The sequence below is a fragment of the Heloderma suspectum genome, chromosome 2 (genome assembly GCF_057233095.1).
Source record: "Heloderma suspectum isolate Gila_16-S chromosome 2, 16-S_ref, whole genome shotgun sequence".
Lineage (NCBI taxonomy): Eukaryota > Metazoa > Chordata > Lepidosauria > Squamata > Helodermatidae > Heloderma > Heloderma suspectum.
The window spans coordinates 227,883,492-228,171,849 of NC_139459.1; the positions used below are offsets into that span (position 1 = coordinate 227,883,492).

Genomic DNA, 288,358 nt, shown 5'->3' on the forward strand with positions numbered 1-288,358 from the left:
CCCCTCATGGCTTCTTTGAACAAAACAAAAACAAATAGAAAGATGCTGGGAGGGAAGGGGTATGACCTCCCAGCTGTCCTCCTTCAGCAGCCTTTTAAACAAAAAGCAGCCAGGCAAGGCCCGCCTACGTCAATCATAGATGAAGAATGACAGGTGGATGGAAGGTGCTGAACCTTTTCCCCTTGGGGGTTTTCCCACTCAAAATAACTCCAGGGCAATGTTACACCTCGCTCCCATCCGTTTTTCACTATGATTGATGCCAGGTTGTCCTTCCTCTTGCCTTGGCCGTCATAGGATGTTGGAACTGCAATTGCACATAGCTCTTTTATCACAGAGCTGCACGCCTTATGACACATCAAGCCAAATGTAGTTCACCCTCTCCCTCTCTTCATATTTGCAATTCCAGAAAGGCAGCAAAAGGAGGCCATTTATTGAGACCTTGATGAGCTAACATACATAGCTGTGATAGCCGCATTTGACTTGGTGGGTCACAAGTTTTGCAGGCTTGTATTGTTAGTTACACAGAAAGAGGTATTTTTCCTTCTCTCTCTTAGAACGGGTTTTTGTTTTAACCCGACAGCCTCTCAACAGGGATTCATTTCAGCACTTAATTCTTAATGAATGTAAGAAATGTCCAAATAAACTGCAGATTCTAGTGGGGAAAGGTTATTCAAGGTTCCCAGCTTTTTGCTTCCCGCTTTCCACTAGAAAGCCAGAAGAGTCTGTAGTCCAGTTCAAAGCTCTCCAGGGAAGGTAAATGCACAAGCCTCCAGCCTGTCTACAATTCTGAAACTATCACTGGTTTATTTGGCTGTCCAAAAGAAAGAAGCTTCTGACCATTTCCCTGCCTGAGTCTCTCCATGGAATTCCAGAACAACATCTCACATCACAACCACCAACACAATGCAAACATGCCAGTGTCAGACAAAAATTGCAACTGAGGGCTAAAGGAGCATCAAGGGCCAAAGGCCACATGACTGCCAATTGTAACTTTACCTTGCCTGTAGTTGCAATCTTGAGCCATGAGTGGGGAGGAGGGACTTGTTCCTTTCCCCTTGGGCCATTTTTCCATTCTAAACTTCTCCACCCCACAAGGTCCTTTTCTCCCCATAGGGAGAAAAGCTGCTGGAGAAAGCAGTTTTGAGTTGAGGAAAAAAGGCCCTTTCCTCTAAGGAAAGGCCATAATATCTGGGGCTTTTTAGTTCAGAAAACTGGCAACTAAGGATAGAGATTTAGAAAGCCAGCATACAGGTTAAAAGTTGATCATAAATAAGCAAAGGTCCATTTGCCAGTGGATTAATTAAAACTACCATATCACCACTTGCCTGGTTGCCTATGGAAAGTGATAATTATCTCCAGGAAACCAGGAAGGAAAGCTTTACAAAAGTGGCCTTTTCCTTGTATTCCACCATAGGTACAGAGGGGCAGGCAGGGCGGTTAAAATGTTTGTGGGCTAGCCACTTGTATTTGCAAGGCTGCATTAATTTCCCCAAACACTGTTGATGCCAGGAAATTCTAAGCAAGTGGAACTTATTCAGATTCAGTATAACTTGCTTTTTTTTCTTTTCTTTTGTGGTTGATGGATTTGGCTTTTTATTGAATGTCCTTTCTTCAAGATGGGAATGCAGGGCACTGAATCTTCACCTAGTCTTAACTTGTGTTTTTGTAAATATAAACTAGGGAAGAGTGTCCTTCACTTTGAACTAACAATATTTCTTATCCTAATAATAAATGATCACTTGGCCCTTTAAAAAAATGATTTCCATTTGTTAAATTTAGATAGATTTTAAACTAGCTTACTATCAATAGTGGGCTTGGGGGGGGGGGGATCGACAAATATGTTCTGAACTAACCCATTTCCTGATCCACAATGCTGGAGCTGGGGTTTTCCTTCTTTTGACCCGCATCTAAAACCTTGGGTCTGAAATCCATTCCCATCTTGAGTTTGGCTAGTACTGGCCAATCAGGTTCTGGGAAACAGAACTGACTCAGGGTGCAGCCCCATGCGCTATGTTCCAGGGACTCGTGCCATCCTGCATTCATGGCATGACCACCATGTGAACCAAGTCAGTGGATGATAACACACTGTCCTGGTATAGCCCAAGTAGACAGATCTGAGAAGGGGGTGGCGGGAGATCTGTACAGAATGAGGGTTGGCGGTGGGATATGCAAAAGCTGCTGTGGATAGTGTATGACAATGACCGGGGAGACCTGGGTTCAAATCCTTGCTCGGACATGAAGTATACTGGGTGCCTTTGGGCCAATCGCTACTACCTCTGCCTAAATTACCTTATATAATAGGAAATCAAGACTGTAGTCTTGGGCTCCATGGAGGAAGGCCAAGATTTTAAAAAATAAATGAAAACGTGTCTCTGTGTTGCTGTGCCTTCTCTCACAAGTTCCCTGTAACCACCAACCTCTACAGCAGGCTTCTCCAGCCTGATGCCCTCCAGGTGTTTTGGACTACAACTCCCAGATTCCTGAGCATGCTAGTTGAAATTGATGGGAGTTGTAGTCCAGAACACCTAGAGGGCATCAGGCTGGGGAAGGCTGCCCTGCAGCTTGCTACTTGAGTTAACACAATGGAACCAGCTTATTGTGGATTTGCTTGGCGATCTACAGCCGGGTGGTCCCCTTTTCTCCTGTGCTGCCGTCAGCCTCAGAGGCAGAAGTTCAACAGGCAGAGCTCCCCTTCCCAGCCACCCCTCCAGAGAAACCTGTGGCCCCGAGACTTAAGCAGACACAGAAGCCCTGCTGGGGAAAGGAAGGTGACAACCCGCTGCTGCTGCAGCCGCCGTCCTCGGGCAACTATCTCTCCCAGAACCTCCGCTTCTCCCGCTCGATCGCTCGCGAGGCGCCCAGGCGACAGCTCTCCAGCCGCTCCCGGAAGTCCCGCCTTGCTCCGCGGAAGTGAAGCGGAATCTGGAGCGGGGGGTCAAGCCGGCCGAAATGGCGGCGTCCGGGAAGCCGTGCTGAGGGACGCGAAGGGCAGCGCGGGCGCCGAGCCCTGGTCTCCGATCCTCTGACAGCGCGCCCCGCCTCGGGCTCTCGCAGGTACCAAAAGCAGAGAAATAACCGGGGCCGCCTCCGGAGGGTGGTGGTGATGTCTCTAGGTGGAAGGGGAGGGCGGAGGATAGATGCTGGAGCCTTTGCTGTGCGAGGGTTGCTGGGGCTTGTTGTCGGGGAAATGCTGCTTTCCTTCTGCGTCTGTCTCCTCTGTACTTCTGAGTACTTGGAAGAGCGACTCGAGGTCAGAGCACTGGTCTCTATCAGCCTTCTCCAACCTGGCGCCCCCCAGATGCGTTGGGCTTCAAGTCCCATCATCCCTGGCCGGCACAGCCAAAGGGAGCTGTAGTTCTACACATCTGGAGAGCATCAACTTGGAGAAGGCTGGTCTATATTGAGGGGCAGAGGCTCTCCAGGTCTCAGACAAGGTCTTTACTTGGTGATGCTGAGGATTGAACCTGGAGCCTTCTGCACGCAACACGTGCACTCTACCACTGAGCTAGGGCCGATGGTGGTATTAATTACATAAGGAATATATAATGATTCATTCTTCTGCTCACACAAAATCTTTTCTCCCACCCCACTTTCTGATTTTCTCTTTCCTTGTATTGGTCAAAAAGTGTGATTGGCAAGAATTGTTTGCTGCTCTAGGCATAGTGAAAAAAATCTTTCTCAGGTTTCCCATCATGGGTGGGAGGGTGCTGTTGCGCTCATGCCCTGCTTGTGGGTTCCTGCTAGACAGCTGGTTGGCCACTGTGTGAACAGAATGTTGGACTAGATGGACACTTGGTCTGATCCAGCAGGGCTCTTATGTAATCAGCGAAAAGGAATTAAAAAAAGGAAGGCCTGTCAGAATAATAGAGTCTTTAATTCTTGCTTAAAAATCTTCAAAGAGGTCAGCAGATGTATTTCAACTGGCAGGTCATTCCACAGCTTAGGGGTGGCAAAAGAAATGGTCCTCTGGCGTGTGGCTTCCAATCTCATATTAGGCAGTCACAGCAAATAACCCTCAGAGGACCTTAAGTGGCAGACTGGGACATAGGGGAGGAGGTGCTTCCGGAGGTACTTTGGACCTAGGCTATGTAAGGCCTTAAAGGTGAGAACCAACACTTTATATTTTACATGGAAACAAATTGGCAGCCAGTGTAAAGATTTAAAAACCAGTATAATATGCTCTCCACGGGATGTCCCAGAGACCAACCTGGCTGCCATATTTTGTACCAGTCAGAGTTTCCAAACTAGATATACAGGCAGCCCCAAGTACAGCGCATTACAGAAATCAAGCCTAGAGGTTACCAGCATGTGCACCACCATTACCAGGTCCACATGTTCCAGGAATGAGTGTAGCTGGCGTATCAGCCAAAGTTGATAGGCACTTCTCACTGTCCCCTCCACCTGAGGTGCCAGGAGCAGGGTTGGGTCAAGAAGCAGTACCAAGCTACGAACTTGGCCCTTCAGGGGGAGTACAACCTCATCTAGAACTGGTTGGCATACCTCAGTATCTGAATTAGGACCCTTCATGATGAGCACAAATAAAGATAAACAGGGGAAGAATATCTATTCATTCCATTTATATGTACTAAATTTTAGATTTAGTAGATCTTAGATTTAGTAGGGGCTGCTTCAAGGAAAAAGTGGGTTTGGGGGTGTTTGAAGGAATTTAGAGTGGCACCATCACTGTTCTGGAAGGCTAGTCCAGGTGTAATGGTCAGTCAGGAGCTAAAGGTGGATCTTTTTGAGGGAGCAGGAACCTTTGAATGACTGTGAGTGATGGAATTGCAGGAGTGAGAATCAGTGGCAGGGTTCTCTTGAGATGGCAATAGAAGCCAGGGATGGGACAGTTGCAGTCATCAAAGCAGGAGATTACTAGAGTATGAACCAGAACTTTGACCCGGGGGGACTCGGGGAGAGGAATAGGGTGCACAGTGTCGTTGTCAATAGATATAGGGATTATATGAGGAAAGAAAAACTTGTGAGGAAAGATGAGAAGTTTGGTTTTGGACATATGCTGAGATTGAGTTGATGGTGAAATATCTAAGCAGAAATATCTGGTGATGGAGATAAGGGATCGTATTATGGGGGGAGTTCTAGGGGTGGGGGGGAGCATGCACATGCTCGATGTCATCTGTATATAGGAGGTACTGAAAGCCCTGGGTTTTGATGAGGTCACTCAAAGATGTTGTGTAGAGAGAGAGAGAGAGAATGGGGCCTTGATAGACAGGGGAATGCAGAGGAAGAGCGTCTTTTTATTAACATGTTGAATGAGCAGTTAGATGACAATAGAGTCACAGAAATCTAGGGCATGAAGCAAGAGAGGGCAACTAACTGTATCAAAGGCAGGAAGGAGATCAGGGAGGATGAGGATAGAGTAGAGAATTCTGGATTTGGCAGATCAGTGATTTCAGTTAGAATAGTTTCAGTGGAATGTAGAGGGCAGAAGCCAGATTGCAAGAGGTCTTTGAAGAGCGAATGTTCAGATGGCAAGAGTAAATACACACTTCAGGAATTTGGAGGTGCAGAATAGAAGGATAGTTGCCTCCATCTCTTCAGATATGGCTGTATAAAAGTAGTCAACTTTTAGCCAGGTAATTCTGAGTACAAATGATCTTGCTGCAGTTCCCACATGATGCATTTATTAATAGCTAACTGCTCCTCTTTGCTCTTTCAGATAGAAAAAAACAGGAAAATAATAGTAGTCATAATATTTAAAGTTTTCATTTAGCACTATTCACTGTCCCATTAAGGCTTTGCAAAAGGAACAGAATAAAACTGGAGGTGGTGAGGTGCACAGAGATGCAAATATTTGGCCAAGCTCTCTCAACAAGTAGCAAAATGCTGTATTTAGTAATAGTTCAACTTTTTTTTTTTTTGGCAGTATTGACTTTTAAGAAGAATTTTGCCATTTCAATATTGTCTTGCAAATGTTCTGTAGATTTTCCTTGTATGTCTGTGGGTTTATTTGTTTATTTCCGAGAAGGCCACCTTGCAACTGTATGATCAGTTTGGTGCATGTGATAACAAGACTGAGGTAGGGAGTTATGAAGTACCTTCATATTTCCCTTGCCTCCTTTTTAGTTGATGCCCATTCTGCAGGTATTCATGTTTTATTCAACACTAGTTAATCGTATACACACACTCTTTTTCTCCCTCCTGTTTTCCTGAAATCAGGGTTTTAACAATACACACTAACAATAAAACACGTATACTAACAAACACACATACTAACAATAACAGCTTATATTTTGATAGGAACTCAGAGAATAGCCTAGGTGGAGCTAGACAACCGAAGCCCATTGAAATCGATAGACTTGGGTGCACCTAACTCTGCATTGGATCAGGCTGTTAAACACAGACATCCTCTGCCTTGAAGTTGTGACAGAGAGCATTTGTTAAAAATCACAGGAAGCAGCTAATGACCCCTCATTTCTTTGTTTAAAATTATTATTCTTTGCACTCCCCTCTCCTCTCCCAGGGTTAACTTGATTTAAAAGGCAATCTGTGTCTCTTTTGCAGGATCGTAATTAGCGTTGGGGTAGGGGAGAAGTTGACTTCCAATCTATACATGAATTCATAGTTGTACTGCTTAAAGTGTTAGGAAAAGGGTAATTGGGCTAGAATGGTAAAGCACACAACTTCCTTAGCTGATGCTGCAGTTAAGTCTCATATTGCCTTTTTTGGTTTGTTCTTCTGCTGCCATTTGAAACACCTGCCCTGCAACAATGTAAATTTTAACTGAAATATGCTGATTCTTGATGAATAAAGAAAAAAGGTTATGTAGAAGCATTTATGTTTTCCCACTATCGTCCTTGCTCCTTGATTTAAGTGTTTTTGTGTCTAGAAGTGTTTTTCCCCCACCTACCGGACTGGTGGTATTAACTTTTCAGCTAAATATTTGTGTTCTTTTAAGAGAACGTGCATCTCTTATATAAAAAGTAATATTAATAGGTATGTTTTATCTGAATTACTTATACAAGAGTACCAAAAAGCCTGTTAAATAAATGAAACTGCTTGTTCCAGTCACAGAAGCTACTTTTTAGCGAGTGTTCAATACATTTAGCCTATTGACTTGAGCAACTGAAGCACGTACACCAGGCTCATAAACATTGCTTCAGTGTTTTCCTTTATTGTCATGAGACTTTTTACTGTGACAATTAAAAATGAAGTTTTATGGTTGTCTTATATCATAGCTAGTAGTTTTTAAGATCAGTAATAAACACACACATTGCAGCTGGCGGAAAAAAAACCCCTCCTGATGTGAATGTTCAACTCTGGTGCTGCTTTTATGGGCAATACCCACTTTTAAGTAAATATTTCATCTTGTTGATGCTCGTCTAGTTATAAACGGTTTTATAGCCAATGGCAGTAGCAGGAGTGGAAAAGATTAGTGTGATGGGTTGTTTGAAAGGAAACACTGAACAATTTCCCCTTGGATTTTGCAAGTAGTATGTTGTCTCCATTATTATTTTCCTTAAGCTTTTTCCTGCTGTTTAGACTGCGAATCTATAATAGGTTTGCTTCTAATCATTATTGTAAATAAATTTAGCCATTTTTTTTGCCTCACTTGTAGGACTATTTTCCCAGCACCTTCAAGAAAAAAGCCATGCAGCAAGTGCCATTCAAGTTTGCGTGTTTCTTTAGAGTCACCAAAGACAGGGGAGTTACATTTCAGCAGTTAAACTTTCTCAAGCGAATGGTAAGTCAGTGCAACACTGTATATCACATCAAAAGGTAGTGTAGATTAAGACTATGCATTTCTTGTATGGACTTCCCACATCCACTCTTTAGTGGACAGCATCACTGTATTTGGTACTTGTAAATGGAAAATGAAGAATACTCCACGAAGCATCCTGAAGGGAGAAGGATCATATAGGTTATGTGGTTTGTAGAAGTTGTTGTTGGTTTGAATTTTGATATCTGTCTTTGGAATGGAGCAGGTTGTAACTCCTCTCTTCCTTTCCCTGTCAGCTCCTTGAGACCCTGAAAATGCTCCTTTGAGGGTCAAAGGACCCTTTAGTGGAGTGGGCTGCAGCATGGGAAGCTGAGGTGGAAAAGGGAGATCACAGAAAACAGGGCAGAGGTACTTTTTGCTCCATTGAGAAGGTGCCTCTGGCCCATTTTCTGTGATCTCCCCCTTTCCCCTCAAACCCTGCACCACAGCTTCCCCCACTCAGCAGGGCCTTAGAGCCTCAGGGGAATATGTTTGGGGGACTCTGGGGCCTAGCAGGGAGAGCAGGAGGTGAGAAAGTCAGCTTCTGTCCATCCCCTTCCATGGCTGGATATATGGATCCAACCCATTATTTGTAATAATAATCTTTGTATGTTTCTTTTCCACATGAATGTGCCCAAAGTGGCTCACAGCAGAAGAAATAAGAATAATAGACTCTTGTCTTCACTATAGAGATGTCATGATTTAATTTTATTTAAGGTGTTTTTATACTGCCCTTCAATCGTATTCCCAGGACGGTTTACAATAGAGAATAAAACAATTAAAATGTAAATACAAAATGAATGCAGTGGGAGCATTCTCACCCTTGTCCCTTCTGTTTTAATCTTTATCCCTAGTTCAAATCTCGGATTGCTGCGATGTGCACGTGGAGATCATGTGCAAGCAAGCTTCCTCGCTTACTTTGGTGGAAGCACCTATGCATGTTCTCACCTTTGTATGTCCAGAACTATCTTCTGTAGAAAGGACTGTAAAGAGCAGTTTAGAATAGAAATTGGTCTTGTTAGCTGATTCTTCAGTGGGTGTTAAGTCATGCTCAAAACAACTTTTCAGGGGATGCAGAAATGAATTAATAGTGATCCTTAAAATATCTTTATTTCAGAGCCTGCTCAGCCAAGCCTGCAGAAATGAATTAATAGTGGCCCTTAAAATATCTTGAGTTCAGATCCTCCTCACCAAGCAGACTCTGGGCTGTTATAGTCAGTATCAGATTGGGTATAAAGTGGGGAATAATGAAGATCTACTTCAAAGATTTGCTTGAAGGAAAATGATAAAGACTTCTGTGAGGGCCACTCCTTCTCTAAGGCAAAGGAGTCACTGATTAGAAGTATCACTAGTAAAATATATTGGGCAAAATCATTTGGAAAACTTGCCTGCACAGGTCTTATTGCAACAAAGCTCTTGTTCAGCTCCCACTCCATTCAGTGAGCTTTTCACCAGAGAACATCCTGGACTGTGCCTGTAGAAGCTATGATTCAAGTGCTTTAAATATCTTAAATTGGCATATTTATTTATTTTACAAACGTTTCTGTTTTTTCAGTATGTAGCACAACACAACAAAGCACTATGTCAGCAAGCAAAGCTGAAACCAGAATCAGCTGCACCTCCTTTCCGTGAAGGACAGCGTTCAGATCAGGAAAAAATGGTTATCCATGAGGTGAGATCGGTTTCACCTCTTCTGCCAAATTTGTTGGAGAAATCAGCGATAAATGAATCTAACACACTAAAGTCCATGGCAGTCACCGACAGCACGGAAACTATAATAGGATCTGCATCTAAGGATGAAAAGCAGTGGAAAGAGATTAAACTACAGCTGGATAATTTACCAGGCATTTTGGCTCGTTTGTCCAAAATCAAACTTACAGGTATTATTGATAGCTTTTCTTCCCTCTTCAGGTGACCATTGTCAGGACATGTGTTTCTCTCTTTGATTCTTCTGTACTCTCTTGACTTCTAATGCATTTGCTTCTGCTCTTATTTGTGCAGCCCAGTGGTTAGTGTGTGAATGATTCAATGTGAAACCAATGGTTTCAATGTGAAACCAATGTGAAACCAATGGTTCAGTGTGAAGTAAGGGCTATTCAGTTCAGTGGGGCTACTCCCACATAAGTGGGTGGATTATTGCAGCCCTAATCTCCTTGCCAACATCAATCATTTCATTTTATTTAGTATTCTTTTAAAATTTATTATTTCATTTATATCCCACCTTTTTTTCCTCTTGCAAGAAACCCAAGGTGGGTTACACGGTCCTCCTTCTCTCCATTTTATCCTCACAACAACCCTGTGAGCTGGGTTAGCTGAGAGTCTGTGACCAGCCCAGAGTCACCCAGTGTGCTTCATGACAGAGTGGGGACTAGAACCCAGATCTCCCAAGTCCCAGTCCAGCACAAACCACTGCACCATACTGGGTCTCCATGTAAGGAAATGTAGTATTCGACAGTCATTTGTGGTGCTCCTAGGCTTTTTGTTTAAATCTGGCAAGTGGATTGATCACTCAGATGTTTTTCACTCTGTAGCCTACCAACATGATATTGCTGTTTTTGAAATACCACTCAGTTTTAAAAAGCAAAACCAAACTATCCTCTTGGAATTAATGTGAGTCTTTGGATCCTGGCTTTAGTTTTGATATTCATCTGTACTTTAATATGAAAACATTTTCATCTAAAAGCCTGGGTGGTTCAAAAATAAATCCAATCTGCATCAGTGACAGAATGAATAGGGTTGCTAAAGATTTCATGCTAGCTTGGCTCCAGTGCCTTTGAAAGGTGTATGACAGCAGAGGAACAGGTGCAGGTTTCACCATCACTGGATCCCTATGGCCGCACCTGTTGCATAACTGTCTGTTGAGTCACTTTCAAAATTACAGGAGACCTGCTAGAATAAGAAGAATGGCAACCCTCCATAGAAACAGCTGGATTTATATAGGCTGCTGCTGTTGCTTGTTGTGCTGTGTGTCTCTCCTGTGGCTTCCATTGCACTGAGAGTTGGGAACATCCTTGCCTCTGCATCTGTTGGAGGGCTGCCCAGATACCTGTAGAGAGCCATAAAGAATATGGGAGCAGCAGCGAGTAATGGTCAGCAGGTGCAACAGATAGTGCTGTTGCTTGGATGCTCAGCAAGGGTGGTTGAGAGTGTAGAATAGCCACATCAGCGGTCTTCCCATTTCCATGCCACATCCACCCTCCCCATTCATAGGTCCCCTGATCTCCACACTTGAAGTGTTATGTGTTAAGACAGATACTGAAATAATTCTTATCCATCTGATAAGCTTATCCATCTGATGTAAGGAGCTGCAGTGCAGTTACTGCAGGTGCTGTTTGTGATGCTCCATGTAGCCAGGTTCTGCAAGACAAAAGGAGGCATGAGTGTTTGGGTAGCAGTAGTTGGAGCTGAGTGCCTGGCATTCACCCAGAAAGCTGGCTCTGCTCACCATTGTTTCCATTGCTGCATGGTGGGAGCCTACCTTGTCCCCCCTGTATGGAAGATGCTGTTGCTTCTTGTTGAGAAGGAGGATTGTTAAACCACTGCACAGTGTTGCTGAGGGTAAGGAGAATATGTACAGCAGTCATACTTTGAGGTGAGAATTTCTCTCTTGAGGTGCCTTGTTCTTACATCCCCAGTTGGAGAAGAGGAGTTGAGGTTCCTGTTGGATGTTTGTGTCTGGAGTTGTCAGGCAGAGTATGTCCCAGGATTTATTTATTTCAAAATGTTTATACTGTTTTTCAGCCCTAGCAGGGGTCTCCAAAACAGTTTACATGACAGAACAATTCAACAACAAAATTAGAGCTAGAGCCCTAATTAGGACGGAGTAGAGTAAAAACCACTGATAGCCAAGTAGAATAAAAGTGTTTTCTTTGTCCACCTAAATGCCATCAAGGATATGGTTAGTCCTCACCGCTTGGGGAAGGGAGTTTCAGAACAGTGGTGCTGCCACAGTAAAGGATCTGTTTCACGTTCCAGTCTTTCAGATAGCCTTGTTTTATGCTGTTTAGTCCCTAATAGGGAAGCACCAGTACCTTAAATTGGACCCTGAAACAAACTGGAAGCCAGTGCAGTTAACATAAGACTAGTGTGATGTGGTCTGAAAAGTGCACAGAGAGCAATCTGGTTGCCACATTTTGTATTTCAATGGATAATTGTTTTTAGCTATTTTGAACCTTGTATGTTTTGTTTGCAATTTTGTTGCTAGTTGCCTTGAGCCTTTTTTGAGAAAAATGTCTAAGAAATCGTAATAATAATAGTAATAATGTAATAGTAATAATGATAACAATAATTTATATCAGCTACAGTTTCCAAACGCTTTGCAAGGGCAGCCCCATCTAATGGCAAGGAGATGGAGGCATGTATCACTGTGGCCAGAGCCGTCTTTTCCAGGAAGGGGTGCAGCTGGTGCACCAGCCAAGGTTTGGAGAAGACTTAAAAAAATGAAAGTTTAATATTCCTTTTCAACATGTTGTTTGCACAAATAACAGACTGCCAGTGCTAAATGCCCTTTTTCCAGAGCTCCTTTCACCAAAGTCTGCACTTGAAAGCACAGAGTGCATCAGACATGTGGACAGAATGATATATGCCCTGATGTCATATACCCTAATGTTTGAGAGATGGGTTTTCTGGCTGGCTTTATATGCCACTGCTGGTGTGCATAGTCAGTCAAAATCTTATGTTCAAATGTGGCAGAGGAGGTGAGTGGCAGGAGGTGGAGGGTGGGTAGTTTCTTTTGGTTCTGCTGAGTTCTGTAGGAGTGAGTTTCAATTTGAACTTTTTTGTTGGTTATGCCATCTTTAAGTATGGAACTGAGGTCTGAGTGAACATGGGATTCCGACTTCCCTACTTCTCCCCTGCCCAACCCCTAATAGTGCCAATTTTTTGCCCTTGTACAAGTTCTGGATAGGTATAACATTACACCTGCAATAATGGCTTAGTGGATACTATGGCAGTAATAATAGTGGATACTATGGCAGTGTGGATTCCTGATGCTCTCCTGGCACAAGGGAACTTAATTGGTATCCACACCTTGTCCAGCCAGCATGTCAAGGATAGAATTGTGCTGAAAATGTAAAAGTAGCTCTGGATTAGAAAGTTCTTTTGTTCTGTGTTGTTGTTCAGTCGTTCAGTCGTGTCTGACTCTTCGTTACCGCATGGACCATAGCACGCCAGGCCTTCCTGTCCTGCGCTGTCTCCCGGAGTGTAGGCATGTAAATGTTCTGTAGGCATTTATAAATGATTAAGTGGTGGCTTACCCCATCTGCCATCACTGTCCCCTGTAAAGCTCTTAAGAGTTCCTTCTATCATCTACTACGATGAGGTGATGGAGGTAAGAAAAGAAAGCCATTTGCCCCTGATTTAGCCAACTCTTAAGAGAGTTCTGTGCAAGGAACTCCTTGCTGACAAGGATAGATCCAAGCACATACGCGTGGAGCTTTGGATCAGGGACTCTGATTACTGAGGTCCTTCCTTCCTTCCTGCCTGCCTTCCTTTCTTATCTTAGTTTAACATTGATTATAAAAAGTAATCCCAAGCTGCAGTACCTTAAGCTGAAGTAATATTGTAAATAAGCAATGCATTAGTATAAAATCCAAATAATATATAGGGGAACCATATTTGTAAGGGTACTAGTTGTTTAATTTTATAAATAAAAATATTTGCTGTGAAGGGTGGATAATTGTAGATCTTTAAAATATTTTTTAATTTTATCTAAAGTGATTTTTAGGCCACCTTTAAAGGTAAACCCTCTCAAGGTGGTGTAACTGGCAGCAATGTATCACCCAAAGGTAGACTAGGTCCTTATAACAAGTGAACATTAGTGCTCTAATTGGATACTACATTTCTCTCTTCTGATAGTATCCATTTAGAACTGAGAGAACAGTTCTAATTAGGTGTGCTACCAGTAGGCAGGCATGTGGATTCCAAGGAGAGGAAATAGCAAACTAGTGGTTGTGTCTTGGTGGAAGGAAGAAAGGTAGGTAATCTTCCGGGGGTGGGGGAATGGAGGAGCCGTGGCATGGGAGAAGGAAGGGAAACAAATGAAGGGGCTGGGGGGCCGATTGGGGAAGGAAGGAAAACAGTGGGGGCCAGGGTCTGCGGGGAGGGGAAAAAGGTAGCAGGGCCAGGACCTGAGGAAGGAAGGAAAAATAAGAGGAGCCAGGGCCTGCTTGGTTCGTGATCCTGGGAGAAAGAGGGTGTGGATGGGTGGCATATTAATTTTAGATGAATGTATTTAGAGGAGGTTTGGGGGAATTAATTGGCATTCCTTCTGTGAAATGGATGTTCTGTTGGAACAGAAAACTTAGACGTGGATTTTTCATAGGCGTGGATTTTTTATTTGGGGCCTGCCTCTGCCTTTTACTCAGATTCTGAGGCAAGTTCCTTGGCCTTTAGCCTCACTAGTTTGACTTCTGTGAAATGGGTGTTTAGTTGCAGTAGTAAATATTGTGACAGTTCACACCTTCATAGCAACCATTTTGTGACTGGCCATGCCCCCAGCAGCCATTTTATGTTGGTGCCACGGCAATTTCTCAAAGTTCCAAATCTGCCCACAGGCCTAAAAGGGTTGCAGGGTGGGGTGGGATTTATGCCAACAGTGCAATGTGTGAGTAAACCTGCAGTTTTCCACTGAATGGAACTTTTGCTTAATTGCTAAAATGTTCCTCTTCGATGAAGACACTAAGAGCAGAAATCAGTTCTTAAATTGTTAAATATCCAATGAAGAAAATTCATTATTTTAGTTTATTCCATAATATTGTGTATGAACTCCTTATTTGGAGTTCTGGCTAATTCTAATGTCATATTTATTTTTCTCTTAAGAGTACACTACAGTATTTACATACTGTACGGTACATGTTCCACCAAAGGCATTCAGTTTTTGTAGGATCTGGATAAGTACTGCAGTTCATATTGAATTACTTTTCTTGATTCAAAGAAAATCAAACAAACAAAGTTTCAACTTCATTGCCTCTTTCTTTGAAAGTTCAGTAATGTAACCTATTGGCCGGGTTTGCATGTTACCAATATACTAAGCCAGGATATAGCATTATCTGCATCAGCCTCTGTGAGCCTGAGCCAGGAAGAGGGATAAACCAATAGTTACACTTTCCCTGACTCCTGGCTTGTTCTTGGGTACAAACCAGGAATCCTGGTTTAACACGCACTCTAGTCAGTTGCTAAACAGGCCAACAGCCAACCCAGGATTGTTTTGCTGGCAGGTTTAATAAACTACGGGGTAGAGGGAGTGCAGGCTTGCAGAGGCTTGTGCATGTAAAGCTAAATCCTGGCTTAGCATTATGTACGAGCATGGCCAGAATTGAAGTCTGATTTATTTTTAGGACTGCTTCTTACTTTCTGCAAGAAGTGTTGCCAACATTTGTTTCCAATTACTATTAAATGCAAGAATGCTTTAAGAATATGGCCTCCTTTTAGTGTTCACGCTGTAACCTCTAATGAAACATACATATAACTAGTCCAAACAAATCTAGGGTTACTAAGTAAACGAATTGGTGAGTCTCCTACTACTAACATTACTCTTGTTTTTAGTGTTTCAGTGAACAAAGTGTGATAATGTAAAGAAAGAAATATTGATGCAAGCGCTTTAGGAGAATGCTATCTTTCCTTCGGGAAATATAAAAACCTGCAGTAATATGATCCCCCCCCCCCCCCCGGTTTAAAGCAGAAACACTTTTTCAAAGCTTCTACCATAGTTTAATCATAGAATCACTGAAAGGTAAGAACTTCATTTTAAAAACTCAAACAACAATGGTTGGAATTAATGGGTTGAATCCAAAGTTGTGTGGAGCAGAACTCTGCAGACTAGATGCTCCTGTGGACGAGAGGCATAGAGGCACGGACGGAAGGGGCAGCTGGAGAAAATCCCCTTCCCTCTCCCACCCATAGGAGTGTCTAGTTAGTGGAGCAAGAGCTTCCACTGGATCTGTCTCACTTCTGTGCATGGCAGGAGCCCTTCCATTCCTGGAACAGTGGATCTGGATCCAACTCAATATTATAATTTTAATGTTTTAATCCCAGTATTGTAATTTTAATGTTTTTAAAATGTACTAAAAGTTTGGGCTTCTTTATTTTATGGCAGCTATTGGAAATTCATAAGATAGCTTGGGACTGGCATGCTGTATACAGATCTTTAAAGTATCTGAATGTAAAAAACCCATAAGGGACCTTTTTCAAATTTAACTTGGACTGCTAATGTGACGTCAGTAGATCCTTCCTGTCCATTTAAAAGTTTGGAAGCAACAGAAAAAATGCAGGTATTCCTCCCTCCTAATCCACTTGTCCTTTTGTCTGCATTATCCTGTCTGATATAGCACGCAGGATTCTAATTTTACCTACAGCGGGTGGAGGAACAATGTGGGAAAGCACTGCAGCCATGAACATCTGCTCATAGAGGCAAGGGGGTGCGACCGCCCCCCTCCGGATTCCAATCATGACATCTTTCTGAGAGCAGCAACAGCGGCTACTGTGCTGCGCCTGCCCTGTCTAACTCATTAGTTTCCAGTCACACAGGCAAGGCTCAGGGCAGGAGAGGAGGTCAGTAAATTAGAGGTGGCGGTGGGGAATGCCCTCGAGTTTAACGGGCGCTGCAGGAGTGCCTCCTTCTAAGGCAAAGAGGTAGCAGCAGCACGACCAGGCTCCTCCACACCAGAGTAGCTCCATTCTGAGAGTGGCAGCAGCACCTCATGCTGTGCACACCTGTTCGGTGTAACTCTACTCTCCAGTTCCCCGCAATATGGGTGGGCGAGGCCCAGCCAGGGGAGGTCAGTACCTTAAATTTTGGGGTGGCGGGGTGGGATTCCATCAAGGTCAGTTGAGACTGGCTGCAATGCAAATGGGAGAATGTGGACCTGGAAGGGGTGGTGAGGTCGGATTTCTGGCAGGCCCAGCCAGGCAGCACCAGGGCCCGTTATACCCTTGGTTTGGTAGGTTGTGGGAGTGCCTGCCTCATAAAGCAAACGGGCAGTAGTATGATGGGCTTCCTCACTGACTGTGACTATGGAAATCTTCCCATCCTGTTCCTCGTGGCATGGGCCTCTGGCTAATGAGTTGTTTTTTGGCCCACAGGTGAGGTGTGGGAAGAATACAGGAACATTGTCCAACTGGGAAGTGGGTGTGTGTGTGTGGGGGGGGGGGGGGTTGCTTGTAAGGACAATCCATGCCAGTCCCAAAATTATAAGAAAAGATACACTCCTTATATACACTGGGTTTGTGGCTTAACCCCACCCCCACCCCAGTAGACATGCATAAGGTTGGGCTGTTACTGTTGGTATGCTAAAGCACCTTAAAACCCTCTGCTCCCACCCACAAAGGCTAGGAAAGTGCTGAAAGAGAACATAAGGGAAAGGGAGAGGTGGCTAATTGTCACATGAGGACAGACATTCCAAATTTCATCCATGGTCATGGGCATTCACAAGAAGGGGCAAGGAGGGGCAATTGACCCCCTGAGGATGAGCCATAATCTCCAGATTCCCAGTTTTCATGAAAAAAAAAAAAAACAAGTCTCCAGCTCTTGTAGAACCCAGGATAAGAAGCAAAGTATGCAGCCACAGTTCTGTCTATTCATTTTGTGAGAAACTAGCCTGCTGCCACAGTTTAGTGGTTTTAGCCAGTGAATGAAGTCACAGCAATGATTAACACACCCAGAGTCTGGGTGTGTTAAGCCTTTTTGGGGTTTCCCTATTATGAAATAATTGAGCCTCATAAAAAATAGTTTAAAAATCCAGGTGTTTCCTGTAGCTGGGTTTGGACAGTAGTGTGTCTAATAAACAACAAAAGGTAGCAGTAATGTCAGGAGTTCATGATCTTTCTAACTCAGGTCTTAGTAATATGTTTTTTCTGCGTTTATAAGCATTGAAAAAATTACTTTGACAATGTGTGCAGATAAATATCATTATTATAACCATATTACAGCAGACAGGGCTGTGGCTGAGAAAGTGTGAGCTACACTGGTCTTGCAAAGTAGCCCAGTGTAGTTATTCCCATTTTGTAGAGGGATGTGTGTTAGAATAGTGTATGACAACTCTGCAGCATAGTCCAGTGTAATTGGTGTTTTAGGGAAATGCAGATGGAACTGTGAAATTGATTGTAGCAGCAGTGCAATTCATTAAGGATTAGAATGGGTTGTTGTGAGAGAGAGAGAGAGAGAGAGAGAGAGAGAGAAAGAGAGAGAGAGCTTTAAGAGAAACTGCCCTTTTTAGCTCTCACAGGAGGCCCAAGTGGAACCTTGTTAAGCAGGTCACCTCCACCCCGCCCCCGCATATTAAACATGCCCTTCAACCCAGTAATGGCCTTTGGCCCAAAGGGCCATTACAGAGGTAAAGGGAGTTATGGAAAGAACTGAGGGTTTCGGGCCGGCTGTGGGTGTAAAGACATTGTCTAGAAACCAGTTCTACCTACTGAGAAACAACAGAGGGACAGACCTGGTATACACATTTCTCAGGGGCTTGATCTACCTATCTTGGTAGACCTGGTGACCAGGCTTTATCACTGCTCAGTCACCAGGTCTACCAGAAATGGTAGACCTGTTCTCTGATGCTATGAGGGCTTTTTAAAATTGTGCAACCATACATAAAATGTACAGTTCAAGGGAAAAATGCAATTCCAGAACAACTTCACTGTAGTTCAAAATTCAAGCTGTGAAAAGTTGTCTTGTTAGCTGATGTGAAAAAGTGGCTGATAACAAGGTGAAAAGCAAAGTGAATAGTTCAGGCTCTTCTAGAACTCTAAAACCTGATCAGGCATGCTCGTTTCTCCTTCCACTGCTAAAGACACTTCCCACAGATGCCACCGCTACTCCCTAGAGATGCCTTCCCCAACCTGGTGCCCTTCAGATGTTTTGGACATCAACTCCAATCAGCCCCAGCTAACATGGCCAATGGTCTGGAATGCTGGGGTTGTAGTCCAAAACATCTGTCTCGAGGGCACTGGATTGCGGAAGACTGTTCTAGGGAGTGTTCACCAATGCTTCCAAGATGAAGGAAATCATTCTAGGATGGGTCATGTGAAGTTGTGAATGTTATGTGATGCCATAAAATAGTTGTTGTTGTTCAGTCGTTCAGTCGTGTCCGACTCTTCGTGACCCCATGGACCATAGCACGCCACGCTTTCCTGTCTTCAGCTCTCTCCCGGAGTGTGCTGAAGTTCATATTCATTGCATCAGTGATGCTATCTAGCCATCTCATCCTCTGCCGTCCCCTTCTCCTTTTGCCTTCAATCTTTCCCAGCAAGACAGCTGTACTGTGCATTTGGGTTTTTTTTCTCTTGTTCCTTTTTTAAAAAAAACTTTCACTCCGAATAAAGTTTTGTTGGAGTTCATGATGCTTCCTGAATATTATAATTCCCAGGATCTTCTACTACTTCTAAATGTCATGGAATGTGACGCTAAGCAACAAAAAACACACACAAGGAAAGTTCACAGGTGTGTTGCAGCAGTGTGTGCTATGCACACGAATTACAAAAACAACCTGTTGTGCCACTTCCCCCCATTCCTGCCCCAGAAAAATTCCAGCAGATGCCCATGACTGCTGCTTCCCAGCTCTTTTAAGGGTAAGGGAGAATCTCCAAGCTGAGATCTGGCAACCCTACATGTGACAACATTAGTTCTGGGTTGGCTCAGTCTATAGTAGCCTCCTGTGTGAGGTAACTGGGTATAAAGAAGATGTTTCATGTAATGCATTCAGTAAGTATAAACTCAAGAAAATGAGCAGTTCTAAATGCCAGAACAAACAAAAATCTAACAGGTTTAGATGACTAGCATATTCTTCCAAGTTTAATTCCAATGTGTTTTGAGCAACGAACTCTTCATCAGGAGATTGCTGTGAAAGTTACATGAAAATGATGATTAATGCCAATGAAAATGATATTCTAGTAAACAAAACAGATAGACAGTACTTTATACATTAAAACTTGTATTGAACAAATGCTAATAATTTTTCAAAGAAACTATCCTATTCAGAACAGAACTAAAATATAGGTAGTCAATAATAGTCATTCCCACATAAGAAACAAAGAAAAAAGAAAAGAGGATTTCCCCTCCCCTCCAGTAGTTGCTGGATATTTTCTCCTCATTATAAATTTTAAACAGCTGTGGAACCTGGATGCATGTACTTTCAGTGATGATGATGGTGATGATGACGATAAAGAAATTCTTTTATTTCCCCATTTTTACTATAAGTTTAGATAATTGTACAATTGGGGGGTATTATAAAGATAAACCACTACTGTAACACTCAGTATCATGTTAGTCTCCCCCTCAACCTTACATTGCTTCAAGAAAATGCTCAGGCTTAGGATCAGCAGAATAAAGGTGGTCCAGAGCTGAGGAACAGAGCATCCCAAACTGGCTGGCTGAGTTCAGACGATCATTGGGGGGAGGGAGAAGCCACCGTGGCGTCTTCCCCTGCTGCTGCGCACATGACCCCTATTTGCATAATTACCTGTGATACAGCACAGGTTGCTGTGTCATCCAAACCTGGCATGGTGCGTGGTGGGGGTGGTTTCTTACCCACCCTACAACCCCTACTACAAGCCATGGGTTGTGGCGTGGGTAAGAAACCACCTGTGGAGCCACCATGCCAGATTTAGACAACACAGCAACCTGCACTGCATCATGGGAAATTATGCAAATGGTGGTCACGTGCATGGCATATGTGGGGGTGGGGGAAGAAGCCACAGTGGCTTTTCTTTCCCCCATGATTATCAAAACCTGGCCACTATGTAAAATGCTGGTCTCCAGTAACACTCCCTTGTTCTGAGATGGGCCACCAAATCCTGTGGTAGCTTTAGCCTTCAACAGTCTTTATGGGAAGCCCTCTTGAGAATCTTTTACAGTAGTTTGGTCCCAAAAGTTATAAAAGCATAGATGGAGGTCTCTAGGTCTGAATTTGAGACATGTACTTGACCCTTGCTTTAACCAAGGCTGAAATGATGCACTTGACAGCAAGAACTTTGTTTTATGGGTGTGGGATACTGGGCAAACTTACAGAAATATCTATTCCAGTTGGATAAATGAGAATGTACTACAGCTGCTTTTAATGAGAACCTGATAAGTTGCAATGAAATGACTGGCTGAAATTAATCTGGAGAAATCAATGGAGACTTTAATTAGAACACTGGCTACAGTATGCTAGAATTTCTTTGAGGGTCATTGTAATGATAATGTTATACAGACTGCTCCTCCTTTCTCCAATAAATGAGCTGGTGTTTTGCTATAATAAATGAGTTTAAAGTATTCTGTCTGATAAGTTTAATTAAAGCCTCTTGTCAGAATGTAAAAGAAGGCATTTGCCCTTGTTAATAGAAGCCCAACATTTCTAGCAAAACTTAATAACAAGTCAAGTAGGAAGGCAGAAAAATATGTAGCTTGCATTTTTTTCAGCTGCTCCCACCTTTATGTAATTTCAGCCATCAGTACTCCTTATACTGCTTTTAACTTTCATAAAGGTAGGAAGGTGAATGAGAGAGCTATGCAAACAGTGTGGGTATTGTGGTAGTGGCTGCACTCATAGCTTTAGCCATTGGATTGTGGGGAGGAGATTGTTAATTTGGGATTGGTGAGTTGCTAAATTACTCATGGGAAGCATACTTAATATGCGTACACACAGAAACATACCCTAGTCTCAGATCTCTAATTGGTGGAGAAACATCCCCCTTCTTTTTTCTCTGCATCCTCCTGTTTTAAGCAGGAGATGGCAGGAGTGAAGACCCTACATCTCCTTACTTTTACCACAAAAAGGGAGGTTAGCACAGTGATGGATAAACACAGAGCTGTGTGTCCATGATGAAGGTGTCTTTTTAACAATAGGATGACATGTAAAACGTGAAATTATTTGTTAGCATGTTACTGCAAAAATATGTATTTTTGTGTTGCAGCCCTGGTTGTAGGTACTGCCTCAGCTGGATTTGCAATGGCACCAGTGCCGTTTGACCTAACTTGTTTCCTGCTTGCCTCCCTTGGAACAGGACTATCATCATGCGCTGCTAATTCCATCAACCAGGTTGGTGCTTTATTTTTAGCTTGTATTCAGAGGCGATTACCATGAATATCCAGAAGTTATTCTTTGTGACTTTTATGGTATGATAAATCAAAATGTGAACATCTAGCATAGCATGTTTACATGGGAATATGAGTTAAGACAGCATTCAAACCTTGTCATAATAGTGCTTCTGTCAATTAGTATAAAGTGTGGACTGTTGAAAAGAATTGAGTACAGTCAGGTCTCTTGGGCAATGTTCTGCTGTGAACTAGTGTAGGATCTGCTCAAGCAGGCCTTTGGCTTGTAAAACGGTCTGTTGGGTTGGGTGCTGTTATTATTCTGTATTTTTTGGTGTGTTTTTATATGTGTTTTTAATGTATTTGTTTCATTTGTTTTTAACTATGGTTTTTAGGAAAATGTTTTTATGATTAGCTGCCTTGAGTGCCATTTTCTTGATAGAAAGGTGGGGTATAAATTGAATAAATAAATAGGGTCTAGGGAAGGCTTAAAAATCACAAAGTATACTAAACCACGGCTTCTCCTGGAAAGATGGCATAATGGCTGGATTCAGATGATCAGAGGGGAAAAAGAAACCACTGTGGTTTCTTTTTCCTGCCCCCTGTGTGCACCTGCCATTTGCATCATCACTCGCGACGCCCCATGGGTTGGTGGTCATCTGTACCAGGCGTGGTGCATGGAAGGGGTGGCTTCTTCCCCACCCAAAACCCCTACTACAAGCCATGGTTTGTGGGGTGGGTAAGAAGCCACCCCTATTGCACACCACGCCAGGTTCAGGTGACACATTAACCTGCACAGCATCATGGGTAAATATGCAAATGGTGATTGTGCACGTGGCACAGACAAGGGCAGGGATAGAAGCCATGGTGGTTTCTTGTCCCCCGATGATTGTCCAAACCTGGACAAAGTCAAGTATGCACAAGGCCAGATACAAAATAAAAGGCCCTTAATAGTTAGAGGTACAAACATAAGCAGTCACCACGTGTGTAATTCCTTTAGGATTTATATTGGCATCTGGGCTGGAATGGGTTTTGGGCATGACATGGGAAGATCTTCAGCAGCCTCCTTTCTGTGCACATGGTGGCATGATCCAGAGGGAAATACACATACTTGAATCTTCCTTAGAGTTTTCATTTCAGCAGGTGCCCCTTACAGATCCGAACTTTCTCTAACCTTCTCCAAATTCAAAAAACAATTCTGGAATTGGCATTTTAAAAGGGAATGATACCAGTGTGTGCATGCCATTTCCTCCCAACTTTCATTTAAAAATCTCAAACCAGTCTTTGAACTCATGAGTTTAAAGTGAACCTATTTGAAATCCCAACTCTGAGGAAAATTCAGATGTACATGTAGGGCATGGCCACAATAAACTATGATTTATCATTATGTGAATGAACCTCAGGCTTCTCCCTCCCCTCGCAATGTAGTTGGGAGGGTGAGATTAGAAGAGATCTTTCTCTCACATTTTTTGCTAACTGTAGTTTAGAGAGATATCTAAACCCAAACTGTATTTAATTTTAAGTGTGTTACTGAAATAAACCAACTTCAAAGCTTGGTTTACAAAGGTGGCTTATTTCAATAAACCATTGTTGAGATTAACCACAGTTTATGGTTTGAAAGAAATTGTGGTTAATTGAGAATAGAAATAAAAGTTTCAAATCTCCTTGTGATCGTGCTGGGGAGGGGAGATGGTGGGCACCCTGTAAACCCAAGGCTTTCACAGGCTCACTCATGTAAAAAATAAACCCTCGTTTTATCATTATACATACAAAACAGGCCATTGTGCACAAGTTGCTCCGAATTGTGAATTTTTGCTACTTGAATTTTCAACTATCAATTGCACATTTTCAGGTAGCACTGCTGAATGATTAGTTAATAGCAGACCATGCTGTATGTCTTCTCTGAGCACTCTTGGATGAGACTGTTTTTCTGGATTTATTTCAGTTGGGGTTCAGGTCCACATTTGGTACAGTTATTGCTTCGGTTGCCCTGTATGATGTGGGACAGAAAATGTTCCAGTGCTTAATTTTTCCATGGAAAATTTTTCTGTTTTCTAAGTTCATTAGTACAAATAAATGTGTTCTAATTGCAAATACAATATTAGGCAAGCTAGGCAGTTTCAGAGTTGTAATTAATGTTTTCAGGCAATTATCCCAGCTGAAAGTTTTCCTGTACAAATGACCCTATGCAAATTAACCTAATTTGCATTGGAAACTTTCCCGAAAATGTTCCAATTCAAAATACTCCGGAAAGTCCACATCCGTATTTACAGCCAGTGACCACCAAGAAAAAGTGGTGCCAAGCAAAAGTGTGTGAGGTGGGGGCAGGGGGTGGGGGTGGGAGAGATCATAAGCAGTTATGTAAAACTTACTAAAAATAAACAGCATTAACTGCATTTTTTTCATTTGAATCACTTTACTTGACACAATTAATTGGGTGGCTGTTCGTTTACAGACATGCTGAAAAGCAACAAGTTTTGCTGGCTAGCTCTTTGAGCATACATTGGTGACAAACTACCCAGGAAGGGATGGTAGTAGTACCGATCACTTGAGTCAGACTTAAAAGTTCACAGGGCTTTCCAGTCTTTGTATCTTCCCTCAGAACATCTTTTTGGAGTTGGCCTCTCTTGTTACTGAGGCTGAGTGGCAAATTATTTGTGAGTGATGCAGAAATCCCCATGTAGTTTGGCTTAGTGAGAACCTGACTACACATAGTGTGAACACCACAACTTGCAAGTATACAGATTCCAACCATTATGATCTGTGGGGGTGATATGGAGCTTCTTGCCAAAAGGGGGTGGAGGCAACTTCTTTGAGCAAGTGACAGCTGCAGAGTCAGAAGTTCTCATGGAAAGATCCGCCAAAGGCTGGAACAAAGACTTGTTGAGTTAAAAGATATGAACATGTGTAATATAAAGTAGCTGCCCTTAAGAGCACTTGGGGTGGGATGGGAAGGAAATCCAAATCACAAGTTACCCACTTCTCTTTTATAGAGCCAAAGAAAATAGGAAAAGAAAATGGAAATCCCACTCTATGAACTGTTTGTCTCCCATGGGCAAAAAAGTCTTTTTTCTTCAGTATCAATCACTTTTTTAACCTACTTCTGGCTTAGCTAAATATCCATTTTAGACTTGTAAACCTGTTCTCTGGTCTCCTTAGGAAAACTGAAATAAAAGTTTTTCTAGTTTAGTGTCAGATCTTTATGTGGAAAGAATATCATTTGTTAGAGTTCAGGGATGTTAACCTTTGATTTATGGCACTGCCATGCAGATAAAACATGCAGTGTTGTTTACAACAAAATCCACGGCATTGAAATGTTAAAAGATTGCATGTACCTCTTAGAAGTCAAGTGCATTCTTCTGAGACTGTGGAATGGTTCAAAGTGGGAGAAAGCTGTAAAGATGAAAGCAGGATGTTTTAAATGGTTTGCATTTAGTAGCTGAAAGATAAACTGCTGTGGTTAGGTTTGACTGATAGCACCTTGAAAAAGAAGCAGATGGAACTGCATATCTTATATTGAATATATAAAACCTACAATGGAAACTAAAGAAAACATGGCCACATGGGAAAAAAGAACAAATCAAAAAGGGGTGATGTTAGCCCTTCAGAGTTTGTGTGTGTGCATGTGGTGGTGGTGGGGACGTTGGTCTAGAGTTAACTGTGTTGAACATCTGCCATATCTGTACTTTTGGCATTTGATCTAAATGTACTTCTTATTTTTTTGTTCTTGGTGTGAATATCCCTTACCCATAACAGTTTCTTTAAAAGTGAAGTCCAAAGATAGCCTAGCACAGTTATGCATGCATTGGCATCATCTCCTTTAGACTACTGCAGTGCATTGTACATGGGAATATCGTTGTTAACTGTTAGAAACTAAAGCTCAGGCAAAACATAGTGACACTTTTATTAACTGGGAATGAACATCCCCCAGTTTTGAAAGAGGTTCCCAGGATTCCAGACCATTTAACATGATTCAAATTGCTTGTCTTGACCTATAAAGGCCACATTTGAGTCCCCATAACAAATGTGCCACTTCCCTATACCAAGCATGATGAGCCTCAGCGTTCCTCCACACTGAGAGCTGCAGAGGTGGCGGGGATTGTGCTGGCAGCTTGGGGGGGTAATCTCTGCCCCTTCCCCAGTTCCTATGTTGGGAGGAAGACTGGTTGGTGATTTAAGTGCTGTGTTACCGAAACACCTGGAGCAGGGCAAAACCATCAAACCTCCCTACCACCTTTACCTGCTCCAGAATGTCTCAGCCATGCTGTAGTTAAAACAGCAAGATCCCCATAGGAGAAAGGGCGTCCTCAGCTACACAGCTGCTAAATTGGCAAGCTCCACACAGCAAGGTGGGTCTTCTGGAAAATTTTGAATGAGAAAATTTCCCTATGCAAGTTAGGGACATTTGCAGAGAGTCATTTGCATCGGAAAATTTTCAGTTTGCATCGGAAAATTTTCTGATGCCCTAGAGAGTGATCTAATTTAGCATGTTTATTTTACTTGTATTTAGTAAACAAAGCTAAAAGAAGTACCCCATGTTAATTTTTAGTTTCAATACACAAATACATGTATTTGACAAATACTTGACAAAAAAGTTAATGCATACTTACAGTGATTTAAATGTTATATTATGTATACATTTTTCCTGGAATACCTGTAAAAATGAAAGACAGTAGCATGTACTTCCTTTACATTGTTTAAATGTAAGAAAAAAGCAAAAGTACTGAAAAGTTACGTACTAATTCAGCCTTCCCCAATCTGGTGCCCTCCAGACATGTTGGACTACAACTCCCAGCATCCCAGCCATGCTGACTGGGGGGTCCTGGGAGTTTTAGTCCAACGCATCCGGAGGGCATCAGGTTGAGGAAGGCTGCGCTACTTAATTTTAGCAGCCCGAACAACTGTGCATGATATGCTCACTGCCGTACACATCTATTTCAACAGAGTTCAGCTCTCTTCCACTAAGGTTGTTGGGGCACCTTCAGTTTCTCTGTCGCTGTGTATTGGTTCCATTTCCTATTGAGACATATATGTATTAGAAATATATATACTCACACACATACATACATATATTTACACATACACTCTAACATACTTGCTAGGGATAATCACCTGTAAAACATTAATTACAACTTTGAAATAGCCAAGCTTGCCTAATACTGCATTTCCAATTGTCATCCATTCATTGTTACTAATTAACTTATGAAATGGAAAATTTTCCGCAGAAAAATTATGCACTGGAAAACTATCCAGAAAATTTCCCATCTTGGAAACATTTCTGCACCATATCACTGGCTCAATGTCCCCTTTTCCTGCAGGAAACAGAGCTCAGACTGGGAGCTGGGATGGGAAGCAGGGGGTCCTGACCTTGCACAGAGGTGCAGCATGAGTCTGATGGGAAGGGGAGGGGCAGGATCCAAGAATTGTGGATCCCCGCCTAAGCAGTTTAAATCCAAGATACCAAAAGGATCACCTTTAGGTATCTTGTGCTGAGATCTACTTCCGAGGCCTTTCTCTGAATCTCTCCCTGCCACCATCTGAAGAAAGATGGATGGTGGTTCGAGACAGAGCCTTTTAAATTGTGGTACCCGTATTTGGGGTTTTTGTTTGTTTCTGGTGCCAGCAAATAACTTCTTTATTTACAGAGGATTACTAGGTCTTTTAATCTTGTCTGTGGATGTTTAATGCTGGGATTTTTCCTCTTATTATTGGTATTTATTGTACTTTATGGTTTTTAAACAGTTCAGTCTATAGTTTCCATTCATTAGTGATTCCTATGCCTGGATACATGTAAAAATGTAATGTAACGTTTTACATATATTCACTGTAATGAGTTTATCTCTCGCTCGCTCGCTCTCTCTCTCTCTGTCACATGCGCGCACACACACACACACACACACACAGACTTTTAGTATAACTACATTTTATTCTCAACTGCAGAAGACCAGGTCAAGAGATTAATTCCAGGATTCTCATAGTTTGACAGAGTCAAACTTCCTGGATTGAGACAGCCTTCCTAGGCTTCCCGAACTGTAGCTCAGAAAGATAAAGGGAGGCTATTCAACTATTCAACTAGTGGTGCTCATTCTTGGTTTTGTCCCTGGCTACTTGCCAGACCATAGGGACAGAGATCAGAGTTATGCAGGTCCACAGTGTGGTTTGGGTTTCCTGTGGGAGGGGTGCCAGCAAAGCAAGATACCAGTGAAAACTGAAGGAGCTCCCTATTGATCCTTATCAGTCCATACCTGCTGGGGTGTTGGGAAGTACCGTCCATACAGCTAACCACATTGCATTAATTAGTGATCATCCTGCTGCCTTCTGTCTTCAAGAGGTCATTGGAGGAGCTTGTCCTTCACTGCCACCTGCCTTTTGCTTTCCTTAAAACTCCATCTTGCACTTCCAAAGACTTAAGAAAAAGTTTGAACAACCACAAACATCTGAATACTGGATTGATTTAGTTCAGAGGAACCCTTCCATTTATGAGATTCTGAACAATATATTGTGACCCCTCTGGAGGAAATGGTTTAAAAACCACAGTGCGACCACTCCTAGCTACCTAGAACATTTTGAAATGAATAGAGAATGGGGAGCCAATACGCCTGACTTCTGTATCGCTCATTTGAGATTAACACCTGATGCATCTCTGTCTATTTTTCTCTGAAGTTTCCTTTTTGTTTTGACTGAGCAGACGGCCTGCAGCAGGCAGCGCTGCCTTTCATCTTCCTCTGATGATCAAAAGATTGCCAAGCGGTGGTTATTAAAATCTGGTGTTTAAGATCTGGAGTGCAAGGCTGTCAGTGCAGGAGGCAGCCGATGATGTAATTTACAGTACATAATAAATATCTGAGAAGTGCAACACTGGAAGTCTATCTCTGTATTCAAAAATGTTCTGATATATGCTGCTTTGATATTTTAACTGCTTGGCAACCTTCATTAGTGGTTACTGTGAGGATCATAACTTATGGCTAGTCAGATGATTCATAATTGTAACTCCGCTAGATCAAGTGAGCATGAAGAAATCCTCAATATTGTGGAGGAATGGCTTAGCCAGAGATGGTATATTTCATGAGCAGAGAAAATGATGAGCACTTAGAGACCCAACCTCCACAAGAACAATAAATTTTAAATGCAGAGATCATCTTTCCAAAGCATAAATTATTTGACCTGTGGCTGAAACTTGATAAAGGATCTTGGGTAGAATGTTATAAATTAGGGTGTGCTGTTGTTAGAAGAACGTCTCAGATAATAAGCATAACCAATGATGAATATGGAGCATAAGGAAATCACAAGGGGGAGAGGGACTTCTTCCTAGTGCTTCAGCTGTGTGCATACATTATATTCCAAATTAAATGGCCTGGTAACGCTAAAGAAATAATAGCTGTAGAAACCAACTAGAGAATGTTACAAGTGATTTCCCTTCTCAGAAATTGTTTAATTCAGTTATGTCTTATTTATAAATGTGAAATGCATCAATGCGGAACAAAGCTCAGGCTGCATGTCGCTCCCAAAGATCAAATTGTAATCTTGTGATTTCCAGACATACTTTTAAAGCACGTTTTGAGCCTTCTTGATTGGTGACAATGTTCAGTATGCAGTGGCAATTTTCAGTGTAGTTGTGGGAGTCTCAGTGCCAAAGAAACTGCCCCGTTCTGCTCTATGGTGTGTAAAACATTCTCTTTTCAAGAATATGTTCAATTAATTGAGAACGTTACTGGTCTAAATTTCATAGTTTAAGTACTGAGTCCCCATTTCTTACCAAGAACTTTGACCAGTGAAAGTGTTACTAAAGCCTACTTGGAATCTGATGGAGAGTTTCCTGGTGTTTTCCCAAGCAACAGAGGTGTAAAGCAGGACTACATGGTTGTGGTCTCTCTATTATTTATACCAATAGTGCTCTCTAACATTGCTTAATGATGCCTATATGCACAACAGTAGATATGTCCCTATATCAGTATAAAGTCTCTGAGAAGTTGCTGCAGAGACCCTTTAAGAGATTGGTCCAGAGAGCAACCTCCTTCATTAGGCTGGAAAGCCCAAAGGGTGTGTGCGCATATGCTTACAAGCATACTTACTCTCTTCTGTAATAGCGCCTCTTCGTACAAACTTAATTAATTTGGGTTTTGTAAGACAAAAAGTAGTACAAAATTGTCCTCCCCTAATAAACAGCCTCATCCACCTAGCATGTGTGAATTATTGGTGCTTTTTTGCCCAATAATGGAAAATTTCCAGTTTTAAATTGCCTGTCTATCTTCCATCTCCACTCTTTTCAAACACTTCTTTAAAATGTAGACATCCCACAGCTTGAACATCCATTCCAATACTGAAGGTATGCTTTCACTATACCACTGTCTTGTTATAAACATTCATATTATAAGTAGATTTCTGATTTGTGGGAACTACTACATTCATTTAACAACACTGCTAATAGATTTCTCACTGGCTCTTGTTTTGTTTACAAAATTTTTGCTTTGGATAATGACCACTACATATATTTATAGTTCTAGGTTTGTTTAAATTCTCACTCCAGCTATAGTAATAATATTTTTGTGGTATTTAGGTACCATCTATAGCACATTTTTAATAATACCATAGTGAGGAGACTGTATATGAATATTTCTTCAGTTATTCTTGTCTCTGTACTGTTTTCTTACTTGAACTTCATTCATGTGTTTCTGGATTCCTGAGTCACCAAGATCAAGAAATATACAAAACAGATTTTGTATAATAAATGAAAAATATTAAAGCACAACAGACTTGATGTTACCTTTATATCTGAAGGAATTCAAGCTGCCTCACATTAATTTTGGGCTTCTTGTGCTGGGGGTGGGAGTGTAACATGATTTTCTTCACTCATAGGGGTTGTCTACTTTCAAGACATATAACAAATGAGCTTGTAGCTGATAGAACTCAGTAGCATCAACATCAGTGATGTCTGAAGCTCTGTAACTATACTGCTGACTCTCACATTTATGTAGCTCATACAAGTTGGCCTGTTTGGATGACGTAACAGTCCTTGTTGTTCAGTCGTTAAGTCGTGTCCGACTCTTCGTGACCCCATGGACCATAGAACGCCAGGCCTTCCTGTCCTCCACTCTCTCCCGGAGTGTGCTCAAGTTCATATTCATTGCATCGGTGATGCTATCTAGCCATCTCATCCTCTGCCGTCCCCTTCTCCTTTTGCCTTCAATCTTTCCCAGCATCAGGGTCTTTTCCAGAGAGTTTTCTCTTCGCATTAGGTGGCCAAAATATTTGAGCTTCAGCTTCAGTATCTGTCCTTCCAATGAGCACTCAGGGTTGATTTCCTTTAGGATTGACTGATTTGACCTCCTTGCAGTCCAGGGGACTCGTAAGAGTCTTCTCCAGCACCACAGTTCGAAAGCATCAATTCTTCGGCGCTCAGCCTTCCTTATAGACCAGCTCTCATAGCCATATGTTGCTACTGGGAAAACCATAGCTTTGATTATGCGGACCTTTGTCGGCAAGGTGATGTCTCTGCTTCTTACTATGCTGTCTAGGTTTGCCATAGCTTTCCTCCCAAGGAGCAAGCGTCTTTTAATTTCATGGCTACAGTCACCGTCTGCGGTGATCTTGAAGCCCAAGAAAATAAAATCTGTCACTGCTTCCATTTCTTCCCCTTCTGTATGCCAGGAAGGGATGGGGCCAGATGCCATGATCTTAGTTTTTTTAATGTTTTTGCACCCTCCACTTTCACCCTCAACGAGAGGCTCTTTAGATTCTCTTCGCTTTCTGCCATTAGGGCGGTATTGTCTGCGTATCTGAGGTTGTTGATAATTCTCCCGGCAATCCTAATTCCGACCTGTGATTCATCCAACCTGGCGTTTCTCATGATGTACTCTGCATATAAATTATATAAGCAGGGCGACAATATACAGCCTTGTCGTACTCCTTTCCCAATTTTGAACCAATCGGTTCTTCCATGTCTGGTTCTTACTGTTGCTTCTTGACCCTCATACAGGTTTCTCAGGAGACAGGTGAGGTGGTCTGGTACTCCCATCTCTTTAAGAATTTGCCACAGTTTGTTGTGATCCACACAATCAAAGGCTTTAGCGTAGTCAATGAAGCAGAAATAGACGTTTTTCTGGAATTCTCTTGCTTTCTCCATGATCCAGCGAATGTTGGCGATTTGACCTCTAGTTCCTCTGCCTCTTCGAAAAGCCGCTTGCACTTCCAGTAGTTCCCGGTTCACATGCTGCTGAAGCCTAGCTTGTAGGATTTTGAGCATCACCTTGCTGGCATGTGAAATCAGTGCAATTGTGCGGTAGTTTGAAGACTCTTTGGCATTGCCCTTCTTTGGAATTGGAATGTAAACTGACCTTTTCCAGTCTTGTGGCCACTGCATAACTTGTCATGTCATGCGAACCTGGCATTGTGGTTTGTTTGGGGGGGGGGGTAGACACTCTCAAATAACCCTATAACAAGTAATGGGTTATTTGAGGGTTGTCAGTCCCTTAAACAACCCCTGCCTCCTGGGTTTACATTACAAGACATGGCAAGCAGGGTGCCTGTGGGCACCATGCAAAAATGGCACCTGTGGGCACCCAGCACAATGCAACAGCTCCCACAGGTAAATGAAGTCACAGTGGGCTGTCGTGTCATGTAAACCAGATCCATGATTCTTATTATCGAGAAAAGCAGCTCAATGTAGTTTGTGATCTAGATCTTTGTTGCAAGCCACTCTGTGAAAATCAAAATCACCCCCCCCCCCCCCGGTTATGGTTTTGTGGTGGACTATATTCTGAATTGGGTTTACAACCAAGGTTAAGCTGTACTCTCTCCAGATGTGTTTTGAGCCTGTGGAAAGCTGCAGCATGTTGTCAATTTACTAAACTTTTTTTAAAAAATGGGGAAGTTGGGGAGAGGGAAAATAATTTACCTTTATGATTGATCTTCAGGAAAACGTCAATTGTGGTGCTCCCTTTAGATGCAGTGCCAGATTTCCCCCGGAAGCACTGATGGCTGGAAGAACAAAGACATATTAAAGGGCTGCAATGATGGAATGTAGAGATAGCATCAGACAAAGAGAAAACTTAGTAGTTAATAAGATTAATCTGCCTGTGTAATCTGCTGTGGCACTACATTCCAAAAGACACTTATCTCTTAAAACACAAGAATGATTAGGTTTCATTCTCTGAGTTTAGGATCTAAATAGCTGCCTGAACTGTTTAGATTAAGAATGCCTTTTGCATGGCAAACTATCAGAGTTTAATATTAAATTATGAAAATTAAGAAAATATTAGGATGAGGTTGCTTATTTCTGAAGAGTGGGAGCTACCCAAACTTTGAAGAGCCTCAGAACTGGTACTTCTGTTCATCTTTGGGCCTTAGGTTTAATAATCATGTTAAACTCAACTGTTCTCTGGGTTAATCCAGAGTGTTCCTTCCATGAAGAGTTTGTAGAAGTGACCGAGATCTAACAGGGTTCTGCTGGAGGATGGGGAGGCAGCTTCACTGATTCCCCTTGCAGCTGCCTGCACCAAATTGCCCATTCCAAGGGTCCCCCTATTCTTCGGAGCAGCTTTTCAGGAGGCCTTGTGGAAGGGGGAATCAACAAAATGGTGCCCCTGCTCCCTCCAGTGGGAGCATCCTGTGAGTGGAATTCCAGTGAGTGGAGCTCCATTCACAGGAACTCTGGATCCCAGAAAAACCTTGCATCCATTTCCTCAAGGATGCCCCAGTGCATACATTTATTTTAAAAATGTAATAATCAACGAATAAGGTCCTCTGCCATGTTCCGGAGTGATTATTATCATTTTCTGTAGCTGAGGCATGAGGATACAGACAAGGTGCTCGGCCAAGTTAGAGTGACCACTTGTATGCTCAGCCCTTCCCCATCTTGGCTTGTTACATCTAATAAGGAGGGGATGGCCAGCTGGGTCTTGAGGGTTGTACCTTCCTGATTGAAAGGAGTGGTGGTTATTTGGGGATGTGGGCTGAGGTGTCATCAATATGCCGGTGACACCCAGCTTTACCTCTCCTTTACATCTATCCTGGGTGAGGTGAATGTCCTTAATTGGTGCCTGAACAGAGTAATGGATGAGGGCCAATAAAATGAAGCTCAATCCTGACAAGATCAAGGTGGACTGATTTAAATCAAGGCGATTTAAATCAATGATTTAAATCAGCAAGGAGAAAGGTATATTGAAATTACAGATTTTCATATATGCCCTGAGCAGATCTGACCACTAAGCCATGTTAATTTACAACTAAATAGAGTATTACTTACACTGTTTCATTCTTATAAGCAGACTTTTCATGTCTTTGTCTCACTGTATATATTTTTCATACTACCCTTTGTACCTTAGGCAGAGTGTCTGTAAAATATTCCCATATAGGGGCTTCCTTATAACCAGCACCAATAATTTGTTGTTATTCAGTCGTTCAGTCGTGTCCGACTCTTCGTGACCCCATGGACCATAGCACGCCAGGCCTTCCTGTCCTGCGCTCTCTCCCGGAGCGTGCTCAAGTTCATATTCATTGCATCGGTGATGCTATCTAGCCATCTCATCCTCTGCCGTCCCCTTCTCCTTTTGCCTTCAATCTTTCCCAGCATCAGGGTCTTTTCCAGAGAGTTTTCTCTTCGCATTAGGTGGCCAGAATATTGGAGCTTCAGCTTCAGTATCTGTCCTTCCAATGAGCAGTCAGGGTTGATTTCCTTTCGGAATGACTGATTTGACCTCCTTGCAGTCCAGGGGACTCGTAAGAGTCTTCTCCAGCACCACAGTTCGAAAGCATCAATTCTTCAGCGCTCAGCCTTCCTTATAGTCCAGCTCTCACAGCCATACATTACTACTGGGAAAACCATAGCTTTGATTATGCGGACCTTTGTCAGCAAGGTGATGTCTCTGCTTCTTACTATGCTGTCTAGGTTTGCCATAGCTTTCCTCCCAAGGAGCAAGCGTCTTTTAATTTCATGGCTACAGTCACCATCTGCGGTGATCTTGGAGCCAAAGAAAGTAAAATCTGTCACTGCTTCCATTTCTTCCCTTTCTGTATGCCAGGAAGGGTTGGGGCCAGATGCCATGATCTTCGTTTTTTTAATGTTGAGTTTCAAACCAGCTTTTGCACTCTCCTCTTTCACCCTCAACAAGAGGCTCTTGAGATCCTCTTTGCTTTCTGCCATTAGGGTGGTATCGTCTGCATATCGGAGGTTGTTGATAATTCTCCCAGCAATCTTAATTCCGACCTCTGATTCATCCAACCCGGCGTTTCTCATGATGTACTCTGCATATAAGTTAAATAAGCAGGGTGACAATATGCAGCCTTGTCGTACTCCTTTCCCAATTTTAAACCACTCGGTTGTTCCATGTCTGGTTCTTACTGTTGCTTCTTGACCCTCGTACAGGTTTCTCAGGAGACAGGTAAGGTGGTCTGGTACTCCCATCTCTTTAAGAATTTGCCACAGTTTGTTGTGATCCACACAATCAAAGGCTTTAGCGTAGTCAATGAAGCAGAAATAGACGTTTTTCTGGAATTCTCTTGCTTTCTTCATGATCCAGCGAATGTTGGCGATTTGATCTCTAGTTCCTCTGCCTCTTCTAAACCCAGCTTGTACTTCCGGTAGTTCTCGGTTCGCATACTGCTGAAGCCTAGCTTGTAGGATCTGGAGCATAACCTTGCTGGCATGTGAAAAGAGCGCAATTGTGCAGTAGTTTGAACACTCTTTGGCGTTGCCCTTCTTTGGAATTGGAATGTAAACTGACCTTTTCCAGTCTTGTGGCCATTGTTGAGTGTTCTAAATTTGTTGGCATATTGAATGCATCACTTTAACAGCATCATCTTTTAGGATTTTAAATAGCTCAGCTGGAATACTGTCATCTCCGCTAGCTTTGTTGTTACTAATGCTTCCTAAGGCCTGGAAGTTAACAACACAATCCTATACATGTCTACTCAGAATTAAGTTCAGTTGAGTTCAATAGGGCTTACTCCCAATTAAGTGAATATAGGATTGCAGCCTTAATATGGGAATACAGGAAGATGTACACTGGCCTCTTTTGTCTTATAACTTTCTTTACAGTGTTGCTGCGTTCTGCTTTACTCTGTCTTGGCGCAGGCTTGTCCTCACAAAAATCAAAGTAGCAAACAAAAATGAAATGCCCGTGACTGATATGTCAAAGCAAGGTTTCATAGTTATTTGGCTGAAAAACTTCCAATTTTTGGATTTATTTTAAACACCCATTTTTATCTACCTTGCTATAAATAACCTTTTTCTGTCTTAACTAACTCCTGTGCCTTGCTTGGCCCAATTCTACCGCTACATAAGCATAGAACAACAATCCTGTCTAGCCTGTGTCTTTCCACACGAGATTTAGTCAGAGAAACTGAAAGCCCAGAACTTTCAAGAAGCAAAAGCTGTTAGGCTGGACAGAGCTATTTTCATGAAATGAAAAACTGAAGTTAACGTTCAAATTCAATTGATAGGTAACTTCATTTTCATGAGACTGTAAGTGTAGGGCCAGCATGTTTATGATGAGATTTAATTGTAACTATGTTTTTTTTAAGTGAGATAAATTCAGTATGTTATTTATGATGTGTTCTTTTTAAATAAAAAACAATTTAAATTTTAAAAACCTGATTTAAATCTTTTAAAAGCCAATTTTTTTTAGTTCGTTAAAAAAAAATAGATTTTTCTCCGCCCTGGACAAGATGGAAGTACTGTTAGCTGGTGGTTCATTTGCCTGATTGAGCAGTGTTCAACCTGTCTGAAGGGGGTTGCCTTCCCTCTGAAAGATCAGGTGCACAACTTGGGGGTGGTCTTCATCATTGTCACTTGAGGCACAGGTAGTCTCAGTGGCTAGGAATGCTTTTTATAAGCTTAGGTTGATCTACCAGTAGCTTCCCTATCTGGACAAAGTCTGATGACAGTTATCCCTGCTCTGATAATCTCTGGATTGGGTGACTGCAATGTGTTATAAGTGGGCTGCCTCTGAAGACTGTTTTGAAGCTTCAGTTAGTTCAAAACAGAGCTGCTAGGATTGGATTATATAATCATGAGACGCCAGTTCACTCTGTTTCCTATCCCAATTCCAAGTGCTGATATTGACCTTTAAAGCCCTAAACAGTTTGGGATCAGAGTATCCGAAGGAAGGTCTCCTCCTGTATGTACCTGCTCAGACACTTAGGTCACCTTTGGAGGCGCTCCTCCAGGTGCCCCCGCCAAAGAAAGCTAGGTGGATGGCTACAACAGAGGGCCTTCTCAGTTGTAGCACCCCACTTGTGGCATGCCCTTCTGAAAGAGGTTTGCCTGGCGCCTTCATTTTTATCTTTTCAGCACCAGGCAAAGACCTTTCTTTTCTCGCAAGCATTTTAGATACCTTGTTCCAGAGTTTTATGGCTGTTCTTATATATCTTTATCTATTCTTGTGCTGTTTGTTGTTTTGTAGTTTATTCTTTTAAATATGTGTAATCTACCCAGAGAATTTGTTACTGAATAGATAGAATGAATTAATAAATAAATAAACAAATAAATACACAATTACAGCAGAAGTAGAATATTAGATGAAAACAGCCTGCCATTGATATCTCACTGAGGGAAAACACATCTTAGTGAAACATCTTTACTGCAAAATGTCATGACTCCCCAACCCTCAAACTTTCCAGTGTGCAGCAGAGGATTCTGTTGAGGATGAGAGACAGGTTATGTCCTCGGGAGTAGGACAGTGAGTGCCTTTTTCTGAGCCCTCCCAGCCAGAGGACACAGCCCTGCCATCGTTCTCTGACTCAGAGGCTGAGCCCCAACAAAAACTCCATCTCCCCAGCCTCACAGAAATGTCAGACTACAAAATCATGCAAGGGCCCTTAAACAGTCCAGTCAGCTCCTTCAAGACAGGCTGGAGCAGCTGACCACACAAGTCTTGTCAGCCTACATAAAGCTTCAGCTGGAGGGCGGGGGCAATCCCCTACAGCAACCCCTCACCTCTCCTGTTGTTCCTTAGTGCAGTGCGATCACTGCCATGCTGCCTAGGCTGTTTTGATGCCTGGGAAGCTCAAGGCTTCCTGGGCTCATGCTGAGCATATGTGCCAGGCATGTGTGCTCAGTAGAGCCCATTCATCAGGCAGCAAGGTAAGATGTCCAGGAGGAACATGCTGCCTTACTGCGAATTCATGTAGTTATCCAGCTCTTCTGTGCTTGTTCAGGAGTTTTACTCTGACACAGGACGTCCGATCTGAGAACCTATAGCCTATTGGGAAGTTATTGATTAAAGGAAGAGTAGCGTATTTGCATGAAGCAGAATAGGTCCACCTTATTTTCACTCTTCAAGATGGTGACCGGGGGTCAGGGCTTCCTAGGGTGTAGAAAGAAAAAAATGCTGCAGCATGCCAAGTAAGAGGTATGTTGGGTTGGACAGCAGCAGGAGGCTGTGGCTGGCTGGCTGGTGCAATTGGGGGGGCAGTTGTGTATGCATGTGTCCGCTGTGTAGGGGGTAAATAGAACTTTGCCTGGGTGAGTGTGGGGGACAGCATGGATCCACCACCACCACCACTATTTTGTTGCTAGAACCACATTTTTAAAAAATGTAGCTGCAAAGAAGTGCTTTTAGCGTGGCTGTGTGGATGGTGATGATAACATGCACAGGGGTGGAGCTTGGATGCCCTCGGAACTTGCTGCTGGGTCTCAAAGACTTATTTTCTGCGCAGCTCTAAAAATATCGTCTTCAGTAGTATCTGTGTAGATTCCCCCTCCTCGCTGTTTTGCCGTCATGATTTTAAAGTCATTTGATTCTCTGTACAATGGGAGCTGTTACTGAATCAGGAGAATGTGTGTCCAGAATGTGAGTCTAGCTTTTGCACTCATGCTCCCTGTGTCTCCTTTTGCAATGGGTTCTTATTATTACATGCAAAGGGATGGATTTTGGATGCTCTCAGAACTTGCTGCAGATGTTTACTCCTGAATTATCCAGCCCTTCTTCCTTGTGAGCAATCATATATAAACTAAATTAGGCACACCTGATTTTCAGTGTTACTTCTGAGTAGGCATTCAGAGGTATAGTTACCTTTTGGATGTTCTCATAAATTGCTGCCCAAGCTTACTCCTGAGTAATCCAGTCCTCCTTATTTTTGGGTAGACATGCATTATTATCCCACTCCTACCCAGAAGGCATGCTCTCTCAGTGTCCCCTTTTACAATGGGTTGCAATCAGTTATTATGATTGTGTGTGGCTGTGTGGATACCCCCCCAATGTTTTGTGCTCATGAGTCTACAGTCGCTTGATTCTCTATGCAATGAGAGTTGTTGCTGGAACAGGAGAATGTGGATCCAAAGGAGTGCTTTTGTGTGGCTGTGTGGATCCCCATCACTGCTTTCTACTCAAGGTCTTAATGTTCATGTGCTTCAGTTTACCCTTTCTGTGATATGGGCTGCTTGAGATTCAAAAGACTGCTCTTCCTCTGGTGACCCCTTGGCTTTTCCCCACCAACAGCAGTGGGCATCAGCTGCTACTGACTCCCTACTATGGCAGCATCCTAACCTATTCTAGTAGGAGAGAGTTCTTGCCAGCAGGACCGATGCAGAACTATAGAATGTCATATTTTCTTTCTGCCTTGATCTGACTGCTATCAGATGCTACTAACTTCCCCTGCAAGCCTTAAGGGACCACAAAACAGCCTGTTCCTCACCTAGTGGATGAAATATCTGAGGAAATTGCATAATTTATTAACTTATAATTTATAAGTTATTATTGCTGTCAGCAAATTGAGATGAGAACGGGTGTGCTTCCACAAGTGGTAGTAAGCATTCTGAAGTTGTTAACACTGCATTTTGGGCCCCTTACCACGTCTTGAAGAGTACTTTTGACATTGAAAATACTGCCTCCTGTGTTGCTGTCATTCTCATCACCTTTAATTTACTGTGTTTATTATTTATTATTAACAGTTATATACTGCTTTATTTGCTACAGAGTCATCAGGGTAGTGTTTGGTCAAGTAATTCCTGACAGGAGTTAAGACCACCAGTGAAATAGCAATGGCTCTGTCATTTTACAGTGAACAAAATGATTATGTTTATGTAGATTTCTGATAAAGGAAATAGCAACTCATATACTTACAGATTGAATACTTGATCATCATGAGGAGAGAACAGAAGGAATAACAGGTAACCCATTGTCAAAGTGTTTCAGACCAAATAGTGTTATAGCAGTCTCTATGTGTCAGTTCTATTTTGTTGAACAATAGAGCTAAGCTGTTTTATTTTGCATTCATATAGTAGGGCTCTATTTATTAGCCATGCAAATGGGTGTTTTGTTTCCAGGTCTACAGTTAAAAGTACTAAAAGTTTTTGAAGCACCACCAGCAAAGCATCTCTCTTCCATTTATCTTCTCTACAGCATCTTGTTTCTTATTACAGTCAGGATGTATATTGATGTTACCAAGAAGGCACATGACAACCTATTTCGGCTAGAGGCATTTTTTTCTTCAGAAAACTAAATGGTCTTGGTTTCAAGTAATCCTTTATTTTTTGAAATAGATGCATTTTTTCCTAGAGTTATCTTTTACAAGGTACATTAGCAGCTTGAGAAATTAAGTCCTCTGTTTATTACATAATGCAGGAGACAAAACAGTTTCTTAGAAGTGCTTCCTTTTACAAAAATATTTGAGAAATGGTTTTTCCCAGCCAGACTGAGCTAATATCTGTATGTGTTTTTGGGGGAGTGGGGGGTGTTTCACATGGACTAAGCATTTGCCCTATTTAACTTGGCACTTTGTGACAGGTACAGCTTGATTCTCTGGGTGTTTCTATCAAAACTTCTGGAAAGTCCTAGACAGCTGAAGTGGGATAGGTGGAGGGCAGCCTGCTTAATCCCGGCTGTCTCCACTCTGCCATTAAAAGTTTTTCTTATTATAAGCAAGTTAAGTTTCTTTATGGATAAGACCAGTCAGGTCTGCTGTAGCTGCATGTGTCTAAAGAGTAAAACATTTCCTACAGTGTGTTCAGTTCTTATGATTATGCTTAGGTTTTATGAACAAGCACTTTTGTTGGCCTTTCCTGTTCAGTGAAAACCCTCATTAGTAGAGGAGGAGGAGGAGTTGGATTCCTGCATTGAGCAGGGGGTTGGACTCGATGGTCTTGTAGGCCCCTTCCAACCCTACTATTCTATGATTCTGTGAGTGTTTAGAAACAAACATGCAGTGCAGTCTTATATATGTTTGCTTAGTAAACTCCTAAATAAGCATGTGTAAGATTGCACACTTAGTTGGAATTATTACTTCTGCTGAACAACCCAGTATTTGTGCGTATGAGCTGGAAAGACTTATTGATTGATTTGATTTGTACCAATACAGAATAAAAACAACATCCAACCCAGTGGACCCAGTTATATGCCAAAGGCCTGCTTGAATAAAAAGGCCTTTGCCTGCTGGTGAAATGACAGCAGAGAGGGAGCAAACCAGCAGGGAGTACCATAGCCTGGGAGTGGCCTCTTTTGCGTCGCCACCAAATGCGACTCTGAAGGCAGCAGTCATGAACGAAGGGCCTCTCTGAAGATCTTAAGACTGGGCAGGCTCATATGGGAGGAAAACAGTCTTTCAGATGTCTTTATTTATTACATTTCTATACTGCCTAAGAGCCGAAGCTCTCTGGGCAGATCACAACAATTAAAACCATAAAATACAACATAAGATCAAATTTAAAAGTTTAAAATGACAGTATAAAATAAAAATAAAACCAAAATAAAACCTAGCAGCAATGCAAAATTTTAAAATACAGTGACTGATTTAAAACAACAGCAACTGAAAGACTAAAATGCCTGGGAAAATAAAAAGGCCTTCACCTGACACCGAAAGAGCACAACATAGGCGCAGGTGAGCCTCTCTGGGAAGTTCATTCCACAACCGGGATGCCACAACAGAAAAGGCCACCCATCTTAGTAGCCACCCACCTCACTTCCATTGGCAAGGGCTCTTGGAGAAGAACCACTGAGGATGATCTTTGCGTCTGGGCAAGTATATACGAGAGGAGACGATCCTTCAGGTAATGTGGCCCCAGCCATTTAGGGCTTTGAATGTTAATAACAGCTGGAAATGGACCAGCATCTAGTGCAGATGGAAAAGTACTGGCCTAATATGATCACTTTTGCCAGTCCCCATTAACAATCTTGTGGCCCTGTTTTGGACCAGCTGAAGTTTCTGGGCCATTTTCAAAGGAAGCCCCACATATAACGCATAACTGTAGCTAGCTTATCTCTGTCCAGATAAGGACGTTGTTGGTATAACAGCCTAAGCTGATAAAAGGTGCTCCATGCCACTGAATCCACCTGTGCCTCTGGTGACAATGCTTCATCCAAGAGCACCCCTCCCCCAACTAGAAACCTGATCCTTTAGGGGGAGTGCAACTGCCTCCAGAACAGGTTGAACATCACTTAGCTGGCGAGACTAATCACCCACTAACGGTTGCTCCATCTTGTTTGGATTGAGTCTCAGTTTATTGGCCCTCATCCAGTCCATTACTGTGCCCAGGCACTGATTCAGAATAGCCACTGACTCACCTAGATTTGATGAAAAGGAATGATAGAGCTGGCTGTCATCTGCATATTGATGACACCTCAGCCCACATCTCTGAATAACCTCCCCAGTGGTTTCATGTAGATGTTGAACAGAATGGGGGATAGAATAGAGCCCTGTGGAACCCTATAGCATAGCTACCAAAGCACAGAACAATAATGCCCCAACACCATCTTCTAGAATCGCCCATCCAAGTAGGAGTGGAACCACTGCTACGCAGTGCCTCCAACTCCCAGCCCAGACAACCTATCCAGAAAGATACCATGGTTGATGGTATTGAAAGCCACGGAGAGGTCCACGTGAATCAACAGGGTCATACTCAGCAATGGTCATCCCACGGGGCAACCAGGGCAGTTTCCATTCCAAAACCAGGCCTGAAGTCCAACTGAAATGGGTCTAGATAATTAGTTTCTTTCAAGAGTGCCTGGAGTTGGCTGGAAACTACCTGCTCAAGCACCTTGCCCAGGAAGGAGATGTTGGCTACTGGCTTATAGTAGTCAACATCATTATCCGGGTCCAGTTTAGGCTTTTTCAGGAGTGGCCTAATTACCGCCTCCTTTAAAGAGGCCAGTACCACTTCCTCTATCAAGGAGGAATTTATGACATCCTGGACCTAGGCAGATATCTCCTCCCTATTAGATGTAATAAGCCATGAAGGGCAAGGATCAAGTTGACTTGGCCAAGCACCTTGTCTGCATCCTCAGGCCTCAACAACTGAAAATCATCCAATAAAACTGAACAAGGTGCTCTGGGCACCTCTGCTATGGAGCTGCATTAATTGTAACCAACTCATGACAGATTTGAGCAACTTTATCTTCAAAATGCCACACAAACTTGTCACAGTATGCTACCAAGGTTTCCACCATCTCTCTCCCCAGCCCAGATTATAGCAGACCATGAACCACTCGGAAAAGCTCTGCTGGGTGACACTGAGATGATGCAGTGGTGGTCCCAAGCTGTATAGGGCTTTATAGGTCATAAACAGCACTTTGAATTCTGCCTGGAAACAGACTGGTAGCCAGTGAAGCTGTTGAAATGAAGGAGTCTCATGCTCTCTGTTACCAGCCCTGGTTAACAGTCTGGCTGCAGCATTCTGGACCAGCTGAAGTTTCTGAACAGTTTTCGAAGGCAGCCCCACGTAGAGTTCATTACAGTAGTCCAAACGGGATGTAACTAAGACATCCATGACCATGGCCAGATCAGACATCTCTAGGAATGGGCAAAGTTGGTGCACCTGCCTAGCTACACAAACCCATTCTTGGCCACTGGGCATCCAGGTTCAAGGCAGAGTCCAGGAGTATACCCAAACTGTGCTCCTGAGTCTTCACAGTATACCTCCACCCATACCCAGGCCTGAAACCAGATTGAAATTGATTTAGATAATCCACATCATCCAGAAATCCCTGGAGCTGAGAAGCCACCACATCTACCAAGTCTGTGTATCCTAAGGCTCCTTTTAGGTATGCACAGAGCTCCTATATGCACACAAGGGTGTTTGCAATCACTGGGATACCTCTTCACATGCATCTCTGACAACTGCATGTGGATCATGATGATGAAGTATTAGGGGGCAACTGTGAATCTTGAGCTATGCAGAATCCTGAGAGTGTCACATTTGAGATTTTTTTAAGGGACTAGTTTCTCCTTTGCAGAGTATATGAGAGAGATCTGAATGAATGTGGGCACATTCTCCTAAATTATTTAAAGACTAGAGAGGGCCATAGCAGCTTTTGGTGGTTCAAATGCAGTACTTCTGCAGTTTCTGTACTTTCCTCAACCTTATGGCCTCCTTCTTGTCCAAACCTCCTTTATTTTTTTAAATACCAATAACGTTTCCATTGAAATTCTAAAATCTTTCCAATTATATTCAACAGTTACACAAATGAAGTTGGCAAGTGTTTTTTTAATTTGCCAAACTTTATGAATTCATTTATTTCAGAGAATTTCTGTACCATTTTTTTCTTTTTTAAGAAAACCCCAAAGCAATTTATAAGATAAAATCATGATGAAATACAATTTGCAACATTTCTGTTTGCAAACGTGGGGCTGGGAGAGAGTTGAAATCTGGACTTGAACATATGGAGATTCCCCCCTGCTTCCTTATTGCCTTTCCTTATAGATAAGAATTGCCCAATTGGTGATAATTTCAGCTCTTCTCCTCTATAACAACATTTTCTTTCAGTCCTTGGTGCAGTTCTCCAGATCAATGTAAACTATGGCATTTCAGCTTTTTGTAAGTACCTTTTCAAAAGAAAATGTGTTGTAATTCACATGACCCTTTAAGTTGATTTTAAAAGTGGGTTGATTGCTTGTGGGCTGAGTGGTGAGCGTATAGTGAAGCAATTGTGTTTGCCAGTCTTTTTCCTGTGTGGGCCTAGGTTGATGTCTTACTGCCTATGGTGTTGTGACATATTCAGCCTTCACTTTGAAAAATGTGAATCAGAAGATCACGTCTCACGTATGCGAAGTCAGTCCACACTGATTCAACCCACTTTCGATGTTGTATCATTGACGAACTGCTAAGTTAATGGAATGCACCCAACAACAACGACTTTGTGTAATGAAATTTGAGGTGATGGTTTCAAGAGGTCTTCTAGCACACCTAACCAGTCACCTGGGCTCCTTTGTCCATCCACTATTGACTTCAAACTATAGAACTCACAAGGGTAAATAGCCCATTATGAATGACCTAAGATCTAATCATACTAAAACTTGCTCTAAAAATTCCTGCAAGTTACAAATTCTTCTTTACAATTATTTGGTACCTCTGAGAAGTGGGAGTTCTATTTCCTAAACTACTGTGATCAGTGACAGTATCTGCTCTTTGTGAAACTTAAGTCTGTTTAACACCAGCATCTTCAAAGACAATAAAAATTCCAGCCGGCATTTATCTATTCCCATGTGAAGAGTTACTGTAGCATATATTGTATCATTCCATGAGAAATTCTTTGGCTTAATAGTTTCATTTATACACAGTTGTCTGAGGTCAATTTTCTATTTTGCAGTTGTCAAACAGCTGCCAAATTAAGCGGCTATACTCCAAAGTTCATTTACATTTTATGCCATTCTTAGGGTGTCTGCTTCATATCTTAATATAACTAATGATTTAGCTGCAAATCTCAGTCATCCTTCCCTACTTGTTTCACACAGATGTTCACACCCTCTTGTTCTTGGAGTGCTTAGAAAGTAGGTTTGTTTCCTCTCCAGGTTTGTCTTTAGGTTTAGTCATTTTAGAAGAGAACACAATCTACTCAACAGAAAACAAAAATGAAATGGCTAGTAACTGTAAATAATCTAGTAATGTTTCACTACGGGGGTGGGGGGAGTTGCCACGGGGGAAGGGGAGAAATTAACATCTGTGAAATGCCCATTGTTCCTTGGGTTTACAATTGCTCACTATAGTTATTACATATTATTTTAGTCTTCTACTTTTACAATGTTCTTTTATGGAAAGAATACACCGAAAAGTGAAGTGAAGTATCTCTGCAAATTAAGGCATTCATTACTAAAATATCAAAGGATTCCACTAACATAGACTAAAGTGGATTTCATTTGTGGTTTTGTACCATTTTTTTCTTATTTAGTTTAAGTTTACATGTATAGGTGAAATATTCAGGATTTTTAAAAAGTTGTGACATGATCAAAGGAATATCTCTCTACGTGCCATTGATGTCTTACTACAAAGTATTCAAATAGCCTGAGGTTACTATCTACTTCATAAAAATTCCTTAAAGACAGGTAGGACCTTTGGGTGTTAAATGGATACTTTAGAGTTCAGTACATTTTCTGAAGAGGGAAGCAATGGAGATACATTTACAAGCACTGCCATTCAGGATAGTGCTAAGCCTTAAAGGGTTCTTTTAAAAAGGTAGCCCTAAATTACAGTCACTAGGGAAGGTTGCCCACTGTGCATTATACCAAAAAATGCTTTAGTAACATTCATTCCCTAACCCACTCAAGGAGTATAACATGATTCACCCTTCCAAAGGCTCTACATAGGCATGTTGTGATTAATAAAAGCTGCTTCTGAGAGTGTAAACTGTTTCAAGAGAAATATTTTAAAAGTCAATTGATGTAGTTGTGTGCAAACATATTGAGCAGGTTTGCACAATCACCGCCGGTGGGTTGCGGTGTATGCTGGCCACCCTATTGAATAAAACAGCCCATGGATTACGTGAGGGTTGTTTAACCCTTGCTCAAGCCACCCTTTCCAGGATTGCATGACATGATAAGCCACTGTGACTGCCCGGCTGTGGCTTGAATATTCTGTGATCATGTGAACCAACCCACTGCATTTGCCTTAGGTAGAGGGAAAGCAATATCCTTGTTAGTTACTACGCTGTCTTAGGCAACGATTCGTGTTTTGAGTTGATGGATTCAGTATTGAGATTGCAATAAAATGCAAGTCAAGGTGAAATTGGATGCAGGCTCAGGGAGCAAATAAAACCAAGTGAAAATTAATGGCAGATGTAAAAGTTATCAGTAATAACATCACCATCTCTGAGCAGGCTTTTAGTTAACCCTATTTTTCCTTTACCAGATGTGTCATGCAACATCTTCAGGGCAAATCATCTGTTTGATTCTGAGTCAAATGTTTTACATATCAAAGGTGTAACTGCTGTACCAGTTTGTGGTATTTAGAGAAATAAAAGGTGTTTAAAAAAAACAACAACTCCTGACAAAACAATGAATTGTTTGCAGTAGTTTTGTGTAGGGGTAGCGCAGATATATTTTACCTCCCTCACTCTTGACTGGCATAGTTTTCATGCTGTAGTATCCTAGTGCCTGCACAAATTTATCCCTCTGATATGTGGGCTGGCCTGTTTATGGCTTGCTCACCATTCCTCTTCTATTGCCAGGTGAAAAGGCAACAAAAGGTCAAGGCCAGGCAGTGCAATGAATAGTAAGGAGGAAAAGTATGTAATTTTTATTTAAGTAGGCGAAGGCCTTGGAAAAGGTGTTTGGTTGAACAAATGTAGGCTGTCAAAAATCTGAGTTGTAGGATGGGGCATTTACAATAATTATGAGATTAAGGGACTCTTAATATGCACTTTTCAGGAAGAAGAGTAGTCTTGAATTTTTCAAGACTGCTCTTGATATCCAAGCACTAATTCAGATGTCTAAAATCTGGTGATAGCTACTATCACTGCCTTTTTCTTTCATGACCCCCCCCCCCACCACCATTTTATTTTTTCTGTCTCTTCTGATGTTGGATCTTGTCAAGAGAATGCAGAAAGTATTTATAGCTGCAGTGATTATGTATCATCTTGAAACCAATTGGACTAGGTGACAAGCAACTTCTGCTAAATCAGAGCCTTGGGTCTTTGTGAAAAGCTCTTAGCCTTTCCCTAAAGGAGCCTATATTCAGTGATCTTTGTTTTAACGTGAATTAAAAGTCAAGATTTTTTTTGCCACTGAGGATCCAAATCTCTGCAACCTCATAGGGTTGGATCTAGTGTTTCACTCAACCAGCTGGAGCATTCCCTGAGCATAATCCCACTCGGAACTCTCCCGCTGCCAGAAAGGGAGGGGGAGAGGTGATTTTCACTGATTCCCCTCAGTCTGCAGCCCCCAGCATCATCTCTCCCTCTGTTTCAAAAGGTTGACCAACTCTCCAGAGCAGATTTTTGGGGTCACAGTGAACTCCAAGGGGAGGGAGAAATCAACAAAGATCATATCCTCCTACATTCCACCAGAAGAAATGCACCACTGGATCAGAAGCCTTTCACAGGTGAAAGGAGCCTTTCCAACTACAAGAGGCAAATTCTGGATCCAACCCACTGTGAGCAAAGATGTCAATTTTATCTCTTCTAGCTCCCTTGAGTGTTAGAGATGATATATTAATTAAGCAAATGAAATTAAAGTAGCTATTTTGCACTTTGACCTATTACAGAATAGAGAAATAACAGATCAGTAAAAAAGGAAGGGAAGAGAATATTTAAGGGTTGTGACAAAAATGAGAGCAGAGTAGTATGACCTATAGTTAGGTATAGGAATCTATGGAGAATGAACTGGAAGAGTCTACTGGAAGCTACTCCTGCTGGAAGGGTAACCAAAATGATCAGAGGGCTGGAGCATCTTCTCTATGTGGAATAGCTGAGGCTTTTTAGCTTAGAAAGAAGGTATCTAAGGTGTGTGTGGGGGGAGATCGTAATGGAGGTTTATAGAATTCTGTGTGATGTGGAGTAAGTGGATGGATAGGCTGTTTCCTTCATCTCTCAGAATACTATAATTCAGAGTCATCCAATGGACCTGATCGTTAGGAGATTCAGGACAGACAAAAGGAAGTACTACTTTACACAGCACATAATTGATGTTTTGGAATTCATTGGGCATATCCGCATGACATGCTAGCCCACAGTGTATAGTTTGTGCACCTGACAGATAATAGAGTTTGCTGTGGCTTGTTCTCCCCCTGCTTCCATCTTGGTCTTCCATCCAGTATCCCAGGATCCTGCATGGCAGAACCCATCTTGTCTGCCTGTCCTGACCCCCTCCCGCTCCAATTGCTACCCCTTTTAGGTCACTGGCTTTTTTCCCCTTTAATATCTTTTTGCTGGTCTTTAGTAGTAGGGCTATAGTGGAATAGTGCTATAGTACCGTGAAGATTTTTTTTTTTTTAAGGGGAAAAGCAGCTGAAAGGAGCATGGAGAAAACTGACCAAGACATTGACAGAATGGGGGAAGTAGTGAAATCATCACCTATGAGGTGTACAATGTGGGGGGAATCAAACAAGAACACTATGTGTCTGGCAGCTGTTAGTTGCTCCATCAGATTAGCGCTATAGCACCTGTGGTCAATAGCTACCTAGTAATATAAACTTTTAGAAGTTTCTGTTGAGTAGGAAACCAAAGCTCTCTACAAATTCAGAAATCCTTCATAAGGCTGGTCAACTTGCTATCTAACTGATACCATGTGAGTCTTTTACATACTTCATATTAGAACTGCAGTTGCAGCCTTTTTCCTCTGTAAGTCCTTTTCTTGTAGGAAAGCTACATCCTGGAGAATAAGAAAATCAGGTGGGCGTGGCTCACCTGGCATGTTTCCCAGCTAAGCCAGAGCCAGTATGTACTGCTTTGTGATATGGCCGGGCTCCACCCTCTACCTGAAGTGAAAGATCTGAATCTTTTGCAGTGCTGATCTGGTGTGCAAAACCGTGAGCTGGGTGGGTAAGCAGGAAGGAATTTGTCTCTCCCAGACGTGCCCACCAGGGTACTTGGTTCAGTATCAGAGTAGACTTGAGGCCCAGGGAGTGGGGGTTGCTGTGGTCTATGACAATCCCATCTGTCTCTCCAGGCTCCCTGTCTATTGGACTACTAGACTGGGGTATTTGCACCTTGTATTGGGCCAGTGGGGCAGATTAGGGATCCTGTTGGTGTACCGCCCACCCTGCTGCCCAATAGTTTCCCTACCTGAGCTGACAGAGGTCATCTCAGATGCTCCGTTGAGATTCCCCAAACTGTTGGTTCTGGGTGATGTCAACATTCATGCTGAGGGTGCCTTGTCTGGGGCAGCTCAGGATTTCCTGGCCTCCAAGACAACCACGGGATGATCCCAGCATGTCATCGGCCCAACGCATGTAGCCAGGCATGCTCTATACCGTTTTTTTTCCCAGTGGGCTATGGAGATGATGATCTGAAGGTGGAGAACTTTGAATCAGTCCCTTTGTCATGGTCAGATCACCTCCTGTTGAGATTTAGACTTACGGCAGCTTTTCCCCTCTGCAAGGGTGAGGGACTTATTAAGGTTCTCCACCCCCAGAAGCTAATGGAGCTGGATAGTTTCCAGATGGCTCTGGGGCATTTTCTGGCTGATACTGCTGGCTCTCCTGTGGAAACTCTAGTCAATCTGTGGAAGACAGAAATGACCCAGGCAGTTGACATGATTGCTCCTGAATGCCCTCTCCGCAGTAGAGCTCGTATGGCCCCATGGTATACCCTGGAACCGAGAGTGATGAATCAGGTGAGGTATCTAGGGCACAGTCTTGTCCAGTTTTATTGGAGCAATTTCAGTTGTCAACGCCCTTAAGCTGTACCAAGTTGCTTAGAGAGGTTCAAGCAACCACTTCTGTGTTGGATCCTTGCCCCCATGGCTTATAAAAACCAGCAGGGAGGGAACAGAAGGCTGGTCCAGGGAGGTGATTAATGCCTCCTTGCAAGAGGGAGTAGTCCTGGGCACCTAAAAGAGGCTATGGTAAGACCACTCCTGAAAAAATTCTCCCTGGACCCATAAGATCTTAATAACTTTAGGTTGGTGGTATTTTTTTTTCCTGGACAAGGTCCTTGAGTGGGTGGTTGCCAACCAGTTCCAGATGCTCTTGGATGAGATGGATTATCTGGATCCATTTCAGTCAGGGTTCAGCCCAGATTTTGGCATGGAAAAAATCTTTGGTCACCCTGTATGAAGTCCTGTGTCAGGAGAGAGATGGGGGAATGTGACCCTGTTGATTCTCCTTGATCTCTCAGCAGCTTTCAGTACCATCGACCATGGTATCCTTCTGGAGTGATTGTCTGAGCTGGGAGTGGGAGGTACTGCACTGCAGTGTTTCACTCCTACTTGGATGGTCAGCTCTGGAAGGTCATGCTTGGGGAATATTGCTCAGTGCCATGGATTCTCCATTGTGAGGTTTCACAGGGGGTGGTTTTCTCTTCATGTAATTTGACATCTACATAAGAACATAAGAACAGTCATGCTGGATCAGACCAAGGGTCTATCTAGTCCAGCATTGTATTCACACAGTGGCCAACCAGCTGTTGACCAGGAAACCACAAGCAGGACATGAGTGCAACAGCACCCTCCCACACATGTTCCCCAGCAACTTATGTACATAGGCATACTGCCTCTGATACTGGAGGTAGCATATAACCATCAGGACTAGTAGCCATTGATAGCCTTCTCCGGGAATTTATGTAATGAAACTGTTGAGTGGGGTCATCAGGACTTTTGGAGTGCATAGTCATTAGCATGCTGGTGACACGTGGCTCTGTTTCTCCTTTTCATCTTTATCAGGTGAAGCTGTGGATGTGCTAAATCAGTGCTTGCCTCTGACAATGGACAGGATGAGGCTAATAAACTGAAACTCAATCCAGACAAGACTGAGTTGCTGTTAGTGGGTGGTTCTTCTGACTGGATGGAGGGTGCTCAACCTGTTCTGGATGGGCTGCACTCTGCCCAAAGGAGCAGGTCTGTAGCTTGGGGGTTCTTCTGGAGCCATCTTTGTCACTTGAGGTTCAGGTGGCCTCAGTGGCGTGGGGTGCCTTCTACCAGCTTCAGTTGGGGGCCCAGCTACACCCCTATCTGGATAGGGATAATCTGGCTTTGGTAGTTTATGCTCTGGCATCCTCCAAGTGAGATTACTGCAATGTACTCTATTGTCAGAAGTGCCCTAGCTGCCTCTTAAAGTCCCCTCCAGTAGCCAAAACAAGACGCAAACAAAAGGGGTTCTTTCCAAGGCTTTATTCCTTTACAATGTAATGACTCTTTCAGATGCTAATTGCCAGCGACTAAGCAAAGAACTGCAAAGGGTATCTTAGCAGGGTAACCTAAGCTCCATGTACGCAGTTGGTCCCCGTTTGGAGGAGAAGGGCAGGAAAGCTCTGAAACGTATGGGCTAGGAGGGGAGGCTTCCCCCTTACCCGTGGGGCATTGGGGCGCAGACGTTGCCATAGCGCCAGGCGGGCTGAGCGCCTCCTCTCGGTGCCCTCCACCTCGCTTCTCTCTCTACGCCGGCGCCTTGCATCTAGCAACAACCGATTTCCCGCTCTTTCGCTGCCAGGGTCACTATGTCTCTCAGGAATGTGAGCAGGGAGGGCCTCTCCCTGCAGCTGCGCCTCTGAGAGATGAGCTGGCTCCTCTCCCACGGGTTGTAGGTCTTCCTCAGAATTAGAGCTGCTTTGGGGCTCTATGGGCTCAGTTCCAACCCTAACATCTATGTGGGGCTGTCTTTGAAGACAGTTCAGAAGCTGCAGCTTGTGCAAAATGTGGTGGTCAGATTGATAGCAGAGACCAGCAAGTTTGAACACATAACACTGATTCTGGCCTGCTTGCACTGGTTGTTTGTAAGTTTCTGAGCCCAATTCAAGCTGCTGGTTTTGACATATAAAGCCTTACATGGCTTGGAACTGCAATACCTGATGGAGCACCTCTCCCTGTATGAACCTACCCATAGACTATGCTCATCACCTGAGGCCTGCCTCCAAGTGCCTCGTCTGAGGGTGGCTCAGAGGATGGCAACAAGGGAGAGGGCCTTCTCGGTGGTAGCCCTCAATCATGGAATGCTCTTTCCAGTGAGGCCCGCCTGGCACCAACATTGTCATCTTTTTGGCACCAGGTCAAGACATTCCTCTACTCCCAGGCATTGGACAGCGTATGATAAGGTACTTAATGGGTACTAGGTTTTACTGTTGATTATTTTAAAATTGTTATATTTTTGTATGTTGGTTTTATATATTATGCATTTCAGGGTTTTAATCTTTGTAAACCACCCAGAGAGCTTTGTCTATTGGGTGGTATAGAAAAGTAATGAATGAAATGCCACAGTGGACACTGAGCTGTATTCTCACTTCATGTGGAAGACCACATCAGAAGCAATGTGCATAGAAGCTTGGCTGTGCAGACCATTTAATTATTTATTTAATAGTGTGCATGCAGCCTTTATGCCATCATTTGCATATAGGAGACTTAACAAAATTTCATATAAACATCACTATAAGAAAAAAATAAAGCAGCAATAAAATCAGTAAACTTGCCAATCTCCATAAACAGATAAATGAAAAAAGCAGATAACAGTCAACAGTAGACAAGCCAACTGACCACTTTACCATTCATCAGTTTACCTACCAAAAGTCCAAATAAGCAGTGGAGATTTTGCCTGGCACCTAAAGGATGATGATGGTGTCAAGCAAACCTCCTTTGGGACAGAGTTCCACCATTGGGATATAACTGTCTAGTTATCAAGTCCCTTGGTTCTCTCCCTTCACAATCACACACTCCAGGATACCAGGCTTCAGGCTCACTACTTTATTAGTTAAGGACCAGGTTCTTTACAAATGCAAATCCTCGGGGACTCTCAGGCTACAAAGGAAAACAGCTACTCCACACAATTACGAATATCAGTAGAGGAGCCAAGTGGGAATTAGAGATGTTGCCAGCAGTTTGAAACAAGAACTTGCCGGCCAGAATAACTTAGGGGGGGATGCCCCTCCGTTACAGTTGTGCCCTCCTACATAGGCTATTACGCATAGCCAACCAGGCGGAACGTCTGAGCTCCGCCTCTAACTTTTTCCACCTCGCTCCGCGCTGGACTCTGGCATCCTTCAAGTCACACCCCACACTCTCCTCCTCCCCTGAGACATGAGTTTTCATGGAGGAGGAAAGGGGGGGGGGCTTCAGGTTGAGCCATCTGTGTGCCAAGTAGGGATGTACGAAAGTCACTTACTGTTTCACGGATCTGCTTCGCGGTGGGGGGGAGGTGCTCCGTCCCTCCCCCCGGAGTCCTGCCTGGCCGGCTCTGCTCCGCGGGGATTCCACAGAGCCGCTGACCAGCTCCACCCGCAGCCAGACATCCGGCCACTGGGCAGCAGGGACGCAAATGGCGGCGGCCGTAGCTGCCGCCGTTTGCGTCCCTGTACTTAACTGTGATAGGCTACGTAAATATTTATGTAGCCTATCACGGCAAAGTAAAAAAAAAGCGTATGCAAATGGCGGCGGCTACAGCGGCCGCCATTTGCGTTCGCTATTTTTTGCCGTTCTAGCCTACGTAAATATTTATGTAGGCTAGAGCGGCGAAAAATAGCGAACACAAATGGCGGCCGCCGTAGTCGCCGCTGTTTGCGTACACTGCGCCTGGCTGCGGCCGGCCAGGAGACCAGCCACACCCGCCACCGCACCTGCCACCACACCCGCCGCCGCACCTGCTGCCGCACCCGCCGCTGCACCCACCACCGCCGCACCCGTTTTTTAGAGTGCAATCCTATCAGGATAGGCGGCCGCCTCCAAACTCGGAGCCGACCGCCTATCCAATGCAGGGCAGGAGAAGCGCAGAGGGGATCGTCCCCTCCACGCTTCAGCAACTCTGCATTTTTGGCTAGACAGCCGATTTTGAATGTCTAGCCACGGGAAGGTGGAGTGGGGGAAGCGGCAGCCAGACAACACATAGGATGAGTCGTATCGGCATTTCCGCCCTCCCCGCCCTGGCACGCCCCCAGGAATGCCCTGTTTTTGTTGCTCTGTGCTCCTCTTCTGAGTGCGGGGCCGTTCCGCACTGCCTACGAGGCAGCACGGGTGGGGGTGGAGGTCAGGTCTCAGGGAACCGTCCTTGGAGCATGGGCTGTGAGGTTGGTTCCTGGGAACTGACCTATCCTATGGCCATCTAGCCACTGACTAGTGGCCATAGGATTGTGCCCTTAATAACTTTAAAACGGATTAAAGTCTGATAAAACTCTGTTACTTAGAGGTTAAATGTTATGCTATGATTTGGTATCATTAGTGACAACCTACATAGGTTGTAGGTTGTCACTAACCATACAACCTACAATATTTGCTTCCAACTTCTTTCCTTTGCTATATTTAGCTACAATTCTAGAAAAGCAAGTAAGTTTTCTATAACTGCCAGATGAGAAATAGATAGGAAAAGGGAATCTGAGTTGGAACACAATGATGTTAGCCTTCCAATGTTAATTCAATAATTTGGCCTCTCAGAAAACTGTGTGGGGTAAAACAACTGGATTTATTAATGACTGAAATTCAGCCTAATAACAGGAATTTTCTCTTATTCATATAGCTTGGCTGTGGAAAGACTGCAAATACATAAAGCAAACAAGAGACTATTTTACTATTTTACGCAGATCATAAAGTTAATTATACAAATTTGTAGTAAAGGGTCTAAATTAATAAATGTTGTTTTTATGGTATATTAGGTGGAATTATTTTAATGTGAATGGTTTAGCCCAAGGAAACTGTGAAATCGATGCATAAATCTGCTCTGTTCCAGCGCTAAGCATTTGAAATGCAATCTGTATGGGTTTAATGTCTTTAGGCCAGCATACTCATTTTTTGCAGTGAGGTCTAGGTGCTACTAATACTGCTGCAACAGGTGCATGTAATTTAACTGCAGAGCTAGTCAAAATATCTTTAATCTATCCATATTAAATGGAACCATGTGGGTCTATGAGTAGAATTTTCAGTGAAGTATTTTCTCTGCTTTCAGATTTGATTCCTGCCCGTAGGCAGCATGGAGAATAAGCATCGTTATTGTATCTGTCTTTTCTTGTCTCTGTCCTTAAGGAAGCTGAGTATGGTTAACTGGGTATGGTTAGGAAAGCCAGTTTGTTCACTATCCAGTTTTTTTGTTAGTTGGCAGGTTTCCTGAAAGCGGACATCTACTGAGTATAGCAGAAGTAAAATAATTTTGTAGTAGAGGGATACAGCTTTCCCCCAGTGATCACTCGACTTCTTAAAAGCCATACTCTTAATTGTCCTGAACTCAGTGGCTGTCAACATTAGTCAGAGAACTTGGGTTATTGGGTGGTTTAAAAGTATAATAATAAAAAAATTAAAAATACATTTTTTAAAAATATCAGAAGGCAAAATAAAAGGACAAAATATAAAGAGAAAAAACAGCAGCAATATGCAGATACAATGTCTGAATGCCTTGAAGTGTACATAAGGGGATCAAGGAATAAAAATAGGCTGCAGAAATGAGAGTAGTGGCCCAATACTATGTCATGCCCTCCAAGCCTCTAGAAGGTAATGGGTTTTCTTAAGCAGGAGGATGCGCTGGGCTACATCCCATGTTCTGTGAGCAGACATCTGCTCATGTAGTGGAAGTTTCTCTTTCCCTCCTCCCCCTGCAAATCACTGCACCCACCCTAAATCAGCCCCAGAGGGTCCCCCAAGTCTTGGAGCAGATTTGGGGTGTGCAGGGGCGGAGGAGAAATTCAGTCTGCCAGCGGTGTCCGTTTGGATGGTGGAAGGATGCTATTGGATACAACCCTTGACGGTTACTGTGAATAACAGTTACCTTTTTCCTTTCATAAATTTATCTAGTCCTTTTCATGAACTAAAACTGTAGTCAAAGTGAAATATATGGCTGTGGAATGTGCAGATCCCTACTGTACATTAGAGTTAGCATGGATATCGTCACTCTTAATTCATAGCAGCAGGCAAGTTGCTTTTTTGCTTCCTGACTAGGAACCTTCCAGGAAAAGTTTCATGGATTGCATGGCCAGTCTTTGCAGCTGAATAATTTCACATTAGCTGGTGTTGCAGATCATTCAGCTTAAATAGAAGCAGGTTACAATTAGCACAAATATGCTGTGATCTCCAATGGCGTGCGTGCATGTGTGTGTGTGTGTACAGAGAGAGAGAGATTTCAGCCTTAAATGACCAATGCTATTCAATATTCAACAATCAGTTTATCCTGCCATGAGCTCTTATTAGTTGACAAAGGCGAAAAATTGTTATTGCATGTGGCTGTCTAGCTGGGTGGTCTTCCAGGGACTATAATCAACACACACAGTCTTTCTCATCAATGCACAGTTCAACACTACAAATTTATCTTATCATGTGGTAACAGCAAGGGTTTACTCTAAGAATTGTGAGAAACCTTCTGCAAATCGTTTTTCAAAAGCAAGCAGAATGAATTGCATTTAGACTTGGGTTCCTTTGTGGCAAAGCAGCTGTGAAGATTTTTCCTGCCAGTTAGTTGTGGTGTTGGTCTAATTTTTTTTTTTTTTTTTAGTTTTGAGGTGGAAAATAAACAGGCAACACATTTATTTCTCCTCCACAACAGATTTTTGTTGTAAGAATGAGCCATAACAGTTAAACTGAATGTTTCAACAAATGGATAGCTATTTCAGCTGGATTTATCACAAACGAATGCACATTAGAAATCATTGTCTTGGTAGACATTTAAAGTTAGTTTGATGATACGCAGGCTATGAAACTGCTAAGTGCAATTAGGTAAATTGCAATGGCATATATGCACTATTTAATCTGTTGCTTAAGTAAAATCGTTTTGAAATATTGCTAAGAATACCTAGCAAATGTAAATATTTACATTAAAATGTAAATACTTTACATTTACAAATGCTTAAGCACAAGAATACATATTTGGAAAAGGAAGCTGAAAATTAACATGTCAAATAAGGTAGAATACTATAGGTAATATAAACCCAATTATTAAGGAAGCTGCTTTCTAAGGTTTCATTATAGGAGCATTTTGGATTGTTACATATTAATTGCTGGCGGTGGGGGGGGTGTCTTTTCTATCCTTTTTCATTCTTTTCTATCCTTTTTCTTTCAATGAAATGAAGAAGAATAACCCCCAGACAGTTCCAGTAGAGTATATGTGTGTTTATTGACCTGTTTCTTTTATGGTACTTGTGAGAAGGCTCCACTTTTAGTATGCAGACACTGAGAAGACTTCAGAATTAATGTTCTGGGTATCAGAAGACATCCCACTCCAGTTTCAGTTTTTAAATACACGTCAACACTTAAGTTGGGTAGACAGCAGCACTAATCATATTAAGCACAGTCTCCAAACTCACAGGGAATGCATAATTAATTCATTGTTTTAGAGGTGCTCATTTACTGGTCAAGGGCAAGCAGTCCATGCATAGCTCCCCGTATGAGTAAAGAGAAGAGAGCCAATGTGCAGTTCAGTGTGACACTGCCATTCCCTCTGCCCACTAAATCTTGTTTGTTACACCTCTACCATGAGCCAAAACCATCAAGCAGTTTCCATTAAAGTGTTTGCCACGTAGAGTGCCGTAGGGTAGTAAATGCTAATTCAGTGTCAATTAGAAAAATGCCTCTAATGGGGGAAGGGGGTGCAGTTAAAAAGAGACACTTCTGTTGATTCATTGCTGGGCTCACTCTTTCTCTCCTCCTCCCTTCTCCATTCCTCAATCCTATGCACTGTAGGCCTCTTTCAACACTTTCTGTTTGTTATTTTAAAGCGAGTTTAGCTTGGATGCACTTTGCTGTATCTTTTTTATTTTTAAATGTAATCCCAAAGTTTACTTCTTTGCTTAAGTCCCTTTAAAACTGTACTTCACAAGTGCATCATTAAATTCCTAGAGTCTTAATGGCTCTAAAGTTCAATATGAATTTAAACAATACTGACATTCAAGAAAGCAGTGGTCATCTGCATTAATTTTGTTTAATTTTTCCTCCACATTTTAGGGTGCACGTTAAGCATATGAACAAAGTTAAAGTAGTGGATATAAACCTGATGAAAGGTGGCTTACACTGACTTCATCTCCTTAAATTTTAAATAGGCATATGAGAATTATTATGTTTTGACTTTCGCTAACTCTAGTATAGTTACAGTGGGTGCATGTCTTGCAAAAGATGAGCACTTTTATGTCCCACTGATTTCACTGAGGGATGATATCTTAAAAATAAAACATTTTTTATTATAAAACGTGACCTGAAATATTTAAGGGGGGGGGGATTAAAGCACGTTTAATGTGATTTAAATGTTATGTAGAATTTTTATTGAAATACTGACTGACCTGAAAAGCAATAATTACAGCTTTGAAATTGCCAAGCTTGCGTAATATTGTATTTGCAATTGGCATTCTTTCAGTTTTACTAATGAACTTATGAAATGGGAAAAAAATTGTGCAAAAATTAAGCACTGGAAAAATTTCTGCCACACACACAAACACACACACACACATTTATATAGCACTTCAGCATATTTCAGCATATTCAGAGCACTGCAGTGCACACTTATTGTCTCAGTAATTTTTACAGCAGCCATGTAAGGTGGCCTATATTATTATTCTCCTGTTGCAGAGGCAGGCTGAGACTGAGATGGTGTCTTCCCTATGGCCACCTAGTAGATACATGTCTTTGACATTTGCATCAGTGTTTCCTGCCTCACAGCTTCTGCTTAACAACCACAACATCTTTTTCAGTAACTATGCATGCATGTATATGTAATAGTGTTCTGTAATGTTTTCATTATAGAATATCATGACAGCAGTACTGAATTGAATTCGACTTCAGTTCTGTATGTGTTTCTCTTTGGTGCCACTTCAGTATATGGTTGATTTATATGGGATCTAACATAGGCTGTATTTATTACTTCTTATTACTATATAATGTGCTTTTCTTCCAGAGTGTCAAAATTGTGTTTTAAAAACCCACATTAAAGTTATTTTTTGCCTTCCCCCGTGTGTGCTTCATTTATTTCTCTTACATTTATAATAGAGGTCTTGCATCTTCAACACTGTGTGAGGTTTTAAATTAGAGAAGCAACCCACAAAGATAAAAAGACCATTGCCTGAACTTCTGCACTTATTGGATACAAGTCAGACTATCGACCGCCCTCCCTTTTCTGAGATGTTTATTTATTTATTTTGCAGTGGGTAAACTTCAAAGGGAGGTTGTCAAAGGAGTTTAATGTTAGAATTTACATGATGGTGTGTGCATAGATTGAAAAAAAATTGGATTCTCAGTGGTAAGGAGCCTTCTATGCTATGCAGTGCAGTGCACGAGCTATGTAGTATATTGGCACACAGGTCTTAAGCTGAGTAATGTTGTTTCTGTGGGCAAGAGATAATTTGAAATAGAGCTGTGTGCAAATGGCCTCTTGACATTCTCCACTTTACTTGTGGTCAGAGAAACTGGGGAGACAATTTCACTGAATTTCTCCAGGGAGGAGGAGAAATTCTCAACAGTTTCTCACAGGTAGGGCTCCTCATTGGCAGGGCTTGTAGCACAGCTTCTTTCTTTTTTGGTCAGGGTTTTGGGGGATCTCCATGCTGCAACAGCATGAACTGTCTTGGCAGGCTGGCCCCCAGTTTACATCCACGACTGTGTAGGTGGGGGCAGTGTTGTGTCTAGTTCTAGGGATGGGGTGAAGTTAGTACTCTGCCAAAGTCTGTCCTCCAATTTCCTGAAAGTTTTCTCCTTCCATGAAAGAGGTTTCTATTATTCTGCTTCATTCAGGATGTTTTATAATGTAGTTTGTGATGTTCTTGAGCTTACCTAATCACAGCTAGCCTCCTGGGCTGCCTGCACATCCTTTAAAACTGAAAAAGCCTCATGGGAGGAATTATCTCATGGTGCCTTAAACTGGGCTTTAATTGAAGTGTAGGAAGCTGAGAAGGCTACAGGCCGCCTGAGAGATGACTGTACAATGAAAAACAGGACACTTGTGCTCATTCTTTGGCCACCTCCTAAGTAAGGTAAGTCCAAGAAACCGAAACTCGGCCTATGAGAATTTCTCCGAAATTTCTTCACCATTCCATTTCTTTTCAAAAGCAATTTCTCTTCTATCAAATTGAATGAGAACGGTTGAAACACATGTGGGAGGAATTTTTGGCACAGCACTAATTTGAACCATCTCTTCAGTTTTCCAGTATGTTAAATTGGAATAATGAAGATTAATGAAATACGTTAAGGTACATCACACACCGACAGCCTGAAATGAACAGTTGTGAAGTAGCATCCAAAGCTTGATAGTTGCAATCTCTGTCCCACTGGGACTTAAAAGGTCCTGAAGTCATGCTACCCTATGCTGAGATATGCACATAGGATTGGGCCTTTAGAATGTTATGAAGTAAACATAATTGCTTTGTGTACACCGGGGTACACTGGAGTTTTCCTGCATTGGTGTAGATGACATAAGTGCATTTACAGATGTCAGGAAACCGTGCCCCAATCAGGGTTGGTTTGTTTATCTGGGAAATTTGCTTGCTACTCCTTAGAAAAAAAAAGGTCTTCGAGCAGCTTAAATAAAAATTTAAAAATAGAAATGAAACTATTGTAAAATCAGGTAGAAAAATGAAAATTTTAAAAATGCTACAGAGCAAATAAAATTCCAATGTAAAAAAATAGACTAATAAGTCTAAAATGCCTGGGCAAATAAAAAACGGGTTTTGTCTATGGCCAAAAACGACAAACCAGTGCCGGGTGAACCTCCTTTGGGAATTTCATCAGTGGGCTGCCACAACTGAAAAGGCCTTATATATGGTCACCACCTGATGATGGGGTGACCTGGAGAAAGTCTTCAGAGTACTATCTTAATAATCAGGTAGGTTCATATTGAAGGAGATGGTCAGAGTCAGACTGTTGTTCCATCCAGCCTAGTGTAATCTGCTCGGGCAACAAGTCTCAGGCAGATGATTTTTTTTTGCCATTACCTGATCCTTTAAACTTATTAAATCTGGGACTTTCTGCATGCAAAGGCGAACTGTTGTTTGTAACTGTTGGGCTTACATGAATATGTGTATTCTATTTATGTAAGAATATCATATTCAGTGTTGCATGTATATACATACCAGCCATTGTGCATATTCAGCTAAAGCATGGGTGGGCAACTTGTGGCCCTCCAGATGTTTAGGCCTACAACTCCCATCACCCTACTCAGCACAACCAGTGGTGAGGGATGATGGGAATTGTAGGCAAAAACAGCTGGAGGGCCATATGTTGCCTGCTCCTGACTTAAAGGGATAGAGAACGTGCACATGTTAGCAGCATTAGGGAGAAACTGTGTATGTTGTCCAGATAATAAGCAGAACCTCCAAATGATGGTAAAGGCTGTGAAAATTTTACACAGTTACTGGTCAATGTGTATAGAATCCAAGTGCAGAACATGAGTAGTGACTGGGCAATGTACAAAATACTGTATATATGCTGCCAAGCTGTGCAAATTTCCAGACATTGTTTGGCAACTATAGATGTTGACAGAGAAATATGCAAGGTCTTCTGTTTATGCTGTTCATATCTGCACATTGTCCACAGTGTCCAGGGAATGTGCATAAGTCCCAACCATTGTGTATCTTTACCATTAAATGTGCAGTAACTACATAATATACATCAATATGGACATGTGGGATATTATTGCATGGAACACTGACTGACCTCAATGCAGTGGCTGCTTGCATGCACAGCAGATATGATATGCACCTAGCCCTTGTCTGGTCAAGGGCTTCCCTTTTAGCTTCACTGAATGTAGCAGCTTCATGAGTGAATCACTTTGACACGTGGACTTGCTTCCTCTGTTAACATGAATGGGAAATATCACTCTGTCATAGTAATTCTATGTGTGGATTGGGATGCCCCTGGAGTTGTAGATCAGAAAAATAGCTTTAAATGTAACCAAGTAAGGTGTGTGTGTGTGTGTGTGTGTGTGTGAGAGAGAGAGAGAGAGAGAGAGAGAGAGAAAGCATTGCTATCAGGATTTCAGATCTAGATCCAGAAGTAACAGAACTGCAATACCTACCTGAATTTTCCATTTTAAAAAATAGCAGGCACTCTAGTTTGGCGAAGCATTATCATTTCTAACTATTTAGTTGCTGAAAGTTGGCATTCTGCTTATATTCCAGTTGTGTTTGAACAACTTAGATAGTTGGAGAAGGTAGTTGCAAAAACTATTTAATTGTTCTATATGTCAAAGTGTGAGATGCCTGTCTTATGAGAAAGTGTGCATTTTTACAATGCATGAGTTTTCACAGAAGCCAGCAGTGTCTAGGAAATATTTTATGGTCATCCCAACAATGAAGATTAAAAGCTTTTGTCATGTAGAATTTCAGAGTACAGTATAACGTTCTGTTAGAAGCCTAACTTTGTTTGCTATGTGACCCACAGATGTTTTCATCTCCAAAAAGGGACACCGTTACTCATAAAAGGTGATTAGGGCAGTTATTGTAGAACATGTGTTGGTGCCACGTATTGTTAAGGGATTCTGAAAGCTATCTGGCTTATTGACCTGTAAAGCACTATTGAGAGCAATAGCCTGGAACTTTAAGCAGTGAGAAGTATGTCTCTTTCAGTGGCACCTCTGTAACTAGTAAATAGTTTTGTATGACTTTTATGTTCTAAATAGTCTGTTTTGAAACGATCCTTATGTTCTAATCTGCAGATTTATTACTTTGTCTGTTGTCAAATAAGGAAAACAAAATACACCTATTAAAACTTACCCCCCAAATGTTGGATGTGTGGCATAATATTTGTGCTAGCTACATAAAAGGGTAAGCTGGTAAGGTTTGAATAGCAATGTGAAGCCTAGCACTTTCAGCTGAACCAGCCAAAATGTTCTAAATATTTAGAGTAATTCATTTTAGTACTTGGAACTGCATATGCCTTCAAATAACAAGGAAACATATACACCCAGCTGATATGTTGTTGGTTATTTGCCTCTTCTTAGGCTTGTCTGCTGCTGTAGACTAAATTCCCTGCTATCTCTGTTCCAAAAATAATATAGGGGAAACATGTAATGGAGTCACTTGAGTTATTTTTTTTTAACTTAGTGAACAGTAGTTCAGTTACTAGAATCTCTCTCTTTTTATAAACCCTATCCGATCATTGCATTCCTTTTGGATTGTTGTAGTACTTGAGGATCTGAAAAGCTCTCTTTGAAAATTAATGATTGATTTTAGACATGTCCTATGAATTGCCATTTCTACTTCATCTGGAAGTGGGTGGTTTTCTCCCATGTAATGTTCCTCTTGACACAATGGTGTCTGGATGAATTTATTTTTATGTAATGTGGTAGGTTTGTGAACATTAGCAAGTAGAGTAACACAAATGGACTGCAGAGAAAAGTCCCATTTATTAAACCTGTTTGGGGCCATCTTTAGTAAAATAATTTTTCTGACCTGGTACCTTCACTTTCTTAACATGTCCAAATCAATCATTTGTGAAAAGTAAAGTTTGTCCTGTCTGGGCACCGCTCTCTGTTTTAAATCCTTGGTATTGCAGTAGCACTACTAGTATTGTGCCTTTCTGTAATAAAGATGAAAAAGAAAGTACTGCTTTCCCAGGATAAACACTGTTGGTAATGCGGTTGTGTTTATGATTTTAATGTGAAACTGCATAGGATTTCATTTTTACAAAGTGTCTGACAAAACAGAAATGACCATCTTTATCCCTCATTAACAACTAACATAACTGGGTTTTTCCTTACAGCTAGCACTTTTTGGAACATTGACTCCCTCTTTCCCATAACACTGCAAATCCAATAAGGTATTTTGATAATTTTAAAGTGTTGGCTGAAACCCCTTATAAAGCAAAAGTCTAGCTGTGCTGCTAATAGTGTGCTCTGTGAATAAGGTTTTTGAACCTGTGGCTTGATGGCCACTCTGCAGACAGTCTATTTTACTTCCCTGCGGCCCGAACCAGGGTAGGACTTTGAGAATATGACCGTTACTAATATAGACCCCCATTTCCGAAAGTAATTTAGAAAGTGATCCTTCCCCCCATTGAGTTCAGTAGGGTATTTTCTTATGACTTCAGTTAGTTCAAATTGCAGCCTTAGGCAAAGTTGAAAATATTAATGTGAGTGCTATGTGAGAAATAAAGCCAAAGAGGGAGCCTGTTGATTTGTTGATGAATTGAACTGACTCCTACATGTACACTTTCTCTGTTTTCTACTTGTGTATAATATATTTAATGTATAGCACAGGAGGTTTTCCTCTCTACTGCGCTTTGTTACTCAGCATACTTTAGTATAGTTATTGTAATAATGATATGTTGCCCGCAGTTAAAATGTGTATATTTGTACCAGAGGTATGAAAAACAAAATGTAATCTTTTAGTGAAAAGGCTCCCAGGGGGGAAATGCTATTGCCAGAGATTTAAACTGAAGAAAGGTGATCAAACTTATTGATGCCATTCGTCCTGTTTTTGTAAAAATGAGTCTTATTATGCCACATCCTGTAACTTCTACCTTCAAAGATTTTTCTTGAACTCTCCTCTATTGTCCAAACTCACTTCCCCATAAATGTGACAGCGGTAATTGCAGCAGTGTTTTGCGTGTTACTATTAGTGGGAATTAAAAACTGGATCAACTTCCTCCACAGTTATTAACATTATGTGAGCTTGATCCTTTGAAAGAATCTGAAGCTGTACTGCGGCTTTTATCATCAATTCCCTTGACTATTTTAGGCTATTTTACGTTAGTTCAATTTCATTTTAACACGTGAAGTGCCACTGGTTAAGTGCAAACATTACTGTGGTTTTCATGTTCAGGAAGTATAAACCTAAATCCAGAATTTGCTTTATTAGCATGATTTAGATTTTTTTCCTGTTTAATAGCAACATTCTAATATTTTTAATCAGTACTTTGTTGAAATGTTCGGTTAATTTTAACAATTAAAAAAAAGAGATAAATTATCTTCATATATATTTTAAAAAGTGAAGTTCAGAAAAGTAAATATGTTCAGTGCAAAAGTATTTGGAAGACAAGAAGTTACTAATATTTAATTTGACAGCCTCTGGACAAATTATCAGTCACAGCAGGCTAAGGCCACACAATCCTGTACACACTTACCTGGGAGTAAGTCACATTGAACTCAGTGGGATTTACTTCTGAATAGACAAGCATAGGATTGCACCATAAGTTGAAGATTTCTTGCCACACATTAATGCATACAGCGTATCTCCCCCATTCACACTTCACTCTATTCCAACCAAGTCCTTTTTATAGTCAGCAAGCTAACTTGTCTGGAAAGTGTTAAAGTTCAACTTTTTTCAGTTTCTTTAAGATCCTAATTTTGCCATTGTGTTAAATCTGTTGCTATATCATTAAAATAAATTGTGAATTATTTTATATGTACTGAATCAATTGAAATAACTGATTGCCATGCATTTTGACACTGTGCAAATGCCCATTATTTACTGATGAGGTTCATTTCTTCAGATTGCGAGCCAGCCAAATAAGCAAAAGATCTATAAAATATCTGGCTCTTCATTATGATGAACAGAACTAAAAAGTCACCCCTCCCTTGCTAGTTGATTGCATAAAAAAGTTGAATTTACATTTTTCAAGTAAGCTACATCAAGGTGAAAAGTTCTAATATACTTTAATGAAAGGAAACTGTTGAAAATATGCATATTATCACCAGAGAGAAGTGAATAGTTAGTCCTGTACTGCAAAATACCAAATAATATGTATGATACTTAATACTATGAACAGTCATCTAAATAAGCCTTCCCTCATGTGTAAAATTGTTTGCAGTCAGGTAATTGCAATCCAGTCATGTATATATTTGTTGGGAATATATTTGTTAAATGCAATTATACTGATTAATTAAGTACTTTTCCTTGATCTTCAGTTGACATGAAGTGCCCACATAGTATCTTATTGTTGAACCTTTGTGCATTTTTTAAAAATCTATCCTAGAGTGAGAAAAACATACTGACAGGAGACAGTTGTGATTCATCTCACTAACTCAATATTTAGCTTTTATGTATGTTTTAATATATTACTTTCAACCCTGTTGAAGCGAAGTTGTCTTGGAAGCTTGCCCCGCTCAGTTTAATGGGAATTACTAAGGTAACTGTTCTTAGGAATTACAGTCATTAGAGTTTAGAAATAATGGAGTAAAATGTTGTAAGGCATTACCAGGGGTAGGGGTGGGATGATACCTCTTCAACAATAATGGTATATTTTTCTGAGAGAGGCTTCTGTGACCATTATTTTAGTCTGACTTTTTATGAACATTTATGAGACAAAAGTCATACTGCCAGCTTTTAGACAGCAAACTGGATATGAAAAAAAGAAAATGATAAATATATTTAAGTTACTTGGTTGCTTAAATCTAATGTGTCAGAAAAGTGTGTTTTTTTGGATGAGAAGCAGTCTTAAAAGTTATGTTCATTTTGTAGCCGGTATTTTCTCCTGCCTTGTATCTCCTACTACACAACTTCTTGATGTTTTTATTATTCAAGAGCTTTGCGATAGATCAGTCATCTGGGACATGACAAAGAAAAATAAAGACTGTTTAGAAAATAACCTATATTTTATAAAATAATATGTGCATGCCTATTACAGGGATTCATGCAGTCTCTACTCTTGTTTCATTAGGAGCATGGGATCAAAATATATAACATTATGGAGTTTGCAGGATCCGTTCTTAGGATTTTGAAGGGAAAGTTATACTGATAAAGTATATGACTCTTTCTTATGGTGTCCTGCAGTTAAAAAAATAAGGATTGCACTTTGAAATGAGAGTCTTCTGAAAACCCTAGTATCCATAGATAGAGTCTGTAAAGTTAGTGGTGTTGTGAAATTAGTAACTGGTTGTTTCAGTTTTATTTTTACTCATCAGTCAATTTATCTATCAGTCAAAAACAGAAATGTAATGAAAAAGTAATGCTAAATAATACATTATTAGTGCAGAAACAAAATATTTCCCCAAACCATGTATTTTTTAAATGACATAAAAAAGCTTTGGAGGATGTCTACACAACTGAGTTCTCTTCTTTATTTTCTTCCCAGTATCATAGCCAGTGAATTAAAATGACATAATACAGTTACAAAAACAATTAGGCTCGATGAGGGATTTCCCCCCATCTTATTCCAAAACTTGAATTTGGATCCAAAGTTTAAGAGTACAGAAGATATATCCTGTTGATGACCCTTTGTCTGTTTAGTTTTGTAAGCAGGTCTGCTTAGCAGTGTTTCTGGAATTGTATCTGCGGTTTGAGATCTATTTGTAGCCCTATGGGAGAAAGATCACCAGGTTCTAGTGTATAACCAGGTTAAATTAATGCATATATTGCTTTTCAATTTGAAACAATTTGTTTAAGTCTAAGGCTACATAAATCATGCAGTTGAAAACAGTAAATTGCCTCTGTCACGTTTTAAAAATATTAAACTGCCTATTATATGAGAAAAATGGTATTAACATATTGTTCAAAGGTTTGTGTTCTTAATTACATTTGATATGATTGTCTGAAGTGAGCTACTTTGTTCCTCTAGTGATGATTGATTCTGTTGTTAGCAATCCATTTTAGGATAATTTGATTGTTTGCTTTTATTATTTGAAATACTTTATTTTTGAAAGGATACTTCTTAGGAGTTAGTAGACATGAGGGGGTTTTGGCTGTTCGTTCAACATTATTTCTTCTCTCACTTCCTAAAGGTATATTTATGGAAACTAAAGTTACTTCCTCCTACACTTTCCTTTTTCTCAGACATCTGATAACCGTTTGCTTTTAATCACCCTTACAGTTCACCCTCCAACCCACATCATTTTCATTGTGTATTGGGGGGAGAGGGCTGTGTCAGAGGAGGGATTTGGTTTACATACACGCCTTATTTATCCTAAAATCTTTTAATGTTTCCTGTGCTACAGTCTTTTCTATTTGCACATAGTATGCAGGAAGCTGAGAAACCCAGCAAAATGTTTCTGGAAATTTCAGGAAAATATTTAACTACAAGTAGGTGTAAAATTCTAAGTGGGTGTAAAATTCCACATGAGCTCTCATGTGGTTTCTGGAACTTGTCTGATATTTTCCAAAGAATACAGATTAAAAAGCAAAGTGGGCATCTAAAGAAGTATAACATGATAAATACTAGTGTTTTTGAACTGTTCACAAGTTATCCTAAGCAGAACAGTGGCTGCACTACAACCTAAAAGCTGTCTCTGTAAAGTGACTTCTCATGTGGTTCTGGCAATTTTAAGTGTACCACTGCCACCCCCAGCCCCATGGCATTTTTTTAATAACATGACTTGTTATTTGCTCCGTTGTAGTCTATTGAGTTGCTTTGATTCATTACAGTTAGGTTAATCTAATATCATACTACCTTTTAAATCCTTTTTGGCTTGTCCAGTTCATATTTGTGACTGTGTTCAGTATCTAGCATAAATCTTTTGTGTAGATTTCATTCTGAGGCTTAGGTCTGTATATATGCACACACATAGCTTCCACATTCTGAAAATAGGAAAACTGATTTTTTGCACTTCCCAAATTTTGCCCTACCCCTGTCCTGCAAGTAATGTAAACATGGGCAGGAAGCACTGTGTTGAAGGTTTATGGAACGAGGGGTAAGTCTTTACCTTCCCTAAATTATCTGACTGTCTTCTTTTTTACTGTAATAAAATACAATTGGGATATGCATGTGGAAGAATGATAAATATACCAAATATGTGATGTTAACTATGTGAATTTTATTTGTCTTAGTGTATGCCTCATCGTCTGTTCTTACTTTTTTTAGAGCAATGAAGTTAAAAACCATTTTAACATGAAAAGTTTAAACACAAATTAAACATTTGGCCTGAATTGGATAATATTGTTACACATGCTGAACACTGGTCTCCAGTCCTACTCCTACAGAAGAATTACCCATTTCAAGAAACCATCCACAGACATTAAGAAATATTCTTTTGTCAGATCCCTGATTATTCATTCACTCAGAAAAATAATTTATTGTCTTCTCACTACAAGTAAGATCACTTCCTTCCTACCACACCCACTATGTGTATATTTCTTGCTGGATTTCCATTCAAGGGCATAATGTTCAAATAGGATATACATATGCAAACCATGCTATGTCTGCAGGATCAAATTGTGTGGATAAGTACCCTCAAAACCTGAATCACATGATTTGAGCCTATATGCATTGGATTTTGTGTCTGTGGGTGTCTAAACCCTATTCATGTTTTATTCCCACATGTGGCTGCCCAGCAGGATAGGTGTGCCTGCTGCCCAGGGCAGGAAGGCATGATCTTGCTCCCCCACTGCATGAAGGGAGAATATTGGGGAGAAAGTATTGTCTGATCCAGGCATTTCTGAGGCCTGTGGCAATTAGTTCATGTTTTGCTGGAGACAAAGAAAAGGTACAAACTTCAGGACTGGTGAAATTGCTTCACTATGCCTTTAGTGGATGATATGGAATGTGGGTGATAGTTACACTGTCAAGCATGAGAAATCTTGTTCAGCAAAGATTTGATAACATTCTGAGCAGAAATTAAATTTGGATTAGTGATTTTGTCATCTTTAAGTATTACATAACCTTTGCCTCTGTTTCTGCATAACATGCCTATTATCTTACACAAAACGCGTTCAGGTTTTGGGCAGTGCAATTCTAAGTGAGTTTCTCAGAATTAAGTCCCTAGCAAATGTACCTAGGATTGCAGCCTTAAGTGTCTGGATCTTTTTTATATGTTAGCATGTAAAGATGGAGCAATGTGTGTTAACTCTGCTACAACTGTGTCCTATGCTGATTCATAAACATATTGTTGAAGAATGTGTCTCTTCAGCTTACAACAGTTAAAACATTTTCTATTTGAATAGGGAAGAAGATAAACATTTTGTATCTGAATTATACTCTTTTCCTTTATTTCCTGCCTATCATTTTTACATCACTATGCAAAGTGATAATTCAAAATATAGGATTATATATTAGCATTGTTATATCACATACCCTGGGATATTTTGTGTGTGTAGCTTTTAAGACTCTGTGGCAAATTATATATAGCCTATTAAGATATTGTAAAAATGTGGAATCTTCTAGCCATTGTATGTGGCACAGTATTTCTGTAGTATTTGCGGGGAGGAGAGGATGTGTACATCAATTTTTTGTGGTCCTTTCAGCAGCCCTTTTCATAGTCCCACACATCTCCCTCTAACATGCGAACTAACAAGCCTATCCTATGTTGTCTTCATTTGTTACAGACAGAAAGTGACAGGCAGGGGAGTGGTGGTGATCTCAGCAGTTGGCAAGATCAGAGGCAAATGGTAGAGACCACAGGTACAGCTGCTGAAAGCTGTCAGAATCTTTCCTGGTTCCCTGCTTAGATGATCTTCCATGATGATCTCCCTTCATAGCTGGAGACCTTTCAGAGTCCTAACATGTGCTCTCCTAAAGTTTCTGAGCAGCATCATGTGGTATTTTCTCTGGAAGCATGGCCAAAAGTTTGAACTTTTTCTAGTTCATATGCAGACATCTGTGCTTTCATTCCTTCAACACTCTGAACCTTTGCTCATTCCATTTCCAATTTTTCTAGGCATGGTTTCTCAGTTGTTTCCCTTGTGGATTTCTGTGGCATTTCTTTTGCTAGCAAAATGTCTGACTTAGTAAATAACATCCCTTTTTTTCCTTCCAAAACGTACTTCTTGCCCATCATATACAGATTATTTTATATAAAAATTAAGTAGTGTTCCAGCATTGAAGTCTCATCTCATGCTCTATCAGAGGTTCTGACTTGGACTGTAAGCTCCTGTATTCCTAGACAATCACAATAAAGAACCACACTGTACAAGATCAGACATTATTTAGATGGGGAATACTTGTGTCATAAACACTATACATTCTTCTCAGTACCCTTCACTGCAACGTTCCCACTGAACAAAGAACAATTAATTGTAAAACCCTCTGTATTAATTTCAGTACTGGGGATAGATACACATGTATGATGTACATTCAACTGCATGCAGGTACTGCAGCACTGAAAAGGCATTTCGGACATAGGGAGAGAACAGGCAATGGAGGAGGGTAACAAACAACCCAAAGATTGAGAAAATAAACCATGGTTTGTTAAATTGTCTGCCAGACAAGCCCTGGATAGGGCAACAAACCATGGGATAAATAAATAATGGGTTAGTGGTAAGTTCGAACCAGGTCAATCCCTTGGTTGCAGTGCACCAGAACTATGTGGAGCTTTAGATTATAATAGTTATTTCTTATCATAAAAGCTCTACACTAAGTAACAGAAGATAAAGGAGGACTGAACGCAAGAAAACATGACCCCCATTCACATGATATGTGAATGATATGACCTACGAAGCACTCCACAAGTTCAACTCTCATCTAATAGAGTCCCCTCCCTTCTACCAGCCCAGTCCCAGTTATCTGTAGCTCCTTGCACTGATAGGCCTCAATGACCCTGCTTATCTGAATTTCAAGTGCTTTCCAAATATACTTTTTTAAAAATCTGCCTTTATCCATTTCCAGGTCTCTAATACAGAGGAGTTGCAACTCCATGTCTCTTTGCTCTCCTGTATCATATCTCTTAGTCATCCTATAGTAGTAATGTGGGTTTTTGTCTTTTCAAATCCAACGCCTTCTCTATCATTAGTTCATATTGCTTCCCCAGTGCCTCTCCTTGAATTCTCTAGTGCAAGCCTAACATCCTGACTCCTTTTGCCAAGCTGCTACTGCTGAGCTTCAGCAAGTTGAAAGTTCTAGTGGTAACTAGAATTCTAACTAGTTCTACTTCTAAGAAGAACTTGATTTTTCTGTCTTTCATCTTCCAAATTCCATGTGTGGTACATTCAGAAAAAAAGGGAACAGCCTAGTCCTATTTGGATTCAGCTAGGTTTGATGATGATAGTCTCTGCTGTGATGGTGTTGCCCTTACCAGAATAGAGTTGATCATGCCTCCACTAGTAAGTGTCCTTCCTTCTATTTTTCTTAGTCATCTCTGTCAGAAGGTGAGTGGTTATAGGAGAAGCTGAAACTTTGCACTTTCCAGGCAAAACAGAAATGCATTTTACGTCAACATTGATTTGTTAAAGGCTTTTTTCCTGCTGCCTTTCCTTACTTACACACTTCATTTACCATGTGAAACTTCCACAGTGTAAGAATGGCAGAACTCTGTCCTGAATATTTATGCTTCATCCCACCAGTGTTCTGCAAGTCTTTAGTCCTGGGTTTCCGCTTGGAGGATGTACCTTCATAATCTGGTTATAAATGTAACTAGGAGAGGGGTGAGTACAGCCTGAAGTATGCACACTACAGCTACAATATGTGGCATTTAGTTCACATATGTTCAGGGTGCACAGGAAATTGAAATATACAAAAGTTCAAACCCCTGCAATACTTCTTCTCATAACCAATTCCCCCAACACACTAAATTCCCATAAAGCACATGCCAGTTGCCTCTCTTTCCTTCTCTGGAGGTAGGCAAGCTTTTCTAATATAGTGTTTTGCTTCCCTCTGTGCCACAAAGTGGTAATATATTTGTTGATGACAAAACCAACAGGTGCCAGGGCTGTTGGGTACTGAAGCTATTTGGCTCACTGCCTGCAGTCACACAGTGGATATATTGTATGACTGTAGTTTTGTGTGTTTCTGTGTCCTTTTGAGGGATGGGATAACCCAGTTGAAATACATACTTAAACTCCTGGGGGATTAGATGTGTTTCCTTTGCTTTACAGTTCAGAATTTTACAGTTTCTTTGTTTGGGGGTTCTCAGATTGCTTAATGATTTGTTCCCCCTTTTTTGCCCAGATGTGTATAATAGCTGTATTTGAACCTTACTAGGTTTGCCAATTTTATTACTCAACATATGGTATATCCCTTTATTTTGGTCTGCATATCATTCCTTTGCTATAGGGGCCCTGTACAACATGCTGGGAGTTTTGCTTTAACAATTGGGTATCTAGAATCTGACATTTAATCTTTTTATTGTGATTCAAGGTGGCAAATATTCAGGTACATTTTAGTGGTGGATGAAAAATACATTGGTGAAAATGTTATTTACAGGTGGTTATCTTTTTTTTTTTTTTTTACATTCATGGTTTTGATATGGTTTTCCAGCTGTGATGAGAACTTTTGATTATAATGTAACAGTGTTCTTGTTAAATTGCTGCAATTAGGAATATTTTTTTACACTGAGTGACTTACATTCATATAGCATTGCCAAGATGTAGGCAACTATATGTCTGTACCAGTGAAAATATTTTGCCCATACTATGCCATGCCCAATCACTCACAGCATCTCCCATCTCTGCAGAATCAGGGAGATCTTCTTTGGGATCTGGCCATCCAGGGACTGCTACCATTACAGCCATGGTTCAAGATATCCATGGGATCTGGTTTACAGGAAGCAATGTTGATATCAGTACCCTTAGTCCCCATCGTACTACCAGGATTGTGGTTCACCAGATTGTAAGAGGCCATTCACCACTCGGAAAAGCTCTGCTGGGTGACACTGTGAAGATTCAATGGGATTGGAAAATACTTTTAAAAATGTATTTACAGTATTTCTAAACTGGCCAATAACCAATGTTATCTGGGCGGTGTACAATACATTTTCAAACATAAAATACAGACATGAAAACAAAATAAAACAACTCAGAATAAAACCAAGATAAAACCAACAACAAAGAATAAAACATCTCAGCACATGAAACCAGTATAGGGTGCCATTCCACATTCTCTATAAATAGTGATGGTGCTGATGATGACTGAGCCTGTCTAACAAGGACTTAAATTGTAAACCATACACTATAGTGGCCTATTAAAGCACTAGACAGTTACTGGCACTTCTCACAGATCTTTGTGAGATGGGCTCAGTTTCTGAGTAAAGAACTGAGGGGTAGTCTTTAACCTTATCCCTGTGCATCCTCCTTCCACATGGGTGACTCTTCCTTCCCTGATGCAATATCTTGTCCATGTAGATCCTCCAAATCAGCTTGTTTCCACACCAGTGCTAGATTTCCTGGTGGTGTCTTGTATGTGTGTAACATCTTGCTCAGATGCCAAACCATGCTTTTTGGTACTATATGAACTAGCCCTGTGCTCATCTGTTCCTTCATTTCCTCTCTCCCTTTGCATGCTCCACTTGATTAATAACTTCTGAGTTTTCAGAAAATGAGAAGTTTGCCATTGCATCCAGACCTGCAAGCCAAGGTTTGTGTGAGGTTTCCTAAATAGGATTGCACCCAGGTTTTGATGCTAGATTCTGGTCCTGGATTCCAATCCAGGTTTGAAGGGCTTGTGCAAGCTGTAGTTTGCTGGTTTGGATATAGTCATAATTTGGCATTGCATCACAACCTACCCAGAGACCTGGTTTGCACAATTAACCAGGAGTGAGCGAGCAGGCTGGCTCCTGACCACTTCTGCTTTGTTCTTCATGATGTCCAGACCCAGAATTTGGGGTTGTTGAGGGAGAAACAGTCCAGAGTTTTAACCCATGGTTTGTTCTTGGGTTAAAACTCTGGGTTGCTTCTCTCTCAACAATCCAGCATCCTGGGTTTGGATGTCACAGAGATCAATCCAGGAACAGGGCAGGCCTGGGTTGCTTAGCAAAGTGGAAGCAAGCAGGTAGGAGCCAGAATGCTCCCTTGCGCCCATGCACTCCAAAACAACATATGGTTAAGAAACCATGGGTTGTTTAATCATGCAAACCAGGTGAGTGTCATACTGCTCTAGATATTATGTTCCATGTAGCAAGCTGCTCTAAATATTATGAAGTAGCAAGGGAAATTACCTAATAGAAACTGCTTCACATAGGGATAATAGTTGCATAAGAGACAATGAGTTTATGCTGCGTTTTCAACCTGTCAGATAAGATCACAGTAGAGTTTACAGTGGAGCACTTCAATATACAATGTTTTCTTTATATATTTTGATACCCTGTTTTTTTTTATTAACTAGCTTTGGGCATGTTTCTGCCTTGATGTTTTATCTTCTGACAGAAGGCAGCCAAATGCCACAGGAAATTCAAAGTGATGACAGTATGGCTACATTCAGATAATCCTACAAACCATGGCTTGGATGGTGATGAACGTGTGCTGTGCTCACTTCTTCCTCTCTTCCACTTTCTTTCTCCCCTCAGGCAATGGGATTCATTAATTCCTGCTTTAATCAAACCATAGCTTGCTGTTATTTCCACATTGGCAAACTATGGTTTAAGCAGTCTCTCCAAACCAGGATTGCAACCTGAGCTTTGATCTTGGTTTGCAGTTCTAGTCTGGAGAAGTTACACAAACCATTATTTGCTGGTTTGGAGGTAATGGCAAACTTACTTACTTACTTACTTATTTCATTTCTATACCGCCCAATAGCCGAAGCTCAATGGGCGGTTCACAAAAATTAAAACCAAACGGAACACACTAAAACAATTTAAAATATATAGAACATTAAAACCACAATAAAACCTAGCAGCAGTGCAGAAATTTAAAATACAGATTTAAAACAGCAAAGCTAAAAGTCTAGAAAGGTAAAATGCTAAAATGCCTGGGAAAATAAAAAAGTCTTCACCTGGCGCTGAAAGGAATACAATGTAGGTGCCAGGTGAACCTCACTAGGGAGCTCATTCCACAGCCGAGGGCCACAGCAGAAAAAGCCCTCCTCCTAGTAGCCACCCGCTTCACTTCCTTTGGCAGGGGCTCACGGGGAAGGGCCGCTGAGGATTGATCTTAAGGTCCGGGCAGGCACATACAGGAGGAGGCGATCCTTCAGATAACCTGGCCCCAAGCCGTTAAGGGCTTTAAATGTTAATACTAGCACTTTGAATCTTGCTGCCCTATTTTGGACCAGCTGAAGTTTCCGGACTGTTTTCAAAGGCATCCCCACGTATAACACATTGCAGTAATCCAGACGAGAAGTTATCAGAGCGTGGATAACTGTAGCTGTGTGCTTCCTGGAGGTAATGGCAAATTGGTTTGATTAAAACGGGATGTAATGAATGAAATCCTAAGTATGAAGGGAGGATGGGGCGCACAAGTACAATGCTAGTTCACAATCCTTCAGAACGTGGATGGGTTGGATCCAACATTTTTGTTCTTTGAGAACAAATACCCCTGTCATGAGCACAGCTCTCTTTCTGTGAATAGAAGTTCCTTCCAGTGAAAATGTTGGATCCAGTCTCATCATAGTAGGATTAGCTGAATGCACCCTAACTCGTACTTTCCTAGCTGACTTTCCTAGCTCCTATTTTCCTAGTAATCAGCAGGTTGTATTTTCAGCTAGTAATCACTGTAACCTGTGGTGGACATCCATCTTTCCATTTATGCTTGCCATCTTAATATCGTCTGGCAATTAAATCTCCCTAAGTTAATTTTATATTGTGTGATGAAAATATTTATTTGGTTTTAAACTTGCTGCCTCCAAATTTCACTTGCTGATTTGAGTTTTTCATATTTGAAAGTGAACATTGCATGTGTCTGTTTTACAAAGGAACTGTGTTTTAGAGGGCTCAATATGAGAGTGTACTGAGACATTTTTGAATTCTAATATCAATTCTGAAGTGCTCTTCTGTCATCTCATCTTGAACAATCACTTAATCTTGCTCTGTTGTGTGTGTGTCTTGGTTACTTCATCTGTGAAATCAGGATAATTAACCCCCTGCAAGGATACTCAGAATTAATTTTAGCAATTTTTATCCAGGCTTTGAAAATATGAATAATTGTTAATGGGTCCCCATGTCTTCGTTTATTTAAAGAATAAGCATTTAATCCTTACACAGTGGGGAACATGAAGCCTCTCTTGCTGTTACCAATCAGACTTGAACACGTATTTTTTAATGTATTGTGGATTTTGATTGTTAGAAGAGCTAACTGCATAGGAGCAGATATGCAGTTATATTCTGGGCATGCTCCTGGAACATGCTTTCCTCCTGGATAAGGAAACACAGATGGCAGTTTCTAAAATTTTCTGTAAGTGCACACTTAGCACACACATGCCCTCCCCCTAAAATCTATCCTTCCTCACTTATCCATCCTAAAATATCAGTAATCATGTCTTTAATGAGTGAGTTAGCTTTATACAAAAGCCTGTGTGTCACTACTATCCCTCCTCTTGTACTTTCCTCACTTATCTCAGGCCCATATTGCAAAAGGAGCACATTACTCCTTTTAACATGATAAACACAGTTACTAAGATCTTATAACCTTAATACTGCAATCCTGTGTATGTTTACTCAGAAGTAAGGTCCACTGTGTTAAATTGGGCTTACTCCCAGGAGGTAAGAGTGCATAGGATTGCAGTCGAAAAAGTAATAAGCAGAAGACAAACTCTTGACATCTAAAAAGAAAAGACAAGACAAGCTTGCTGTTTCTTCTAAACGGACCACTGTTAACTACACAGGGAGTTCTGAATAAGTGCCTGTGTTCCTGAATTTAGCATTGTAATTGAAATCTATAAATTTGCTGCCCTTAATCAGATTACAGTTGGGGTTTGGCTTTGTTACTCAGCTCATTTTATCAGTATTAGTGAGGAGCTTAATATGATTGGTATTCTCTGTTCTAGAAAAATGAAAGGGTTTCAAATGTGCATGGAGTGCTAAAAATTGTTCATCATGTATTTCTCTCCCTTATTCTCTGTATAAGAACAAAGATTTAGGTTGGTTTTTTTTAGTATTTAGGCCTTTTGTATCACCCTAGCTGAAAACTGAGTGAAACCTTTGAAACTTATTCAAACCAGTTGGCTTGACATAGCCTTCTTTAAGCACTTTGACTTGGATCCTGATTTGCCCTTCTGTAGATAGAAAGGACTCCGATCCAGTGGAGGCTCCCACTGGCATAATGAGAGGGCAGGGATTTTCACTTATTGCCCCCTGTCCCTTGCAGCCCCAGGCACCACTCCCATGTTTCTCCAGACGGTCTCCCAACCTAGTCTGCATTCAGATGTACAAAAACTGGGGCCCATGGGTTCCTTGATGATACAGGAGGTATGACTGAGGTACCAGTCTTCTCATTAGAGCATGGGGAATCAAGTTTTGAATGGTGATAGGCTCAGAACCTCTTCAGTTACGAGTTACAGGGAGAAAACAAAATGGCGGTCAGCATTTTTAAAGAATTCATTAATTGTTCCTGGAAAATAGTTATTGTGGCCTATTTTTGTTATTATTTGCATTGTTAATTGTTTATTGAGGCATATATTGCCAAAACAGGGAAGACATCAAAGTATAAAAACAAAATGGTGGCTAAATTACCCAAATTACGTAATGTAGTCCAGCACCTTAAGGATTTAAAAACGAAAAAAGGAACAAGCTATAGTTTGCACAGATGTTTGAGAAAGGCCATCTCAACAACATACTTAAAGTCATCTCAGATCCAAGGCTTTTGTGCTTGGAAAAAAAGTCAAGTTAAGATCCAAAATAGTTTCATTTATTACATGAGGTCAAACATTCACTATATAGTACATTATTTACCATCATCTTTATCACCACAATGATCATCAGTCACATCAGAAATACCATGCAAGTCATCAACTCCTTCATCTTCAACCTCTCCCAAATTGTCACGCCAATCAGAGTCTCTTTCACAATTGCAAATTTCTGTACACTTGAGACTATAAGCCTGACAGGGGCATGGAGGAGACATTTCCTTTGTGTGCAGCAGCAGCGACAAAGTTAAAGTATAAGCTCCGCAGCACAGGGCATTGTACACATAACTGATTCATATGTATTCCCAACTTTTCTCCATCCTAGTTCCATAGGTGGAGGAATATTAGGATGCTGAATGATATCATGATTCAACTGGAGAGGCTGAAGGTGAGCTTTTAGTAGGGCTGGGTGTAGTGCCCCTTTGGTTGGAGGAAGGCTATCATTGTGACATTATTTTTTTGTGAACCACCACCACCTTATAGCTCCTATATCAGTCATTGTTGTTTTGGGGACTAATAGTTGACAAACAAAGGCTTCTAAAGCATTCCGGAAATCTTCAGGAAGAGATGAAGTGGTGCCCAGTTTGGCCAAAACTTCTAGTAACTTACTATTCACCAAATTAAATGCCTTCTACCACTTTAGTTTTCCCGTATTAGCAAATGAACCTGTTACATCTGCGCCAGATATTGCATGTAATCTAGGGAGTGCAGAAGCTTTTAGTGGTCCTAGTGCTTTGTAAATAGGAGCTAGCTCAACAGACCTTTTCATTTCATGACCAAGATAAATGCCAAACTCTGGTGGAAAAATGGGATATTGCTGGGGAGAGCAATCCTATGGCCTCTAGACAGTGTCTAGATGGCCATAGGATTTTTCGATTCCCAAAAACGGCACTCCTCCCCCCCCCCCCGCTGCCTTGTAGGCAGCATGGTTCTTCCCCATCTCCAAGCTCGTAACCACTTTGAAGAAAGTAAAGTTCATACTGACTTAAGTTTGACTTAGTATCTGTGTCTGGTCTGCTTCTTAATTCAATTAATAATCTTGAAATCAGAGACACGTCAGTCTTTATAGCTACTGTTTTCTCTTTCAAACCAATGTTTTCTTTCATTGGTACTGATTTACATGGTTTCAGTTCACATTTTTTCATTGGGGCCCAGAAGTTTGTTATTGGTCTGCACTCGGTGCTGCAGGAAATTATCTAACAATTCTTCACTAACTTCTGCCACATGGTCCAAGGAAACCTGCACATCTTTGGGGAAGACACATTGAGTGATAATGTGAATAAGCGCTTCACTTTTACATTGGAAAGGGTTTGTCAGTGTTTGAAGGGCTTCCCTAAATTTCAGTATGTTGGAATCCCCACGTTGTTGAACTTTAAGGGAAACTTCGTGATGATGTTGTTGTTGTTAAGTACTTCTCCCAATCATTTTTCTGTTTCATTTGCAATTCAAGTTAATTCCAGATTAGCAAGGAAAAGGTGAATTCTAGCATTGTCATTATGCTATGCCAAGTCCTCCTCCTTGGGCTTTCAGCCTTCTGATTTGATGCTCAAGTGCTTCATTAGTTCCAAGAGCACAGAATGGCACCACATTTCTGTTAACTACCCGCTTCCCTTCCCTGAAATGCTCCTAAATGTCTGGATTGGTTAATTTCAGGTTATCCATTTGGGAGAGGTACAAGGTAATCATCTGTGCGTAATTTTGTCTATTGAATCCAAAGAAGTACTTGTTAAATTCATGAAGGGAGGTCAAGCCTAGCATCCAGTCTGGTCGCCCTTCATGGGAGCAAGGGAGGATTTTTTTCCAGGTTACTCAGATTGGCCAAGTGTGACTTGTATTTTTTCCTCCCTTAGGAGGACCAGTCATGGAGTGCAGTATGGCTCTGATTTTTCCTGCACTGGGCAGGGGGTCAGACTAGAAGGCGTACAAGGCCCCTTCCAACTCTGTGTTTCTATGATTCTATATTAATAGTTCACTATATAGTACTATATATACTAGCAACAGAAAATGGACATTTAATTTGCAGGTGGAGGGTTACTCCAGAAGAATATTGGTAATAACCGTGAATCCTCCAAGCTGTTGCCTATCCTGCCCAGCCTCCCTGGAGATAGACAGACCCAGCAGTACTCACCAGAGGCTGCCTGGGAGGATATGCCAGAGAGGCAGGAAGTGACAGGGGAGAACCTGGAAGTGGCTGGTAGAGGTTGGAGGACCCAGGACTACTGAGATGGAGCCCAGAGAAGCCAAATGGGAAGTGGATCATGGAGAGAAACAGGGGAAAGGGGCTGGAATGGGGCTACACATGGAAGGGGAGGGATGGCCAATGAGGACAGATTGCCTGCGCTTATGAGACCAGGAGGTCTGAGTGAGTGGGAACCAGAGAATGAGGGCAAGGCTGACTGGTAACCCCTTCCCCTCCAGTCCTGAGGCCACAGGTGGGCCTAGGGCTGAGCAGAGGGCTGACACAAAAGTGGGGGCATGCAGGGTCATCTGAGGATCCAACTCCCAAGCATCCACAGTAACAATTTTTGTAGAACATTTTATGAGGAACAATTTTGATAATAGTCCATTTTGTCATAGGAGCAGTGGTAAACAAATGGGAAAAAACAGTTTTCGGTGGTGGCCATTTTATTTTCATTCAAAACTTGATTCCACATGCTCTACTGAGAAGATTGGTACCACACTCATACCTCTATCATCAAGGAACCCATGGATAAATGGGAAAAAACATTTTAGGCAGCAGCCATTTTGTTTTCTCCCTGTAACTCATAACTGAAGAGGTTCTCACCGTGCAAAACTTGATTCCTCATGCTCTAATGAGAAGATTGGTACCACACTCATACTGGTATCATCAAGGAACCCACGGATAAATGGGAAAAACCATTTTAGGTGGCAGCCATTTTGTTTTCTCCCTGTAACTCGTAACTGAAGAGGTTCTAAGACTTATCACCATTCAAAAATTGATTCCTTATGCTCTAATGGGAAGATTGGTACCTCACTCATACTTGTCAATCCATGGGTTTTGAATCCATCAATCCATGGGTTCCTTGATGATACATATGACAACAGACTAACCTTCCAGATCAGATTTCAGGAGGTTGCAGAGGAGAAAGGGGAACTGGCAAAAATTATCTCCTCTTTCTCCAGCAATATTGTGCGTGCAGAGTTTTGCTAAAGGGAAATTAGGATCCAAGCCATTCCGTACAAACCCTCCCAGACATAAACTGTGTATTGTATCCCATCATCTCCTTGTCTTGTCTCCAAAGTGTTTTCCAGTGTTGAACCGGTATCTCGTTCTTAGGTATACATCTTTCAAGGAAGTATGTGGCTCTCTTTATTAGCATGGATGACTTAGGTGCCCTTTCATAGTATTTTCCAGTCTTGAAACTCTATCGTTCTTAAACAATCCACAAAGATGTATCCAGTGATATCTTTATAAAGGCCAGAAATCCCTTTATAAGGTAGGATCCCAGTAAGTACTTTAAGGGAGCTCAAGGGTCTGGAGGTGCCCAGTGGGACCTCTTGGCCATATCACAACCTGCTTTTGAAACTTCCCTCAGTTTCAAAAGTGATTTGCCATGTTACATGGCAGGTGTTCTGTTGATACCCAAAATGAATCAAGAAGCAAAATTCCTTCGATGTGCAGAATTAATTAGTTTCTCTTTGCTTAAAAAAAAACCTCCTTGTTTCATTCTTCAATTAATATACAGTACAAGTTATTTCAGTACACTTCTGTGAGATATCCACACGTGTTCATGATTAAGGCATCTGTTTAAAAAACAAGATGTAACGTTAAATACAATTTGATTCTTGCTTTTTAGAAAGAACCACCGTCTGTTACTAATGTGTTTTCTTTGAAGACGTTCTCCCCCCACACCTAAAAGCCTCCCTTTGTGTGTGTTTGTGACATTTGTGAAAATGTGTCTTCATTTTCTGCACCTACAACACTATCTTAAGGACCTGTATATGTTTACTTTCCCCTGTTCGTTCTCATCACAGTGGTCACTGTTTTGCGTGTTACTTGCTTGGGCTGGAAGGGGAGGGGATTACATTTTCTTTGAAGAGTTCCTTAAGATTTTTCACTGACAGAGCTATTGTGATGTTTCTCTTCAACTTATCAAATACTTGTACCAGAATATGTCCCTGCCAACTCTTAGAAGTATAACAGCTTGCCTATTAATAAGCACAACTGTTGCTCTATCAAGAGGGTATGAGCAAACCATCTCGAATTGTGGGAATTTAGAAAGTACTACTGCTGGTGGAATCCAATGGGGGAAAAGCAGCTAAGCTCTGGAGAATAAGGCTCCCAGCTATAAAAATCTATAAAATAAATATGAGTTGTATGAATTCTGTATGAAGTATGCATGTCTACCTCTAATATATTACCCTTATGAACTTCTAAATTAAATGCCTTTTTCCTTATTAACTTTTGAGAGTTGGGCATTTACCTCCCTAATATGCTTCCTTTTCATTTTAACCATCAGACATGATTGAGTGGTACAAAGGTGTAGGAACTGATGTGGTACAGGTCGTTTGTGACACCCTTTCCACCAACCACCAATTGTTTTTGTGCAGCCTTTTCCTCATTCTAAAACATTGAAATGCATGTCCTGAGGCTTACTTACTGGCATTGAGAGCTTTGAGCTAAAGTACATTGGTACTTTTGTCACTTCCCCTTTTGTTTTTGCACTTCTGCCTTCAGCCATGCCCACTACTGGAATGCATCCCCCAAGAGCATCTCTGAAATGGAATTTGGCCCATGGACTGAAAGAGATTAGACACCCCCGGAATAGGGCCTGTGAAGTATCTCCTGTGGAAGTTATAATCATTTTTGCCGTGCTACCTCAAGCTTCCAGGAAAAGCTGGGGAGACATAAGCAGCCACTTCACACATGGGGCAGTCTCATCACACAATAACGGAAGTGGGCATAGTATGACAAATATTCCATTTCAACTGGAAGATATTTTGACTGGAAAATGTTCTGAAGCTTTGAGACAAATTATAAAATACCTCCACCTTTTATTTATTGCTAAACGTGGAGTGCATGCACATATGTATTCATTTTTACTTCAGACAAACTAGATTTCTTTGGGGGCAGACATTTTTAAACATTTTATTTAGTACTTTTTAATTGTCAAGTTGGATTCCTTTCTTCCCAAGCTTTGTAAACTATAAAAAAAAATGTTCAGGGATTTATTCAGATGACAAAACTTCTGGGCAACTTCCCAGAAAAAAAAAATTGTACTAATTGAACCACACTGTATTTTAGCAATTCATTTTTATAATGTATGCCTCATGTAAGTAATTTTGTAAAGTCTGTGTTACAGGTGTCTTAAAATCAGGAATAAGTTTATTTAAAAACTACAAGACCTGATAGAAGTAGGCTTAGTGGCTGCTGCTTGTGTAGGGGTGTGTGTGTGTGTGTGTGTGTGTGTAAGAGCAACAGAGAAAGATCATTTATTCTATAACTTTCTCTGTGTGGGAGGCAGGACTGAGTTAAATGTTCTTGTTGCAAGAAAGGCAGGATATGCATTTTAAAAAATAAACTATTGTGTATATATGTATTTATTTAAAACTTTTCTGTATTGTCCTTCAATTAAACATTTCCAGTAGGGATGTTCATTGTATTTGGATAAAGTCTGAAGTCTGAAGCCTGAGCAGAAGCAGGCCGCTTCGGTCCAATTCTGTTGGTTCACGAGGCAAAGCAGGATACTTCTAAGCTCTTGAAAGACATTTGCAGTCTGAAACTGTGCAGGCCTTCAATTCACTAGCTGTAGCAAGCAGAACTGCAGTTCTGCCTCTATCTCCTGCCCCAATGCAAAAAACCACATGTGGTTGAGGTGTGTACCACATGTGGCATGTACAGCATACTGTAAAATATGGAATTTTATTTCATCTGTAGCAGTGCTCTTCAAACGTTCTACTTTCATGCAACACTTTCTGTATTTATCTAAATGCAACAAAGCCCAATAAAGTGAAGGGAGCTGTTCTACCTGCTACACGTGGGCCCTGGCTGGAACACATCTCCAGTCACCAGTCACTCTGTAAGCTGGGGTGAGGTGAGAAACCCAAAACCTGCAGATAAATTATATGAGAGGGGCAAGCACATTTAAGAAATTCTGCAGTCACCTCTCAGGCAGAGTCTATTCTATGTTCCTTTTGCCTCCTTGCTCCAAGTCTGAAGCATGCATAAGTGGTATGGCACATGGGGGTGGCGGGGTGAGAATGTTCCTTGAGAGGTCAGAAGACACCGTCAACCTCAGGTTCCAATTTAAATACTTCATTAAGATAGAAAGTTTCAGAGAAGTGGAAGAAAATCAGACGGTGTATAAAAATAAACAAAATGTTTCATTCTCTAGATAATCTACCCTTATTCAGTTCTAAAGAGTTTGAGTAACTCATGTGAAGGTCCACAGATCATCCTTGGTTCAGTCGAGGAGGAAATGGATAACAAAATCATAGGAAAGATAGGCCCATTTCATCTCCATAGAACTAGGGTGGTGGGAAATTGGTAGGTGGGTACAACATGTAGGCACAAAGATCAGCTATTAACACATTTTTAACCCAGGGAAGTGGAAGGTGATAACTGAGAGGATCCCTTCCTTTTAGGCCGAATGTGTGTGTTTTGATGGATGCTTAGGACATGTCTGCCATTGGAAAAGAGTCATGAGTCCATTGGCAGACATAGGATTTCTTAAAGAGGTGTGCATGGTCTACTCTAGATCCATTTCAGTCAGGGTTGAGGCCAGGTTTTGGCACAGAAACAACCTTGGTCGCCCTGTATGATGTCCTATGTTAGGAGAGAGACAGGGGAAGTGTGACCTTATTGATTCTCCTTCATCTCTCAGTGGCTTTCGATACCATAGACCATGGTATCCTTCTGGGACTATTGTCTGAGCTGGGAGTGGGAGGTTTCGCTCCTACTTGGATGGTTGGCTCCAGAAGGTGGTACTTGGGGAATATTGCTCGGTTTGGAGTGCCACAGGGGTCAGTTCTGTCCCCCATGCTATTTAAAATCTACATGAAACCGTTGAGTGTGGTCATCTGGAGTTTTGGGGCACGTTGTCATCAGTATGCTGATGACACTCAGCTCTATTTCTCCTTTTCATCTTCTTCAGGTGAGGCTGTGGATGTGCTAAATCAGTGCTTGGCTGCGACAATGGACTGGATGAGGGATAATAAACTGAAACTCAATCCAGACAAGACTGAGATGCTGTTGGTGGGTGGTACTTCTGACTGGATGGAGGGTGCTCAACCTATTCTGGATGGGGTTACACTTCCCCTGAAGGAGCAGGTTCATAGCTTGGGGGTTCTCCTTGAGCCATCTTTGTCACTTGAGGCTCAGGTGGCCTCAGTGGCACAGAGTGCCTTCTACCAACTTTAGTTGGTGGCCCAGCTATGCCCCTATCTGGACAGGGATAACGTGGCTTCAGTTGTCTATGATCTGGTAATCTCCAAGTTAGATTACTGCAATGTACTCTACGTGGGGCTGCCTTTGAAGACGGTTCAGAAACTGCAGCTTATGCAAAATGCGGCGGCCAGATTGCTAACAGGGACCAGAAGGTTCGAACATACAAGACCAACTCTGACCCGCTTGCCCTGGCTGCCTATATGTTTCCGAGCCCAATTCCAGATGTTGTTCTTAACCTATAAAGCCTTACATGGCTTGGGACCACAATACCTGATGGAGCACCTCTCCCGACACGAACCTACCCGTATACTACACTCAACATCTAAGGCCCTCCTCCGGCTGCCTACACCGAGGGAAGCTCGGAAGATGGCGACAAAGGAGAGGGCCTTTTGGGTGGTGGCCCCCAAATTTTAGGACGAGGCCCGCCTGGTGCCAACATTGTTATCTTTTCGGCACCAGGTTAAGCAGACCTTTTAGGTGATGGCCCCCAAATTATGGAATGATGTCCCAGATGAGGCCCTCCTGGTGCCAACATTGCTATCTTTTTGGCGCCAGGTTAAGACCTTTCTCTTCTCCCAGGCATTCGGCAGTATATGATAAGTGTTTAATCGATCCTGGAATGCCTTATGGTTATGGTTGTTTGTTTTTGAGAGTGTTTGTTTGAAGTTGCTTTAGATATGTGTTTCTTTTGTGTGTATTGTCTGTTCATGAGTTTTTATGCAAATGGTTTTTAATCTGTGTATATTGTATTTTTAATGTTTTTAATTTTTGTAAACCACCCAGAGAGCTCTGGCTGTTGGGTGGTATAGTAATAACAACAACAGCAATAATAGTAATAGTAATAATGATACTCTGCCTGTCTCCATACCTTTTATATCTGCCACAGAACTGCTGAGGCATGTTCTACTGAGGCACACATTGGCCTGATTTGCACACGGTGTTAACCCATGGTTTGGGTAGTTGAATTCTGGGTTATCATGATGTGTAAATGTGGCTGCGCTAAGAAACATAGTTTGTTAACCACGAACAACCCATAAAGAGAACCCATGGTTTGTTTTTGAGTGTGAACTCAGGGTTATTTAAACGATGGGTTGTCATTATGTGTGAAGCCAGAACTGTGGATTGTTCATGAATTGTTTCACCAGGCTACAAAGGCAGCAGGCAAGAGTGGTAAAAACAGCAACAACCCCAGCCGCTCTACATGCCAGTACTACAGTGTTGCAAAGGCATTTGAGATACAGGGAGGGAGGAAGCGAAGGAGGAGGGGAACAAACAACCCAGGGACAGAGAAAACAAACCGTAGTATCTTAGCAGTGTACGAAAACTTAAGCACAGGATTTAGATTTTGAGGAACTCTCTGCCCAATTGTAGCCATGCCTGCTTGTATTATGAATCCTGATGTCTTCTACAGCAATAGATCTGCCCCAGCTCCTAGGTGTGAGCCTTCCCTACCTGATTAAATCTATACCCTTTAGCTCTCTCCTAAAATTCATGAAAGATTTCCACATCCTAATAAGCATTTATATAGCATTTTTCAGTATTAAAAACCTTCACATATATTAGTTCAGTGATCCTTACAACAGCTCTGTAAGCTTAACTCCATACTGAAGATGGAGGACTAAAGCTGAGAGGGAGATGATTGTCTAAGGGCACAATCCTATGCATGTTTATACAGTGAAAAGGCCTACAACAGCCAGCAAGGCTGGCTGGGGAATGCTGGGAGTTGTAGGCCTTTTTCTGTCTAAACATGCATAGGATTGCACCCTAAAGCTATCAGAGGAGGTTGTAGCTAAAGTGTGATTTGATTTGAACAAGGGATCTCTTGGCGGATAGATTCCATGCTACGCCAGTCCTCATGTTACAACAGAAACTGCTGAAGGTTTTCATACTTCTTTATTATTCAAAACATGAGAATATGCCTCAAAGCTACTTTTTTCCAGACTGGTACTTCCGTTTCAGATTTCTCCTCTATCTCTTTACTCCTTTGATGAAAATTCTGTTTACATTTTGCTGACTCCTAGCAGCATCCAACGTTTTAAGTATTTTTGACAATTTTGAAAGATTCTGTCTATCACTGTATTTGTATAGTGAGAATTTGTGCCCAAGCTTGAAGGCTAGTTAGTTATCCTAAGTGGTTTCTAAGCTGAAAGTAATTGTTTGTGGAATCTTGTGTTTGGGAATGTAGATCTGGTGATACTTGTTTGCCAATCTTTCTTTTAACTTTTCTCTGAGATTGATGGGCATCTTATCTTGCCATTTTATCTGTGGGTTTGGGAGATTCCAGCAGTATTGGAACTGCAAACACTTCTTGGCAGCTTTCTGGAGATGGATGACGCAGTGCCCCAGCAACAGGTTTGCATGCTTGTGTTAACTAATGAGTCTCTGAAGCTGTCAACTTGCATTTCTGATGTGATGAAGGGGATGGGAAGGTGAGACCTGTATGCTTAATTTGGTTGTCTTCATAATGACTTGTGGCTGTACAACGTAGGTATCTACTACTTAACTGAACAAGGGAGACTTTTTTTACACTGACCCCATTAGTTGTATAGTACAGGAACTATATGGAGGGTATACTTCATGAAATATAATAACAGACAGCTGCTCAGCTTTTACTTCACATACTGATCCATTGGCACTAATTGTGTGTGTTCTTAGATTGCTAAATTCCATTACGTTGTTTGATAAATGTATACATAAAAGCACAGATGAACAGAAAAATGAAGGGAAGGTCTCCATCATTGGCCAGAGGAGCAAGGCCACTACATTCCCTCCCTCTCTGGAAGGACATCATGAACAAAGAGAAGACCTGCTGTCAACTGGAGAAAGAGCAGCTGCAGGGAGCTGCCATCCCCTATTCCTTCCAGAGAGAACTCTGCTCTGCCATAGCCCTAGAATTGCAGAAGCAAGGGGAAGGACTCTTGCCCTGTCACTGGCCAGAGAAGGGCCATTAGATAGATGCACCCCTTCTATTCAGGCAGGAACACCAGCAAGAGAAAATCAGCCTGGCCCTATTTACATAGAAATACCTATTTACAACTTGCCACTGTATCCTTGTATTGTCAAACTAATCTCCTTCCGCTACCATCTCCTCCCACTCCCCTCCCCTTGTGTGTTTTCTCTTTTTTTAGTTTGTCTCATTTTGCCAGTGTCTCATTTTGGGGAGACCTGTGTCTCAGGACCCTGTGGAATTTTTGTTTTTACTGAAATGAGCTGTTTCAGAAAACTATATTTGTCTGAAAAGCAGGATGATGATGATGAAGGCGGAGGAGGCCTTATAAGAGAATCTTAAAAAGTAGAGACTGTATGGAAATTCTGTAGCCATTTAGTAGTAGTCTGTAGAAATGAACATTTTTAGCATCTTGGCAAACATTTCTTATTTTCATCTGTGTAGCACACCCATGACAGCTTATGCTGTTATGCACTTCTGATATCTGTGTTTCGAAGAGAAGGGTCTGATACATTTTCTGCAACGATTTAAAGTTAATTAGAATTTTCTATTGGTTCCCTTTTAAAGTGAAGATGAGATATTCCTTTTAAGTTAATTCCTTGGAGAGTTTGTAAAAAGCTAATAATTAAGTTGCCATTGATAATTATGTCACTTTTTAATAATCATAGCTTATCGGATTATATGAAACTAAACATCATGATTCTATGAACTGCAAATGCCTGAGGAAGAGAATGTGAAATCATTTAGATCTTGCTTTATGGTTGAAATAGGGAAACCCCGATTCAGAAATGCACATCATACATTTTCAAAGCCATCTGAATAATTGGGGAAAGTTGTTAAAATTATATGCATTCAACTATGGTTTGCAGATGATAGTTCCCCGAAGCTCCCATATGTTAAAAATGTGATTTGAGACTCTCCTAATGATATCAGCTATTAAATATTTTAAGGGGAGAGGCCTTGCAGTCTGCTTTTATTATTATTTTTGAGAGGTAGAGATCACTGTAAATCAAATTTATTTTTCCTGCTACGTTCTGCCTTGGAACTGTTGGGCCATATTTCCGTTCCGTGCTCGCTTTGTGGTGCACTAAATATTAATAAATGCCAGTGTCGCTTTACACCTTGGTTTATGTTTCAGGATTTTTATTGGTTGAATTACAGTAATCTCTGAGGGAGTATGTAGCTTTTCATTACCTGCTTTTCGACAGTTAACATGTTGCTTAGCAGATAAATTCGCCACATTAATGTTCAATAGCTTAAATGGGCACATTTAGAAAAATTGTATGAACAAAAATATATATTGTCCAACAAAGGCTGTTAGAAGTCATTTTCATATGACCATTAATTTCAGCTCAGGGAAGTTCATTGTCTAATTACAAAAAGTATGTAATATTTTATAAATATGTAAAATGACTACAACTATGGTAGCATGTTCAGTGTAAGAAACTAAAATATCTATTAAATAACAGGCTAACTATTGTCAGGCTGTTCCATCAGAAATCCCAAATTGTTTTGCTATGAATTGACAAATAGAACCAAATATTAAAGTGGTAGAAAGTATCAACTTTCTGTAGATTTTCATGTTAATATACTTGAGTGTTTTGTGCTGATTGGTATTGATGTTTCCGATAGGAAATGAATTGTGGTGAATTAATGTTCTCTATATTTGAATCCCCCTTCATGGATCACTGCCTTGTTGTGGCGAAGGGGCTTGCGTAACTCAGTGAAGCCATAAACTATGCCGTGCAGGGCCACCCAAGACGGACAGGTCATGGTGGAGAGTTCTGACAAAATGTGGTCCACCGGAGAAGGAAATGGCAACCCACTCCAGTATTCTTGCCAAGAAAACCCCATGGAACGTATCACAAGGCTAAAGATATGATGCCGGAAGATGAGGCCCTCAGGTCGGAAGGTGTCCAATATACTACTGGGGAAGAGCAGAGGAAATTTCCAAGTAGTCCCAGAAAGAGTGAAGCGGCTGGGCCAAAGCCGAAAGGACACTCAGCTGTGGATGTGTCTGGTGGTGAAAAGAAAGTCTGATGCTGTAAAGAACAATATTGTTTAGGACCCTGGAATGTCAGATCAATGAATCAAGGTGGTCAAACATGAGATGGCAAGATTGAACATCGACATCTTGGGAATCAGTGAACTAAAATGGACAAGCATGGGCGAATTTAATTCAGGTCACCATTATATCTACTACTGTGGGCAAGAATCCCTTAGAAGAAATGGAGTCGCACTCATAGTCAACAAAAGGGTAGGAAAAGCAGTACCGGGGTACAATCTCAAAAACGATAGAATGATCTCAGTACGAATCCAAGGCAAACCATTCAACATCACAGTAATTCAAGTCTGTGCCCCAACTACTGAGGCTGAAGAAGCTGAGGTTGATCGGTTCTGTGAAGAGCTACAACACCTTCTAGAACTAACACCAAAAAAAGATGTCCTCTTCATCAAAGGGGATTGGAATGCTAAAGTAGGAAGTCAAGAAATCACCGGGATAACAGGCAAGCATGGCCTTGGTGTACAAAATGAAGCAGGACAAAGGCTAATAGAGTTTTGCCAAGAGAACATGCTGATCATAGCAAACACTCTTTTCCAACAGCACAAGAGGCGACTCTACACATGGACATCACCAGATGGTCAATATCGAAATCAGATTGATGATGTCCTTTGCAGCCAAAGATGGAGAAGCTCTATACAGTCAGTAAAAACAAGACCTGGAGCTGACTGTGGCTCAGATCATGAGCTTCTTATTGCAAAAGTTTGGCTTAAATTGAAGAATGTAAGGAAAACCACTAAACCACTGAGGTATGACGTAAACCATATCCCTTATGAATATACAGTGGAGGTGAGGAATAGATTTAAGGGATTAGACCTGATAGACAGAGTGCCTGAGGAACTATGAACAGAGGTCCGTAACATTGTTCAGGAGGCAGCAACTCAATCCATCTCAAAGAAAAAGAAATGCGAAGAAAGCCAAGTGGCTGTCTGATGAGGCTTTACAAGTAGCTGAGGAAAGAAGGGAAGCAAAAAGCAAGGGAGAAGGGGGAAGATATATCTAACTGAATGCAGAGTTCCAGAGAATAGCAAGGAGAGACAAGAAGGCCTTCTTAAATGAACAATGCAAAGAAATCGAGGAAAACAACAGAAAGGGAAAGACTAGAGATCTTCTCAAGAAAATCGGAGCTCTCAAGGGAACGTTTTGTGCAAAGACGGGCATGATAAAGGACAAAGAAGGCAGGGACCTAACAGAAGTAGATGAGATTAAGAAGAGGTGGAAAGAATACACAGAAGAACTATACAGGAAAGATCTGAATGTCCCTGATAGCCATGATAGTGCGCTCACTGAAGTTGAGCCAGACATCCTAGAGAGTGAAGTCAAGTGGGCCTTAAGAAGCATTACTAACAACAAAGCTAGCGGAGATGACAGTATTCCAGCTGAGCTATTTAAGATCCTAAAAGATGATGCTGTTAAACTGCTGCACTCAATATGCCAACAAATTTGGAACACTCAGCAGTGGCCACAAGACTGGAAAAGGTCAGTTTACATTCCAGTTCCAAAGAAGGGCAATGCCAGAGAATGTTTAAACTACCGTACAATTGCACTCATTTCACATGCCAGCAAGGTGATGCTCCAGATCCTACAAGCTAGGCTTCAGCAGTATGTGAACCGAGAACTACCGGAAGTACAAGCTGGTTTTCGAAGAGGCAGAGGAACTAGAGATCAAATCGCCAGCATTCACTGGATCATGGAGAAAGCAAGAGAATTCCAGAAAAATGTCTATTTCTGCTTCATTGACTACGCTAAAGCCTTTGATTGTGTGGATCACAACAAACTGTGGCAAATTCTTAAAGAGATGGGAGTATCAAACCATCTTACCTGTCTCCTAAGAAACCTGTACGAGGGTCAAGAAGCAACAGTAAGAACCAGACATGGAACAACTGATTGGTTCAAAATTGGGAAAGGAGTATGACAAGGCTGTATATTGTTGCCTTGCTTATTTAATTTATATGCAGAGTACATCATGAGAAACGCCGGGTTGGATAATTCACAGGTCGGAATTAAGATTGCCGGCAGAATTATCAACAACCTCCGATATGCAGACGATACCGTCCTAATGACAGAAAGCGAAGAGGATCTCAAGAGCCTCTTGTTGAGGGTGAAAGAGGAGAGTGCAAAAGCTGGTTTGAAACTCAACATTAAAAAAACTAAGATCATGGCATCTGGCCCCATCCCTTCCTGGCATATAGAAGGGGAAGAAATGGAAGCAGTGAGAGATTTTATTTTCTTGTGCTCCAAGATCACGGCAGATGGTGACTGTAGCCATGAAATTAAAAGATGCTTGCTCCTTGGGAGGAAAGCTATGGCAAACCTAGACAGCATAGTAAGAAGCAGAGACATCACCTTGCCGACAAAGGTCTGTCTAATCAAAGCTATGGTTTTCCCAGTAGCAACATATGGCTGTGAGAGCTGGACTATAAGGAAGACTGAGCGCCGAAGAATTCATGCTTTCGAACTGTGGTGCTGGAGAAGACTCTTACGAGTCCCCTGGACTGCAAGGAGGTCAGATCAGTCAATCCTCAAGGAAATCAACCCTGACTGCTCATTGGAAGGACAGATACTGAAGCTGAAGCTCAAATATTTTGGCCACCTAGTGCTCACTGGAAAACTCCCTGGAAAAGACCCTGATGCTGGGAAAGATTGAAGGCAATAGGAGAAGGGGACGGCAGAGGATGAGATGGCTAGATAGCATCACCGATGCAATGAATATGAACTTGAGCACACTCTGGGAGAGAGCAAAGGACAGGAAAGCCTGGCGTGCTATGGTCCACGGGGTCACGAAGAGTCAGACACGACTTAACGACTGAACAACAACAATATTTGAATCACACCAAATTGTTAGGAAGTTGGATACACAATGATGGACCAGATCCTGAAGTGGAATATGTGGGTAAAGTAATTTAACAGTACAGTCCAATATTTATCTACTCATATATTGTGGAGATGGCTAGCTTCATTGAGTTCAGTGGGACTTACCTTCAGGAAAATGTGTATTGGATTGCAGTCTTAGGGCAGTATCCAACTGTGTCATTCTTGAATGAGTTCTTAACAAAAGACTTGTAGCCTTCCAAATGACACGGGGGTTGGGGAGGGATGAGATTTTTGTCCTTGATTAAAGTAGCTCTAATGGGGATCAAGGTCAACATTTTGTCCCCATTCTTCTAGAATTATTTTCACCATTTTTGTGTGTGTAATGTTTGAAGAAGCAGGCACTCTGGCATTATGGAAGCTCCCTTGCTGGGCAGAGGCAGGGGTGGGGGAGCAGGCTGCGACTCAGTGGTAGAGTATATGTTTTGCATGTAGAATGTCCCAGGTTCAGTCTGTTGCATCTCCAGTAGGGCTGGAAACTAGTCAGTGCTGACAGTACTAGGTTAGATGGACCAATGGTCTGGCTCGGTATAAGGCAGCTTCCTGTGTTCCTATGATTTAAAGCTAATTGGAATTTTGATCCCCTTTAAAGTGAAGATGGGAGTTGCCTCGTAAATTGCTCCTTAGCATGTCTGTGGAGATGGCAAAGCCCCTTTTATTCAGTGCTACACCAGAAATTGCCAAGGTGATGAAAAGCACTTGGAGAAGGAATGAGCAGCACTTTGACTGTTGCCTCATGTGGGGAGAAGGAAGATAAGAGGGAGGCCGGAGACCCAGGGACAAGGTGGGGGGAACCCATCCAGTTGTCCTATCTGGTGCTATTAGAATAGGCTGTATTTCTTTTAAAAGATGAAAGGATAGCTTTTTAAAGGCTTTAAAATTATGCAGAATATAGAATTGTGTGGCTCAGTAGGGTGATGGGACAGACATCTAATAGTTGCCCATTATACTCCTGCAGCCACCATCCACAGCTCTTTCACTATTGCAATACAAGCATTCACTGTGGTAAGTCATGTTTTTCCATTCAAGTTGCAAATTACACAAAAATGGGCATGCTTTGCTAACAGGGAATGCCATCTGAATAGGGTAACTACTATGTTATCCCTGCCCTTCCTCCCCTCAAAATCTCCTTATTTAGAAAAACCTTATGGATGTTAATCTGGTCAGTAGCAAGCTGTTTCCCTTTCCCTACCACCACACATTTAAATTAATGTTTTCCCAGTAGATACATTAATCCTTTCATCACAGTTTATGTAGCACAAATATGTCTAAACATGCCATAACTGTAACTCTATGGCACTGCACCTTAGTGGGCTTCTGTTGGGTCATTTATAAATTATGTCACACATTATAGGGAGAGGATGCCGCAAAACTTGTTATTTTGAGCCTTTTCGCACATAACACTGGCAAATTGTGGGTTAATTAATTTGCCAGATTGCATGCTCGGTGCATGCTGCCACCATTTTGAATATGCAAGCTCTGATCGGTCCAGTCGGAGGTGATTTTGTGACATGCAAACCCGGACACTATGCCCACTTTGCACATAATGGTGGCAAATTGTGGATTAATTACCCCACAATTTGCTGCTGTGCATGCCTGGTGCATGCCACTGCTATGTTGAATATGCAGCTTCCAGTCAGCCCAGAGTTTGCTCTGTAACTGTCGAACACGGACACTATCAGTTAATAGTGGTTTAAACAAAGTTAACCTAACAATTAATTATTTTAAATGGTGGTAGCACACAACCCCAGCAAATCATGGGTTAATTAACCCAGCATTTGATGCCATTACATGTGAACTGGGTCTCTGGGTTATTGTGGGTTAAACAACCCACAGTTAACCTAAGAACTAATTGTAGGTTAACTGTGGGTTGTTAAACCATGATTAATACATAGTCTCTGGGTTCGCACATCACAAAATAACCTCCGATTGGGCCAGTCTGAGTGTGCATATTCAAAATGGTGGCAGCATGCAACACCAGCAAATTATGGTATTAATTAATTGTGGTTAATTAATTAATTATCCCACAATTTGCCGGAGTTGCATGCCGCAGCCATTTTGCAAACTAGCAAAGTTTGCATGCAATACTGGCTAATTGTGAATTAATTACTTAATTAATTAACCCATGATTTGCCATTGTTACATGCAAATCAAGAGAAGAATCGGGTGTTGGCCAAAATGTTTCGTCGTGTTCCTGCGTTTGCTTCTCCAGTACAATCATTCACATCCCTGTTATATGGCGCCAGTAGATACAATCCTTTACTTTCACAGGATCCCCCTTCCCCATCTGACTTACTCTTTACCTATTCTGCTCTGTCTCTTCATGGTTTAGAGAACGTAAACATGTTTTCTTTATTTTCAGTGTATTTCTGTGTCCATAAAAAGGTATCCCTTATCTGTACTAGGCTTTAGAACTAGGTACTGGGTATGTATGACATACTAGTTTGGATGGCGGGGGGGGGGGGAGACTTGTGCCATAGCTAGAGAAGTTTCACTGTGTTAGAGGAGTTAAAAGTGGTTTTAAGTGTGGCATACTTTTTGGACAGTCCCTGTTTTGTTTCTGTCATGAGCATTATTTGAAAGGCCCAGTTGAATTCCACTTTGACATTTCAGAGTTGTTGAAAGAATCATCAACTTGTCTGCCCTTCTTATGGCTTGATATGGATCTGATAGTTGCAAGATGCTATGGCCTGGTGAAAGCACTGCCACAGAGACTGTTAAACAGAAGGGGTCTGAATTGATTGCATCTGTCTTTTTGGCCAATTTCAATGAAGTGCTTTGGAGGGAAATGGTGTCCAGAGGTGCTGTATGATGCTGGGTTTTTAAGGTGAACAATATGGTATCTTTACATAGGCACATTGATTGTAAGGTCAGACATTCTATTTAAAGCAGTTGGATAGGTTTGGATAAGAAATGCCTTCTTCATGTTGTGTTTGTTTCATTTATGTAAACCTGGAGTTCTGTTTTATTCCATTTCCTGCTACCCTATGCAATCAAAATGTATTAAGTGCATCGTAAAAATAAACCATACAAGTGGAAGCCAGACCAGGGCTCCATTTGTTTGCCAGGAGAAGAAATGCATATCCTTTGATCCCCTCTCTTTCGTAGAAGGGATACATCTGCATCACCCAGGTTTATATTGACAAAATCAAGGTGTTGGTTTTGACCTTTAAAACCCTATATGGTTGCAGCCCTGCCTATCTTAAGGAGCGCCTCCAGCAGCACCAGACAGGCCGCTTAACAAGATCAGCCTCAGATGGCCTTCTCTCTGTCCCATCAGCCAGGACAGCTAGGCTGGTGGGGACGAGGGAGAGGGCCTTTTCTGTGGTGGCCCCCACTCTGTGGAACTCCCTCCCTAGGGAACTCCGTCATGCCCCCTCTTTAATGAGCTTCCGTCGTGCATTAAAAACATTGTTGTTCAGGCAGGCATTTGGGGTGGGTTAGGGTATTTTAGAAAATGTTTTTATTGTAGAATTTTATTGTTTTAAACTGTTTTTATTGTATGTTGTACATCGCCCAGAGTGGCTGGGTGACCAGCCAGATGGGCGATTAATAAATTTAATAATAATAAAAAAATAATAAATATGCAGTTGTTGTTTGATGCTGTTGTATGTATTGTTGATCATTGTTGCAGATTATGATGTTACAGTACTTAATTCATGTCCCTTATTGCAGGCATGAGGCCTTGATAGTCCCATATTTTGATACTTTAGTCTAATAAAGATGGAGCAATAGCAAAGTCACCGCATGTAACATGTTAGGCGCTAGACATTTCATACATTTCTGATCTTACTGTTGGCGAAATAGCAAGATACAATTCCTTGAATTTTATAAAAGTTGAGACTACAGTGAATGCCATTATGCTTCTGGGATAGAAAAAGTGTTAATTAAAGTCTGATTTTTTCATTATTCCATACATGATAGCATTTCTTTCTGAATTGACAGTATCAACACATTTTGTACCTAATGTTGTCAGGATGTGACTACTTGGCTTTTTAGTTTAAGTGACAGAGACCTGTCACTTTGGTACTCCAAGTTAGCAATGTGGCATTGTTACCGTATAGTATGTAGTTTAAACATGTTGATCTTGTTTTTAATGTGACACAAATTTGAAGTGGAAAATTATGAAGAGATCTCTAAGTAGCAAATTAGCTTCATGGAGCAGGACATTTTTAGCTGCCTGAAATATTCCAAAAGAACAGCATCTAATCCCATTTGTTCTGCTTAATGTTCACGTCTTTAAGTGAGGCAGGTGCTCTGTGCCCTTTCTGAAATCAAAAGATCTCCTCCTCCCCATCCCTACCCCAAAAAGGCTCCACACCTTTACTTTGTTGAAATTGTGTGGGATTATTCAAGATTTGCTCTACTTCTGTTCTCTGATAGTAGCGACAACAGTCTATTAATAGTAGACAGCACCAATAGAGCCTCACTCCATTGTTCTGCTGTTTGGAGAACACAAGTGGGACCTGCAACAAAATATTGAGGTGTAGAGTGCTTCTGTTTACTGTTCTAGTCAGTCAGCCAATGCCTCTTTCTTGAAGTTCCTCCAAGCCTGCAGATACTCCTCCTTGGGTGTGGATGTTACCATTTTGGCTACATGAGCAATGGCACTCACAGCCCACACATCAGAATTAGAAGGAGTTATTCTTCTCTATCAAAGATAGAGGAGCTTATGAAGCGGAATATCAGACATGCATGTTTCTGTTAAGTTTCAGGAAAAATAAAACGCTCTAAATGAGTTAATGTCACTGTATAGTTTTTTCAATGTCCCATTTTGCCATCCATTCTTATCAACTGTTTTCTAATCAAAGCTGAGATTCCAGCAAGACTGTAGACCTCCCCAAGCATTCTTCTTCCTGGTTTCAGTGAAGGTGTGAGGAGATTTTCCAAGGTCCTGGATCATGTAGAGAGTGATCCATGCACACAGGAAGCTCTCTTGTTCAGTTCATCGCCCTCCAAATGTACAGAGTGACTGAAACACTACTATACAACTTAATAAGGAGCATCACCAGAAATCAAGAATAAGAAGTAGGGACTCTTGGCCCTTTTGGTACTTGAGAGAATAATAGGCAATTGTACACAACACTAAGAACAGACAGTGTACTGAATGCACAGCTTTGGTGACCTTGGGCTGTTCTGAGTAAAGTTATCAGCTTCCCTGTGAATTTGCATTATCACTAATTTGTGCTCAGAGTGTTCTGGGAACAGATTTCCAAGGACAGCCACTAGCTATATCCTCCCCCCTCCTTTCTCTCTGGGCAATTTCCACTTTTCATATATGGAAAATACTTTCATATAGGGGGGAAATGTGAAGCATATGGGATCATTGCAAGTGAACATGTTGTGAACATGCATTTCACAACATGTTCACTCAGTATGTATGTTCAAGGAAGCCATAGCTAACACAGGGTTCAGGCATCTTTATATGGAATGGATAGAATACATGTATGCATTTGTCATTCACAACACTCTTCTTTTAACTCTTGCATGGAAATGCTTTAAACCCTTCTCTTTTCCCTCTTCTGTTGCTTACAAATTTAATCTTGTGCCTGATTGGCCATTACTTAGCTGAAGTGATTTAGCACTCAAATCAGAATCAAATTGAAGAGGAAATATTCAAATATTGGTTGAAATTTTCTTACATTTTGATTCAAAAGCCACCTAGTAAAGAAATTGAACATTGTACTAGATTAGCTTTTGATTGATAATCACATTCCTCCAGCTATATTTCTTGCATTGGCAAATGCGACAAAACATGGAGCAGTTTCGTGCACGCTTACCATTTACAATAATTATTCCTTTTTCTTTTCTATCTTTCCCATCTGTATTTCTTTATGTCCCTTTTTGTCTTTCTCTCTCATTTATTTTATAGATTTATACCTCTCCTCTTCAGGGGACTTTTTGAGGCTACTTACAATCAAAGAATTTTGACAGCAGCAAAAAGAGAAAATCATGGTGTGACCCACCCTAGATTGGGCTATGACCCAATTGTGTGTCATTACCCAGCAACTGACAACCACTGAGGTAGAAGATTGTTTAACGGTTAAAATGTAACCTATGATTTTGATACTCTAACATCAATTTTGTATTTGCATGCTGAAATTTGACATTTTCAAACAGTTTTAATGCTTTGGTAAACATAACAAGTGAAGGCTAGTGCAAAGAAAACTGATGAGAAACATATGATTCATAACGCTAAACAGTAATATGACAGTTGATCTCACACTTTTAGGACCACAGAATGTAATTATGTTGTCAATTTGATGAAAGCTATGCAAAGGGAATGATTTGTAACAGAAATCAACCACAAAGTCCTATTTAATGTGGTTTTTCTCAACTTCATGTTTTAAATATTTATCTCTACCGATTTAAAATGTTATGTATGATCTCAAAATCACTGCCAAGTTATGTCACTTGATGGTGTTCTGTTGCTGTAGATTTAACCCTGCGCCTGTCCTCCTGATGCTAGATTGCCAAAAATGTAGGGAAGATAATATCCTGCTTCAGCCAAATGAAGTGATGCATTCAGACTTCCTGAGGAAATGGCCTCTTGTGAGCAGCTAAAATATTTATTTATCCAGGTTTCGTCTTACTGAATTTGTTGTTCACTAAAACAAGCAAAACTCTACAGGCTGTAATGAGATAATCTAAAACTGAGACTTACCCCCTGCCTTGATCTACAGATGAATGGTATTTGAGATACAATTTTAAAGGGAAATGAGATTTGTTTCCTCCCCCCGAACATCTGGGGGGAAATATGGAAAGTTTGATAACTAGTGTCTTGCTGACATATATTTGCATCTAATGTATTAACTATTTAGACTATTTATATTAATACTAATAGTATTAACTATTTTTCTCAGACATACTATTTATAAAAAAATTATTTAAAGAATCATAAAGTGGTAATGTAAATAAGGAAACAAGTCAAGAACTAGAGTTAATGCGTTCATGTAGACCTCTCTTCCACTCACTTCTGCCTCAGGTTCTCCGATGTGTCTAGAGAAAATGTAGCAGTGGCATTAAATGGTCCCAAGGAATATGTTACCAATAATCCTTGTACTGGGAGTTGCAGTTCATCAATTGTATTCTGAGAAATTGTATACGCTGCATTGTATCACTTACATTTATAGTACAAATTCCTAAATCTTCATATACTTAAAAACCACAAGGCAGCTGGGTCTTCCACAGGCCTGCTCTATAACCCACTGCTACTCCTATCCAAACAGCCTAACTAGAAAATCTATTTCCATAAATATGCATAGAGTAGTACTACTCTACTAGTAGAGTACTAGTAGAGTAGAGACATCTGTCTATTTCAGAGTCCTAAGTGAGAAAGCTATATTTAGTTCTGGATTGATCCCTTTTTATGTGAGGCACTGGTGCATTATCTATCTATTCATTTATTGATAATTATTCTTAAAACCCTTTTAAGGGTAAAACCCTGTCTATCCCAGCTTTCAGGCTCAATGTGCCAGTCATTCGTTGCTGTAGGTAAAGTGCGATGTTTACCTTTTTTTCTTTAATTAGTTTTTTCAATACGATCTTACATAATGGGACTTCTTTCGTTGTATTTACAGTACCAACTGTGTGTATGTTTTTTATTAGATTAGGAAATATTCCCAAATTTTTGTGTCACTAACCAGAGATGAAAAAGTCAAGTGTATTGGCAGTGAAATAACTCTGATGTGGAAGTGTTTTTTGAGAGAGACAGTTAACAAAGGAGGCAATGTTATTTGCCATTTTGACTGGTGAGGTCTCATTGATTTTCCAGTAGGACTGTGCCAGCGCAAATGGCCAGTGAATTGCCTACATAGAGCTTGAGCATTAATTTTTTTAAAGGTTGTATATTATTTGTATACATTGTCAAAGTATACAGATGACGTAGCATATTATATTATCTTCCCTTAAAATATTGATGTTCTTTTGCAAAAGTGATCTTTCCTGATGTATTTCCCAGTGGTAGTGATGTGAAATACTAAACACCATTCTGTCTCTTGCAAAGTTACTGCCTTCAACCAGGAATGGGCTCAAATATTTTGAAATTTTCTCCACTCCTGACACATGTCAAGTCCCTGCCCTATTTCTTTGACTGCTGACCCACATACGGCTGGCACAAGTTAGTGCTCATGCCACTCCAGTTCCTGCACCCACTTGCTCTGATGTCCCAGTTGACACATTTTTAAAAGATTATGTATTGTGCATAGGAAAAAAGATACTTGGTAGCAATGACTAACAGCATGCAGGAACTAGCTGATACTGCTGTACTATTTGCTTCTGTCAACAGCTGCTGACAGCTGCCTACTGTGAAAGTAGGCTCTGCCTTCTGCTGGTTTTAAACATCAGAGAATGTGATTCTTTGCCTTGTGTTAGGTCCTCTGTAACTAGAGTTTGTCACAAGGTCATCTTAGAGCTCATATGAATACTTAATGCCATAGAAAGAGGTTGATATCCACTGAAGTTAGGCAACTTCTGAAGTACTGAACATATTGCTGATACCCCTCTTTCATTTGCATGTTTAAATTTAAATTTAAATTTGCATGTTTAAACTTAGCGTCGCACTTAGAGTCGCGTAGGACCTGAAGATCTACCCACCTGCCTCTCCAGAGACACCAGCCGCCACAATACCAGCAGCAAATAGCAGCAGCAGAGGGCAGCAGCTTTAAAGACAAGGGGAAGGGGCAAACGTGGACTATCTGCTCCTTCTTAGCTGCTGTTCTCTTTTATCTCTTTTATATTCTTTTAAACTGTTGTGTATTTTATATCTTAATATTTTAATATGTGCCTGGGAGGACTATTGGGCAACTCAGGGGGTGGGGGAGGTGCCACCATAACTGTGGTCACGGGCAGGGGGAGGTATGGCGTTGGGGGATTTACAGGCCAGCTGAGGAGAAGAGGGGCTAGACACCTCACAGCTGTCCCCTCTTCTGGTTCTTCCCCCAACCTGATGGTTCCTGGCAGCCTTACCAGTCTGCCCTCGGGTCTGGTGGTGCTGCTGCTGAATGCCAGGTCGGCCCAAAATAAGACCTCCCTCATCCATGATTTGATTGTGGATGAGGGGGCTGACCTGGCATGTATTACTGAGACCTGGGTGGGGGAACTGGGAGGGGTCACTCTTTCCCAGCTGTGCCCTCCTGGGTACTCGGTGCAGCACCAACACCGACTTGAGGGTCGGGGAGGGGGGGTTGCCGTGGTCTATAGGAATTCAATCTCCCTCTCCAGGCTTCCTGCTCATTCGAGTGCAGATCTTGAGTGTTTGTACCTTGTGTTGGGTACCCGGGACAGATTAGGGATTCTGTTGGTGTACCGCCCACCCCGCTGCCCATCAGACTCCCTGCCTGAGCTGACGGAGGTGGTCTCGGACTTGGTGTTGAGGACCCCCAGGATGATGGTCCTGGGGGATCTCAACTTCCATGCCGAGGCCGCTGTATCCGGGGCGGCTCAGGACTTCATGGCCGCCATGACAACCATGGGGCTGTCCCAACATGTCATCGGCCCAACGCATATAAAAGGACACACGCTTGATCTGGTTTTCTCGACTGGGCAGGTGGATGGTGATCTGAAAGTGGAGGAATTAACATCTGTCCCTTTGTCATGGTCAGATCACTTCCTGCTGAGGTTTAGACTTCTGGCAGCCTTTCCCCTCTGCAAGTGTGGGGGACCTATTAAAATGGTCCGCCCCTGGAGATTAATGGATTCCGATGGATTCCGGAGGGCTCTGGGGGATTTTCCTGCTGGTATGGCTGGTGCTCCTGTCGAAGCCCAGGTCGCTCTGTGGAATGCAGAGATGACTCGGGCGGTTGACACGATCGCGCCCAAGCGCTCTCTCCCTCTGAGCAGAGCCCGGCCAGCTCCTTGGTATACACCTGAGCTGAGGGCAATGAAGCAAGAGGGGAGACGGCTAGAACGCAGGTGGAGGAAACTCGTGCTGAGTCTGACCGAACACAGGTAAGAGCCCACTATCGAGCCTACTCTGTGGCGGTGAGGGTGGCAAAGAGGCAGTTCTTTTCCACCAGCATTGCATCTTCTCAGTGTCATCCAGCGGAGCTTTTCCGAGTGGTTCGCGGCCTGTTACATTCTGGGCCAGGGAGAGAGACGGTGGAACCCTCGGTAGCACGCTGTGACAAGTTTGCGCGGCACTTTGAGGATAAAGTTGCTCAGATTCGTCATGAATTGGACACCACCATTAATGCAGTTCCATTGGTAGAGGCGTTCAGAGCACCGTCTGGTCCAGTTTTATTGGATGAGTTTCAGTTACTGAGGCCTGAGGATGCGGACAAGGTGCTTGGCCAAGTCCAATCGACCACTTGTGTGCTTGACCCTTGCCCTTCATGGCTTATTAAATCAAACAAGGAGGGGTTGTCCGGCTGGGTCCAGGAGGTTGTAAATTCCTCCTTGAGAGAGGGAGTGGTGCCTGCTGCTTTAAAAGAGACAGTAATTAGACCACTCCTGAAAAAGCCTAACCTGGACCCAGAGGATGTTAACAATTATAGGCCAGTGGCCAACATCCCCTTCCTGGGCAAGGTGCTTGAGTGGGTGGTTGTAGGACAGCTCCAGTCACTCTTGAATGAAACGGATTATCTAGGTCCATTTCAATCAGGCTTCAGGCCTGGTTTTGGAACGGAAACTGCCTTGGTCGCCCTGTGGGATGACCTCTGCCGGGAGAGGGACAGGGGGAGTGCGACCCTGTTGATTCTCCTGGACCTCTCAGCGGCTTTCGATACCATCGACCATGGTATCCTTCTGGATAGGTTGTCTGGGTTGGGAGTTGGAGGCACTGCACTACAGTGGTTCCGCTCCTACATGGATGGCCGATTCCAGAAGGTGGTGCTGGGGGATTATTGCTCTGTGCCCCCATGCTGTTTAACATCTACATGAAACCGCTGGGGGAGGTTATCCGGAGGTGTGGGCTGAGGTGCCATCAATATGCGGATGACATCCAGCTCTACCTCTCTTTTTCATCAAACCCAGGTGAGGCAGTGGCTGTTCTGAACCAGTGCCTGGGCACGGTAATGGACTGGATGAGGGCTAATAAACTGAAACTCAATCCAGACAAGACGGAGGTACTGTTAGTGGGTGATTCGTCTGCCCGGCTAGGTGATATTCAACCTGTTCTGGAGGGGGTTGCACTCCCCCTAAAGGATCACGTTCGTAGTTTGGGGGTGCTCTTGGATCCAGAACTGTCACTTGAGGCACAGGTGAACTCAGTGGCACGGAGCACTTTTTATCCACTTAGGCTGGTATACCAACTACGTCCTTATCTGGACAGAGATAGCCTAGCTACAGTTATCCATGCTCTGATAACTTCTCGTCTGGATTACTGCAATGCGTTATACGTGGGGCTGCCTTTGAAAACTGTCCGGAAACTTCAGCTGGTCCAAAATAGGGCAGCAAGATTGTTAACAGGGACTGGCCTGCGAGCTCGTATTACGCCAGTACTTTTCCAGCTGCACTGGCTGCCAGTCCATTTCCGGGCCCGATTCAAAGTGCTGGTGTTAACATTCAAAGCCCTTAACGGCTTGGGGCCAGGTTACCTGAAGGATCGCCTCCTCCCATATGTGCCTGCCCGGACCTTAAGGTCATCATCAGAGGCCCTTCTCCCTGAGCCCCTGCCAAAGGAAGTGAGGCAGGTGGCTACTAGGAGGAGGGCTTTTTCTGTTGTGGCACCCCGGCTCTGGAATGAGCTCCCTAGTGAGGTTCGCCTGGCGCCTACATTGTACTCCTTTCGGCGCCAGGTGAAGACCTTTTTATTTTCCCAGGCATTTTAGCTTTCTAAATTTTTATCTTTGCTGTTTTAAATCTGTATTTTAAACTCCTGTACTGCTGCTAGGTTTTATTGTGGTTGTATTGTTATATTGTGGTTTTAATGTTCTATATATTTTAAATTGTTTTATTGTGTGTTGTTTGGTTTTAGTTTTTGTGAACCGCCCAGAGAGCTTCGGTATAGAAATGAAATAAATACATACATACATACATCAGTCATTCTCGGTAACACATAGTTTTGCTTTAATGGGTGTAGTGTATATATATAATTTGTTAAATTTTGAGGCGGGGGGACTCGCAGTACGACAGAACTCTTCAGATAGGCATTGCTTAAAGTTGAGTTGAACTGCCATATTAAATAACTCCATATGTCTTCTTCACTAACTGCTGTCAGTGTATTCTCTTGAATGCAGTAGCAGTAGCATTTGTCAGAATTGATTGATTCTTAGGTGGGTCATGGGTTTCCAAAGTTGGGTGATCTTGAAAGCATTTACAACATTAATCTTTAAAACTAGGAGCATGTGATGATCAAGGATTGTTTGTGTAATGTGAAAAAATGGAGACAGGAGGAGAAGGTTGTTGCTTTCATAATGCACACACATCTACAAAGCCCTGCCAGACTTGTCAAGGATAGAACTTGAAAGGGGGGCTTTTACTTCAAATGACTGTAGTGGGCTTATTTTAAATTATTTTGTCCTACGGGTAATTCTCTCCCCCCCCCTTGCCCTTTTAAGGAAATGCCAAAAGTTTTAATGTAGACTTTCAAAGTGAATGTAAAATAGAGCTTGCTGTTTCAGTTGCACTTTGGAATCTTCTCAAGTGAAGACCAAAGCACCTGCAAAAACAGTCAGTCTGTTCTACAGTTCGGATGGTCTCTGGCATCCCTTAAAGTTGTCTTTCTTCCCTCTCTCCTTTTCTTTTCTGTAGTTCTTTGAGGTTCCATTTGACTCGAATATGAACAGGACAAAAAACAGACCCCTGGTGCGAGGACAGATCAGGTAAGGCTGCACACACCTGTTCTCTCAAATGAGTAATGAATCTCATTCTTCCTTTTATATATTTCCCTAGTCTTCTGCCTTTCCTTGTGTTTAGATAAGCAAATATGTCAACTTATAAAGAACAAAAAACCTAGAAAGAGAGACTATTTTTTGTGCTTTGATGACTGTGAAAGCTTATAATGCTACATGGAAAACATATTGGCTTTCCCCTCTCATCATGTTCAGCAGATATTGTACAAGGGCTTTTATAGACATAGAAATTAAGAGATATGAGATTCCAGGTGTTCCTATAATCTCCTAGACAAAAGTAAATCAAGTACCATAGTTTTAGAAGTAAGCAGTTGATCCTAGCTACGTCTTGTTAACTGCCAAGAAAATAATTATGGGTTTCTCACAATCATTCTTAAAAGGACCAACAACAAAAACATCTAAAGTCCGTAATGTTCCATGTTAGTCTTCTATCCTAGATCCTACAAGACAACAGGAAAGGATGGAACCTGTGAGTTTGATATATGTAGGAGATGTTGGCCACTTCTCCACTGTCACCACCCCATATGAAGAATTGGTGACTTCAAATGATTTTACTACCTGTTGCAGGTCTGCTCCATAATTACTCTACTTCCTTCACTGCTACATTTCTTGCCAAAAATTCCAAAATCCATATTGCATTTCCAGCTTGTTACTCTGTTTCAAATAAGATGTATTTCCTTGATGTGGAACTTGGATTTATTTTTTTAGTAGATGAATGTTAAATAGATGATTTAACATCTATTATTTAACATCATTTTAACATGATTTAACAGACTTTGAAGGTCATACATTTATAAAATGGCAAACTCCTGTGTTTAATTTTTTAATTACATTTTTTAAATAACATACACAAGAAAAATAAAGACAAGCAGAAGGAAGTCTCTTATCAATCCCAGCATTTCCTGTCAAACTGCATTGTACAATTCCAGTATCTAATAAAGGGACCTCATTGGCTCTGTAGTATTTGCCTTAAACTGATACTTCCATCCCAAAGATGCTTAATATATCAGTTTATAAATTATATAACATTCCAATTGTGCATACTTCTATATTTCCATTGTTGGTAACTGGTCTTGCTTCCAGTATTTGGTCATTAATATTCTACCTGTAATCAGCAGACCATCAACCAAATGTCTATCCTTAAGCCAGAGATTAAGTTTCACATAATGTAATGGAATAATGTCCTGAGGGCAAGGCAGGATATTTTTGCAGTATTGTTGTCCCATTTTGCAATCCCAGCAATGGTGATAAATGGTTCCATTAAATTGTCAGTGTCTTATACATAAACTCTTATAATTTCCAGATACCTTCTGAAGCTGGGGTCTCCAACATGGGATAGTATCCAATGTTAGTCTTACATAGAGCAGACCCATTGAAATAAATGGGACTTAAGTTAGTTGTGACTAACTCATATCTCATTCATTTCAGTGGGTCTACTCTGCGTAGGACTAACAATGGGATACTACCCATGGTTCCCAATGTGGGCAGCAGTGTACCTGTGGACACCCCTCTTGGAACCTATCAGGCTCCCTGCCCCTCCTGACTTTTATTTTATTTCTTAAGATTTTCTTTAATAAAAAAAAAAAAAACTGGGAAGCTGGCATGTTGAAATGAAAAGGGTTCCCCTCCAGTACCATCTTTTCTTTTCTTTAAAATTATTGTGAAATTTCAACAAAAGAAAAAGAAAGAATGAAAGAACGAAAGGGGGGAAATTATATACATACATAGACTTGAATATATCCGTATCAATGAAATACATATGAAATGCACATATGTGAAAATACAGCTTTCTAGAAATTATACATAAGCTTCATAAGCAGACCAGATATTCAAATAAGTATCCATTTAAAGGAGGTATCCATATACCAGCTGTTCAAATATTGAAAGCATTATAAGGAAAGTATTATAAATGGATGGCCTCAATCTATTGTAGGAGGTGAGCGTTTATCCTTCCAATATTATAATAGTCTTTTAGCTGTCGAAAGGGCATGGAGTAGGGGTGAACGAAAGTCACTTACCTTTTCTCGCAGCTTTTTCGCGGTGGGGGGGAGCACTTCGCTGCTCCCCCCGCGAAGTTCAGGCCGGGGGGGGGGCTTCCCGCCTCGCCCGGCCGAAATTCAGGCCGGGGGGGAGGCTTCCCGCCTCGCCCGGCCGAAATTCAGGCCGGGGGGGGGAGGCTTCCCGCCTCGCCCGGCCGTGAACACGAAAGTAAAAAAAAAAAAAGTCCCCTGATAGGCTACGTGACGATTCACGTAGCGTATCACGGCTAGATCTGGAAAGTCAGCCGTGATAGGCTACGTGAATCGTCACGTAGCCTATCACGGGTGACTTTAAAAAAAAAAAAAAGCGCGTACGCGAATGGCGGCCCCCATAGGGAGCCGCCATTCGCGTTCCTTATTTAGTTGCTGTAGTCTACGTCAATGTTTACGTAGACTACGGCGAAAATAAGGGCAACGCAAATAGCGTTGCCCTTATTTTCGCCGTAGTCTATGTAAACATTGACATAGACTACAGCGACCAAATAAGGAAGGGGAATGGCGGCTCCCTATGGGGGCCGCCATTCGCGTACGCGCTTTTTTTTTTTTTTAAAGTCACCCGTGATAGGCTACGTGACGATTCACGTAGCCTATCACGGCTGACTTTCCAGATCTAGCCGTATCTTATAGGGAGCTATGGGGGCCGCCATTATCCGTACACACTTTTTTTTTTTAAAGTCACCCGTGATAGGCTACGTGACGATTCACGTAGCCTATCACGGCTGACTTTGCAAATCTTGCCGTGATAGGCTACGTGAATCGTCACGTAGCCTATCAGGGGACGTTTTTTTTTTTTCTTTCATTGCAATGGCGGGGGCGGCAGCCGGTCGAAAGACCGGCTGCCGCTCCCGCCCCGCTCGAACACCGGACGAACCGCCAGCCGGACCCGCCGCCGGGAGGGACATTCAGGGAAGGTAAGTCCCGTCCCGGGGGGGGGCGGGGGGCGGGGCGGGCGGAGGATTTCTCCCCGAAACTTGTTCGGGGGGCCGAACACGTTGGCGCTCGGCCCCCCGAAGTTTCGGGGAGAAATTCTCCGCCATCCCTAGCATGGAGAATCCATTTACACTGATCATGCATTAATTTCCAAGAAGCAAGTGGATAATTTAAAAGAGCATGTACATCAATGAATATCAAAGATAGTTCCAGTACAAAATGTATCCAGCACCATCTTCATTTGGGCTCAAAAGTGTGGTTTTGTGTTTTGGAGCTCAGACCCCACCTCTGCCTTGTACTTAGGTTCGTCTTTCCTTTTAGTCTCACCAGCCTGCCTTCTGGGAAATGAGTGTTTTATGACCAGCCATGGCAGCCATTTTATGAATGGGCAAGCCCCCCATAGGAGCCATTTTGTGAGAGCACCTATGACATGCAAAATTCCAAATGTGCCCACCAACACAAAAAAGTTGGGAACCCCTGTTCCAAAGACTTACAAGAGTGTGATACCAGCTATATAATATTTTAAAATTTAAAATTGTAATATTTTATATTTAAATTATGACAGCCATATAGATTTATTTATTTACACATGTTTATAATGTTTATAGTGTGTGTGTATTATATAGTTAAAAAAAATTATCTCACTGGTTATATGGTTGCATAAAAAAAGAAACAATATAATATTTTAAAATATTTCTTCCTAACACATACGTACATATTTCTGTAATAATACCAATCCATTGCAAATTATTTTGATGTTATAATACAAAAGCTTCCTTGTAGTATTGCTTTTTGAGTAGAATGAAAACACAGCTAAATTTCTATTGATAGTGCAAGTTTGCTTATTCTTGGAAATCTTTTTTGATAACTTCTGGAAGATAATGGTGTAATCCAACAATAACATAATACTGCAACTTAACCATTGAATGATTAAATTATTAGATCCAGGAACCCTAGCAGATTCTGAAAACTGTATTACATCAGGTAGAATGTTATGAGTTTATCAGATGACCCCTTGGCATCATAATTGTACATTCATGGTAATATGAGAATAATGTGGCATAAAACATACTACTAATGCAGACAATGGAGTGGGGTGCAGTTTAGCAGCTCTTTAACTACTTTTTCAGGAGGTGGGTGGAGAAAGTGCATTCTTGCGGCTGCCTTGCTTAGTCTGTTCTTAGAACTGCTGGTACTCTAGCAGGACACTGGCATCGTCATGTTAAGTGCTGTGCAGCAGCTGTAACTGAGGGTTAATAGCTTATTGATTGATTGATTGATTGATTGATTGCATTTATATCCTGCCTTTTTTCCTCCAAGGAACTCAAGGCAGTGTACATGATCCTCCTCCTTCCTCCATTTTATCCTCACAACAACAACCCTGTGAGGTAGGTTGGGCTGAGAGTCTGTGACTGGCCCAAAGTCACCCAGTGAGCTTCCATGGCCGAGTGGGGACTAGAACCCGGATCTCCCGACTCCTAGTCCAGCACTCTAGCCACTACACCACACTGGCTTGTGTGTTATGAGGGAAAATACACGAATACTGAGAACGCAAGTGCATTCAAAATGTGGCATTCAAAAGGCTGGTCAGACAACTGAATATTGTAGTAGAGAATGTATTCCATGAGCATGCCTTTCTGTCATAAACTCAGATCAAATTCTATATACCAACCTATGGGGCAAGGTTATGTCATATGTAATATTATCTCATACATAGTGTGTCACTGTGAACTCTCTCTAAAGAGAACCTTTAATGATATGGGCACAGTAGCTTTCCTACTCTTTACAATGTTTTTTATGCCTTATATTTTATAATCAAAGGGTCCATTCACAGCAAGGGTTTACACCAGGAAGTATTAGTACTCTAAAAAAAAAGTGTGTTATTAAAGGAAGCTACCACTGAGTCACATACTGTCAAGAGTGCCCTTGCTGCCTTCTGAAACCTTCAAGTAGCCAGAATCAACACGCAGACGATAGGGCTCTTTTCCAAGGCTTTATTTCCATTCAACCTAATGACACTTACAGATGCTAATTGCCTAAGCCTAATGAGGGAAATTTAAGAGAGCTGCCTACCAGGGGTTTCTAGCCTTAGTGAATCACTTGGTCTCCGTTTGGAGGGAAAAGTCAGGAAGCCTCTGAACATAAGGGCTAGGAGGTGAAAGTCCACCCCTTTTTTGTGGGGCATTGGGGCGCAGCTGTTGACGTTGCACCAAGCGGGCTGAGCGCCTCCTCTCGGTGCCCTCCATCTCCCACTTGTCCCTGCACCTAGCATCCCAAAGCTCCAGTTGTCCCTCCCCCTGCCTGCCACGGTCACTACCACTCTCAGGAATGTGAGCAGGGAGGGGCTGTCCCTCCGGTGGCGCCTCTGAACAGTGTGCAGGTTCCTCTCCCACGGTTTCTATCTCTTCCTCAGAATCAGAACTGCTTTGGGGCTCTGTGGGCTCCGATCCAACCCTGACACATACAAGCAGATGAAAACAACTTTGTACAAAATAGGACATTCTTTGAAAGATCCAGTATCCCAGAATGCCCTAGAACAAGCTAGTCATGCCAACCACTTGGTTTGTTTCCGAAATAGGAGCCAAAATGGGCTCACATGACAAAGTGCTTGGGAAGGTACCCCTTCTGGCAACCACTGGAACAGATTTTTTCCATGCATCCTCTCCACCACCACCAAAATAAATTCCTAATAGTACCCTATTATTAATACTGCCACTTATCATACCTGGTCATAGAGCTCCTTTTTATCTTTCTATTTTAAGTGTTGCCTTTCTCTGATCCAAGTATAAGTTCTGACCATTGTATTTTCAGAAAATACATGATTGGATTACAGCATGGTACCTTTTGTTTATTAGAAGACTTAAGAGTACTGCTAAACATTATATATCTGTAATACTTATCTTTTCATTCTGTATAAATCATTGCCAGCTCATCTTTTTCCTTTGTGATGAATCATGAAGTGGGAATCAAACCTCTGGTGATATTTTACAAAAAGAATTGTTAAACCTGTGTCACCTTTTGTGCATGCTCTCTGCTGCATGTATACATACAAATAAAAAGCCAGCATCCCATGAGGCTCCTGTTTGAACAGAAACTTAAAGCAACCTTGATTTCTGTTTGTACGTCTGTTCAGTTTCTTAAAGGATTGGATTCCAACTTATGGGGGGACGGGGAGTACTACAGCTTATTTGCAAACGTTAAACTAAAGCCCTTATTCATAAACTATTCAACAAACAATTTTCAGATAGCATTTCCATGATTTGTGCCAAGGACTATTTATAACAAAATTATGTTTTCCCTTAGGCATCTGTGAACAGTTGGTCGTATTTATTTCTGTTTTTTATCCATCATCTTTGGAGGATTGAAAAAAAGTGATGGATGAAATTACATGAAAATTGAAACAAAATAGTAAAGCAAGCCCTGGGGGTAAACTCACTCTCGTTGTAAATAGAGGACTTCGGTAAACTTGTTCTGATTTGTTCTGTAAGATGGTGCTAATTACAGATTTCTAAGTTCAGTTACTTTTATTTTAAAACATGATGGGGAATATTCTAATGAGAGCAGCTGTTGAGCACACAATGAGACAAAAACTGGCCCCCGCCAAAATTCAGTGCACCCTTCATTCTGGTCTTTGAATTTGGTTAGATCCGTGTGTGTAAACTCTAAACTCCTCCCCCTTACTCATCCCCAAATGCAATTAAAGCTTTTTTTTAATGGTCTCAGCTGTATTTTGGTCAACTCTATAGCTTATATGCTATAAAGCTGACTCAAATACTTGGTTCTTCCATGTATAACAGTGCTTTCCCACCAAAAATACCATAACGTATATAAAGAGTACAAGGGTCTTGCAACCAGACCGGGGCCTGGATTCTCAGTAATATTGCCCACAATTTACTTATTTGCTGTAGGAAACATTTATATGCACATAGAGTTGGGTTTCCCTTATAAACCCTGAGAGTTTTAGTTTCCTCTTTGATTATCTATTACCAGCAGAGAGGGGAGGAAAAAAAGCAACTTCATAATAGCGCAAATAATCAGGTATTCAAGTTTCCAAAAACTTACTTACATTTTTAAGTCACACTCTTCTATAAAGGAATTCCATTTGGAATTCCATATTCACCAAACCTGAAACTTCATTATACTTATTTCTTGGTCTCCTCCCTTTCCTGCCCTTTGTAGCCATTATAGGGACCCCAACACAATCACTCATCAACCTATCTATCCAACTGTCAGCAGCTAATTTAATGTTATTTAAAGTGTCACTTAACCTTGACTGATGTTGGCCTAAGTTCTTGTAGACTTCAAGCTAGACATCAACTGGCATTATTTCTTCAGCTGACCAAAACAACACACTGCAAGAGTGCAACCTTTTGCTGCATATTTTCCCAGTGTTGTTTGAATCTTTCTTTCTTCTGGTTAAATCTCTTTTATGGTTATACTGAAGGCTAGTCAAAACAGCATAGAGATGGATGAATTGTTTTTAAAAGGCTGGGGCATGTACAAAGGGTTCTGTGTATCTTCAAAGCATTGCTGTTTTTTGTGTTACATTTGACTCTCATCAAATTTAATTTTGGTCTAGTTTATTCTCATCCTTTTAGTTCAACCCATTGGTGCAGTAAATCTAAGGACACCTACTCACTGAGGATATGCCCTTTGATGTCCTACTAATTTTACACAAGTTACTGAAATGGGAAACCTGTTGTCAGCAAAACTGGTAAATAAAAACTCACGGATGTGCAGACAATCCTCTGCATGCCTTCTCATGGGTGCTTTGCTGCTGTCTTCCAGTCAGCAAATGATGGGCCCTTTGCTGTGTTGGACCCCTTAGGACTGAGCTCACTTCCTTCAGATATTCATCTTTATTTCTCCCTCATCTCCTTTAAGAGGTGACTGAAGACCTTTTTTATTTTTCCAGATGTTTTTAGGGATCTCTTCTTGACTCCCTTTTAGGCTATTTTCCCTTTCCTTACCTCTTCAAAATCTATTTTAGTTGGATTTGTATAGGATTTTATTGGCTCATATAAAATGCCTGTGGTTGTGTATACTTTCTCTCTGTGCAGAGCCACTCCAAAGAAGGTATCAATCCAAAGGCTGAAATAGCCCAGTCTAAATTCCTATGCTGCGACACCTGAGATCTTCAAGCTGCCATGTCAATGGAAGAGTCCCCCACAGAGATGAGCTCTGCTGTATATCAGTTCTAGATGTCACAATTCAAGAAGGATGTTGACATTTGGAAGGGTCAGGAGAGCTATGAAAATAAGAGGTCAAGATGACAAACCATATGAAGAAAGGCTCAATTTAAGGGGCTTTGAACATTCAGTGTAGAGAAAAGGTGTTGCATACATGTCCACCTTTCAGATTTAAGCTGATGTGAATTGTCACAGCGTTTCCTCAAAAGATGCTGGAGATTATTCTCAGAGAAACTCAGAATTGCTCTCAGAATTTGCCACACTCCTGCAAAGCTACAATTGCAGGGTTACTTTGGTGAAACTGAAACAGTTAAACCAGTATAAAACTGGTTAAGGTTTGTAATGTGCTCTAAATGGTTGTGCTATGTTCTTGATTAGGAGGAGAATGATTGTTTATCATGTCCAGTGAAGACAGAATAGGAAGACATAGGCTTATATCACAGGAAGGTAATTTAAAGTAAAACGGTAGGGAAACATACAAGAACAGAATAGCGATATGAGAAGCTGGCCCAGGATGCAGCAGAATCATTTTCCTTGTGATGCTTCAAAATGGTCATCTGACATAATTGAATTAAGTACAGGAGATTTTGGCCTAGAGTTGATTTAGATGATTCGCAGGGCACATTGTCTACACTACAAAGCTTTATTGTGCTTTTTACTACTTCAAAAGTTAGGACTTCCCTAAAATCCTTGGAATTGTACTTTCGCAAATATGCTGAGAATTCTGTTAGATATCTCTTCCTCCTGTAAGAACTGCGGTTTCCTCTGAGGGCTAAACTATATACAACATTACTTAGCGTTCAGCTGATCGTCACCTTTTTTTTTTACCTTGATGTAAGCATGCAGCACCCTGATCCTGCATACTTACATCAAGGTAAGGTTTAAACCTCCCACCCAGCAACGTTTCCCTTAAATTTATGCTCACCCTTGTGTACAGTGTATTTTACACTCTATAGCCACTTGGAATGTAGCTAATATGGTTTTCCTTTGATTTCTTTCTACACTGGGAAGCTACCATATTGTTTTCTTCAGAGGTAGTGATATGTACTTTTAGTGACAGAGAGATGCTCTCTAGGTATGAATTTGTATTTTGAAGGACAGCAAATTTGATCGGAGAGTATCTGCATTTGCTTCTTTGTACGCTCCACGGGATACACAACTCAAGCTTTAGCGCTATTTTAGGAACATATAACTGTGTGAGCATCCTATTAAAAATTATTGCATTGCCACCTTAATTTTGACAATAATTGGGGATCTTGTGATAAAGGCAAAAACCAAAGTCCCTCAAACTGAAAAATTGCACATTATTCAACTTAATTTTTAATGGATACGCTTCGTTCAGCATCAACAGATGTGGTAATTTACTTCTTAAGGCTGTGCATATTTTCTACCCACTCCTTCAAGAATGCACTTAATGTTCTTAAATATGAGAGCAAAAAATCTCAGGAATATGGTTGCAGTGGTGTCCAACTAGAAGCAATGTGAGCATGGCCTTGCAGTACAATTAGGCCCCAATGATAATTAAATGGAAAACAGTTGTGTTGAAAAGCACATGTGTGCCTATTACTTGCATGTCTCAGTGTGTTTTGATGAGCTTATTGGATTAGATCCAAACTTAGTCTCATTGATTTCAATGGGTCTCCTCTAAGTATGACAAAGTATAGGTCCAAGCCATTGATCAGAAGATAAAAACTGTAGGAGGTGCTATATATCCAAAGTTCCTGATTATATGTCTGTTATATGTTCTTGCTATATGCCTAGTTCCTTATAATCACATTTCATGGGAAATGTAGGGATGTATGAGAAATTCGCTTCAGATCATTTTTTATCATGATTTGCCCAGTTCACACCTTCTGGACATGACACAGACTCAAATGCAGTCTGCAGCCGAAGTCATTACATGTCTGAGCTTGCAGTATGATTCGTGGACAAAAAAGAGAGAGAGTTTGACAGCGTTCATACCTTTGAAAAATGCACAAGAAAACAGTGCATGCTTTTGAAAAATGTGCACAAATAATGCTTTAATCTGTAGGAGAAGAATGCATACATTTCAAAGATGCGCACAATTGATGTGTACATTTGAAAAAATATGCACAAAAACACGGATTTTCATGTGAAAAGAAAAGAAAAAAAGCTCGCAATAACACTTGAGTCAGAATGAGCTTTTAGATGGATTTTGGAGAACTTTCGCAAGCTCGGGTTTTGCTGATTTGCACATCCCTAGGGCAATGCAAAATTCCCAAGTTGTTCTGGGGGATGGGGGTGTCCCTCTAGGCCATCTTAATGCTTCTCACAGTTAGTAATTGAGGATGCTATAACTAAAACCAGGACATTTCTACAGTTTAACATTTAGAACTTCGGGGATCAACTGTGACCGTTTTAGTTCCTGGTAAACTTAAAACTCTGGAGCTTCAGAGAGAAAAGACCCTGTGCCATCCATGACTAACAATGTCAGCTAAGTGGCTTACAGGCTTAAATAATCAGAGAACAGTATAAAAATTTCTGAAGCACTGCCACTGTGGCTCAGTGTTTAAGTTAGTTTAATGCTTGGGTCTCCAAAGCAGTGTCCATGGGGACCTCCAACTGCACCTGTAAAGCTCTCCACTCCCTGTCCCCTTCAAATATTTATTTTTAATTAAAACCTTGCAAAACATTAGGATGCCAGGTTCTCTATCCTGTTCCTTAACCTGCTGCTGATCAGCTGTTCAGCAGGCAGGGAGAGTAGGAAAGAGTTGCTTTCTAGTGCTGACCAATCTTCTTCCGCCCACATAGACCTTTCCTCTTTGTGCTCTCTCTCTTCTCCCAGCCTCTAGCCTCACTATTCCTCTCCCCGCCCTCACATTCCTTTACCTCACTATTTCTCTCCCTTCTTTGTCCCTAGCCTTGCTATTTCTCTTCCCTACTTCTCTAACTATTTCTTTGTGGCTAGTCACAAAGAACAAGTAATTCACCCAAGAAACCAAGTACACACTCTCAGACTTTAGCCTTGCTCTTTCTTTCCCCCATCCCTTTATCTTGTTGTTCCTTCCTCCTCCCAGCCTTGCTATTTCTTTCCCCATTTCTTTCCCCATTTGCCTCGCTATTTCTTTCTCCTCCCAGCCTATAGCCTTACTATTTCTCTCCTCCACCCCTTTCCCTCATTATTTCCCCCTCCCTCTCAGCCTCCAGCTTTGCTCTTTCACCCCACCCCTTTACACTGTTTCTCTCCCCCTCTACCTTATTTCCCCCTCTCTCGTAGCCTTTAGTTTTGCTGCTCCTCTCCCACCTTTTACCTCACTGTTTCTCCTCCTCCCAGACCCTTGTCTTGGTTTTTCACTCCCCACACCCATCTACCTCACTATTTCTCTACTCTTCCAGCCCCTAGCCTAGCCCCTTTTCTCTTCCTTCCCTGCCCCTTCTCTTGCTTTTCTCACCACCGTCCCCACCCCACAGCATTTTCCCAGGTGGGGGCTGTGAAGGCAGAGGAGGCAGGAGCGCCAGATGGAGGAACAGAGTGGCTAAGCCTGAGGTCGAGGTAGGGAAAACTTTTATTTCCTTTGGAGGTGGGGAAAGGTGAGTGTGTGTGATAGTGTGAGCAGAACAATCCTATGTAGGCCTACTCAGAAAAGTCCCTTTGAGTTCCATGTAAGTATGCACAGGATTTCAACCTTAGAAAGGAAGTATGGATGGGATTGATGAGGGCAGGAATTGGGGCAGGAGGGTAAGAGAGAATGGGGTTAGCGAAATCTCTGACGAGATGCACTGTCTCTCAGCCTCATCAGTTTGCCTTATATGAAATGGGTGTTTTGTTATTCTGTGGGGTCAAATATGTGGATTGGCTTTGGAGTTCAGCCCTTTCCTCTGTGTGTACTCAGTGTCTTGGGTGAATTACTTGTTCTTTGTGACTAGCCAGGCCCCCATAGCATCAGTTATGTAACTAGCCACATCCTTCATGGGAACCATTTTTTGGTGGTGCTCCCAACAGTTCCTCAAATTCCCAAATGTGCTTACAGGCCCAGAAAGGTTTAATGGGATACAAGGACTGAGAGTTTCAATTGTATGTACTTCACAGCAAGTTGAGTTTTGGGTTTGATGATATACCAGCAGATTGATCAATATAATGTATTTACAGTTTGTCTGAAAGAGCACTCAGGTTTTTCATAGATTGCAAACTATGTTGCCTTCATTGGGCTCTTGCGTAGTTAGCCCAGTAGGTCCATAACTGTCTGCATAATCCCCTAGAATTGATAGTATCTGTGGGCTTGCTGACTATTTTTCTTTGAATAGTAGACTCCCATTCCATATTTCGTCTGCTTTTAAAAGTCCCCTCAGGTTCACAGGTAGTTTGCCATGTGGCATGGGACGTCCGATGCTGCCTTATGTATGCAGAATTAGTCATTTTGTTTGATTTTGTTTTGATTAATTTGTACAACTTCATGTTGCAACATTGAAGCTTTTGCATAATTTCAGATATTTAGGCAAGAACCAGTAAAGGTAATGTGAAGGACTCACAAGTTCTAGTCCTAATTACTGGAAGTCTCCTCTTTGATTTTTGAATGTTCAAAAGAGACTGTTGACATGTTTCACCTTTTTCCTGCCACTTCTAAATGTTCAAAACCCTTCTAGTAAATAAATACACAAACCTTTCATCCTCTATTTCTGTGGACTGCTTGGGATTGGTGTTCTACGAAGATTGTCAATATCTTTGTCAATAAATGTACATTTTTATTTTCTGCTGCCACCATTTAAATTCATTAAAATAAACACCCCCTTGATTTTTTTAGAGCAATGGCCTGTTTAGTGTAGCATAGGCATGAGACTGACCGACAACTGAGGCAGAGCATAAACAAGAACCTGGAGAATGAATGAATGAATGAATGCATATATATATATATATATATACACACACACACACACACAAAATATAGAGGTTAATCTGAAGATCATAGGATAATATATTTTGTAAGATAAAATGTTATAGTGTCAGATAGTGTGCTTTATTTGGTATAATTACTAAAGAATATAAGAGTTGCCTTTTGAGTTACCCACATATTTAAATCAAGGGCCTACTTCTTCTATCTCTCTCCACCCCAGCCAGCACTCACAGAACAGGGTTAATTTCTCTCCAGTGCAGCCCTCACTCTGCTTCTCTTTTGATCAGTTGGATGTTCAGCCTTAATGAGGATTGCTTAATGAAGAGAAGTTTTCACCTGGATCAAGACTATCACAATGTAGACTCTGGCTTCAGATTCAGCTACATGCTTGCTGAAGCCTCTCTGCTTCGTTAAGCACAACTCTTCATTAAGCACAACTGACCAGCTACTGCCTTCCAGTTCTTCCCCTTTTAAGCTGTCTTCAGGCTATGAATATTTCTTTCAAGCCCAGCCTTATTTCCTTCAGTTTTGCCTCTTCTTCTACCTGCTCACCTTTCTTCTTCTGTCTTCCTCTCTTTGGCTGTTCTCTACCTGCAAGTGACACCCCAGTAGTGCTATATCTGGCTTATTTATTCTCTGCTGGCCACACCTTCTGGCCAATAACAGGACCCCTTTCTATTGTCTTTATCCAAGAAGCAATAGCAGATTCCCAGAACACAAATATGCTTAGTCCCTTCTAATCCCCTTGATCAGTATAAATACTAGTGACATTCACTTTCAGTACTTTCAAAGGAACTGCCCTCCTTAGTAGCTATACGCAAGGCCCCTGTTATCAGTCAAGCTCCTATCACTGTAGTCTTCACAGAAAGTTGAGACCTAATCAGATACACTTTTACCTCATGTTTCATTCCAAGCTAAGGTGTTTAACCATAATACAGAATTTATAGCCAATCGTAACTCTCAAGACCCATCCTTTTACATTAAATAATAATAAATAAGTGTTTTCTTTACAATGGCAGCTCCCAGGCTGTTTGTTATGCATTACTGAGGTCGCCAGAGGATTTCCTCAAATTATGTCCCCATGCCTTTAATAAACTACATAGCATGGCAGAGAGACATTTTAATAGGAACAGGGTCTTTCATCATTACAATAGTACGGAGATAGCAGCCCCAACGGCTGACCTTCACCCCATTGTAAATGTAAAGGCATTGGGGCACTCTTGAGCTCCTAAGTTCTTAAACACAGCTTAATTCACAGAAGATTTTCAAATGTCGCTCATCTCCTAAATATCTGTTGCTGGATAACTGGCTTAGAACTGAAGCTGCAAATACTTTTGTTTAATGACATGTTTGGGGACGGCATATTCAGCAGTGTTCTTTTCAAATAATGTTTATCCTAGAGGTATGCAACTTTTAATATAACTGTATGAAAACAAGTGTGTTCTGTCCTGCTGAGTTCCTTTTCTTCCAAGCATTTTCTCTGAAGAGTGGGAAGCTGGCATTGCCTGAGTGTTGTAAACAAGAAATTTTAATAAGGCAGCTTTATATTTTGACATGTCCAATTACTCATGAAAACATTGTCGTTGCATTTCAAGCAGCAGGACACTCATTCACTCCACTGCTTCAAATAGCTACATTTCAGACAATGAAGGAAAATCCTTAGCGCTAGAACAGAGTTTAGAGAGAATAAAACCCACATCAAAGGGCAGACTAATGGAATGAACAAACATTCGCTATCTTGCTTTTCCCAAAGGGAATAGACATGCCAGTAGCTATGTATCCACACACAGTGTTGATTACATGGTTTATGGTCAACAGGAGTTCTTGTTTCATATTCACAAACTGGTTCTGCACGTTGTTTTTTTCATCAATAGCCATCTATCTTTCTGGTTGTTTGTGCATCTCTTTGATTCTCTGTGCAAGGATACAACTTGTACAGTGCTTTCAAAACTCTTTCACTTCAGATGGAGACTTGCACAAGTCACTGTCTATTCAGCTCACTGTTTCTGTTGGTTGTGCTTTCTGAAAAACTGCAGCAACTCAGTAGAGACATTCCTTTATAAGCAGTTGTGTTTGTTAAATAGAAATCCTGCGGAAACATTTGACCCCTCACGCTTTGCCGCTTTTCAATTCAGCTGTGAGGCCTTTGCCATGGAATTATTTATCAGGGCCTTTAATTGCATGTGGGACCGTTGATAAATCTGAGTGCATTGTGCATCGCATCACATTAGGAAACATCCCAGATGCTCATATATAAGCCAGGAGTCATGGTGCATTTGAGTAAATAGCCCTCCATCTGCTTCTGAAGACCACTGCTGAGTAGCGATATGCACTCCTAATGGAGTTGTCTTAGCCTCCTGTGTCAGCTGCACAGTAGGGGGTAGAGCCTAGTTCGTTTGAAGGAGCACAACGATTGTATCCTATAATCCTTCTGATTATGACCTCCAATATGAACAAACCTTTTGGGATGCACCATTTATGCCAATTCCATTTTTTTAAAAGAAATAATGCCAGACAACTTCCTTTTCTTCAGAACTAGCCATGGGGAAGTAGATTTCTAAGTCCCACCTATTGTGGCATATAACCAAAATAATTAGCTAGTATGGTAAACATGCAAATACCCAGTTGCCTTGTTACTCAGTCTGTTTACAAATTTTATCTGGGTGAACAAATATCAGTGGAGAAAATGTACAGGACCAGAAAGTTCTGGCAAAACATTTCAGTTATATTCGTTACACAGCTTAGAGTATTATGTAATAATCATGGGAGTTTCAGCAAACCTTACAATCTACTTTTGTCACTGACAATCACTAAAACATTTCAGCTTTTCAAAAAACAAACCAACCCACAAGTCCTAATAATTACAGAAAGTCACACCGTCCTACTCCCATCCCCTGCATCATTGTGTTGTTTCTTAAATGTAGTGTATGGCAAGTCAGCACCTGTGTGTAATGCTTCTACTAAGCTGGCTGTGTTTCAGAAGTCAAGAGAACCCTGAATTGCAAGGGAAATAGGTGGCTGCAGTTCCCAAGGTATACACTCTAAAATACTTATGGGGGCTTTCAGGAGGAATTGGGGACTAGAAGTAAGAGCAGCTATGCGGGCGGTTTTATACAGGCCACTATACAGGCCACTATGCACTGGGGCAGAAATAAAGACCGTCAAGTGCAAGTGAGAATACAGATTTTGTAACTATATCCTATAACTAAAGCTATATCCAGAAACAGGGTATAACTAATAGTGAGAAGAGCAACCCAAGAGTGGCATTTCATAGCATGTCATGAATACCCAGGAATTATTGGGGGAGGGGGTATAATATAGCATGCAGTCTTCCCCAACCTGGTGCCCTCCAGATGTTTTGGACTTCAACTCCCATTAATTCCAACCAGCATGGCCAATAGTCAGGAATTATGGGAGTTGCAGTCCAAAACCTATGGAGGGTTGGGAGACATGTGAGTGTATAAACATACATACATACATACATACATCCCATTTTGTGAAGCAGTAGCGATACAACTTGCCTCTGGGATGAGTGTGCCATTTACTTAGTGTTTTGTCCTTATGGAGTCTGTCGAATTTATTCAGATTTGTGTTTGTAAATTTTGTTTTAAGACAATCTACCTCCTTAGCACTCAGTCCTGTTTTTAATCATGTGGGACCTTATCTTACTTAACCACAGCAGCCCGTTATTCAACATGTGCCAAGTAGTTTCAGAAATGACACCACTCAGCAAGTCCATTACCAAACTGCTGGGATAGTAAATGGCTTGCGCCTTGAGTTCTGTTTACAGTAAGTCACATAAAAAGTGCATTTCTTGTATAAATGGTTGAGTTTATGAGGCCTTTAAACAAGGGACAGCTTACGTATTATCAACTTGGCAAGTCAGATACCAGGGCTTACACTTTAATTAGGCATTACTAGCATAGGCATTGCTGCACAGTTTGCATTCCAGAGGCTAAGATACACAAAGAACCCTCTCACACATTTTATTGGAATCTACTTGATAAAGTCACAGTGAATATTGTGCCTATAAATCCTGCTGAAAGGGGACTTAAGCCTTTTCCTGTCCATGCAGTGGAATTTGTATATTAATTTATTTGCTAGTTTGCCTTCATTTTGAATTTCTAATGGCCTGATCAGCTCAAGGTTTTCTGCACAAATATTTAAGAGGATGTGCAGCTATTGCTGTGAACAATGTGCCAGCATCATTCCCTCTATGACAAAAATAAGTGTGCTGCACTAAATAGAGCCTAAATGGAGGAAAGGTCTTTGCAGAAAAATATTTGGAGGGGTGAAACAACCATTCTAACCCAAAATAATATTTATTGTATGTATTAGTACATTTATACCACCCTTCAATCACATTCCCTAGGAGGTTAATAATAATGGATGGTGATGAGGGGTGCATATTATATTATGTTAAACAAGTGGGATCTGCAACAAAATGTTATGGGATAGAGTGCATCTGTTCAGGGCTGCAGCTAGGCAGCCAGGCCCTCTTCCAGGCTACTCCATTCCATTTCTTTTCCCCTCTTACATTCCATATTTTTCCTTAACAGTCAAGTCAGCATTCCACACCCACTGAGTACACTCAGCCCTCATTGGGCAGTTATATATACAACTCCCCTACTTTTTTGTCTCTAAAGTTTCTTGTTTATTTGTTTTTACTTCTACAAACCTTGGGGTTTCCTCAAGCCTGCAGATACCTCCCCCTTGTGCCTACTTGGTTCCTTTTGGCTACATAAGGGTAGGAACATGGATCGTAAGTTTGCTATTAGTACATAAGATATTCCCAGGGTGGTTAGTAATAATAGATGAGGGTGAGGGTTGTATATGCATGTTGCCCTCAGGCTGCCAGAGAACACCTTTGGCAGCAGAGAGCAGCATGTGGGCATACACCTTCAGGAAACTGGAGCTAGGAGTTTAATAGGGCAAAAGAAAGTAAGTGTCCTCTGAATCCAGTTTTCCCACACACACACACACACCAGGGATCCTTTGGCAACAACAGGGACTTTGCCTTTATCATTGAAAGGATGGGATTAAAGGTGCAACCCTATGGGCATGGCCCTGAGCCTCCAAACTCGGAGGCCATCCAGTGCAGAGTGGGAGGAGCAATGGAGGTGATCTTTACCGCCACGCTCCGCCCCCCCAGTCTGCATTTTAGGTAGATGGGCATTTTTGCCCATCTAGCTGAGGCATCGGGGGGGAGGGGAGAAGGCTGGGAAAGACTGGTGATAGCTCATTATCCCCACTGCCCCAGTCCCCTCCCCACCCATGGGAACACCGCCTTTCTGTCCTTTCCGAGGTCGCTTTTGTGACTTTGGAAAGGCAGCTGGCACAGTTCTCTCCATGCCGGCTGCTAGGGGGAAGGGTCAGGGAGCTCAGACTCCTCAATCCAAGGTTGGAGTGCTGACTCTGACCTCGGACCCAGGAATCTAAAGAATGCTATGCCCCCCCCCCTTGCAGGATTGCTCTCTAAATTGACTTTACAGAACCTTCAGACTCATCTGTACCATCAGACACATTCAGAAATTATTTCAATCCGTTATTAAGAATCCAGTGCAACTCTAAGTGAAATAGGTTGTGATGTTGAATTTTAGCTTTGGTTCATACTTGCAACCAGGAGCAACAATGAAATAAAGTGATGAAGAGCCACCATGTTAATAGCCTGCAGTGTAAATCAGGCCCTCTGAAGCACTGCTTGTATAGAGGCTTCGTTCATATGAATCTTCCCTTGGGGTGGGTAGGAGAGAGAAGCATGTGATTGGCGCTTTGCACAATGGACTCAATTCACTGCAAACAATCTGCCTGAAAGAGGCACTATTCGTGCCACTACTATGCCACTATTCTTACCATGATATATCAGTTCACATACCTCATGAATATATGAAGTATAACCTTATTAGTATAGGTTCTAATGTTAAGATTTTTTTTTAGGTGTATGAAAACTAAAGTTAGTAAACAGGTTAGAAGAAGTTAGAATACCTTCTGTTCACATTCCATTCTAAATTTATTTTAATGCCCTGCCTTACACTCAGTCACTCTCTTAGTGAAAAATTATTTATAAACTTGTTTATCAATTTTGAAAATCAAAATAAATATTTATGAAAATGTATAGGTCTAGTTCTGAATTTTATAAGGGTGAAATAGAGAGATGGGTCTGTTTTCGGGAAACAAAGTGACTGCTGTAAACCAGGCTGATTTGTTTATAGTGCTGCTAAAGTTACTAATTCTGGGCAGAAGAGATGGAACATCTGCAACTCAGATTGGTTGGTTAGGATCTGGGAAAACTAATTGACTCCAATTTGGTTAAAATACAATGTGAATTACATTTTCAAACAGTTTTTATTCTCTCATGACAGCAACACTGGGATGTCATGCATTGAGTTATTTTCTTGCTTAGAAAGAAATGAAATCACAGACCTATGTGAAATTTACCACAGCCAATATTTATTTCTTAGCAAATAAGGAGACTCTCTGGCAACTGAAGTAGAGTAAAGGAACAGCAAGGTTTGGAGTAGAAATTCTATGCCAAGGGTCCAAGAGATACTTTGTTTTCCCTTTACTCTTTCCTCCAGGTTGAATAGATTTTTAAATAACTACTTGATGATTTAAATAACTACTTTTCTGAAAGGGTAGTATCCAAATAGCATCTTCCCCAAAATGGAACAGCATCCATTAACAGAACAAATTCCCCATTCCTCCATGTCCCCCCCCCCAAATCTGCTCCAGAGTGTTGGGGGACCATCTGAAACAGTCTTTAGGTGGCGTAGGCAGCTGCAAGGGTGAGGAGAGGAAGGGAAAGTTCCACTGCATAAGCAGAACTCAGCTCATGCAAAGTTGGATATCACCCAAAGTTTCTAATTTTTTAATGCATATATTTCCTGAACAAGTATGCATAGTTTTGTGGCTTTAACAGTTAAACCATATTGGTTTGCAATTTGCGCAAAAACCAGTATAATACATAACTTACATTTATAATGTTTGACCTCTCTCTTTTTTAAAATTTCAGTTCATTCTTTCACATAGAAAAGCAGCTTTAATTCAGTGTTTGGGTTTGGATGATCACAGTGGTAAAAGAAGCCATTCTGGCTTCTCCCCCCACCCCCGTGCCTCCCACATGAGCACCATAATTTGCATAATTACCTGTGCCACAGCACAGGTTGCCGTGTCATCCAAATCTAGCATGTGGCATGGTGGGGGTGGCTTTATACCCACCCTACAACCCATGACATGCAGTAAAGGTTGTAGGCTGAGTATGAAGGTACCCCTGCTGCATGCTGGTTTTGGACAGCACAGAAACCTGTGCTGTAGCATGGGTAATTATGCAGATTATGGTTGTAGGGCCAGGGGGAGAAGCTATGATGGTCCAAACACCCCCAGTGTGTTTGATAGAAGATCCTGGATTCAGTTTTAGGAGACCGAGTGTTGACTTTAACATGCTTATATTAAGCTTGGCTGTTATTCTATTCTATTTTATTTTATTAAGAACATATTATTTTAAATAGACATGTAATTAATGTACTAGACATTTTTTAAAAAATATGGTCCGGTTTAACTTTGGAAACAGAGTTTTAATCCAAATCAGATTTTTAAACTATTTTTATCCACCTTGCTAAATTCACAAGGTAACTGTGTGTACTTCTGAAAATATCTCAAGCTTGTGGGCCAGGGGTGGACCCTGCTTATAGCTTTTATTGCCTTCATTACCTGGACCCAGAGGTGAGCTCATATGACAGAGTAGAGGATTAAAGTTCATATTTTGCAGTTCCTACCACGGCTGCGCCACTGCTGCAGCCTGGTGTTTTTTTCTGTTGCAAATGTTTTAAATCATTGCTCGTAGGCAGTGATCCATGTCTATTAGGCAATTTTTTCCAGTGGATCGGGGACAAGAGTAGGAATGCTTTTCTTATTTAACCTACTGTTCTAACTAAGCTTTTGGGGGGAGTGAATAATGCTTTTGCTATGGCGTATCTGTAAGATGGTTTGAAAGAAACCTAAGAGCCAACCTCGACATAAAACAGGAGACCTGTGGATTGTCTTACAATAGTTTTTGGGTTTTTTAGTTCAATGTAGTTGCTGTGGGCTCCAAATTTGAGCTAGGGGTGTGTGAATCAGCAAAACGTGAACTTGTCGAGATTCTCCCAGTTCCACCTCAAAGCTGGTTCTGCCTCGTGTCTGTTTCAGATTACCAACTTTGTCTTCTTTTCACACGAACATAAAATGCGTATTTTCCCAAATGTACACATCAGTTGTGCACATTTTTTAAAATGTGCACATTTTTCTCCCATTGGTTAAAGTGTGTTTATGCACATTTTTCAAATGCATTGTTTTGATCTCACAAATTGCATTCCACACTCAGACATGTATGGATTTGACCATAATATGCATTTAGGTCTGTGTTCGGTTCCAGGAGGTGCAAACAGGGTAAATTCTGATTCAAAAGAAACTGGAAGTAATTTCTCATGCAACCCTAATCTGAGCACAGTTGAGATAGTGGGAAGGAGGTGGTTAACTTTTTCCTTGTTGGCTGTTTGCCTGTTAAAAATTGACCTCCTGGAGCTGCTTTTCTCCATGCACATAACGATACCTCAGTCTTGTATCAATAAAAGATTTTGATTGGGGAAAATTACTAGGAAAGGGCTAAGGGCACACACACCCCACCACTGATCAAATGAAATTTGGAACCACCATGCCCTCTCCTCCTGAGCCCAGTAGTTACATTAAAGAAAAAGAAAACATTGGGAGATATGGTTTGGCCTGTATCCTGCCCCCCTAAATACTCAGGTGTTGCACCAGGGCAGTATATTCGACCAGAGGGACGTAAATTACCGTAGCTGTTTTGCCACCAAAAACTGCACATTGATGAATACTCTACGAGTATTTATGGAGTTACAAAGCAAATACACCAGTATGTTAGGATTTTTTGGCCTTCAGAGTCCATCCTCCATCTCTGCCAGGCAATTCAGGTATAAATCAAGACCACCTTCAAATTATTACTGGTGAGTCTGGATTACCATGTAGACAAAAGAATGTATTAGCAGCTCAAGAGTGCTTCCTTCGCCTTTGCACATCAAAGGCATCTCTGCTTTTCAGACAATTGTGACTGTTAAACCCCTTTATCAGGAGATAAAATATTATGATGACCATCAAAATTCCTTACTTAAGTGCTTTTAAGCATGGAGCCATTTACCACCTCTCAATGGGATTTTAGGAGCTCTACTTAACCCACTTCATACAAACAGCCCTCTTCTCAACTATTAAGATGTGTGCAATTATCAATATATTTGCTACATTTTTGTACTATTTTAAGGTGTTTACAACCAGCTTTGAATTTTTAGCAAAATTACAAGTACTTGTAGAAAGCGAAGACCACACAGTCTTAATTAAAGAGTAAAGGACTAATGCATTTGACTTCCTTGACATAGTTGAATTCTCACCCCCTCTCTGGCTGCCCTCTGTGCCCAGTCAACTTCTAAAATTTTTATCCCACGTGGAGGGAGCAATCCAATGGCCACTAGACAGCGGCTAGACAGCCATAGGATATCTTGCTTTCTGGAAACTGACCTCCCTCCACTTCCGCATGACATCAGAGGCAGCGCAGAACAGCCCCATCCTCCGCTCTCACAAGAGGAGTGTGGAGTGGCCAAAAAGGGGTGTGTCTGGGGGCATTCCAGGGCCAGGAGGGTGGAAATGCCTGTACAATACATCCAATGTGTTGTACAGCAGCCTCCTTCCCTGCTCAGCCCTCCCGCAGCTAGACAGCCGCAGTCGGCAGTCTAGCTGAAAATGCAGGGCAGGAGAAGCGTGGAGGGAATGATTCTCTCTGTGCTTCTCCTGCCCTGCATTGGATAGGCGGTTGCCTTGGAGTTCAGAGGCAGCTGCCTATCTGGATAGGATTGCGCCCTAAATTACTTTAAACTGCTCTATAGGCTACCTTGGCCAATGAATCCTGCAATAGCGGCTCACTGCATTCTGAATAGAAATAGTTGTAGAGAGAGTCCCTTAATCCACCTAGTGTGCTAGCACCCATTAATGGGCCATAAATAAGCAGACTCAGCCACCATTCAAAGCAGCATCTAAATGACAGTGTCGTAACATGTACCAGTCCTCCCTGCTGCAACTTTTCCTGTAGCCAGCACTGTAATGTGTTGATGAACTCTCAACAAATTACAGGTACCATTATACAATGCAAGTGAAATGTGTAACAAAATATTGCAGTGTGGAAACGGGAGCATAGCACTCACTATTTTGCCAACCCCACCAAAGGCCTTCCTCCTATTTTGCTATATAGTATTAAGGGAGTCAGGTTCAAACCTGAGCATTTTATTGCTATATAGCAGAGTAGGAGTTTCCAAAAAGGGGAAAGGAGAAAAGATGACATTTTTCTTTCTCCCCCTCACCTCCCCCACTCCCTGGCCTTCCCCTGCTGTGATATATAGAACTAGAGGCTCACATTTGGAGATGGCTGCTCACCCCCAAAATGAACTCTTTTTTTGCTACATAGTGACTGGGATCAGATGAAATGCCACAGCTGCCACATTGCATATGCAACCCCCACTCAGGGGTTGTTGTATTGTGTGAATCCAGCAAACATGGGTTATGCAAGGGTTAAACAAACCTCACATAATCCTAAAACAGACAGTGGGTTATGCGAGGGTTGTTTAACCCTCGCATAACCCACACTCACCAGGTTCACACAACATGACAACCCCCGAGCAGAGCTTGCACATTCAAAATGGCAGTCGCATGCGCCCCACATACACCACAGCCTCACCATGGGTTAAATAACCCGTGGTGGGGCTGTCATGTTGTGCACATAGACCCAGGGTGTGGGAGGGGGTTCTGGAGAGTGGGAAAAGGTAAAAATACCCCCTTTCCTTTCCTTTCCTTCCTCCTAAATCTTCTCTGAATAATGTATGGAAGGGAGCTATCAAACCTAACAGCATGCCCCCCTTCCCCTATGTTCAACATTGCTCCTTGCTCTTCATGCCACCAATAGCCTTCTCAATTGTAGCGTCCTGACTCTGAAACACCCAAGAGATGTTACATGATCTGCCGACCTTATCCGTAGCTGATGGGTCTTCCCTTTCTGGAAAAATAGATCTGCCGCACAGTAGAAAGTGTACGGAGGGAGCAATTCTATGGCCACTAGTCAGCAGCTAGATGGCCACAGGATATCTGGTTTTCCGGAAACCAACTTTGGAGCCCACGCTTCAAAGTTGGTTCCTGGACAACCAACTTCCCCTCACTTCTGTGCTGCCTTGGAGGTAACGCAGAACAACCCTGTGCTCCACGCTCGCAAGAGGAGCATGGAGCAGCCAAAAAGGGGAATTCCGGGGCAGGGAGGGCAGAAATGCCTGTACGACACATCCAGTGTGTCATACAGCAGCCTCCTCCCCTGCTCTGCCATCCCGCAGCTAGACAGCCACAATCAGCTGTCTGGCCAAAAATGCAGGGCAGAAGGAGCACGGAGGGAATGATTCCCTCCGTGCTTCTCCTGCCCTGCATTGGATAGACAGTCACCTCCAAGTTCGGAGGAGGCCGCCTATCTGAATAGGATTGCACCCTTAGTGTCTTGTCATGAGCTTAAAGCTTTCAACCAAGTTGGGTGACCAAGATTTTTGCTATTTCTGCATCCTCATGCTCACCCCAAACATGCAAATGAACATCAAACAATTTACAGACTACAACAGCAGCAAATTGGTGGTTCATTATTTGCCTTGAAGTCAAATATTCCAGCTCAGATGCTCAGTGTCCTGCTGAGAACTAGCATAAAGGACCTTCTGCTACATCTTGCCCTTCCTGGTCTAGCACTAACCACTGAATTGAGAATATTAATAAAATCTAAATATCCAGATAGAGCAGAGTTACCACTTATTTAATAGGGAGGTAAACTTATGAGAAGCTTTCTCGTTTTTCGCCCCTCCCTCAAAAGACAGCACCATCTCTCAGGCTTCAGGCATGAGTGGCCAAGAGGAACTCATCTCCCAATGCCCCTGGATTGATGGAAGGAGCCTGAGTTCTCAATTAAAACTGTAATTTAGTTTTGCATTTCAATTTTAAAACCAAACAGCCTCTAGTCCTTTTCATGAGTCATGAACCTTTTTGCATGAGTGAGTGAGAGAATAAGTGAATATGCATATTAGTAATGTTTTTTTCCTCCTCCAGTAATGCTCACTTTGTTTACTTAAATGAGTGCCCTTTTACTTCATTACACTTTTCGTTAATGTAATTCTGCATCTTTGCAAGAGCAGATCCCATCATCAGTTTTCCTGATTGTTCATAAACATTTGAAAGCCAGGGAAAGATGGTGGCAAAAAAGTGCGACACCAGCTTTACTGCTTTTAAGGGCTGTAACTGATATTGCTTAGTGTGTCACCAGCAGGGAAGAAAGGTAGCTCTAGCAATAAATCTGTAATGCTTATGCTTAAAGCTGTGTTTTCCTTTTAATTAGAAGATATATCTCATTACACATGAAGCAGATTTCTGATTAAAACCAGTAATTGAATATAAAAACATATTTGCCCTTACTGTGTTTAAGCATTTTGTAGGTCACAAATGCCACATATAATGTCATTAAATGAAGAGCATAATGTGTAATTTTATAACTGCTTTGATTCAAAGCTTTAGATCTGTATGTGAATGGGTGTAAGTCACACAGAGATGGACTGCAGGTCTATTGTAATTCTGAAATTAAATGTGTATAACAAGAGTATATGCTTGCTTTTTGTTTTTATTTTGTTTTAAAGAAAAATAAACTTTGATGAAACAGCTACTGGTGTGGGAAATGTTTCTTCCAGATTTAGTTTCACTTTTATTACTGTTACTACTGCATTATTCTTCCCATCTGAAAATACTAGTAAATATGGTTTGCGTTATACCAGATATAAATATCACTGCCTAAAAAAATGTGCAGAGAAAGTTAGTGTATGCTTTCAACACTGGGGAATTGCCAGAATTCGGCTGGTTGTGGTGACGTCTTAATTTGTTATGAATGCTTCCTTCATTATAATTAAGTTTCAAGTTAATCCAAGCCTTGCTGAGACAGTCAGACTTGTAGATTCTCCTGTGGGGGAATATACACTACCAACTTACCATGCTGGAAATGTGAGGGAGGCTGTTTCTTAAGTGTGTACTAAAGTGTGACAATACAGATTACCATCACTGCTTTAACCATTTCCTACTTGCTGTTGACTTGATATGCTGGTAGAGAGTGAAGAGCTGTCTTTCCATGCAGCGTTTTGCCATTGCTTCCTGATTCTTTACAGAAATAGATATTTTATTCTGAGTCTGAACATTTTATTGTATTTGACTAATAGCCATTACAAGTAGCATAACTTATTACATCATGTAATAACAGAACATAAACAGATTCAAGTTAACGAATCACCTGCACAGTCCACTGCAATAGCATTCAGAGTGATTGCACGAATATGTTTTGCAGCCTTAGCAAACAAAACTGTTTTGTGTGTAACATAAGGGTCACAATCTGACAGTTACCAACAAATCTTCGCATAGATATTTTTACCCTGTAAGGATGCCAAAATCTGTCCCAAGAATCTCTTCCTGGGGTTTTGATATAAATGATAATACAGGAAATAATGTGAGATCTCCTCTACCTCTCCCATACCAAAGATGCAGAACCGTAGGTTCCTTGGAACATGCCTATATCTTCCATCCAAGAATCTATGGGCATGGTTTGGAAGCATAGTTCTGTAAATGAGGTTCTCAAAGAAGCAAAAGTAAGAGTTTGCAGGTATTGAGCTCTTTCATGATCCGTTTTCAACAAATAATACCACTGAAAAATAGTTTGAACATTTAATTAGATCTAGGTCCTGTCTGTTATCTGTTCCATAAATCCAGTCCTTCAGTTTGTTTTTGGCTCCCAGTATAGTAAAACTATCTGGTAGAAGGTTTTTGGAGGTCAGCAACTCTTGGCATGACTTTGCCCAGCCACCCTTCTTCATTTGTTCTCTTAAGCAAAGCTTAGGGAGGCAATCTTCTGGCATGCCCAGGACCTTCTTATAATATAAAAGGTCCGCCTTCTGAGCCCTTACTTTTACTGATACCATGCCTGTCTCTGCCCTGAGGAAGGAAGCTGGGGTCCCTGGGGGTATTGCCAGTAAGGATCTCAAAAACATTCTGACAAGCCTCCAACCTCTTCAGATTGTTATGCCTGACCTCCAAATCTCAATCCCATATTGGATTTGAGCAGCAACTTTTCCAAGAAACACTTTCAGTGCTGGAGCCACCAACCTGCCTCCCCTGGAGTAGAAAAATTTCAAGATAGCTCAAGTTGTCTTCTGTGCTGTTATTTTAATGTTCTGGAGCTGAATCTTCCAAGAACTTGTCTCATCAAACTACACACACAGGTATTTGAAGGAGGAAGCCTGTTCTTTCTTATTTCTATCTAGCCTCCAGTTGTGCCTGTGGGGATGTTTACCAAAGCAACCCCTTTGACAGAAATCTGTTCCATTTGGCAGAAATCATAAAGTTTGTTCAGACTTCCCTTAAGCCCAATTTTGTTCATGGAGAGCAGTACCAAGTCATCTGCATAGATTAATATCACAATTTTACGGTTGCCTATTGTGGGAGGGAAGTGTTCTGGGGAATTTAATACATTTACAATGTTATTAATATAAAGATTGAACAAATGCAGTGCCAACAAGCAACCTTGTTTGACTCCTTTGGTTGCACAGATTTCTTCTTACAATCACCCATCTGTGCAAACCCTTACCCTCTTAGTTCTGTTTGTATAAAATTCCTGAATTAGGAATAGCGATCTCTTGTCAGTATTGGTCTCTGCAAGCTTATCCCACAATTGACTCCTGTTGATTGAATCAAAGGCTGAGGAGAAGTCAACAAAAGCAGCAAAGAGCCTATGGGAAAGACCAGTCGTATATTTATAAATTAAATTTTGCTGGTGGTGGTTTAGTACTGTCATTTTCATCATCCTCTCCTACTATTGGGATATTGGTTTAGCACTATTATCATCTATTTCCAATTTTGAATCTTCCCATGCCCATATGAAGTTTACAAAACCCACTCATAAGAGTAGGTATCATCAAACTCTGAGATCCATAAGGGTACAAAAAACCTTAAGGAAAAAAACCCAGCGCAGTGATAACTCAGTGACACAGAATGACAGAAGGAGGGTGGGGGGAACTCCTGATCAGGTAGGATAGCTAATGGAATGGAGTAGCTGGGGGCGGGGGATGTAAACCAGGTGGGAGAGGGAATGGTATGGTATGGAGTGGCTGCAGAAAGAGGACTGTGGAGGAGAAAAAGAGATATGAAGTGTAGAATGAATCATGTCATTGTCTGGATAGGTGATTTCCTGGTTCACACTGAGAAGTTGCCTTAAAATGTTCCAGGGATAGAAGTGAGAGCTGCCCATAGACATCAGTGGAGAAATCCAAGATTTTAATGTAGCTAGGATTGGGCACACATGTGTCCAACCTGCCCCTGCCTGCCACCAGAAAACACCCAAAACAGAGAGGGGGAACCCAAAACCACCCAGTGAGGACTGAGTGTGCTGACTCACTAGAGGGAGAAGAAAAAAAGGAAACTGGGGGAGGGGGAGAAAGAACGGATAAAGTGGCTAGAACCCTAAACAGAAGCATTCTGCACTACAACATTTTTTTAAAGGGCCCACTTGTCGATATTTAATATCAGTTTTAGTCTTTCGGTGCTCATGTCTGTGTATTCAAAGCCACACCACTCTCACACAATAGGGAGTTATCAGCAGATTTGGGGGAACCCCAAGATTTGCAGAAGTATAAAAAAAAAAAATTGGAAAAATATACAAGGGCGGAATCCCAACAAATGCCCTAATGAGGACTGAGCATACCCAGTGGACACAGAATGCTAAGTGACTGCTAAGAGGAAAAACACTGAAAACTAGATGGGAAAGGGAGGAAAAGGGGCTGGAAGAGAAAGAGACACATAGATATAAAAAGGGTAGAGATCACCTTTTTATTGTCTAGATAGACATTTCTTGCTTCACACTTAAAATCTGTTTTTAAATGTCCCAGGGAAAGAAATAAGAACTGCCCATGGAAATCAACTGGAAATCAACATCCAGGGCATTAATGCAACTGGGCTTAGTATTCCCCACAAACTGCCCCCCCTCCAAAAAACCTCCAGCCCAATGGGACTGAGGATTTTCAGTCAGCACAGAAAACTGACTGTTTGCAGAGGGGAGCCAGAAAACAGAAGTGGGGAAGGGGAATAGATTGGAATGACTAGAATCCAGAAAAGAACCACTCCACACTGCAGCATTTTATTACTAACTGACTGATTGGCAGGGGGTGGAGTGGACAGAAAAGGAGGGATGAGAGTGGGACTGGAATGAAGTGGCTGGAAAAGGAAGTCAGAGGAAGAGAGAGATTTTTTAAAGGGTAGAGAAAACCTTATCATTGTCTGTCTGGATAGGAGATGTTCTGGTTCACATTGAGAAGCTATTTTTAAATCTCCACGGGGTTGGAACTGAAAAATCAATGGAGAACTATTTTAATGTAGCCAGGACCACCCAGCCCTTGTGAGTAATCTCTCAGTGGCTGCATGTCAATGGAGGGTGGGACTGAGGGCTTTTGAAATTAGGCCAAGGACTACAGGTTGCCCACCTCTGCTTTAGGTCTTTGATTAGACTTCCTCAGCTATGAGGACCGATGCCTTATTTTAAACAAAACAATTAGGAAATAAAATATAAGGTTGGCTCTTAATTACCATGAGTGGATTTCAGCTCACAAATCAGGGCTTTTCTGCTTCCTCTTTTCCTTTGCAGCCCCCTTTACCCCACCTAAATCAGTTGTTCTTGAGGGTTGGGAAACCCTTCGGAATGGTATGGGATGTGGTAGGAAGGAGAAATCAGGAACTCCCGCTTGCGAAAACACACAGGCCTTCCTCTCTCACATGAGCACCTTTTGGACCAAAGCCATAAAACATGCACCTGAAATAATGCTGTAACTATATGCTTGCTAAACTGAATAAAGTCCATTGTCTATGGAAAATGCTTACATTCCACCATCCATGAATGTCCGATGAAAGGCATGTCTAGAGCTGCGGAGCAGCTATTTGGAATGACAGTGTGCCTTCAGTGGTCATACTTAAGGCATGGCACGCATTAGAAGATACAGGTCTTTGCCTTCAGTGGAGGTCATAGTGGCACCTTCGGAAAGATGTGGTCTTCTAAAGAATGTAGGTCTTTAAAAATGTGTATATAACACTGCTCGGCAAGTGTAAACAGTACAGTGGTGCAGTAATTATGCCCAAATAACCCCTATAAAAGTGCTTAATGTGGTTTGGCTGAGCTTCTGTGGATATAGCCGGAACTGTAGGTGGGGCCCAGCCTTTCAAGTCTGGACAGCATTTGCTGCCACAATGTTGACATGAAAAAAAGGGGGGGCTTGTGGAGTTTGTGTTTCAATTCATGACTAATTGAGGGTTACATGCTCGACGTTACTATCTCAAAAACAAATACATGAATTCATTGTTCAAATGAAACATCAAACTGCAAACCTTTCCAATGTCCTTATGGGCTCTATCATTCGTGTTCTGTCTTCATAACTACTTGCTTGGAGGTTCTGCTGTTTCTAATCAGCATGATGTTGACATGTTTTTTAAACATCATGGTTCTTTTTATTGCAATAAATTGTTTTGATAGTGTTGTATGCAGATGAAATTCCTGTCTCTAGGAGCAATATTGAGATTAATCTAAGACATCAATCTCACCTTTACTGCCTTGGTATCACTGTCACGTCAGAACGTTATGAAGACAATGATAATTAAACATTGCTCCTGTGGGCAGCAGGAAAGCAATTACGATTTGAGAAAAATAAGTGTGGCATTGCTGGCAGAACACAGGAAAGAAAGCAAAAGAGACAGAGTAAAAGTAAGTTTCTAGATTAGCATTGCCAGCTTGCTAAGGCCTACATACCCAAAGCTAGAGCGCCAAAGGTTGAGGTTCATTTGGGCTCAAAGAGGATGGCTACTTCTATTAACATGTTCAGAATATACCAAGGAGCATTATACCTCAGTCATTGTGAGATATCGGCACAATCTCAGGGTTGCTGTCTTGTTAGGATTCTGGACTGTAGATCAAGGATGGGGAACTTCCAGCCTGCTGAGGCTCCCTGCCTGTTGGACAAGGGATTGGGGAGCTGACTTCATCTGGAACCAGTGTGGCCCTCAAGAAAGAAATGCTTCACACCTCAAGGACAGTTTCTTGACTTCTAGAGATAGTTTCTTAACTGATCTTTTACCCTTATAAAGGTAAAGGTGTCCCCAACCAGTCGTGTCCGACTCTAGGGTGTGGTGCTCATCTCCATTTCTAAGCTGAAGAGCCAGCGCTGTCCGAAGACGCTTCCGTGGTCATGTGGCCGGCATGACTGAACACCCAGGTGCACGGAACGCTGTTACCTTTCCCGCCAAAGCGGTACCTGTTTATCTACTTGCAATTTCTTGCTTTCGAACTGCTAAGTTGGCAGGAGCTGGGACTGAAGATAGGAGCTCACTCTGTCATGCAGCACTCGGGTCTCGAACTGCTGTCCTGCCAATAGAAGCTGTATTGTGTAGAGGAAAAAGGAGCTATAAATGTGTTAGAGACAATAAAACAAATTTATTTTGATTGGAATGTGGAATTTATTTCCAAGATTGTTCATTAAGGGTGATTATGCTCAGTCACATTTTGGAACCTGGGCATTCTGTTATAGTCACTATTTAGTATTGTTGTGCTCTCATGCAGGTGTGCCCAATTCCTGAATGCTTTAGGTTGCAATACTATACATAGTTTCCTGAGTCCCACTGAACTTGGTTGGACTTAGTCTGAGTAGACATGCCTAGGATTACACTGTTTTACTATCACTTCCCACAAGGACAGTAGAGTCCCTGATTATCTGAAGGAGCTCTTACTTGCTTTGAATTTGCTTCAGTCTTGAATAATCTCCCTTGATTGTGTAAACAAGTGTTGAGGGTTTAAAGGGGCTCTTATTTTGGAACAAGTAGATTTGCAAATGTTTTGCTGTGTGTGCATATATATGGTGCTTCATACAGTAAGTTGTAGCTTCTGTTTGCAGACTCAAAGCTGTTCCTGAGTGAAATAACTGTGTTCAAGCAGGCTTTTATATTCTGTCTCTCACAAATGGGCTGATTATGCTGTCATTCTGACTCTCATGTAGATGGAGGCTGTGCGTTCATATTTGTCCATTTAGTGAGATTTCTTTATTCTAATAATAAAATGTCCGTAATAATTGCATATTGAGTTGTGCACAAGAGCTTCTCAAGTAAACGCACTCAAGAGTTCAAGTGGTGTGTTTGCATGCATGCCTACATCTCCATGTATGTGGTAGACAAAGTGTAGGAGGGGCTGAAAAGTGAATCGATGCCCATTTCTAGTTTTAATGTATCGGTATCCAAGCTGTTCTTTACCCTAATTTCATGTGTTTCTTCTCCAGTCTGACAGACTTTTTTTGGCTGGGGGAGGGGGGAAATTATGCTTTGTCAATGGCAGCTTGAGCTAAAGGAGCAGGAAACCAACCCATTTATTCCACTGTCTTGTGGATGCTGTTCTGGATCCTAACCACAAGGTTAAAGGGGCTCTGCCCCAGTCAGACATTACTGGAGACAAATGTCAGTGAGTTTCAGACTGAGAAAACTCTGATTATTAACTCCATTCAGGCGTATCTTTCCCCAGTAAAGCTTTTATTCACTCCCAGTGCATGTGAGATGTATTCTTTGCAGACCCAAGGGGAGGCATAGCTCATGTTGAATTTTCCTTGAGATTTCAGAATGTACCAAATATCGGACAGACTTTGGCTCATAACTTTCACAAAGGCCATAAGTTTCTTGACACAGGCTACTTTTCTCTTTCTCTTTTAGCCATAATGTGATTGTGATTGAAAAACCAAACAGAATAGCCACATCTTATTAAGCTATGCTTAAACTGATGTATGGAAGCAAAACCTAAGAAAATGCAGAGGGGAGGCTCCACAGTTTAGTGGCAGAGCATATTTTATCGGTTTATTTTATATCCCACCTTTCAACAGGTTCCCCAAGCATATGTTTGACATGTGTAAAGTTCCAGGTTTGGTCCTCAGCACCTTCTGTTTAAAGAGATCGAAAGTAGCCAGGCTGGCAAAGATCTCTGTCTGACACCTTGGAAAGCCACTGCTAGTCAGAATAGACAGCACTGTGTGGAGTAGTGCTTCTTGGCTGTCTACTGTAGTGGCACTGCAGGGCAGTAGAAAATATCTCTAACGGTACCCATGATGGGTGCCTGTATATTGCAGAACCATGCAAAGCTGTTTCTCTGATATTTCCTTTCTTGAAGTGGGGGTAGAAGAATGTAGGATGACGCATACTGCGCTTTTGCTAGTCAGAAGCAAAGGTCTCTGCCTGGGTGACTATAACAAAACAACTTAAAGTAACCTGTTCTGTAGAATAATACTATTGTCTGTGAATAGCAGGAACCAGTTGTGTGCCCTTGGGCACTCTGGGGGTGGTTCAGAGGAGTGCCAGAGACAGACATCTGTGTCTGTTTGCCTGAGATTCACTTGCTTTATGGATAGGAGCTGGCTTTGGCTCACTTTTGCCTTACAGGGTTGTACCACAAGTATACAGAATACATCCTATTCATGTCTCATCAAAGTTCTCCCATAACTCCTGATTACACCTTTATTATCACTGGTGATCTTATAAAAGAATCGAACACACCAGCAGGATCATCAGGTCTCAGGCTATGTCTATAAACATAGACATGTTTACACAGAAAAACCTGTGTGTGACTTGTCAACACAGCAGATGTTACACTGGGGGAAATGGAACATATTGTGCCCTGTGGGGTCTGTCACTGTCACACAGGTACACTTCAGAGTGTGACTGCATTGAATTTCCAGGAGGAAACTCGCTTCTTTTTTTTCTGTTGTAGATCCTGAACACCAGTTTAGTCTTTCCTTCTGAGATTAAATACGGCAGTCAGTGTTTCCTGGAAAACAGCCTTTCCACTTTCAAGATGCACATATCTATTCCACAGAGAAAGCACTTTGAGTTTTACATCTTCCCAGCACAAACAGCTTTTAATATTAGGGTTTACTTGTGAATCACCTATTGAAATAACAAAGGATATTTGCACATGGTGGCTTCTGGGATCGGTTTAGTACTATGGAGAATCGGTAAATATCAGCCAGCAGCATTACAGGGAAGTAGTTGCGTTCACTTCAGAAAGATCTTTTAATCATACCATAGCCCTGTGATATTGTCTCTTCCACAGTGTGCAATCAGCTGCTCATTGAGCTGACTTTGCAAGGTGTGAAAATGTAATTAACTTATTTTTCTACCAGATGTAATGGTGCAAATATGTCCGGTCCTATATAACAGATGACCACTGTAAGTAGTGCATTGCTGTCTAAAGAACCAGGATAAGCAACTGTCTTTGGGCAATGATTTTTTTTTTCTTCCAACATAAAAATACCCTTGGAGGAACACATATTTTAAAGGAAATATTATTTGGGATGTCAAAAATATAAATAAAATCCACATGGTTTTTGGAAGGAAGCTTTGTATTCAGAAGATGAGATTCCCACACACCCCTGTGCAGGTTTTCCCTTTGGAATGTGTTTCATGTGGCTCCATGGGTGTTTTTGCATGGAGGAAACTGCTTTAACAAAAACAGCACTAATAAGTGTGTGATACGCAGTAGACAACATAGACTTTCATTCAGGATGGAGAACCTTTTCACATTCTTGTTTCTGTCAGAAGAGTTGAACAGATAAGTACCGTTTTAGTTGTGTTACAAGTCACTTGAAGGACTCTGCTCTCCATTTGAATTAAACTGTCAGATTTTTAACCACATTCAGGTTGCTTGTGTTTCTATAAAACATATTAGGCAAGCAAGCTTCTTGGGCCTCATTAAGTTTCCAGCAGTGTGTGTGTGTGTGTGTGTGTGCATGTGCGCGCAGTCAGATTGCTATGGTTCTTTAGGCAATTGTTACAAACAGCCGAAGGTAATTTCTGAGAGCAGTGCACTAGTGAATCCTACGACAAATATCGATGTTCACTTTTTAGCAGAAGATGTCAGAATTAAATATTTTACACACACCCTAAAGACTTAAGATTCATGACAGCTCTATAAGGGGGATGCTTCACTTTTTGCTCTGCTAATATTGTTATTAGCAGGCATTAGGTGTTCACATTACTTGACCAAGTGAACTCTCCATCTCTTCCAGTCAATTTGCTTTACAATATAGCCATCTTTCCTCTTGTGTTGGCTTTAGACAAATGTTTTAATCATTAGGCCCATAGCTTTCACCTAAGATCAAGAAACACAGAATGGAGAGATCTGCAACCTGCCAGTGTTGATCTGTAATTTATTTTATTAATTCCATTTGAGTCCTATCCTTCCTCCTAGGAGCTCAGGGCAGCATACATGGAATTATCCTATTTTGTCCTCTCAGTGCCCTTGTGGGGTAAGTTAGGCTGAGAGACTTGCCCAAGACTGTCCAGTCAGCTTTATGTCTGAGTAGAGATTTGAACCCAGATCTCCCTGGTCCATGTCTAGTCTACTTATTTACTGCACTGTATCAGCTCTAGTAAATTTTAGAGAGATTTTAGTAATCTTCATGCTGATCTCCCAACAGTTCAAACGTTGAGATTGGTCAGTCTTTCACTTTTAACAACCTTCTATCGGAAACTGCAAGCCAGCTTTGTGGAAGACCAATGCAGGCTGCAGCTGCAGACTATTCAGTAGTGTCACTGAAGGACTACACAAAAGGAAAGAGAACATCTGCATATGGGTGACGTGCGGGTGCAGTCCTTTACCCTGGTGTGCAGAGACGAAGTTAAACACCACCAGAAGCATTAAATGCTCCTGCAGTTCTCCTCAGGACCTGGCAACATTCATGTGAATAAATCTGGGGGAGGCATTCATGAGGCTACATCTTTGCGGTGAGGCATAGGAAAGCAGTCACACCAAATTTGCCACCGTTGGTGTGTAGCAGAAGGTCATCTCATTTTCTCATGTATGGGAAACAAAAGGAAAAGTTACTACTTTTTCACTGTGCTTGGCATCTTCAGAGTCCAGCTGATAGTCCATACCCAGCGTATGGCCCATATGTTGAGATATATTGGGGGCAACAACTTGGGGCATACAACAACCAGCATCCCCAGAGGGTCAACTAGAGTGGGTCATTGAGAGAAGGAATGAAATGAGACTATGAAGCACTTTGTCCGCACATTTTTCTTGGCCTTGATAGTCAACCATTATTTTTGGAAGCCGCTGACCCTGCTGTCAGTTTCCCCGGCATCTCACAGAGGATTTGAGGTAGGATCTGGAGCAATTTTTCATCATGCTAGGCTTTGGAAACAGTGAGAGATCTATTTTTATTTGTTTCCAAAGCCCAGTGTGAAGTAAGACAGATCCCTTCCACATTCTCTGTGCATGCCAGACAACTAAGGAGAGGGTTGGGGCCAGTTTCTCCCATCCAGTGTGATGTGAGAGACCCTCAGCCACTAGAAAGAGATTTATGGTCACCCCTGGCCACCTGGCAACTTCATTTGTGGGCCCCCACTTTGCGCAATGAAAATCCTTGTGTGTAGTAGTAGTAGTGATATCTTAGGTGGCATTTGTATGTATTGGTGGTTACCAAGAATTTAAAGACAAGATAATTAGTGTCAAGGTTTGTTGTGCTAGACTTACATAGCTTCTTATAACCTACATGTTGTCTCTGGACCTCAACCAGCAATGGAACTTCTTTGCTGTACTGAGTAGTGTGCAGTACACAGGCCAAGACATTATACCAGTCTGGCATGCAGATGATTTTGTGTAGATGTTTGGAATTGGGGCTTTTTTTTAATCCTGTGATTTCAGGACTTAATAAATTGTGACTTTAGCATTTGGCATGCTAAGCCACTTTACTACATGAAAACTGAATAAGGTCTAAAAGAAATCACCTTGTGGTAGCTTTTCCACTTCAGAAATAATAATGTACCAGCAGAGTCACTTAGCAGTTGAGAGAGGTGCTTTAAAAAGTTGCTTTGTTTTTGCTGCTTCTGTCCATTTCCACAGTGTTAGGGAAAATATCTTTAATTCTTATCTTTGTGCAAGAGAAAACTATAAAATCATCTGAAGCGGTAACTAAATTGCCTGGCTCCCTCTTCCCTCCTAGCTTCTTCTTCCTCCCCTACAGTCCATTCAGCAAAAAGCTAGCTTTACCATTTCCAAAGATCTTGGGATCAGTCCAAATACCTAGCTGAAGTGGAAGTGATCGAGTGTATCACATTAAAAAAATCTGTTACTTGATAGTTAATGTTGTGTGAATTTAGACCCAAGTGTTTTAAGTTTGATACTTTGAATGGGTCCATTGCAAGCTGCATATAGTCAAAAGAACAACTGTTCTTTGCTCAGAAGCTTGTGAGAAAAATGTGATAAACATTGTTGTTCAGTCGTTAAGTCGTGTCCGACTCTTCGTGACCCCATGGACCATAGCACGCCAGGCCTTCCTGTCCTCCGCTCTCTCCCGGAGTGTGCTGAAGTTCATATTCATTGCATCGGTGATGCTATCTAGCCATCTCATCCTCTGCCGTCCCCGTCTCATTTTGCCTTCAATGTTCCCAGCATCAGGGTCTTTTCCAGTGAAAAAGATGCATTAGGTGGCCAAAATATTTGAGCTTCAGCTTCAGTATCTGTCATTCCAATGAGCACTCAGGGTTGATTTCCTTGAGGACTGACTGATTTGACCTCCTTGCAGTCCAGGGGACTCGTGTAAGAGTCTTCTCCAGCACCACATTTCAAAAGCATCAATTCTTTGGCGCTCAGCCTTCCTTATAGTCTAGGTCTCACAGCCATACATTACTATTGGGAAAACCATAGCTTTGATTATACAAACCTTTGTCGGCAAGGTGATGTCTCTGCTTCTTAATATGCTGTCTAGGTTTGCCATAGCTTTCCTCCCAAGGAGCAAGCGTCTTTTAATTTCATGGCTACAGTCACCGTCTGTGGTAATCTTGGAGGCCAAGAAAATAAAATCTGTCACTGCTTCCATTTCTTCCCCTTCTATATGCCAGGAAGTGATGGGGCCAGATGCCATGATCTTAGTTTTTTTTAATGTTGAGTTTCAAACCAGCTTTTGCACTGTCCACTTTCATCCTCAATAAGAGGCTCTTTAGATTCTCTTCGCTTTCTGCCATTAGGGTGGTATCATCTGCGTATCTGAGGTTGTTGATAATTCTCGCGGCAATCTTAATTCCGACCTGTGATTCATGCAACCCAGAGTTTCTCATGATGTACTCTGCATATAAGTTAAATAAACAGGGCAACAATATGCAGCGTTGTCATACTCCTTTCCCAATTTTGAACCAATCGGTTGTTCCATGTCCGGTTCTTACTGTTGCTTCTTGACCCTCGTACAGGTTTCTCAGGAGACAGGTGAGGTGGTCTGGTACTCCCATCACTTTAAGAATTTGCCACAGTTTGTTGTGATCCACACAATCAAAGGCTTTAGCATAGTCGATGAAGCAGAAATAGATGTTTTTCTGGAATATAAACTGACCTTTTCCCGTCTTGTGGCCACTGTTGAGTGTTCCAAATTTGTTGGCATATTGAGTGCAGCATTTTAACAGCATCATCTTTTAGGATTTTAAGTAGCTCAGCTGGAATACTGTCATCTCCGCTAGCTTTGTTGTTAGTCATGCTTCCTAAGTCCCATTTGACTTCACTCTCTAGGATGTCCGGCTCAAGTTCAGTGACCGCACTGTCATGGCTATCAGGGACATTAAGATCTTTCCTATATAGTTCTTCTGTGTATTCTTTCCACATCTTCTTAATCTCATCTACTTCTGTTAGGTCCCTGCCTTCTTTGTCCTTTATCATGCCCGTCTTTGCACAAAACATTCCCTTGAGAGCTCCGATTTTCTTGAGAAGATCTCTAGTCTTTCCCATTCTATTGTTTTCCTTGATTTCTTTGCATTGTTCATTTAAGAAGGCCTTCTTGTCTCTCCTTGCTATTCTCTGGAAATCTGCATTCAATTGGATATATCTTCCCCTTTCTCCCTTGCTTTTTGCTTCCCTTCTTTCCTCAGCTACTTGTAAAGCCTCATCAGATAGCCACTTTGCTTTCTTGCATTTCTTTTTCTTTGGGATGGATTGAGTTGCTGCCTCCTGAACAATGTTACGGACCTCTGTCCATAGTTCCTCAGGCACTCTGTCCATCAAGTCTAATCCCTTAAATCTATTCGTCACCTCCACTGTATATTCAAAAGGGATATGATTTAGGTCATACCTGAATGGCTTAGTGGTTTTCCCTACGTTCTTCAATTTAAGCTGAAATTTTGCAACAAGCAGCTCATGATCTGAGCCACAGTCAGCTCTGGGTCTTGTTTTTACTGACTGTATAGAGCTTCTCCATCTTTGGCTGCAAAGGACATAATCCATCTGATTTCGATATTGACCATCTGGTGATGTCCATGTGTAGAGTCGCCTCTTGTGCTGTTGGAAAAGAGTGTTTGCTATGATCAGCGTGTTCTCTTGGCAAAACTCTATTAGCCTTTCTCCTACTTCATTTTGTACACCAAGGCCATGCTTGCCTGTTATCCCGGGTATTTCTTGACTTCCTGCTTTAGCATTCCAATCCCCTATGATGAAGAGGACATCTTTTTTTGGTGTTAGTTCTAGAAAGTGTTGTAGGTCTTCATAGAACCGATCATCCTCAGCTTCTTCGGCCTCAGTGGTTGGGGCATAGACTTGAATTACTGTGATGTTGAATGGTTTGCCTTGGATTCGTACTGAGATCATTCTATCGTTTTTGAGATTGTACCCCAGTACTGCTTTTCCCACCCTTTTGTTGTCTATGAGTGCTACTCCATTTCTTCTAAGGGAATCTTGCCCACAGTAGTAGATATGATGATCACCTGAATTAAATTCACCTATGCTTGTCCATTTTAGTTTGCTGATTCCCAAGATGTCGATGTTCAATCTTGCCATCTCATGTTTGACCACCTCCAGCTTACCTTGATTCATTGATCTGACATTCCAGGTTCCTAAACAATATTGTTCTTTACAGCATCAGATTTTCTTTTCACCACCAGACACATCCACAGCTGAGTGTCCTTTCGGCTTTGGCCCAGCCGCTTCACTCTTTCTGGCGCTACTTGGAAATTCCCTCTGTTCTTCCCCAGTAGTATATTGGACACCTTCCGACCTGAGGGGCTCATCTTCCGGCGTCATCTCTTTTAGCCTTGTGATACGTTCCATGGGGTTTTCTTGGCAAGAATCCTGGAGTGGGTTGCCATTTCCTTCTCCAGTGGACCACATTTTGTCAGAACTCTCTGCCATGACCTGTCCGTCTTGGGTGGCCCTGCACGGCATAGCTTATGGCTTCACTGAGTTACGCAAGCCCCTTCGCCATAGCAAGGCAGTGATCCATGAAGGGGGTGATAAACATTGCATTCCACTAAATTAAATCAGCAGAATCCACAATTGGTTTGTAAAGCTGGTAAAATCATGTTCCAGCTTATCAAATCGTTGGCTTGGCCCATTTAATTAAAAGTTAAATTGAAGGCAGACATTTATTCCTTCTCAGCATTCTAACGAGATCTGTGCACATCCGTGCTTAGGCTTATTTTGCAATTCTGTACAAAACACTATGAGGTGACTGGTCTATGTAGGGCTATAAAAATCCACACCAAACATTTACATGCTTTATTAAAAATAGTTTCTTCCCCGCTGTCAAGAGTGGACGTAGCCAAGGCTGGAGCATTCGTGGAATCCATAGTTTAAGCTTATAGGATTTGGATAAATTAATTCTTTGTAATCAGGGCACTACATTTTGAATGCAAACTTCTGTTTAAAGCATTACATGGTGTAATTAAAACTTGGATGATATATAGTCATATTTCCAATAATAAATATGTTGTAAGCATTGTAATATTTGAGTGTGTGTGTGTGTGTGTGTGTGTGTGTTTCTGGATATATGTTTAGTGCTAATATGGTTAATGGCAAGTTGCACATACTTACACCTACTTTCCTAGTCTCCTGCCTATATAGGTTCCCCAAATGTTGCTCCCTCCTTGTTGTGCTCTCATAGACGCTTGCTGAATGAACCTTTATTCTATTGTCATCACTGTTATCCAGCTTTTTAAAAGTGATCAGAAAAGCATAGGGCAAAAGATAGCTGTAATAGAAACTGGCCTGAGGTCCTTTTACTAATGTCTTCTGTATTCTCTGCTTCTTTTTGCAGCCCTCTGCTTGCTGTCTCCTTTGCTGTCACCTGTGCAGTTCCAGGAATAGCCCTGCTGACCCTTGGAGTAAATCCTCTTACTGGAGCCCTGGGAGCCTTCAACATTGTTCTGTACACATGCTGTTACACACCACTGAAAAGAATTAGCATTGTCAATACATGGGTAGGAGCTATGGTTGGTGCCATTCCCCCAATCATGGGCTGGACAGCAGCAACTGGCAGCCTGGACGCAGGTGAGTACAACACGCAAGTCCATTGGACTGTGAATGAAGAGGATCCAGTGCCTTTTTTCTCTGTCTCTTTTTGCTTTGGGGCCACTTGTTTCTCATAAGACCTCTTTGGAAATAGGAAGATCGCCTTTTAATGAATACCTGCCAATATTTCTCTAAGATTATCTAAGAAGTTCTACACCTTCCAGCTTGACTCTTTCCCACATTGAGTCTTGCCTGACTCTTTCCCACATTGAGTGATATGCTGCAGTTAAAACCAAGATTATCTCAGTTTCAGGACCTATTAGATCCTCTGAATCTCAAATCTAGAGAGGCTTATGGACAAGGCCTTTGGGAACATGATACTGACATCCCTTTCCTGGGGTGACAGCTCCTCTGTCAATGGAAAATGGTCTTGGGGAAGGAGGGGATCACACTGAGGAAGAGGGAAATGAACCCTTAGAAGTGACCCATTCCTTGGGTGACAAAATGATAGACTCATGCCAAGGATACACCTCCAGGGGTGGGGCATGGGGCTTGTAGTAGTGGGTGATTCGATCATTACAAACATAGAGGGGCTGTTCACATGACACAACAGCCCACCATGGGTTATTTAACCCCTGGTGAGGCTGCAGTGCTTGCAGATTGCATGCAGCCGCCATTTTGCATACCCATCCCCCACTCAGGTTAACACAACACAACAAGCCCTGAGTGGGGGTTGCATATATAATGTGGCACAAGGTGACTTGCCTGCCTATCTGTCTAGATAACCTGATAGATAGTGATGGGGAGGAGTCAGTACCAGTGATGTAGGGAAATGTAGTTGTGTGGCCCTGGAAGCAAAATTTTGGTTGCTAAGTAAGAAGTTAAAATCCAGGGCCTGCAAGGTACCTTTCTCGGAAATGCTACTTGTTCCATTCACAGGGCCTCCTAAACAGACAGACCTGGGGGGACGGGGGAGGGAACTAAATCCGTGGATGAGACACTGGTATTGGGAGGGAGGGGGTTTGGATTTATTAGGCACCAAGGGACAATTTAGGATGAGCCAGGCCTGTACAAAGGGGCAGACTCCACTGTTGGGACCCTCAGATACGTGAAATAAATGTGCATCACGTTGGTAACCAACAGACAGAGACTGTAGAGTTTGGATTCCCTAATCCAGACTTTTCATTTTATTTTGTTTGCTGACATAGAAAACACCCAGCCCTGTCTGTTGTGTCTCCACATGCCAGAAAGTAGCGTCGAATGTTAGTTACCTGGTAGACTGCTTAAGACTGTAAAATGCTTCCTCCTCTTTTCCCACCTTCTCCTAAAAGCAAATAGATATTGCTTTAGTGATGATCAAAAGAAAAAGTTTATCTATTGAGAATAGTAAAGCCAAGAACAGCAGTATGTAGAACAATCTACTGTGTTTTGCTCCTGCACGTCTGTTGAAATGAATAGAGTGCTGCGCAAGACCAGTACGTAGTGAGGTGTGCCTTTCATCTACTTACTGTTCAGTGAACTGCCTCCTGTGATGTTTGTAAGCCACAAGCAGGTGGCCACTTACTATGTATTTTTTGCTTAAAAGTGTCCCACATGGAGACTGAAACTATGTGGCAGGGTGGTAATCTTCTGGCTCCAGCTGAACCAAGCACTGCCACGCCCCCTTCCCCAGTCTGCCTATGTACTGTGTGAATGTACTGAATGGATAGGACCTATGTACTGAATGTACTGAATGGATAGGACCTATGGACCACTGGCACCCTATGCAGTTGGAGCCACCACGTAGGGTGTCTTCAGGCGTCACCCACACCGAGGGTACCTCTCTTCACTACGTTTTTGCACCTACATTCAGCTGTGGAATCCTAAGCCATGAACCCAGCTTTTTACACACAGCACACTTCAAGCGTTCTTTCAGAAGATCTGCCAGTAAGCAGTCTGCTAAACAGAAATGTATCAAATGCATGCCAGGTCTGTCTCCTATCACTCTCTTTCCATTGCACTTGTATGAAGTAACATTCACTCTGAAATCATACTAATTTGCCACTTTCTGTCATTTGGTCTGCTCTGGATATTTGCTGTAGTTTAGCTGAAGGTTTTGATTGCATATGAGATATATACTATGCATGTGCACGTGTACTCTCAGGTTGGCATCTTGGAATTCATTTGCTCAGTGCAAGTGTTAGAATACCTGTCAAAACATGTAGCCAGTTCTGTATCTGAAACAGATAAAGCAATTATACATTATGTATATATAACTGAAAATATGTAATCTATAATAGTAGGCAATCTCATACATGGCTTTTTAGGCCTTGTTCTCTTATTATAACTCAAAACACCAAAGCTTTCCTACTCCTTTCCTCTCAAATTGCTCACCCATATGTTTATTGCAGGGGCGGGGGGAGCACAGGAAACATTTCTTGGCTAAATCTTTGTGTCTGTAGTTTGTTTATCACTTTCTAAGAGAAGTCATGAAAACCTTCAGTATGAAGACGTAGAGTGTGCCATCTCCACATGAACAGGCTCCTATGCCCTGTCTGGAACCCATTAATGTTTCATAATTAAGAAGCAGATGTAACTTGGCTTCATGTATTAGTGTGGAAATATATTTGCACCTTGTTAAAAAGAAAAGGAGAGCTTACCCTATTGAACAAGAAACATAAAGCAGAGGAGAAAGAAAAGAAGGCTTCCCAAGATTTCATTGGTGCTTGCGATGCTTTGCGTTTATTGGAGAGTTTCTCCTCAAATAAGGAGTCCATTTTTTTCTGGGCTGTTATGCTAAAGCTAATTCATTCGGAGTGAATTACCTTTTCATTCTTCCTTTGGGCAGGGTTTTAATATCAAGACCGCCTCCTGTTTCCACGCTGGAACATGTTTACTTGATCAGCTCCAGTCCTGAGTGTTTCCCACAACTTAAAACTTGTTCTTAGAGGGTAGATGCTTTGACTTGTGAAACAAAATATGAACCTTTGCTGTTAATGGTGATTCGAAATTGGTCAGGTCTAAGCCAAGGGAGCTCAGAGCCATCATTTTTATCATCAGTGATGGTAGTAGAAATCCAGCACCATTGTTATGCTAAAGTAAGTCAGCTGGTGTATAGCTTCAAGTTCATGCTAAGGCCTGAATCTCTCAGCAGTTTCAAGCCTAAGATGTCCATTTCTCAATGAAGGTACAGATAACTTCCCTTTCCAAGAGTTATATATAATATAACTTTCCAAGCTTGTATATATAATCCTAGCAAGTCATACAATTTTCTTTCCCCCTCCACTTAAGCATGCCAGTGTTCCATAGGCATATTTCTCATCTAAACCTGGCAACAGTGAAATTGGATATATTTCTCTAGTCAAAAAGAACAGGACTTCTCTAGAAATGTCTTTCAAATGGAAGCTATTTTCAGCTGTTCAGAGATTTGAAGGCTATTGTAAATCACCAGGTTTAGAAAAATGCAGGTACGTAGCCAAAGTTGCTAGTTCCATCCAATTATAATAATTCAGAAATGTCTCTTACATAATCAGCTTCTGAATATAGTATCGTACTTGCTGCCTTCAATGCATTCAGAACAATCAAGTATTTGGTATTGTTAAATTTTCAAGCAATTTGATCCCACCTCTGGTTAGTATCTTTTTCTCTTTCAAGAAGGAAAAAAAATTGTAGAGCATCAATGGAAAATGTCAAGAGAACAATATCATTTCCCATTTTAGCAGAGACTTAGGTTAAATATCTTCCTTGCTGCCAGAAGCCGATGGCTTGCTGACAGTATATAGACTTTATTCATTTGCGGACATGTCTCTAGCCCAAAAGAGAAATAATGATAATAGGCATTTATGCAATGTGTTTAAAATTTTCAAAGCACTTCCAATACATTATCACAAGAATCCTCACAGCAGTCCTGTTAGAGGATAAGGCTATCAATAGCTACTAGTCCTGATGGCTATATATTACCTCCAGTATTGGAGGCAGTATGGCCCTGTATACCAGTTGTTGGGAACACGAGCGGAAGGGTGCTATTGCACTCATATCCTGCTTGTGGGCTTCCCACAGGCAGCTCGTTTGCCACTGTGTGAGTGGAGTGCTGGACAAGACAGGCCTTTGGTCTGATTCTGCATGACTCTTCTTTGTCCTTATGTCCTGTAAAGCAAGACCAATATTATTTTATCCCTGTATAGTGAGGAAGCTGAGAAGATAGTGGCTTGCCTAAAGTTACTTTGTGAGTTCATTACCAAGGTGAAACTTGAATCAAAGACGTAAGCTTACATTTTTTGCCACTATGCTATACCATTGTAACATATGAACAGAGGAAACTATATGTTCTTTGATGGAAATGATGTTTAAGCTCTGTGGGTCATGGGAGAGGCAGCCAAGAAACTGCAAGACGACATCCTATTCACAGCCTGGGATCATAGCACTGTATAATCTTTTTTCCTGTTTCCCCTCCCAACTGTATCTGGTGGTGTCTGTCCGCCAGTAGAAGAATCACCACTGGTGGAACAGATTGCCCTTTCCCCCCACAACCCTCCGTGTGCCCCCCAAATCTGCTCTGGTGCAGTGGGGAGGAGAGGGGAAGTCCCGTTGCACAAGCGGCAGTCTGCCTGTGTGATGTTGGTGCAGCACGATGTTTCTTGAACTATTAGAATGTGTGATTTGCGCAGGAGCCCTGAGGTCTAGAAACCAATTCTATTTTTCAGGAACATTCGATTTTGATAATACCAAGAATGAAATAGTTCTGTGACTGACAACATAATGTTAGCTATTTCTAATTTAGTTGCACAGAATTGCAGAGCTACTAAGATTGTACTGCAGAGCAGAGAATTTGTCTCTAGCCTGAAATTCAACAGCTAAAGAATCCTGGGAATCATAATTTCATTTCAGATAGTTAAACATGTCTACTACATATAGCTCCAGAAAGAAACTTGAAAACATATTGACAGTTTTGCACAAAAAAATATGCAGAAAACCTAGGTGGAGAGTAGTCAGAGGTGGTTTTATGTATACCACCCTGACATCCTTTGTTAGACAAAAGTGCAGGTTAGAATTTTTCCAAATAAATAAATGGTATTTTTCCTACGTAGCATAACTATCAGCATTTACAGAGACTTTTCTCTTTCCCCATACTTTTCATAAATCCTGACTCAGCCATTCACAAAATGAATGGTGCAGAGTGCCAAATTCTTCACCAACAAACCCCCCTCAACTGTGCAAATGTGCATATTTATCGGGATCATGCAAATTAACTTTTTGAAGACTTTCTTAATTTGCATGGCTTTATTTGAAGAGTGTTTGTCTTTTATGGGTTTAGGATTTATATGTACAATTCCAAAGTTTAGACTCCTTTATGTACTAGTTTCAAATCATAGCCATGGCTGGTAGATGGTCATCAGTCCATGAGTATGCTTTGCCTGCTGATGGAAAATAAGTCTGTTTCAGTTTGTTGTTCTTGTTCTGTTGTTGTTCTTGTATTTTTTTCCTCAAGCTGGAGCTTTGTTGTTTCAATCCCGATGTCATCTCTTTTTTAAAAATTAATTTTAATTGCAAAATTGAACAGAACAAAAGAGGGGGGAACAGCAAACAACCACAGAAGAAACATAACAAAAAAAGTGTGTTGGTTCTAGGGATGTACGAAAGTCACTTACCTTTAACGAAATTTGATTCGCGGTGGGGGGGAGGCGCTCCGTCCCTCCCCCCCGAAATTCTGGCCGGGGGGGAGGCGCTCCGTCCCTCCCACCGAAATTCTGGCCGGGGGGGAGGCGCTCCGTCCCTCCCACCGAAATTCTGGCCGGGGGGGAGGCGCTCTGTCCCTCTGCCCCCGAATCCTGGCTGGCCAGGCCCACAAATGGCGGCGGCCATAGCCGCCGCCGTTTGCGTCCCTGCAGTCAGCCGTGATAGACTACGTAAATGTTTACGTAGCCTATCATGGCTGAGTAAAAAAAAAAAAAAACGCATACGCAAATGGCGGCGCCCATTTCCGTTCCTTATTTTGGCATGTCTAGTCTACGTAAACATTTACGTAGATCTCGTCTACGTAAACATTTACGTAGACTACGACGAAAATAAGGGGAACGCAAATAGCGTAGACGCTACACTATTTGCGTTCCCCTTATTTTCGCCGTAGTCTACGTAAATGTTTATGTAGACTAGACGTGCCAAAATAAGGAACGCAAATGGCAGCGCCCATGGGCCCACCATTTGCGTATGTGTGGTTGGTTGGTTTGTTTTTACTCAGCCGTGATAGGCTATGTAAACATTTACGTAGCCTATCACGGTATTTTTTAAAAATCTAGCCGTGATAGGCTACGTAAATCTTTACGTAGCCTATCACGTTTTTTGTTTTGCTTTGTTTTTTTTACTGGAAATGGCGGTGGCGGCAGCCAGTTGGAAGACCAGCCGCCAGAGCCGCCAGAGCCAGGAGTGTTCGCCCAAGGTAAGTCCCGTCCCGGGGTGGGGGGCGGGGGGGCAGACCGTTTCCCCACCAATTTCGGGGGGCCAAATGCGCTGGCATTCGGCCTCCCTGATATTCATGGCAAAATTCTCTGACATCCCTAGTTGGTTTCCAATAACCATTCACATTAATGAGAGAGAGAGAGAGAGAGAGAGAGAGGGAGGAGAGAGAGAGATTCAACACTTCTGTTTAAAGTATGTATGTTAGTATAAGCAGTCCATATATCTAAATAAGGATCCAGATGAAAATTGGCGACTGTAGGATATATGTTCAAATGCAGCAAGAGCAGTAAGATCTTCAGCCCACTGAATGATAGGTGGTTGGTGTTTATACTTCCAGGCTTGGAGTATGAGTCTCTTTTCAACTGTTAGGCTTCTTAAAGTCCACGTTTGCTGTCCATCTGTTCACAGGAATATAATTTAAAAGTGCATGAACATCCACAATTATCAGAGATTTTTCAAGAAGAAAATGTATGCAGGCAGTAGCTTCCAACCAGAAGGAAGCCACCACAGGGCATGCCCACATGATATGCTTTAGTGACCCATTCACCACATTATAATGCCAACATCTAACAGAGCTAGTCAGCTTTTTCTTCACCAGCCTCTGTGGTGTACAATATACATGAAATATTGATTTTTGTTGAATCAGCCTCAATTCTAAATTGACAGAAGTAATACATATGGAAGCTAAGGCCATTTTCCATTGATTAGGCTGTATAGAGCATTCCAATTCCTTATTCCATTCCTCTCTAATATACTACTTTATTACATTCCAAAAGACATTTATAGACAGCTATTGTAGGCTTAGCTTTCTGATCCAATTAATTATTCCAACTATATAGGAGGTGCTGAATAGACACCAAAAGGTGCTGTAATTGAATATATTGCGACCCAGCATTAGATGATAAGAGATATCTACCAGCAATACTGAAAATGGTAAAAACATATTGTTCGATCCTATTAACAGATCTGAAATATAAATTCCACTATCAACCCAATTCCTCCACAAAAAAGGCTGTTTCTCTATTTTCAGATCAGGATTCCCCCATAATTTAGCATGAGAATATGGATCAAACTGCAGCTGATGGAGTATTATATGCCATGTCTCTCTGAAATTGCAGGAGGAGTCATTCCTTTATTTTAATATGCCTCGTTCCTAGTGCCATCCAGCCAAAAAGTGATGTCAAATAAATTGACTCCAAAACAACCCTTGGAGGAGTATTAAAGCAAAAAGATGTCTTCCAATCTTTGGTACGAGATAGCAGATAAACCTTATGAACTAAGATCTGGAAAATTAAATCCTCCCTCCTAAATTGGCAACTGCATCATCTAAAGCAAAAACCAGGGAGAAAAAGTACACACACCACGCACAACAAAATGCTGCATAGAGTTTTTGAAAATATGTTTGGGAAATATATAAAGGAAACTTCTTCAATGCATAAATTACCCATGGTAAGACATTCACCTTAAGTATATTAACCTTTAAGTACTTGGGGTAATGTTAATCCCCATGTCATTTGACTTTGCTGTGTATAAACCTCATGACTGTAATTTTCTGTAGCCCTCTCTCCCATTGATCGAAGTCTTATTTTTATTTACAGCCAACAAGTACGCAATTCAAAAGAATGAGGTTGATATTGTAAAGGAGGAAAAATATGGGTTGTGACTACAGTAAATGTTGCCGCCTACAGCCCAAGACTTGTCTTGCTGTTACTGCATTTCCTTATGAAGTCAATACATCCTGGTATCCTTACAAAATGGTGGCTAGCTCCCAACTTTGGAAATGCACTCTAGAGACTGTAGATAGAGCATAGCAAGCCCATGCCATGAGAGTGCCTCCATGTCTAAACCACCCTGTCTGCTATGCTAGAAGTGACAAGCAGGGGTCTTTGCCATAATATGCTTCATCAGTTAAAGGGATTTACTCCGGGTAGGTGGTGGTGGCAGAGCAGATAACAGCCTTGCAAATGTAGCAGACGTTAGAGACCGACAGTGGCCTGGAGCCATTGGTATTACTGCTCCCAAGAATGTTTATCTCAAGAGAGTATTTAGTTTATCTCAGATGCCCCACTTCTGCCTTCTGTTTTCCTGAAAGACATCTTGTCCTGATTTTCATTCATTTTCTGAAAATTTAAATAATTCCTGGGGCTATGGAATTTATAGACTGCCTGTGTATGTACCAATGGTAATCATGCAGAGGCTGATTTTCAAATTGCCTTGACTTTGTAATTCAAATTGGGTCGTGGGGTAGACATTAATTATGTCAGCCAACATCTATTTACAACCAGGGATTTTAAACTGGGCAGTTCTTATCAGCAAGTGAGGTTTGGCAGATGGATGGGTTTAGCAACAAAACAGCAAGGGGAAAGGGGAAAGACAATTGTGTATGGCCCTTCCCCATTTGTATGGCCCTTGTCTGCCCAGAAGGGGAGTAGTAAAGAGAAGGCCTCAATTTGTTCCAAATAAGTGGCACTGAACTTTGTTCCTGTTTCCTTCAAATTATTTTTTATTAACTAGATTATGTTTTGAGTAGCCTATAGGCAAAATGTGTAACTAAGAGGTTTCAGAGAAAAGGTTTCAGAGAAAAGGCCAAATCCTCTTTGCCTGGAGCAAATTATTCTGGCTATTGAGGGATGTGTAGAGATTTGAGCTGGGATGGACCTTAGCAAAGCCATGAGACTTTCCTTCCTCTTCAAAATGATGATGATGCAAGAGGCTTCATACTCAATTTGGACGGAAGACAGAAATATCGTCATTGACGTGTTAGCACAGGACACACAAAGGCAGAGGACCATGTTGCTCCATGTAGTAAATATGGAGGCAGATGGGCAATGCTAGTAGGCAGCTGTTTTAAATTTAATAAGACAAAAGTCCGTCGATTATTTCCCCCCCACACACCAGTTTCCATCCCCACCCTTGCTTTCTTTTGCAGACACAAAGGCAATAGTGATTCTGCCATTGGGACACCTGAGGGACTGATGCAATCAAAGTCAAAGCCCAGTCAATAAATTCATTGTCATCTACACTGTACACAGCTGTGTTAAGTTCCAGGCGCTTTCATCTTCCAAAGAAATAATATTCAACTACCCATATGGGACAGCTGCTCCAATTCATCCCACCTCTCAAATCTGTATTACAAAGTAGCCAGTAGGGGGCACCAGAGTAGTAGCAAGAAAGGTGAGTGGACTTAAGAAAGGGCAATATGCGAGATTAAGGATCTAAATTAACTTCAGTAACAGTCATGTTAATTAAGGGTGTTACAGAATCATCCTGCAAGCAAGTTGTTTGAACTTGCCCTGTACCACATTGTGAATAAGGCCCATCCTCTCGCACTCCCTGCAACCTTGTCCTCTCTGGGCTTCTGCTATCACCCTTCCACCCTCTCACCTGTAAGTAGACCTCTGCTGCCAAAATCATTCACCTCTTTCATCACTCAGATCACAAGACACTCTTCCTTAAATCCCTGTACTGGCTTCCATTCCTGGATCCAGCACAAACTCCAATCCCCTTTGCCTTGACCCTCTGCTTGCATATCAGTGTCCATAATCCTCAGCCTTCCATCTCCATCCTTAGCCTTCTGAAGTTCTTCTGCTCCCTTAAAAGACACTGCCCTTTCTCCCTCACGGCCCTTACCTGGACTGCCTCCAAAACAGCTGTGTGATGCTGCCCCTTCCTTCCTTCAAATTCCTTCCCAAAACTCACCTTTTCCATGAAGCCTTCGATGCAATAGTTTAATTGTCATCCCCTACTGAAACTAAGCCTAGCACATGTAACTGAAATGTCAAACTCCCTGCCCTCCGCCTCCTGATTTTTACTTTATTTTAAATTAAAACTGGGAGGCTGCCATGCTTCACCGTGAAGTGCTGCCTTTCAGCCCCATTTTTATTTTGGTCAAAAGAGTGTGTGTTTTGTTTTGGAGCTCGGACCCCACCTCTGCCCTTAACGTAGGTTACTTTTTCGATAATAACCACTCTTACTATCAGAGGCACCTGCAATGTAAGAGGTAAGAATTTATGTAGTCCAAAAGGGCTCTTTTGCCTCTAGTACAAAAGCTAAGAAGAAGCTAATGTTGGGTTAGGAAGAATATGGTGGTGTGGGTGGCAAAGTAATGTACAGGCGATGTAGAGTCGGAAAAGGGTCATGCAGTATTCTGCACTTCACAACATGCCCTGCCCTTGGTGAGGTTAACATGCCAGTTGAAGAGAAAAGAGATCAGAGATCTTATGCCTGTTCCCTCTTCTGGTCTTCCTCACCCCAAATCAGGTGGTCCCTGGCTGTTGTATCAACTTGCCCTTGGGTCTTATTATACTGCTACTAAATGCTAAGTTAGTCAAGAATAAAACATCACTCATCCATGATTTCATCGTGGATGAGCGGGCCAACCTGGCATGTATAACTAAGACCTGGGTGGGGGAACAGAAGGGAATTAGTTTCACCCAGTTGTGCCCATCTGGGTACTTGGTATTTGCTTCAACACAGATTCGAGGGTCAGGCAGGGGGCGGTTTGCTGTGGCCTACAGGGATTTCATCTTTATCTGCATGCTTCCTTTCTGCCAGTCTTCCTCTAAGTGCTCATTGTGACTGTTGGAAACCTGGGTCAGGTTAGGGATTCTGCTGATATACTGTCCACCTCACTGCCCAGCAGTGGCCCTGGCTAAACTGACAGAGATGGTCTTGGACATGATGCTGAGGACTCCTAGGAGTAGCGTCCTTAGGGACCTCAGCATCCATTCTGGAGCTGTCCAATCTGGTGCATTTCAGGACTTCATGGATTTGTTGTTGTTCAGTCGTTAAGTTGTGTCCGACTCTTCGTGACCGCATGGACCATAGCACGCCAGGCCTTCCTGTCCTCCACTCTCTCCCGGAGTGTGCTCAAGTCCATATTCATTGCATTGGTGATGCTATCTAGCCATCTCATCAATTTTGAACCAATCGGTTGTTCCATGTCCGGTTCTTACTGTTGCTTCTTGAACCTCGTACAGGTTTCTCAGGAGACAGGTAAGGTGGTCTGATACTCCCATCTCTTTAAGAATTTGCCACAGTTTGTTGTGATCCACACAATCAAAGGCTTTAGCGTAGTCAGTGAAGCAGAAATAGACATTTTTCTGGAATTCTCTTGCTTTCTCCATGATCCAGCGAATGTTGGCGATTTGATCTCTAGTTCTGCCTCTTCGAAACCCCGCTTGTACTTCCAGTAGTTCTCGGTTCACATGCTGCTGAAGCCTAGCTTGTAGGATTTGGAGCATAACCTTGCTGGCATGTGAAATGAGCACAATTGTACGGTAGTTTGAGCACTCTTTGGCATTTGCCCTTCTTTGGAATTGGAATGTAAACTGACCTTTTCCAGTCTTGTGGCCACTGTTGAGTGTTCCAAATTTGTGGGCATATTGAGTGCAGCAGTTTAACAGCATCATCTTTTAGGATTTAAAATAGCTCAGCTGGAATACTGTCATCTCCGCTAGGACTTCATGGATAGCATTACAATTATGATGACAAAGATGTCATCAGCCTAACACGTGTAGCAGGTCACACTCTGGAATTGGTATTCTCAGTTGGACAGGAAGACAGTGATCTGAAAGTGGGGGATTTAATATTACCCATTTGTCATGGTCAGATCACTACCTGTTGGGGTTTAGACTTTCAGCAGCTTTCCCCCTCCACAAGGGTGAGGGACCTATTAGAATAGTCCACCCCCAGAGACTAATAGATCCTAGTTGCTTCAGAGGGGTCTAGAGGATTTTCCAGTTGGTATGACTGGTGCTCCTGTTGAAACCCTGGTCACTCTATGGGACACAATTGACCAGGGTGGCTGATGCAATCACAGCCAAGGACCCTCAACCCCTTGGCAGAGCCAGATTAGCTCCTTGGTACACCTTTGAGCTGAGAGCAGTGAAGCAAGTGGGACATCATCTGGAACACAAGTGGAGAAAGATTTGTGCTGAATCTGACCGAACACTAGTTAGAGCTTATTATCAAACCTACTCTGTGGTGGTGAGAGTGGTGAAGAAGGAGTTCTCTTCCACCTCCATTGCATCTTCACACTGACACCCAGCAGAACTATTTCAACTGGTGAAGGGGTTATTACAATCTGACTCTTATAGGAAATTGGTCACACACTTGTTTGCTTGCTGTGATAAATTCTCAGGAGACTTTGAAAGTAAAATCAGTATGACTTGGACTCTACTATTAGCGCAGTTTCATTAACAGAGGTATCCAGAGCACCATCTGATCCAACTGTATTGGATGAGTTTCAGTTGTTGAGGCACAAGGATGCAGACAAGAAGCTTGAACAAGTTTGACCAACCACTTGTATGCTTGACCTTGCCCATCTTAGCTTGTTACATCTGATAAGGAGTGAGGAGGTTGATTTAGTCCAGGAAGTTGTAAATTCCTCCGTGAGAGAGTAGGTGGTACCAGCCTCTTTGAAAGAGGCAGTAATCAGGCCACTCCTGAAGGAACCTAACCTGGACTCGGAAGTGAAGGGCAACTATAGGCTGATTGTTAACATCCCCTTCTTGGACAAGGTGCTCGAGTGTGTGGTTGCCAATCAACTCCAGGCATTCTTGGATGAAGCTGATTTTCTAAATCTCCTTCAGTCTCCTTTAGGCCCATTTTTGGGACAGAAACTGCCATAATCACCCAGTGGAATGGCCTTTGCCGAAGTGGGGGGAATGCAACCCTGTTGGTTCTTTAGACCTCTCAGTGGCTTTCGATACCATTGACCAAGGTATCCCCCTGGATAGGGTGTCTGGGTTGGAAGTTGGGACCACTGCTTTATAGTGGTTCCATTCCGACTTGGTTGGCCATTTCCAGAAGGTGCTACTGGGGGATTACTGCTCTGCTCTGTGGCAATTATGTCACAGGGTATCCCTCCTGCCCCCCCCCCACACACACATCTACATGAAACCACTGGGGGAGGTCATCCAGGAATGTAGGCTGATGTGCCATTAATATGCAGATGACACCCAGCTTTACCACTCCTTTTAATCTAACCCAGCTCCTAAGCAGAGCTATGGCCTGGATGAAGGCCAATACACTGAAACTCAGTCCCAACAAGATGGAGGTACTGCTAACAGGTGATTCATTTGCCTGATTGAGCAGTGTTCACCCTGTTTGGGGGGGCTGCATTCCCCCTGAAATATCAGTTGCACAGTTTGGGGTGCTCCTGGATCCATCATTGTCACCTGAGGCAAAGGTAACCTTGGTGCTAGGAGAGCCTTTTATCAGCTTAGGTTGATATACCGGCTGAGACCCTATCTGGACAGAGATAGCCTGGTGACAGTTATTCATGCTCTGGTAACTGCCTGATTAGGTTACTGCAATGTGTTGTACATGGAGCTAACTTAAGTTAGATTTAAAAAGAGCTGCTAGGCTACTAACTGGGATGGTCGACACAATCATGTAATGCCACTCTTTTGTGAGCTGCACTGATTTCTAGTCCATTTCTGAGCCTAGTTCAAAGTGGTGGCGGTGACGTTTAAAGCCTGAAACAGCTTGGGGCCAGAGTATCTGAAGGAACACTTCTTCCTGTATGTCCCTGCTCAGACCCTTGGGTCTTTTTGGAGACACTCCTATGGGTGCCCCCCACTGAAGGAAGTTAGGCAGCTGGCTGCCAGAGAGGGCCTTTTCAGTTGTGACACTTCATTTATGGAATGCCATCCTCAAGGAGGCTTGCCTAGTGCCTACATAGTTATCTTTTCGGTGCCAGCCAAAGACCTTTCTTTTCTCCCAGGCATTTTAGAGTCCTAGTTTTTAGATTTGGTGACTGTTCTTATAGATCTTTATCTATTCCTGTGCTGTTTGTCATTTTGGATTGTATTTTATTCTCTTAATTATTTGTGTTATTGGGCAGATTAAAAATATAATTCAAAAATGTGACTCTCGTATCAAACACATTGAGTAATCCAGGCAAAGTTGAGCACTTCAAAGCTCCATTGCGTTCAGTGAGGGAGAGGGGCATGTGCTTAAATCTCTCCCAGTAGAATTAATGCGACTTAAAAGCACTTAACTTGGCTGCATTGTGCCCATTGTATTTGGGGGTCATAGATTCAGGTTTAAAAGACTCTGTGTAGATTTGAATACTTGTATTACATTCAGATAAATGATTTATATTTTAAAGTTTGATTTTAATTTTAAAGTTTAGTTTTAATTTACCTTTTAAAAATCAGTTTATCTGTTCTTATACCGCAGTATCCCATCACAACATGCTGAGTTATGTAAAATACATTTTGACATATTGATAGATTCAGTCTTACAGTATAAAAAGCAGAGCTGAAATTGGACTTTCTAACCACATAATTTGTAGATGTTAACATTTCTCCACCCATTACAGCTAAACCTTTAATTCAATGTGGGCAGGCAGCGTGTTTCCACTGGATCAACTTTTGCTCATGAGCACATTCAGATGATGGAAACAGAATTCTTCAGGCAAAGATAAGGTTCAGTTATACTTCATCTCATTTTCCAGGTTGAACATGGAACGGCCACAGCTACGGAACTGCCAGTAGTGTTTATCCAAAGGCAAATGGGTGCAGCTGGATTTATTCTTGTTTTCCAGCTCTAATCTCCCTCATCTGGATTAAAGAGGAGTAATTTGTTTTAACATCTTTTTAGCTAAGAGGAGCTGGTTCGTTACCACACCAAGATAGAGGAAAACAACCACACGCAGTTCTAAGTACAGGCCATTAATGGGTAAACGTAGACTTCAAAATCTCTACAACTTCTTACATAAACTTAAATATGTAATTTGTTTTCTAGAGAGACAAGAAGCTGATGCTTCTCTCCCCCCGCCCCTTCCCCTAGTGTGTCAGTCAGCTACCAGAATCTGGAAATAATTTTAAAATTCCTTCATATTATTCAAGGCAGAAGAATTACTAAAATTGTGCTTTAAGCAAAACAGCATTCTTGGGTTGCCAAGGCAGTAAACAATAGCTTTAGGAAATGCAGTAAGACTTCAACATCTGTTTTGGAGCTGATACTTTAACCATTCTGTGTTTATTTTACATGCCTGGTTGGCCATCTCTGTCATACATATATGAAGCCAAAAGCCAAGACAATGAAAGAGGTAGCAAGTCAGTTTGCAGCTCCAACTATAGGCCTTGCTTTCTGTGCTTGGTTTTTAGCATAAAGTGCCTTTGGCTTTACTCTGAGTTCGTGAATGATAACACAGTTAAACAAATCATACTACATTACAAGACTTTTCAAATTCACCTAGGGCAGTCGTGAGTGGAAAATAACTTCATTGTGCTCTTAGTGCATATACCAAAACATAATCTCTGATCTCCTAAAGTTTATTTGACACTGTTTTTTTAAAGCCTCATCCTAAAGAATTGCTTCAGCCACAGAGGAACAAACAGGAGTTTATGCCACTGCTACTGAAGGACTGTCCTAAACATGGCAGGTGAGACAGAGATGTCCTGCTCTGCTCCAGTTGCCACTGAATTCCAGAAATTCCCTTACTGTTCTAAAAGATGAGTGCAAATGTATACCCATGGAGGGTTCACAAGGTTGCTCTACATCCCTGCAAGGACTGCCAGCTGCCCCCTCTGAATAAGGCCACTGCACCACACCAGTGGCTGATGAATATACAGAGGAGGAACACCAGTGGCTATTGCTATGCCAGTGCCAGGACTGAGTTTGTCCCAAAATCACTACAAGACTGTCGTCTCCTTCATTGTAACTACCTCAGACAGAAATTTAGAAAATAGGAAGTTGGTTTCTCATGATAGAGTTGTGCTAAAATGTCAGATTTTGTACTGCATAGCAAGAAATGAAGCCGCACATGTTGCCATCCAGTGACTGAGTATCTCCAAAAATGCTTAGATCAAGAGGATGTGTGAGAAGGCATTTCTCTTGTAAACCAACATCCTGTGTCTCCTTCAGAGGATCAGGCAAACAGCTGGATGGTCTGTGAATGGGAGTCTCCATCTCAACTGAAATGTTTAATGTTTTCAACAAGGTATGATAGTTGACAAATATTGCTGAGGCAACATTAGGGCATCTTGCACTCTTGCTGCTCCCAACATCCATCCTTTTGTAGGCAGATTCTTGATTCATACAAGAAGTCTTAATACCAATGTAAGAAAACCAATTCAGAAACTCAGTCTATCCAAACCAGTAATGGCCTATAGAAGTTACACATTAAAGAGAATAACATTTTCTGAAGAAGTTAATGGGTTTCTGTGCTAAATCTCAGTGGCACAGGATCCATTCTTGTAGCATAAGATGTTGAAAGTGGCCCTTATTGACCACAGTTATGAGGAAATGTTCCATAATTTTCATGACAATTATACTGTCTAGATCTCTGACTTCTTATTATGGTTTCCTTTTCCCCTTTAATTGTTGCTTTCAGATCAACTTTTAGGTGGTGTTCAGGGATAGGTAACTCACAGACTGAAGAAATAGGCCCTGAATGTTAACGTACTGAAACTATTTTTCACTCTGCATTTTCAGATCTCTGCATTCAACTTAGACATTCACTAGGTCCTGTCACTCTCTTTTTAAATGCTAAGTAAAGTGTAGAGGATTGAGTGACTAATTGCTGAATAACACTGATGAGCACTATCAGGCTTTTGTGGACCTAAATTATGTGGCTGCCAGAGGACTAGTTTCATGTACTTAGTAAATCTATGGCAGAAATACAGCAAGGTAATATTCCTATGGTGATTGTCTGAAATCTACTCTAGATTTTGGTAGAGAGAACTTTATTACACTTCTATTAGGTACTTAATTTTTACTAAATCTGCATTACTTTTCTCCACCGTGTGTGTGTGTGTGTGTGTGTGTGTGTGTCCGTCCGTCCTATGCAGACCAGGGTACTGTGCCAAGTTTATCACAGTTAGTTTGGACAATGGGAAAGTATCTTGCATTTAGCATTTTTTTTTAAGGAAACAAAAAGGGTATTGAATAGGAAAACCAAAGGAGAAAATGCATCTAAGCATTTTCTATAGCAAAGGGGGAGGTGGGGTGAGACTCTTATGGAGGAGTTTAAGGACTTGATTATATTTCTACTAAATCATTGTATGAATAGTTAATAGGTACTTAGCTCATTGTCTTCTGCTTACTATGTAGGATTGGTTATGATGGCTTAAGAAGTCAACGTTCATTGGTCCTGTCTGGGACTACGGATGTCAGAGAATTTCGCCACGAATCTCGGGGAGGCCGAATGCCAGTGCATTCGGCCCCCCGAAATCGGTGGCGAAACGGTCTGCCACCCCCCCACCACCACCCCCAGGATGGGACTTACCTTCAGCGAATCTTCCTGGCGGCAGCGGCTCCGGCGGCGGTGCGGCGGCGGCGGCCAGTCTTCCAACCGGCCGCCACCACCACCATTTCCAAGTTTTAAAAAAACAAAAAAAGTGATAGGCTACGTAAAGATTTACGTAGCCTATCACGGCTCAATTTTAAAAAACACCGTGATAGGCTACGTAAATGTTTACAGAGCCTATCACGGCTGAGTAAAAAAAAAAGCACGTACACAAATGGCGGCGCCCATGGGTGCCGCCATTTGCGTATGCGCTTTTCTTTTTTTTTACTCAGCGGTGATAGGCTACGTAAACATGTACGTAGCCTATCACGGCTGACTGCAGGGACGCAAACGGCGGCAGCTGCGGCCACCGCCATTTGCGGGCCCAGCCGGCCAGGATTCGGGGGTGGAGGGACGGAGCGCCTCCCCCTCCCGGCCAGAATTTCGGGGGGGAGGGACGGAGCGCCTCCCCCCCCGGCCAGAATTTCGGGGGGGAGGGACGGAGCGCCTCCCCCCCCAGGCCAGAATTTTAGGGGGAGGGACACAGCACCTCCCCCCCACCGCGAATCAAATTTCGTTAAAGGTAAGTGACTTTCGTACATCCCTATCTGGGACCCTGTCCCAAAGTAGTCATCCATACTTTTATTGACTATAGATGAGACCTCAGGCACTAGTCCCCTCTGAAAGCCTAGGATTCTTCCTTTCTGCAACCATAGAATTGTGTGAGTGGAATTCTGAAAATTACAAATACAAAACAAATTGTAGATAAGGGATAGGATTCAGTTGCATGTGTGAAGCTTGCCAGAAACTGACTAGAAGCAAAGGGCTTGGGACAAGAAGGGCAGAAATGTCCCTGCAGCCACTGGATGACTTCTGCAGATGCTGCCTACAAATGTTTTTATTCCGAAACGGACTGCTAAGAGAAAAAAAACCTAAGATGAAATGCATAGGAATCTGTCACCAGATTCTGCATCCTGTATGGCACAAACAGCCTGATATTTAGTAACTCCCAGGTCTAAAGCAGGTATTTAGAGTTTATGTTGAAAAGCAAGTAAACAGTTGTTTGCAGCTCCATCATGTATACTTTTCACTGCCTTGGGGCAAGCTGATTATATTAATGAGACTTCTGCACCTGCAAGTGATTTACTGGGCATACAAAATGAACAAGCAGAAACCTCGGCCAAGTTATCTGAATTTCCATTTCAGTGGTCCTAGTGAGCATTCTAATGCTTTAATTTTTCTTCTTTTGCAGGAGCATTGCTTCTGGGAGGTATTCTCTACTCCTGGCAATTTCCTCATTTCAATGCACTGAGCTGGGGCCTCCGCGAAGATTACTCCCGAGGTGGCTACTGCATGATGTCTGTCACTCATCCAGCAATGTGCAGGCGAGTGGCTCTGCGTCACTGCTTCGCCTTAATTGGACTTTCATCACTGGCTCCTGTCCTTGATGTCACCACGTGGACTTTCTCCATAATTTCACTTCCTATCAACCTGTACATTTCCTACCTCGGCTTTCGTTTCTACAGAGATGCTGACCGTGGCAGCTCCCGAAAGTTGTTTTTTTGCAGCCTCTGGCACTTGCCATTGCTCCTTTTGCTCATGCTAACATGCAAGAAATCTTTGCATGAGAAGGAAAACAAAACAGAATCCATGAGTTGAGATCATGTGGAAAAAATAACGTTGTCGTTGTGTAACTATGACTTCAGAAGCTCCCATTTAAAATGGTATATTTCAATTATGCAGGATATGAAGGGTTACGTTGCTCTGTTCAGAGAAAGTCATATGTGTCCAGTGAACATACCTGATCATTTTCAAATTAAATTATTTTATTTGGGACACTTATACAGACAGCTTTTGGGTTTGATTATTGTGATGCGAGTTCCTCCTATTGAGTATACAGAGATGACCTTTAAGATCCATGTAATATCTTAATAACTTACTGTCTGAACAAGTGGCCTTTCTCTGATTTTTCATGTGTATCTTCACTTGTAAGCACTGAGAAAGGAGGGTTAACTAATATACAACAATCAGTTTCTAGGAGTACATTCCCATCCCAACACTGTCCATACCTGGCTGTGAATTTTGTAATTTGAAGCTAGAGCAAACAACCAGGAAGTGTCATTCTTTCAGGGATGCTCTCTGTATTGCATCTGAGGACACCCAATTTCCACCATGATTTAACTTCTCATCCAGAATTGGTAGTCCTCAGTGCCTTTGGACACAGGGTCTACCCATAACTCCAACTTACAACCTGAGAAGCACTTTTAGTTCCTTCCCACATATGGCCATTTTCCTCCTTGCTTTTAAGCCTTGAGTTACCAAATGGGAAGAACTGTAAAAGTACAAAAGAGAGAGTTTTTGCAGGTGTACCTTGTGAGGCAGGGATGAGCTGCTTCTGCTGAATTTCCCTCTTCGGGGCAGTAAAAGAATTCTGTCCTCTCTTTCATTTGGACAACGCCCCCCACATGGGCCTGATCTCTCATTTTCTTTGTTTTTCTCTTACAAAATTGTTTTCGAAATCATAGAACCATAGAATAGTAGGGTTGGAAGGGGCCTACAAGGCCATCGAGTCCAACCCCCTGCTCCATGCAGGAATCCAAGTCAGAGCACCCCTGACAGACGGCTGTCCAGCCTCGTCTTGAATGCCTCCAGTGTGGGAGAGCCCACCACCACCTCCCTAGGTAATTGGTTCCATTGTCATATTGCTCTAACAGTCAGGACGTTTTTCCTGATGTTCAGCCGGAATCTGGCTTCCTGTAACTTGAGCCCATTATTCCGTGTCCTGCACTCTGGGATGATTGAGAAGAGATGCTGGCCTTCCTCTCTGATAGCCTTTCAAGTACTTGAAGAGCACTATCATATCTCCTCTCAGTCTTCTCTTCTCAAGGCTAAACATGCCTTGAGAAGAATAGTGGTAGCATTACCAGAGCAGCCTACCTTCTAGGTTCTGACCCACTATTAGAAGACCAATTCCTTAAATAACATACATGCATACATACATTTATATCCTGCTTCTCAGACAGTTATGGCCTCCCACATGGTGCCTTTCCTGACTGTGGTTAAAGCCCTAAGCTTCTCCTCTGTAAGCAAGCCCCTTGTTGGTACAGTTGTGCAACAAATCAGTAGAGTGTTGGTGATGGAGAAAGCAAGGCATTTAGACATTAGCTGACCTTGTTGAAATTGCCCCTAATGGACTCTGGTGTAAGTGAGAAAAGCAAAAGTGACCATCACCTTGTAACGAAGTAGCTCTCTTTTGAGTGAGACACAGCCAAAAAGCCAGGCGCCTTCATCCCCAACCTCAGCAAAGGTGGGAGAAAGGCACAGGAATGGGGTTGACAGCATCATGCAAGACTAGATCAATCAATTCAGTTTCTAATGGACTGCTTAAAATGCATTCCCCAAAGGCGAAGGTAGAGGTCAAAATTCAGCAAAACATGAATGTGCTGGATAGCAAGAGTGATATCTGGTAAGTTACCTAGTCAACTACCTGCAGTATGCCCCCATGGTTGAACTCCAGCCTTGACACCTGTCTTTAAGACAGTCATTAACATGTAAAATCATATTTTGTTAAAAGAGTCAGATATAGTAAGTAGGACTTCTGTTTCCAGCAAGTACAGCCACCATCCCCAAGCACCCTCTTTTGTTATATGGGATGGAAGGCCAACTCAGTCTATCCCAAAGCAAGTAGCACCATTTCTAGTGCCTGTGAGCAGTGTCTGGCTCATCAGAGTTGTGATGTCACTGCCTTTCTCTGAACTGTATAAGAAGCCTCGGGTCTTATACAGTGGGGGCAGTCCCAAGTCCCCCTCTTCCCAGAGGTAGGAGACCATGCTGCTGAAATCGCTAGGTGCCTCACCCCTCCAGGGGTAAGGTGCCACACTGCTGCTGAAATCACTCAAGAGTCTCTCCTCCCAGAGGAAAGGCTCCATGCGGAAATCGCTGAAATCACTAAGCTCCTTGTTTGCAAGAGCAAGGTGCCAACAGTGGGTGCTTTGCCTCCCCTAGTCAAGGGTCTCTGCTTTCTTTCCTCTTCATTTGAGACCAGGAATTGCAACACACTGTAGTTACTGTCTGCAGGAAAGGGCTTCAGGCTTGCCCAAGGAAAGGTATAATTGTTTTTAGAATGTCTTAATACAAATTGTAGCCTCCATCCCCTTTTTCCCTTCTGTGTGTGTGTGCACGCACACTTCAAGCCTCAGGAAGACTCCTTCCCACAGCCTTGAAAACTACTTTTAGGCCTGGAGCTCAGCTTCACCAAGAATGCAGCTAATTTCCTCACCAAAGCATAACTTAGTGAAGGCTGGAGCATCCCCAATTAGTCTGAAGTGTTAAATCCATTTGCTCAGCTAATTCCCCCAAAACTAGCTTGTGCATTTGAATCTTTGTAAACCCCAATAAAACACTCTATTGCCAATGTCTAAAGATTCCTTATAAGCGGGTGTGTGAGTCTCATTAGAACATGTGCAAGTTTGTACATGGGTCTAACTACAGCACATCACGTAACAACCTCTAACAGCTAGGATGAAATAATCAGGTGCTTTAATAGCCTCACTTTTTAGGGGTAAAACAAAAGGGGGAGGACAGAAAGCACATGTCCCTCAATCATGAGGAGAGTAGACACTGTCCTCAAAAAAATGGTTTTCTGCCTTCCCATGACTCAGTCATGCATGCAAAATTATTATTATTATTAATTATTATTATTTCAGAAAGAGCCTGGCTGACAGGAAAAGATAGAAGGAATTACTGCTATTGGGACATGGTTGTTTTTTAAGGAAGGGATTGTTTAAAAGCTTTCTAATACTGGGGCTGGTGAGGTTAGTGATAGTGACTGGTTAGGTGAGGCTTTGACACTTAAGTCCATCCCTTAAGACAAGGATGGCTAAATAGTGGTCTCTGGGCCTAGCCTGCCCCTAGATGACTGAATCTACCCTTTAAGAAACACGGGGCTGTACTATACTTCTAAGCAGTACCTTGCTTGCTTCACATTCAAGGAACCCAATGCGTTGGATCTTGATCTAGATACGTGCAAATGGGCTGGTGGAACCAGAATTCCCTGCCCCCAAACGAATCCCCAAAATCTGAGTGGAGGCATCTTCTCTGAGCAGAGCCTTTCCATGCAGAGAAGGCAGATCCTGGATCCAACCCATTGCTTTTTGCAAGAACAACTACCCCCAACCCAAAAGAAAAATGACCCTTGTTGTGCTGATGCTACAACTGTTCTGTATGAATGAACCAGCATATGGGTGCTGATGCATATTGGCCCCAAGGCTTAAGAAGTTGGCCATGTTTTGTAACATTCCTGATGTTTTAGGACTTGCCGAAATTTCACAGCTTATTCTGAGTGTTCATGTCTTTATTCAAAGAAAACAAAAGACAGAAAAGAAAGAATAAGTATGCAGAGATTCTGCCAGAATTCTTGTAAGGAGGTTCTCTCCATTTATATTTCAAACAAAGCTTTTATACAATGTATGACAAGGCACAACTTTGGCTAACACTGATTGGATACAGAACATTACAGAGGCAGGACAAGTTATATAATACTTCTGATTGGTTTGTAACTGCCACATAGCAAACCAATCATTATTAGTTGCTATTCTGATAAGCAGTTCTTACTGTTCTGGTTTTATCTAGCTTTTCAAGTGGCATTGAAACGTGGGACTAGGAATTTTCCCCTTTTACTCCAACACTTTCTTTCACCCAGACACTTAGTCTGCTTGTTTTTGTTTATTGTTTATTACTGTACTTTAGTACATGCAAGGATAGTGAAGCGCAGGGTCAGAGCAAACGTGGGCCTGATTAATATTCTTCCACGTGCCTCACCCGTTATTCTTTACTTTGAAGATTTATACCCTGTCTTTCAATCAAATGATTGTCAAGGTAGCTTGCAACTGTAATAATACTCCCCCAAAAAACAAACCTCACGCATAATAGTACATAGTCTCAGGGGCATTCTTAGAAATAAAGATGGTGCTGGAGGCTGGCGCTTTGCTTTGCAGTATGCCAACCTTCCAATTTTGGTGTGTGTGTTTTTAAACAAAATATAATGTTAAAAATCTTAAAAAAATAAAAATCAGGAGGAGCAGGGAGTGTGGTGGGCACCAAGGGAGGATCCACAAGCACAATGGTACCCATGGACTCCACACGTTGGGGACTCCAGGACTAGGGAGTAAGCCCACTGGACTCAAAGGAATCTATTTCCAAGCAAATACGCAAAGCACTATGCTGTTAATGTGGAGAACCAGTAGTATGAGCGAACGCTAGTACCGACCTGGTGCGCTCCAGGTGTTGTGGACATCACCTCCCATCAGCCTCAGCCAACACGGCCAATGGTCAGGAATCCTAGGAGTTGTCATCCAAAACATCTGGAAGGCCCCAAGTTAGGGAAAGCTGCCCTAGGAGCTCAGCTTCCTATTTTGCACCATAAACAATCTTGTTAAGGAAAACAAACTTGCAGCAACACTACATTAGGAGCACTACATTAGGTGAAGCATTTGAATGACTGCTTTCAATTTTCTATCTATGTTAATGATAAAACACCTCACGAATTGGAGGGGGGATCCCAAAGAGGGAGGAAGTGTGTGTGTGTGTGTGTGTGTGTGTGTGAGAGAGAGAGAGAGAGAGAGAATGAATGAATGAATGAATGAATGAATGAATGAATGAATGAATGACTTATGTGAATCTACCGCTGGATTGATATATTGCCTTATTAATTGCAAACACTAAGGTAAGCATCACTTTTGGGGTATGATTATTCTGCAAAACTGGCTGTTACAGAAAAGTAGCTAGGGTGCACATCGCCAAAAAAGAGAATGCATCACCTCTCCCACACACCCCAAAAAGACAGGCATGCATAAAATTTGCATATGCAAATATATATATATATGGCTAGGCACAAATTTAGAAGTGATTCCTATAATTTAAATGGAAATATAATTCATCTCACTATAGCGGGGAGAGCTGTGAGCACTTGGGTGCCTGCTCCGTCTGCTGTCCGTGCTAACTGTTGATGGGCAGATTCTCCCTTCTTACACTTCTTTATCTATGTCTGTGGGCATGATCCAGATATTCCACTGCGTATCTCAGCTAGACTTATCATGTAGGTTCTCCTCAACCCTTTCTTATTTGCATGGCGCAGACCCCACTTCGCTAAAGTCAAGCCCTAAATTTTACCAGTCCTTTTATCTTTGTTGTATTAGATTAATACATCAGTGTGCAAAATGCTTTACAATTTTGGCCTAAATTCTATTAACTGTGTTGTAATCCAGGGTGGAGAACCTCAGGCCCTGGAGCCAAATCCGGACTTCCTGGGGTCCCAAACTGGCTCTCCGGGGTTCTCTATATCACCACAGCCCTTTCCCTCAACCACCGATTGTTTGGTGGTTGTGCAGTTTTGTGCAGTCCCCCCCCCCTTTCCTAAAGGTTGAAATTCCTAAAGCTTAGTTACCTACAGTAAGAGCTTTAAGCTACAGTATTGTTTTTGTGTCTTCAGCCCCATGCCCTTTGCCTTTTCTCACCACTGGAATGGAGTTTGGCCCTCAGGCTGAAAGAGGTTCAACATCCCAGTTGTAATCATTGAATCTGGCTCATAGGGGCGTACCATTAAGCCTATGGATGAGCTGGTATGGAAGCCAAGTTTCCCAGGATCAGATCAATATTTAGCCACTGGATTGTGCTTGCCAAGAATTTCTCATGGACTTATTAGGTATTGATTCAAGATCAACAATATTTCTAAACATCAATACAGAGTTCCCTTGTCTTTAGTGAGAGGTTCACTTGCTGAATGTGCCAGAGGCTTGCACTGGAAAGCATGATCACCAAGGCAAAGCAATCTGCTTAGTGGGAGAGGCTGCACATTAATATCAAAGGGAGAAGAGAAACGGATGGAGCCCTATCAAGTACTACTCACTTCGGTTTTCCCCCCTTCTCTCTTCCACTTTTTCCAGTATGGAGCATTCTTGCTTCCATAGCAGTCTCAGACCTAATGTGCTTCAACTAAACAATGCATTCACACACACATCTGCTGCCCCCCCCCCCAGCCTTTCTTGGCTTAGTCATTGCTTTGAAGTGTTTACATGTGTCCTCATGTTCTTAGATCCCCATGAGATCAATATTACAAGGGAGGGAGGTGGGAAAACATGCAAAATACTAGGGCTGTGCAGGGACCCCCCGAAACGACTCGGAAGCTGCTTCGTGGCTTTGGAGGTGGGCCCGATTTGGCTTGGGCTGATTCAGAGGGCCCCCAACCCGACTCAGCCCTGAACCCAAAGTGGGATTTGGATGGCTGAATCCTGCTTCGGATCCGCCGACGCCCCCATGCAAACCTCCAGCTCCTTACCTTGCCACTGCTGCTACCTCCATCACTGCCACCTCCTCCTCCTCCGTCACTGCCGCCTTCTCCTCCACCACCGCCTTCTCTGCTGCCACCGCCGTCATCACCACCACCAGCTCCTGAGGCCTGGATGCGCACCAGCTCTTATTGCAGGGAGTCGCCATTTTTAAAAGCAACAGCGGCAATGATAGAGGCAGCGGAGGTGGCGGAAGCGGCAGCGGCAGTGATGGACACAGCTCTCAGGTAAGGACCAGCTGGGCTGGGGGTGCCAAAGCTCTGAAGCACACCAAGGTGCTTTGGAGAGCCCCAACCTGCTCCAGGTCGCTTCATGCCCCCTCTGCTTCACCTCGGAAGGGGCCTGGAGTGACCTGAAGCAGCCCACTTCAACTCGGGCTTCGGGCCTTGGGCCGAAGCAGTGCACAGCCCTACAAAATACCATGGCAAAACAAAACCTCACATTATCCATCATAGAATCTATTCGTTGTTTTTGCTGCCCTTTTTTGTCCTTATGATGATTATGCTTTGTTTTTGTAAATTGTATGACAATTTGGTCATACTCTTTGTATGCCTGGTATCCACAAGGATGAAAGGCAGTTAAAAATATATTTAATAAATAAATAATCTCTCTCTCTCTTGTCCTCCCTTTTAATGTTTAGCCAAGGGTGGTTTGTATTTTTGAGTTTTCTCAGTCATCCCCTCTAATCCAGAGTGATTTCTCTAGCCCTGGACAGAGCAGGTGGGATGACAGACAATTGTGTCCCTAAGCTTTTGTTCTGTAAACCATTAATATTGCCACCTGGCCAGTTTTTCTGCCATCTGATTGGGTCTTTTACACACACACACACACACACACACACACACCCCAACTCTGAATCAGTGTCATTCAATGGACAGCTTTTCAATCTGCATATATTTATATTAAATGCCACTATGCACCTGTGGGTTTTTTCTGTTTTCCTTTGGAGGGGGACAGGCCTCTGATAATTCAATTAGGAAAAGAGGAGACTACTCACTACATTTCACCCTATGACTGGATGTAGTAATAATATTAATAATAACTACAACAATAAAATGATCAGTTTGAATGTCTGTGTTTATCAGTATCATAGTGCAGAGATGTTTGAACTGTTCTAGGCGTTTTGGAGTATTTTAATATGGTCTGAAGCATACACAACAAAGTTTCTTACTGCTCTTCTCTTTGGCTTTCTATTTCTAAACACCTGATTTGGGGTGTCTGAACTGGAAACACAGTATCTTGCAGTGAAGTTCTCCACAAAACAATCCATTTAAAAGAGCTAGAATAAATCAAAGTGGATAGTCATGATCACATTTCAGGTCTTAATTCATTCCTGTCTCTGCTGGAGCCTACTATGAACAATCATGCTGGACAACTGTCAACATGGCATTGGGCTCATAGTGTATTCCGTGCAACTCATTTCCAGCCTTGACCAAGTTCAAAGGGTTCCTACATGTCAACCAAGAGATATTTTAGGAGCAGGAAGTGCCCATTACTATGATGGGTTTATTCAGCATATGGGCTGACGGTGAAACAATCTGCTACTGTCTCTTTTTTATAAGCAGCTTTTCAGGGTTGAAATGATCTAGCTTCTTGTGCCCGTCGTATCTGTATTGCCACAAAGTCCTGAGGTGGGCAATGAGAACAGAGACGCTCCACTTCAACTTGGTGAGAGAGGGAAGCCCCTATTGCATCCATATATTGTCATGGGGTCTGTAAATTATCCAGAAGAACCATCAGATAAAAGCAACAGCTCCACTGTTGCCCTCTGCAACTAAAACAGACATCCTGAACATCCAGAGCTGGTAGCAGTATGTGAATGTAATTTAGAAGAAAGAGGCAAGACTTGGTGGTAGAGCACATGCTTAGCATGCGGAAAGTCCCACGTTCAGCCCCTGGCATCTCCAGGTACAGCTGGAAAAGACTCCTGTCTGAGACCCTGGAGAGCCACAGCCAGTCAGTGGAGGCAATACTGAGTTAAATGGACCAGCGATGTGGCTCATTGTAAGGCTGCTTCCTAGGCTCTAATGAGAGCGTGAGCTACCCTCTTCCATTTCCCCATCTTTTTTAAAAAATCTAAATAACGAAAGGGCAGGGGTGGATGTAAAACAATGTGTATCTTATCCTAGTAACCACAAAAACAGACACATGCGCATACACAACATCTTAATGAGCACATCACCTGAGCATCACATCCCATTGTAACGATTTATGGAGTAGTTGCCATGTTAGTCTTCCAGAGCAAAAACAACAGTCTTGTGGCATCTTAAAGACTAACAAATTTATTATAAGCATGCTGTGTACTGCATTATACACCTATGTGGATTTGATTGCCAAGAACTAAGCCCTATAATTTATTTGAAGGACACATCGAGCAGACAAGCCAGTTGCGTAAGACATCACTCTTGCCTGGTTTTGGGGTGGGGGGTGGGGGGGGTTGAAGGGAGATCATGACATGGGCACTTAACCAGAGCTACTCAGTATTTGATTTTTATGGTTTGAGAGGGATAGGGAAATTTTACTAGGTTTTATTTTCAGGGTTGGGGGAGTGGGGTTAAAGAGAGATTACATGTTTTCAGAGGAATTGAAGAGGACATGAAGCAGGATGCAAGGCAAGCCCCTGTTGCTTCCAACCAGAAGACCAGATTCCACTGAAAGTAGAGGAAAACCATTACAAGAGGAGATCAAACAAAGTGATCTGGATTTAAGTTAACTTGGGAGTGTATTATAGTGGGAAATAATAAAATGAGTCCTGACAAAGAAAAGCATTAAGTATGACACATTGGAAAGAAATACCAAATGTATAATTACCAAGCTGGAGAGACAATTGTCTGGGCTGTAGCATTACTGAGAAGGAATTAGAAGTCACAGAATATATCTGAAGCTGAGCCAGCAAAGTAGTGTTTCTTACAGAATAACAGACAGTCGCATTAACAGCACCCTTGTCTCCCAGACAGGAGGGGGTAATAGTGCTGTTTTATTTGGCAGTGATTAGGTCTCAAGTGCAGTATTATGTCCAGTTGTGGTCACCACATTTAAAGAAGGATTAAAGGAAACTGAAAAGGATTGTGAGGAGAGCAACAAACCTGACATTTTGGAATGTATGACACAGAAGGAAAAATGGAAGAAACACGCCAATGACTAGCCTAGAGGCAAGAAGGGATATGGGAGAGAAATGAGAATGGCTCTGCAGCAGGAATGCAGAACCTCTTTCAGCCTGAGGGCCGAATTCCATTGCGGAGAAGATCTCTGGGGCTGTATTCCAGTTGTAGGTGCAGATGAAGGCAAAACAGGCAGGGCCCAAAACAAAAATGCCAGTATGTTTTAGCATAAAGCTCTTCCTGTCAGTATCTAAGCCTTTGGAGAGGGATTTCAACCTTTTAGAATGGGGAAAAAACTGCTCAAAAGCAAAGAAACCACCAAATGATCAGTGGTTGGGGGGAAAGGGGGTGGGGCCTTCTGAGGAACCCCAGAGAGCCTGACTGCCCCCCCCAAGGGATGAATTTCACTCCTGGGCCTGAAGTTCTGCACCCCTGCTCTCCATTTAGAAGATGGTGGTAACAAACAGGAGTGAATCACTCCAGGCCTAGTTTTTGCTGAAGTGGTAAACTTGGGCCTCTGTTGTCTTAGATTCCTGCATTGAGCAGGGGATTGAATTCAATGGTCTTATAGCCCCCTTCCAACCCTACTATTCTATCATTCTATGATTGTCCCCCTTCAGATGGCAGGTGGGATTCACAGCTGTTCCAGTGGGGTATGGTATCAGGCATGGTTGCCAGTCTTGTGACCCAGGTTCATGTGCTGGCTGATGAATGTCTTTGTCTCTTTGGAGGAGGTCTGGAGCTCAGTGGTGGAGCCCCTGCTTTGCACGAAGAAGGTCCCAGGTTCAATCCCTGGCTTCTCCAGGTTGGGCTAGGAATGACTCCTGCCCGAAACTTCAGAAAGTCACTGCCAGTCAGTGATGTACACAATATTGGGCCAGTGGTCTGACTCGGTATAAGGCATGTTCCATGACTGAATGCTCATCCGTGCCAATAAATACATTTGTATATATGTATGTAAAAATCCTACACATAGAGAACTAGATGTCAGGGAGAGGGCTCCTAGGATATCCTACTCCCTGACAAGCTAGCTTTCCATATGTAGGGATTGTTTCTTCTCCTTTTGTGAAGACAGAGCAACCCATCACGCAAGTCCCCACCTGCAGTATGATGGGGCACAGCCGAGACACAGGTTTTACACCCCAGTGAAACAAGGACACAGACAGCCATGGAAAGGACGAGGAGCAAAGACTTAAAATTTCAGCCTCGCAGAAATAAAGTGGGTACCTGGAAAAACTCACTATAACTCTGAGAAGTGGTCAAAAGAATAAGTTGCCCATGACCATTGTGAATTCTCAATGTCTGGAGATTTTAAAGGGGAGGCAGGGTGAAGTCAGCACTGCGGTCCTATACACTGGCATGCTAAGGTTTATAGATCCCGCAGGAGAAAGCATACATTGCTAGCTTTTAAACCAAGAGCTCTTTGCAGAGCCATGTTTCCTTATTGCCACCTGAATGACTGAACAACAACAAGGGCATGAAGAAACATTTCATTTGAAAGGGGCAGATTTAAATATTTTTCCATGGCGAGGAGCAAACGTTGTTGTTGTTATTGTTGTTGTTGTGTCTGAAAGGGACTTCCACAGAAAAAATGCTAGCCTTGCAGGGTGGGATTAGAAATGAAACACTGAAGCCAGCAAGTTTTCATTCAGAGGAGAGCAGTGAATAGATTCCCTGGGCCACTTCAAAAGACCACGGCAGTGTGTCCGCTGGGGTCCGGCTCATTCAGGGGCACAACAGGAGATGTGAAAACATCTGCTCGAGTCAGGCCAGAGCTTTTCAGTCCTGTTTTGCCCCTTGCTAATAATTGTCTGTGTTCTGTCATCTAGAAAGGGGACTTTGTATGTTGTGTCTCCCAGGTATTGTCATGCTAATTTGTTTGGTTAGAAAGAGAGGAGCCAAGACAGATGTGAGCCATTTGGTTAGGTTGTAGTTCATTTGTTAGGAAGTGCAAAGGCTTCTTGGGAGGATATTAAATATTACCTTAGCTATTCATGAGCACTTCATATTTCAAGAGAGGAAGGGCAGCAGGGATTGCACTCTATAAATCAAGCTTTTTTCTCTCCCTTTTTTTAAACAGACAGAAAAAGGCAAACATTTGATAAATCTATGTCATTATGCCTGCAGATCAAAGGGCTTTATGTATGTATTTATGCAAGTGGCAACCTAGGAGACAATAATAACAAACAGAGATCTCCGACAGCTTTGCAAAAATAAAAATTAGCCTGTTCTAATCTGTAATTATCTGGGAAATGTGCAAGGCAGGAGGTTGCTGGCTGTGGAGCCTTTAAACTTGGTCATTCCAAAGGGATGAAACCGTGTTCATTTGATTGCAATGGCAAATTCCAAACCCAGGGAAGACGGGCTGGTAAAGATTGAGAAACATGGTGCAAACTGTTTTGGTGTAGTATGTGACTGAGAATACACTGTATTAGAAATTAACCAACATATAAATAGGAATGGTTAGTAAGTAGGAAATCAAATAATTTTAAATGCACTCCTAGGGCAGAACCTCAGGCCTAGGGGTCAAATCTGGCCCTCCTGGGGTCCCAATCCAGCCCTTTGGGGTTCCCTAGAAGACCACACTTCCTTCCCCTGGCCCCACCCCCCTTTCCCTCATCACCAATGGTTTGGTGGTCTCCAGGCTTTTGTGCAGTTTTCTCCCACCATTCTAAAAGGCAGAAATGCCTCTCTGAAGGCTCAGCAGAGTTCCTGGCAGGAAGAGCTTGAAGCTACACTAGGCTGGCATTTTTGTCCCCTCCCCTTTTGCCTGCAGCCCCACCTTCCACTGGAATGTGGCACCTGAGAGCTTCTGCAAGATGGAAACTGGCCCTTGAGCTGAAAGAGATTCTGCACCCCTGTCTTAGGGCATTTCTATATACAACTCAGGAGCTGAAATCCTGCGCACTCGCCTGAGACTGTCCCATTGACCTCAGCGGTTCTTTCTTGGCAAACATGAGTCAGAGCCAACTGCAAGCCTCTCTCTTTTGTGTGAATGCTCTTAATGTGAGATAGAAACCTGAAGAGAGACGTTTTAAAATCAAATGTACTTTATGGCCCATGCTAGCATTCCACTCTGTTTTAAGCAAAAGCTTTCTGGTGTGAAAACACTGTTAGATTATGCCTGGGGAACACCAGCTTGATCCTATGCCAGGTTAATCCTATGAATATTTACTCAGAAGTAAGTCCCACAGAATTCAATGAGATGTATTTCTAAGTCAGTATACATAGAGAGGCAGTGCAGTGTAGTGGTTAGAGTGTTGGACTGGGACTCAGGAGACCCTGGTTCTAGTCCCCACTTGGCCATGAAGGTTACTGGGTGACTTTGGGCCAGTCACTGACTCTAAGCTTATCCTACCTCACAGGGTTGTTGTGAGACTAAAGTGGAGAAGAGGACCATGTAAGCTTCCTTGGGTTCCTTGCAAGAGGAAAAAAGGTAGGACATAAATGTAATAAATAAACAGGAACAGCGGCATGGCAGTTTGATCTTACACACATGGACTTGGAAGCAAGTCCCATTTTCAAGGGGACAGGCTGCAACCCTATACCCACTTACCTGGGAGTAGGATTGTGCTCCTACTCCCTAGCAATAGAATTCTGTTTTATAACTTCCCCCTAGCAATGGGCTGCATTCCTCAAAACATTTACTTCCTAGAAATCCCATTGGCTCTGATATATCTACTCCTAAGTATACTGGTAAGATCATCAGTTTAATTAAACCAGACTACATGTTCACAAAAAGTTATTGTTTACTCTTTAGCTCTAAGGAATGGACATTGTGTACTTGTACTCAAGAAAGAGAAATGGAAATGAAAGACTATTATTATTATTTTCTATCAAGTCTTCCTCATTTGACCCAACCACAATTGTTCTCTGTGTCCTCTTGCTCTCCAGAGCTGTTTTAAATATTCCAACCATTTGATTTCTACCCCTTCCCTCAGGCAATGTCCGCACTCCATCCATCTCACTAAAAAACTTCCTTTGACATCCAGCCCACATTTTTTCTTTACTCAGTTCTGCCAAGTCACTCCTACTCATCTCTCCTTGGAGCACTCAGAAACACTCTTCCCCATTCAAGCCACATGGCCTTGAGCCAGCAAAGAATGGTGTTTGCAGAAAGAGATATTAAAACTTATAGGGCAAGTCACAGCAAAAAAGGTCTAATGACTTCCGGTTTCTTGGGAGAAGAGATGGAACTGACTTGGTATTTATGACAGAGAATAAGAGCACACCCCAAACCCATTCAACCAATGAAACCTAAAGGAGGGAGTTGTATTGCAACATTAAAATGATACCCTTTGGCTAAACATGACAACATTTCAAAATAACTTGAGTTGATTTACACGTTCCAGTCAAAATGTGGACGTTGGTTTAAATGGATCACAAAGTGGCTGTTTTACCTAGAGCTGTGCACAAATGGCCTCTCGAAACTCTCCACCCTCTTTGTGGGCAGAGAAATGCAGGGGAGGGGGAGGACAATTTCACCAAATTTCTCCAGGGGGAGGAGAAATTCTCAAGGGTTTCTCACAGGCAGGGCTCACCATTGGCAGGGGTTGTAGCACAGCTTCTTTCTTTTTTCCTAAGGGTTTTTGTTTTTTTGTGCTGTACCTACAAGTGTCAACAGCATCAGCTGTGTTGGCAGGCTGGCCCCATTTTGCATCTACCACAATGCAGGTGCTAGGGGGAATCTGCCTCCGGAGAAGAGGTGGAACTAGTGCTGTACCAAAATCTGCCCTCCATTTTTCTTCCCCGTAAAAGAGGCTTCCATTGTTCTGCTTCATTCTCAGGGTGTTTTATAATATATATTTTTGTGGTGTTTTTTAGCTTACCTCATCACTGCAAGGTGGCTGAGAATGCTGCATGTGTGTTTCTTTTCTATTACACACCTCTCCGATGTTCTGCAGCCTCCCAGGCTGCCTGCGGTTCCTGATCTGAAAAAGCCCTATGGGAGAAATTATGTCATGGTGTCTTCGCCTAGGCTTTTAATTGAAGTGTGGGAAGCCAAGGAGGCTACAGGCTGCCAGAGAGATAATGAAATGACATGTCTTGAACAATTAGATGAAGATCCTTCATCACCTTGAAGATGTGGCACAGGAAAATGGGAAGCTGTCTTATTCCAAGGCAGACCATTGGTCCATCCAGTTCAGTACTGTTTACACTGACTGGTAGCAGCTCTCTTTCCCAGTCCTAGCTGGAGATATTGGGGACTGAACCTGGGACCTTTTGCATGCAAAACATGCACTCTGCCACAAAGCTATGTGCACTCAGAAGTAAAGCCCCCCTCCCTCCCCCGATTTTCTCTTGGTATGTACGGCAACACCTGTTGGAAGATTATTGCCTAGAGACTGGATAATCCAATGAGAGGTACAGAAATATGGTAACCACTAGAGGTAAAATGTAAGCGACATCAGAAGGAGGGTTGAATAGCGTTAGGGCGTAATTCACAGAATCAAAGCCTATGAGCAATGAGCAGGGGGTTGGACTCGATGGCCTTGTAGGCCCCTTCCAACCCTACTATTCTATGATTCTATGATAGCTGAATTGTGCAGAGTCAGAAGGAGAGGGTGCCAGGGACCAGAGCCAACAACAGGTAGGGATGCCTGTGCAGTGGTAAACAATGTTGCCAACAGAAGCACACATGACACAGACCATCAAATGAGGTCAAATCCTGCAGGGAAGACCCAGAGTTGCTAATCAACCCTATCCAAACAAACATGCAAACAATCATGCTCACCCCTTCCCCTTTATTGGCCCAGACTGGAATTGTATGTAAACCACTCTGAGCTCTTCAGGAGAAGAGCTGGATAGAAGTGAAAAATAAAACAATGACAACTATATAATCTTCAGGTAAGGATGCTCCACAGTACGCTTTCTTTCCTGCAGAAAACACAGAAGTGTGAATGACAGATTATGCCCTTCAGTTTCCATGTTCCTGTGTCTGGGAGCCCCAGACCAAACCCTGGGCCTCAAGAAAATACAATGGCTGCATGGACCGATTCTGACACCCTCCAGTCTGTAACCAGTTTGCAGCATGGACCCTAGGCATCTAAGCTCAGAAGTAAACTCCACTGAGTTCAAGGAGACTGACTTCTTAGTGAATGTATTCATAATCACAGACATAACAGTGCAACCCTATAGATGTCTACTCAGAAGTAAATCTTATTGGGTTCAGTGGGGCTTACTCCCAAGTATAAGGATTTAGACTGGAGCCTAAGGGTGCAATCCTCTAAAGTCCTAGGAATTTTCTGTCTAAACATGCATAGGACTGCATCCTAAATTGTTTTAAGACATCTTTTAGCATCATACATGAACTTGGATAAAAGATCCAGATCAGATGCTACTTCGTCCAGCTACAACATGAATGTTTTCTGTCCACATATTTTTCTTGTTGCATAATTTGAGATTTGATGGTACCAAGTTTGAAAAGCCTTGATTAAATCACAGGCAAACATTTACCGCTGATCTAGAAATACAAATGGATGTAATTTTATTTGAGGTATCTGGCTTTGTAGTACAGTAGCCGGTAACATACCAGAAATAGTGATAATGTCATCCTACAGATACATATATCAGAGAGATGTGCTTGGCCTTTATGAGTGATTATTACTAAGTGACTCTGTAAACAGCAAGATCTACTGGTGCAGCTTTTCTGGAATTGTTCCATTTCATGCTGGGGGAAGCTGTCTGCTTAAACACTCTGCCATGCAGGGAAGAAACTCACTTTACATAGAAAATTACATCAGGGAGAACGGTAGGTTGAATCTATCTTCCTGACATGCTTCTTTTTATGTGCAGCTAAACAAAGGAAAATACTAAAGCAAATGATACATGAGGGAAGAACTCTGTGTTCTTTATAGTGCTGTTCAATGCTATGGAAATAATTGAGACAGGCCCTTTGATGAGATCCAAGCAAGTGAGCTGTACTCACTCCCATCACTTCTTGCCTGCTGGCCGCGATGTGATTGGCTCCCTCTGCTTCCAGACAAAGAAGGGAGGCTTAATTGGATTCCACATGGCCCAATCGGTTCTTGGAATAAAGCAGCAACAGAAAAGTGATCATGACTCAGGGTTTTTAAAGTATCTATCTTAATGAGAATGGTAAGTTTTGATTGGGAGAGGGCTTGAAGCCCTAGGAAAACCTGTTAAATCAGTCTAGGCAGGGGGCATGGTGGCACAAAAACCCAGAATGTATACCACGGACAAAGAGGGCTCTTCAGAATTGCCTCTAAAAGTAGTAGCACAGTGGAAAATTCTGAAGTGCTGGTACTTATGTTAAGAGTCCTCATAGCCAAGTTCCTAAGGAGAGGCCAAAAATTCTGGCAGCTCTATTAATTCCTGTCCACAAACCAGTTCTAGCAGCTTTCATCTCCATCAGGAGGAGGTCTTCTGTAAGGCTACTGGGTCTTAATTGCCCATTCAAGGCCAAGCCACCCCCAAATACTTTGCATTACAACAGGGACAGTTGTCACAACAATACATATTTTGCTGGGAAAATCCATTTTCCGCCAGCTACTGTGAGGATTGCGGTTAAGGGAAGAGGAAGGGGGGGGGGAGATGACATCAGCGTCCCCGCTAAACAAAAAGTACGGGGCGCCTTGTCCTTGGGAGCGTTGGCTCCCCTGCACCATCGCCTAAACGTCTCCAGAAGATATCGCCTGTCTGTTCCCAGTCTGTGCGACCGAGGGAGGAAAGATGCGCTTCGCACTGGGGATCGGGGTCTTTTAGTCATGAGTCACGCGTGGCGGAGAGGGAGCCAATCCCCATTTCCCGCCAGCCCCGCCCCAACCCGATCCTTGCGAGTGCCGGACAACCCTTCCATCGACGTGTGCCCCGCCTTTCTTTCCTTCCTGAGATGCGGAGGCGTCGTTGCGGAGCCCTGGCGGCGGTACGCGCCTCCGTTCGCTGCGCCGATAGCAGGGCCCGGCTCCGGGAAGGCCCAGCAGGGAGGCTTGGGCATTTGCTGCTAAGACGCTGCACCTGCGCGCTGACTTCAAACGCATTTCCTCCCCCCGCCCCCGGCTCCTGGGCAAGGCTACAGAACGCTGGAAGGCCGGGGGCTGGGCTGGGCTTCCCCGCCGGAAACGAGCGCCCAGCACCCCAGCTGCTCATCTGGAAGGCTGAAACTGATCCGCCCGGGAGGCCTCTCTCGGAGTAGCGCTCCGGGGGAGGATCGCAGGGCGGGGGGCGAGGGGAGAAACTCCGTCATCCGCTTTTCCCACCCGAGGGTCGAAGCTGGCGGGAGCTGTCTGCCATTCCTGACTCCACGCCCCCGCACATGACCTGAACACGCGGAACGTCAGAAGCGGGCCATCCCTCCTCCCCTGCGGGCTGTCCCGTGGGCCCGAGGCAGACTGAAGGGCAAGACCACCTTCGTCCTCTGCTCCAGGCGGAATCCTTCGCTTCATCCAGGGCTTGGGCGCACATCCGGCAGGCCCGCAGCAAGATCTGCGCGGAGACCCATTTAAACGTCAGCGTTAGGACCGAGACCGATTAACGCCGCGCCCTCCTCGAGATCTGCCCTCCCCCAACCTGGCTCCCTCCAGCTGCTTTGGACTGCAGCTCCCATTGGCAACTGACCATTGGCCATGCTGGCGGGGGCTGATGGGTGTTGAAATCCAAAACATCTGGATGGCTCCAGGTTGGGGAAGGCTGCTATACATTACACACACACACACACACACACACGGTACTCGTGTACACGTACTCGTGTACACACACGGTACTCCATTGATTATGTCGAAAGAAGCCCTTCCCTCCCACGAAGAAGGAAGAGGCCATCTTTGGAGGGCCAGTTCCATGGGGCCGACAGAGGCGGCCTTGGTTTGGGCCGCAATTCCGTGTACGCTGTCTTGGGAGTAGGGCCAGGCCAGATGCAGTCAGTGGGGCTTCTTTCCGAGGAGAATGCGTAGGCCACGAAAGACGTATAGCGCCGCCTCTTCCTGTGAACAACCGGGCCTCGAGCATCTTAACTGCAGGCTGCAACCCCATCCGCGCTGACAGTCGAGTAAGGCACACGGAAGTAAACCGTGCTTAGGGCCACTGTATCCCACCACTGCCCCTTAGGCAGTCGCCTTAGGAGGATTGCAACCTCGCCTGGAACAGACTTCCAGTGAACTGGTTTTCGGAGAAATGCGCAGGTGCCACGCCGTGCCCGCTGCCCGCCGCCCCTTCTCCATCTAGAAACGCTTCTGTCCCTGCCCCATAATCCCGCACTCAACTTCCCAACCGCGCATCATCCGCACAGCGCTCGTCTCGCACCTCGTCGCTCCTAACCAAACACCACATCACAGAGAGAGAGACGCTCCCCAGGCGCGCAGACACCTTCACGTATACAAAGGCCCCCCTCCTCTCTCTCAGCACCGTTTATTTTGAACACCGACGACCTGTTCACATGCACACGGGCAAATATGGTCTTTTCCCTGTTGACGTGTGTTGTTTTTCATGGGAACCAAAACTCACAAAGAGAAAGACAGACAGAAAGGGAATTCCCGAATCGTTTCCTTAGAAAACTGCAGGAAACCTAAATGTGTCACAAAAGAGTGTGCATGCTTTCGAGTTCTTCACCTCGCACATTCTTTTGTGACATTTCGGTTGGTCCTAACAAAAGGTATTTCCCAACTGCGGATTTGGGGTTGTTTTCTCGTGGCCCAACGGGGCTACCTTTGATTTTTATGGGCCCAAGAACTCTAACTCAGATACTCTTCCTTCGAAGTGGAAAAAGGAGATACACTGTCCTTAAGATTGACTGAGAGGTGCAGATTTGGACCAAGAGATTTCATGTCTCCTCCTTGATCTCCTAACTTTGAAAGGATCTTAATGAATCCTGATCCTCTGGGGCGATTAATTCTCTTGTGTTCTTTGAGTGGAGATGTCTCTTTCGCCCCCCGCCCTACTTGTTTTTTTTTGAAAGAGGATTATTGTCAAATTCCTGAGAAACGGAGGACTAGACAACGAAATACAAATCTCTTCCATCCCGGGAAAGAAATAGGGGGAAATGCCTTCTCTTCTCAGCAGGCTGCTTTCTTGTGATTTTTGGTATGGAATGGATAAAAAAGAAAAGAAAAAATAATCCGGGGGTGAAATACGAGCTGCAACCCTGATCGCCATTCCTCGGGAGTCAATCCCATTGAGATCAATGGGATTTAGGGATGGGTTAATGCGTTTAGGATTGCAGCTAATGTGAAAATGAGGAACACCTTTGGGGCATCTTGAGAATGGAGTGAAATTGAGCGAAAGATTGATGTGTGTGTGTGGGGGGGGGGGGTCCAGCCGAGAATTGTTTTCTTAACTCCGGTGCGCATTGTTTTAATTTCTTTCCAAGACTGAAATCCCTAGATTGTTCCAAAAGCATTTAGAAAGGGCTAAAATGCGCAAGGAGGGAGAATCTGTTCACAATTACCAGCTTTGTCAATTCAATTGGAAAGTCCCCCCCCCCCCCCAGTTTCGGCGATCCGGCCAGAAACCTCCCACCCTAAGACAATGGCGGGGGGCACATTCCCTTCTGCAATCTTGTGGAGCCTACTACTCTTTCCACACACAAATTACAACGGAAAATTCGGATCCGAGGTAACTGAATATCTTGTCCTGGCTGCTTCAACCCTCTCTATTTTCTCTCTCGCTCCGTGTTCTCTCTTTTAACACACACACACGCACACACACACACACACACCATCCTTTCCACGTGCCCCCTCCCAAAGTTTTTTTGAAATTCCAATTTGCACGGTGAGACTAAAGTAGACGGTGTGTGTGTGTGTGGGGGGGTGTTTGTTTATTTTCGTTTTTAAACAGAATCCGATTTGACTTCTCTTCGATTCTACGCCAGAGGTAATAACAACGGATTGGGTTTGACGTTTCCCCCCATCCATGGGTAAACTGAGCCCAATCACGAAGGGATTTTTGAGGGAAAGAGAAGAAGTAGGGAAGGCGAATATTCTCCTGTTTGATGTAGGCAGTTTTCGCTTCCTCTGAACAGGGCGGGGGGGGGGGACACTCCAGAAAGTGTCCCTCATCTCGTGTCGTGGGCGGACTTTCGCACGTCTCGTCCTGGAAAGAGGCTTTCGGATGGGCCAAGAGCTGATCTTTCTTTGCAGCTGCACGGTTGACCCCTTGGGGTAGCACACCCCGTTTATCAATGCTCTGCAGCAGTCTTTGCCCCTTGAAGTGAATGGAGAAACCAGTCCTTCATTTGCTGAAGCTGATCTGAAGTTGAATTCGATGATCCGATGTAGTCGCGGGGCTAAGTTAAAGCCTTTCTCTTTTCTCCCACTTCAGGCTTGCGGGATCTGCTTTATTTCCCCCACCCCATCCCGCACCCCCAAACCCCCGAGATCCACCAATCGAAGCACTTAGAATCAAAGGATCCTGAGCCCAGGAATTTCTTTTGACTACCAGAACTGAACGGACCTCATAGTCTTTCCACGCACAAAAAACCACCCCTAATTACCATTAGCGTTCTTCATTTCAGCAGTATAATTGGGGGGGGGGGTCATTTTGTTGCTGTTAAAATGTGGGAGTCAGAAATCCTTGCCAATCCCGCAGAGATCTCCCAGTTGATCCAAATTTCCCGCTCCCCCATTAGCAAACAAGAAAGACCGTGCAAAGGGAGTAAACTTCGACATTTCGGAGTCTTTTCGTCTTTAAACTCCTGAAGTTTTCTGCGCTCCAGAGCGCCAGGCCAGTCAACTCTATTAGGCGGCGCGTCCTCCGGCGCGAAGGAAGCTGAACTGCTCACATCGCTCTTCTTGACGTCTTAAGCGCCTTTGCTTCAGAAATCTTTCTGACTTCAGTGGAAGTTGCTTAAAGTTGCCAAGCAGACATAGCTGGCAAGAAATGAAAGTCCCACCGAACTTCCTTGTGAGTCAACATAAGGGTTGGGCTGCCGGTGTCCTTAGGATCCTAAGTTACCGTCCTAAGTGTAATTTACAGTACGATCCTATACATGTTTCCTCAAAAGTAAGCCCCATTGGGTTCCATGGGATTTACTCCCAGGTAGATGTATTAGTATTGGAGTAGGATCCTAGCCATGTATTATGGGAAGTAAGTTCTGGTGAGTTCAATGGGGATTTGCTATCTTTCTGCTGAATCTGAATCCTCCATGTATTTTCATTTTCAAAAGTGTGCAGCCTCATTTCAACCGGCAAATGAAGGTGCGACAGTAAAGAGAAAGCCAGCCCATCTCATTCCCTGCTAAAAGAGTTTCAAAAGAGAAGAACGAACGTTTGTAGGCTACACCTTCCTTTCTGTTTTCTAGCAGTCTCCTATTCCATCGGCAGTATGGAACATGTTATTTTCCGGTTTTAAAAGTTTTGGAGTAGCTACCTCCGACAAAGCTGTGGGCTCCACAGCGGCGGGGACCATTTTTTAAAAAACAAACTAACACTTGCTTTCCAAAACTTTCCGTTTTCTGATATTCCTTCCACTTCGTTCATTTCAAATCAATAAATGATTCTCCTGCATCATAGCAGTAGCAGTAAGCAAGAGGTATTTTAACACACGTTCATCTATAACTCCCCTCAGGCCCTCTTCCTTGTGAATGTGGACCTCAGTTGTAAACATACACAGGACACGAGCGAATCCGATTAGAATTCAGTGCTTTTGGTTCTCAGGCATGATAGATTAAGCCCCACTTTAACTGCTTTTTCGATTCACTTGTTCCGAGTTAACTTGTAATGGTGGATCGGGACTTTCGCGTTCCAATTCGGGACCAACAGTGCAATCTTCGACAGGTCTACTCATAAGTTAGCCCCACTGAGTTTAATGGGACTTATTCTCAGGTGAGCGTGGATAGGATTGTAGCCCTAAATGTGCGTGGATGCAAATCCTTTTCCTGGCTGCTTAAACCGAAGTACTTGGATTCAAGGAAAAAGAAACCATACTAAACACATTGCTTGGAAGGAAGCCTCGGGACTTTTAGTCCAATAATACCACTTCTGCTAAAAGTGCTTGGAAAGTGTATGTCTCCTGGGGGAGGTGGGGGGGGGGGAACACGCCCTTTCACACGACACAAGCGCACTTATTTTTCACTTCCGTGTTATGAAAATGTGCGTTCGATTTAATGATGGCTTACTTCCACTTTTGATCTGGAATTAGGAATACCTCTACACCAACAGAAGAGCGTCTTTCTATTTTGTTTTACTCTGTTGTATTAAAAGGGAAAACCACGTTTCTTTACGTGTGAAATTTCTTCACGTGTAAAACTTAATTCACGCGAGAATGTTCATGCCATTTCTCTCCCGCGTTCTATCGTGCCTGAACAAGTTTCCCACATGGTACAAACTGCGCAAGAGAAACTCAAAGGCATTTGGTGTGTGCGTGGGGAACCCTACTCTTACACTTCATTCCCACATACACGCACCCGTAGATTTCAATAGGATTTTACTTCTGTATCGCTGTCCCCAAGATTGCACCCCTCGCCTCAAGTCCCGAGCACCATGAATTGTGAACCAATCTGCGTAATATTCCCATTGTTTGGAATGGGATCGTGATCCCTCGAGAGCCAAGGGACCCTTTTTTTTTACAATCCGGAGTCTCACGGAAACCTTAAAAACCCGGATTCCGAGCTCCGCGCACCTTTCACTCTGGGGTCTGTTTTTCCCCTCCTCCGCCCAGGATGTATGAAAGGAGCGCCCCTGCGCAGTCCACGCTCCCCGCCGATAGCGACACAGATTGGGAGTGCTTTGGGGGATGCGGGAGGGAGTGGGAGTCCCAGGAAAGAGAAGGGAACCCGCTAGATCCCCCCAAGCAAGCGTCGGGAGAGCGGAAGCGAGTCAAGGATGCTGCAGTCCCCCAAGCTCTGCATGTGAGTAACTGAATTCCTTTCGTTCCTTCAGGAGGACTTTGGGATTCGCGGGGACGTGGGAGATCATTTGCAGGAAAAGATCGGGAGCGGGGCAGCCCTGCCCCAGAGGATCAGGCCCGCCTCTCACTCTCTTTTCTCAGGCTTGTCGTCGGTCTCGGATCCGGTACAAGCCATTGGCCGTGTGGGCCGGAGAGTCCCTGGGGAGCCAAAATGGGGGAGGGAAGAGGGCCATAAATTGCCCTGGGGGCGTTGCTTCCTGCCCGATGCTCCCGGGTGGAGAACGGCCTAAATCTGGGTGGGGATGGGGATGGGGAAGGGCCAGGGCCTATATGGAGAGACACGAAGGAGCCCAGAGGGCCGCAGCGGTAGCTCGGAAGGTGCTGCGGAGAGAGGACAGAACCCTGGTTCTCTTTCCAAGTGTCTCCCCAGGACACTTGGAAAGAAGCCCCATTCAGGCCTTCAGGACCATGTGCTTCGGACAGGAGGGGCGTCCATCCTAGTAGCACAACCCTATGCCTAAGGCCCATTCAATTCAACGGGACTTACGTCTGAGTAGACAGGGATACGGTTTCGCCGTGAGGCTTTAGGCTGCCCCATACGCTGGGCGTCTTAAGACTTAAGAGCCATTGCCTTCGCCTTCTGGCACAAAAGCCTTGAAACGGATTTATCTCCTGTTTCGCTGTGATTCAAATCGCCATATTAGGAAGAACACCGTCTTTTTGCCGAACTTAATAAGCCACCACCACAACTGATTGATTGATTGATTAGATTTACTGTAAACGAAATGGGTACAGGCAGCTTCGAAGTGATTTGAGAGTCGATGCCTTGCGAGGACCTACGGAGGGCGGGCGCTGGGGAGGGCCTGATATTCGGCAAACCGGGTCTCTGATCCTGACAGGCTCGAGATTGCGGGGCGGAGAGCTGCCGATTGCGGGAGGAGAGGAAGCGGCGCGGTTCGGGGGGGTGATGGATGGCGGAGCCCTGTGCTTCCCGGAAGGCGGGGCAGGCAGGAGCCTGCATGCTGGAACGCAAAGGCCGGGAGACCTTGGGCAGGGCGATGCTCTGCCGCACTGACACGCTCGTCTCAGTGGTGCCACCTCCAGAAAACCGCGCTGCTGTACTCCGAGCTCGGGGGAAGGTCCGTAGCTCGGTGGCAGCGCACCTGCTTTGCATGCCGAAGGTCCCAGGCTCGATCCCCGCATCTCCAGGTAGGGCAGGGGAAACTGCTGCCCGAAACCCCGGACAGCCGCTGCCCGTCAGTGTCGACAGTCCTGGGCTAGATGGACCCAGGGCCAGACTTGTTATAAGGCAGCTTCCGCTGTTCCTTGTGTAGCCCGATCCCCCTTCACTAAGGGGACTCCTCGCCCGGCGAGTGTCTGGAACAGGGACGCGACCTCCAGCTCTGGCGCAGCCCGATCTCAGGACTCGCGTTTAAGCAGGTCTCGTAGAGAGGGATGAGCTGGCGCTCCCTAGGTCCCAGCCCTGCACCGCTGAGCTCGGCATTAAGCGCCACTGCGGTCAGTGGCCCTTCGTCCCTGGGATGTGTCGGCTGCAACTTGGAACTCCGGTGTTCACCTAATGTGGGGGGCGGGAGATCCGAGGCCGATGACACGGCCAGCTCGACTTCCAGCTAGAGAGGCCCGGATGGGAGCGGCGCTCCCCGGCCAGCAGCCTCCAGCCCGCGCCTTCGGAGACGTCGGTCAGCTGCGCTTCCCCACGTGGCCCCACCGCGCCCAAGACCCTGCCGCCGCGCGGGCTCTCCGGCCGGGCCCCGCACCAATCCCCGTCCAGCCTTTCCTCTCCCCACACAGCTTGAGCGGCGGCTCTCCCCGGCGCGGAGGAGAAGGAGCGAGGCCGGCCGGCCCCCGCGCGTCTCCAAAAGCCCCGCGGCCTCGTCTGCCTATAACCTTCTCGCCGCCCCCGGCTCTTTAACGGCTCATTAGCCAATAAGAATGGCTAATCGCCTCCCGCAGTTCTCCGCTCCCCGCCCTCCAGGGGAGACCTGGCTCGCCATTGGCTGCCTTTGATCAACAAAAGGGGGGCGAATTAGCGTGCGGCAGGCCGCTCTTATAGGCTCGGAGGGGTGCCAGTCAGGCGCGCCCGCTCTCCGCCCTCCGGTGCTCCAGCCGGGCAGGCGAAGGCGCGCCGGGGCGATCGCCGCTCGCTGGCTCGGTCGCGGGTCGCCTCTCGGGCGGGCGCTGCGGAGCCGCTGCAGAGTCGCGCCGGCCGGGCCCCGCGAGCCATGGTGCCGGGGTGTCCGCCCGCGGGCTGCCGCCCATGGGCCAGCTGCGCCTGACCGGCTGCCGCCCCCCCGATGCCCCCGGCGCCCCTGCCTCGCCGCCGCCGCCGCCGCTCTCCCTGCCGGGGCGAAGGGGGCTGCCGCCGCCGCCGCTGCTGCTGCTCGTCGTCATGCTGGCCTTGTGGTGGCTCTGCGTGGTCTCCTCGTGCGCCGCCGGGTCGTGCGCCTCGCCCGCGCCGGGGCCGCTGCTGCGGGGCTCCTCGCCGCCCGCCCGGCGCGCCCACAGCCCGGCGGCGCCCTCCAAGCTGCTGGCGCTGCGCGCGCCGGGCGCCAAGGGCCAGCTGAGCCCGGACCAGGAGGACGCCGAGGACGACGACGGGGCGGCCCCGGACTCGCCCAGCCCCATCTCCAGCTTCCTCAACGGCTCCGGCGCCAAGCGGCTGCCCCGGGCGGTGATCATCGGCGTGAAGAAGGGCGGCACGCGGGCGCTGCTCGAGTTCCTGCGGGTCCACCCGGACGTGCGGGCGGCGGGCGCCGAGCCCCACTTCTTCGACCGCAACTACGAGCGGGGGCTCGCCTGGTACAGGTACGCCTGGCCTGGGCGGGCGGGCGCGGGAGCTTCGCGGGTGTGCGATGGAAGCCTGCGAGAAGACGGAGGCGGCCCGTCGCCTTTCGCCTGAGCGCCTCCCCGGCCGAGTCCCCACCACGCGGGCCGAGGTGGGGTGGCGGCGTAGCGAAAACCCTCCTTTCGCGCCCCTTCCTCGATCGCTTGATCGACCCTGGGGTAGAGCGGACGAGGTAGCTAGACTCGGCTGGAGTTGCTCGGGGGCTCTCCGCTGAACTCTTTGCCTGTCCGGCAACTTGGCAGTAGCCAGCCCGCCTCTCCCTTCCAGAGGCCCCCCTCCGCCCCCCCCCCCGGATGTGGGCGAGTAGGATTTGACCCGCCAGGCGCCTGTTTGGGCCGGGCTCCACTAGCAGAAGGGGCCTTCCTCCTGCTCGCCACTTACACGCGCGCACTCCTGGTGAGCGCGACCCCGGGCGTCCAGGTAACGGGTTTCGGCTCCAGTTGTGGGAGAGTTTCTCTGCACTTGAGTCCCCTTTACTTTTTCTGCTCTCTCTCTCTCTCTCTCGCCCTCGCCCAGGAGCGAGGGAGGGATGCCCGACGAACGTGCCCAGGGTTCGTTATCTCGGTGGGAAACCGAAAGGGTGGGTTGGCCCTGGTCCGAGGACGGGCGCGCGCGCAGGCATCTCCCCTCCCGGCTGAAGCCGAAACTCCTCTCCTCCCCGCAACCCCGAATCACAGTCGGGGATCCTCTCCTGTTTCGGGCCGCGGTGGCCTCCTAGGGTTGTCCGGCAGGCAGGCATCAAGAGTCCGTGCCCCTCATGTTCGACGGGGCGACTCCCGGCTGCCCTCCCGTTATTGCGCCCCCGAGCGCGCCTCCCCGGATTAATTCCGGATTAATTCCCCGCCAGAGCGGGGCCTCCTCCCACCCCAAATCACTGAAGCGGCGGGTCAGGAGTGGCCGTGGGTCGCCCTCCCCCGCCCTCCGCAAACGCATGTGGCCCAGTCAACTCCCCCGGGGGCGAGGGGCGCCTCTTCCGGCCGGGCCTGGAGTTCTGCTGCAGTGCGAGCGGGCTGGTCCGCAGGCAGCGCGCGGAGGCGTGTGCCGTGCGCGGGGAGCCGGGGAGCTCTGCCGGCACCAGGGAGCGTCGCAGCTCCTGGCCGGGCCCGGTTCGGGGGAAACTCGGCGAGCTGCGGCGGCGCCTGTAGGTGCTGGGCGACCGGCGAGGCCGCTCCCGAGGCTGCTGCTGCTCGAAGCGGAGGGAGCTGAAGGGCCCTGGGCCTGACATTAAGAGCGCGTCTGAATCTGAAGCGAGGGTGCGCGTACCGCGCATATCCGCTCTGTGCGCGCGCGGGTCGTTTCAAGCCTCCTAGCCATAAAACTCGCCGGTCTCGATGGAGCGTAAGCGGGCCGGGCTACGCTCCTGGCTGCTCCCCAGCCCGGAGGCATCTGCGGCTCCGTTCGGCTCGGAGCGCCCGTGTCCGCTTCCTTGCTCGGCCCGTCCTTTCCTTGCGTCGTGGCTCCGGAGGGGCATCTTCGAGCCAGCGGCAGGTGACAGCCTCCTCCGTCAGGAGGAGGGCAGCCAGCGATTCTCGCCAGCAGGCGTGAGACGGATCTGTCTTCCAGCCCCCTGTGCTGTCCTTGATGCAGAATCTTACGTGAAGAGAAGTTGCTCCTTCTAGTAATGGGTCAGTGACAAGGAAGGACTCCGGCCTCCAGCCTTCCAGTACACACACACAGAGAGGTTTTTCTTTTCCGGAGGGGGCACACTAGACACAAACTGCGGATCTGCGAAAAGGCCCATCAGAGATTACAGATCTTGACTAGGGGGTATATGCAATGGGATGCAGTAGCACACGCAACATGTGTCCATAGATGAAAATTGCGCTACGTGCAATAGATATGTGGCAGCGATGGCTCAGGGATCTCTTGTCTGCTCGAATAAAAATGGTTCGATTTTGCATTCCTTGTCCTGCCGTCAAACTCGTGCAACCTCACTTCCCTCCTCAACGCAAGTTTGCACAACTCTTAGTGCAAGTGTACAGAGCAAAAGTGGAGGGAAATTTTATCTAAACTAACGAAAGCAAGCAACCCAAACCTGTGCTATGCTAAAGGCACTGAAGTGCTGCTCTTTTAAAGTCTGCAACTCTGTCTTATTGGAGGGAAACACCTCAAAGGGAAGAAGAGTTTTACTAGGGGCAAAACAGTGGCTTTCACAGGAATGCCAAGTGACATCTATGCTTTACAGTAGTTCTTTTAAAAGAAAATAAAAACCCCAAACTCCCTCAACTTCCCTTTCTTTAAGGCAGGATTTTTTTTAAGTAAAAGCAAAACTAAATTATACAAAATAAATAAAAGCCAGATCATCAGCTTTTTTGCTCATTCAGGGTTGCAGTTAAATCTGAGCTGAGTAATTGTGGCCAAACGGGCAAAACTGCTGAAGTAAACTGACCTCCCCCCTTCTCAGACAGGAGGATTGGGCCCGTTATTTGTAGAACTGCCCCCCTCCCCCCGCAGCCTTCTTGGCTCCTACCTCCTGAGAACTTCGATCAATCCCGCATTCTGATGCTACGAGCTTTGATGATTATGAATGCTCGTGCTATTTCTGTTTTTGTTTTAGCCGAGTATTTCTGTTTTTGTTTTAGCCGAGGCTGTGATAAGTCGGGATCTCTGACTGTCCTCCTCGATGAGGGAGGCAGTTTTAAAAGTTCCTTCCCAAACGGCAATTTGTAGCTAACAAGCAGAGCTGTCAGGAAGAAGGGAACCATTAAGGCTGAACTAGAAAAAGTTTCGGAGATGGGATAGTGGTGGGATGGGAATGCTCATTTAAAACTCCATCTCAGTGCTGCCTCAGTGGTCTAACTATTGGGGATAAATCCAAGTCTGACATTTCTCTTGCTCTGATATGCCTTTAGAAGCATAATATCTGGAAAGCCACATCCTTAAAGGCAGACACTTGGATGTGCAGTTTTCATAAACTATGAGACTAAGAAGTGTTAACATGTATGACGTGCTGAAACTGCAGCTAGGAAGTTGCATTTTGTGTTTTGTATTATCATTCATAGACTACTTCACAACTCTTCTAAAGGAGTTAAATTAATTTCCCATTGATTCCCATTGACTTAATGATTAAATCCCATTGAAGCCCAGCTTTGCACGGCTTCTCAAAATGTGTGCTGTTGCATTGTGCATGGCTATGACATAGACTGTTGAACTGATTTTTTTAAAAAAAATATAACCATCTTTTGATCAACTGAGAATTTCCAAAGTTTCTCAGGTTCAGTGCTCACATTTTCTCAGTGTCATTTCTGTGGAAACATGGATAATATGCAGAGCTAGTTACTTGATCTGAAAAGTTTGTAGGCTATGCAAATATGAAGGTTACAGATTAGCTGGAGTTGGTGGAAGTCCAGTTGAAAAGATGCTAGGTAGCTGGAACAGTGGCAAAACAGGGACTGCCTTAAATTTGCTAGAATGCCATTTTGGCATTTTTGAGGAAGTGGGAAAAGGCCTGATACCGCGGTTATCAGCATACAGCTCACTCCCCACTCCCACCATGTATCTCACATCCTTCTTGTTTTATATTGTCCAGCATAATACTGTTGCCATATTAATATAATGAACATCTGACTTTCTTTCCCTCCCCCCAGTCAACTGTTCCTTGAGACTGGCTAAGTGTAATATGTCTCTTTAAAAGGGAAATTTCTGTACCCTGAAAGCAATGTCGAGCAAGGGAGGATTATGTATAGCATCCAAACTGAATTGATGTGGCGCTAATGTCAGCTGGAGCAACCTTGCCCATAAACAAAAGAGATGACAGGCTGAAATGCCAGTTTCAGGTGCTTATTTTGATTATGGGTTTACTTGGTTGGAATGTAGCAGTTCCCAAATCAAGACCCAACTAAGTGGATGGAGTCCATCTGCTGCTGTTTTAAATGGGGAATAACTTCTATGTAAGAGGAAATTATTGCCTGGCTATGCAAACAAATTAGTTCCCTAAGCTAAACAACTATATACAAACTTTAAAAACGAACAAATGATTGAAGTGTATGTTCTTAGGAATGAACATTTTAAGATACTGTAAGTATAGACAGGAACTTAAAACTAGTTTGAGAATAAAGTTGCGTGATTAAAGACAAGCTGTAAAATGTATACTGTAGCATTTTAACCCTAAATTCACTTACCTGGCAGTCTGATTTTACTAGCAGGGTTTAAAAAAATCTGTCAACACTCTTAAGGAATATGTTGGATCTCTTGAACAACGAAACCCTCAGGAGGAAACCATTTTAAGTGGAAGTATTATTGTGATGTAAACCATCCTAAATGTGTACATAATTTTAATGAGCTCTTGGATTGGGGTGTTAGTCCCATTTTAATTAGACTAAACTGTTTTAAACTAGTTTAGTCAGGGACTGTGACTTCTGAGTGGCAGCCATGATATGTGAATGCAGTAAAGACTTGGGGAGATCTGAAACTGACATGAGATGTTGATGGGCAAGTTAATGATTTCAGCTTTAAAATACTTAATTTTAACAGTTGGAATCAATTACATATGTATCCTAATTGCAGTCAGCACCCCTGCACCATGAAACGTCATTCAGTCAATAGCCTTGTTTACAGCAGCAGATTATGCTTTCTTAAAGTGTTACCCCTCCCCTCAACAACTGAGCATTGGCAGAAAGGGTTTGAATGAAGTGAACAGTGAAATCCTATGCATGTCTGTTCAAACGTAAGCCCCTTTGGGGATTTACTAGGCTGCAATCCTAGTGTATAGGATTGCAGCCATAACTTTCTTTTTAAAATCCTGTTACCATATATTTAGTAATTTTCCCACTCAAAATGAAATGCTATTTTTTTCCTCTACAGTGCCAAAGTAGCTTCAACATTGGCTATATCTAATGTGTTGGGATGTTAGTCTTAGCAGAGCCACACTGTTTGACTTTAGTAAAAAGTTTTGTGTACTACTGAACTGTATTCTGACTTTAAATGGTTGTTGCTTTTTCTTGTTTTGTTACTAGGCTGATAATAGAACATAACATTTTATAGGACATCCATTCTGTCTTTCTGTGCTGAAGAAAGAAACAAAGAAACAAAATATCTGTTTGTTCAGAACAGATATTTTGGATTATAGCAGGACTACAGGATTAAGATAATAGCCTCATGTTTTAATTTCACTAAGAAATTTGATTATCTGGGTAAAGAAAACCTGCACTGATGGAAAATCTTGCATTCTGTAGACACTGATGTGGGAGAGAAGTTGAATCTTTCCAGTTCTGCTAAACACCTAAAACAATCTGTCTGTTGCATCTTGCTCAAACCTGAATTGATCATTACCATGCTATTTATACACAAGTGCGACTAAGATTAGGATACCAGATTAGGACACTATATTGGATCAAAGGGCTCTGAAATAAAGGGGTGAGGGGTGATCATCAGCTAAACCCATCCCTGTGATGTGAGATACTTCTCACTAATTCTGTTAACATCCCTAAATGTCTTGTTTCAGTAAGAGTTCTGTTGCTTGAAGGACTGCCTGAAATTCATACATTTTGAGGAGAAGCAGTATTGACATGAGGCCACCTTTGTTTTTAATTATAATTCGTTTTGTTGCACTTTCTGTCTTTATTCAAACCACTTCTGAAATGTAAGGCTGAAAAAATCCTGCAGGAAATGCTGCTACTGCTAGAAAATTAAGCAGACATCATAGGGTGTGTATGTTGCTTGGTTAGCAATCCCAGATTGACCAACTAAGGTTACTAGACTTCAGAACAACCGACTCTTGAGAAAAGTTCTCCTAGGATTTTTTTGTTGTTGTTCATGTTGACTATAGAGCTTCCAGTTTTATCTGATTTTTATTGATTCTGAATTTGTTAGCTGCACTGAGGTTTTGAGGAAGTGTCTGTATGTGTTATAAATAAGCAAGCATTTGTTCTGGATGCAGGGTCAAAACTGATTTGGCAGGGGGGCGGGCTGGGCTGGGCTGAACAGGGACATGTACTGAAGCCTCTTCAGTTACTAAATTTTCTCTGAATATTCTTGTGATCCAAACATCAGCACTGTTTCTCTTTCCTTAAACAAAACTGAAAGCATAGTTAAAAAAAACAACTCTAGATGAGTCTGAGTAAAATGGGAGCCTTCTATTTCCCCAAACTCAGCAGTTAGGTAAAGAGTTCAAAATTTGCAGTGTCAGAAGTTTCATCAGCTGTCACATTGAAAATGGCAGCCTGTATGTTGCTAGGTAAAGAGCTGTCATGGTTTTGTTAGCAAAATGATGTTAAAGCATCTTTTGTTTTGTATTAAATTAGCTGGCTAAACTAGACTGTAAAATGGTTAATTAATCCTTCCCCTCGAAAGGAACGGGGAAACAACTGATTGCAAATGGGATTCTTAGATCCACTAAGTAGAATAAGTCAATATTTAAGGGAACTTTGCTTTGGGGATGGGATGGCCTTGCACTAGCTCAACCACCCTCGTATATATTAACGATGATTCACTACAATAAAATGATTCTTTCTAATTAATGTATCTATTAGTTTAAGGCCAATTCAGCAAAGATGCAAGCAGTTCTCCTTCTGGGGAAAAATGCTTCTGTGAAACTAGTAATTATCTAATTACACATTTGGGGCTCCAAAGAAGGGCAGTTCAAAGAGCATTGGGGTTGGGAATCTACAACGGTAGGAAATTTATCTTATATTATTTTAGAACACTAAATATTAAGACCTCTGAAGAATGTCCTATGGAATTCTGACACATCTAAGCTTCTGCAGTGCAATCCTAAGCATGTTTATGCAGAAGTATCCCTTCTGAGATTTAGGGTACAATCCTTCACCCACATCCTTGGGAGTAAGCCCCACTGAACCCAAATAGACATGTATAGGATTGCACAGTCACTCTCCAGTAACTGTGTTTAGGATTGCAGCCATGCCTATGGATATTTACTTGGAGATTAGTCCCACTGTGTTCATCCTGGGAGTAAGTCGAAATAAGTGTACATCAGATTGCAGCCCTAGTGTACCAAAACCCAGGAAGTCTGATCCAACAGCCTCGGTAAGCCAGAATACTTTCATTGAAACCAGCTCAGGCCCATTGAATGGGATTACATAAATTGGGCTCTAAATCTCTTCCAGAATCTAAATCTAATGTGTCTGTGGGTGGGTACTACTAACCTTTTAGAGTATTTGGCATTGAAAAGAGTTCTGGTTCTTTGGTAACTTTAAAGAGTGCATATCTCTGAAAGTTAGAGTAATATTACACCCCTGTCTAACTGCATCCATATTGTAGGGCTAAAGTCTGGCACTTGCATAATCTTTGTTCAAGGGAGAAATTTCAGGACTTCATACATATTTTTGCATGGCTAGATCTACCACTTGTGCGCAGCATTGGTCCAAAACTTTTAATTGGTAAAGGGAGGCCTCTCCCTTTAATAGTTTTGTATTGCATATGAAAAATAAAGTGAAAGGAATGATAAATATAGACGCAACTACGGTGGGTCTGTACAACTAAAATATTACTTATGGTCCATATTAACATATCATTAGGTTCTGGTGAGGGGAACACATCTGTGGAATAATACTGATATTCTTGACTTGAATCCTGGAAGAGAGCAAAAAACAACAACACAATGCTGGAAGCATATACTAAAAACTTGTAGATATTTTTGTCTGAAGAGTTTCTCTTCAGTGGTGAGGCTGATATTTTCTCTGCTTAATTATGTGTAATAGGAAAGGACTTACTGTATTTTATTGAACTTCAGATTGCAGGCATAAAGAAGTTTTCTTGCAAATCTGTCAGCTCCTATAACACCACTCCAAAATGGCAGTCTGATATCGCTGAAGTGAAGATCTACGGAAAGAAATTTCTAACCTACTCTTTCTGTGTAGCGACTTTGAACACAAATGTTTCACTAGCATGGAAAGGAAACTAGATCCAGCTATTAATGCTAAGTAGCTGCAAGAGCTGCAGTTCATGGTATTTTTCCTCTTTGGCATCTCCTCCAGAATTGCTGTGTGCACAAAAACAAAGTGGGAGAAAATGGCCCTTTTTTTGACGTCTAGCTTAAAGGATGTAATTGCTGCTTCCAGCCTTCAGAAAAGTTTTCCTGGTTTGTTGAAATACTTTCAGTCTTGACTGTTCCCACTATATTACTCTACTCTTAATTTTGGGGTGATAGTAGTGGCTGTGATATAGAAATGTGGGCAAATTGTGCATGTGTACAGTTAAAACGATCTGCCAACTTCTGAAACTTGGGAGCATAAGTTCTTGCAGTGGAAAAAAAATTAACATGCAATTCTGCATGGTTGCATACGTGGCAGTATATAATATTTTCTTCACAAGAATTCTTGCACGGGACTCTGTCAATTTGTGCTGGGGGTACGTTTGTTTTTGTCATGGCAATCAGCAGAGGTGTACATAACTGCAGAGTTTCTAGGATTTGACCCTTGGCCCTCTCTTTAGCACTCGCCAATTGGGTACTCTCTTCCAGGAGAAATGGGTGGCTGTGGCAGCATCATCCCAAATGCGGAGGCCTGACCCTTCATGAGTTAAAACGACGTGGTCCCCTGAGAACTGCCAAATGGTGAAACAGTAAGTGGCATCCTGCATCCTGGCAGTCTTGGTCAAATGTTAGATGCCATTTTGCAGTAACTGGAATTGATCCTTTCTGCCCTCAAATCATGCTTGTTGTAATACATTGTCCATATGGCTCCCAAGTTAATCAACACATATGTGGGTGAGAATGGAATGAGCTCATTGTTCTCTGCTTCAAATGGTTTGCTGTAGCTGTGACCCTTATGATTTATAAAACACCTGGTGTACTAAACTAGCTCCACCCTATAATAGCAAAATTCTTGAGTGGGAGGCGAGCATTCTTTTGGGGTGGGAGAACTGCCCCTCCCTACTCCCTGCTTCCAAATGTATGTAGCTTGTGTAGCTACGACCAGGAATCTCTGTATGTATGGACTTATCCATCTTCCTCCCCCGCCCCAATAAGTGTTGTAGGGTATTTCCTGTTTTCACACTTCTGATGGCCCTGACCACATTTTGTTTCCTTGGGAGTTTTGAACAGTATTCTGTTACCAGTCTTCCCTACTTCAAACGTTAGGTTAGTTAGCTCACTTGGTGGGTTGAGCTGGGTGTGCTCTTAGTTGTATTTGCACTAATTTCCCTTGATTTGGGGATGCCAATAGTGACAGCCCCGAAGCATCCCTGCTTTGAATGTATTGGGTTAGAGTTAATAAGGAACCAAACTGGTAAGATCCTGACATGGCCAGCTATAGATAACCCCCTTGAAATCTGGTAATATGGACCTACTCTGGGTTTGATGCTTGGGTAATATGGTGGCTGTGAGCAATTGAAGTGTAATATACATATTTGACAAGCACTTGAATTTGGCTTGGAGGGAATAAAAGCTCTTAAGAGGGAACTGTAGCAAGTTACAGAAGCTTTTTGATTAAAAAAAAAACCCCACCCTTGGAAAAGGCTTCTTTAAAATAATAATAATAATAATAATAATAATAATAATAATAATAATAATGCCAGTCTTAATTTTGTTTCTTTTCTTTTTTTAATGATACGGTAAAATAACAAACTCTGCATTAACATTCCAAACTTTGTAGAACTCTGATGCCCCAAATAAACTGTAGAGCAAAGTTTTGTATCTGATTTCATGCTACACCAGCTTCAGGGGCTCTTCACTTCTACTTCAGAATATATTTATGGCTTCTTGAATGAAAACTCTTTGGAGACAAGAGCCTAACACAATTCAAGATGGGGGTCTCTCTTTCCCTTTTTCCTTGACTCTGCATGACATATAATGCCATCCAGTTCAATGTTCCAACAGGCCCCAAATCACAATGTCTTTGTGGCAGCATAAATTTATGAAGAAAATGGCCCCCAAAGGAGGGACAGGCTCTTGTGATCCATCCGGAAGGCCCTTGTGTTTCTGTGGGAGCCTTCGTTCAGATTGCAGCAGGAGCGTTGAGTTGTTCAAACAGATGGCAAAGATTATTCGTGTTACTGAGATTTCAGCCACTACTGTTTCAAGCATGTCTCCTGATACGGCGCAAATGATGCGTTCTTCCCAGCACGCCACTGACGGGGACTGCTTTGTCTTCCCTGATCAGGTTTCACAGCCTCACCTGTTGAGTTGTTGAATTCCCCCCCACACCCATAGTTGAGCATGCGCTGGACAGGACATGTGTGGCTGGTGAATCTGCCCACAATTCTGAGTAGCGGTGAGACTTCGTGGCAGTTGGTGGAATGCAACGTTGCTGAGGAGTGTAAAACAATGACTATGAGAACTATTCAGCTTACTGTGTGTAACGCTGAAACCTGGAGTTCCGTGGCTCTGCCTTTTCAGCAGCCCAATTTTTAAAAGGGGGAATGATCATTCCTATTCAGCCTATAGGAAAGGTGAAGTAACTTTTCCCTTGCGACCTTTTCAGTTGCTACACTGACCAAATCTAGTTGAGTATATTATGTGTAGTTCCTGAAAAGGCATGCTCAAGCAATGAATGTGCATGCTTTTATATGTACAAGTTCATGTTCCCAAGTTCCTACACCTTGCGTTAATGGTTCTAATTTTACAAAGCCCTCAAAGCACCCACAACTGAAACAAGCCGTCAAAATTGGCTTGTTAAGGGTGTATGTATAGTCTATGGTACCGGATAAATTTTATTTCAAAATATTATACAGTTGTCTGGGAATTCCTTTTACAGGAAGCAGTTGGGTACAGGTGTTGCTAAGAAGCACCTTCCTCCCCAAGATACTTTGCTTGAAAGGACCACATCAGTGCACATATTGCATCTCTGAGCATAAGATGCAACTTGCACTGAAATACCGGCTGCATCCGGGAATGTGCACACATGCCTTGTCAGCCCAATAATTGCATGAAATGCCTACCTTGCAAAGCAGCCTTTGAGTCGCGGGAGTGGGGAGAAGAAGGACAACTTCAAGCCCTGACTTGATTAGTGTCTAGAACTCCTGTTCTGCAGCCTCTGCTAGATAGTGCTGGAAGACAACATACCTTCTTCCTCCCAAGTCTTTGCCCCTTTGTCAAGAGGATTGGTGATCAATGAGTTAAGGGGATAATAAATAGGCCAGAGCTCTGCTGGATAGTTAACCACATGGCCTCAAAGCACAACAAATACCAGGTCCCATTTATTCCTGTAGCCTAATTACAGGGTTGGAAAGCAACCAAGGCTATCGGCTGCTACCTGTTGTCACTGCATGGTGTCTGAAATGATTGAAGTGCTCTGGTGCTCCTGTCTCTTATGTTTCCATGCTTAGTGCCCAGTTTTGCAGTACTCAAAATGATTAACATTGGATGCTATTTCCAGGGTTTAATGTGTTGTATCTGGCTTTGACTTATACTCATTATATGCGCGCGCTCTCTCTGTCTCTCTCTGTGTGTACACACACACACACACACACACACACAAACACAATTCTCATTCAGAAACGGAAAATCATTTTTGTAACCCACAATACTGACTGTAGTGTGCATATATTTAAACTTGCTTGTGGTTTTCAAGATTTTTGGTAAAACTAGCAGATCTCATTTGAAAACCAACTGATTAGTAGCTAAGGATGTTGGAGAAATCTGCAACAGATTCAAATGAGTTGCAGATTCCCCAGCGGACTGGCTTTTTCCAATTGGATGTGTGGGCTGGGTTTTTTAAAAAACTTTTGAAGGGGACTTGCACTGATATGCACTTGAGCTAATGTGCACTTGTGCAAGTGGAACAACATTCTCATTCATCCCTAAAAAAAATCCAGTTCCGTCAATGAGCAGACGATGGAACGAAAGGTGCCTGACAACTGGTGAAACACAGAACAGATTTAACACAATCCGCACTTACATCCCTGTCTGCAGCCCCATGGTTTGAAAGGCCAAGCTTGCTTTGGCTAAATCGGCATCCACTTGACACACTTGTGGCGAGCTAGCTTAAAAGAAGAGACGTTCGTGTTGGAGCAATATGTGTGAATAAACCCTGTGGTGACAGCTCTGGTTTGCTTTGGGGCCAAAAGCAGCCACCCTAAAGCAAATCTAGTTAAATCTATACATTTGCATTAATATCCATCATAGCAAAGTTAAAATGTAGTCCTATAAAAGTGGATGTCAAAGACCAATAAGATATCTTACTGCTAAGCTGATCAGCATCTAACAACTGCTGTCCAGGGTGGGATGGGGGAGAGACGGCGCATTCAGAACCCTCCCCTGAATCCCTAAGAATTCTTTGTCATTTTTTTCTGTTGCAAAGATAGTCTGTGGTGTGTTCAGGAAGCCGCTGGACACATAACCAGTTGATATGAAACATATCTTGTTAAGCCCTTTTCTCCATATTGTATGCAACCTCCTGGTATGTCACCACAGAGCAAATGCTAATGGTGTTGCTTAAACATTGCTGCTCATCGTGAACTGCTTCCTTGCCACCTGAAACAGGTGCATCACAAGGTCTTACGACTCCTCATAGGGCTTCTCCCTAGCCCCCAGCCTGCAATAACCAGGAGTATGGGTGCCACTCATAATGGCAACCTATGAGGGTGGGGGAGAAGGACCGTAGCTCAGTGGTAGAGCACATGTTTTGCATGTGGAAGGTCCCAGGTTCAATGACCAGATAGGCCTGGAAAAAGCTCCTGTCTGAAATCCTGTATTGCCGATGGCAGTCAACATAGATGCTTCTGAGCTAGATGAACCAACAGTGTCATTTGCTATAAGGCAGCTTCCTGTGTGATAATCTGGTCATTTTGCTGCGCAGCAAGTTGTTGTCAAGGGCCCCTTGGAGGGCTCCCTCAGTCTAATCCAGTTGCCAAGTCCAGACGCAGACAAAGGGATTCTTTTCAAAGCTTTATTCTTCTTTTACAACTTACAACTCTACAGGTAGCAACTAGATCTGAGCAGCAGCATCCCTATGCCCTAAGTTGGAACAGTTGGTCCCCGTTTGGAAGGCAATTACTGGCAGACCCCTGAATATAAGGAGTAGGGAGAATCCCTCCCCTTTTCCCTTGGATCCTCTGGGCGCAACCGTTCTTTGAGCGCCAACCGGGCGCTACGCCTCCTTTCCGCGCTCTCCATTTGGCGCTGCTCTCTGCGTCTGTGCCACGCATCCAACCAGTCTGCTATCGGTGCTGGGTCACTCCCTGGACTGCTTTCTAATCTAGGAATGTGGGTGGGAGGAATCTCTGTCAGCTGCGGGCCCTGGGAAAAAGGGGCGCGCTCCTCTCCCAGGAGCGACTGCTCTTCCTCCGAATCAGAACTACTCTGGGATTCTATGGGCTCAGTGTCCACCCTGACAGTTGTCTGCTTTTGAATGGTGTGTTGCCAATGGATCAGAAATCTCAGGGATGTGTATTTCCCTTGTACAATGGCTGAACACTACAGACAATTGGCTTCCCACATGTTGTGCATGTATCTTGGACCTCACCCCCCCGCCCCCCATGACAAGCAAAAGTCACACAGTTAAATGACTGCACCCTTTGGAACAATTCCTTGAGCCTTTCTGAGCAAAAGCCTCAGCACTGAAATATTAAGTGGATTCCCTGATGAAATCTGTTTCTATCAAGGGTTCATCAGATCCCCTCTTTGCAGGTCTTCAGTAAGGCTCAATTTTTTATGGTCTTCCCATAAACAGTGGGCAGTAGGTTTTATGGTGTCAATCTGTTTTTATAGTATTTTGTTGAATACTTATCATAGATTCATAGGGTTGGAAGAGGCCTACAAGACCATCGAGTCCAACCCCCTGCTCAATGCAGGAAGCCCGATTCCCAGGCGGTCTCCCATCCAAGGACTAACCAAGGCTGAACCTGCTTAGCTTCCAAGATCAGACAAGATCAGGCGCATCCAGCCCTTTGCTTATTGCCCCTGTGTTTGTTTTTGCATATCTTTGTATTGTTTTTATCTTGTGCATCACTTGAGAGGTTCCATCCTTGAAGGCAGCCAAAACAGCGTTTTAAATAAGCAAGTTACACTCAATCAAAAATAACTCATGCCTGTGTATGTACTTAGATTTTAAGGCCTAACCCCACTTCTTTTGGATTGCTGAGTAGTCACTCCAGGATGTTCATTTTAATCTTGTGCTGCCTGTGAAATGGAAAACAACTTTTCTATGTATACTACCCAAACTTCAAATGAACATGTCTGGGGGGGGGGGGTTGTATGGAGGTGAGAAGGTTGTGGGAAGAGAATAAGGTCAAAATGCTGATGGTGTAACTTCATTGCTTTCTGGGAATCCAAGCGAATGACCAACAAAAGTCTGACGTGTAGCGCGTGTTTATTTGATGAAGAATCTCTCACTCTTGGTTTTAGGTGGCATGCTCAGTGATAATGCCACATCGCCGTCTCAAAGAATCTGAATCTAAAATCCTTTCCTCATGGAAATGATCCCAAGCCGTGCTTTGCAAATAGGATTCCTACACCAATGGGTGCCTACATGACAAATCACTAGCGAATGTCTATAGAATGTCTATGCAAGAATAGCTGGAATGCAAGGCCAGCCTACTATGTAGGGTGAGTCAGCCTCCTTTAGGCAGTAGATTTTGGCATACCATTAAAGGGCAGCAAAGTGGCAATTTTATTATTACCACTGCAGGAGTTAGCAACTGAATTTTCTGTCCTAGGGCCCAAAATGGCTTGAGCCGTTTCTACTGGAATGTGCTAGTCTTCTGCTTGGTGCAGTCCAGGATCCTAACTCCAATTATCCTTTGAGAGAAAGGAGAGCCTCTCAGAGTATCCAGCAAAAGCATTTGTTAAGTTAGAATAGCAGGAAAAGCAACCCACACAGCTGTAGTCAGTTGCCATGGACTGTGTTTTGCATGAATATATGCATATATGTGAACAGTTGCATTGGGCAACTGACCACAGGTAAAGTCCAAACAAGGTTGATTTCTTATCAAACATCCACGACAATGCACCATCCAGTAACCTGTCTATAACTCCTCCCCTTCTCTTCCTGTTTCCTGTGCTGTTGATCAAAATCTCCCAGTAGGCAGTACTTCAACATTGTACCTCAGGATATTGCACCTGTAATGTTGTGTTCTTGACATACGTTGTGATCTTTCTGCTCCCACCTTTTAACATTCTGCAGTTCTGGTAAATGCCTGCTCTGCTGAGTTCTGACTGGAAAAATTTAGGAATCTTCTTGGTAGGGTCTGAAGTGCTAGAGAGGAACAGTAAAGCACTAGATTCACAGTACAGGTGGTTGCTGGTTTGGACAAACAGTGAGCAGGAATACTGAAGGCCCTTTGCCATAAGTTGCACCCCCTGCTTACAGCAATGGTGGGGAAAAGGTACAAGTGTCAGTTAATGGCGGAACCTGCTATTGCTTAAAGCAGCGTTCCCCAACCTGGTGCCCTTCGGATGTGTTGGAGGACAATTCCCATAGAGAGGACACATCTAGAGTGCCCCAGTGTGGGGAAGGCTGGCTTAAAGCATTTCTTTGGTTAGCAGGACCGACTCTCGGGGAGCTGACTGAAGGCGGAAAGTTGGGAGACAGGGTGGAGCAGACAAGGAGGTGAATAACTGGCATATCGGTTGTCCTCTTGTTCTGAAATTAGCTTGTTAAAAATTTTTTTGACACAGATCTGTTTGAGCCATTACTGGTCTCCTTCCATTTATATGTCTTCTTTTAGCTATTGAGCTTAACCTTCCTCTGTATGGTGCTTGGCTGGCCTCTGAGCTGCGTGGGGGTGGGCCAGAGCTAGTCAGAAGGAGGAGCAAGCTTTGATCAAGTGGGATAACATATAGCAGGCTAGTATTTCACTCTAGGCCTGGATGTAAGCTGATAGGGACAGGGAACTCTTGTCTTTCTGCAAGGCTGCACGCAATGGCAGCCTTCCATCATGCTCACTGGGCTTCCAAAACTGGTGTGGTAGAGACATCTTTGCAGAAGCATGAATTTTGCAAGTGATTTGAGTTACAGCTATTGGCTGGCTTTTTCTGCCACAGCAAAAAAGTTCAGTGTTGTTTTTAGTTATATGTTTGTGTCTATTGTCTGTGTGCTTTTATGTAAATGGCTTTTAAACTTTGTATATTGTATTTTAATGTTTTAACTTCTGTAAACTGCCCAGAGAGCTTCGACTATGGGCAGTATAGAAATATAATTAACAATAATAATAATACTAATGAGTACACCAAGGTGTATTCAGTTTGCTAGCAACAATCCCTTCCTTACACAATCTGTTTCCCTTCAGGCCACTAAGCATTAATTTCCCAGTGATACAAATGTGCTGAAATCTCTCATATCCTTCTGGGCAAGAATGAAAGATGTGGGGGCTAAATGCAAATGCGGACCTGTCTAACTCTAAGCCTTTTGCCCAGAAGGGCTGAGCCTCTTCCAGCCAGAGGGCTGAATTCCATTTTGGAGAAGCTCTTGGGGGCTGCATTTTGGGGGGGAGGGGGAGGGTTGGGGGCAAAAAGGGGAGGGGACAAAAATGCCAGCCTATTTTAGCTTCAGCCTCTTCCTGCCAGTAACTCAGCCTCGTGAGAGGCATTTCCGCCTTTCAGAATGGGGGAAAAACTGCACAAAACCAACAGTCCCTGGGGAACCACCAAACAATCCGTGGTCAGGGAAGGGGGCGGAGCCATCTCGGAGAGCCAGATTCGGCCCCCAAGTCTGAGGCTCTGTACCACTGCCTTAGCCAGTGGCTGCGTGGTGCACAACTAATTCCCAAAGCATTAAGGGCAACTGTTTGGAGCCAGTTGGTGAATATTGAACTGTGCTTGTCGGTCCTTCCTCTGTCTCTCTGTCTCTCTCAATTATTGTTCTAGCATTTAAAGCACGCACGCACGCACACCCACACCCACACGCACACACACAACACAGTTTGAGCTCCATTATAATAATGCAACTCCCTCTGTTCTGTTCTCTCGCTTGGCCAGGGGTGTGGCTTGTTATCTGCTTGGCCATAGCATGCGGCCTCTCTTTTTTCTGTCACTTTACCATTGCCTGTTAAAAGCCATTGTGGAGTTCTTGGAGTTGAAACTGCAGCAGAACTTGAGTTTGAAAGGCAAAAATGAGGTGAAACTGACGCCTCGCTCCACGGAGTAGCAGCAACAAGGCAAGATAGTTCTTAAGATGGGCAGATACTGTTTACCCTAGATGCTGGAGAGAATTCTAGTTAAGGGGAAAGCGACCTTCCCCCTTTCAGGTGCTGCAGCAATGGATACTCCTTCGTACCCACAGACTTGCACACAGCTTTCACTCCCTGGTCTCAAGTTTAGACCCCTTTTCTCTTCAAGGTGGAAGTGAAAGCATCCTAGAGAAAGCAATGGAGAAATCCAGGATTTTAGCCAGGCTGAGATTGGGCAGTAGTGATTCCTCCCTCAAAGGAATGGTAGTAGCAAAGATGGCAGCTCATGCTCTAACTTATCTTATTTTGGGTGGGCAAAATGTCACTTTTCAAATTCAGATACATTAAAAAGCACAATATCTCTGCATGCAGGCCAGTGGAGCGCAATGCAGCCGCCTGCTGGATTGAGGCCGTGAGGAAGTCTGTAGCAGTCTACTTGAACTTCCTCCTCCATGTGAGGGGTGTTTTTGTAGGAGGATGTTTTGGGCTGAAAATCCAAAGCAGCATTAAATCCCTGCTCTGACCTGAAATATTAACAGTATAGTACATTGCAGGGCTGCTGTAAGTAACTTTCTCAGCACAGCTTCCCTCCACCTTGCAATACGGGGTGAAGGGCCTGAATTGGCATTTGCAGGACAACATCTAAAAATGCGTTAACCTCAAATTATTCTTCATACAGAATGAGTTGGACCATGAGCTACTCTTTGCTGCTACCTTTTGGGGAGGGGCGCCTAATCACAGCTATAGTAAAACTCTGAATTTCTCCATTTCTAGGGATGGTGCCACAGGCACTAACTTCTGTTTCTGGCCAAGAGGGAGGTCTAGAGCAGCCTTTCTCAAACTGGCATCCCCAGATGTTTGACTACATCTCCCAACATCCTTACCATTGGCCATGCTGGCTGGAGATGATAGGAATTGTAGTTCAGCAACATCTGGGGATCTCAGGTTGGGAAAGGCTGCTCTAGAGGAGCCAAGAAGCTTCATATCTCCACAATGGAATGAGGTACTCTAGGGATGTTGGAGAAATCCAGAACAGATTCAATGAGTTTGGATTTCTATGAATCTGACCTGTGGATTCTGCAGTGGACTGACTTTTTCTGAGTCGGGCAGCTATCATGGATTTGGGAACCATCTTTTTTAACTGTGGGGGGGATTTGTGCAATTCTGTTCATTTGCCAGTGCACATTAGTGCAACTATGCATTTACTAGAGTGCATTAATTAATGCACACTTGCATGAACGCGCATTTGCAAATGAACAAAATTCTCATACAAAAAATCCAATTCCGTCAATGAGTGGATGATGGAATGAAAGATGCCTGACAATCTGCGAAACACAGACTGAATGGCTTTAACAGAATCCATACATCCCTAACTCTAATTCTCTCATCTCTGAACAGGGAACAGTGTGGGTCAAATTCCCCACAATAGTAGTAGGCCCTCTAGTTGAAGGAAGAGGAAGAGTTAGGTAAAGCTTCCCTATCTCTTCTAAAGAAGGCAATCAACTGTGTGGGCTAAATATTGTGCAATTTAATCCACATGAGGTGAATGCTTGTATAGCTTCCATCTTGGAGAAGCTGTCTGCCGCAAAGCTATGTGCTATTTCCTTGAGGGGTTTTCCCCCCTGAAATGAAAGGTGCTGGGTGCTATGTGATCTTGGGCCCATGTTTGGTGGGGTGAAATGTTTAGTTTCTCTGGAGTGAATGTAAAGTGCAGAGCGCTGGCCTGGGGGGCACCAAAAACATCTGCATAAATGAACTGCGCCAACCCCATAAGGCTGCTTATAATGACATGTTGCTACACAGGCGTGCCTGTGAACTTGGGTGATTAAGATTAGAGGGGGGCATTGGCTAGATCCAAATTCTCTCCCCATCGCGCTGAGGAGCAATTGCTACCCTATAAGTGGCAGCTTCCGGTAAGCCAAGAGGAATCAATGAACGTATCCTGAGGAAGAGCCAGTTCCTTAATAATGGTGGAGAGAGGGGAGCCTTTCTTAATTATAACCTTGCTCTGCCCCTGTCAAATTACTGAGCTGGAAATGCAGAGTCTTTCATTAAAACTTATCTATGTAATTAGAAATTATATATACCTACAGCAGAGAGCACCTTCATGCCTCAGTTGCTCTCTTTTAAAGATACGTTGATGCTATCTGACGACTTAAGCCGGGAGTGCTCTCCGAATCCCATTTCTCCCGAAACTGAGCCTTCCTGTCTCCCAAAAGAGAGTGTGGCATGTTTGCTGCCCATTCTAGTTCAACTTCTCAGCTTCCAGATCTCCAAACTCTTCCCACCCACCCCCAAATGCATGCAGCACATCTTTCTTTTCTGGGCAGCTGTTCTAGTATGCATATGCATAGACCTCCTTAATTGTTTTCAAATATTTCTTTTTAAATGTGTGGACGCTCCCTGAGTATAGGCTTGTTTATGCAAGCAAGAGCACAAGAGCCCAGCCAGATCAGACAAGGCTGTTCTAGTTCAGCATCCTGTTTCCCACAGTGGCCAGCCAGCTGCCTCTGATCCTGGAGGAGTTATACAGCCATCATGACTAGTAGCCATTGATAGCCATATCCTCCCAGAATGTGTCTAATCCCTTTCTAAAGCCATCCGAGTTGGCGGCCATCCTCATGCCTTGGGATATGAATTTCATTGTTTTAATGGCATGCTGTATGAAGTATTTCTTTTTGAAATATTTCCCACCATTCAGCTTCATTGAGCAACCCTGGGCTCTTGTATTTCGAGAGAGCGGAAAACTTCTCTGACCACTTTCTCCACAGTGTGTGTGATTTCATACCCCTGCTACTGCCACCATCAGTCCTCCCCTTTTGAGATTCCTGGTTTGACACCCTGCCCTTTTTAATGTACAGAGAGACATTTGTCCAAGTCTTCTGTTCCCCTCAGAGTTTGTATGCAGGGATGACTCTACCCCTCTCCATTCCACCAGGTTATGCCCACTATATTTATGCTCTCCCTTAAAGCCAAGCACTCTTAGCTTGGATATATAAAGACCTTCACATGATGTCCCTCTCCAAAGGTCTCTGGAAGGTGTATTTTCTTCTATGGCCAGCTATCACATCCTAGTAGCCTGCTCTGGGCTCCACACCTCCATTTAGATGATCAGAAACCTTTTCGCTCTCATCTCCTAGGGAAGATTCACCTGGAACCACTCACTCCCAGGGTTCGGTTTAAAAATTGCTTTTCACTATTATTATTATTATTATTATTATTAGCCAGCATTTAGGTTCCAATTCAGTTCAGGTGGAATCTGTCCCCTTTGGACAGGTCCAGCTTGCTCCAAAATGGTCCTCGGTGCCTAACAAATCCAAACCGCTCCTCCTGATACTACTGTCTCATCCATGCATTGAGACCCCTCAGCTCTGCCTGTCAAGCTAGCTCTGTGCATGGAACAGGTAGCATTTCAGAGCAAAATTTTAGATTGCTTCCAGCACCCCATGACTACATTTCACCATGTCATTGATGTGGAGGTGCGTCACAACCACTGACTCCTGTTGTACACTATCTATGAGCCTATCTGCACAAAGCATGACATGGGCAACCTTCCCATCAGGCAGGCAAGTTGCAACCTGTCACAAACCCATGTCTTTCTCAGGATTGAATCACCCACTACTAGGACTCTCCCCAACACACACACACACACACACACACACACACACCACACCCCAGGAGGTGTATCCTCTGTGCTGAGGATGAGATTTACCTAGCCATTTAAAATTCTTAATGTTTTTAGCATGGTTATAAATGTGCTACTTGTTTTATTTGTTGTACCTGGAATCCAGATCACACGAAGGGCAAAAAATAAATGTGCCAAATAAATAACACTCATCCCACAAGGAAGGAGTCCCTTCTAGGGGAATGAGACCCTCTTTCCCCAAGACATTCAATCCCTATGACAGCAGACAAGTTGGTGCCCTGGGAAAGGAACGCTGATCACATCCTCAAAAGCCTGGTCCACAAACCTCTTTGCCTCTTTGGGTCAGCTACCCTGGCCTCGAGGGAACAAACATGTTTATGGAGAGCCAGGAGTTCATTGCACTGCATATGCACCTTCAACGTCTGCCCAGCTGGCAGATATCCATGTGACACTCAGTGCAATATACTGGAGAGCAACTTCATCCTTGCTGTCTTTCTATCTCCATAACCTTTGGTGTTTATTGGGCTTGTTAACTTGGAAAGTTGAGTTATGAAGATCGGGGTGGGGGGTAGGGGCGGGAAGGGATGTTTGCTGGCCTCGGCTGCCTGTGCTGTGTCGAAACTTGCAATAGATTCTTCTCATCTGTGTGCTGAACTGTTGATGTCAGCGTTTTGCCAATGGGGCCAAGATGCTTTGTCAGCTGGGGCTCCTATCATGCTCGGGGGGGGGGGTTGTTTATCCAGTAGCAGCAATCCCAAGAAGCCCTGTTTGCACAAAACAGTTTAGTAGCTCTTTCTCCCCCTGCCCCCCAACACCATGCCTGCTGCTTTACTTGGCTTCCTAGGGTCATTCACAGGTCACTGTGCTTCTCTACAGAATCCCACCATCCTCCACCTCCTTGGACTTCATAACCCTGCTGTTATGCTTGCTTAACTTTGGACACAGGTAGGTTGGAGCACCTGGTCTTGTCAGAGGCGGCTGGCTCTTGACTGCAGCTTCAAGCCGGCCCTCACCCCAGCAGACTGAGGCTGCAGTTCGGGGGGCACCGTTTGCGTTAGCAGCATTGGATTCCTCTCCAAGCATGCCTTGGAGCAAGTGTTCTCTGTTCATGGCCTGGCTAATTCAATTTCAGACACAGTGTCTGTCTATCTGTATGACTAATCGCCAATCCAATAACGGGAGATTGGAGAAGGCAATCCCATTTGTATTAAAATGCATTTAAGGCTCAGTGTGCAGAGAGGATCAAGAGTGTATTAATTTGCTAGACCACTTATTCCGGCATGAGGTAAATGATTGTGCAGCATGCATTGTCTGGGTCACCTTCTGGCTCTTGTTTTAAGGAGTGACCTTTTCAACTTCTGACATGTTGTTCTACCCCGTTATGGAACAGGAGATGTAATTAAGGGGATGTGTCACGCACCTTGTCTGTGCTGTGACCTCTTCCAGTGAGTTTACTAAATATAACCCCCCCTAGAAGCTCTTGATAACCTGTAATAAGTCAGAAGGTGGTCCTAAGCACATTTCCTGAAGAGTAAGACCCCATGGAATACAATGGGGCTTCACTCTCAAGTAAATATGCCCAGGATTGTGCTGCACACCTTTTAATAGCCAGGGCACTCCACTAAAAGCCTAATTTCTGCACTGTCTTCTTCAGGGCTTTATTGACATAGGCACTTCCGGTGTCAAACTCCTGGTAACCTTGCTGTGTGAAAGTCTAGATGCAAAAAGGACATGGTGAGAGGAGACTGATTCGAAGGGAAATGGGAAAAGGTAAAAACCAATGAAATCCAAGGTGTGAGTGAGTGAGTGAGAGAGAGAGAGAGAGAGAGAGAGAGAGAGACCCCATTTATCTGATTTAAAGATGGGGCTGAAGAGAAGCTGGTTAAGCAAACCAGTGAATGGCACATTCTTGAATGCTCTGTTCATATGTGGTCATCCCCCTGCAAAGCCCAGTATTCCTCTCCTCTATAAACATGTGATCCTTAGCCTAGTTTGCTCCTCTCCCCACTTTCTTGCCTCTTTGGGCACCCTTGCAACACCTCAGCTCACAGTACAAATGGCATTACACCTTTCATCCTATCCGCTGCAGTATTTTATTTACTTCATCCGTGTTTATTACATTTCTATACCGCCCAATAGCCAAAGCTCTCTGGGTGGTTCTGAGAATAAATACGCAGCCTAAAAACAGGGGAATAAGATATCTACCTGACTAGACTCTTTAAAAACTTTTTTAAAAGTTTAAAACAGAATAAAACTGAAGTTAAAAAAACCCAGCAGTGCAAGAACTAAAAATCACCTTTAAAAAACTGAACAACTACAAAGCCTGGGGCTATCAGGCAAAGGGAAGGACATTTCACAACTGGGGTGCCACCAATGAAAAGGCCCTTTCCTTAGCCACCTGCCTCACCTAATTTGGCAGGGGCATCCAGAAGAGAGCCTCGAAAGATGATCTTAGGGTCCAGGCAGGTAGATATCTTACGCCCATTGTCTTGTATGCCCGAGTAATTGGGATTGGTTGCCACTTGAGCCAGGAGGCAGACGCTGGCTGAAAAGTCTCCAAAAAGATGTAGACCAAAGCACTTTTTTGTTTCTCATGTCTGTGGCCCTTGATACACAACTTCAGGTTGACCCCCACGGCTGTTCTTTTCTAAAAGTCACCCTTGATGCATTCGCATAGCACTTTCAAGAATCCAGGGTATTTAACGTGCATCATCCAGTTGCAGTTCTTACCTTACAGGGTGGCTGAAAGTCAGCATTATTTTCCCCATAGTCAAATGGGTAGATGGAGGCTGAGAGAGAACGGCTGGCCTAAGGCCACTTAGTCAGGTCATTGTAGAAGCAAGATTTGAACTGGTTTCTAATTTGTAGCTCAGTCTCTTAACCACTATGCTACATCTGCGCATAGATACTAGGTATTTCTAGCGGCAAATCTGGTCCTAGACACTGTCCTTCTTTTGGTCTGTGGTGTAACAGCAGGGATGTGGTGCTTTGCAGTTGTGTGGGAAGCTTGCCTCCTGACGTTGCTGTAGGCACTGTAGCTGGACAAAGGACCAGCGATAATGCTCCACCTCCTGTGGGAAGACTGTTGCAACCAGTCTGTAAATGGGTATTGTGGAGATCTCCTAACATTTTAGCTCAACCTTCTCCCACCTGGTGCCCTATAGATGTTTTGGGCTACAGCTCCCAACAATCCTGACCATTGGTGGTGCTGCCTGGGGCCGAAGGGAGTAGAAGTCCTGGTTGGGGAAGGCTGTGTTAAGCTCAACCATTTACTTGGCTGGACCAGTTGAAATTAACGTCTTAGCCAAATCTTTTCATATCTGCCCATTAGAAGCAGCAGATAAGGAAGCCGTGATACCATGCGATCAATGAAGCATACAAAGCATGCATTGGAAACCACTGCTCTGAAAGGGGAGTATGCTGGGTTAGATGGGTTACTGTTTAAGAATGTTCAGGAAGCTGAGCATTCAGTCTTGCAAGGAGGGAACCAGAGTTTCCGTTCTCTTGTTGGTGATCTGAATGCTGTCTTCAAGAAGGTCAGGCTTGTAAAAAAAAAGATAAAAAATAAATCTTCAGAGAGCTCTTAAGAGTACACCCCTGCCAAGAAGCCCCCGTTTTTCTAAATTACCCTGTTTGACCTCTCCCAAAATCCCCAAGGTGGGAAGCCTTTTACATAGGGAGAAGTCAGTGAAAAGGTTTTTAAGCTGCTGATGCACTCCTTGAGTGCTTGGTCCAGTGGACCAAAGCACTGTTGGATAAATAGAACAGCTTCTTGCCCATTGAAGGCTTGCCTTTTCCTTTTGTGCGCTCTGCCACCAGAGTGGTGTTGGTGCCTCCCAGGCAGACAGGCCATAAACAAAAAGCTGGTAGCAGGCCTGTCACATGGCTGCTGCCATGTAGCCAATCCCATTCAGGGGTTTTCACCTCCTACAATGTTGGAATTGGCCTCTCACAGTGGTGTGGCTTTTGTGCAGTTCAAAAGCTCCCTCCCTCCTCCTTCGTACCGAGCCTGAGAAGGTGGTGGGGCGGCTCTTATTGAAGGAGGACAGAGGCAGATTGTGAAGGGCTGGTGGAGTGGTGAGGAGGGGGTGAAAAAGTCGACAAGGTGGGATGGCTGTGGTAGCCGCAGGACTAAATGCACCCCACAGGGGTTGAAACAACATGGCTCCAGGGAAGAGGAATTGCCTGCTTAAACTGGGAACAAAAGCAGGTCTTCCCAAACAAGGACTCCTGTGTCTGCCTCTGATTATTGTTCAGGGGTCCCATGGAAGATTGTCTTTCGGCATGCTCCTTGTTTGTTTGCTTCCCCCACAGTGCGTGTTAGGAGTTCTCAACTTCTACAGATAAAGATATCAGACACTGTAAATCCTGTCCATGCATGGAGATTGTGAAAGGAAACTACCCCCGCCTTCCCGCACCCCAAGTCAGATGATTGCCTTCGAGTCTTTTGTGGAGGCAGGCAGATACTTCCATCAGTGCCTGTTAACAAAGGTGGTGTCTGGCTTTTGAGTCTTCCCAAGTCTGAAATTAAGTTCTGCTTTGTAGCTGACCTGTTGTTGGAAGGCAGGTTGTTGGGCAAAGCCAACTGTGTCCTTGACGCTGAAAGACTCTGCTCACCTGTTTCAAAAAGTTTGCTTGTTTCCTGAGAAAGCCCAGTTGTTCTCTTGCCATTTTAAACCATGGGGTTGGATCCAAATTTAAGCTGGCTCAACTGCACTGGCAGAAGTGGTCTTCTCTGCCTCCTCCTTACCATGGCAACCCCTTGAAAATGCTACACAAAGTCAGTCCCATTCCTCTCTCAGAAGGCAGATCCTGGATCCAACAGCTTAAGTCTCATAACCATCTCTGCAAGATGATAGGCCTGGCATATGCATTCTTGTGCGAATGGGCTTTCAGGACCTGGTCTTACAACTGCACCTATGAACTGGGCCTTAATGTGAGCTCTGTGAATTAGCAGTGATTTGAACTCTCTTTTCCACATTCACAGGCTGTGGTGAACTGGGATCAAGTCCAACTGAGCTGGGCAGCACTTTCAGTACACACGGACTTCATAATCGATGTATAGACTGCTTAACCACATGCAAAAAGTCATCTGCTAATGAAGCTTGTCTGCTATTACGATCTCTCTCGAGGAACTTGTGATAAACTTCTGATAACCTTCCCTAGAACACTGCTTGGAAACCACTAGTATTAGAGTGTTACAGCTAGGGATGCACGAAAGTCACTTGCCTGGTCTCGCAGCTTGCTTTGCGGTGGGGGGGAGGAGCTTCGCTGCTCCCCCCGAAGTTCAGGCCGGGGGGGGAGGCTTCCCTCCTCGCCCGGCTGAAATTCAGGCCGGGGGGGAGGCTTCCCGCCTCGCCCAGCCAAAAGTCAGGCCGGGGAGAAGCGCCCCGTCTCCCCGGCTGCGAACTTCAAAAGAAAAAAAAAACGCCCCTGTGATAGGCTACGTAACGATTAACGTAGCCTATCACGGCTAGATCTGCAAAGTCAGCCGTGATAGGCTACATTAATCGTCACGTAGCCTATCACGGGTGACTTAAAAGAAAAAAAAGCGTACGCAAATAGCGGCCCCCATAGGGAGCCGCCATTCGCGTTCCTTATTTGGTCCCTGTAGTCTACGTAAAGATTTACGTAGACTACGGCGAAAATAAGGGCAACGCTATTTGCGTTGTCCTTATTTTCGCCGTAGTCTACGTAAATCTTTACGTAGACTACAGGGACCAAATAAGGAACGCAAATGGCGGCTCCCTATGGGGGCCGCCATTAGCCGTACGCGCTTTTTTTTTTTAAGTCACCCGTGATAGGCTACGTGACGATTAACGTAGCCTATCACGGCTGACTTTGCAAATCTAGCCGTGATAGGCTACGTTAATCGTTACGTAGCCTATCACAGGGGCGTTTGTTTGGTTTTTTTACTTTTCTTGTAATGGTGGCGGCGGCAGCCGGTCGAAAGACCGGCTGCCGCCCCCGCCCCTGACGAAGTCCTGCCGAACCGCCGCCGGGACCCGCTGCCGGGAGGGACATTCGTGAAAGGTAAGTCCCATCCCGGGGGGGGGGGGCGGGGGGCAGAGAATTTCTCCCCGAACAACCTTCGGTGGACCGAATGCGTTGGCACTCGGCCCCCCGAAGTTTCGGGGAGAAATTCTCCCCCATCCCTAGTTACAGCCCCTCTCAGAAGAGGACCACTCCAGTACTTCAGAACTTCTGTCAGCCAAGCAAAGCACATGTGATATCTAAGTGAATCTCTTGGGAGGCTGGTCTAAGGCAAACATTTGCTAAGGACTCCTATGAAAGCTGCGATGGCAGTAGACTAATGGCATAGTCACCCATCAATTAAAAGCAGCAGAGGTGAGCAACTGGCATCAGAAGAAGTACTAAAAGTATAAAGATAAAGCTACTTAAAGCACAGCAAGGGTGCAGGGCTGAGAGAATAGCAAGGCCTCTGCCTGGTCCCAGAAAGATAATGAAGTAAGCACCAGGTAGACTTCTCTTGGGTGGGCATTCCATAACATGGGGGGCTACTACTAGAAAGCCCCACTCCTGAGTAGCCACCCACCATACCTGAGCATGCAAGGGCACTTGGAGCAGGGCCACCGATGACCATCTCAGGGCTCCAGTAGGAATATATGGGCAGAGGCGCTCCGTCAGGTATTATAGTATATTGGTCATCTCCAAGCTGCTTCTGTCTGAGGTGCAGATTTGTTAAGAAGTGTGGGAGGCTAAACTAATGAAGAGAAGTCCAAAGAGTAGTTGTGGTCTCTTCCCCCTGCCCCTACTAGCTATTCTCACACAGCAGGAAAGAGGTACATACCTGAAAGGACATATCTAATTTACAATGTTTGTGGCTTTTAAAAAGTGACAGTTTAAATGCCACAGCTTCCTTCCTTCCCCATAATCCTGGGAACTGTAGTCTGGTGAAGTTGCTGAGAGTTCTGTAGGAATATCCCATCTCAGCAGATGAACATATTCATTCCCTTCCTCACTGAATTTTTAGGATTTATAGGCATTTATATAGGGATGGCAGTGAGTAAGCAAAATGAACGGATCATTTACATGAGGTTAGTGTATGTGCCCTGGCAAAGACCTCTGGAAGTATTAACCCAGGAATCATCTTTGTGTTAAAATTTATACATCACACACAGTATTCATGACCTGTATCTCCAAAAATCACAATGCATGGCTTTGCTAAGTTAGTTGCAATAAAAATCCACTGTTCTGGCTTGCTGGCAAACCTTTCTATGGGAAGACAATTGGCCTTTAAAAGTCTATAGAACAGGGCTAGGCAACTTCAGTACATCTGGGGGCCATTTTTGCCCTCAGACCTCCCTGTAGGTTGCACTCCCCGCCCCCCCCCATGCAAAAAAAGGCATCTGGAGTGGGTATGGAGCATCAAAGAAGGTAAAAAATATCTGGTTTGCAAGCTAATTTTGACCCTTTTGGTGCCCAGTAGTAGCTACGGAGCACTAAAAGAGTCTCAAAGGGGTCAAGATAGCCAGTCTGGATTCCACTTCTTCCTTCTTCTTTTTTTTACAATTTTCTTTTTTTGGGGGGTGGGGCAACATGGCCACATATTGCTCACCCCTGCTATAGAAAGATGCATCTTTGCTCCCATCTGTTCAGGGGCAGGAAGACTATTTCCCCCCCTCAGCTTGGAATCTTCTGCAGTTTTCAATCTAATGCCTATTAAGCCCATTCTTGCTGAATTGTAGGAGAGCTAAATTCATAACCGGAGCGATTAAACCAATTTGGCTACATGGAAACGAGGTCTAATTAATCATGATGTCCAAACCTCTCCTGCTTTCTTGGAGCTGCTTCTAATTTTACATTCCTTCTTGGCCACTTGAAAAGCTTCTCTGTTAGTCTTAACTTCTTTGAAGCAGCCCTTATTGAATTTAAATGCATCCACTCTCCCATGATTGCTGCCGAAAAGCCCTCGTCTGTGCTGGCAATCGATGCGGGGGGCAGGGGGGAGATGCTCGAACTCCTTCCTTCCACTCCCACCCCAGTGCACTAATGCAATCACAGCTGGATCAGAAGACCAGGAGACGAGTTGAAATATGACTCCCCTGCCCCGCATGGATAGGTTCAGCCACCAGTGGTTGTCACCTATATGGATGGATGCTGCAGTGCAGCAAGGGGTTCTTGTGTACGTGCAGAAGTGGGCATTATTCCAAGATGTCCTGCAGTTCCAAAACAATGATGGAACCAAAATGTGCAACACAGTTGGGGGTGTAGTATAGGCTACTAAAATGGGTACAGTCATTTAGATCCCTCATTTAAATGACTTGTGGGTTGCTTCCTTAACGGTCTGTACACAAAGTATAAAAGTTGCTGATGTCTGCTTTTTTTGTTTTGTTTTTTTGAGCTCTTAAACTGAGAGAAACTGATGAATAATGTAACTTCAGGGAGCAAAGGGATTAATGAATGCGCAACCCATTTGGTTGGATGGAGCCAGAGTCCTCAGCCGATGCCTCTGCAGTGCCAACAGAGAACATTAAAGAGGTCACTCAGACTCCTGTAATCTTTGTTCCATGCTCTGTGGATAATAAAATGGAATATGGAATATTCCACCATTCATGTAATAAAATGGAATATGGAACGGTGGTGGAGACACCCAGGATGCTGTCCTTAGACTTATGGCTACAGTCGTTTGTCATGTCAATGGGAAAAGTCTTGGGAGATGATGGGATAACAGCCATAGTCAAGGAATTAAATACTTACTGAAGAATAGAAAAATAGCACATCTCAAAAGGGACTTTTGTGTGGAATGTTCTTAGCCACTTAAGTGTTTTCATTTCTCCCCCACCTCCACCCCCCATTGGCTCTGCCTGTTCTGAGTCATGTTATTTCCAAGAAACCTTTCACCTTCTCTTCCCTTAACATGACCAAAAAACCCTTATGCAGGAAATGGCTACAGATTACTCGACTACCCCTCTGGCCAAGCCATGTGAAATGAATCCCTGATAATGATGAGAGAGTGTCTAAGGGAACTGCTCCATAAACAGCAGTGAGCTTTTAATCTAACCACTACCCAGTCATTGCTGCTTATTTTCCATTCCCTCCCACCACCTCCTTTCCCCCTGGCTGGGACAAAAACCTTTGTGGCCTTTATGTGGGGCTGCTTCAGAGGAATCCTGCAGAGGGTGAAAGGGACCTAGAGTAGAGCTAAAGGAGTATGATGCATGCTTGTCTCTTATGGAAAGAGAAGGGGGGGTTGTTGTTGTAAAGCTAGGCATTGCTGAAGAGACTGCGGAACTGATCTCTCTTGGACAGGAGATGATGCTGATAGGGATGCTCTGTAACTTTTGTAGGGAACCCAATGCCCTGTCCAAAAAGGGAAAATCTCTCTTTGCATTACTTAATTGCCACCTTACCATTCAATCATGAAGAATTTTGCCACTCAATTCTCAATGCCACCAGAGTAGTTTCTCAATGTGTCAGCCTTCTCTCCTGGGTCACTCTTGGAAGTATAAGCTGTGATCTGGAAAGGATAGCTAATGGGTAAGAGCTGCCATGTGACAGAATTATGGATTCCCACCAGGACCCCAGGCAAAGTTTGAGGGCACATGATACACCAATCTTGCAGATGTTAAACAGGTCTGGGTTTAGCCAGTGGCTGGATGGGAGACTCTGGGAACTCCATAGACTCAACTCGGTTCCTAGAAGGAAGGTGGTATATCAATGTAGTGTATCCACCACATGCCCAGGAAATGTTCAAAGCGGTGTGACTGCCAGTTCACACTTTGTATTTACCATCACAGACAGATTGGTCTACCTATAGTGCTTCATGAATTGTGAAATTGCCCCAGTTCTCTGTAGGATAGCAGCTGATACCTCTCGCAGAGGGTAGAATAAGCTTGCACCTGTCTCAAGATTTTCCACATCAGTGCGAAATCTGTCAAGTAAAGGCTAGCTACAAATAACCTGCCTTCTGCTTACACTGTGATTTGAGTTTGGGAGGCATATGTGGATCTGCCACTGTCTAGCAAGAAGATTAAAGGCCAGTGACAAGTGATGAGCCAATGAAGGTGGAGGATGCTATTCCATAAAGCTACTTTCTGCATAGTACACTGTTATCCTGAGCAGATAATTTCCTACCATTTTATAAAGGCAAGAGGCTCTCAAAGAGGCTGACCTTGGATACTACAGCTGAATGTACCAGGGAAAGGCTAGATGATCTGGCAACCTTGTATCCAGATATACAGCCACATGATGCTTGTCTCTGAAGGTGCCTGACATAAGTGGCCAAAATGTATGATGACTGAACCTAGTGAGGAAAGGTGCTTCTGAATTCTTCCCCACCTATGTGGTAGTAAGAAGATCATGAGGAATGGCTGATTCTATTTGTGTATGTTGTTGTTCAGTCGTTCAGTCGTGTCCGACTCTTCGTGACCCCATGGACCATAGCACGCCAGGCCTTCCTGTCCTGCGCTGTCTCCCGGAGCATGCTCAAGTTCATATTCATTGCATCCGTGATGCTATCTAGCCATCTCATCCTCTGCCGTCCCCTTCTCCTTTTGCCTTCAGTCTTTCCCAGCATCAGGGTCTTTTCCAGGGAGTTTTCTCTTCGCATTAGGTGGCCAAAATATTGGAGCTTCAGCTTCATTATCTGTCCTTCCAATGAGCAGTCAGGGTTGATTTCCTTTAGGATGGACTGATTTGACCTCCTTGCAGTCCAGGGGACTCGTAAGAGTCTTCTCCAGCACCACAGTTCGAAAGCATCAATTCTTCGGCGCTCAGCCTTCCTTATAGTCCAGCTCTCACAGCCATACATTACTACTGGGAAAACCATAGCTTTGATTAGACGGACCTTTGTCGGCAAGGTGATGTCTCTGCTTCTTACTATGCTGTCTAGGTTTGCCATAGCTTTCCTCCCAAGGAGCAAGCGTCTTTTAATTTCATGGCTACAGTCACCGTCTGTGGTGATCTTGGAGCCCAAGAAAGTAAAATCTGTCACTGCTTCCATTTCTTCCCCTTCTATATGCCAGGAAGTGATAGGGCCAGATGCCATGATCTTCGTTTTTTTAATGTTGAGTTTCAAACCAGCTTTTGCACTCTCCTCTTTCACCCTCAACAAGAGGCTCTTGAGATCCTCTTCGCTTTCTGCCATTAGGGTGGTATCGTCTGCATATCGGAGGTTGTTGATAATTCTCCCGGCAATCTTAATTCCGACCTGTGATTCATCCAACCCGGCATTTCTCATGATGTACTCTGCATATAAGTTAAATAAGCAGGGTGACAATATGCAGCCTTGTCGTACTCCTTTCCCAATTTTGAACCAATCGGTTGTTCCATGTCTGGTTCTTACTGTTGCTTCTTGACCCTCGTACAGGTTTCTCAGGAGACGGGTAAGGTGGTCTGGTATTCCCATCACTTTCAGAATTTGCCACAGTTTGTTGTGATCCACACAATCAAAGGCTTTAGCGTAGTCAATGAAGCAGAAATAGACGTTTTTCTGGAATTCTCTTGCTTTCTCCATGATGCAGCGAATGTTGGCGATTTGATCTCTAGTTCCTCTGCCTCTTCGAAACCCAGCTTGTACTTCCGGTAGTTCTCGGTTCGCATACTGCTGAAGCCTAGCTTGTAGGATTTTGAGCATCACCTTGCTGGCATGTGAAATGAGCGCAATTGTGCGGTAGTTTGAACACTCTTTGGCGTTGCCCTTCTTTGGAATTGGAATGTAAACTGACCTTTTCCAGTCTTGTGGCCACTGTTGAGTGTTCCAGATTTGTTGGCATATTGAATGCAGCACTTTAACAGCATCATCTTTTAGGATTTTAAATAGCTCGGCTGGAATACTGTCATCTCCGCTAGCTTTGTTGTTACTAATGCTTCCTAAGGCCCACTTGACTTCACTCTCTAGGATGTCCGGCTCAGGTTCAGTGACCGCACTATCATGGCTATCAGGGACATTCAGATCTTTCCTGTATAGTTCTTCTGTGTATTCTTGCCACCTCTTCTTAATCTCATCTGCTTCTGTTAGGTCCCTGCCTTCTTTGTCCTTTATCATGCCCGTCTTTGCACAAAACGTTCCCTTGAGATCTCCAATTTTCTTGAAGAGATCTCTAGTCTTCCCCATTCTGTTGTTTTCCTCGATTTCTTTGCATTGTTCATTTAAGAAGGCCTTCTTGTCTCTCCTTGCTATTCTCTGGAACTCTGCATTCAGTTGGGTATATCTTCCCCTTTCTCCCTTGCTTTTCGCTTCCCTTCTTTTGTGAGCTACTTGTAAAGCCTCATCAGACAGCCACTTGGCTTTCTTGCATTTCTTTTTCTTTGGGACGGATTTCGTTGCTGCCTCCTGAACAATGTTACGGACCTCCGTCCATAGTTCCTCAGGCACTCTGTCTATCAGGTCTAATCCCTGAAATCTATTCCTCACCTCCACTGTATATTCAGAAGGGATATGACTGAGGTCATACCTGAACGGTTTAGTGGTTTTCCCGACGTTCTTCAATTTAAGCCGAAATTTTGCAAGAAGCAGCTCATGATCTGAGCCACAGTCAGCTCCAGGTCTTGTTTTTACTGACTGTATGGAGCTTCTCCATCTTTGGCTGCAAAGTACATAATCACTCTGATTTCGATATTGACCATCTGGTGACGTCCATGTGTAGAGTCGCCTCTTGTGCTGTTGGAAAAGAGTGTTTGCTATGATCAGCATGTTCTCTTGGCAAAACTCTATTAGCTTTTGTCCTGCTTCATTTTGTACACCAAGGCCATGCCTGCCTGTTATCCCGGTGATTTCTTGACTTCCTACTTTAGCATTCCAATCCCCTATGATGAAGAGGACATCTTTTTTTGGTGTTAGTCCTAGAAGGTGTTGTAGGTCTTCATAGAACCGATCAACCTGAGCTTCTTCGGCATCAGTGTTTGGGGCATAGACTTGTATTACTGTGATGTTGAATGGTTTGCCTTGGATTTGTACTGAGATCATTCTATCATTTTTAAGATTGTACCCCAGTACTGCTTTTCCCACCCTTTTGTTGACTATGAGTGCTACTCCATTTCTTCTGCGGGATTCTTGCCCACAATAGTAGATATGATGGTCACCTGAATTAAATTCGCCCATGCCTGTCCATTTGAGTTCACTGATTCCCAAGATGTCGATGTTCAATCTTGCCATCTCATGTTTGACCACCTCCAGCTTACCTTGATTCATTGATCTGACATTCCAGGTTCCTAAACAATATTGTTCTTTACAGCATCGGATTTTCTTTTCACCGCCAGACACATCCACAGCTGAGTGTCCTTTCGGGTTTGGCCCAGCCGCTTCACTCTTTCTGGCACTACTTGGAAATACCCTCTGCTCTTCCCCAGTAGCATATTGGACACCTTCCGACCTGAGGGGCTCATCTTCCGGCGTCATATCTTTTAGCCTTGTGATACGTTCCATGGGGTTTTCTTGGCAAGAATACTGGAGTGGGTTGCCATTTCCTTCTCCAGTGGACCACATTTTGTCAGAACCCTCTGCCATTTGTGTATAGAAGGGATCAAATTTCTAGGACCCATCTCACTTCCTATTTAGGAAGGTCTTTAGCCGACAATTAACTTACTGTTTTAATTAGTTGTTTTTTTAAAATACTTCAAGGGTGCAATCCTATGCATATGTAGGCAGAAAAAAGTCCTGCAACTCCCAGCATTTCCCAGCCAGCATGGTTGGCTAGGGAATGTTGGGAGTTGTAGGAATTCTTTTCTTTCTAAATATGCATAGGTTTGCACCTTAAATGTTGTTATTGCTGTGTGATCTGTTTTTCTGCTGTAGTTTTTTGTGTTATGGTGGGATGTTTTTAATAGTTACATTCCTATTTGTTTTGAGCCACCTAGAAATCTTTAGAGAATTGGGGGGACATATGTGTGTTATAATAAACAAACAAACAAACAGGGCCACTCAAGGCATAAACTCCAAATGATTCATTCATCTCTGTATGTCTAGATGAGAAGCCTCTTCTAAGGATAGCTGAGATAGGAGAACTGTGCTAGCTTAGTGCAAAGGAAAGAAGAGTTTGCTCAGGTGGTGACCTTTGGCAGTCTGGTTTGAAGCTGCACTGCCCAACCAGAAGTGTAAGATGTGTACTAGAAAGATGGCATTGTCCCCCCTTTCTTTTCTAGGACCCCTCTGTAGTGAGGGTAGGAAGCTAGCATTGTGCTGTTCTTGCACTGGTTCTTGTGGACTGGCAGGGAATAGTGTGAGTTGAACCCTGGCCTCAAGTATCTGGGCTGTGGGGATTAGGAGTGCTGATCATGATTCCCAGAGCATCAGTAGCATCTCAGGTTGCTTCCTTCCAAGAGTGTGATTACAAATGGGGAAGAAAGTAGTTCAATCAGTATTTTAATGTGAACTTACCTGATTTCACGTGGTCGAATCAATATGTGAACTGAAATTCAGTTGTGCATTTTCAATGTTGAAAATTCAATGAATTTCTCTGGTCAAAAAACGCATACAAAAATGTGCAAATTAGGAAAATGCGCACATGGAAATGTACATCTTTGTGAAAATGATGCTAAAAAGGTATTACATTTGGAAAATTGCTTTCAAACATGTCTATATTAGGCAAAATTGCCTTTAAAATGTACGTATTAAGAGAAATGCGCACAAAAACACGCACACACTTTCATGTGGACTTTAAAAAACCCCTCAAAGTTTGGGACAAACTGAACTTAAGCTTTGGAAAAATAAGGAACTGAGAGAAACAAAAAATTGACAAATTCTTGCATCCCTAAGTATGATTCAGTGTGTAGCTCAGTATGTGACTTGGTAATTGGCAAATCTACATCAAGACATAAACAGGTTCAGCAGGGAGGGGGGCGGAACAGGCCCACTAGCCAGGGTGTTCTTGGGATAGCTCCTTGTTTCCTTCAGTATGTAGGGACAAACTCCCATTGGTGTAATACCAATGGCCATGCTGTTTGGGGATGAGGAAAGCTGCGGTCCAGTACATCTGCAGGATATCAGGTTGGGGCAAGGTGGTGTATTTGACTGGAGTGAGAAGATTCTCCCCACTATGTGCCGTATACACTTATAATATTGTATCTGTGGTGCAGAAATATTCTTCAGGCTCATGCATCTGTTTCAGAAACTTCCTGGCTAGTCAGGTTCCTACTGTGGTGTAACTCGGCTGTCCCAAACAATATGATTCTCACTTCATAAGTAAGAAGCTTCTGATCTGTGTTGCTAGTGAGAGGAGAGGAGTGTTGGGAAAGCTCATGTCTTACTGTTGGATATTCTCAATCCTATGAATAGGGAAAGCAGCCCTCTATACAAGTTTAAAGTGGGCTTGCATAGATACTTGTGGGCTTGTGAGGTTTCCTGCTGCTCTTTCCTAGTAAAGTTCTTTTTCTGCGTGGGGGGGAACCCATTGGTGGTATCTCCTGGAATGCAATTATAACATCTTATTTCACTGAGCTGTAGAGATCTTTGGTTCAGGAGCATGGTAATACTTCCAGGTTTCTAAGATTTTGATTTGCTTTATTGAGGAACAGATTAGAGATGCTGTAAACTACACTTGATGGAGTGGAGCAGACAGAAATTCTTGGGCATCATTTTCTTTTTCCCCCCACCCACTCAGCATGGTGGCAGGAAGAAATGCAACTTCACACATGGTTGTTTGCTCGCCGTGATTTCAGTTACAATTTTCCCCTTTGAAGACCTGATCCTCCTCCCCCTCCCCCTCCCCCCACTACTCAACCCATCCTTCCCCCACTAGAGTCTTAAAAATAGACTTTCTGTTTAAAACTCAGTTCTTACTATGTAGTGTAATGGCCCTTGTTTTTACCTACCTCTGAAGAATGTCAACATTTTAGGGTCAAACGTATTAAACGTGTGGCATGTAGCTGAGCCTGATATTTTTCTTTACTTTAGTGTAACTGCATCCAATCCAGATCAGGACCAGCATACACTGGAAAGGGAGGATTAAACTCATTTGCTTCCCAAACTGCGATGTCAAAGCAAGGAGAGTTACATTTTACATGGCCACAGTTGTGGCAGTATAACTTGCCTTTCTTTATCCTTCAATGTGTTCCAAAATCCAGAGTGGTAACTGGACACTAGTTAATATACTGGGCAAATGTTGAGCTGCTGGAGAAGGTTCTAGCTCAACCCATGGGCTCAGTGGGCAGAGACCTTTGATCTCAGTTTTCCTATACCTTAATTGGGAATAATAGGGTTTGTATCTCATAAAGTCCCCTTCATGGATCACTGCCTTGTTGTGGCGAAGGGGCTTGCATAACTCAGTGAAGCCATAAGCTATGCCATGCAGGACCACCCAAGACGGACAGGTCATGGCAGAGAGTTCTGACAAAATGTGGTCCGCTGGAGAAGGAAATGGCAACCCACTCCAGTATTCTTGCCAAGAAAACCCCATGGAACGTATCACAAGGCTAAAACATATGACGCCAGAAGATGAGACCCTCAGGTTAGGGTTGGCGGAGAATTTTTCCCCGAAACTTCGGGGGGCCAAGCGCCAACGTGTTCGGCCCCCCGAACAAGTTTTGGGGAGAAATTCTCCGCACCCCCCCACTCCCCGCACCCCCCCCGGGACGGGACTTACCTTTGGCGAATGTCCCTCCCAGCGGCGGGTCCGGCCGGCGGTTCAGTGGGTCTTTCGACCGGCTGCCGCCGCCACCATTCCAATAAAAGAAAAGAAAAAAAAAACACGCCCCCATGATAGGCTACGTGATGATTAACATAGCCTATCACGGCTAGATTTGCAAAGTCAGCCGTGATAGGCTACGTAAATCGTCACGTAGCCTATCACGGGTGACTTTAAAAAAAAAAAAAAGCACGTACGGATAATGGCGGCCCCCATAGGGAGCCGCCATTCCCGTTCCTTATTTGGTCGCTGTAGTCTACGTAAATCTTTTAAAATAGCGTTGCCCTTATTTTCGCCGTAGTCTACATAAAGATTTACATAGACTACAGCGACCAAATAAGGAACACGAATGGCGGCTCCCTATGGGGGCCGCCATTTGCGTACGCGTTTTTTTTTTTTTTTAAGTCACCCGTGATAGGCTACGTGACGATTGACGTAGCCTATCACGGCTGACTTTGCAGATCTAGCCGTGATAGGCTACGTTAATCGTCACGTAGCCTATCACGGGGGCGTTTTTTTGGTGTTTTTTTTACTTTTTAGTTTGCGGCCGGGCGAGGCGCGGCGCCTCCACCCCGGCCTGAATTTCGGCCGGGCGAGGCGGGAAGCCTCCCCCCCCGGCCTGAACTTCGCGGGGGGAGCAGCGAAGCGCCTCCCCCCCACCGCGAAAAGCTTCGAGGACAGGTAAGGGACTTTCGTGCACCCCTACCTCAGGTTGGAAGGTGTCCAATATACTACTGGGGAAGAGCAGAGGGAATTTCCAAGTAGCTCCAGAAAGAGTGAAGCGGCTGGGCCAAAGCCGAAAGGACACTCAGCTGTGGATGTGTCTGGTGGTGAAAAGAAAATCCGATGCTGTAAAGAACGATATTGTTTAGGAACCTGGAATGTAAGATCAATGAATCAAGGTAAGCTGGAGGTGGTTAAACATGAGATGGCAAGATTGAACATCGACATCTTGGGAATCAGCAAACTAAAATGGACAAGCATGGGCAAATTTAATTCAGGTGACCATTATATCTACTACTGTGGGCAAGAATCCCTTAGAAGAAATGGAGTAGCACTCATAGTCAATAAAAGGGTGGGAAAAGCAGTACTGGGGTACAATCTCAAAAACGATAGAATGATCTCAGTACAAATCCAAGGCAAACCATTCAACATCACAGTAATTCAAGTCTATGCCCCAACCACTGAGGCCGAAGAAGCTGAGGTTGGTTGGTTCTATGAAGACCTACAACACCTTCTAGAACTAACACCAAAAAAAGATGTCCTCTTCATCATAGGGAATTCGAATGCTAAAGTAGGAAGTCAAGAAATCACCGGGATAACAGGCAGGCATGGCCTTGGTGTACAAAATGAAGCAGGACAAAGGCTCATAGAATTCTGTCAAGAGAACACGCTGATCATAGCAAACACTCTTTTCCAACAACACAAGAGGCGACTCTACACATGGACCCAGATGGTCAATATCGAAATCAGAGTGATTATGTACTTTGCAGCCAAAGATGGAGAAGCTCTATACAGTCAGTAAAAACAAGACCTGGAGCTGACTGTGGCTCAGATCATGAGCTTCTTGTTGCAAAATTTCAGCTAAAATTGAAGAACGTAGGGAAAACCACTAAACCATTCAGGTATGACCTAAGTCATATCCCTTCTGAATATACAGTGGAGGTGAGGAATAGATTTAAGGAATTAGACCTGATAGACAGTGCCTGAGGAACTATGGACGGAGGTCCGTAACATTGTTCAGGAGGCAGCAACTCAATCCATCCCAAAGAAAAAGAAATGCAAGAAAGCAAAGTGGCTGTCTGATGAGGCTTTACAAGTAGCTGAGGAAATTGGGAAAGGAGTACGACAAGGCTGCATATTGTCACCCTGCTTATTTAACTGATATGCAGAGTACATCTTGAGAAATGCCGGGTTGGATGAATCACAGCTTGGAATTAAGATTGCCGGGAGAACTATCAACAACCTCAGATACGCAGACGATACCACTCTAATGGCAGAAAGTGAAGAGGATCTAAAGAGCCTCTTGTTGAGGGTGAAAGTGGAGAGTGCAAAAGCTGGTTTGAAACTCAACATTAAAAAAACTCCGATCATGGCATCTGGCCCCATCACTTCCTGACATATAGAAGGGGAAGAAATGGAAGCAGTGACAGATTTTATTTTCTTGGGCTCCAAGATCACCGCAGACGGTGACTGTAGCCATGAAATTAAAAGACGCTCCTTGGGAGGAAAGCTATGGCAAACCTAGACAGCATAGTAAGAAGCAGAGACATCACCTTGCCAACAAAGGTCCGAATAATAAAAGATATGGTTTTCCCAGTAGTAATGTATGGCTGTGAGAGCTGGACTATAAGGAAGGCTGAGCGCCAAAGAATTGATGCTTTTGAATTGTGGTGCTGGAGAAGACTCTTACAGTCCCCTGGACTGCAAGGAGGTCAAATCAGTCAGTCCTAAAGGAAATCAACCCGGAGTGCTCATTGGAAGGACAGATACTGAAGCTGAAGCTCAAATATTTTGGCCACCAAATGCGAAGAGAAAAGTCACTGGAAAAGTCACTGATGCTGGGAAAGATTGAAGGCAAAAGGAGAAGGGGACAGCAGAGGATGAGATGGCTAGATAGCATCACCGATACAATGAACATGAACTGGAGCACACTCGGGGAGAGAGTGGAGGACAAGAAGGCCTGGCGTGCTATGGTCCATGGGGTCACGAAGAGTCAGACATGACTTAACGACTGAACAACAACAAATCTCATAAAGTGTGTGTGAAGACAAGGAAGAGTTTTACAGTATTATAAGTAAAAAGAGTGTTATATAGATCATGATGGTGGTGGTTGTGGTGGTGGTACTTTCTGGGTTGCCATCTTCGCTAATGAGAGGGAACTGCTGTTGGGTCACTGAAAGAATGCTGCACTTTTTTTCTTGTGTGAATTCTGTTTGAATTCCATCCTTGTAGTATTTAAGGGGAAATAAGAACATGGGCTGAAATTCTACAACTGGTCAAAGGCCTTCTGCGGGGCTGTAGGGAGCAGTGTAAGTGTTGCTCCATTAGCAGACAGCGAAGTCCATGGGGAGGACAACATCTGTGCCACCGAAGGCCTCCTGGCACACTGAGAGAAAGTTCCATCAGTGTAGATGTCCTCCTTGTGGTGGGGGGGCAAAACAAGGCATGGAGGGTGGGGTTCAAGGGTAGCCATCAATCTGCTGGATCCAAAGCCACCCTCGTTGCCCTGATACACTCACAAAATTGGTGCGAGACAATGCCAGCCCTGGGGCTGGTATAGTTTTTCCCCTTGCATTGGTGTCAATGGCAGGGAAAAGAAAAATTCTGCGCCTGCATCTCCGGCCCTGGCTATGACTGCTCCATCATGGGACCTTGGTGGGTAAGACTGCCCTGGTAACTGGTTACTTGCTGTTGCCCAGTCCTCAAATCCTCCCCTCTCTGGCCCTGCTTTTGTACACTCCAGTGCTTCCCCCACCCCAATCCTGTTCTTCCATTCTTGGAATAGCTGGAAACATCATCCATGCTGTCCAAAACACAACTGATTTCATCTGTCTTCATTCCATCTAAACCGATGTGCAGGAGCACAAAGCTGCTGAGAACCAGTACCAGGAAAGAAGACTCTTTCAGCAGCTCCAGCTTTGAGTCCTGAAACACATTCACCTCATTTACTCTGTACAAGGTAGCTTTTTGGCCATGGAGATCCTGACAATCCTCACTTTAAAAAATGAACAAGGTAGGCAGTCAAATGCACAATGGCTGACTGCAGATTAAAATACCTGGTTCAGGTGTGGAGGGAAACGGACTAACTCTTGAGGTGGTACTAGGAGAAACTTCATCAGGCATCGAGACCAATCATTGTCTTTGGCTAGCCAGTGACCATTTTCTGCTTCCTTTTTAAAAGGAAAATTGCCTATGCATTTCTGCAAAGGCATAAACAGGTCACCCTCTTCTGTCTGTCCTTCATGTGCACTCTACTTGGAAGCATCCCTGTGTATACCTTGGGCAGGGCTGGTGTCAAGAGTAGGCATGCTGGGCATGCCAAGAGCCCACGCCCCAGCAGGGGCCTACTGACAAGAGACCCTTGGAGTTGCTCCTCTTCACAGTTACCACCTGCTTGTTCACCTAGCCCAGACAATGGTGGCGGTGAGAAGGAGGAGCAGGAGATGCCCCTGCCTACTGGCTCGCTGGCTCTCTGCCTGCCAACAAGCGAGTGGTAGCCAGCAGTGACGAGGAAGAGGCTGAGAAGCAATAGCTGCTGGTGACAATGGCATTGAGAAGGCCAACTCACAGAGGGAGGGGGCCCATTGAAGGTGTCTGGCCCCAGGGCTCGCAAAAACCTGGAGTCAGCACTGACTCTGGATTTTTTGTAAGAATGGGATTATTGCTGCTGTGCTGATACATGGCGTTTCTGTTGCTGTAGCTTCTGGCCCTCCAGGAGAAGCACGAAGAGCATGTTTTTTGTATCTAAAAGCTTGTTGTTGTTAGCCTAACATAGCAACAGCATGTAAAACACTTCTCTACCTCCTCTTGCTCTTCCCCACCGATCCCACTAACAAGAGCCCCTCTCTCATTCTCAATTTTCTTTATTGGGAAGTGTCAACAGATTAGTGGAGAATCCCTCTGTGCAGACAAAAAGCTGCCACAAAAGGCATTAGGGCTTTCAGCTATTGGATTACCACGTGGCCACCTGTCAACAGACTTTGTAAATGTATCTGCCTTTGAACTGTTTTTCACATTAAAAGCCTGAGGTGGTGTTTCTCAAGGAATGTGAGTTGGTAAACTACTATTTCAGCTTCCTGCATTTAAAGGGTGTTTTTTTGTTTTTTTTTTAGGGGACTGAAGGACTTGGGGGGATTGGAGCTGTTTGAGTAAGAACACTAATGTAATAAAGTCTACGTGGTTAATAGGCAAAACAGGCCAATCCATGCAGACTAAGTACATTGCTTCACCTACACCAGGCTGCTATTGGCTTGAGGTGGTACCAAAAGTAGAACTCCATTGCTATCTGAAGATGTATGTACTGTGCCTCTACAAAAGGCACTCCTTTAGTTAGTTACTTAGTACTTCTGTGATCACATTCCCAATTAGAGAATAGCATCCTTGTGTGTTCTGGCAGGGCTTGTGCACCATTTTAAGAACAGCCTGGATCAGGTGCTCACTTCAACCCGGGGTCTCCAATGTAAGGTCAAACCGAGGCACCTAACAAGCTATTTTCACCTTTGCAAACAAATGGAGTGTTTTCTCCATTCATTTGTGTGTGTGGGGGGGGGGACTTGTCAAAAAAGAGCTGGAGGGAGGTGGAAAGCAACAGGTTTAGGTCATTGCAAATGAGCTATGGTGAACCTCAAGCTTGAACACTCCTCTTCCTCTCCTCCTTTGCACACAAGAGGAAGAGAGTGAGTGCTTCCACTTTAGAACACTCCACAGTTCTGTGTTATGTATGGACTTGGAACTGTGGTTTATTCTAACCAAAGTTCTAGAACCTTTTTTCTGGAGCCCCATTCCCTTGGCTGCATGCTGGCAGTGAATGGGGCCAGAATCAAAAGTGAGGGTCTCTCTGTCTCTGCCATCTCTTCCTCCTCCTCCCCCCTCTCTCTCTCCCCAGTGGAGCTACCAAGGGAGGAACATATCACTCTTGCCAGGGGTCTGAAGTGATCTCTTGCTGAGGGCTGCATGAAATTAGGCTGAGGGCCTCAGGTTACCACCTCTGGTGTAAGCACCAAACATGTACAAGTTTATCTGACACAGTTCTAATAAAGCCCTTTGGTTAAGTAGCATTCCTGACAACTAAGCAGTACTCCTGATTATTGCATTAATAGGAACCCGTAGCAATGGTTGTACATTTCCAACTGAGAGGTCTCTATATCTGACAACTATTTTTCAAAGTTTGCTTTGTGTAGGACATTTTGGACGAGTCTCTCCCCCACCCTTTACCTCTGTTCCTGTCCCCCATTGAACACTGAGCAGCAGGCAGAGCTGTCATCTCACCCTGCAGCTGGGGTGTGCATGTACAAGAGCGACACAGTCCAGTGGGCCACTTCTGAATACATTTTAGGTTTCAGTTGTAAAAGATCAGTGTGTGTTATTTTTTGTAAGTCATATTTAATATCCAACAGCCAAAGCCATTATCAACACAGGAGAAATAGTCATTACTTAAATAAATTTTTAAAAAAGCGGCAAAGGGTTCCTTTGGCATGGCATGTCTAGTACGTAAACCCGTTTAATAGTTTATAGCTCTTTGTCATGGAGAACCAGAGTGAACTGGCCAGAGATATGGGTACTCTGTGTGATCTGAAATGTGGATGGAGCAGCGGAGGCTGGTGGCTCCGATTTCGGTGGGGCTGTGAATCCATTCTGGGTTTCAGTCAGAACCACCCAGAACTCTATTCCCCAAATAACCCTATCTCCAAATAGGTTCAGCACCTTGCAGAGCTCCTTTAGAGTTCTGTCTGGTTCTGACTGAAACACAGAGTGGGTGTACAGACCCACCAAAATTGGAGCCACCAGCCTCCGCTGGAGGGAAGGCACCGTAACACGCATTGGACACTCCATCCTTGAAACCACAAGCTGGGCTTGTACACATCCCCCCGCTTCCATATGACTAGGAGCTGCCTTTGCCAGCTCCTGTTAGTTGTGCCACAGATTAATCAGGCCGATCTGAATCTTGCACGTTATCCAAGCAAGTTCAGTTTATACCATTACAAAACACGCCCTTGGGTACAGTTTGGTCTTTTGGTTCATTGTGCGCTTGGTCTGAAATGATGCTGTGTTACTCCTTGGCTGAGCAAATAATCTTGCATTGTCAGGGCCAGGAATGCTACAAGGCTGTTGTAATTAATGCCCTTCTGTTTTTCTAATTAGTCTGCCCATTCTTCTCCTTTTTTTGGCAGAGAGTTGATGCCAAGAACTCTGGATGGGCAGATCACCATGGAGAAAACTCCCAGCTACTTTGTCACCAAGGAAGCCCCGGCGCGGATCTCTGCCATGTCCAAGGACACCAAGCTCATTGTGGTGGTGAGGGACCCGGTCACTAGAGCCATCTCTGACTACACGCAGACTCTGTCCAAGAAGCCGGACATCCCCACCTTCGAGAGCCTGACCTTCAAAAACAGGACTACGGGCCTCATTGACACCTCCTGGAGCGCCATCCAGATCGGCATTTACGCCAAGCACCTGGACAACTGGCTCCTGTACTTCCCCATTGGGCAGATCCTTTTTGTCAGCGGGGAGAGGCTCATCAGCGACCCGGCTGGCGAGCTTGGCCGAGTGCAGGACTTCCTGGGCCTCAAGAGGATCATCACCAACAAGCACTTCTACTTCAACAAAACCAAGGGCTTCCCCTGCCTGAAGAAGGCCGAGGGCAGCAGCAAGCCCCACTGCCTGGGCAAAACGAAAGGGCGGACCCACCCCAGCATCGACCAGAAGGTGGTGCAGAGGCTGCGAGAGTTCTACCGGCCCTTCAACATGAAGTTCTACCAGATGACTGGACAGGACTTCGGCTGGGATTGAGGCTAATGCAGAAGCACTTGCCGGAATGAATCCTGCCATTCAGCTTGCGTCTCCCTATATCTGTAGATAGGTCTATATGTAAAATGTACAGAAATCTATTTTATAATAATTTATTTTTAATTCTTAAGCAATTAATTCACTAAGCTGCCTAACCGCACTGTAGCCCATAGCTGCGTTGTTGTGTTCTTAACATTCCACAGTGTTGAACCTTGCTATGCTCGTGCTCTTTTGCTGCCTGGTTTGGTTTGTGCTGGAAGGTGCTTCCAGGTATTTTCCCAGGAGAAATTTTTGGATTTTTTTTTAAAGGTAGGTGGGTAAGGGAGAATGAGAAAAGCACAATTTTTTTTTTTCTTTCCAATACGGGTACTAGGCATGTTTAAACACTTTTTGTGCAAGGCCCTTCAGGTAGCACTTCGTCTCTTTTCTCTTCCTAGGTCAATCCACTTGCAGTTGAGTTTTTGTTGACTGTGAAATAACATGAGCTTTGCAAAGGGTTTTGTGGAACTCAAGCATGTGGTTCCAGCTTAAGCAGCTGCCTTTACAGGTGGGTGTGGCGTGTGGCCCACGTGCAGAAGGATACACTCTCCAGCCATATAGCTGCTGCTGCCTGTTTCCCAGATATGTTTGCCTTGGTGTCAAGAGCTCTTCCTCCTTGTAGAGACTTTGCTACAAGGTGAGGGTTACTGCCTGAATGTCCACAGTTTCTCCTATCTTCTCTCCTTTTAAGCAGGTTTCCTGGGCTGAGAACTATGCATATTTTGTCCAGCTTTAACTTGGTCCTGTTGAAAAATGTGAAATGCTTGGGACAATGAAAGAACACACTTTTTAGGAGCATGATTTTATCCAAGTGGCTTTGAACTTAGGCCCAAAGGACAGTGCTGTGAATTGGCCACTGGTGCTGAGCCGAAAGTTTTTTATGTGTTACATGGTTGTGTGTGTGTGTATGTATGTGTGTGCACGCACGCACACACTTTATGAAACCCATTGAGAGAGGCACTGGTGTTCATGCAGGTATCATCACCTGTCTAAACCTCACCAAAGAACTCCACAAACCTTCAAAACTCCTATTTTTCCGTTAGTACTGTCCTGGGGTGAAAAGGATGTGGTATCTTAGAGGAGGGCTGTGCAACGTGGTGCCCCCACCATCACCCCAGTACAGTCTCTGCTGTCCCCCAAATTAAATTAAACAAAACAAAATGGTGCTCCGTAACAGCTACAGAGTGGTAAAATGAACAAATTTAGCTTGTTTGCAAACAAGCTAAATGTAACTCCTTTAGCGCTATTCAGTGGAGGCTGGTGACTCCAGTTTCAGAGGGGTGGTGATTCTATTCTGGGTTTTAGTTAGAACCAGCCAGAATGCAAAAGGTGGAGAACCCATTTGGGGGATAGAGTGCAGCACCTTGGATAGCACCACTTGAGTTATAGCTGGTTCTAACTAAACCCCAGAATGGAATCACTGCCCTTCCGAAACAAGCCACCAGCCTCCACTGGCACTATTGAGTGCTACATAGGGTTTGCTGCTAAATTTTGGCAGCAAACCAGCATTTATTTTTCTACCCAGTGCTACCCATGTGGAAGGGTCGGGGGGGCATAAATGGCCCCTGGATCTCCCACAGTTGCCCCCTCCTGTCCTAAAACTTGGCCTGTTTAACTAGGCTGCCAAAGCAAATTGGCAAATTGTTCACAATGTAGCCACTTTTCTGGGAAAAGCTCATGACAGATTGAGAGGGTTGGTTGTGCCTGCCTAAAGCTGGGTGAGCTGCCCTGGGACTGGGCCACAAAATTCTGTGCTACAGATTCACCACGAATTCTTGAAAGGGAGCATCCCCATTTTGTACAAACGATGAATAGCTTCAGAACAACGTTCAGATTTACTCTTTCTTCTGAGAAGCGACTGAACAGAAAAAAATGTGGGGTTCATCAGAGGGCGATGTGCAAAAACGTGTGTAAACGTGTATGCGCGTGTGTGCATGCATGCACACGTGTGTGTATACGCACACCAGGCACACACACACACACCTTAACCCCAAGGTTGTAGTCTTTCATACATTCAGCCTCTACTTTGGCCATCCTCGGTGTTGCTTCCTGCACCACCTGCTTGTAAAGCAACATTCTAAGAAAAGCAACTTGAACCCACCCTCCTCCCAGCGGATGTGACACACACCTACACCTTTTGACGCTCAGACCATGCTGCTCTCTGGTATTGTCGATCCATGCAACTTCACTTGCTCCAGGAGTTGGTGGTGGTTTTCCATTTCTCGCTTTCCTGTGTTTCCCATTTCAAACTCTTTCTCTTTGCTTATTGGACTGCAGAACTTGGTGTTTGGACGTAGGTGTTTCTTCTCTGAATCAGCGGTGTAGCGAAGCCGGGCTTATAGGAATGTAGCGCAGGCACCTTTTGATTGCCACTGACATCACCTGCCACCCCCCCCCCCAAATTCCCTGTTCCCTCTGAACTTAGCTGCTGTCCTCACAGAGGCTGGCGGGGGGGTAGGGGGGATGGATTTTTCCAGCAGCTATATATAACTGTGAGCTGCCCCTGTTGTAATGCAAATTATTTGGGGGTGGCTTGGTCTTGAAGGGGCAATTAAGAGCCATTGCTTTGCAAAAGACCTGCTCCTAGTGGAGATGAAAACTGTTCCAACTGGTTTGTTGATATGGATTGGCACAGCTGCCGGCACTCTCCTTGGGGGCATGGCTATGGGGACTGTCATGATGGGTGTCTGCACTTCTGAATGTACCGCTACACTCCTGCTCTGAATACATTTATATCTTGATTCCTTCCTCAACTGCACAAATCATGTTTGCATAGTAAGTGCTGTCTCTAGAGTCCCTGTTCTTAACGGTTTTATGAAACAAGAACGCTGAGTGACAGTTATGCTGTTAATTCACCGTTAAACATCTTAAGGAAACTGCTAATCCTGGCTGAGCAGCCCATACAATGAAAATCTTGTGAAACCAATTCATTAAAAGGCCTTACTTCAATCTTATGGTAGCCACGATGGGCGCTGTACCATATGGTACTTAAACTGCTGACACGAACCTCAATACGATACTCCACTATTTCTGTTTGGTTCACAAGAGGGTGCCCAGTCGAAACGCAGAGGTGTGGCTGGACTTTTTTCACAATGTAACATTAATTTATGGCTGAGTTCCATTCAGCAATGCAGTATGTCCCGATATTAGCAATATTTTTGTGTGTGTTTGCTGTAACATGGTACATCTTAGAATAGTATAATTGTAAAGGAAAATGAAAGGCAAGCAAAAACTGTAAATCAAATTATTTTGTGGTATGTACAACACAAATTAATTTTACACAGAGATTTCTAGGAAAATGGAATTCTGATTCATACTATTTCTTTGAAGAAATAAAATATATTTTACCAAAACCACAGAGGCCGCCTGATTTTCCTTTTCAGTGTCTTGGTAAATGAAAGTGTGGCCTTAAGAACATCAGAAGAGTCCTGCTGGATCAGACCATGGGTCCATCTAGACCAGCCTTCTGTTCACATGGTGACCAAACAACTGTTGATGGGAAACCCACAAGCAGGACATGAGTGCAAAGCACCCTCCTTGCTTAACTAAGGCCTTGCTTAATTATGACCTAGTACTGGAATAATTTCCAACATAGAGAGCAGTATTCTACCCATGGATGTTGGGAAGAAGTTGTCAGTCACATGAAGATCGCTGTCCACCATCAAGAGACAAGCCACTGAGATAAGTATGGCACACTTGCATTATTTATTTCATTTATTTCATTTCTATTCTGCCTAATAGCCAAAGTTCTCTTGGTGGTTCACAAAACTTACAAATCACAAATGCAAGATAATAAAAACATAATATAAAATGTTTAACATACAAATTTAAAAACAATTCAAGCAGCTAAATCTGTTACAGTAAGATACTGGACCTGATAAAGCAACTGACATAAATTCCCCATCATATGCCATCAAATGCCTGGAAGTAGAGGAAAGAATTAACCTGGTGCCGAAAAGATGACAGTGTTGGCACCAGGTGGACCTCAGCGGGGAGAGCATGGGGGGCCACCACTGAGAAGTCTCTCTCCCTGGTTGCCACCTTCTGAGCCTCCCTCGGAGGAGGCACCTGGAGGAAGTCCTCAGATGTTGAACGTAGTGTCCAGCTAGGTTTATGTCAGGACAGGTGCTCCATCTTAGATGGCATCTGGAGCTCAAAAGCCCCCTACTAGTCCAAGCTGAGATCCCAGTTGGGCCACTTTCGCCTACTCCAGAGAAAACAATGAAAAGACGTACTGGGAAGGGTCTTCTAGGGATTTTGCAGACCTTCTCTGCCTACATGGAGGTCCATGGGTGCAGGAGGAGGTCCACCTTTGGAATCCAGTGCTCCTCCAGCACTGGAACTCCTTCAGCATTGGCACTGAAAGGGCAAAAAGGAGACATTCTGCAGAATCCGAAGCCTTCCTGTTCCCCTTACACCCTCCTCCCCCAAGGGGAGGAAACTATGTGAGCCCTGGAGCTGGCATAGTTTGGGATTTGGCAGTTCTTCCTCCATAGATTCTCCCTCCCAGACTGTACTGCCCTACTGTTCTACTAGGACTGTTCTGCCCTACATCTTTCCTTGTAAGTTATATGATGTGTGTGAGGTGGGTCGGGGGGAGGGATAACCTGAGGAAGACCTTGTATAAGATTCAGAGATCCTTCTACAGAAAGACGATCGGTGGCTTTCTTCCTAAGGAAACTAATCAGGACGTTGGTAACTTCCCTCTTGTCCTCCCCGCTTTCCAAATTTTATTGTCTGAACTCTAAGGGCAAGGTAGTCACTGCAAAAAGTCTGAATCGGTCTGCTGCTTGGCTAAGTTTGAAAGATTACAAACTAGGATGTGGCCTGCAGCAGGGCCCCAGAAGTCAGGGTCTTGTGTGCTCAAAGAAATCATCTTTGCTCCCACAGCACAACTCATGAGGACAACTCTTGATCACTAATGGTGTGTGTGTGTCTGTCTGTCTGTGTGTCTGTCTCCATGTTTGCTGTATAGATTTCCACTTTCCTTCTGCAGGCCTGGGACCTGAGGCAGAATTGCATTCTCCGCATTACCTGGGGGCATCAAATCTCAAAGCATAAACTACAATTAACTAGCTAAGCCCCAAACATGGTTGTCAAGCTTATGCTGCTGTAAAACAAGGGGTGTGGAACCTCTTTCAGCCCAAGGGCTGAATTCCATTTTGGAGAAGCCCTTGGGGCTGTGTTCTGAAGGTGGGTGGGGCCAAAGGCAAAAGGGACCAAAAATACAAAGAAAATACCAGAATATGTGAGCTCCTACTGCCAGTCCCGAAGCCTTAGGAGGTCTGGATTCGGACCCTGGGCCTGAGACTCTGCACTCCTGCTATAAAACATCAACCAACAAAGATCCACAGAAGCACGCTTAGACACCTGTACACGCTCTAGTGTGTGTTTGCTCCTGTCTTGCATATCTGTGCTAGCAGAGTGGGTTCTTAAGAGTCTCTTAAGCATACAGAAGGCAGATACAGGGGTTTCCCATCCATTATTTTCCCTCTCCAACCTGGTGCTCCTTGAGGTGCATTAGCGGCTACTCTACAAGTTTGCCTAAGTGTTGAGAATGTCTTCCTCTCTTTCAAGGAGTCTTGGGGCCAAAACAGACATTACTTTAAATGTGTGTCTAGCGGCTACACCTCCCCCCATTTTTACTCTAGAGTAGGGGCAGGGCCCCCCAGAACTGAATCAAGCCCTCAACATGGGGGGCTTTTAGGATCCAGCTTGGGCCCTGCACCTACTCTAGAGTACAAATGAAAAGAAGACACAGCTGCTAGACTCGCCCTTTAAAGTGATGTCTGTTTGGCTCTCAGAAGACTCAGTTTGCTCATGGAGCTCCCTTTGTATCATAGCAAGAGCCAATGAACATTCTTTATAGGATGAAAGGTTATGAAAGGGAGAGAACAGAAGGCAACATTGTTAAACAAGGACATCCTTTAACTGGTTCCTCTGCCAAGCTACCTGGAGAGCCCAGGAGGATCTACACTTAATACAATACCATACATGTGTCATCACTGCATTGCTTTATCCATCTTGTGGGTTTCCTACTCATAGCACAGATGTTAAGACCTTTCACAAAATATGTAATGGTGTCATTCTATTTGCCTACATCACAATGAACCTCATGCTGTGTTCATCGTGCTAAAAATGGGTGTTGCTATCTTGATGATGTGTGCGAGTACTGCTTAGAATATTACAGGTTGCATCATCACACATATCCAGAATGTGTGACAGTAGCAGTGTTTTGTGGTTTTTTTAGAGCATCTTGCACATGCACAGCTGAGCAGGAGTGAAGGAATGTAGCAGGCAAGTATTTCTTCAATGTTTATGCTTTTTTCAACGGTGGATGCCGCTGGCATGGCTCACAAAATGTTGCTTTACATCCACATTATTGCCGTTGCAGTGAATTTATTTATTTTGGCTGTACAAGTGTATTTACAGCTCAAGGCCAAAGCAGTGATAAGGCGGAGATGCCATATACATGCCATTCAACACTTCCATGGTAGGCATTTGTCTTTACTTCATACAGCTCTTTTCTACTGCAAAATTATGCAGAGAAGTCATTTGTGTGTGTGTGTGTCTGGGGGGTGTGGGGTACATAGAGGGCAAGCAACAGCTACCAAACAAAACAACATAAGGAGAACAAACATTGTAAAAGTTGTCAAGGGCGTTCCAGAATAAAACACCCCAGAAACCCTGATGGAAATGGAGTACTGAGTGGGTTGTGTGCTGTAGCAGAAATCCAGGTGATACAGTGCCGAAACAAATCAGCCCCAAGTTGCTGCTGATTGAATAGTCAAGCTATGTTTGGGAAAGAAACCATTTTGTGAGTAGTGTTTGGACCTCACCCAGTATTCCTTGATCTGCATTTAGACATGCAGTTCTCAAATGCTTGCTTAAAGAGGGCTTCTGCTCTTTGAATAGCTTTTCAATAGGAAGATGTTGGGCACGTGGTTTCTCCCATCTTCAGTAATTGACTGGGTGGTCCTGCCAAATAAGACATGATAGCCCTCACTCGCCTGTAAGCTGGGAGTCTGAGTGCACCTTCTCCCACTACCTGGGTTGCAACAAGCTCCTGCCTAAAGGACTTGGCCATGCAGAGCTGCTGGCTGTAATGTCAAGATATGCCCGGTGCTATTTCTCAGTGGAAGACTTTTGAACAGAAATGAATGCAGAAAGAGGGGAGTGGGGGAAACATTTCAACCAACTTAGAAGAGAATTTCAAGCTGTGAAATGTAAGATTTTAACATCCTATGCATATTTTGAGTTTTAGTGAGGGAAATCCTCCAAATCTGTCCATGACATGCACTGAAGCTTGCATGTTGCATTATTCAGGGAGATTTAGGGCTGAAGTAGGTGTGACTTTGGTCACCTGGTGAGCCCTGCTGGGCAAGATATTTTGTTTTTAAATAGCTGGCATGAGGGGAGGGGAGCCAGATTGGGGCCATGGCATGGGGGCAGAGGGGTTTTAACTCTTTGGCCCTGCTGTGGTCTCAACTGGAATTGCCCCTCCACTGTGAACCTCCTATTTGCAATGAGAGGAAGGTGATTCTGATACGGGAGGGATTCTGATTGCGACCGTGCCAGGGGCAGAGTGCTAAAGCCCACCCGCCTCCCTCCCATGTGACAGTCACAATCTGCTTCAGCTATTTATTTGATAAACCAAGTCAACTATCTATTTTTAAAAAAAATATTGGACACCAGGGTTTGACCACATGTTAAACACCACATCTAGTTTGGCCCTCAACTAGCTCAAGATGTGACACCTTAGAATATGAAATTTGACAAGAGGAGAAGTGTGTGTGACCAGGGCCACAATTTCAATGAGAGAGAGAGAGAGAGAGAGAGAGAGAGATTGCACAGTGAAGTTCAAAGGGCCGCTCTCTGATAAATCCAAGGTTAAAAGGTGCTGTAAGAATCTGTTCTGTTTGCTGCAGCAGATTTGCTGTTTGCTACGGCAGCTACCCCTTTAGAAATTGAAGAGCATATGTTACTTTTTAGACCTCAAACTCCTTATATACGTATTTCTAGGGAATAATCCTCCTTTGGTCTAAAACACAAGGAGAGATGGGATTTTTTGTTATTATTTGTTATTAAATTTATTGGTCACCCATCTGGCTGGTCACCCAGCCGCTCTGGGCGATGTACAGCAAACATTAAAACAGTTTTAAACAATAAAATTCTACAATAAAAACATTTTCTAAAATACCCTAACCCACCCCAAATGCCTGCCTGAACAACCACGTTTTTAATGCATGACAGAAGCTCATTAAAGAGGGGGCATGATGGCACCGCACTATATCTGTATTATTTGTGTATGTGTCTTGCAGCACTCATTCTGAATAGAACAGGCTTGCATGTGCTTTTAAATGTGTTTGGTAAAATGGTGGCTACTGGAGTGGCTAGCCTTGTTTTTCCTACATCATGGACAAAAGCCCATGGGTTTGGTGCAAATAGGGTGGTCATGCACCTTCCTTTATAGAGGACTGTCCTCTATTTTGAAGGTGTCCTTTATTTGAAGGGCTGTCCATTCCAAGTCAGGAATAAAGATTAAAAAAAAAAACATCAGAAGGAAGAGCTAGGCCTTGAGGTTGCCCATTGACAACACCTGGACAGTAGACTGAGCAAGGCAGATAGTTCACCTGAGGGCTGTCTTCATGAGCAATTTAGTGCCAAGTTAGAGCAGTCTGAATTCCTTCACAACAGGTGACATCGTCACCAATCTGCTACCAACCAGATGCTTCCCTCTTGAAAAGCAGCATTTTCTGAAACACCTTTTACACTGGTTTATTACTGAAAGCAGCTCCCTGGTGGTTTTACCACATTGTGCCATGTCCTGCCCCCACATTAAATCCTAGGCATGCCTCTGTGACCTGGTAGTGATGTGGTCAAGGGGGTGGGGCACCCCATTCCCTCATTTCCCCAATGGATGTAGTTTTTCCCATTGAGAAAATCCCCAGGAGTGCAGCTGTGACCCCTCACATTACCCCTAGTAGTGGGGACCTTCATTCATTCACCTTAGCTTTTAATCTTTAACATATCCCCCTTCTGTGCATGTTTACTCAGAAGTAAGGAATAAATCTTGCTCCCCTGCAGTGAAAGCATTAAAGGCTAACCTTAGTAACTTGCCCTAAAGTGCTCCTTCACTTCTCCCTTGCTCTCTTAAATCACTATTGTGATGTTGTGCTTCTTTGATGTTCTGTAGTTTCTCTGATGTAAAGTCCCTTCTCTGCTTTATTGCAGTAATGATCTTTCGGGTTTACAGGAGCTTCTCATTGTAAGCACGGAGAGGGAGAAAGGTGGTGTGTGTTTGTGTGTGTGTGTGTAAGCAATAATTCCAGGGCAGAGTGCTGGAATGCGGCAAAATTGAGAGGCTAAGCTGCTGGGGGGGCGGGGGGCAGAGAGGCTTCAGATGCTGTACTCAAGAATCAGGGATTTTGGCTTCTCAAGGCAAAAGTGCACTCATAGGGAAAAATGGGGTAGGAGCAATAACTCTGTGGCAGATTGCTGGAATGGGGCGAAATTGGGGTGGAGGGATGCTCTCAGGGGGAGCCTTCAGATGCTGCACTCGAGAACCAGGGATTTTGGCTTCTTCGGGGAAATCTGCACACATGGGGAAAATTAGTTGCTCTCCATTCATAATAATGTAGTAGCAGGGAGATCCTGGACAGGGGTGGGAAGCAAGCCTCTCTCAATGGTTGAGCAGCCCCTGCCAGTTTGATGACATTCAGTTCCACTCCCCCTACCTCACCCAGAAGTAAGTTCCTTTCAAGTGCTGTGTTACCCCTGAAAACCAGATTTTAAAGGTACGGTACCCTCAGCTTATCTTCCTTCATGCATCCCTGATGGACCAAAGCAGATTCCATGAAAATCCAGGTAATACTCCAATGTGCTTCTCATTCTGTTGTTATGAAGATCCCCCCTGGTCACAGTCTTCTCCACTATGGTGAGATGTACTGTATTTCTATTTAAATTATGTTAATTTTTTCAAAATATGCATGTGTGTGTGTGTGTGTGTGTGAGAGAGAGAGAGAGAGACAGAGAGAGACAGAGAGAGAGTATACACACACACACACACACTTATTGTCCTTTTTTGTGGTGATGTATTTCCTCTTTTTTTGCGATTTATAAGTGGCCAGCTACCCTAGGTGCAAATGAAGTTTGAGTGGATGAGTCATAGAACATCTCAGCAGCTTCCAAAACATTTTGTGCACCTCAGAACTCCCTGGATATCACCAAGGTCAATTTTAATTTTGTTTGGATACTGTCAGCCATCAAAGTGATAGTGTAGAGTCAAAAGAAGGGTTGGAACTGATCTGCAGGTAGAAAACCTGAAATACATTTCAGCTGTTTTTTTATCCATGAATAGATGAAGAGTATTCTTCAGGATTGACCCAAAACCATTGAGTTGGAGGGGGCCTGGATTTCTTTCACGATGCAGGCAATTCAGAGCTAGAGCATTCTCAACAGATGGCTGTCTAGCTCCATCTTAAAGATGTCCAGCTTGGGAGAGCCCACCATCCCTCTGGGTAATAGGTTCCATTGTTGAAATGGCCTTACAGTCAAGAAGTCTCTCTTAGGGTGCAATCCTATGCATGTTTAGACAGAAAAAAAGCCTACAACTCCCAGCATGGAGAAAAAACACCTTTTTTCTGTCTAAACATGCATAGGATTACACCCTTAATGTTCAACCAAAGTCTATCTTCATGTAATCTAAGCCTATTAGATCTACTCCTGCCCTCTGGGGCAGCTGAGAACATGATTCTCCACCCCACCCCAAAATATATGCTCTGCTTCAAGGCCTCTTTCATTTGGGGAGGTGATTCTGTTTGGCCCAAAGCAAACGCTGCATATTTTGCAGTGTATTAAGACACCAGTGTTTTGTTTTGTTTTGTTTTTACCCCCATTATTAGTTGTTGTTGTTGTTCAGTCGTGTCCGACTCTTCGTGACCCCATGGACAATAGCACGCCAGGCCTTCCTGTCCTGCATTCTCTCCTGGAGCGTGCTCAAGTTCATATTCATTGCATCGGTGATGCTATCTAGCCATCTCATCCTCTGCCGTCCCCTTCTCCTTTTGCCTTCAGTCTTTCCCAGCATCATCAGGGTCTTTTCCAGAGAGTTTTCTCTTCGCATTAGGTGGCCAAAATATTTGAGCTTCAGCTTCAGTATCTGTCCTTCCAATGAGCACTCAGGGTTGATTTTCTTTAGGAAAATTACTAAATTTTCATACATTACTACTGGGAAAACCATAGCTTTGATTAGACGGACCTTTGTCGGCAAGGTGATGTCTCTGCTTCTTACTATGCTGTCTAGGTATGCCATAGCTTTCCTCCCAAGGAGCAAGCATCTTTTAATTTCATGGCTACAGTCACCGTCTGCAGTGATCTTGGAGCCCAAGAAAGTAAAATCTGTCACTGCTTCCATTTCTTCCCCTTCTATATGCCAGGAAGTGATAGGGCCAGATGCCATGATCTTCGTTTTTTTAATGTTGAGTTTCAAACCAGCTTTTGCACTCTCCTCTTTCACCCTCAACAAGAGGCTCTTGAGATCCTCTTCGCTTTCTGCCATTAGGGTGGTATCGTCTGCATATCAGAGGTTGTTGATAATTCTCCCAGCAATCTTAATTCCGACCTGTGATTCATCCAACCCGGCGTTTCTCATGATGTACTCTGCATATAAGTTAAATAAGCAGGGTGACAATATGCAGCCTTGTCGTACTCCTTTCCCAATTTTGAACCACTCGGTTGTTCCATGTCTGGTTCTTACTGTTGCTTCTTGACCCTCATACAGGTTTCTCAGGAGACAGGTAAGGTGGTCTGGTACTCCCATCACTTTCAGAATTTGCCACAGTTTGTTGTGATCCACACAATCAAAGGCTTTAGCGTAGTCAATGAAGCAGAGATAGACGTTTTTCTGGAATTCTCTTGCTTTCTCCATGATGCAGCGAATGTTGGCGATTTGATCTCTAGTTCCTCTGCCTCTTCGAAACCCAGCTTGTACTTCCGGTAGTTCTCGGTTCGCATACTGCTGAAGCCTAGCTTGTAGGATTTTGAGCATCACCTTGCTGGCATGTGAAATGAGCGCAATTGTACGGTAGTTTGAACACTCTTTGGCGTTGCCCTTCTTTGGAATTGGAATGTAAACTGACCTTTTCCAGTCTTGCGGTCATTGTTGAGTGTTCCAAATTTGTTGGCATATTGAATGCAGCACTTTAACAGCATCATCTTTTAGGATTTTAAATAGCTCACCTTGAATACTGTCATCTTCGCTAGCTTTGTTGTTAGTAATGCTTCCTAAGGCCCACTTGACTTCACTCTCGAGGATGTCCGGCTCAAGTTCAGTGACCGCACTATCATGGCTATCAGGGACATTCAGATCTTTCCTGTATAGTTCTTCTGTGTATTCTTGCCACCTCTTCTTAATCTCATCTGCTTCTGTTAGGTCCCTGCCTTCTTTGTCCTTTATCATGCCCGTCTTTGCACAAAACGTTCCCTTGAGATCTCCAATTTTCTTGAAGAGATCTCTAGTCTTCCCCATTCTGTTGTTTTCCTCAATTTCTTTGCATTGTTCATTTAAGAAGGCCTTCTTGTCTCTCCTTGCTATTCTCTGGACCTCTGCATTCAGTTGGATATAGCTAACCCTTTCTCCCTTGCTTTTCGCTTCCCTTCTTTCCTCAGCTACTTGTAAAGCCTCATCAGACAGCCACTTGGCTTTCTTCGCATTTCTTTTTCTTTGGGATGGATTGAGTTGCTGCCTCCTGAACAATGTTACGGACCTCCGTCCATAGTTCCTCAGGCACTCTGTCTATCAGGTCTAATCCCTGAAATCTATTCCTCACCTCCACTGTATATTCAGAAGGGATATGATTTATGTCATACCTGAATGGTTTAGTGGTTTTCCCTACGTTCTTCAATTTAAGCCATAATTTTGCAACAAGAAGCTCATGATCTGAGCCACAGTTAGCTCCAGGTCTTGTTTTTACTGACTGTATATAGCTTCTCCATCTTTGGCTGCAAAGGACATAATCAATCTGATTTCGATACTGACCATCTGGTGATGTCCATGTGTAGAGTCGTCTCTTGTGCTGTTGGAAAAGAGTGTTTGCTATGATCAGTGTGTTCTCTTGGCAAAACTCTATTAACTTTTGTCCTGCTTCATTCTGTACACCAAGGCCATGCCTGCCTGTTATCCCAGTGATTTCTTGACTTCCTACTTTAGCATTCCAATCCCCTATGATGAAGAGGACATCTTTTTTTGGTGTTAGTTCTAGAAGGTGTTGTAGGTCTTCATAGAACCGATCAACCTCCGCTTCTTTGGCATCAGTGGTTGGGGCATAGACTTGAATTACTGTGATGTTGAATGGTTTGCCTTGGATTCGTACTGAGATCATTCTATCATTTTTAATATAGTACCCCAGTACTGCTTTTTCCCACCCTTTTGTTGACTATGAGTGCTACTCATAGGATCAGGTTCGTAGTTTGGGGGTGCTCTTGGATCCAGAACTGTCACTTGAGGCACAGGTGAACTCAGTGGCACGGAGCACTTTTTATCAGCTTAGGCTGGTATACCAACTACGCCCTTATCTGGACAGAGATAGCCTAGCTACAGTTATCCATGCTCTGATAACTTCTCGTCTGGATTACTGCAATGCGTTATACGTGGGGCTGCCTTTGAAAACGGTCCGGAAACTTCAGCTGGTCCAAAATAGGGCAGCAAGATTGTTAACAGGGACTGGCCTGCGAGCTCATATTACGCCAGTACTTTTTCAGCTACACTGGCTGCCAGTCCATTTCCGGGACCGATTCAAAGTGCTGGTGTTAACATTCAAAGCCCTTAACGGCTTGGGGCCAGGTTACCTGAAGGATCGCCTCCTCCCATATGTGCCTGCCCGGACCTTAAGATCATCATCAGCGGCCCTTCTCCGTGAGCCCCTGCCAAAGGAAGTGAGGCGGGTGGCTACTAGGAGGAGGGCTTTTTCTGTTGTGGCACCCCGGCTCTGGAATGAGCTCCCTAGTGAGGTTCGCCTGGCACCTACATTGTACTCTTTTCGGCGCCAGGTGAAGACCTTTTTGTTTTCCCAGGCATTTTAGCATTTTAGCTTTCTAAATTTTTATCTTTGCTGTTTTAAATCTGTATTTTAAACTCCTGTACTGCTGCTAGGTTTTATTGTGGTTGTATTGTTATATTGTGGTTTTAATGTTCTATATATTTTAAATTGTTTTTATTGTGTGTTGTTTGGTTTTAGTTTTTGTGAACCGCCCAGAGAGCTTCGGCTATTGGGCGGTATAGAAATGAAATAAATAAATAAATAAATAAATACTCCATTTCTTCTAAGGGATTCTTGCCCACAATAGTAGATATGATGGTCACCTGAATGAAATTCGCCCATGCCTGTCCATTTTAGTTCGCTGATTCCCAAGATGTCGATGTTCAATCTTGCCATCTCATGTTTGACCACCTTCAGCTTACCTTGATTCATTGATCTTACATTCCAGGTTCCTAAACAATATCGTTCTTTACAGCATCGGATTTTCTTTTCACCACCAGACACATCCACAGCTGAGTGTCCTTTCGGCTTTGGCCCAGCCACTTCATTCTTTCTGGCTCTACTTGGAAATACCCCTCTGCTCTTCCCCAGTAGTATATTGGACAGCTTCCGACCTGAGGGGCTCATCTCTTGGTGTCATATCTTTTAGCCTTGTGATACGTTCCATGGGGTTTTCTTGGCAAGAATACTGGAGTGGGTTGCCATTTCCTTCTCCAGTGGACCACATTTTGTCAGAACTCTCTGCCATGACCTGTCCGTCTTGGGTGGCCCTGCACGGCATAGCTTACGGCTTCACTGAGTTACGCAAGCCCCTTCGCCACAACAAGGCAGTGATCCATGAAGGGGTAATTATTATAGGAGCCATTATTAGTAGGAGGAGATCAATTACTTAATGGTAAGTAAAAATCCAGCTGTATACAATATAGGCATGTTTGGTTTCTTGAAACAACAATCTTGTTGCCATGTTTGTTCTGTGGGAGGGAAAGGGGCTTGTATAAATGTCAAAAGATGATTCCATGCTACCGCTTTTAGGGAAGAGCAAAGGTAGGAGAAGATCAACTGGCAGATGAGCTTCCACACTTCCATAAGTGTGGGGATGGGGGATAACAGTCACTGCCCAAAATGTCCTTTTGGCATGGCTTTCTAAAGGGCAGTAACTGCTCCTGTATTTTTTTTTAAAGAACAGCCATTAGATTTGTAAATTAATGCAGGAAGTCACAAGCAGGTTAATAGTCTATTTTCCTCACTAAAGCAATTTGCTTCAGAATTGCTTTTCAGTTAGAACATACAATTGATAGCTTTAAAGAACTACTGTATATCAGCTGAAGTGTGCAAGGTTGGCTGCAAGTTTAGAGTTTATGTTGGAGGCGTCCTTCCCTCTATGTGTGGTTAGGGTGCCGCTCTACTTCCATTGCACTCAGTGGTCTGCAATAAGCAAAGGCACAGCGATCCACAGAGGGGTGAAGCAGAGGTTTGCTCTTGTATTTTACCATTGATTTATATAACTGGTTGTTATTCACACAGTGAAAAGATTTGTGTCGATGTCATGATTTGGCAGAAGGAAATACTAGGCCTATTTAGTCCAGCTTTCTGTTCTCACCTTAGCCAACAAGATGACTATGGGAAGTCCACAAAGAAGACACGTGTGCAATACTTGTGTTCACCAGCAGCTGGCTTTCAGAGTTCATTGGTGCTGACTGTAATGGCACACGAGCTGTATTTTCCGAGCCTGCTGCTAGCCTGAACGTCTGCTTTTCACTTGGATTTCATAACCCTGGGAAGGCTCAAGAAGACGTCCCTTGACTGAGGGAAGCTCATTGGACTCCCTCCTGTTTTAAGCTAATGTTGTCCCACAGGAAACGATTTGACTCAGTGCCAGTTCAAACATGTTCTTGGTGGGTAAGTGGTTTGATACAGGAGAGGGCGCACCTTGGATCAATGCATAAGGACATATTCGGTGGTGTAGTGTCTCTGAAGTCGGAGACTGCAGCACATGGCCATCTTGACTAGTAGCCATTGATAGCCTCATCCACCATGAATGTGTCTAATCCCCTTTTAAAGCTATCCAAATTGGTGGCCATCATCACTACAACTTGTGGTAGTGAATCCCATCATTTAATGATGTGCTTGTGAAGAAGTACTTCCTTTTGTCTGCCCTGAATTTCCTGCCAGTCAGTCTCAGTGGATGGCTCTGGTTTCTGTTATTATTATGAGGGACAAAAGCGTCTCTTTCTCCACACCATGCATAATTTTATAAATTTCTGCCGTGTGTCTCTCCCCGCACCATCCCAGTCACCTTTTCCCCCTCTAAACCTTGTAGTCTTTCCTGGTAGGTAAGGTCCTCCAGTCCCTGAACATTGTGATCACCCTCTTTTGCACTCTATGTCAATGATAATTTGGGCTAAGCTTCCATGAAGAATTTCCTGTGCCAATAGGTCCCACTCACATGAAGTATTTCACTGAGCGAAAATGGTGGATGGGTTGCCTGTATGGGGCATAAGCATGCATGTCCTACTCATATCCAAAGTTCTACATGTTGTTGGGAAAATGTGCAAGTGCAAGGCTTACTCCTCTGTTCCACTCTGTGTACTGCCTACACATGGGATCCTTTGTAGCTGCCTCCCACCCCTGCCCAAGAGCCTCTTACTGTTGTATAAGAAGATACTTTTTATTCATCCATCCTCAAAAGCTGAAGTAGAATGGAGAGAATCTGGAATATGCAATACCAGAAAATATGTGGGCAGGAAGGTACCACTGTAAAACTCCAGCCTAGCTGAGAGACTTGAGCCTTCCATTTAGGCTAGGGGTGGGTAATATGTGGCCCCGGTACCCCCTGAATTTGTCCTAATTCAGTAAAAAAAAAAAGTGTTGGGGCGGGAATGGCATCCATAATTGCTGCAGACCAAGCACCAAAAGAATAAAAATTAGCTTGTTTGCAACCTGGGGGAGGGGGCACCCAGGGGCCAAAAATGGTTCCCAGACCTTCCAAAGTTGGCAATCCATAATTTAGGCAGAACAGAACACCTGAGCATCATTTATAACATCTAATTTTTTCAGTCCATCCTATCTGCTGACAATCTTGGCCAATCCTATCTGACCCAATTTCCACCCAATGAAGAAAGCTGTATGTATGTATGTATGTATTTCATTTCTAACAATTTAAAATATATAGAACATTAAAACCACAATATAACAATACAACCACAATAAAACCTAGCAGCAGTGCAGGAGTTTAAAATACAGATTTAAAACAGCAAAGATAAAAATTTAGAAAGCTAAAATGCTAAAATGCCTGGGAAAATAAAAAGGTCTTCACCTGGCGCCGAAAGGAATACAATGTAGGTGCCAGGCGAACCTCACTAGGGAGCTCATTCCAGAGCCGGGGTGCCACAGCAGAAAAAGCCCTCCTCCTAGTAGCCACCCACCTCACTTCCTTTGGCAGGGGCTCACGGAGAAGGGCCGCTGACAATGATCTTAAGGTCCAGGCAGGCACATATGGGAGGAGGCGATCCTTCAGATAACCTGGCCCCAAGCCGTTAAGGGCTTTGAATGTTAACACCAGCACTTTGAATCGGTCCCGGAAATGGACTGGCAGCCAGTGCAGCTGGAAAAGTACTGGCGTAATATGAGCTCGCAGGCCAGTCCCTGTTAACAATCTTGCTGCCCTATTTTGGACCAGCTGAAGTTTCCGGACCATTTTCAAAGGCATCCCACGTATAACGCATTGCAGTAATCCAGACGAGAAGTTATCAGAGCATGGATAACTGTAGCTAGGCTATCTCTGTCCAGATAAGGGCGTAGTTGGTATACCAGCCTAAGTTGATAAAAAGTGCTCCATGCCACTGAGTTCACCTGTGCCTCAAGTGACAGTTCTGGATCCAAGAGCACCCCCAAACTATGAATGTGATCCTTTAGGGGGAGTGCAACCCCCTCCAGAACAGGTTGAATATCACCTAGCCAGGCAGACGAACCACCCACTAACAGTACCTCCATCTTGTCTGGATTGAGTTTCAGTTTGTTGGCCCTCATCCAGTCCATTACCATGCCCAGGCACTGATTCAGAACAGCCACTGCCTCACCTGGTTTTGATGAGAAAGAGAGGTAGAGCTGGGTGTCATCTGCATATTGATGGCACCTCAGCCCACACCTCCGGATAACCTCCCCCAGCGGTTTCATGTAGATGTTAAACAGCATAGAATCATAGAATAGTAGGGTTGGAAGGGACCTACAAGGCCATCGAGTCCAACCCCCTGCTCAATGCAGGAATCCAAGTCAGAGCATCCCTGACAAATGTCTGTCCAGCCTCGTCTTGAAGGCCTCCAGTGTGGGAGAGCCCACCACCTCCCCAGGTAATTGGTTCCATTGCCGTATTGCTCTGACACTCAGGAAGTTTTTCCTGATGTTCAGTCGGAATCTGGCTTCCTGTAACTTGAGCCCATTATTCCGTGTCCTGCACTCTGGGATGATCGAGAAGAGATCCTGGCCTTCTTCTCTGTGACAACCTTTCAAGTACTTGAAGAGTGCTATCATATCTCCCCTCAGTCTTCTCTTCTCAAGGCTAAACATGCCCAGTTCTTTCAGTCTCTCTTCATAGGGCTTTGTTTCCAGTCCCCTGATCATCTTTGTTGCCCTCCTTTGAACCCTCTCCAGCTTGTCTGCATCCTTCTTAAAGTGTGGTGCCCAGAACTGGACACAGTACTCCAGATGAGGCCTAACCAGTGCTGAGTAGAGGGGAACTAGTACTTCCCGGGATTTGGAAGCGATGCTTCTATTAATGCAGCCCAAAATAGCATTTGCCTTTTTTGCAGCCACATCACATTGTTGGCTCATATTCAGCTTGTGATCGACGACAATTCCAAGATCCTTCTTGCTCGTAGTGTGGTTGAGCCACGTATCCCCCATCTTGTAACTGTGCATTTGGTTTCTTTTTCCTAGGTGCAGAACTTGGCATTTGTCCCTATTAAATGCCATTCTGTTGTTTTCTGCCCAGCACTCCAGTCTATCCAGATCACTTTGAATTTTGTTTCTGTCTTCCAAAGTATTAGCTATCCCTCCCAATTTTGTGTCATCTGCAAATTTGATCAGCATTCCCTGCACCTCCTCCTCCAAGTCATTAATAAAAATATTGAAGAGCACTGGGCCCAGGACTGAGCCCTGCGGTACCCCACTCGTTACCTCTCCCCAGCTTGAGAAGGTCCCATTGATAAGCACTCTTTGAGTCCGATTCTGTAGCCAACTGTGGATCCACCGGATCGTTGTTTCATCTAGCCCACTTCGAGCTAGTTTGCTCATCAGGATATCATGGGGCACTTTGTCGAAAGCTTTGCTGAAGTCGAGGTATATGATGTCTACAGCATTCCCACGGTCTACAAGGGAGGTGACTTGATCAAAAAATGAGATCAGATTTGTCTGGCAGGACTTGTTTTTGACAAATCCATGTTGGCTTCGAGTAATCACGGCATTGTTGTCAAGGTGCTTCCAGATGGATTGCTTTATGATCTGCTCCAGAATTTTCCCAGGGATTGATGTCAGACTGACTGGTCTGTAGTTCCCAGGTTCCTCCTTTTTACCCTTTTTGAAGATAGGGACAACGTTAGCCCTCCTCCAGTCATCTGGCACTTCCCCGGTCCTCCATGATTTCTCAAAGAGAATAGACAGCGGTTCTGAGAGTTCTTCTGCCAGTTCCTTTATGACTCTAGGATGCAGTTCATCTGGCCCTGGAGATTTGAACTCATTCAAAGTAATGAGGTGTTCCTTGACCATATGCCTGTCGATCTCAAGCTGCAATCCTGCCCCTTCAGCCTGTACTTCGCCTTTGCCAGGGGGGTCATAGACCCTCTTTTGGGAGAAGACTGAGCCAAAGTAGGAATTGAGCACCTCTGCCTTTTCTTTGTCCTCTGTTATCATTTTGCCATCCTTATTTAATAGCTGAACAACCATTTCTTTCCTCTGCCTTTTACTATGCACGTAGCTGAAGAAAGCCTTTTTGTTGTTTTTAGCATCCCTCGCTAACCTCACCTCGTTCTCCGCTTTAGCCTTCCTGACGCCATCCCTGCAATTCTGTGCTACCTGCCTGTACTCTTCCTTTGTTACTTGGCCTTCTTTCCACTTCCTATATGTGTCCTTTTTTGTTTTCAGGTCATCCCTAAGCTTTTTGTGAAGCCACATTGGCTTCTTCTGTTGTCTTCCACCTTTTCTTCTTGTTGGAATTGTTTGTGATTGTGCCTTGAGAATTTCCTTTTTTAAAAGTTCCCACCCATCTTGGACTCCTTTTCTCGCTAGCATTGCTTGCCATGGGACCTTACTGATCATTGTTCTGAGTTTATTAAAATCAGCTTTCCTAAAATCCAGGGTACGCGTTTGAGTACACTCGGCTTTTGCTTCCCTTAGAACCAAGAACTCAAGTACAACATGGTCGCTTTCCCCCAGAGTTCCTGTAACTGCTACTTTATCCACTAAGTCATCTCTGTTGGTTAGGATCAAGTCAAGGATAGCCGATCCTCTAGTTCCTTCCTCTACTTTCTGTAGGAGGAAGTTATCCGCCACACAAGTCAGGAATTTCCTGGAGGGGCCATGTTTTGCAGAATTTGTCTCCCAACAAATATCGGGGAAATTGAAGTCCCCCATTACTACTACATCATGCTTCCTTAAAACATTGGCTATTTGCTTTTCAAAAGTTTCATCCTTGGCTTCTCCTTGATTGGGTGGCCGGTAGTAGACTCCGACCACCAGGTTCCTTTTATTCTTTGCTCCATTTATTTCAACCCAGATGCTCTCGATGGGGCTACCAAGCTCCTCCTCCTGTATTTCTGTGCAGAGATATGTATTTTTCACATACAGTGCAACCCCGCCTCCCTTTCTGTTCCTCCTGTTCTTTTTGAACAAGTTATATCCTTCAACTGCTGTATTCCAGTCATGAGAGTCATCCCACCAAGTCTCAGTTATACCTATCAAGTCATAATTTCCCTCCTGTATTAAGAGTTCAAGTTCGTTCTGTTTGTTTCCCATACTCTGGGCATTAGTATATAGACATCGAAGACCATGTGCTTCATAGTCTGGCTTTCTTCCTACATGTGTCTGAAGACTATTATTGGGCGCTATCAGAGCTGTTCTCTCCATTGCAGTGCATGCGCCTACGTCCATTGTTACCCCCAACATTACATCTCCCTTCCCCGTAGGATTCAGTTTAAAGCCCTCCTGATGAAGTTCTTCATGCTGTGGCCAAACACATTCTTCCCAGCCTTTGTGAGGTGCAACCCATCCCTAGCCAACAGCCCATCTTCCAGGAAGTATAGCCCGTGGTCCCAGAATCCAAATCTCTCTCGTCGGCACCACCTTCGTAGCCAGTCATTCACCCGGAGTATTTTTCGTTCCCTTTCTATCCCTCTTCTAACTACTGGAAGGATGGATGAGAAAACTATCTGGGCCCCAAAGTTCTTAAGTTTCCTTCCCAAAGCTTCAAAGTCTGACGTGATCTCTTCGTAGCTCCGCTTGGCGGTATCATTTGTTCCCACATGGATGAGAAGAAAGGGATACCTGTCAGTGGGCTTTATGAGTGCTGGCAACCTTTCAGTCACGTCTCTAATCTGTCCTCCCGGGAGACAACATACCTGGCGAGTCCACGGGTCTTCGCGACATACTTGGGTCTCGATCCCACGCAGCAAGGAGTCTCCCACTACTACCACTCTTCTCTTCTTCTTCTTGTAGGCCTGGGTTTCATCGCCTCTGTTTGACTGACCTTTAGCCTCTTGCTCACTCTCATGCAGGTTCCCCTGTGATTCTTCCTCTGCAGGCTGTCCTCCAGTCTCATCTGCAAGTACCTGGAATCGGTTCCACAGCTCCACCGCTTCCAGTGGTGCAGAATGACATCTAGTTCTTCTTCTCCTAACTGTCACCGTTTTCCAAGGAGTATCCTCTACTCCATTTTTCTTCACCTCAGCATTTCCCACTGCCTCATCTTGCTGTTGCTCTTCAAGCTTCTGGTCTGCCCTTTGCTGCTGTAGTTCCCCCATTCTGTCCAAGAACTCTTCGTGTTCTCTTATTCCCCGGAGGGTTGACAGTCGCCGCTCCAGTCCACTTACTTTTTCCTCCAGCAGCGTGATCAACTTGCACTTGTTGCAGGTGTAGGCCATGTTGTTCTCAGGCAAGAACACAAACATTGCACACACCTTGCAGGTCACCACCACTGGAGAGTCTTGTCCTTCCATAGCCTCTTTTCCCTTTTTGTGTCTAGCTTTGTGATTGTTCTAGACTAGTAGACTAGCCTGTGCCTGCTCCTCTACTCAGTAGAGGTTAAAAGCAGAGTCCCACTGGGGTGGAAGTGTGTGTTACAAGACAAATAAATGAAAAAAAGTTAGTAAAAAAAATAATAAAAAAAAAATGTTAGGGGCCTCCCCCTTGACCTCCCCTGCCGAACTCCCCTGGCCAACTCCTGTTTGCTCCCCCTGTTCGCTCCCCCTGTTCGCTCGCTCTCTGGGAGCTTGCCTGCTTCTGTAGTCCCTGGACCAGCTGGAGCAGCTTGCTCTGCTCTGCTCTGCTCAGCTGGGAGGCGGGAAACAGACTGAAGCTTCCCGCCCAGTCAGCTGCTGGGAGTACTCAGGCCACACCCCTCCAATTCAGTTGGAGCTCTCAGAAGCTCCTGGTGAGCTCACAGCCAGTCAGAAGGATAAAGGGCAGCGCCCTGGGCTTCCTGCAACCCACTTACCTCTTAGCCTCTGTCTCCTTTGTCTCCTTTGTCTCTTCAACCACTGCAACTCCCCTGGCCAACTCCTGTTTGCTCCCCCTGTCCGCTCGCTCTGTTCGCTCGCTCTCTGGGAGCTTGCCTGCTTCTGTAGTCCCTGGACCAGCTGGAGCAGCTTGCTCTGCTCTGCTCTGCTCCAACATCCAGCATGGGGATAAAATAGAGCCCTGTGGAACCCCATGGCACAATTGCCATGGCACAGAGCAATAATCCCCCAGCACCACCTTCTGGAATCGGCCATCCAAGTAGGAGTGGAACCACTGTAGTGCAGTGCCTCCAACTCCTAACCCAGACAACCTATCCAGAAGGATACCATGGTTGATGGTATTGAAAGCCGCTGAGAGGTCCAGGAGAATCAACAGGGTCGCACTCCCCCGTCCCTCTCCAGGCAGAGGTCATCCCACAGGGCGACCAAGGCAGTTTCCATTCCAAAACCAGGCCTGAAGCCTGATTGAAATGGATCTAGATAATCCGTTTCATTCAAGAGTGCCTGGAGCTGTCCTACAACCACCCGCTCAAGCCCCTTGCCCAGGAAGGGGATGTTGGCCACTGGCCTATAATTGTTAACATCCTCTGGGTCCAGGTTAGGCTTTTTCAGGAGTGGTCTAATTAGCGCCTCTTTTAAAGCGGCAGGCACCACTCCCTCTCTCAAGGAGGAATTTACAACCTCCTGGACCCAGCCAGACACCCCCTCCTTGTTTGATTTAATAAGCCATGAAGGGCAAGGGTCAAGCACACAAGTGGTCGATCGGACTTGGCCAAGCAACTTGTCCACATCCTCAGGCCTCAGTAACTGAAACTCATCCAATAAAACTGGACCAGACGGTACTCTGAACGCCTCTACCAATGGAACTGCATTAATGGTGGTGTCCAGTTCATGACGAATCTGAGCAACTTTATCCTCAAAGTGCCATGCAAACTCATCACAGCGTGCTACCGAGGGTTCCACCGTCTCTCTCCCTGGCCCAGAATGTAACAGGCCGCAAACCACTTGGAAAAACTCCGCTGGACGACACTGAGAAGATGCAATGCTGGTGGAAAAGAACTGTCTCTTTGCCACCCTCACCGCCACAGAGTAGACTCGATAGTGGGCTCTTACCTGTGTTCGGTCAGACTCAGCACGAGTTTCCTCCACCTGCGTTCTAGCTGTCTCCCCTCTTGCTTCATTGCCCTCAGCTCAGGTGTATACCAAGGAGCTGGCCGGGCTCTGCTCAGAGGGAGAGGGTGCTTGGGCGCAATCGTGTCAACCGCCCGAGTCATCTCTGCATTCCACAGAGTGACCTGGGCTTCGACAGGAGCACCAGCCATACCAGCAGGAAAATCCCCCAGAGCCCTCTGGAATCCATCGAAATCCATTAATCTCTGGGGGCGGACCATTTTAATAGGTCCCCCACCCTTGCAGAGGGGGAAGGCTGCCAGGAGTCTAAACCTCAGCAGGAAGTGATCTGTCCATGACAAAGGGACAGATGTTAATTCCTCCACTTTCAGATCACCATCCCCCTGCCCAGTCAAGAAAACCAGATCAAGTGTGTGTCCTTTTATATGCGTTGGGCCGATGACATGTTGGGACAGCCCCATGGTTGTCATGGTGGCCATGAAGTCCTGAGCCGCCCCGGATACAGCAGCCTCAGCATGGAAGTTGACATCCCCCAGGACCATCATCCTAGGGGTCCTCAACACCAAGTCCGAGACCACCTCCATCAGCTCAGGCAGGGAGTCTGATGGGCAGCGGGGTGGGCGGTACACCAACAGAATCCCTAATCTGTCCCGGGTACCCAACACAAGGTACAAACACTCAAGATCTGCACTCGAATGAGCAGGAAGCCTGGAGAGGGAGATTGAATTCCTATAGACCACGGCAACCCCCCCTCCCCGACCCTCAAGTCGGTGTTGGTGCTGCACCGAGTACCCAGGAGGGCACAGCTGGGAGAGAGTGACCCCTCCCAGTTCCCCCACCCAGGTCTCAGTAATACATGCCAGGTCAGCCCCCTCATCCACAATCAAATCATGGATGAGGGAGATTTTATTTTGGACCGACTTGGCATTCAGCAGCAGCACCACCAGACCCGAGGCAGACTGGTAAGGCTGCCAGGAACCATCAGGTTGGGGGAAGAACCAGAAGAGGGGACAGCTGTAACGTGTCTAGCCCCTCTTCTCCTCAGCCGGCCTGTTAATCCCCCAACACCATACCTCCCCCTGCCCATGACCACAGTTATAGTGGCACCTCCCCGATCATCGGGGGTGGGGTGGGGTGGGGTGGGGGAAAAGTACACATTGCAACAGATGAGAGCCATATCAATAGAGTTATATTACTGAAAGAAATCAGTGTCTTCAAATATCACTGGTTCTGAGAGGAGGGATGTTCCTCAAAATAAATTATTTATTTATTTTAACTGGTGAACAAAACTTGAAACATAAGAGTGCAAGTGATTGTTGTACTGCATAAACATCCACATCTAACACTGTGTTGCTACAGTTACACTACATAGCATACAGAGTTACAAAAGTTATATATCCAACGGTATAAGACATCGCTCAAGAATGATCTCTGTGTGATAGTTGATATAAAGTCACTGTCTTTTTTGATTGCATAGGTCAAGAATGAAAATCATATTTCTACAAAAGGATCCTGCTTGGACATCCCCCTAATCCAGGAGTGGGCAACATGTGGGCCTCACACAGGCTCACTTGGCCATTTTTGCAGCCCCCATTGCCCCACCATTATCACTGAACTTGCCACAGCACGGGCAAAAAAGGCCATGATAAGAGATAACTGTGGGAACTCCTCTCCCCCCCTCCTCGGGGAACCCCATGCATGCTGCTTCCCCTCCCAGTTGGAAGGGGGAATGGCATACAGGGGAACCCCTGCAGTTATCTCCAATCACACATTGGAGATAACAGCAGGAATTCCTCTTCCTGTGTCCTCCCCAAGCCCCTGGTAGTTACAGGGCTTGCAGAGGGGTGGGCTTGCAGACCTAAGGGGATAGGGCCTGTGGAGGGGGACAAACCTCTGCCAGCAGGATTTGGAGTCCTTGCAGGCTGAATTAGGTCCATGGCCAGAGGTTCTACACCCCTGTGTTAGTGTGATGTAGGGATAGACTCGCATGTGTTTGTAAAGTCTCATACTTAGAAATGGGAATGTAATGCATGTGTTCATTATTAAGACATGTGCTATCGGCTGGTAAACAGGCTTATATGTATGAAGGCCTGATTCCTAGACATCCCAGCTGTAGTACACTTTGAAAACCCTCCCGTAAAAATGTGGAAAGCACCCAGCCTTCTATAAAAGATTAAATCAAATTTCATATATATATATATATATATATATATATACACACACACACACACATATATATATATTTAAAATGACGCAAGTGAAGAGCTATAGTTGCCTGCTTTGACATCTGGGATACTTAGCTCAGAATTTATGTGTCAAAAGCTTAAAAGCTTAACCTAAGCAACTTTAAAAAAGCACTATATTTCCAACTAATTAAGTCATGTCAGCCAAATATGATTTATTTACTGCCATCAGTCATGTCTACAGCAGAATTATCTCATTTTTTGATTTCTAATGACTTTCCCTCCCCTCATTAATCTGGTTGTGAATTATTTTTAATATATCTTTTTGGCATGAAAGCAAATCAAAGCAATTTTTTGCAACAACAACAAAAAAAAATAGCCTGAGGTAATTCTGCAGCACAGCTGAATGATGGAAGTCAAAGCCTAGCTCTGTTTCTGTGGTTTGACACGATCCCTCCCCGCAGTTAAAGAAGAGTTTGGCCTGGCCAGCCCCAAGGCCAGCTCACACAAAACTGCCAATCAGGGCCTGGAAAAAGGTCTCTGTACTCCAGTATATTTCTGGATTTCCCTTTACTTAACATGTCCACAAATTTAAAAAAAGATCAAATGGATGTAAATGAAACTAGAAAGGAAAGAACAAAGAGCTATATGCATAATGCAAAAGTCTTTATTCCTAACACCATTAGAGATCTTTCTTTCTTTCTTTCTTTCTTTCTTTCTTTTTCTTTCACCAAAAGTTACTTGAACAGGCTAGAAGAGTTAAAATATATCTTCCTGACACGTGTGGCCAACTAGCGGCCCACGGGTTGGATGTGGCCCCCTGGTGGCCCTACTGAAAAGTGTTCACCATGTCATTAGTAGAGGCCCCGCTCCTTTGGGCGACTTTGTGGGTAAGACATAAATGTACACATTCAGTTATGAGGCTGTGCCTGAGCTGCAGTGAAGCCTTTACTGCTAGAAGTTTGAACATGTGAATGAGACTGCCTTATACAGAGAGTGAGATCTTTGGTCCATCTACTCCAGTATTGCCTACCCTGACCGGCAGGAGCACTCCAGGGTTCTCAGACAAAGGTCTTCCTCCTCGCTTGGTGCTTCACATGGAGTTGCCAGGGACTGGATTTAAGACTTTCTATGTGCAAAACAGATGCTGTCCCACTGATCGACGGCTCCTGGTAACTGTAATCTGGATCTCACTGGCACCAATGGGAACTTTTTCTCCTAACCCCCATAGTCTCTGCCCCCTCCTATTTTTGTCCTATCATGGCTAGAGAGGGAAGGTTATCTTAGGGATTACCTCACTCCTTATGTCCCTGTCTGATCTTTGTGAACATCAGAGGGAGCACTCCTGAGCATGCCACACTTGCAGTGGAGCATTTAGTGTCACAACACCCACACTCTGGAACCCTTCAGCAACTCTCATTAGACAGACCCCTGCAGTTCTGACATTTAGATGTCACCTCAAGGCTCATCTCTTCATACAGGCTTTCCCTGAGGTGTGATCCAGCCAGGTGTGTCTGTAGCACACAGTAGAGTGTGCAGTTTTACAATTAGTACTTTTTTTTACTATGTTTTATTTTTATATTTTATTGTTGTTTTGATGGTATGACATTGCATGTTTATTGTATGCTTTGAAACTTTGTGGAATGTGGTATAGAAATCTAATTAACAAACTATTATTATTATTATTATTATTATTATTATTATTATTATTATTATTCTCCTCTCCCTGTGTGCTGCATATCCGATAAATATCACCTCCCCCTGCCCAACGCCTGTGATTAATTAAAGAAAGAACATAGACCCAACTTCATGCTACCTATTAGATGTTGCATCCAGTTTGGATCTGAGAGCAGTTTGCCATCCATCCATTTTATCTCCCCTTTAGAGCCCAGCAGAGGCAGCAGGTAAAGTAGTATGGGGAGGAGAAAGAAGGGTGGTGGTGGTGGTGGTGGTTCCTGAACTCAAGCTAGAGGGATGGAACTGTGGAGGGGATTCTGCCATGGGAGTGGAGGATGAGGCCGGAGAAGAGTGTGGCTGGAAGTAAGGCTGGGTGAGTGGTCATGGAATGGAGAGATGGCAGAAGTGGGAAACAATTGCAATAGGAGGTGGTGTGAGTTCTAAGAGTTCATCATGTATGCGTAATTTCACTCAGGGCTGATACCGAGGGATTTGGGCAAGAGAATCACAGCAGGATCCCACCTGCCCATCTCCCCGCCTGAACTGGAGTTTCCAGTGTCACCACTGCTGCCTCCTGTGCCTCTGCTCATTGAGGACTTCCTCCGCCACCACCTCCCTTCCTAGCCACTGGACACCCTTATCTCACCGAACACCAGCAGGCTGGAAGAGGTAACTGTGGGCCTCTGCCTGTCCCGTGGGCCTCAGCATTTGCTCTGCTCTAACCATTCCTAATGCTGGCCCTGATCTCACGGACATGTCAATAAAATTCAAGTAATAGCAGAAATGATGATTTGCGATGTTACTGAACATGTTTCAATGCCTTTTCAGGCTGCCTACAGACTTATATTAGTTGTTGCTTAATAAACAAATATAGATTTCCCTTTTGATTATATATATATATATAGTTTTTTCATGTGAAATAGGGACATCTTTTTGAATAAATTGGAAGTACTTTAAATAAATGAAAATCACATTGCTTCCGGGGTAAATATTTCCCATCCAATTAAAAACTAGGTAATCAAAATTGAAGATACAGGGTTGGATTGGTGCCAGGACTAGATTTGGGGGGGGGGGTAGGTGGGCAAGATGCCCTCAATGGGACCCCACTTCCTTCTTGCTTCCATCTCTGCTGCCCATTCACTTGCCTTCTCACACTGGGCCCAACTTGTACAACTGCCCAGAGGGAGCACAAAGCAAATGAAGGATCCTGCGCTGTCTTCTCTCTCTGACTAGGGCTTGCATGCTTGGAGATGGCACATGAACAAGCCATGATACCAAGAAGGAGCAGGGCCAGGATGCTCCAAGGGTTGGCAGTGGGTTCCCAGCAGGGGTGTGGCCTTTGTAGGTGCCCAACAAAGCCTACCTCTGAAGCTGGCCCTGAGTTTGATCCAGAATCTGCTTTCTGATGACAGAAGGGCTCCACTCATAAAAACTGCCTTTGCCTGTTTTTCAGGGTCCCCCAACTTTCTTTGTATCATTTTCAGGGGGCTGGAGGGCTGACTTAGGGAGAAGGGAGCAGAGACATGGGAAGTCAGCTTCCACTAACTCAGCTGCATGTGCCTAAATCTGAATCCAACCCATGGTCTGGTGGTGAGGGCGTAATTCCCCCCAGCCCTCAGACCTTCCAGTGTGCAGCCAAGGATTCCAATGAAGGCAAGGCACAGGCTACTTCCTCAGGCATAGGACAATCAATGCCTTATTCAGGACCCTCCTGGCCAGAGGTCACAGCTCTGCCATTGTCATCTAGCTCAGAGGATGAGTCCTGGGCAGAAACTCCATCTCCCTACCCTCGCAGAAGTCTCAAGCTACGAAATCAGGTAAGGACCCTTCAACAGTCCAGTCAGTTCTGCTAGGAGGGCTGGAGCTAACCATACTGCAGGTCTTGTAAGCCTACATCAGGCTTAGTTGGCTTTTGCTCCCTGCTGAGACAATATCCTCCTATGGTTGTGGTAGGAGAGAGTTCCAGCCAACAGGACTCATGTGGAGCTCTCCAAGGTCCTATTTTCTTCTTGCCATGTTCTGACTGCCATTGGATGCAAACAGCAGCTTCACTTGTGAGTATCAAGGGGCCACAGAATGGCAGATGGGGGAGGACTTTGGTAAAATGCGGGGAGGGGAGGGACTCCTCAAATGATTAGGAGGGGATCTGCACCACTGCCATCACTGCTGCTCTGGGCAGACATGGCTGCACTCCACCTCATGCTTGGTTTGCTGGTTTACTTACCTTGTTCTGCCTATTCCTTTCCAGAGCCAGTAGTTCTAGTAGTAGTAACATTATGTTTGTCTCAGCCATTGGCCATCGGAAAGAAACAGCCATAGAACGAGCAGTTTAACAACAAACCATAAAAACACAACAAAGACCCCGGAGCCATTAGTTCTTGCCTACAATGAGTTGCCCACATCTCTCCAGCTGGAACAGGGCCCATGTTTCCAGGTGAACGTTGCCCAAAGGGACACCCTATTCACTGCAATGATGTCTCCAGTAGCCTTTTGTCTTCACGGAAAGGAGCAAGTGTTCCCATTCTCAACTGCAGTGATTTATTTTTAAAGTTCTATTTGTGCCTGATCTTATTATAATAGAACATTACAGCTAGAGCTGGCTTTGATTTGTGAGCAGAAAAGAGGATAAATGAGAGTCCAGCATTTGTCGGAGAATGCCAGGCCCGTGAACAGGATTCTCATAATAAAATATATAACGTAGTTAATTGAAAAAAGCACTACATGACTGAGAAAGGACACCCCACTGATTGGTTCTCTGGCACTTATAACAACGGACAAGGGTCAAGCCTGGATTTGTCCCCAGAGGAAGTGGCCGCAGATCCTGGAGACAGAAGTGCCTCGGACGGAGCCATTTAAGGCGGTGTGCTACTGATGCCATTTGCATGTCACAGACCTCTATTATCTCCCCATGAACCATATTTCTCTCGAGCTCACCTAAGAGCAGATATTTCGAGAAGCTTAATTGCAGGTAGTTTGTTAGCTTGATGACATCCGTGGCAGAGAGCGCTGCCCTGCAAGCCTGTTGCACAGCACGGTGATTAGGGCATTAAGGTAGCCTTGCATAGATCACATTTAAGTAGCATTTTTACTGCTGAGTGCTGCTATTGATGTTTAATCTGCATAAGTTCTAGCCTTGGGAAACTGCAGAAGTTCACGTCGAATGATACCTTTGCAGCACAAATGTGGATATTTAGCAGCTTCAAATTCACAAATGGAAAGCCAATGTGGTGTAGTGGTGAGAGTGTCAGACTAAGGTTTGGGGAGGCCCGGGTTCAAATCCTCATGCAGCCAGAAAGCTCACTGGCTGTGATCTTGGGCCAGTCATTCTCTGTTAGCCTAACCTGCATCACAGGTAGGGTGGCTACTTAGGCATTGCCAAAAGAAGCAGAGGAGGAGGCAATGCATCGCCAAAAAGGTCAGGGACTTGCAGACATGTTGTGTATGCTATGTTTATACACATCAGTGCAACTTTAGAAATTATTGTCATCATTTAGATAGAAATATAGTACATCTCACCATAGTGGTAAAGACTGTGACCGGGTGACTGCGTGCCTGCTCAGCCTGCTGTCGAGGTGCAAACTGGTGCTGATGGGCAACTTCAAGGCTCGTCCTCCTCCTTTCTGATAGTTCCCTTTAAACCAGATTTGGACTGGACAGCCCTTCAGATCGAGCAGGACTGCACAAACCATGGCCGAGGGGCCACCCATCCCACTCCCCGCTATTTAATAAAGGATATCTTCAGACAGAGGACTGTCCTCTGTAAAGCAGAACACAAGGCCACCCTACTCACAAGGTTGTTCTGAGTATAAAATGGGGGGTGGGGGTGGCCAACCATGTACGCTGACTTGAGTTCCTTGGAGGAAAGATGGGATGCAAATGTATTGAACAATAATCATTCATCAAGTTTCCTGCAGGCAGCACAGTCTTCATTTAAAGCATGTTGGTTTCTCCTTCCAAAGTGAAAAACTAAAATATTCCTGGGTCCATGTTTTCAATCTGTCATTATTTAAAAGAAAAGAAAAGCCTAAGAGCTGGTTGTTCGTACCTGTTATTTTTCCTCCAGTGAGATAACTTTTGTGGATGGAAAAAACCTTGCACAGTCCTGTGTACCAGCATCATGTGTGTGAACCATTTGAATTTCTGTTCTACTTTTAAATGTATTTACATGCTGCAGCTTTCACAGTCGCACACAACACACTAGATTTTTCGGCTGTGCAATTTGCGTGTGTGATGAACAGCAGGGTCAGCAGGGGCTGAATGTAGGGTACGATGCTCCCGAGTTGTAAGCCCTTTGCTTTCTCCCATATACATATGTGATAGTCACTGCTATGGCAAAAGGAAGGCTCTGTGCTTGGGGCACACAGTTGTGGAGTGGGGTGGGGGGCAAAACCTGCCCCAGAAGGCAAGAAGATTCACTTCACTTCTTCAAAGTCGGTGAAAATTCCTTCTATTAATCCTTCTATAAAATATGAAGAAATGTTCTCTTTAGGTATGTACCTTGAAAGGTGACTGGGTCAGACTATTTGTCCCTCTAGTTCAGTATTGCCCACTTTGATTGGCAGTAGCGCTCCATGGAAGAAGCCTTTCCCCATCACCTCCTACCCAATCCTTTGAAGTGGAGATTTGAACCTGGGACCAATTGTATCCAAGGCAAGTGCACAGCCACTGACCCATGGCCCCACCTCAGAACGTTGGGCCTCACCTGACTCTTTTTCTCAAGTCATAGGGCTACCGCACCCTTCCCATACCTGGCACCCTCTAGATGTTTTGGACTACAATTCCAAGCATTCTTAGCCATCGCCCATGCTGTCTGGGGCTGATGAGAGCTGAAGTCCAAACCATATGGAGGCCGCCAGCTTGGGAAAGGCTCGACTACCACCACTGCACCAAAAGTAAATATCTTCCTCTGAATTCAACCTAACCATTTTTATTCAGTTCATCAAGCCCCTGCCTTACCACATTTTGCATTTTCGTGGAACAGGTGAGCAGCTTCTTCAGTAATCTGGGCCATTTTGAAAAAGCATAATGAACCGGAGGGCTGTGCTTAATTTGCATTTTTATGCCCATATAATTTGGATGAATGTGGTGGGTACTAAACCATCGCTAATGAACATGAATCATTTCTCCGCTGATGCCATATGAGCCATGAATCTTTTGACTCTGAGCCTTCTGTGTGCTGCTTCATCTTCATAATATAGTTCCTGACAGCTGCATCTCCCAGCCACCAGAGGAGACTAAGATGAACCTGCATTTGCTATCCCCAAATATTCAGTGTCATGAAATAGCTCATAAAACAAACTAACAAACACGAGGAGCTTAGTAACAAGACTTTAAAGACATGCACAGGCACGTTCTCTTGCTTGCCTTTCTGTTTTCTGTATATGCTGGTCTCGCAGTTTTAAAATTTATCTCCATATCTAGAGGACTAGAAATTTACTTTCAGCATTTTGTCATGTGTTGCCCATAAGCTGTGCATTGACCATCCTTCACTTCCATTATAAGGACAGTAACATGGGACCACAAGGATCTTATTGCAGCATCTTACAAATATTTTGTGATGTGATGAAACACAGTTCATGATCAGAAGCCAGGAAGGGAAACATTCCAAGCTCAAGAAAAGGGCATTCTGGGAATTAGTGTGCTTGCCTAGGAGGCATACTCTTTCTCCTGATAAGTTCTCGCCATCAGTTTAATGAAAATGTCCTGAAAATGCTTGCTGCTGCTTAATACAACAAGCTAAGCCCCAAGCCTAGCACATGATGAAGAGTAATTTCCTTTGCTTTTCAGTTTCCTGCAAAGTTATTCATAGAGAAGCCTTTGTTATAAGAAGCATGGCTGAAGAGTTCACTGATACACAACATCAATTGACCCAGAGAGCAAGTATTGGATAAATAATAAATGGGAATAATAAAGTATCAATGAGTGGAGTGTGTAGCTGACATCTGTTTTTCTGCGTGCCTGCAGCCATGCTGCTATGAGTTGCAATCTTGTATGCTGAGCAGGGTCAGGCAGGGTCAATGCTTGGATGGAGAGAAAGATGCAGATTCTCAACATCTGGGAGTTGTTCACTGTAACTTATAATGTACCTGCTCCGGCCAAATACGACAAGAATGATAAGCAGGGGATAAACTTCGCAAACTATAAAGGTTTGAAATACTAGAAGCTACAGATAATACCTGCCCTGTGTGATATACACCACTTGGAATCCTATCTGTCCAGATAACATTCTGCGCAGCCTAAGTTGCATATTTCAATATATTTATGGGGTGACAAATTGCAGAGGCTACCACTACTGTGTGCGCATTGTGAAGGCAGGCAAGTGAAACTAGAAACAAAACCCAGCCCACAACTATCCCCAAGCCAACCATGTGCTATTGTAATGTCCTTCAACAAAAACAGATTTTAAAAATATACCCAGCTGGTAGGATTCTTTGCTGCATGATAAGGAAATGTCACAGGCAGAGAGATAGTAGATGTTAAGGAAACTGTGCATGGTGTGTGTGTGTATGTGTGTGTGTGTGTGTGTGAGAGAGAGAGAGAGAGAGAGAAGCCTGAAGCTTCAATCTTCTATCTATTTACCTGTGAGTAAGTCTTATTAAATGGGACTGCGGTGGCTTAGTGGTTAAGACGCTGAACTGCAGACTGGAAGGTTGGCAGGTCAGCAGTTCGAGACCCGAGTGCCGCGTGACGGAGTGAGCTCCCATCTTCAGTCCCAGCTCCTGCCAACCTAGCAGTTTGAAAGCAAGAAATTGCAAGTAGATAAATAGGTACCGCCTCGGCGGGAAAGGTAACAGCGTTCCATGCACCTCGGTGTTCAGTCATGCCGGCCACATGACCACGGAAGAGTCTTCAGACAGCGCTGTCTCTTCGGCTTAGAAATGGGGATGAGCACCGCACCCTAGAGTCGGACACGACTGGTTGGGGACACCTTTACCTTTTTAAGTCTTATTAAACTCAATAGAACTTGCTTCTGGGTAGATGTGTGTTGAACTGCACTGGTACTTGCATGGGAAAATAGACATGCTTCTGAGTAGGTACGTTTAGGATTGCATAACACACTTTCTTAGACATAGGATGTCAGTGTGCTTAAGGGTGCAATCCTATGCATGTTTAGACAGAAAAAAGGCCTACAACTCCCAGCATGCCCCAGCCTTACGAGATCAGTGGGGATGGGGGAAGGTTTCCAGCTCCAAATGCTGGGTTTTCCTGTTCCAACTTCACATTGGCAATACATAAATACATTACAGATTTTAAACATCAAAATGGTGCCTGAAGCCACCCGTATTGTGCGTTGAAACCTGGAATTCTGGCTCTTCCAAAATACTACATTAAGTGCCCACACAGAAATGGATGAACAACATGGTTTTATCCAAAGGAGCAAGGATCAGCCATGGTTTGAAGCTGGCTTGCTTGGACAAACTATAGTTAAAACCATCCAAAGTTTGTCCCAGTTTGGATGAAATGGCAAACCCTGGGTAGCTGTGGGTAGTTCTTCTCCTTATGGTTGCACCAGAGGAAGAGAATAGAGGGGGGAACATATGAGCCTCAGGCTTATTCACATTGAACTAAGTACAGTTTACTGTTACATCCAAACAAACACAGACAATTAATTTGGTTCAGAGTATAGCTTGGGCTAATGAGCCCGGGCTGTTAGAGAGCTCTGCACACATTCTCTCCAGATGCAGCAAACTTGATTCTTGGAATCATCTGTCTATTCTTTCACAATTATCTTTGGAAGGATAAGAGTAAGCATAGCTGTTGGCTGGATTTATGACTGAAATATTTGTTGCAATTCCTGGCAGTGTGTGGCCACCGGTCAGGATAGCTGTATGACAGCCATGAGAGTGCATCCCTCTCACCTCAGGTTTCTTATCTGTCTTGCCTGCCTTTCATTTTGCACATGCTTTTCTTCTTCTTTTTGCTCAAGCTAGATGAAAATATGGCCCAGTATCAACTGATCCTGTTTGGGTCCTTTGCAAAGAATAAGGGATGCAAAAGTGGTAACGATGTATTTGTACTGGATCAGTGTCTGTTGATATAAAAGTATCAAATGAAAATGTTGGCATTACAGAGGACTCTGTACCAAGACCCCCTCAAAAAATAAAAAAATGGAGACTGTCTTACACTCTTCTTCATAATACGGATAATCCTTTCCAACCCCGAACATATGAAGCTGCCTCAGATCACTGACCCATTTAGGCCAGCAGCTGGCAACCTGGTACCCTCCAGTTGTTTTGGACTATGACTCCCATAACCCCTGACTATTGGCCTGGCTCGCTGGGAGTTGTAGTCCAAAACATCTGGAGGAAAGCAGGTCACCTACCCCTGACCTAGGCCATTATTATCTGTTCTGACTGGCAATGGTTCTCCAAGATCTCAGGCAGAGGCCTTCCCCAGGCCTTCCTTTTGTGAATCCTGTTCATATGGAAGATGTGAAAGATAGAGCAAATGTACATGTTTATTCAATGTGGGCTTTATGTTGACAATATGGATCAACTGAAGCCTCACATGTGGAAATGTCCCAAGAGGATGTGGCCATCAAAAGAGTAGGCATATTACTTTTTCAAAAAATAAAAATAAAAATTCATTTATATCCCACCTTTTTCTTCTCGCAAGGAAACCAAGCTGGCTTACATGGTCCTCCTCCTCTCCATTTTATCCCCACAACAACCCTGTGAGGTGGGTTAGGCTGCGAGGCAGTAACTGGCCCAAAGTCACCCAGTGAGCTTCATGGCCAAGTAGGGACTAGAATCTGGATCGCCTGACTCCCAGTCCAACATTCTAACCATTGCACTACACTGGCTCCCATGCTCAAAACAGTGCATTTATTAATGCTGTTGCAACTGAATGCTTTGAAATGGTTGAGGTTTGCAAGCAGGGTAAGGAAACGAGCAGAACTGTTAGGAAAGCAGACTCGGGAAGAGTCCTTATAGGTCCACTTAGTCTAAGTAGTACCTGAGCCAAAAATGACAGTGGGGATATTTACTTAAGGAGACGGGAGGCTCACAAACACTTTTTGGTTTTGTCTTTTAGGCTGAAAAGTTAACAGAGAAGAGATCTGGTTTCCACACAAACAGGATCTTGCACCATCTGTCCTGTGTGCAGAAAGGGAAGTAGCCATTTGTATCTAGTCACTGCACCTAACCTGAAAGGGACTGATGAATGGGAGGTAGAACCTTTGACCTTGAGGTCACCAAAGGTTTGGACTATGTTCAGGCCAAAATGCAAAGCTTAGGTTGTTAACAAGGGGCTTCCTCTTTAAAATGTGCCTGCCGCCACTGGTGAGGGAGACAGATTACTTTCCTTCAGTGGTGAATGTTTTCCCTGCCCCCTCACCAAATGACTGACAGTAGATTTCAACGGATGGTTCTCCCTTTCTTTGGTTCCTCAAGGGTAGAAACAGACATATTTAGGATTGCACTGTTAAACTCTGTACAGAGCAGTGCACAAATGGCACTTCAATATTCTCCACCCTATTTGTGGGCAGAAAAATGGTGGTGGTAGTGGGACTATTTTTCTTCTTCTTCTTCTTCTTCTTCTTCTTCTTCTTCTTCTTCTTCTTCTTCTTCTTCTTCTTCTTCATTTCTATACCGCCCCATAGCTGAAGCTGTCTGGGCAGTTTACAGAAGTTAAAACATTAAAATACAATATACAAAGTTTAAAAGCCATTTAGATAAAAGCGCACATACAATAGACACAAACAACATATAACTAAGAACGGGTTTGAACTGTCAGTCATAACTAAAGACACAGCCAGGACCGATTAAAACTCATCTTGTGCTGCCAAATGCCTGGGAGAAGAGATAGGTCTTAACCTGGTGCCGGAAAGATAACAACGTTGGTGCCAGGAGGACCTCATCGGGGAGCTCGTTCCACAGATTGGGGGCCACCACTGAGAAGGCCCTCTCCCTCGTTGCCACCTTCCAAGCTTCCCTCGGAGGAGGACCTTAGATGCAGAATGTAGTGTACAGGTAGGTTCATTTCAGGAGAGGCGTGCCATCAGGTATTGTGGTCCCAAGTCATGTAGGGCTTTATAGGTTAAAACCAGCACTTTCAATTTCACCACATTTCTCCAAGGGGAGGGGAAATTCTCCAGCAGTTTCTCAGGGGCGAGGCTCACCATTAGCCGTGGCAGGAGCACACCTTCTTTCCTTTCCCCTCAGTTTTGTTTGTTTGTTTTCTTCCACTGCAAGTAACTGCAGCAACATCTGTGTTTGAAGCCTGGCCATCATTCTGCATCCTTCACAGTGCCCAGGACCTAGTGTTGTTCTCTGGCATTGTAGGGGGTAGGCGGTGGGGGGCAGGGGGCAGAATGGCAACTGCTGGGAGGTGTAGGACTTTTTTTCTGTCTGAGGATGCATAGGATTGCACCCTAAGGCTGTTATTATTATTTGATGCCAAGGGGTCACTAATGGAGTGAAATGTACTGATGTACAGGAATAGGAATCCTACTATAAATAAACAAACAAACAAACAAACAAATAAATGTAATGACTTTGATAAAAGCATCAGTTATCTGTGCTCCTGCTATCTGCTATTTGCGCTCCTGTTGTTGACTTGGTGTCCAAATACGAGTATTTGTACATAATCATTTCTTGTAAATATCTTAATTAAGAATCCATCGTGACTGGTAGAATAAATTTTGGCTTAGACGAAGGGGAAGGATTAGGATAAGATTTAGGGATATATTTAAACTGCAAGCTGCATTTGGAGTTTAGAATGCTACAAGGATTAAAGCTACCGACTGGCAAGGACTGAGCCATTTGATAGCTACCTAATTTAATGTACAGTACTGCTAATTAACTCTTTGAGGACTGCAATACATGCCCATGCACAAAAAATAATGTCGGCAAGTGCACAAGCAGGGACACAATAGGCTTAGTTTTCCACGTGTTTTGTGTGTTGCACAATTAGTGAAGCTATTAAGCCACATCTGAAAGCATTTTGGATCTATCTCGGTGGGCCGCATTCTGGTCTTATATTACAGGCACACTCCTCCCATGCAGCTTGTATACATGCCATGTGGGGAAGATTAAAGCAAAGTATCAATGCATAGAATTACTTTCAAGAGAGATGCAGGCCTGTTAAGGACTTAGCAGTCAGTCAGCAATATCCATATTTTCTAGGACACCCTAATTTGTATAATGTTGCCTTCCGTTGTGATATTTTTGATAGAGTAGCCAATCTACTTCCAGGTCCTAGAGATACAACTCTGGAAGCTGTCCGTAGAAATTCAGCACAAGCATTCATTATGGGTAGAGCAGGGGTGTCAAACCATTTTCATTCCTGAGGGCCAGATTAAATTTCAGAGAAGGTCTGGGGGAGTCACATTCCAGTGGTGGGCGGGGCCAAAGGGAAAAAGGGGTGGGCCAAAAAACCAAAAATACCAGATTATTTGAGTTTAAAGTTCTGACTGCCAGTAACTAAGAGCATAAGAAGAGCCCTGCTGGATCAGACCAAGGGTCCATCTAGCCCAGCATTCTGTTCACACAGTGACCAACCAGCTGTCAACCAGGAACCCACAAGCAGGGCACGAGCGCAACTAAGCCTTAGGAGAGCCATTAAAACCTTTTAGAATGGGGAAAAAAGTGTGCAAAAGACAGGAAACAAACCACCAAACAATCAGCAGTTGGGGAAAGGGGATGGGGCAAGGGGAAAGCGTGTAGCCCTCTGGGGACCCCTAGATGGCCCCATTGGGACCCCTGGCCTTTGGCCCATGGACATGAGCTTCAGCATCCCTGAGGCAGAGGAAGACGATGACGGCTCTTTCCACACTTCCATTAAACTCAATATGACTCACTAACATAGGATTGTGTCATTAATCAGATGCAGAGGAAGTGCTAACTGGATCGATGCAGATGTTCCATTGTGCCTGCAAAATATTCCTCCTCTGTAGAAAAGGGCAGGTCTGCCTTTGTCGAGCTCTGTGCATGCACTGGAACCACTGGATCATAGCACTCACATTTCTTTTAATATTGTAGGCTGTTCCACACAATTAAGCCATTTAGCTCGTCAGCAATATGTAGCTATTTCCGCAGAGCGGTGGTGGTGTGTGTGTGTTTAGACATGCAAGACCAAAACAAACTAAAAATAAAAGATTTCCTGGGGAATATTATAATCAAACTATATCACATTCTGTTAAAGTTTTAGGATCATTGCTAAAGATACAGTGGCATAACCCCACTACTTAAAAAATAAATAAATAAAAGTCAGGATTTTTTCTTTCCGTATCTCTGAAAGTGCTCGGCCTGAATCATGTCTCCATGAGTAATGTACAGCTTTTAACAGGACTGTACTCGCAGACTCACTAATATCTTTCATGTCTATGAAGCCTGTGTGCATGGACACATGGCATTAATGGGGAAATCTAATGTTCCTGTTAGAATTCTCTTCCCATTAAACTGCCAGCAGGGAGCTGTACTGTATGTTTCCTGCAGACAGCATTGTTTAATGGAAACTTTACACAAATTAGACTTGGGCCTTTTGGTGAAGTGGGATCTCTAATTTAATTGGATTTTACTGCCAGGAGGCAGGGTGTGCACCGCTCCTCTGGACTTTGCCAGCAAGTAGCCAGTCAAAATTAGGCCGTGCTGTGTGAATACTAGACTAATGGCTCTTCCACAGCCTCTTTCTGCAGAGAACACTGTGGTTTAGTTATTACTGGAGCTGTAAATGGTGTTAATAAAGTCCTCCAGGGGCAATAGCAGGGCAAGACAGTCTCATAAAATGCCTTAATACTGGGCGTCTTGGGGACATCCCCCCCCCAGTGGAAAGGGTGGAGAGTAATAAAATAAAAATAAGAATAAAATGGGGAGCTTGTGGGTGTAAGCCAAACAAAAATAAAGCATGATTCTGTGCCAACACAGATATTTATAAAGCTTCACATAACAGAAAGCTTTGTTCCACAATAGGTGTCTGGTGCCCTGCAACTTGGCTAAAACAAATTCACTTTTCCAAATCTGGGTCTGTGGGTTCAAATCATCACATTCTTGAAGCCTGGTACAACCAGATGTTAAAGATATATACTTTTGAAATGCAAACGTTTGAAGTATTAGCAGTTATTATGAGTTATAGTTTTTCTGCGCCTTGGATTTGTAAAAAAGAAAAGGAAAGGGGGGGGGGAGTACAGGTCACATAAGTGACACCTGGGAACAAACATTTATCTGAAGGGACCTGTGAGAGAACACTCCTTCAATGGGTACAAGAAGCCATCATTGGGAATCCCCTATTGCAAGACCGATGGCATCAATAGCAGTTTTTAGCTCCTTTTATTACATTTTGGCTGGGAATTAGGTATGACAATCCTCGAGGGCTGGGAGGGGTGGAGAAGCTTTTTTCTATAGAGAGCCACATTCTATTGGAGAGACTCTGTCAAGTCAGTGGTGGCTGGGACCAGGGATAAAAGTGGGCAGGGCCACCCCCTTTCTCTGTGTGTGTGTGTTTCTTTCCGACACCCACTTCTCTCTTTCTCCTTTTCTCTCTCCTTCTTCCTCTCCACTCAACAGCTGTCAGGGGAGGGACAGATCACTCTTGCTAAAGGTCTGAACTGCGGTGGATTTATATGGTAGTGCTGCCTCTTGTTAGAAAGGCAGTTGACAGAAGAAAATCAAAAAGGCAAAATGGAACGAGCAGTTACCAGTCCCACATCCACACAAAAGGCTAAAAATAAAGAGGCCACGCTCTTACTTTAGTGAAAGAAAGAAAACAGCTTTACTCACAAGTAATATTGCATACACTGTAGGCATGGCGTATAGTGTTAGGAAGAAATGTTCAGTCCATTTCTTTGTGTTCCATTACACAGGCAGGAGAGAGAGACAGCAAGCCATGTGCTCCCAGCAAGGAAGTAAGGGGTGGGCGGTGGAGGAAGGGGTGGAGCAGGAAACTACTGCTATAGGCTAGCTATACCCACCTTTCCCTTGCATTAACTAGCTAACTGCCAAACTGCCCTCTTCCTGTAACTTTCAGACAAGGTTGCACTATTCCCAACAAACTGATCACTTGCAGAGGGCTTTTGAAATTAGCCCCAGGACCCCAGGTGGCCCCAGTGCTGTAGAGTGCCCACTCCTGCAGGGAATCTCCTACTCTGGGCAATGGCGGATACCAGGCTGTCCAACATGAACCCATAGTGGCAGGCTAGCATTTAGGAGCCACAAAGGACATCTCACAAAGGAGATGTTTCTACAACATTTGGCTTTTCTGCTGCCAACATGCACAAGAGCTGCGCAACAGTCTTCGGGTGATGGCGATGGGGACATGGCTGGCGTTGCTAGCCCATCCTGTCTGCTCTCATTGATGCCAATGTTCCAGATTAGTTCCAGCTAGCTTTGTCCAATCAAGTTTCCACAAGAAGATGAAAAGGAAGAATGCTCATTCCTAGCTAAATGTCACTGCAGTCAAGATCCCCTTCTTTACAGCACAGGCATATAGCCACCAAATGGATAAGGACCCAAGTCCATGCTGATGTGGTACACTTGGAGTGGATTCTGACTTCAAAAACTATGTCCATTGGTGCCCGTTGCTCAGAAATATCTGCCCTAGATTCATGGTCACCAGGACGTCCTCTTAGCGAGGCTGTTAGTCAGGGCAGAGGGCATCCTCTGAGTAGTGATGACCTCTTCTCCCCTTAAAAGATGATACATGGCAGCGAAAGAGGGAGGGCGCGCAGGCAGCTCTGCTCGCAAAGGGGGCACCTGGTCCCAAGGCTAAGCTTCGCGAGTTCTGCTCAGCTGTCTTGTGTTGAATACGGGACAATGCCAGGGCAAGGGCATGCACACATTGCATATTTGATTTAGAGGACTTTGGTGAGCCCATGTGTACACAGCAGAAATCCCTGCCTTCTCTGACAGCTGGAGCATTGCAGTCCGCTAAAGCAGGGCTGGCTCCAGTTCTGAGAGGGTCCTGGGCAAAGTGTCCTCTGGTGGGTTCCCTCCCTTCGTGGGCCCAGTGGGCTTACCTGGCTGTGGCGGCGGCCCTCTGAGCAGGAGTGGGCAGATGGATGTAGCTGCCCTTGTAACTTCCCAGAGTGCACCAGGTTGATGCTAGGCTAGGTGCATTATAGGCAATGTAAAAAGAAGGCTCGATCCAGCCACAGAGCACTGCTTGGAGGCTGTGGCAGCTGGTGACTCCAGTTCCGTGTGTGTGTGATTCCATTGTGGATTTTAGTTGCAACCAGCCAAAGCTCTAAAGGTGCTATCCAAGGTACTGAGCCCATTTGGGAGATAAGGTTCAGCACCTAGGATAGCACCTTTAGAGTTTGGGCTGGTGGTAACTAAAACCCAGAATGGAATCACCACCCCGCCGGAACTGGAGTCAAAAGCTGCCACTGCTTGGAGGACTGGGCCAGAAAAAACAACAGTGAGGGCCAGGACAGGGATCAGGGGGCCCTGGCAGTTGCCCACAATGCCAAGTGCTGACCCCAATGTTCTAAAAATGTCCAATTTCCAAAATACTTTGTTTAATGTAATCTCACCAGGTAGAAATGACTGTATCAGACTGACACTGTCTCTTGTCTCTAGCTGAACTAATGTGGTCCAGAGCAGGCTGTGGATCATAATAGCTTTGCTGAACTCATGCTGACCATTTATCTCTCCATTACCTGTGTTAAGATGTCATGCTGGTTCAGGTGTTGCCCATGATAAGGTCATAAAGTAGCGCAACACTTTCAGCTTCTATTGAGTGGGATGAGAGAGTTGCAATGGCTGCCAAAAGTCGTTGCCCCTTGCTAGACATTTTGGGCAACAGCTGGTGAAAGGCCACAACCATATAATACCTTATAACACTTCCCTGTGGAAGACGAAGACTTCAGATATCACCAAAATGCCACCCCCCTATTTTACAGTCCCATTTGCAGGGAGTGGGGTATTTTAGTGATGCACGGGGGAGGGGGGAGGGACTCACCAGAACTTGCAGCTCCAATTGCCTGGTGGCTGCCATATTGTTTTTTCCAGAATGCTGTAATCCAAGGGACATTTTGGTAAACAAATGGTGTCCACCTCAAAAAAATGCCATCCCCCACGAACAGCCACTATTTTGGGGGGGTGGCTGCCATCCTCCTCCAGAATCCCCTCAGAACAAGGAGGCAGTTTTGCCCCTTTTTTTGCCCCAGACCTCCCCCAAATGTACTGAAAGTTCAGCCCAGTTCATGTGCTTTATTTGCAAATATGCCATCATTCTTTGGGGAGAACCTGGCAGACAAACACTATTCCTGTCCTCACAGACTGTGTGAGCAACTCTGTTGACTGGCATAAGATGATGATGATGATGAACATTTCTATACTGCTCCATAGCTTAAGCTCTCTGGGTGGTTTACAGAAGTTAAAACATTAAAATACAATATACAAAGTTTAAAAGCCATTTGGATAAAAGCACACAGACAATTGACACAAGCAACATATAACTAAAAACAACTTTGAACAGTCAGTCAGTCATAACTCAAGACACATCGAGGACCAATTAAAACTCATCATGTGTTGCCAAATGCCTGGGAGAAGAGATAGGTGTTAACCTGGTGCCAAAAAGATAACAATGTTGGCACATGGTTATTGCACGGTTGCCTTTGTGAGAGAGGACTGCATAGTCATGCGGACATCCAGACCTTTTGATGGCACATCTGGCTCACTGCTTAATTCAGCCTTCCCCAACCTGGGGTCCTCCAAATGTGTTGGATTACAACTCCCATGCGGGCTGGGAATGATGAGAGTTGTAGTCCAACACACCTGGGAAAGGCTGGCTGAGTGGGTCTTATGTATAACCAAGGGTCTGATGGCAGTATGAAATGGGAGGGGAAAAATTGCTGGCATGTCATTCCTGGGCATATCTTTGTAGGGGAGCAACTGGGCCAGAGACAACCCACCTTACTTGTAGCAGAATGAGGGGGCTACAAGGTTTTGTTTCCTGTTGCCCCTGAGAAATCTTCTCATTGGAATGAAAGCCTGACAGGCCCTCTGCGCTGTTTAATACAATGATTTATGTGGAACATTTGTGCTGGGAGGGAGGCTGCACACATCCAGGCAGTCCTGATGGTAATGGCAGTAAAGTCACCCCCCACACACCATTTTCTAGCTGCAGACATTGATGGCACCAGTTTAATGACTGTTCTGAGCTCTCTTTCAAAAGGCCCCTAGTGCTAAGGTTGCCGAGGTAGTCAATGAGAAACATGATTTGTGGTGAGTCTGCTGCAGACCTGGGTAGGTGTGGGTGATTGAGCTGCCTTTCCTGAGGAAGTCTCGTGACTCTTATGTCAGCACCTGCAATGAGCACAATAGCCTGGGATATTCTCTGGATCTTAAATTCAATTCACCCCGGACATTGCACATGCAGAAAGATCTAAAACACCACATCGCCCTGCCTGCCGGAGTATGGGTCTGGTCTCAAGGATGATCTCCAGAGTGTTCCTGAAAAAGCAGAACTTTCATTGGCTTTTTGGAAAGATTTCCTGGACCCACCAGGAGGCTGGAAAGCATGAAACCTAAACCTTGAAACCCTAACTGTGCTGCAGCCAAGCCACATCTAAGGGACATAGGAAGCAGCCCTATACTGAGTCAGAATATTGGTCCATTTAGCCAAGTATCGTCAACACTGACTGGTAGTGGCTCTCCGGGGTTTTAGGCAGGAGTTTTTCCAGCCCTACCTGGAAATGCTGGGGATTGAACCTGGGACTTTCTGCATGTAAAGCAGGGGCTCTCCCACTCTGCCATGGCCTGGCACTATCTCTGTGTAACATATTGGACGTCTTGATTTGTTACACTTATATCTTGCCTTTCTTACATAGGATTCCCAGGTGGTCTCCCATCCAGGTGCTGAGCAGTCCCAGACTTGCTTAGCTTCAACAAGGTGGCTGCATCATGTGCCTTCACACCATGCTCTGAGACAGCCTTCCCCAACCTGGTGCCTTCTAGGTATGTTGGACTGCAACTCCCATCATTGGCTATACTGGCTGGGAATGATGGGGTTGCAATCCAACACATCTAGAGGGCACTAGGTTGGGGAAAGCTGGTCTGAGACATCAGCTACTTCCACTCATTCTTGGTATACATCTGATATCACAGGTGGTGCCCAGTTTCTTGGGAAAAGGAGAAGGTGGACAGAAAGGAAGTTAGGAAGCAGATCAGACTATTTGTCCATCTGGCCTAGTATTGTCAACTCAGACCGACAGCAGCTGCCCAAGGTATCAAGCAAGGGTCTTTCCTATCACCGGCTATCTGCTCATCTGAACTGGAGATACCAGGGATGATCCTGGAACCTTCTGCATGCAAAGCATGTGCTCTGCTATGAAGCTAGGGCCCTTCCCTGTGCATGCCTAACAGGAAGCCAAGAGTTTTGCAAGGCACAGGAAGAGAATGGGACCTCATACTATTGGTGGAGAACATGGTTAGATGAGATAGGTGATGGAGAATGGAATGGGACCAACTGGGACAGGAAAGAGCTTCATTTGAAATTAAATTAACTTTCATTTAAAAGTTGGGGCAATTCCAGTATAGAGTTTGGCTGAACCATTAGCCAAACAAGAGCCTGATGATGAATCCCTGCCCATAGGACCTCCATGGGACAGCTGCAGTGGTCCAAAAAGAGAGAGAAAGAACGAATCTCAAGATGATGGAGAAATATTCTTTAGAAACCCCAACACATTTCAGCTCAATGTATTATTGGGGCCTTCCTCAAGGGAATACTCTGTCAGGACTGTCTTATGCCTTTGAAGATAGGCAGGTCATCCTCATCCTGACTATAATATATTGGGCTGGAACATGTCGGGCTTCTTAAAGAATAACCTATTTTCCTGGCATCTCGAGGGTAGTTATCTCTTCTTAGGTCTACTTTGGTCGCTTTCCAGTTTTCTTATACTTTGCGGCCACAGTGGTGCCACTTGGATGAAAAACGGATTCTGTTCCTGGCAGAAAGCATGGCAGTAGCTGCCACACTTGACTGGGAGAGCCAGTGTGTATGAGACACAGAATATGCTAAAAGCAGAACTCTTTGTAGACTGGCATCTTAACGAAACGGTGCCTAAACCCTCTGATCATCTGTGGCCCAGGAAGAAGCTCTACTGGCACGTGAGCTTTGCCTGTCTAGGAGCCAGTCAGGGTAAAAACCTTTTAAAGGTACAGTCCTATGCATATTTAGACAGAAAACAGTCCGACAGCTCCCAGCATGCCCCAGCCAGCATGGACTTTTTTCTGTCTAAACGTGCATAGGATTGTGCCCTAAACCAAGCAATGGGTCACAACAGGAAAATCAATCAAGGTTTGAACAGGCACTATGGATGGCAAAGTGCTCTTCATATACCCTGCATCTCATTTAAATTATTTATCATTATTCTATTTTAAATGTATATCCTGCCTTTCTGCCAAAGACAGCACTCAGGGCAGCTAACAATAAAATACAGGCTAAAATCAAAATTTTAATTAAAACATAATATAAAACCAAACAATATAAAACACAATTTAAAATCGTACAATAAAAGAAACAAAGAGAACCCAACCAGTTGAAACTCTCTTCAGCAACAAACTGGCTGATATGCCAAAGTCCTACCTGAATGAAAAAGTCTTTGCCTGCTGGCGGAAGGGCAACAGAGAAGGAGCCAACCTAGCCTCCCCCAGCAGGGAGTTCCAGACCGTGGGAGCATCTCCCCCAAATGTGCCTCCAATGGCAGCAGGACTGAGAGAAGGGCTTCCCCCGAAGGTCTTAATTCCTGGGCCGTGGTGGCTTAGTGGTTAAGACGCTGAACTGCAGACTGGAAGGTCGGCAGGACAGCAGTTCGAGACCCGAGTGCCGCGTGACGGAGTGAGCTCCCGTCTTCAGTCCCAGCTCCTGCCAACCTAGCAGTTCGAAAGCAAGAAATTGCAAGTAGATAAATAGGTACCGCTTCGGGGGGAAAGGTAGCAGCGTTCCATGCACCTCGGTGTTCAGTCATGCTGGCCACATGACCATGGAAGCGTCTTCGGACAGCGCTGGGTCTTCGGCTTAGAAACGGGGATGAGCACCGCACCCTAGAGTCAGACACGACTGGTTGGGGACACCTTTACTTAGGCTTGTTTGGGAGAAGGTACCTGGTCCCAAGCCATGTAGGGTTTTATAGGTCATAATTTGAATTGTGCCCATAAGTAGACCAGTAGCCAGTGAAGCTGCTGTAACAAGGCAGTCATGTGCTCCCTGTAACTAGCCCTGGTCAACAGTCCAGCCACAGCATTCTGGATCAAGTGAAGTTTCCAAACACTTTTCAAAGGCAGCCACACATGGAGTGTGTTGCAGTAGTCCAAATGAAATGCAACTGAGGCATGCATGACCATGGCCAGATCAGGCATCTCTATGAGTCCTAAATTGTGTGTGTGTTTACACATTCATGAGAAGCCAGAAAGCAAACAACCCCCCCCACACACACACACACTCCTAAATGTGTTGATCTTTTATGATAGTAGGTGATCTTCAAATTCAAACCCCTCTGACTTTGTGGAAGGATATAGAATTCAAGGGGCTTGCAGTTTTCATGCCAGTGTGTGTGTGTGTGTGTGTGTGTGTGTGTGTGTGAATTGCTATAATGGCTTCTGTAGTGAGGTGGGGTGGGGGTAATAAAGAATCAGTAAGAACGACTGCTGCCACTTACATGAGAGATATACCTCACTCAGAAATGGGTCACTTAAAACATACTTGATTGATTTTCCAGGTCAGAGTTTGTGGAGCAACATCATGTGATTAAATGTCTTTCATTGCCCTGACTGTACATTAAATTGTCTGCTGCAAATCAACACTTTAGTCCAAAATAGGGCAGCAAGATTGTTAACAGGGACTGGCCAGCGAGCTCATATTACGCCAGTACTTTTTCAGCTACACTGGCTGCCAGTCCATTTCCGGGACCGATTCAAAGTGCTGGTATTAACATTTAAAGCCCTTAACGGCTTGGGGCCAGGTTAGCTGAAGGATCGCCTCCTCCCATATGTGCCTGCCCGGACCTTAAGATCATTGTCAGCGGCCCTTCTCCGTGAGCCCCTGCCAAAGGAAGTGAGGCAGGTGGCTACTAGGAGGAGGGCTTTTTCTGCTGTGTCACCCTGGCTCTGGAATGAGCTCCCTAGTGAGGTTCGCCTGGCACCTACATTGTATTCCTTTCGGCGCCAGGTGAAGACCTTTTTCTTTTCCCAGGCATTTTAGCATTTTAGCTTTCTAAACTTTTAGCTTTGCTGTTTTAAAAATTTGTATTTTAAATTCCTGCACTGCTGCTAGGTTTTATTGTGGTTGTATTGTTATATTGTGGTTTTAATGTTCTATATATTTTAAATTGTTTTATTGTGTGTTGTTTGGTTTTAATTTTTGTGAACTGCCCAGAGAGCTTCGGCTATTGGGCAGTATAGAAATAAATAAATAAATAAATAAATAAAAATTTAGTGTTTAACTCTAGTTCCCAAATGTTCCTTTGGATATTTTCGCCCACTTTTACCAATGAGCAAAATCAAGAGATTTCTTTTATTCCTCTAGGCCTCTGAGTAAATGGAAAAGTACTTATGTTTTATTCATTACACCCTCTGTCCCTTGCTAATTGACTTACATTATTTACAGAATTGAAAAGTATTTTAGTAGGTTGGGCATCATCCATTGTCCTATTAAATGCTAATTTTCAAACTGTATCATAGCCTAAAATCTTTGCTAAGCCTCTGGGCAGACAGAGGGTCATTCCCATTTTCCATCAGTTGCTAATGATCCTATGTATAAAT

The 288,358-nt window shown here is 43.6% G+C and overlaps 2 protein-coding genes across 2 annotated transcripts; both read left to right on the top strand.

Annotated features, from left to right (window-relative positions):
* Positions 1-2,924: 2,924 nt before the first annotated feature.
* Positions 2,925-172,056, top strand: COX10 (cytochrome c oxidase assembly factor heme A:farnesyltransferase COX10). The gene is made up of 7 exons (XM_084838344.1): positions 2,925-3,054; positions 7,574-7,699; positions 9,270-9,594; positions 21,602-21,726; positions 106,794-106,864; positions 148,138-148,370; positions 167,261-172,056. The coding sequence occupies exons 2-7, from the start codon at positions 7,607-7,609 to the stop codon at positions 167,665-167,667; spliced, it is 1,254 nt and encodes a 417-aa protein (XP_084694470.1). The 5' UTR covers positions 2,925-3,054; positions 7,574-7,606; the 3' UTR covers positions 167,668-172,056.
* Positions 172,057-192,012: 19,956 nt separating this feature from the next.
* LOC146354177 (heparan sulfate glucosamine 3-O-sulfotransferase 3B1-like) lies at positions 192,013-242,252 on the top strand. Its single transcript, XM_084838343.1, has 2 exons — positions 192,013-194,077; positions 238,247-242,252. Exons 1-2 carry the CDS (start codon positions 193,530-193,532, stop codon positions 238,863-238,865), a joined length of 1,167 nt encoding a protein of 388 aa, XP_084694469.1. The 5' UTR covers positions 192,013-193,529; the 3' UTR covers positions 238,866-242,252.
* Positions 242,253-288,358: the final 46,106 nt, after the last annotated feature.

What these genes read in the sequence shown, in the direction of transcription:
- COX10 (XM_084838344.1), top strand. Translation starts at nt 7,607, where the DNA reads ATGCAGCAAGTGCCATTCAAGTTTGCGTGTTTCTTTAGAGTCACCAAA. An exon ending in GTCCAAAATCAAACTTACAG is followed by an intron (nt 9,595 to 21,601) that starts GTATTATTGATA and finishes TTTGTGTTGCAG; the next exon opens with CCCTGGTTGTAGGTACTGCC. An exon ending in CTGCTAATTCCATCAACCAG is followed by an intron (nt 21,727 to 106,793) that starts GTTGGTGCTTTA and finishes TCTTTTCTGTAG; the next exon opens with TTCTTTGAGGTTCCATTTGA.
- LOC146354177 (XM_084838343.1), top strand. Translation starts at nt 193,530, where the DNA reads ATGGGCCAGCTGCGCCTGACCGGCTGCCGCCCCCCCGATGCCCCCGGC. An exon ending in CGGGGGCTCGCCTGGTACAG is followed by an intron (nt 194,078 to 238,246) that starts GTACGCCTGGCC and finishes TTTTTTTGGCAG; the next exon opens with AGAGTTGATGCCAAGAACTC.